Genomic DNA, 224936 nt, shown 5'->3' with positions numbered 1-224936 from the left:
GAGGAGCTTGCTCTTTTCCCAGTTGACCCGAAGCCCTAGTCGGCTGAGGTGCGAGAGCACCAGGTCCCTGTGTGCACAACACATCCTGAGAGGATTTAGCCAACCATCGGGATAGTTGAGGATGCGAATGCCCACTTCCCTTAGCGGGACAAGGGCTGCCTCTGTGACCTTCGTGAAGATGCGAGGGAACAAGGACAGAACAAAAGGGAGGACCTTGTACTGATACGCCCGACCCTCGAATGCAAACCGCAGAAAGGGTGTGTGTCGAGGTAGAATCGAGACGTGGAAGTACACGTCCTTCAGGTCAACTGCCGTGAACCAATCTTGATGCCGGATGTTCGCTAGAGTGCGTCTTTGCGTCAGCATCTAGGACAGGAGTCTGTTTAAAGCCTGGTTCAGTACTCGCAGGTCCAAGATTGGCCACAACCCACCGCCCTTTTTTCGGCACAATAAAGTAGGGGCTGTAAAACCCCTTCTTCATCTCGGCCGGAGGGACAATCTCGTCAGACGTACTGGCGGGTGGGGCCTCGTGATGGGGCGGAGGTTGAGGGGCCACACAGTGTCGTGGCCATGCTGAGTTCAGGGTCATCGAAGTACTTACCTGGTTCCTTGTGACCACCCCTGGAACAGCCTGGGACGGAGGAGGAAGAGGCCTGTCCTCGTGACCTGTGGAGACTGTCACATCGGGGGTGGATTTGTGCCACAGCTGGGCACTCAGGGGCGGGGAGACCGCCGCTGGAGCGCCAAACCTGCCAAATAGAGTGGTGGATGGTGGTCGTGATGACGGCCGTGCACACCGGATATGTGACCCAGGGAACAAGGAAACCGTGCTTGCTGAACTCTTGGGTACTGCAGCCACTTGGGCATGCAGCGCAATTAAATGCAAACGTAACAAAAGATTCTCCTCCCGGCCCTCAACCGGGGGATGGAGTGGTCTGCTTACCAGCTCCAGAGCACCGGGTTTCGTCGTCCCTGGGTCGCCCGTCTCAGGGGCGCTTTGAAGCATTTCGCGGGTTCTTGGCGGCCGCGAGACGGGTGGCTTCTGCTTCTTGCAAGGGGCTCCACGCAGGGGCCGGACCGCAGGGCCAGGCTGTGGCGGAGCCGGTGCAGTCACCGTAGGGTGACGAGCAGACGGGGTGCAGGATCTTGAGCTGCGCCGGGGCAGGATGTGCCAGATAACCCCCGTCTGCTGCTTCACCACTGAGAACTGCTGGAAAAAAGTCCTCGGTGTCGCCGGACTGGCCAACTTGGGAAATGGGGGCAGCAAGGAACCGTACCTTGTTGGCCTCTCCCATCTCGACCAGGTTGAGCCAAAGGTGGCGCTCCTGGACCACCAAGGTGGACATCGCCTGCCTGAGAGACCGCGCTGTGACCTTCGTCACCCGGAGAGTGAGGTCGGTCACCGAGCGCAGCTCCTGCATCAATCCCAGGGTGGAACTACCCTCATGAAGTTCCTTTAGTGCCTTGGCGGACTTGCAGGAGAGCACGGGGCCCACCTCATATACAAAACCGCAAGCAGCACGGGGAATTTCTCCCAATTTTGGTGAACTTGAGAGATGTGCTTCAATACACCAGTGAAATGCAATGGGTAAAAGTAAATCAGTCATTATAGGGGAAGCTGATGTCCCATTGCATGACTCCAAGCCTGGACATTGTACTTCTAGAGGGACTGTAATATTGTGACAGGTGCTCTTATTAAGCCCTCTTTTGTCCATACGCAATAGAGAGCACATGTCACAGTCAGAAATAGGGTGTGCTACCCATGGAATTCCTGCACCTACAGATGGTGGATGAGGCATACATATATCTTTCCCAGAAAACGTCATGGTTACTGGTGTAACCTCCGTTCCCTGATGGAGGGAACGAGACGTTGGTGTCGATGTAGTGACACTAGGGGTCACTCTTGGGAGCCCGAGACACCTCTGGTCTTTGATAAAAGGCCAATGAAAATTGGCGAGTGGTATTTGCATGCCACTCCCCCGAACATACGGGTATAAAAGGAGCTGGTATGCAACCACTCATTCAGGTTTTACGCTGAGGAGCCGATATAAGGTCCGGCCATTTCAGTGGGTAGTTCAGCGTTGTGGCAGGAGGGACCAACGTCTCGTTCCCTCCATCAGGGAATGGAGGTTACACCAGTAACCATGACGTTCCCTATCTGTCACTCACTCGACGTTGGTGTCGATGTAGTGACACTAGGGGTCCCTATACAAAACGCCACAAGGCTGAACTGTGTTACGTGAACTGGCGGTGTGTGGTGGGCAGACTTGCTGTGTGCCTCATAGCCAGCACACCAGGTCGACACGTAACCTCCCCCAACACAGTTATGAGTGTCGAACGGCCCTTTTTGGGGACAAGTCGACTACCCAGAGATAGAGACAGGCTTAACCCAGTCATGGCCTCTTTCCCCTTCTCTTTTTCCACTCCCTAAAAAGAAGGGGGATTATCCGACTGGGCCGCCAGGTCTAGTCGGGGGGTGTCCCTCCCAAGGGGAGGACACCGCGGAGACCACACCTCGCCCCAAGAGAGGGGGGATATTTAAGTGGAAGAATACATCACATGGTCTTTCCAACCATGTGGAGAGCCTTCAAGGTAGATCCTACCCAATGGGGGAGGAGTTACTACAACATGGAGACTGAGGGGCTCTGCCCAAGGAAGACGCAGTTTGCCAGTAGGGAAACGAACTAGCGGAAGATATAGATCGCATGGGGTTAGCCTTACAGGGAACCGCCACATGCGGAGCACCTACCCCAGAACCGGGCTCTTAGTTAGCGCGTGTACTGGGCCGGCAGCGAGTCTCTCCGAAAACTCGACTGCCACAGGGCTCGGAGGAAGTCAACCAGGGAACAACTTTTGTGAACACTACTGGGAATTAACAGCACACGTCTTCAGCTCAAAAGGAGGTGGAAGGCGCTATGTGCAAGCGATACACCCAGCCGGCTATCCCGGGCTTATCCGCTTGTGTTGCGTGCCACTACCTGGGACCAAACCGGTTCCACCCGGAGGTTGTAAACCTTGCAAAGGTGTTGGGTGTTGCCCAGCCCGCTGCTCTGCAATGTCTGTTAGAGAGGCACCTCTGGCCAGGGCCCAAGAAGCCGCTACACCACGGGTAGAATGGGCTCGTAGCCCTACCGGGGACGGCATGTTTTGGGCGAGACATGCCATAGTTATGGCGTCAATGAGCCAGTGGGCGATCCTCTGCTTGGAGACAGCGCTTCCTTTCCGCTGTGCACCAAAGCAGACAAAGAGCTGCTCAGAGATTCTAAAGCTCTGCGTGCGATCCAAATAGATGCGTAAAGCGCGCACTGGACACAGCAACGACAGGGCTAGGTCTGCCTCCTCCTGGGGCAGCGCTTGCAGGTTCACCACCTGGTCTCTAAAAGGAGTGGTGGGAACCTTGGGCACATAGCCCGGTCGGGGGTCTCAGGATCACGTGAGAATAGCCCGGACCGAACTCCAGGCACGTTTCGCTGACAGAGAACGCTTGCAGGTCACCTACCCTCTTGATGGAAGTGAGCGCAGTCAGGAGGGCAGTCTTCAAGGAGAGTGCCTTAAGCCCGGCTGACTGCAAAACTCAAAGGGGGCTCTCTGTAGACCCTGAAACCCTGGCGCCTCTTAGGAACCTGATGATCAGATCATGCTTCCCTAAGGACTTACCGTCGACTGCGTCATGGTGTGCTGCTATGGCAGCAACGTACACCTTCAAGGTGGAAGGGGACAGCCTCCCTTCCAACCTCTCTTGCAGGAAGGAAAGCACTGATCTGACTGCGCACCTCTGGGGGTCTTCCTGACGGGAAGAACACCACTTAGCGAACAGACACCACTTAAAGGCATACAGGCGCCTCGTAGAGGGAGCCCTAGCCCAAGTGAACGTGTCTACCACCGCAGGTGGGAGACAGCTTAGGTCTTCCGCGTCCCGTCCAGGGGCCAGACATGGAGATTCCAGAGGTCTGGGCGTGGGTGCCGGATGGTGCCCCTTCCCTGAGAAAGAAGGGCCTTTCTCAGGGGAATTTGCCCGGGGGGAGCTGTCACGAGGAGCGTGAGGTCCGAGCACCACGTCTGGGCGGGCCAGTGGGGTGCTTACCAGGACGACCTTCTCCTCGTCCTCCCTGACCTTGCACAGAGTCTGTGCAAGCAGGCTCACTGGGGAAAACGCATATTTGCGAATGCCAGGGGACCAGCTGTGTGCCAGCGCGTCTATGCCGAGGAAGGCCTCGGTGAGGGCGTACCAGAGCGGGCAGTGGGAGGATTCTTGGGAGGCGAACAGGTGCACCTGTGCCTGACTGAACCGACTCCAAATCAGCTGGACCACCTGAAGGTGGAGTCTCCACTCTCCCTTGAGGGTAACCTGTTGTTACGGCGCGTCCGCCGAAGTGTTGAGGTTGCCCGGGATGTGAGTGGCTTGCAGCGACTTGGTGCTGCTAACTCCGTTGGAGGAGACGGCGGGCGAGTTATGACATACAGCGGGAGCGCAGACCGCCTTGGCGGTTGACATATGCTACAGCTGCCGTGCTGTCTGTCTGAACTAGCACGTGCTTGCCCTGGATCAACGGCCGGAACCTCCGCAGGGTGAGCAGAATTGCCAGTAACTCGAGGCAGTTGATGTGCCAACGCAGCTGCGGACCCGTCTAGAGGCCGGCGGCTGCGTGCCCGTTGCCAACAGCTCCCCAGCCCATTTTGGAGGCGTCTGTCGTGACCACGACGCGCCTGGAGACCAGTTCTAGCGGAACACCTGCTCGTGGAAACGAGAGGTCGGTCCAAGGGCTGAAAAGATGGTGACAGACCGACGTAATGGCCACGCGGTGTGTCCCGTGGCGCCATGCCCGTCTCGGGACTCGAGTCTGGAGCCAGTGCTGAAGCGGCCTCATATGCATCAACCCGAGCGGGGTGGCCACCGCCGAGGACGCCATATGCCCCAGGAGCCTCTGAAAATGTTTCAGTGGAACCGCTGTTTTCTGTTTGAACGCCTTCAAACAGGCCAGCACCGACTGGGCACGCTCGTTTGTAAGGTGCGCCGTCAAGGAGACTGAGTCCAACTCCAAACCGAGAAAAGAGATGCTCTGAACCGGGAGGAGCTTGCTCTTTTCCCAGCTGACCCGAAGCCCAAGTCGGCTGAGGTGTGAGAGCACCAGGTCCCTGTGTGCGCATAACCCATCTCGAGAGTGAGCTAGGATTAGCCAGTCGTCGAGATAGTTGAGAATGCGAATGCCCACCTCCCTTAACGGGGCAAGGGCAGCCTCTGCGATCTTCGTAAAGATGCGAGGAGACAGGGACAGGCCGAAAGGGAGGACTTGTACCGATACGCCTGACCCTCGAACGCAAACCGCAGGAAGGGTCTGTGTCGAGGAAGGATCGAGACGTGAAAGTACGCATCCTTCGGGTCTACCGCCGCGAACCAATCTTGATGCCGGACGCTCGCTAGAATGCGTTTTTGAGTCAGCATCTTGAACGGGAGTCTGTGTAAGGCCCGGTTCAGTACTCGCAGGTCCAAGATTGGCCGCAACCCACCGCCTTTTTCCGGTACAATGAAGTAGGGGCTGTAAAACCCCTTCTTCATCTCAGCTGGAGAGACAGGTTCTATCGTGTCCTTCCGTAGGAGGGTAGCGATCTCCGCGCAAGGTAGCAGCGTTTCCATCTTTCACCAAGGTTAAGTGGACACCGCTGGACCTGGGCGGATGCCCAGCGAAGTGAATCGTGCGGCCGAGTCGGACGGTCCGGACCAGCCCTCGCGACGGACTGGAAAGCGCAAGCCATGCATCCGAGTTCCGCGCAAGGGGGACCAAAGGGACAACGTTATCGGATGTACCGGCGGGTGGGGCCTCGCGGCGGGGCGGAGCTTGAGGTGCCACACCACATCGTGGCCGTGCTGAGTCCGAGGACATCGAAGCACTTACCTGGCTCCTTGTTCCACCCCCGGAACAGCCTGGGACGGGGGAGGAAGAGGCCTGTCCTCATGACCCGTGGAGACTGTCACATCGGGGGCGGATTTGTGCCACAGCTGGGCGCTCAGGGCGGGAGACCGCCGCTGGAGCGCCAACCTGCCAAATGGAGTGGTGGACGGTGGTCGTGATGCCAGCCGTACACACCGAATATGTGACCCAGGGAACAAGGAAACCACTCTTGCGGAGCTCTTGAGTACTGCAGCCACTTGGGCATGCAGCGCAATTAAATGCAAAAGGTAACAAAAAGAAGATCTGCTTACCAGCTCCAGAGCAGCGGGTTTCATTGTCCCTGGGTCGCCCGTCTCAGGGGCGCTTCGAAGACCTCCGTGGGTTCTTCGGTGCCGGCTGTGAGACGGGTGGCATCGGCTTCCTGCGGTGGGCTCCACGCCGGGGCCGGAGGGGCGGGCTGCGGCGGAGCCGGTGCAGTCACCGCAGGGGGACGCCCTCGGCGATGAGATGGAGTCACTTCATCTCCATCCTCTAAAGAAACCTCAGTCATTGCAGACATCATACAAGAGGATGGGTTAGTGACTGAAGCACGTTGCAAAACAATGTTCAGGGCTGTGAGTGTAGATAACCAATTTTTGGCTTGAAGAGCCAGGTGAACTATTTGCACTGCCCTGAGTCATGGGCCCATGCCTTGAGCAACTGTGTCTAGCTTACCAGAGTAGTAGTGAACTGGACACAAAATACCACCATGATCCTGCATAAGGCATGTGGTCATGAAGCCTAAACGTTCATGTACATATAACACAAAAGGACTCTCAGGCTGTGCAATACCCAATGCTGGCGCTTGACACAAAGCTTCTTTCAAAGTGCTGAATGCCTTGAGCTGTTGCTCTTCAAGACATACATACCATCAGAATCTTTAACTGGCCCTTTCAACAAATCATAGAGTGGTTGAGCAAGTAAAGCATAATTTCCAATCCATGGCCTGCAATATCCTGCTGTACCTAAGAATGAGCGGAGTGCTTTTATGTTAGTGGGTGGAGGTACTGTTTTCACGGCAGCTGCCCTATCCAGAGTTATGGACCTAACTCCTGCCCCAGTGTTTTGCCCTAGGAAAGTAACCTGTTTTTTTAGCAATCTGTGATTTGTGTAGGCTGCCTTTGTGTCCTTTATATAGATAGTCCAATAGAACTGATACTTCGGCTTTGTGTACATATTCATCTGATGATGCAGTTAAGATATCATCAACATACTGAATGACAGTAGACTGTTTGACAGGACGCTCTGGGTCAGCTAGGTCATGCCTGACTGCCTGATGATATATAGTTGGGGAATTTTGAAATCCCTGTGGTAGCCGTGTCCACTGATATTGCACATAGTCAACTGTGAAAGCTAACCAGGGTTGACTATCCTTGTGTAGAGGTACAGAGAAAAAGCCATTGGACATATCAATTACAGAGAATACTTTGCAATCTAGAGGCAAGCCATTACAAATTGTTGAAGGATCTGTAACTAAAGGAGCAATCTTGTTAAAAAAAGGATTTATGGAATTAAAGGATTTATATTCAATAATAATGACATCATAGCATAGGATAAAATAAGAAAACATAAAAAATTGCTGTGCATGATAGAATAATGATCCATGGAGCTTGCTAATGCTAACAGAAATAATACAATTTGAGGTCAGATTCCCTTAACAAAGGAGGAAAAGAGTCATGTTTAACAGAAGACTTCTTGCCATAAGAGCAGTGATTCTAAACTCCACAGCTGGGTGTAAATCTCCATGTCAGTCCACCACAAGAACAAGGAGCCTTTTATCAATTAGAACACAGCCCTGTCACTCAGTGAGCCATATGATTGGACGAGCTGTCACAGAGACAAATGGCCAATTGGAGGAGGGGTCACTGTGGAAAATGGATGATTGTTGGAAGTTTTAATTAAGAGTTAGTGAATAGAGTTAATCTCCACAGCTGAACTGTAATTGGACAAGCTACAACCAAATCAGCTGAAAGATTAGTTAAAGAAATTAATCTCTTCCTCCAGCACATGGAAAGACAATTAGAAATCTTACTCTGAGAGACTTTGTATGTTAAAGTTTTTTTGTTTTGTTATTTTAAGTTTAAAAACAGAAGCAATACACTAAGCTGAGTCTATGGCTCATTTACCCTTTTACTGGTCCATATTTATGGTGGTCATGGCCCTAGTACTTGAGGTGGTCCTCAATTATGGTGTCATGTATTATTGTTGTTTACTTTGAGATTTGTGAATGGGAGGCATGCACTTGATCATGATGACAAACTTCAAAAACAAGCCCCCATGTGCCAGATGCAGCCTGTGACCCAACAAGCTTCAAACCTGATTCATAATTATATTAGCTCTCAGAGAAACTCAGTTTGTTGCCATGTGGTGGGGTGGAAGGCGAGTGTTGTTGCCGGGGGAATAGTTATTTTTGCCTGTGACTCGGTTTGCTCTAGAAATATGACTAATTGGATTGAGGAAGAAACAAACTTGGTCAAAGAATGGCTTAAGTGCAGAACTCACATTTGGATATTTTAAATGCATTTCGAAATTTGCAAGGACTGTGTAAGAAGAAAATCATAATGAAAGTAAAAAGTGTTACTATATGCTTAAAAATTCAATGGTTTTACAAACACTTTTTATAGCAAGGTTCAGCAAAAACCCCTCTTTCAAACCATACAGTAACCTTCATAATCTGAAGAACCACACATGTAAACAAATTTCTTGATATAAAGTTTTACTATATATATATTGGTTTGCAACCAATTCTGATTCCAGAATTTAGTAATATCACCTGACAATTATTTAGTTAATTAGGGTGACATTCCCTTATGAAAATTAACCATGGTTTTTACTAGATTGAACGTGGTTACTACAGTCATGGTTGCTAAAACATGGAGTTTTCTTAACTAATTTAGAGAGGAGCCTGTTCAATGAATCTGACAAATTACAATGCTAAAGCATATATAAACCTCTGCTTATCTCACTACTGTGACAATTCTTTCGGCATACCTCCCTCACCCCAACTCCACCTTATGTCTATTTATTACTTAACTCTATTTAGCCTATTACTAAACTCAATTTAAGTAAAGTCCAGGGGGAATTAAGAGCTTGGGTCTGTCACGGTCCGGTCACCTTGTCAGGTTTAGGTTCTACCTGATGGGACTGTGGCAGTATCGGCCTGCCTTTGTGTTTTGTGTTCCCCCTTTGTGTGAGCGCACGTGTCTGGTTGTTTGGACCACCGTGCGTGCTTCACCGCCGTGCACTCTCCGGTGATGTCATGGTTCTGTCAACCGGTCAGGTTGGGTTTTGTCTGATGAGGACCATGACATCATTGTTCCCAGTCTGTTTTGTGTTTCGTGCTTTGTGTGGGTGCACGGGTCTGGTGGTGGGTTATCGCTGTGCGTGATTTGCCCCCGTGTGCCCTCCGGTGATGTCACGGTCATGGCACCTTGCAGGTTGTATTCGCCTGTGGAGGAACATGGCATCATCGCCCCTTGTCTGTTTTGTCAAAGCGTGTTTACGTTTTGCCCTTATGTGTCTCAGGTAACACTGGCATGCTGAATCAGCATTTCCGTGGGAACCATTTCCATGGGAACCCTTAATATCATAAACGTGCGACAACTAGTCGACTAATGGCTTAAACTAATGACTACTAGTCGACTAGGAAAATCTTTGGTCAGGGGGCAGCCCTAGAACGCTGATCATTACAACCTTCAGCTTCGAGTGACACCAGCCTCGAGTTTGTTTCTCTTATTTAAACCCCCGCGTGTGTCATATCCGATGTCAGATCATTGTGACTGTTTACTGTTCTGTGACTGTTCCCCTTCTGTCACTCACTCGACGTTGTGTTGATGTAGTGACACTAGGGGTCACCCTTGGGAGCCCCAAACACCTCTAATCTTTGAGAAAAGGCCAATGAGAATTGGCGAGTGGAATTTGCAGCGAGCTGAATTCCACTGCCAGTCCATTCACCTCAGATAGAAGCGTATATATACGGCGCATTCCAGCGGCTTTCTCTCCTTCTGCACGTGGGTAGTCCTGATCCCGAAGTGATGCAGGAGCTGCGCTCGGTGACCGACCTCACCCTCCGGGCGACGAAGGTCACGGTGCGAGCACTCGGGCAGGCGATGTACACCTTGGTGGTCCAGGAGCACCTCCTGTTGCTGAATCTGGTCGAGATGAGGGACACTGACAAGGCTTGCTTTCTCAATGCACCCATCTCCCAGATCGGCCTATTCGGCGACACCGTCGAGGAATTTGCCCAGCAGTTCTCGGCAGTGAAGAAGCAGACTGAGGCAATACAGCACATCTTGCCCCGGCGCAGCTCAAGATCCCATATCCCATCTGCTCGCTGAGGGTGTCCCCCTGTGGCGAAAGCCCAGGCAGCTCCGCCACAGCCCGAGCCCAGTTCTCGGCCCCAGTGTAGAGCCCTCCACAGGAAGCCGACACCCCCTGCCTCACGATTGGGCGCAAGGACTCGGAAGGCTCCTAAGCGCCCCTGAGATGGACGGCCCAGGGAGGGAGATGTCCGCTGCTACCATGGAGCTGGTATCCAGACCAGTCCGTCCCCTGGTGGAGGGCCGGGAGGTAAATCTTGTGTTCCCTTTTGTTTTGTGTTCGCCGCACCCCTAACGGGCTGCGGTACCCACATTTTCAAAAAAAGAGCGGTTTCCTCACTCCTTGGGTCACACGGTCGGTGTTTACAACTGCCGTTATCACGGCGACCGGACACTGAGCACCTGTGACTTGGTGTTGCGAACGCGGGCCCCCCGCCTTCGCGCGCCCGACTGCACCACACTAACACCCATGGCCAGGCGGTTGTGATGAATTATGAGGATGGGCAAAAAGTCCCTCATCCCCCGTCGCCGACCCCTCCGACGCCGGGTACATGGAGCAAGGTAAGTGCTTCGAGGGCCTCCTCAGCGCAGCCACGAGATCGAGACAAAGCAAGGCTCCTCGATGTGGCATCCCCTGCTCCCCCCCGCCGCAAGGCCCCACCCACAGGTACATTAGACGCGACTGTCCCCTTAGTGCCCCTCGCCCGGAGATTGGACGCATGATTAGTGCTTTCCATCCCATCGCAGTAGCTGGCCAGGACCATCTGAATCAGCTACATGATTCAGTTCACCAGGTGCCTGCCACGGTTCAGCGGCGTCCGCTTCACCTCGGTGCAGGGCGAGAACGCCGCCACCCAGCTTGCGGAGATCGCGACTCTTCTGCGCAAGGGCGCGATAGAGCCTGTCCCTCCATCTGAGATGAGGAAAGGGTTCTACAGCCCTTACTTCATCATGCCAAAGAAAGGCGGTGGGTTGTGGCCAATCTTGGACCTGCGAGTTTTTAACCGGGTCTTACACAGACTCCCGTTCAAGATGCTGATGCAGAAGTACATTTTGGCGTGCATCCGGCATCAAGATTGGTTCACAGCGGTAGACCCGAAGGATGCGTACTTTCACATCTCGGTTTTACCTCATCAATGACCTTTCCTACGGTTTGCTTTCGATGGCTGGGTGTATCAGTACAAGGTCCTCCCCTTCGGCCTGTCCCTGTCCCCTCACGTCTTCACGAAGGTCGCAGAGGTAGCTCTTGCCCCGTTAAGGGAAGTGGGCGACTGCATACTCAACTACCTCGATGACTGGCTGATTCTACTGAGTCTCGAGAGTTGCTGTGCGTGCACAGGGATTTGGTGCTCAGGCACCTCAGCCGTCTAGGGCTTCGGGTCAACTGGGAAAAGAGAAAGCTCTTCCTGGTTCAGAGCATCTCTTTTCTCAGCATGGAGTTAGACTCGGTCTCAATGATAGTGCGCCTCACAAGCGAGTGTGCGCAGTCGGTGCTGAACTGCCTGAAGTCATTCAGGAGGAAGACAGCGATTCCACTGAAACACTTTCAGAGGCTCCTGGGGCATATGGCATCCTCGGCGGCGGTCATGTCGCTCAGGTTGATGCATATGAGACCACTTCAGCACTGGCTTCAGACTCAAGTCCTGAGATGGGCATGGCACCGTGGCACACATCGTGTGGCTATCACGCCACTCTGCTGCCACTTATTCAGCCCTTGGACAGACCTTGCATTTCTGCGGGCAGGAGTCCCCCTACAGCAAGTGTCCAGATGCGTCGTGGTCACCACAGATGCCTCTAAGTTGGGCTGGGGCACCATGTGCAATGAGCACGCAGCCGCTGGCTCCTGGACAGGACCACGGCTGTGTTGGCACATCAACTGCCTCAAGTTGCTGGCTGTACTGCTTGCCCTGTGGAGGCTATTGCCATTGATCCAGGGCAAACAAGTGTTGGTCTGGTTGGACAACACAGCAACAGTAGCATATATAAATCACCAAGGTGGCCTACGCTCTTGTGGCATGTCTCAACTTGCCCGCCATCTCTTCCTCTGGAGTCAGCAGCGGCCTCAACGCCATAGCAGACACGCTTTTGCGGCAGGCGACACTCAGTGGAGAGTGGAGACTCCACCCCCAGGTGGTCCAGCTGATTTGGAGTCGATTCGGCAAAGCACAAGTAGACCTGTTCTCTTCCTGTGAATCCTCCCACTGCCCGCTCTGGTATTCCCTGACGGGAGCCCATCTCGGGACAGATGCGCTGGCACACAGCTGGCCCCGGGGGCTGCACAAATACATGTTCCACCCAGTGAGCCTACTTGCACAGACCCTGTGCAAGGTCAGGGAGGACGAGGAACAGGTCACCCTCGTGGCATCATACTGGCCCACTCAGACTTGGTTCTTGGATCTCGTGACAGCCCCTCCCTAGCAGATTCCCCTGAGAAGGACCTCCTCTCTCAGGGACGGGGCACCATCTGGCACCCGCGCCCAGACCTCTGGAACCTCCATGTCTGGCCCTTGGATGGGACGCGGAAGACCTATGTGGCCTACCACCAGCAGTGGTAGACATGATCACTCAGGTCAGGGCTCCCTCTACGAGGCAGCTTTATGCACTGAAGTGGCGTTTGTTCGCAAGTTGGTGTTCTTCCTGAGGTGAAGACCCCCAGAGATGTGCAGTCGGCTCAGTGCTTTCCTTCCTGCGAGTGAGGCTGGAGGGGCGGCTGTCCTCCTCCTTCCTCAAGGTGTATGTGGCCGCCATAGTGGCACACCACAACGCAGTGGATGGTAAGTCCTTCGGGAAGCACGACATGATCATCAGGTTCCTGAGAGGCACCCGGAGGCTGAATCCTCCTAAGCCACACCTCTTTCCCTAATGGGATCTCTCCGTGGTCCTCCTGGGCCTTCGGAGAGCCCTGTTTGAGCCGCTAGAGTCAGTTGAGCTGAAAGCCCTCTCTTTGAAGATGTCCCTCCTGATTGCGCTCACCTCCATCAAGGGGGTTGGGGACCTGCAGGTGTTCTCTGCCAGCGATACCTGCCTGGAGTTCGGTCCGGTAGACTCTCATGTGGTCCTGAGATCCCGGCTGAACTATGTGCCCAAGGTTCCCACAACCCCCTTCAAGGATCAGGTGGTGAGCCTGCAAGCGCTGCCCCGGGAGGAGGCAGACCCAGCCCTGTCGTTGCTGTGTCTGGTGCATGCTTTGCGCATCTACTTGGATCGCACGCAGAGCTTTAGACGCTTTGAGCAGCTCTTTGTCTGCTTCAGCGGACAGTGGAAAGGGAATGATGTCTCCAAACAGAGGCTTGCCCACTGGATCGTGGATGCCATCGCTCTGGCATACCAAGCCCAGGCCGTGCCCACCCCTTTGGGAATACGAGCACACTCCACAAGGAGTCTGGCATCCTCGTGGGCACTGGCCAATGGTGCCTCTCTAGCAGACATCTGCAGAGCAGCGGGTTGAGCAACACCCAATACTTTTGCGAGATTTTACAATCTCCGGGTTGAGCCGGTTTCGTCCCATGTTTTGTCAGGTACGAACAGGTAAGTTTGGTAATACGGAACAGCTGGCTGGCTGTATCACTTGCGTATAGTGCCTTTCCCCTCTGTGAGGCGAAGATGTACGCTTCTTCTCCCATGCAAGTTCACGAACCGTGAACCCTGGATGTCCTTCCTCCCTAGCCCTGTGGCTCGCAAATTCGGCAGAGGAATTCGCAGCCGGACCCACTACGGGTACTAATATGCCCTTTACTGGGATAGGTGCTCCACAGGTGCCGGTTACTCTGGTAACCCCCTGTGATTTATTTTCCACGGTACGGTCTCCCTGTCGGCAGACCCGCGTCTCCCTCGGGCACCGGCCGCTGTGTTTGTAGAGCTCCTCCCCTTCCAAGCAGGACCTACCACCGTGCCTCTTCCATGTGTGGCTGGTGAGCCCACGTGATGTATTGCCACATGTTACCTCCCCTCTGGGCAGGATGTGGTCTCCGCTGGGTCTTTTCTCCCTGAAATAATAGGAAAGGAAAAGAACACCTTCCCCGGCATGTGTAATAGCGTTCGATGGCCCCAGCTGAATCTAATACTCTGTGGAGAGAAAACATAGAGAGAAAAGGCAGCGGCTGGTGCGGCCTGCTCCCACGCTAGTTATGTCGCTTCCTCCCCTCTGGGATGTGGGGAACTACATGACGTCTTGTGGGGCATTGGGGGAGGTTACGTTCGGACTGATGCACCTTCTATTACGCACGCAGCAGCTTGCTTGCACCTACATTGGCAGTTCACGTAACACGGTCCAGCTGTTGTGGCATTTTTCTACAGGGACCCCTAGTATCACTACATTGACACAACGTCGAGTGAGTGACAGAAGGGGAACGTCTTGGTTACTGTTGTAACCTCCGTTCCCTGATGGAGGAAAGAGACGTTGTGTCCCTCTTGCCACATCGCTGTACTGTCTGCTGAAATGGCCGGGACCTTGTCTCGGCTCCTCAGCACAAAACCTGAATGAGTGGTTGCAATCCAGCTCCTGATCTTTATTGAAAGACCACTTATATAAAATTATTTAAAATTACTGTATAGTCAAAATATTTGACTATACAGCAATTTTAAATAATTTTATAAAAGTGGTCTTTCAATAAAGAAAGACTTTATTTTCAATAAAGGTGTCTTTGACCATGTGAAGTGACTTTTTAGAAATGCAGTTTTTATTAGTTTTTAAGTTATAAGAAAGTTTGCATCACTTCCCCTAGAATACATATGTATGTGGGTCGTATATGACCAATATGTGCTTACTATGGTATTAAATATACTTAACACTGGTTTTACACTTGTTTTGCAGCATTTATTATTTTCATTTTCCATCTGTTATATAATTACAAATATGTTAAATAATGTATTCATGTTAATAGTTATGTGTAGTCTGCAAGAATATTAAAGCCTATGCTTTTATACAAAGTGCATGGCATTATACCTATTACAGGGTTAGTCCCAATGGAGCAACCTGATGGCAGATGCCTAGCTCACAGCAAGGCCACAATGGCAATAGCTTTTCTTTTTTTTCAGTACCTAACCGTTCCGAACAATAAAGCAAAATATTATAGCAATGTGGAGTAAAAAAGTTTTTATAAAAACAAAAATACAAAAAAACAACATTTGATCCAAGTCTATTAAACTTATATGTACGTGTTTGTGTGGGTACAGTTGTTGAGACATTTCGTATGTTACCATCGAACATGGAAATTGCTATTTTTCATATTTCTGTTATATAGCAAATACAGTATAATACATTTTTTTACACTATTATCTAAAATTTCTGCTCCATTTTCTGTGTGTGAAACTCTTCAGATTTGAATATAAAAATATCTCCTATTTTAAAATGTAAATTATTGATCAAATTATCATTACACTCAATTTTCCTAGAAAAAGAAGTCATTTTATAAAGAACAAGCATCTAGATTTCACCTGGGACCTTTCTATTTGCATTTTATGGGAGTGAAGTAGCATATGCATTTTCAGGTTAAAATAGTTTTACATGAAGTGCAGCATGGCACTGGAGGACACTGCTTGATGTTTCATGTCAACTACCCAAATGTAAACTGACAACAATTTAGACAGTAAAAAGTGTGAAAAAAAATACATTTTTAGACAACAAATAAAAACAACTGCAAAAAACACAGTCTAAAATCAAAAGACAGACAGGTGCATGCAAAGAAGCATCATGAAACAAAGAAGCAAATCACACAAGCAGACACAAACAGAGAGATGCTCGCAGCAGGGGAGTGGAAGACGGAGAACAGCAAACAGAGTAACAGTAAGACAGTATGTCAGAACTGAGTATCATCAATGCCTAGATCCACACAAACACACATCCACACAAATGATGCCTTATTCTTCAGTAAAATGACAGTGAATCCAACAACAACCACATAATAATTCAATTTCATTTTAAATTATTCAATTTAATACCATAATATTAATATCACAAGGCCCTCATATGATTTAATTACATGCTGTTTTGAAGTAATAAAAAGACAATGTACAAAGAATTTAATAAGCAACAAACACTCATCTGTTTACACATTACTACTACAGCACAGTAACATACAAATCCAGTTGTTCTGTTATTGTAATACATGAACAGAGGAGTTGTACAGTAGATCTATCTTGGTTAAATACTCTCATTTATCACAAAATTGAAAGCAATAACATATGAAAAAATTGGTAACATCTCTAAAGTAAAAATTTACATTCATGACAAAATACCATCTTAGAGGACATAAGAATACACTCTATATTGTTATGAAAAGTGCAAAGGCCTTTCCCCTTTGAAATGTAGATAAATAATCAAATATCATTATTACAAGGTCTACAATAGTTCAGCCTCGATATAAAAGACACAACACAACACTACATGGCTATTTCATGAGCAAAAAATAAAATGAGAGGAGGGAGAGCAGAATAACAGAGCATCAACTATGGTCAAGTTTTTTCTGGTTAAGACAGAGGATTATTAAAATGACAAAGTGCATTTCTTAAGGAGGACTGTGGTGTACTTGGGTAAGAAAAAAAGCAATTGCAAAATGCATTAAAGCATTTCTTCCCATACAGACATATCCAATCCTGTTTGAAAACATCTTATGACCCCATCTCTGATTGTATGGGTAAATACTTGTCTTTGTTGTTTCCCTCATGCTGTTTTACTGATGGGGCAACAGTAAGGTGAATCCTGTTCGGCTCTTCTTGAAGTCTGCAGTAGTCTGTCCTGGCTTGGTCTCCACAGTGATGGTCTTCTGTTTACCGCTCATGTGTAGATGGACCCCCGTGGAGCACACTTTCACTGGCAGAGGAGTATTCTTCACTCTGAAATAAACATATATGATCACGTAATTAATCTAAATTGTAGAATACATCCCAAACATAGCCTGTGACAACTCTCATGGCTCTCAGTGGCCTTTAAACATCAATCATAGCTTTGCACTCAATTCTGTTTGCTTTGATTTTATAGTAGTTCATCATGAGAGTCCAATAAAGCAAGGCCATGGGAACAGATTTTGAACAGAGGGTGCTGTGGAAGGACGGACATTTAACATTGTCGTCATTACTTTCGTTAATGAGATTAACACAGAATATGACAGTTTGACAGCACTTAACAGGGGGTGCTGCAACACCGACAGGGGTACTGCAGCACCCCCAGCACCCCTACTTCCCACGCCTATGCAATAAAGAAGCTTTATAAAGAGATTAGATACACACCTGCCCTACTACACAGCTGCACAGGGTGACTTAGCCAAGTCATGTTAACAGTAAACCCACTCATCACTCCAGCTGCTTTAATTAAATGGGTTCTGCCTAAATGGTGGTGTTTGCTAAGGCAAGCGTCACATTTACTATTGCTCAAAATTAGTGTAAATTATTAAAACGTACTGTTTTAAGCATGTCTAGAATTGTGTGATCAGCCTATTATGTAAGAAGTTCATATACTGTAAAGTGCGGTCCTAAAAGTCCCATTTGAAGCAGTCAAAAATAATGTTCTATGTAGGACAGAACAGGTGAGAAGGAACACCTACTGTATGCTGTATGATCTTGTCCCTGTTCCCTAAATGGATGATTCTCTCTTCCTCAGAGTATTCTTAGAGTATCATTAGGTCTCAGATTGAACAAGCAACTATTACACAAAAAGTCTCTCTTTCTTGTATTTTCTTTATCATACACAAAAGTATAGTACACAAATGAACACATATTTAACAGGTAAAGTTTAAAGAAGCCATATTCTACACCACACATATACCTTGAATTTCTTGCACCAAACAAATTTAGTAATGAAGTTATACATGGCTCCTCCTTTTCTTTAAAAAAGATCAAAAATGGAGGTTACAGTGTGGCACTTACAATGGAAGTGAATAGGGCACATTTTTGGAGGGTTTAAAGGCAGAAATGTGAAGTTTGTAATTTTAATATAGCATCTACATTAAAGGATTAGTTCACCCCAAATGAAAATTATCTTATCATTTACTCACCCTCATGCCATCCCAGATGTGTATGACTTTCTTTCCTCTGCAGAACTCAAATGAAGAGTTTTAGAAGCATATTTCAGCTCTGTAGGTCAGTACAATGCAAGTTAATGGGTGCCACATTTTTTAAGCTCCAAAAAGCACATAAAGACAGCATAAAAGTAATCCATACGACTCCAGTGGTTTAATTAATGTGTTCTGAAGCAATATAATAGGTGTGTTAGAAACAGACCAATATTGAAAACTTGTTTTACAAAAAAAGTATGAGGGTTGAACGTACACTGCCTCTTGAGTGACGTAAGCACGTTGGCAAGTTCAAGCGAGAACTGATGTGTGAAATACGAAAAAATAAGGAAGCGCAGTGTTGTTTACAAAAGAGGACTATAGATATTCATACAGTTGTGCTCAAAAGTTTGCATACCCTTGGAGAATTGGTTATATATGTACCATTTTTAAAGAAAACATGAGTGAGCAGGCAAAACACATTTCTTTTATTTCTTATGGGATTCATATTCAACTGTAGGTTATAACAGAATGGCACAATCATAAAACAAAACATGGAACAATGAAAAAAATGAAAAGACCCCTGTTCAAAAGTCTGCATACCCTTAGTTCTTAATACTGTGTATTGCCCCCTTTAGCATCAATGACAGCGTGCAGTCTTTTGTAATAGTTGTCTATGAGGCCCCAAATTCTTGCAGGTGGTATAGCTGCCCATTCTTCTTGGCAAAATGCCTCCAGGTCATGCAAAGTCTTTGGTCATCTTGCATGAACCGCACATTTGAGATCTCCCCAGAGTGGCTCGATGATATTAAGGTCAGGAGACTGTGATGGCCACTCCAGAACCTTCACCTTTTTCTGCTGTAACCACTGGAGGGTCATCTTGGCCTTGTGCTTAGGGTCATTGTCGTGCTGGAAAGTCCAAGAGCATCCCATGCACAGCTTTCGTGCAGAAGAATGCAAATTGTCTGCCAGTATTTTCTGATAACATGCTGCATTCATCTTGCCATCAATTTTCACAAGATTCTCCGTGCCTTTAGAGCTCACACACCCCCAAAACATCAGTGAGCCACCACCATGCTTCACATTGGGGATGGTATTCTTTTCACTACAGGCCTTGTTGACCCCTCTCCAAACATAGTGCTTATGATTGTGATCATAAAGCTCTATTTTGGTCTCGTCACTCCAAATTACAGTGGGCCAGAAGCTGTGAGGCGTGTCAAAGTGTTGTCGGGCATATTGTAAAAGGCTTTTTTTGTGGCAACTCAACCATGCAGCTCATTTTTGTTCAAGTTCCGTCATATTGTGCTCCTTGAAACAACCACACCGTCTTTTTCCAGAGCAGCCTGTATTTCTCCTGAGGTTACCTGTGGGTTTTTCTTTTCTTTGAACAATTCTTCTGGCAGTTGTGGCTGAAATCTTTCTTGGTCTACCTGACCTTGGCTTGGTATCAAGAGATCCCTGAATTTTCCACTTCTTAATAAGTGATTGAACATTACTGACTGGCATTGTCAAGGCTTTGGATATCTTTTTATATCCTTTCCCATCTTTATAAAGTTCCATTACCTTGTTACGCAGGTCTTTTGACAGTTCTTTTCTGCTCCCCATGGCTCAGTATCTAGCCTGCTCAGTGCATCCACGTGAGAGCTAACAAACTCATTGACTGTTTATACACAGACACTAATTGCAATTTAAAAAGTGACAGGTGTGGGAAATTAACTTTTAATTGCCATTTAAACCTGTGTGTGTCACCTTGTGTGTCTGTAACAAGGCCAAACATTCAAGGGTATGTAAACTTTTGATCAAGGCCATCTGGGTGATTTCTGTTATCATTATGATTTAAAAAGGAGCCAAACATCTATGTGATAATAAATGGCTTCATATGATCACTATCCTTAAATAAAAGACAATTTCACAATTTCTGCCAGGGTATGCAAACATTTGAGTATAACTGTACATAGATGCCTCATTCGGCTGATTTGGATACGTCAACTGCGGTGCCATCTTGAAACGGTGAACAAGGAGAGCTGTTTGAATACAGGAGGAGATGTCTCAGGCTGAGCTCCTTGCTCAGACTGCTGCATAAACTGCTTTTGTGTGGAAATAGTTTCACAGTCCATTGAAACAGCTGCTAATAAGGTATCTACGTATGAATATCTATGCAGAGGAGGCTTTCACGTTTGCGTCATGTGAGAGGCAGTTTGAACTCAACCCTCGTCATTGAACTAGCAAACATTTTTAGTAAAAAAAGTCTTAAACATTGATCTATTTCTAACACACCTATTATAACGCTTTATAAGATATTAATTATTCCACTGGAGTCGTATGGATTTATGGTGTGCTTTTTGGAGCTTAAAAAATTTGGCACCCATTAACTTGCATTGTACTGACCTACAGAGCTGAAATATTCTTCTAAAAATCTTAATTTGAGTTCTGCAGAGGAAAGAAAGTTATACATATTTGGGATGGCATGAGGGTGAGTAAATGATGAGAGAATTTTCATTTTTGAGTGAACAAACCATTTAATTCTTCTGTTAAAACTTTGAGCTGAAAAGTTGTTTAAATCGTTGTTTTTACGATAATTTTAAGATTTTAGGTTTCACGGTTATGTCACCATGACTTGTAAAAAGTTGTAAAAATGGATATAAAACAAAAAATGTTAGTTAGTAAGCGATTTTAATCCCAATAAAATCATGTTATCACACATTATCTGTTTTGTGACTAAATTTTTTGAAACCTCTGTGTCTCGTTTGGAAGGCTGCATGCTAGGTAGGACACGTCCTTTGAATGCTGCAGTATATCGAGCATCCTCCTTTAAACAAGTCTCGTTTAAACGAGACGGCCTTCGTAGGACAAACGGAAACAGAAGGTAACATGGTTGCTATGACAGCACTCCACTCTTTAACAAGTGCAAGCACTTTGAGTGAGAAGGGAACAAAGTCCCTCTGGAAGGGAATGTATGAGGTACATTTTAGGAGAGTTATAATGATGAAAAGAGAAAAGAAAATAGATGGTGTAGTTTTAGTCTAATACTTTATTTTAATTATATATTAATATAATTATACATATTATATACTCTGTACCCATCTACTGAGGTACTTCAACTTGGGAATAAACATTCCTTGCGTTTGAACATGATATTTACGGGCAGATTGGCGTCATTTTTTTTAGACATTTCCGTTGAAGCAAAGAATTGTGGGTTGTGAGTGCCCACGAAGGATACACCTCATGCATCCTCCGAATTCCCGTGAAAGAAGGTCACATTCGAAGGCTGCATTCGAAGTATCCTACTCGCTTTTCTGAAACGAGACGTCAATGACGTATGCGGCCGACAAATGCGACCTCCGGAGGACGCAGCCTTCCAAACGAGACACAGCCAGTGAGTATTTTAATGTTTATAGATTGGGCCCATTCACTTCCATTGAAAGTGCCTCACTGTTTTTTTTTTTTTTTTGTGTGTGTGTGTTGTTTTTTTTAAGGAAAGGAACAAGTAAAACATTTTTTTTTGTGGTAATTAACATTCTGCCTCATATGCTGCCTGTCGATTGTGCTTGTACTAAACCCGAAATATTTTTTTAACAGGCCATTTTTGCTACTGTACCTTTAAGATTTATATGTAAATGATCTTTCATGTCATTGGCTAACTTCTTCACATGTGAAATGGGTAGCAACACCCCACCAAGTTGCTGAATAGGTGTTGATTCTAAGACTGTTGATCTAACATGTTAATTTAGTGCAATAAATTCTATAAAAATAACATGTTAAGAAATTAAAATGAAGTAATCATGCTCCCTGACAGTACATAAAGTCCATAACGAATTTCCTTACTAACAGAGCAATTCAAGATTGAAGTGCCACCTTCAAGTTTTTGCGAGTCCCAGTTAGCAGTGGGCAGTAAGCACAGCTCCAGCTGTACAGACAACAAACCAATAGCGGATCAAAGTAAGGAGGTTTAACGACAGCTTGACAGATAAATAAAAGGGTCTTGAGACATGTTTTTCAAAATTTCATTGCTTTTAACTTTACACATGATCGTCTGTGAGTTTCTTACACGATTAATACTGTGAGTTTATTACACGAGATGCTGAAAACCAGTGAAACACAATGCAACCACTCTGAGATGCTCCAAATGTGTCTGTCCAACACGTGTACGTAGACAAACAGACATAGCACAGACAGTCCAAAAAAAACGTGTCCTGTGTGAACATTCCTAAAGTCTATCATGGACAGATTGATAACTTCAGTTGTAAAATGGATTGCTGTGGACAGTAAATCCTGGTTTATACTTTAGAAGAAGCCAAACTTTTCTCTCTTAGGTGAACAAAAGTACCCTTGGTGAACGAAGCTGGCGTTTATACTAAGTGCGGTGTCGTTTTAAAAGTAGTTAGTTTAGGGTGATGTCCCGGTGCTTAACATACTGTTCCAGCCACAAGTAAAGCCAATAATGCAGGTTTTTCTCTCCGTGGACTGCAGCATTTAGTGCTGTGATGCTTCTTTGCTTTATTAAACTTGTCACACCCCCTTCCACTTTTAAAAACTCAAATCTCTCTCCACTCATTTGTCGTAGCCGCACTGTCTTTGTAGAGTTTGTGTTGCAAATCATGTAAAAAAGTATACTTCCGCACAATCTCTGAGAAATGTGTTTCAAAGTTATCTGTTTTAATGACAGTAACCTAGGTAACAATTCCTTAGTGGGTACACATGATTGTAAAAACGTCACGTCCAAACCACACCCACAAATAGTTTTAACCAATCATCAATGTTCTTCGATCAGCCGAGTTCTCCTAGATCAAGAATTTCAGAGATGTGGAACAGGAGAAATATCACCAAAGGAACACATTGGCAGAACTTAAACGTCACTGCATTTTGTCATCATTTGTAGGTGAACTAAGCAAAGCCTGTTCGCCCAGTAAGTATAAATTAGCCTTAAGCCAGTAATAGGCTTATGTTCAATGATATGGAAATAAACAACAGGGCTTATATTGACTTCTAAATTTACTTTTTGTTTTGTCTAATCAATGCTTTACTCGTCTAAAAAAATAATGTAATGTCTTGGAATTATCTGAAATATATATATTAAATTTTTTGATCATAACATTAAAACATTTATTTGTCCGTATATGTCTCCATAGTACATGAAACATTTTTATTTTATTTCCAAAGGAAAATCCTGTTGATACAGTATGTCGCCTTTAAGAATGGATAAAAGTCTATGTATTTCTTACCCAGCTGTTCCACGCGGAACCAAAGCCATGGTGTGCACCCACCAACCCACTGACCTTCTGCGAGGCCTCCAAATGATTCACCAACTCACCACAAACGGGTCAGTGAAACTTGAGACTGGGGCACATTCATTTCTGAGTATCTAAGTCTCTAAAGCATCCAAGGATTCAGTGATATCATGTGCTTACTGCTATGAATGTACTTTAAGGTTTGGTTCAGGCTTAAAGTTCAGATTTGATTAATATTTATGTAAACTCAACAAGTATGTGGAGGAGTGCTTTTCGTCAAGAACTTCAGGAGGCCTACGTGTTCTCAGTTATGCAGACTTGCGGTTGTGTTGACCTGGTATTCTTGGTACATGGTGCCCCGACCAATGAGAAGATGCTGCAGTCAGGCTGCATTATTTATTGCCAAGGAAACCATACCGACAGAACTGGGACGCAACACCAACTCCTTACGGTTCCAGAGCATTCCGCCTTCCTTCTTCCAAAACTTCCTTAATTTTCTTTCATTCATCCTCTGTTTGTACTGCTGCTATATTCAAATGTGAGCATACATCTCCATTTCCATTATGGTGAATAATATGAGACCCTGTTTGGCAAAGCCTGAAAAAAAGGTTCATCACACATTGTGGTATTGTCACGTTCCTGTCACTGTCAGTCTGGGGTTTTGTTTGACAGGACCGTGGCATCATCGTCCCATGTCTTTGAGTGAGCACACGGTTTCGGTTGTATTCCCTGCCATGTGCTCTTCGGTCTGTCTTGTTTCCTGTCGGGAGCACAGTGTCTGGATTCTGACTTCCTGTCTGGTTCGGTTTTGGTCTGTGTCGGGATCCGGATACTCGTGCTTCATGTCTGTCTGTTATTGATGTGGGTGCATTGCGCTTATGTCATCTTGGCAGCATGGACTCGTGTCAATAGTTTGTCTGTCTCTCTTCATTTGCCTCACCTGTCCCCTATTAACCCATTTGATTTCTCTACCTATTTTAGCCTCCTCGTGTGTGCTGTCCAGTGCCAGTTCATCTTGTTTTCCAGTCGGTCTTGTGTGCTTATGTAATCAGTCGGTCCAGTTTGTTGTCGTGTCAGTCCTGTTTCTGATTACCCTGTTTGGTCCGGTTGGTCCTGATTCCCTGTCTGTCTGTCTGTCTGTCCCAGGCCAGCTCTGAGAAGATATTCTGCGTTGGACAGATTGTTTATGTTTGTTTTTGCCCTTTTTGTTATATTAATAAATCCTTTGTTTTTTATAACTCTGCGCTTGGGTCCTGAGCCTCATCATTCCCTCTGTATTCCTTGACAGGTGTCTTCCAGACTGTCTATGAACGCACTACCATCCCTTAGAGTAGAAACCGACCCAGGAATACATACAGAGGCATGGCAGTTTGTGTCCCTGGGACCCGGCTGCCACTGTGCATACATTCTGTTTACCATTACACCAGAGGCTTGTTTCACAAAGTTAATTGAAAAAAACTCTGAGTTTCAGAGTAAGTTTAAGGTCGACAAAACCACACAGAGCCAAACCTGTTTAAATCGGGTTCAGCGATCTCAAGACTCTAGCTGTAAACCTTCTCTATCAACTCAGAGTTCGATGGTAAGTTCATGCTTAACCTTGAAGTGTGCTTTTATTTGGAGCAAAATATACAGTGGGAGTTACTTTATTATGTCAAAAATGTTACTTCACTCACAGATGTTTGGTTCAGTATCTTTTTGCGATCTGTAACCCAGAATAAAACCTGCTCTGGAGCAGGTTAACCATGTAACGAATGCTACTATGGCAATGAATACTGGTAAAAAGTAAAAAAAAAAAAAAAAAACCCTTCTTGAGAACGAAAAACCAGAGTTTGTTCAAACTAAACTCAAAACTTACCGGAGTAGAAACTGAAACTGGCTTTGTAAGACAGAACACAGAATTTTGGGTCCCACTGGCATCTGACTGCGGGAGTTTGTTTTTGTATTCTCCTCCTAATGGCCTGTCGAGTTTATCACTAGCTAGTCAGTGTTCGGCAAGCTACTCAAAAAATGTAGCTAGCTAAGCAACCAACTACTCAACAGAAAAATGAGTTAAGCTAAGCTAAAAGCTACACAGTAGCAAGTTACACTACAAGCTACAGGCCAAAAGTAGATTGCTACATTTATGCTCCTTCATTTTTTTCCAACCAGATGCACAGAGCATACTGTCATAGACAAATCATTTAAAAAAACATATTCATATGTTTAACAAAGCCATGGTACAGAATAGCACAGTATAGTGCAATATACTGTATGTGCATGTAAAAAATTGTTTTTGTACATTTATATTCAAACATGCTACCTATACAAACCAATGTGTTTAATATGCAAAACCACTATTTATATACTTTTCATTTTTATACTACAACCTGTACAAACCCATTTTAACATAATTTCCTTTGCACATTCCTATAACAACTCTATGTGCATATGCTTGTCATCTTATGCTGTAATTCTGTGTCTAGCTGTTAAATTTCTGTATGTATTGGAAGCTTTCCTTGTGTGTGTGTGAGCACACATGGGCAATAACACTAAATATCTGATGTAATCAGATGGTAATACCATGGTACTCTGATATACAACTACCATATATATGTACCATTCTGCATTCGCATGGTTCTTCAAAGTACTTCAAAGAATACCATGTTACTACTACCATGGTAATTTGATATATGATTCACATACCATTGAATTTACATGGTGCTCCCAGGCAATGGTACATGTCCAAAAATCATGGTAATGCCATGGTACTTTTTTATATGGTTTAGTGTAGGCTAAAAAGTGTTTTGATGCTCTTTGGTTGGAAAATAACTTTACCTGCAGTGCCGCACACGTGTTGAACTTAATAAAGACCTTCTTCATCATTTGATTGGATGCATTTGCAGGTTCACATTCCATTGATTGTAGATTGTAGGGTGCAACCATTGCAGCCAGTGTTCTCTTTATTTTTCATGCTTTAAAGATTCCGTTTGCATGTTGTCAAGTGAGAGCGCGCACCAAATAATTCAGCAGAGCTTGTGAGCTTTCTGAGTCATTCAGCTTGAATCGGGAACAGATTCAGACTGCTTTGCTATTACGTGTGACCAGTTCATTGGACTGACTCAAATGAGCGATTCATATGTGAATCGGACATCTTTAGTTCTGATTTAAAACTGGAAAAAGTAAACACCGTTGTGATGAATGATGTAACGGTGTAGCTTTTGCTATTCAAAAATATAGCTTTGCTACTGAAAAGCTACTTGATTTAAAAATTAGTGAAGCTACAACCTCGCTACTCAAAAATTTAATTAAGCTAATAGCTTCTGCCCATCACTGCAGCTAGTCTATATATCATCTTTTTAAATATATCAGGTGGATGTCAAATACAGAACACTAAATGTATTCAAGGACTATAATAGGAAACTAGAATAATCCAATTAATGTGGTATGTATCACCTGGTGGCATACATAAAGCACACCATGAGAAGAGGTGAAGTGATGAGAGAGGCTGGAGTTTCCTGAGGTTAAGGTTGTGATTGCTATCCCTCATACTGTTTAGTAAAGTGATAGTTCACCCAAAAACCTCATGCCATCCCAGATGTGTATGACTTTCTTTCTTCTGAAGAACACAAATTATGATATTTAGACGAATATTTCAGCTCTGTAGGTCCATACAATGCAAGTGAATGGGTGCCAAAATGTTGACACTCCAATTAACATATAAAGGCATCATAAAAGTAATCCATACAACTCCAGTGTTTTAATCCATATCTTTTGAAGTGATATGATAGGTCTGGGTGAGAAACAGATCAATATTTAAGTCCTTTTTTGCTTTAAATTCTTCTCCCTGCCCAGCAGGGGGCGATATGCATGAAGAATGTGAATCACCAAAAACACAAGAAGAAGAATGTGAAAGTGATCTGTTTCTCACCCACACCTATCATATCGCTTCAGAAGATTAAAAATGTAACCACTGGAGTCGTTTGGATTACTTTTATGCTGCCTTATGTGATTTTTGGATCTTTCAAATTTTGGCACCCATTCACTTGCATTGTATCGACCAAAAGAGCTGAGAAATTCTTCTAAAATCTTCATTTGAGTTCAGCAGATGAAAGAAAGTCATACACATCTGGGATGGCATAAGGGTGAGTAAATGATGATAATTTTAATTTGAACTATCCCTTTAATAGATCTAAGACATCTGAGGCCACTAAACTCTCTTCCACCTTTCCCTCTGCCACATTAACTCTGTTTCATACTTAATGAAAGAGACTTCTGCATCTCTGTTGCTTCTAAAACCATTCTCACCTCAGGCTTTCAGCCATAAATCTCACACAACATCACTTCTTTCACCCCTCTCTAAAACTGTCAGCCATTTCCCCGAAGGGAAAGGCTCTCAGGGCAGGAGCTGAGAATGCACATCTGTCAACAACAAAACAAAACTGACAAACCCTCTCTGAAAGAGAGACAGAGAGAGACAAAGGTGATGCATAAATTGGAACAGACTAGGGAGAAAGTATGAGAGAGAGAAAGAATGAAAGAGAGCCAATATGACAGAGAGAGAAAATGAGAAATGAGAAGAGGGAGGACGGCACATAACAGGTGGCAGGAAGTGCAGACATTAAAATGGACCATTTCATTGATAACAGTGACATTTGGGGGGCCTGGGTAACTCAGCAAGCAAAGGCACTGACTACCACAACTGAAGTCGTAAGTTTGAATCCAGGGTGTGCTCAGTACTCCAGTCAGGCTTCCTAAGCAACCAATTGGCCCGGTTGCTAGGGTGGGTAGAGTCACGTTGGGTTAACCTCCTCGTGGTTGCTATAATGTGGTTCTCACTCTCGGTGGGGTGCGTGGTGAGTTGTGCATGGATGCCGCGGAGAATAGCGTGAATAATAGCGTGAAGCCTCCACATGTGCTAGGTCTCCGCGGTAACACGCTCAACAAGCCACATGATAAGATGTGTGGATTGACTGTCTCAGACACGGAGGCAACTGAGATTCGTCGTCCGCCACCCGGATTGAGGCGAGTCACTACGCCACCACGAGGACTTGGAGTGCATTGGGTATTGGGCTTGCCAAATTGGGGAGAAAAAAGGGGAGAAAATAATAATAAAAAAATAAATAACAGTGACATCTAAATTTAATCAAACCTCTTAGCCCTATGTATAAAATTCCTGCACTGTTTGTGCTACAGACATACTGAACTGCTCCTTTAAATAAGCCACAACCTGCAATACATACAGTGCATACTGTAGTTATGCACTTAGGTAGGGTTGCACCAGCTGTGCGTAAGGTCTCACGTAAGTTGGGACGTAAAGTTCACACTAAGGGCTTAGTAACTACTGGTTAGTTTGTAACTAAGTCAGTGCTTAATTTGGTTACACCAACTGTTCTTAAGGCAAGACTTAACTAGTAGGTCATAAGCTCTACATAAAGTAATGCATAGTCGCATAATATGACGTTTAGTTGTATTGATCCAATAAACAGCCTTCAAATTTGTACACAGAAGTGTTAAAGAGCCGTGAATTTCAGTTTGATCTTGTTACGGTTGATGTTCAAACCTTGTTTGCTCATGTTACTGTCAGCTGTAATAAATTATATCCCTATTAAAATACGATATGTAATAAAAGTAGATTTGATAAATAATACATTTTATATGTGTAAAATTATGCAAGTCATAAGGGGTGACAAATAAATACTAATACAACAGGCTGGAAAAATAGACATTTATTCATTTTAATATACTATATATATATTTTGAATGTGTTGAAACTTGACACCGGGCGACGCATCCTGAAAACTACACCGTTTGAACGGTTCCTGAAGAGCCACTTAAAAGTTTTTTTTTCTCTCTCATAAATGTTTAACGAGTGTAAATGTCAACATCATACTGTATGTCGAAAGGATTGAAGCCTGTCACGCAAAACCTGAGCTCATTGATGTCCTAAAATATCAGTCTTATTTTTTATTCCATCAGTAACTCCTAGTCGGAGGCTGCCATAAACATTTAGTTTATACGTATGGTTATGTCCTATCTAAGTTTAATGGTGCAACGCTCAAATATTTGGTAGTGCGTAAACTGTAACTTAGTGCCCATTTACGCCACAACTAGGCTAAATTTTAACTTATGTATAGCTGGTGCAACCGGCCCCTAGTGCACACAACTCTTGCACTATTTATTATGCCAAATGTAGTGTCTATAAACCTGCTCTGTAAGTATGATTATTGTAGTAAGGCTATAGACAAAAAAAGGCTTGTGTTTCTCTGTAACAGCTCTGTATGCACAAACTAAAAGCCTTCTGGGTCTTATGACAAACCACAGCAGTCATAAGATGCCAGGAGGGACCATTAAGACTACATAGATTGCAACCCATTTAAAACACACTTAACCACACGCACTCACATACACACACCATCACCTCCAATGCGGCCCATCATCTCTCCTGCAATCCTAATTAGCACTTCCTCAGCTGCTTGGCAACTATCGTCGGGGTAACAGCAGCATCTGCGACCCACAGAGGTGTGGAAGGACCTTTTTTTTGCATGTGAGTGTGTGTGTGGGGGGGGGGGTTGCTGAGTGAGTGTGAGTCAGGGGAAATTGTGGCAAAAGAGCCAGGTCAAAATGGCTGTCCAACCTCTAAAGTGATGTGACCAACGGAAACATCACTACAGCAAAAAAATGGGAAGAACAGTTCACTCTGTCATCATTTACTCACCCTCATGCTGTTTCAAACCCTTATGCCTTCCATGTACATGGAAGTATGTTAGGCAGTATGCAAAGTCTCAGTCACCATTCACTTTCATTGCATCTTTTTTCAATCCAATGATAGTAAATCATTCTGCCTAAAATCTTCTTGTTTTCCATGAGAGAAAAAAAGGGTGGGTAAGTGATGACAGAAGCTTCAATTATTTAATCAAAATGAAAATTCTGTCATCATTTACAGGTACTCACCCTCATTGCTTTGGGTGAGGAACAAACTGAAATATATGTTGCTATTCATAGAAAATCTTTTACTCTGTCTAAGCTCGCAAATCTCATTCGCACTGATGCTTATTCAATCTTATCGTTCTGAGTTTTAAGAGATGCGAGAACCAGTGCCGTTTGATCCTTCAAACATGAAGTCAAACATGGTGTCACGCATCTTGAGCTTTTGAATGCAAATAAGATTTGAGAGCTACGGCAGAGGGGGACATTTTTAGCAAATAGCGACTTAAATTACGATCTGTTTCCCAAACAAAGCTATCGTATGGCTTCAGAAGATCTGGAATATAGTGCACAAGTTGTATGGACCACTTTTATGGTACTTTAAAGGGATAGTTCACCCAAAAATGAAAATTCTCTCATCATTTACTCACCCTCATGCAATCCCAGATGTGTATGACTTTCTTTCTTTAGCAGAACACAAACAAAGATTTTTAGAAGAATATTTCTGCTCTGTAGGCCCAAACAATTCAAATGAATGGTGACCAGAAATCAGAAGGTCCAAAAATGACATAAAGGCAGCATAAAAGGATCCCATACGACTCCAGTGGTTAAATCTATGTCTTCCGAAACACTGTGATAGGTGTGGATGAGAAACAGATCAATGTTTAAGTCCATTTTACTATCAATATCCACATTTTACCACCCATAACCAGTAGGTGGCTGAATGTGAAAGTGAAAGTCACTTCAATACCAGAATGTGGAAGTGAAAGTGATTTACAGCTAAAAAAGGACTTACATTTTGATCTGTTTCTCACCCAAACCTATCATATTGCATATCTATGACCTGGTGCTGTCAACCTCTTGCATCTTGAACAATTCTTGCATCTTCAACAATTCACTTTATGTGTTCAACAGAAGCAAGAAAGTCATACCGGTTTGCAATGACATGAAGGTGACTGAATGATGAAACAACTTCTAGGTGAATTTTTGGATGAACAATCCTTTAAATCCACTCAAAGTGTTTACAAAAATGCTGCCCTTCTGACTCTTTCATCAGCATTATGACAACAAGAACAATCCTTTGTTATTATGTAGCACAATTGTAGTGCTACACTGATGGGTTTTCAAATCTATGAGCTAAACTTGAGGCTCTGGAATTATTCAATAAATTGCAATGACTGACTTAGCAAAGGTGGTAACACCCTGTGTAACAGTTATATAATCATAAAGTAATCACGTAGATTACTTCTAGCTTAGTTAAGCCTCAGTGACTCTAAACGTACATCTTGGAAAGGTAAACAGAGCTAATCTGCTCATCAACTCAGCCTGAGAAGATAGTTCCCTTATTAATACACAGAATCACACCAATGCAGGATTACGCAACAGGCTCTTCCTTCCTAAGGGAGGACAACACACATATACACACACACTAGGGGGATGATGTCACGCATGGCAACAACAGAGCTGATTATTCTGGTCATAATGTCTGCAGATGACACAAGCACAAACAAACTCGGTAAACCCCCAGAATGGCACATACATGCACAGATACACATATACAGTGATGCTTAAAGAGACAGGTCACCCAAAAATGATAATTTTCTCATCATTTACTCACCCTCATGCCATCTCAAACTCATTTAACTTTCTTTCCTCAGAACACAAGATTTTGAAGGATGATGTATTTTTGTCCATACGTCCACAAGTCAATGGGGTCCAAAACTTTCAAGCTCCAAAAAGTACATAAAGGCAGCATAAAAGTAATCCATATGACTTTAAACCATGTCTTCTGAAGTGATATGATTGCTCTGGTTGAAAAACACAATAAAATTAAAGAACTTATTCACTATAAATCTTGACATCCGGCCCGATTGGATTCAAGATGGTGATTCTTCGACACTGCATGTGGTTGCCAGGTACTCAATCCCGGTGTCATTGTACATCAACAAGACGTAACAGTACAAGATGTTTATCATCAAAGTTTTGGCACCTATGTTGTATTTTAAAAGTGTCCCAAAAACTAAACCTGTGAGTCTATGATTTGAACTCGCATCTGCATTTTCAAAATAGCCCAAATGGGGGTGAAAACCACAAACCTGGCGACACTGTGCCTGGTTGTGTACAGCGCTCTACCCATGCTTCAAGCATGCAGAATTGTGAGAACGAACTCCTCTTATGAATGCGCCAAGGAGACTGTGGATGTCAAGATTAATAGTCAATAAGACTTACATTTTGGCCTGTTTCTCACCCAAAGTGATCATATCGCTTCAAAAGACATGGATTAAACCACTTGAGTCATACAAATTACTTTTATGATGCCTTTATGTCCTTTTTGGAGCTTCAAAGTTTTGGACTCCACTGACTTACATTATATGGAAAAAACACCACACACATCCTTCAAAATATCTTCGTTTGTGTTCTGCAGAAGAAAGAACATCATATAAGTTTGAGACAGCATGAGGCTGAGTAAATGATGAGAGAATAAACATTTTGGGGTGAACTATTTCTTTAACATACTGTATGTGTTTAGAGGACAGTTCATCTAATAAACTGTAATCAACAAGCTCACATGGTGAAATATTCAGTTACACAGAAGGTGTTTAAAGGTATAGTTCACCCAAAAAATGGAAATTCTGCCATAATTTTCTCACCCGCTGTCACCAGAGGTCTCCCTCGCCCGAGTTCTGAGAGCACCATGAACTACACTTCCCAGCATGCCAACCTGGACTGATTACTCTCACACCTGTTCCCTATTTCATAGACTATTTAAGTGCTGTTCAAACAATAGTCACTGCAAAGTCTTGTTTTGCTTCTGTTAACATTTCTGAGTGTTTACCTCTGTTTATACTGCCTGCCTGTGTTTGACTTCTGCCTGTTACCCACCGTTTGATACTCTGTTGCCTGCCTTGTTTACCTATCGTTTACCTAGACTCTTACTGTGATTGTTTTCTGCCTGCCCTGACCTTTGCCTGTTTATGACTACATCTCTCGTCTGCCTATGCTGTTCCATTACTGGTGATTTATCCTGCCTGTCTGTTCATGAGTTACACGTTTACTATTAAACCGCATATGGATCTTAACCTCTGTTCTACAGAGTCTGTGTTACAGAAGACTTCACCAACTTCAGATCCAGCAGCACTCTAGCAATTGTCTACTGACGTTTTCGCTCAAGCTAACGGGTTGGCTGCCCACCAACAACAACTCACCCGGCTGACTGCTTCTACGGAGGAATTAGTAAAGATCTTGCAAAACCTCTGCATTCATGCATCGGAACAACCGCCACACGCATCTCAACCCATTCCAGTGAATAACCCTCCTTCTCTGAACACCTTCACCGCCAACCCACGTCTTGCTTTTCCGGAGAAGTTTGATGGCACATCAGCTAGGTGCAAGGGGTTTTTGATGCAGTGTTAGATGTTTGTGAAGCAGCAATTCACACTATATCCCTCTGATGACAGTCGCATCTCTTTTGTCTGCTCCCTATTAACCGGAAGGGCTCTGGACTGGGCTACCGCTATATGGTCTTGTGAGGGTTCAAGGTTCACCACCTTTGATGACTTTCTCCAGCGATTCCGAGAAGTATTCGAGCATTCCGAGGGAGGAAAGAACGCTGGTGAGCTGTTACACTCACTCCAACAGGGGAAGGACACCGCTGCCGAGTATGCGCTTACATTCCGCACTCTCGCCGCTCTGACTGTATGGGTAGAGGACACCCTCAAGTTGCTTTTCCGAAGGGGACTCAACCTGGAACTTCAATCCGTGCTGGCATGCCACGATGAAGGGAGAACCCTGGTGCCACAGGCAGTTTTATTGATGAGGGCTTAGCCAAGAGGTTCGAGATACCACTAATCCCCTGTGAATCTCCTTTGGCAGTGGCAGCATTAGATGGACACCTCCTGGGAACAGGCCATGTTCACTTCACCACTACGGACATCACCCTCCAAGTTGGCACTATTCACACTGAAAGAACATGTCTCTATATCATTAATTCTCCTCACAACCCTGTAATATTTGAATTACTGTGGCTTCAACAACACAATCCTCAGATCTTTTGGCATGAAGGACAGAATTCCCGGTGGGACTCAACTTGCTTCTCCAGCTGCCTAAAGCCCATTTCACCTGTTTCCATCGGATCCACTACTATCACGGAGGTTCCCTCTTCAGTGCTCAAACTACCCTCTGAGTATGACGACCTCGTTGAAGCCTTTAGTAAGGCCAAAGCCTCTCAACTTCCTCCTCACCGCTCCAGTGATTGTGCTATTGAACTGTTGCCCGGCACTACATTACCCCGAGGTAGGATCTTTCCTTTGTCTGAACCTGAGTCTGAGGCTATGAAAAACTACATTGAGGAAGAACTGGCAAAAGGCTTCATCTGACCATACATCTCACCCGCGGCAGCTGGGTTCTTCTTCGTGGGCAAGAAGGATGGCAGGCTCCATCCTTGCATTGATTACCGCGCTCTCAATGACATTACAGTAAAGTTCCGTTATCCTTTACCTCTAGTCCCAGCAGCACTTGAACAGTTACGCACCGCAAGATACTTCACCAAGCTCGACATACAACCTCATATGCATCTGGGAGGGGGACGAATGGAAGACAGCATTCTCCACCAGCAGTGGCCACTACGAATATCTGGTCATGCCTTTCGGATTGGCCAACAGTCCTTCGGTCTTCCAGTCATTCATTAATGAAATCTTCAGAGACATGCTTAACTGGTGGGTTACTGTCTACATTGAAGATATCCTCATTTATTCAAACTTTCTGGAAGAACACATCACCCATGTTCGAGTTTACATCCCGGGTCTGGAAGGCGTTCTTTCAACAACTCAACATCAACATTAGTCTCATTTCAGGTTACCATCCTCAATCAAATGGCCAAACCGAGCGCTTAAACCAGGAGATCATGCGCTTTCTCAGAATGTATTGTCATCAGAACCAGGCTGACTGGAGCCGTTATCTGCTTTGGGCCGAGTACGCCCAGAACTCCCTTCGGAAGCCATCCACGGGCATGACCCCCTTTCATTGTGTGCTGGGATTTCAACCCCCTCTGTTCCCCTGGTCTGGAGAACCCACAGAGCTACTGGCCATCATTGATTGGCTTCGGCAGAGCAAAGAGATGTGGGACCATGCTCATGTCTACCTCAAAAGAGCTGTTAGGTGGCAGAAGGAACAGGCAGATCGTCATCGATGCCCCAATCCTGTCTACACTCCCAGCCAATGGGTTTGGCTGTCCAAACGTGACCTTCGTCTCCGTCTGCCTTGCAAGAAACTCAGTCCCAGTTATGTGGGTCCTTTCAAAGTTCTTAGACAAATTACTCCATTGTCTTATCGCCTTCAACTGCCCTCTAACTACCGCATTTCTCCTATCTTCCATGTTTCTCTGCTTAAACCCGCTGGTGGCCCGAGAGGAGGAGGAGGAGATCGATGATCCCAACCCCCCGCCCATAATAGTGGACGGCAAGGAGGCCTATCAAGTTCGAGAGCTCCAGACATCGGTGTCACTTTCTTCAGTACTTGGTTGACTGGGAGGTGTATGGCCCAGAGGAGCGATCCTGGGTCAGAGCTGATGATATTCTTGACCCCACACTCACCACTGAATTTCACGCATCCGGAAAGACCTGCCCCTCGACCCCATGGAAGACCCCGGCGTTGAATGCCTCCCCGCGTCAGGAGCCGCTCGCAGGGGGGTGGCTCTGTCATGAACTCAAGGACTCTTCCTGCTCACCACAAGAGGTCTCCCTCACCTGAGTTCTGAGGGCACCACAAACTACACTTCCCAGCATGCCATCCTGGACTGATTACTCTCACACCTGTTCCCTATTTCATAGACTATTTAAGCGCTGTTCAAACAATAGTCATTGCGAAGTCTTATTTTGCTCCTGCTAACATTTCTGAGTGTTTACCTCTGTTTATACTGCCTGCCTGTGTTTGACTTCTGCCTGTTACCCACCGTTTGATACTCTGCTGCCTGCCTTGTTTACCTATTGTTTACCTGGACTCTTACTGTGATTGTTTGCTGCCTGCCCTGACCGTTGCCTGTTTATGACTACATCTCTTGTCTGCCTATGCTGTTCCATTACTGGTGATTTACCCTGCCTGTCTGTTCATGAGTTGCACGTTTACTATTAAACCGCATATGGATCTTAACCTCTGTTCTCCGGAGTCTGTGTTACACCCACACACGGAAAATGCGAGATATTTTAATGATTATCTTCTGATGTAATTTATTGCATACGTGTACTGTATACATTGAAAGATTTTAAAGTCACATTTACTTGTCTATCCAAAACAATTATTTGCCCCACAATTTGCACTTAGACTTAATTGATAGTAAACCTGGGATAAGCTTTTAAGCCCTTTGCAGTGCCTGCAGACAGCTCTGTGAACTGTATTGCAACTGACATAGTGCAGTATATGAAATGCAGTATACAAATTGACAAATATGTATATTGCAATTTTTAACTGCACCGTATCATGCATTAAAACATAATACAACATAACAGTGTGTTATAACTTTTCGAAGCAATTGGATTTTTGCCTGTCCAAATTGGGCAAAAAGATTGTCACATTACAGTTGATTCTCGTGTACAGTCCACAGAAAACAACATGCATGATGAGTGTCAGGACAATGGTAAAGTTTAGGCAGCTCTGACAGCTTTCTCTAAAACCTAAAATTATTCTTTTGCTGCCTTCCAAGCACTGGTTTTTCCTTCAGGAAATGCAAATCTAGTTTAGCAGCTGATATAACGGAAGGACACGAGATGAAAGAAAACAAATTCCGAACTGGTCATATTTGGACGATAGTTCGAGAACCCCCACTGTCCCTCTTGGCTCCCTAAATTTCTCAGTCTCAAAGACCACAGCTACAAAAAGCTCCTAATATCCAACCCAACACCCCCTTTGGCCATCCCATCTCCCCCAAAAAACACACTCAGCTGTCTTAGCAGATGGCCAAAGAGGGGCTTAAACTCCCCAACACACACACACACACACACACACACAGACTGGCACTGCCTTTCCACAAACAAACTCAAACGACATGGTCATTATGTCTGTCCACGTCAGGTGAGGGTGCATGACCCACAGGAAAGGTCACAGAGTTTAAAGAAAGGCCCAATAACAAAAAGGAAAGAAATTAAATTACAGGGATAGTTCACCCAAAAATGAAAGTTATCTCATTATTTACACACCCTCATGCCATCACAGATGTGTATGACTTTCTTTCTTCAGAACACAAATTAAGATTTTTAGAAGAATATCTCAGCTCTATTGGTCCTCACAATGCAAGTGAATGGTGGCCAGATCTCAGAAGGTCCAAAAAAAAAAAAAAAAAAAAACACATAAAGGCAGCATAAAAGTAATCCATACGACTCTAGTGGTTAAATCCATGTCTTCCGAAGCGATATGATAGGTGTGGGTGAGAAACAGATCAATATTTAAGTCCTTTTTAACAATAAATCTCTACCTTTGACCAGTGCCAACCAGTAGTTGGGTGAATGTGAAAGTGAAATTGTATATTTACAGTAAAATGACTCAAACATTGATATGTTTCTCACCCACACCTTTAATATAACTTCAGAAGACATCATTAAACCAATGGAGTCGAATGGAATACTTTTATGCAGTGAACTATCACTTTAAGACTCACTGTTTGCATGAAGATACGGACATCACAGATCAACAAGCACTCTTAACATGCATGCAAGGTGAAATGTAAAGTCTTTAAATATTTACAGACCATGTCCCATAACAGTGGTTTGAGCAGATAAAAAAAAAAGAGGACAGAATACTGTTATGGTAAACAAAGCTTCTTCTGGGTATATCTGGTCTGCAGAGATAATTGTCAACACACTACTTAGTCTATCTAAAAAATTGCATGTCTCATGTTTTTCATGTGGGGTTCCATTAACTCATGGAGAGGGAGATATGAGCTGTGGGTCACCCGAAGATTCAGTCGCTGTCTTTTAGTGGAGCTGCTCATAACCCATCAGTGTAAAGCTTTTGGCATGGTTAAAAATTGCTTAAAAAGCATTCAGAGCCACTGTCTGATAATTATGGTTTGATGAATGAACTCACACCTTGATTGTGATAAAACTTTCAGGTGTTATGGAGGTCGTCGTCTTTTATATGTTGCCACCATTACTATAGTTACAGAATACGGGCTTGAATTTAGTTATACTAACAGTATTCAGGCACTACTGTAAGCTGTTGTATGAACAGGGCATTTTCAGACTAACACCTGTAGGTAAACCTGTAATAAATCATTCTTACCTTTATTAAAAAGGAATAATCCAGTATATTGTTTTAAAAAAGCAATGCTGTGCTAAATGCTGTGCTCTGCTGAGGTATCTTGTTGAGTGGGAATAGAGTGAAAGCACGTGTGTGCATTGTCATCTGGTCTACCGCCCACCCCTCACACATGCTCACACACTGTTTGCCTTCCTCCACACTTTGACAGACCCCTCTGACGTCTCTTTTGATGATGTCTTAAAGGGAGCACGTCCCCAAGAGCACGACCCCAAGCATTGACTCGCAGATGGCAGCACAATGGGATCAAGGCAGACATTCAGGAGCAGTGATTACAAACACCCACTGACCTACACACACCTGCCATAAACTCACTCACTCACTCACTCACTCACTCACACAAGCAATGTATACACAACCAGACTGTTGTCTGCTCCAGGCCTTAATATTTTTTCCCCTTGGGGCAGGTTATGTGAGAGAATGCCAGGAACTTGGGAATACCATTGCATAAATGAATGTGTCTCTGGGACATATGCTTATGCATGTGCATCTGTGTGTGTGTATGTGTGTGTGTGTGTGTGTGTGTGTGTGTACTTACAGTACTTAGCTATAGGTTGGGGACACATCTGTACCCAGAAGTGAGCAAAATCTGACAAAACCTCTCTATGGGGAAATTTTGTCCTCATTTGGAAAAAAAATCCATACATTTTGTGTTTCTAATTCGTAAGTCATTTTGGATAAAAGCGTCTGCTAAATGACTAAATGTAATAGTAAATGACTTACGCAGCTTCATTCATTATAATGGGAGTGATCTACAGTCACTTTTAGAGCTCTACCTATCTAACTTACAATTAGTTAGCATAAATTTCATTCAACTACCAGAGATAAAATGTGTGCTACAGTTGTTAGTACTGCACATATCCAGCCATCTCGCTTCACTGAAGCGGTCCATGCATCCATTTGTGGTTGCTTTTTCGGAGATCTAAACACTTTAATTTCAGTTAGTTCCAGTCATCCAGAGAGCATCCAGTTACCGAACAACATGGTCCACATTTTAATAATGACATTTTATGACAATCATGTTAACGTTAGTAACCATAGTCGTGTTAAAGTCACTATGAATGAAGCACCTCCAGCTGTTGTTTTGAATGATTTTGACAACTAGTAGGAAATACTCAAGGAACAAAGACATCACTTCCTTAAACCGACGAACAGTCCTTGAAATGGTCTATAGGTAAAACATCACAATCCCTTAAGATTTCCCTTAAGTATTTATTTTTTACTTAAATACGATGTTAAAAACCATTAATTGTTGCATAAAGCCCCTTAACTGCCATTTTCCTAAGTTCTTCTTAAGGTTAGGAAAACTTCACCTTAAGCATAGGTTAAGAAGAAGAAGTTTTATTTATATAGTGCCTTTCCCAAGCTCAAGGTCACTTTATGATACATAGAACCATTTAAGTATAATACATACAGTATACATAACAAAAAAAAAAAAGAAAAAAAAGATTACATCTCAGATAGAAAATCAGATTGTAACTATATTATCAGTATGGTAGATCAAAGTGTAAAGAAAAGAGGTGTATATTTGGCTGGGATTTGAAAGTAGGTAAAGAAGAGATATTACGAAGACTAAGAGGTGAGTTCCATAGCTTAGGAGCAACAACACAGAAAGATCTACCACCCACAGTGGACAGTCGAAACCTAGGGATGGACAGTAGATCAAGTTCAGAGGATCTAAGAGTGTGGGGAGATGTGGATGGAGAAGATCAGACAGGTAAACTGGGGTGACACCGATTAAAGCCTTAAATGAGAACAGAAGTACTTTAAATTGTATTCGGGATGCAACTGGCAGCCAGTGAAGGTCATGATATGGGCAGAATGCTTTGTAAAGGTGAGAACTCTTGCTGCTGCATTTTGAACATGTTGTAATCTAGCAATGCTTTTTTTGGACAGGCTAATGAACAGAGAGTTGCAGTAATCAAGACATGAGGTGATCAGAGATTGAACCAAGGTTTTGGCATCAGCCAAAATGAGAAAAGACTGAAGGCATGCAAAGTTACGTAGATGGAAAAAAGCATTTTTAACAACAGTGGAGATATACAAATCAAAAGAAAGAGATTAGTCGAACAGTACACATATATTAAGAGTTACAAGGTTTCTAAAAATGAAGAAATGGCCAAGTTTATAGAACCAATTGAAGAGTATATTGTGTTGAGGTGAATTTGCATGCTAGGAAAAATCCTTTTAGTACATCATATCCATGAAAAACTATTGCAGGAGATTTGACTGTCAGACAATATTGGAAATCGCTAACAAGCAGGAAGGCAATATAGGTAATATCTGCTCTCTTTAGAAACTGCACTATTGGATGCATCAAAATCATATCACAAGTTCAATCTGACAGCCCTACTGACCACCACTTATATTCTTAATTTGGGATGGCAATCAGTTCTCTGCAGAGTTAAACAAACATCTTAATGTCTAGCACCTATAATCCACCTCTTACTATAAACAGTCTTTCAAATCCAAAGGTGACTTTCTCAAGAGGGAGCTTACCGGCTGTAAAATCAGAATCCTTCATTAATATGTCTGCATGCAAAAAGACGTTTTTTTTTTTGTTGTTGTTGTTGTTGTTTGTTTTTTTGTTTTTTTACTTACGCAGAAAAGATTTGCACACAAAAAAAGTTTTTGAATTCTAGGATCGTACCTCAGATACAAATGAAATCCACCCCTATATCCTCCAAAAATGAGCTTGAAAAAACATTTATGCAGTAATCACAAATGACTGTGATTGGTGCATCCTGACAAGTGGTGAGAAAAGTAACAAGTGCCATGTGACAACACTGTTAATGTGCTGCTTCAGAAGAGGTCAGACAATAATAACATTTTATTTAATAACATAATATAAAGTTTAAGAAAAATTGCCCAAATTTTTGTCAGGACATTTCCGATCTTCTGAAAGTTGAGACATGTTGTGTGTCCATGATAACAGTAGAATTTTATTACAGTAAAACGTCCTGGCTACTTGCGTAACCTCCATTCCCTGATGGAGGGAACGAGACGTTGTGTCGATGTAGTGACACTAGGGGTCACTCTTGGGAGCCTGAGACACCTCTGGTCTTTGATAAAAGGCCAATGAAAATTGGCGAGTGGTATTTGCATGCCACTCCCCCAGACATACGGGTATAAAAGGAGCTGGTATGCAACCACTCATTCAGGTTTTGTGCTGAGGAGCTGAGACAAGGTCCCGGCCATTTCAGCAGGTAGTTCAACATTGTGGCAGGAGGGACACAACGTCTCATTCCCTCCATCAGGGAACGGAGGTTACGCAAGTAATCAGGACGTTCCCTATATGTCACTCACTCGACGTTGTGTTGATGTAGTGACACTAGGGGTCCCTATACAGAACGCCGCAACTGGCTGAACTGTGTTACGTGAACTGGCGGTGTGTGACGGGCAGACCACTGTGTGCCTCGTAGCCAGCGCACCAGGCCAACATGTAACCTCCCCCAACACTGTTATGAGTGTCGAATGGCCCTTTGAGTACAAGTTGACTACCCAAAAGATAGAGACAGGCTAGCCCAGTCATGGCCTCTTATCCCCTTTTTTTCCCTCTCCCCCCAAAAAAAGGGAATTAACCAACTGGGGCCACCAAGTCTAGTCAGGGGGGTGTCCCTCCCAAGGGGAAGACACCGCAGAGACCACACACTGCCCGGGGGGGAGGTTATTTAAGTGGAAATACATCACATGGTCTTGTCGAGCTATGTCGGAAGTATGCCATGTGGGGAAGTCCCATGGTAGGTCCTAACCTATGGAGGAGGAGTTACTACAAGCATGGTGACTGGGGCAGAGGGGCCTCTGCCCAAGGAAGATGCAGTTTGCCAACAGGGAAACAAATTAGCGGAAGATATACGTCGCATGGGTTTACCTACGGGGAAACACCACATGCGTAGCACCTACCCTAGTACAGGGCTTAGTTAGCACGTGTACTGAGCCGGCAGTGAGTTTCTCCGCAAACTCATCTGCCACAGGGCTCAGAGGAAATCAACCAGGGAACACAGTTTGTGAACACTACTGAGAGTTAACGGCGCACGTCTTCAGCTCAGGGGAGGTGAAAGGCGCTATGCACAAGCGATACACCTGGCCGGCTGTCCCGGACTTACCTGCTTGTGCGTGCCACTACACGGGATGAACCCGGTTCCACCCGGAGATTGTAGAACCTTGCAAAGGTGTTGGGTGTTGCCAAGCCCACTGCTCTGCAAATGTCTGTTAGAGAGGTGCCACTGGTCAAGGCCCAGGAGGCCGCTACACCCCTAGTAGAATGGGCCCATAGCCCTACCTGGGGCGGCACGTCCTGGGCGTGATATGCCATAGTTATGGCGTCAATGAGCCAGTGGGCGATCCTCTGCTTGGAGACAGCGCTTCCTTTCCGCTGTCCACCAAAGCAGACAAAGAGCTGCTCAGAGACTCTAAAGCTCTGCGTGCGATCCAAATAGATGCGTAAAGCACGCACTGGACACAGCAACATCAGGGCTGGGTCTGCCTCCTCCTAAGGGCAGCACTTGCAGGTTCACCACCTGGTCCCTAAAAGGGGTCGTGGGAACCTTGGGCACATAGCCCGGTCGGGGTCTCAGGATCACGTGAGAGTAGCCCGGACCGAACTCCAGGCACATTTTGCTGACAGAGAACGCTTGCAGGTCTCCTACCCTCTTGATGAAAGAGAGTGCCTTAAGCTCAGCTGACTGCAAGGGCTCAAAGGGGGCTCTCTGTAGACCCTGAAGAACTACAGAGAGGTCCCATGAGGGAATGAGGCACGGTCAGAAGGGATTCAACCTGATCAGGTCATGCTTCCCTAAGGACTCACCGTCCACTGTGTCGTGGTGTGCCGCTATAGCAATTACATACACCTTCAAGGTGGAAGGGGACAGCCGCCCTTCCAACCTCTCCTGCAGGAAGGAAAGCACCGATCCGACTGCACATCTCTAGGGGCCTTCGCATTGGGAAGAACACTACTTAGGGAACAGATGCCACTTAAAGGCATACAGGCACCTCGTAAGGGGGGCCCTAGCCTGAGTGATCATGTCTACCACCGCTTAAGTCTTCCACGTCCCGTCCAGGGGCCAGACATGGAGATTCCAGAGATCTGGTTGTGGGTGCCAGATGGTGCCCTGTCCCTGAGAAAGAAGGTCCTTCTTCAGGGGAATTTGACGGTGGGGGCTGTCGCGAGGAGCCTGAGGTCCGAGAACCACATCTGGGTGGGCCAGTAGGGTGCTACCAGGACGACCTGCTCCTCATCCTCCCTGACCTTGCAGAGGGTCTGTGCAAGTAGGGTCACTGGGGGAAACGCATTTTTGCGAAGTCCAGGGGGCCAGCTGTGTGCCAGCGTGTCTATTCCGAGAGGTGCCTCGGTCAGGGCGTACCAGAGTGGGCAGTGGGAGGATTCTTGGGAGGCGAACAGGTCTACCTGTGCCTGTACAAATCGACTCCAGACCAGCTGGACCACCTGAGGGAGAAGTCTCCGCTCTCCCCTATGCGTCCTTCAGGTCTACCGCCGCGAACCAATCTTGATGCCGGACGCTCGCCAGAATGCGTTTTTGCATCAGTATCTTGAATGAGAGTCTGTTTAAAGCCCGGTTCAGTACTCGCAGGTCCAAGATTGGACGCAACCCACTGCCTTTTTTTGGTACAATGAAGAAGGGGCTGTAAAACCCCTTCTTCATCTCGGCCGGAGGGACAGGCTCTATTGCATCCTTCCGTAGGAGGGTAGCAATCTCCGCACGCAAGGTAGCAGCGTTCTCGCCCTTCACCGAGGTGAGGTGGATGCCGCTGAACCTGGGTGGACACCTGGCAAACTGAATCGCGTAGCCGATTCGGACGGTCCGGATCAGCCATCGCAATGGATTGGAAAGCGCAAGCCATGTATCCAAGCTCCGGGTGAGGGGGACCAAGGGGACAATCTCGTTGGACATACCAGCAGGTGGGGCCTCGCGACAGGGTGGAGCCGAGGTGCCACGCCATTTTGTGGCCGTGCTGATTTCAGGGACATCGAAGCACTTACCTGGCTCCTTGTGACAACCCCTGGAACAGCCTGGGATGGGGGAGGAAGAGGCCTGTCCTCGTGACCCGTGGAGACTGTCACATCGGGAGCGGATTTGTGCCACAGCTGGGCACGCAGGGGCGGGGAGACCGCCGCTGGAGTGCCAAACCTGCAAGGATGAAAAGGTGGACGGTGGTCGTGATGATGGCTGTGCACACCGGGTACGTGACCCAGGGAATGAGGAAACCGCTCTTTTGCTGAACTGTTGGTACCGCAGCCACTTGGGCATGTGGCGAAATTAAATGAAAAGGCAACAAAAGATTCTCCTCCCGGTCCTCCACTGGGGGATGGAGTGGTCTGCTTACCAGCTCCAAGGTGGGTTTCGTCATCCCTGGGTCACCCGTTTCAGGGGCGCTTCGAAGCCTTCCGTGGGTTCTTGGCAGCCGGCCGTGAGACGGGTGGCGTATGCTTCCTGCGGTGGGCTCCACGCTGGGGCTGGGCCGAAGGGGTGGACTGTGGCGGAGCCGGTGCAGTCACCGCAGGGGAACGTCCCTTGGCGATGAGCAGGCGGGGTGCGGGATCTTGAGCCGCGCCGGGGCAGGATGTGCCGGATAGCCTCTGTCTGCTGCTTCACCGTCGAGAACTGCTGGACAAAGTCCGTCGCCGAATAGGCCAACCTGAGAAATGGGGGCAGCAAGGAACAGTGCCTTGTCGGCCTCACCCATCTCGACCAGGTTGAGCCAAAGGTGGCACTCCTGGACCACTAAGGTGGACATCGCCCGCCCGAGAGACCGCACCGTGATGAAGAGCGAGGTCGGTCGCCGAGCGCAGCTCCTGCATCAAATCTGGGGCGGAACTACCCTCGTGCAGTTCCTTTAGTGCCTTGGCTTGTTGGACTTGCAGGAGAGCCATGGCGTGTAGGGTGGAGGCGGTTTGTCCAGCGGCACTGTAGGCTTTGGCCGTCAGAGACAACGTAAACCTAGATGCCTTGGACGGGAGCTTTGGGCGTCCGCCCCAGGTGGCGGTGCTCTGTGGGCATAGGTGCACCGTGAGCGCCTTATCCACTGGGGGAATCGCCGAATAGCCCCTAGCCGCCCCACCATCGAGGGTAGTGAGGGCGGGGGAGCTGAAAGATCAGGACCGGGCAGTAAAAGGTGCCTCCCACAATCTTGTCAGCTCCTCATGCACTTCCGTGAAGAAAGAGACTGGAGCGGGCATGGCTGCTTTGAGCGGCGCCGCGAGCCCAGGAACCAATCATCGAGCCATCATTCAGGGGAGAGCGGAGGGTTCCACTCTAGCCCGACGCTCGCGGCTGCCCGGGAAAGCGTGTCCATCATTTCTGCATCAGCCTGTGACTGGGCAACCGTACCCGAGGGGGGAGCCCAGCTGAGGATTCTGCATCCGACTGGACGAACCCACTCTCCAATGCTGCACTCGAGAGCTCATCAGCTTTGTGGGCTCCGAACAAGAGGTCAAACTCGCCGTGAGACGAGCCGGCGGACCCATCCGGAAGCCCGATCAGAGCAGACGAGCGTGCTGGGGAATGGGAGGTCCGTGGAGGGATACCCGGTGGAGGTGGTCCCATTAGGGTCCCCAAATCGCCCCCCAGTGCTAGCCGCGCTGGCCTCATACCCGTAGGTAGAAGGACCAAGGCGGGGAGCCACTGGGGTGGCTTGCTTTCTTATGAAAGCAAGCCGCGACCGCAACGTTGCCATGGTCATATTCTCGCAGTGAGTACATGATCCATCCACGAACGCTGTCTCCGCGTGGGTCGCGCCCAGACACGAAAGACAGCAATCGTGACCATCAGAAGTTGAGAGGTAACGACCGCAACCAGGAATAACACACAAACGGAAAGTCATCTTTAAAAAGATGCGTCTTTAAAAAGATGTTCCGTGTGTGCCGCTCTTTTAGAGAAATATACTCTTTTAGAAAAATATACTCTCTTTTTTCTGCTGAAGCGCCCAGGGGCATTCTCTGCAGTGCACCAGTGCAGAGGAGGGAGAAGCCGCTGAAATGCGCCATCAGATCCAGCAGAGGTGAATGAACAGTCAGCTCAGTAAACATCGACCGATCAGCTCCGAATAGAAAATCTGAATGAGTGGTTGCATACCAGCTCCTTTTATACCCGTATGTCAGGGGGAGTGGTATGCAAATACTAAGGGATTATATGCAACACCCATAAGTCATTACCTCAGGTAAGATTAAATCTCATTTTTAAAGGAAAAATGTAAAGTGTTTCATGCAACCGGACCCAGGTCTGGGGTGTGGGTTAGGTTTCTTGTACTTATAGTTAGCTTTATATAAAAACCATAGATCTCTATGGTATGTCCCCATTTAGATGTGTGTGTGTGTGTTTGTATGTGTTTACAACAATGCAAGCCCCTAGGATAATTTATTTTTGGATTTATGTGGATTAATAAACCACAGAAAAACAAAGCTATTTTAAAGAGGAAGCTAATTAAAGGAACAGTTCGCCCAAAAACACAAATTCTCTCGTTATTTACTAATGAAAGCATAAATTGACCACCATCGGCTATCAAGCTCCAAAAATGATAATAAAGTACCACAAATATCATAAAAGTAGTCTGTGTGACTTGTGCGGTATATTCCAAGTCTTCTTAAATTAAAACATAGGAGATTTATAGGAAAAAATGACTTAAATATTGATCTGTTTCTCACCCACTTCATCATATCACTTCTGAAGAGATGGATTAAACCACTGGAGTCCTTCGGATTACTTTTATGCTGCCTTTATGTGCTTTTTGAAGCTTAAAAGTTCTGGCCACCATTCACCTGCATTGTATGGACCTACAGAGCTGAAATATTCTTCTAAAAATCTTTTGTGTTCAGCAGAAGACAGTCATACACATCTGGGATGGCATGAGGGTGAGAAAATGATGAGAGAATTTTCATTTTCAACCTTTAAATTTGCTGACATGCAAGAACCAGTGGGGTTTGGTGTCATTAGCATAAAACCTGGCATGACACATCTTCACACGCCATATTGAAATATACATGAACTTGAATGTGATTTTCATTTAGGGGTGAACAGGTCTGAAATACTATTAATTAATTAAGGTGTGCAGTTCACCACTTACAAATTAGACATCTGAATTGAGCTGTTATTGATGTTGTTGTTGTTTTGTTTTTTTTTTGGTCAAAACTAAATTCTCAAAGGATTTTTATATCCCTCCAATTATAATTGCTAATAAGCTATATATAAATAAGTATTGTAATTGGGTAAGAATGCTCTTTATATGAAATGTAAGGGGAGGGAACATGTAACAGATCTTCCTCTATCTTACCGTGTAAAATGGTCAGTGAGGACGCCCACCAGCTCCCCAACGCGGTCTTGATTTGGGTTCAGTTGACCCCTCTGCAAGTGCACCAAAAAGTCATCCTGAGATGCAATGTGTAGCGCCACCATCTGGTCACTGCCACTTGTTACACTCAAACCAACGACCTGTGGGATTGGAGAGATTGTTAACAATAATACAAACATGTGAAAACATGTGACACGTTGCATTGCATGTGTTGTTGCACAATGAAGTCAAAGTATTTACATCTGATAGATCCATCTTTCTTGATTCCAGTACAACAATTATCCTACTACTGGCATTCAATCAGCCTGTAATGCAATCCCAGTGTGAAAAGCTCCTTCACAATGCACTCACTTCCTGTGCTTTAGCACATGATTGACTCAGTAACCTTGAGAATGAGTAATATGCTGGAGATAATCATGAATGAATGACTTGATTGTTGGAATTACTTGAAAAGTGTGACCAATCAAATTTCTGCGTCAGCAAAATGTGTGTGCTCGGCTGGTACGCATGATTCTCAGATTAGAAACAGTCCTGAGGATGCTGTTTGCATGTACGTGAGTGTGTCAATTAAAGGTGACAGAATTTACATTTTTGGTTGAACTATCCATTTAATGTGTGTATTTGTATTTGTATGCTTTCATTTGAGTATGGGGGAGTTTGCATGTGTGTGTTTGTTCATGGGATTTATTAAAGGTGTACTGTAGACTGTAGTGTGTTTCTAGGCATGCATAAATGCGAACGGTTATGAGCTGCAGTAGGTGCGTCACAGCTGTGCCGTAGAGGAAGGAGAGTGTTCAGGCACTGTTAAGCCTCTTTACTGCCTCTTGGATGGACACACACTAGCACACACAAACATATGTGCATATACACACAAACACACACACACACACACACACAGGTTAATCGCTTTGTGCCCCGTGGTACACGTGGCTGACCTTGCTGTCTGAGATTTTGAGAAGTGAGAGTGGGACAGAGAACATTGCGCTGTGTTCCGAACCAGACCTGAATGCAAGTTTGCTTAAACAATGTAAATAGCCATTTGGTTATTGGTTCACATTATGGCTTCACGGCCATAGTTATATCATTTTAAAGGGATAGTTCACCCAAAAATGAAAATTCTCTCATTATTAACTCACCATCATGCCATTCCAGATGTGTTTGACTGTCTTTCATTCACTGAACTCAAATGAAGATTTTTGGAAGAATATTTCAGCTCTGTAGATCCATACAACATGAGTGAATGGGTACCACATTTTTGAAGCTCCAAAAAGCACATATTGCCATCATAAATTAACAGATCAATTAATAACTTCTGAAGCGATATAACAGGTGTGTTGGAAATAGTCACTCGAAAGGTAGCGTGCATTCAACCCTCGCATTTTTGTTTTGTAAAAAAAAGTTTTAAATATTGATCTATTCCTTACTCCTAGCATTTCACTTCAGAAGACATTTATTTACCCACTGGAGTCATATGGATTACTTTTATGATGCCTATATGTGATTTTTGAAGTTTCAAAAATCTTCATTTGTATTCTGCAGAAGAAAGACAGTCATACACATCTGGAATGGCATGAGGGTGAGTAAATGATGAGAGAATTTTAAAGGTTGCAAAGACAAACAATGTATTCAGAAGAGCGTGCACAGATGAATAATTCACAAAAAGACCGGGAACATGCAAAATAGGGCGAATTTTGATTTCATGTTGACTTTAGTTGAGTTTTATGGGTTGAACAATGTCTGGTGGAATTCAGTCGAAAACAGCTGAACACTCAGACACATTGATAAAGGAATACCATCATATGTGTAAGGTTGCCCTGCCGGTGTCTGCTGCTCTGCAATAACAGCTGACACAATCAGCCAGTGTGTTAATCAGAGTTGTAGTGTGTCAGTCTATGGTGAAATGAGATTAAACCCACAATGTGCTGGGCTGTCACAAAAAATATTTCATCGTCTGGGACTGCCTGCATCCATCCAGTGTGTTCTGGCTTGACCTGAGATGGTTGGGAAAGTTCATATTATGCACTTGGATAGTGACCAGCTAGATGCAGGGCTGCAAGGGATGCTGGGCATATTTAATAGGGTAAATCTTACAAAAACTCAAGAGCATGTAGAAACAAGAAATTGTGCTTTGCATAAAGAAAGCCAGTTTTAGGATTATTACGATTTTTTGCATTGTAAAATTATTATTGTGATAGTTATGCACCTCGACCCCAAAATTCTCTCGACTACATGCACAAAAAAAAAAAACAAAAAAAAAAAAAAAAATATATATATATATATATATATATATATATATATATATATATATACAATAATCATTCTCATTATTGTAATTTGAAATAATAAAAATAGTAATAATAAAAATGAAAATAATCATATTATGTTAAAAATGTAATGTATTACAGTAATGAGAATCTAATAATAATCATTATTAAAAAATAATGAGAATTACAAGTTACAAATAAAACATCCAGACGATTATGGTAATATGAATCTAGGGGAAAATTTGTTGTTATGAAAATAATGTTTTATTGAAAAAAATCTTAATGATCCTTAAAATTTGCTTTTCTTTTTATATACTTTCTTTATGCAAAATATATTTTTGTATTTTGATTTTGGAGTCAAATGTAACCTTGACATTTCATGTCCTTTCCTTGAGATCCACCACTGTGATTTTGTCTCTGAATTCTTGTTTATGTGTGAGATTTTCTAGTGGCATTTCTTATTATATTACTGCATATGGTTTTCATGGCATCATCAGTTATTTAGATCTGCATTTATGTTTTCAAAATCCATGTAAACATCATAACTAAACCACTCTTATGTGGAAAGTGATGTGTTAAACAGGTCTGAATAATTGGGATGATTCGGTAACATACTGCAGTGAATGTTGCTTGTCTGCAGTTATCGCTGAAGTTCCCCATTGTTTCTCTCTCTCTCTCCCTGGGACGTCTGATCTGTTTCCGTTAGTCATGTAAATCCAAGGGCATAATTTACGTGTGGAAAGGGTGACATGTCCCACCCATTTTTTGCCTTTTGCAATTTTGTCCCCACCACTTTTTGAAAAAGCTTTCGTCATGAAAGTGTCTACTGTGGAAGAAATATCTCCAGTTCTTGAGCAGGAGTTTCCATTTTGTTTGTGTGTATTATAATGTGACAATTCAGCACTGGAGTTTGTTATAATGAGTACTAGTTGCAGATGCTATCAATGACGTTGATTGACAGCTGGCAATGTTCTCATGCACCAATTGGCACGCTCAACTACCTGCTCTGCTGTAGAGCAGTTCGCGCTCCTTTCCAGTTAAATTGCACAGCAAAATGCAAAAAGAAGTGTCCCCAACAAGGGCAGAGTGCGTGTATAATGTTCCCTGGGCATGGGAATAAGTTTGGGGCACAGGCATAGTGCTGCTAGGATCACCGTGACAACTGCCAAACAGCAGTGGTGGAGTGAAAATATAGTAGAAAATGATGTCCCGGCCTGACAATAACTTTTGGAGCCACAAAGAGATTTGTGTTAAACTTTATAAGCAATGGTTTATTTTTCAGTTATAATCATGCTTATTACAATTGCTGGTGAAAGAAGTTGAAGAGTTTAAAATGTTTGGATTTGGGTAGTTAAAAATAAAGGATTTTCTTTTTTTTTTTTTGGTTATTATGATTATATTTTCATTTTGTTTGAAGTGTAATAATAATTTAGAAATATTTTTGCTTTAAGTTTTTCATGTTTCAGTTAATTAATTTTATTTTTAAAGCAAAAACGACCAGTAGAAGAGAAATGCAAGCAAACAGCTGATGAGGGTTGGGTTTCCCGAAAACGTTGCAACTTTTTTACAGTCATCTTAACTAACGTCGGCTGGGTTTCCTGAAGTTCCAAGTAGGACGTTAGTAGCACTTAAGTAGTACTTAATCTCTAAGTTGCGTTTCCCAAAAGCATCGTTATATAAGTAGTTTGTAAAAATGTTCGTAAATTAACGAGAGCTTTGAACCTATCCTAAGTCCATTAAGTGCAACTTAAACGTATCTTTCTGGCATCTTTCACAGTTTATCAAAGACATTGGGAAATTTAATAAATTGTATTAATATATTTTGATCATTGGAAAGCCATTGTAAACTATTTCAGAGGATACTTTTTTTTTAAATCGCTATTAAATTAATAGGCAGTCTCCGCAGTCTGCGCATGACAAAAACAGATTAATTTAATACATATGCCTGAATAAATCATTAAAATATGGTTAAAAAAGGAGATTAGAGCGTGCAATGAGAGATTCCCTCTCTCTCTTCCTCCTCCTCTTCTTCCTTCCTCCAGTGGCTGGTTTAAATCGGCTCATCTATAGTCTTTTTACATGGCAGTAACAAATTGCATGTTGCATAATGGCAGTAAGCCTACAAGTACACTGTACCTTGAACTCTAACCAGACGATCCGTTAATATTTAGATAGGTCTATGAGTAGTTCAGTACTGATGCCCGCCATTTTAATCCTGTTCTGGGTGCATTTGATCAGTTTCCAGCCAAAGTAACAAAACTTTAGGTTACGTAAGAGCCCCTTATTATTCACATTGCATACATTCACGTTACGTGCATTTATTGCGACACTTTCATTAATCTCTATGATTGAGCATCAATGTCCTACATCTGAAACTACATCTTACTAAAGCCATCATTATTTCTTTTACTAAATTTTGTAATAGTTAATACATTTTGGCTCCTCCACAAGGTTACAAACAACTTCCATGAGTGTCAGTATTTCCACATTTTCATGTAGAGAAGACCAGCTCCTGGACATATTGGCCAAAGTAACCAGCATCCTTGGAACCGGACAGCTCCCAAAAAGCCTCGACGGTGTCGCCGAACAGGCCAACCTGGGAGATAGGGAGTCAAGAAAACCTTTCCTGCATCCTCACCACAAATTTCAGCATTAGAAGTTTGCAAATGAACATCTAAACAAGCCTGATGCATTTTGGAAACAAGTCCTGCAGACTGATGAAGTTAATATAACTTTTTGGCCGCAATGAGCAAAGGTTTGTTTGGAGAAAAAAGGGTGCAGAATTTCATGAAAAGAACACCTCTCCAACTGTTAAGCACAGGGGTGAATCGATCACACTTTGGGCTTGTGTTGATGCCAGTGACCCCAATCATCCTGATGAGGCGAGCAAGGGATAAAGGCGACCGGAGATGACAGTTGGAGAGAGAGAGAGAATTACAGGCAGCTGCCCTGTATGTGTTTATGTTTGTGTGTTTTTGTTTAGGTTTATTATTAAACTATTATTTATATTGTCAAGCTGGTTCTCGCCTCCTCCTTTGCCCACAACCCCTTTACATTGGTGCTGAAACCCAGGACGGAGGAGGGATGCTCGTCGTAGAGCTCGACACTGCCGTCAACCCAGGGGAGCGCCGATGCCATCCGCCGGGGGACGGAGTACCCCAACCACCCGGATGCGGGGAACGGTCGCTGTCTGCGAGGCGAGGAGGGACTGGACTCCCCGACCGCCTGGAGCAATGGAGCCCCTGCAGGGGCAGAGTGGTCCCCTCCCGGCCACCAGAAACATGGAGGGGTCGAGGGAAGACCGCCGTCTGCGAGGGGGGGAGGGAATCGACTCCCCGACTGCCTGGAGTGGTAGGGCCGCTGCCAGAGGCGGAGGAGTGTCCCAACGTGACGCCAGAAACGTGGAGGGGCGTTCTGTCCGCTGGGGGACGTAGGTTTGACTCCAGTCCACCCGGGGAGGAGCGGCTGTCATCCGCCTGAGAGGGTGGAGGAGTGATCGAGGACCACGCGATGGCGAAACAGAGAACCGGTGAGTTTCTTTTTTTCTCTTTCTCCTCTCTCGCTGTTGCTCTGTGTTGGCCTTTCCCTCGGCTGTATTTTTTGTGTTTGTTTTCCCCTTCTGTCTCCTCCCAGGTCGAAGAAGGCGGGGATGAGACAAGGCACGCCCCCTCCTGGGGGGGGGGGGGGATGTACGTCATGCCGGGGGCTCCCCGGCCTGAGGCAACGCAGGGAGGAGTGTAGCACGGAGGGCGGGGCCGGGCCGGAATGACGCACGCCTGGACCCCAATCAGCCTGATGAGGCGAGCAAAGGATAAAGACGACAGTTGGAGAGAGAGAGAGAATTACAGGCAGCTGCCCTGCATGTGTTTATGTTTGTGTGTTTTTGTTTAAGTTTATTATTAAACTATTATTTATATTGTCAAGCCGGTTCTCGCCTCCTCCTTTTGCCTCTAACCCCTTTACACTGTGATACTTGCCAGGTGGTGTTACTAAGTACTGACCATGCAGGGTGCCCAAACCTTTGCTTCGGGCCCTTTTCCTTTTTTGTTATTTTGAAACTGTAAAAGATGAATATAAAAAAGTAAAATTGCTTAAAATATTAACGAAATGTGTCATCTTTAACTTTAAGCCTTTTGGAAATCAGGCCATCTTCTGCTCGCTTAGCTATTCACAGCAACAGAAATTTTGATCAGAGGTGCCCAGACTTTTGCATGCCACTGTAACCTAATTAATATTCATGAGTTTCACCACTTCATGACATCAACCCCCCCCCCCAACACTTTTTAAAACAAAATAACGCCCATGTGTAAAACATACAGATATGGATACAATTGCGGGTTTAATGAGTGTGTGTGTTTGCGATTATGAAGGTAGGTTCATACTGCAATGTGTGACCAAATCCCCCTCTCAGTGTATCACATCAAGACCGTAGACAGAATGTAGGTCAGACACCTTACCACACCTACACACACACACTGTTCTGGTCACTGAATTTACTCAGACACGGACTGAAGTTTGTGAATGACCCTGTTAAACAATTTTATAGACTGTGTTGCTGCTGGTCATATGAAGGATTACTTTTGGATCTAACAAGAGACACCTAATCTCAAATCACTTGTTAGCTTTTGGCAAAAATCCAGAGGCTGAAGACAAGAGACATGCTGTGGATGGCGATAAGATCCTGAAGACAAGAGACATGCTGTGGATGGCGATAAGATCCAAAAGACCCCGGGAGACAGAGTGACTGCAGCAGACAGATGCATTGACCCACATTGCATGCTTGCATAAAACACAAACCCAGATACTAACAAGACACAGATTTCAGGACCTGTGTCTGCTTTCTTGTTGGGGCTGCTTTTCTGTTTATACTTAATACTTAAAGAAATAGTTGACTGTAAAATGAAAATTTTGTCATAATTTTTTAACCCTCATATCATTCCAAAGTTGAATGACTTGCTTTCTTCTGTGGAACACAAAACAAGACATTTTGAAGAATGTATTGGCCGCTCTTTTCCATGCAATTACACTGAATGGAGACTGGAAATTTCAAGCTTCAAAAGAATACAAAATCCCCATAAAAGTGGCATGTTTGACTTGTGTGCTATATTCCAAGTCTTCTGAAGCCATATGTTAGCTTTGGGTAAGAAACAGACCAAAACTGATGTTGGTACTCACAGAAAATCTGGACATATGCTCTAGCCTTCCTTATGAGAGTTAATGACAAAAGCAGCAATGTTCGAATAGGGAACAAATTGTTCTTTTTGAAGCTTGAAAGCTCCAGTTTTATTTCTACTTGTTTTTTTCCCTTTTATTCTCCACATAAAATAGAAAGTCATACTGGTTTGAAACAACACAAGAGTGAGTAATGATGGCAGAAGTTTCATTTTTGGGTGAACTGTTCCTTTAAAGTCTTTGTGTGTGCATGTGAAAGCCTGTGTCAGCATGTCATGAGCATAAAATACTTACTGAATCAAGTGATATTCGTTTCTGCACTTTAAAGTGTTTTTTGGGTTCCAGTCTGTAAATGTGTTTGTCGGTGATGAGTAGAGCTCTGTCCTTTGTATTATTGAACCAGTTGAGCTGTAGAAAAGAGAGATCAGGAGAAAGAGATAGAGAGAGGGGGGGGGGGGGGGGGGGTAGAGAGAAGGTGAAAATGCAAACATTTGTTAAACAAGGTACCTCTGACTCGTCTTTCCTATAGTAATAAGTAACAATAAAAAATAAATCAGAGTTTAAAGAAGTAGTTCAAGCAAAAATTTTAATTCTGTCATGATTTACGCACCCTCGTGTCATTTCAAACCTGCAGGACTATTTTTCTTCCAAAGAACACATAAGAAATTGTACCTGTTTTTGCATGCAGTTACAGTACAATGAACAGAGACTGAAGCTTTCAAGCTTTAGAGAGAATGCAGAAGCACCATAAAAGTATAATAAAAGTGGGCCATATGACTCTTGTACTATATATTAAGTCCTCTGGAGTCATACAATAGCTTTGTGTGAGAAACTGATTAAAATTGAAGTTGTTATTCACTAATGATCTTGCCTCCAGAGCGCTGTTACCCTGCAACCGAATCATTGAGTTGAATTTGAGAATTAGATCAGTCTGATTCGTGAAAGAATCATTCAGACTGGCTTTGTGAGCTAGATAAACAGAATGATTTCATTTACAAATCAGACATCGTCACTTCCCTCATGAACTCTCGTTAACATCCGAAGAAGAGCTAAGGTGGACATCAAGATTTTCGGTGAATAACGACTTCAATTTTGATTGGTTTCACACACAAAGCTTCAGATAACTTAGCGCACAAGTTATATGGACTACTTTTATGATACCTGTACGGTGCTTTTGCATCCTTTTTGAAGCTTGAAAGACTCCATCCCCATTCATTGCATGGAAAAGAGCGACTAACATGGACTTGAACAGAATTGAAGTTATGTTTCCCACGGAAGAAAGAAAGTCATACGGTTTGGAACAACATGAGGGTGATTAAATGACAGCATTTTAATTTCTGGTTGAACTTTCCCTTAAAAAAAATTCATGTGAAACCTTTGCATCAGCACTGTTTTGCTTTTATTTACTGCTCTACAATTGCAGCACATGTTTCTTCTTTTAGAAATAGCCTGTGGAATTGGCTTGGCCGTGTGGATGAATATCTCACAGGGAAGGGAAGATAAACTGGGCCAGCAGCAGCAGCAGCATCCATTGCTGCAGCGGTACGATAGAGTGTGTACTTAACAGTCTCTAGTCATTGCTCATGGTAGTCAAACGCTCAGCACTCTTTTATGCTTGTGATCTCCTCGCTGGCTGTGGTCACAGGAGCTCATGTGTGAGAATTTGTGTGCGAGATGATGTGAAACAGAATAAGACTTTGAGAGTTTGGCATGTGAGAGTGCAAATGTGTGTTTGAGAGAGAAATCATCTGTTTTTGTCATCTTTACTTTATGCTAGATCATTTATGTTCTTTAATGTATTTTTATAACATTGTTGATTTTTACTTTCTTTTTTATTTTTTATTTTCATATTTTAAATTTGCATTGTTGTTTTTGTTGTTAATAGTAGTTCCATTCACACTGTTTTTCCATTTCACATTTATCTGTTAATATGACTTGTTTAATCAATTTGCACTATTATTATTTTACTTCATTATTAATATTGCATTCTCATGGCATTCACACTATTGTTACTTATTTACTGTAGGTCTTTTTTACTTACTTTATTTGTTAATATTACTCTTTTACTCTGTTTGCACTATTATTTAACTTTTTTGTTAGTATTGCTTGTTTATTATTATATTATTTACTTTATTAATATTACTTTTTCTCCATTTGCATTATTATTTTACTCTAATTATCACTATAATATTCCGTTTTTTTCCATTCATATGATTATTTCACTTTATTTGATAATATTACTTGTTTACTCCATTTGCACTATTATATTACTTTATTAATATGACTTGTTTTCTCCATTAATACTATTATTTCACTTTATTTGTTTATATTAATTGTACACTCCATTAGCCCTATTATTTTACATTATTTATTAATATTACTTGTTTTCTCCATTCACGCTATTATTTTACTTTATTTGTATATATTAATTCTTTACTCCATTAGTACTATTATTTTACATTATTTATTAATATTACTTGTTTTCTCCATTCATGCTATTTTACTGTATTTTTTAATATTGCATGTTTTCTCCATTTGCACTATTATATTACTTTAATTATTAATATTGCGTTTTTTCTCCATTCGCACAATTATTTTACTTTATTTATTACTATTACTTTTTGTCTCCATTTGCAATATTATTTTACTTTATTAATATTACATGTTTTCTCCATTTGCACTATTACATTAATTATTAATATTGCTTGTTTTCTTCATTCGCACAATTATTTTACTTTATTTATTATTATTACTTGTTTTCCCCATTATATTCTCTATTATAATATTGCTTGTTTACTCAACTGGCACTATTGATATTTTATCTGTTAATCTTAATTATTTACTCCATTCACACTAGTGTTATTTTTTTGGTAATATTACTTAATTACTCAATTTGTACAATTTGTCATTTGTACTCAATTTGTAGTATTTTTTTTTCTTTATATAGTCATTTCTATTGTATTTTGTACTATTCTTACTGTACACAGCTAAGCTATGAACGCATTGGCAATACAAATGCACAGTTTTTGTCATATCAATAAAGCACATAAAAAAGAACACCGTAACCTACCATCCTGACAAAGCACGAGAAGAGGACCTGACCGTATTGGTCTTTGTTCTTCAGCTCTTTGGTGATTCGCAAAAAGCTGGAGCTTGTTAGTGGAGAGTCCTTCACCTGAAGATGAAAGACATATATGAAAAATGTGAAGCTTAGTCACAGAAACACAAACACAACATGCATGCTTATTCCTCCATCATTTCCTTGATGACAGTTCAGATCAGTCCATGACAGATTCGACAACACAGTCATCATCATCACCAGCCCACTCCACTAATGCGTCAAACAGACACAACACCTTATCTGGAACAGCAGATTCTCAATTTGGCTTCATAAATATGATTTTGAATCAATTAGATGAATGGAAAAATTCAAAGGGCTTTGAAGCTCACATGTCACAACTAATATAAACTGTGGTGACAGGACATGACATTCAACATGTGTCTTGTGGGCTTTAAAATCGTGTGTTGCTTAAGTAACAAGTTGCACACAGTCGAGGAGATATTTGTATAAAGAAAAGAATATTATTTTTAAAATACTGTATAGAGCACATGCTCAAGGACTCCTCAAAACCGTTTCACACCTCTTGAGTGCAAATTAGTTGAAGGTACAGGGTTCTGGGCTTTTATTCAAGAGATGATGCTTTTGTTTGCTTTGCTGTCCTTGAGCAAAAATAATAAGCTGGCTATATAAAAGAAAAACAGTGTTTGCCTTGCATCTGACACCAGATACTAAGGAAAGTTTAACTTTGTAAAATGTCTCTCAAATCAAGGAGACATGATTCATGTTAAATGCTGTTTTTAGTGTGCTGAACAGATGAGCAAAGCTGGTCACCAGCATATGTTGTGTTTTGGATGCTTGCGTGCTGGTGTCTAAAGATGTGCAAAACTACATATTTTCAAAATCAACTAGTCGGAGGGTTGCCTGAATGACTAACCAGTCTTAAGAAAGTCCTGTATAATTTGGCTGTTTTTGGGTTCACCTGACCTCAATCAGATCCGTTTCTTAGGGAGCGTAACTTGCAATTATTTATAGAAAAAAAATAATGCTGTAAAAAATGTTACACAATTTATTATGCCCCGGGACCATAATAAGGAATGTTCACCTTCCCCTATCTGTCACTCACTCGACGCTGTGTCGATGTTCTGCCCCTGAGCGCCCAGTTGTGGCACACAGCCGCCCCCGATGTGGCAGTCTCCACGGGTTACGAGGACAGGCCTCTTCTTCCCCATCCCAGGCTATTCTGGGGTTGGTCACAAGGAGCCAGGTAAGTGTTTCGATGTCCCTAGACTCAGCACGGCCACGATGTGGTGTGGCACCTCGAGCTCCGCCCCGCCTCAAGGCCCCACCTGCCGGTACGTCTGACAACATTGTCCCCTTGGTCCCCCTTGCATGGAACTTGGACGCGTGGCTCGCGCTTTCCAATCCATCGCGATGGCTGATCCGGACCGTCTGACTCTGCTACGCGATTCAATTCGCCAGGTGCCCGCCCAGGTTCAGCGGTATTCACTTCACCTTGGTCAAGAGCGAAAACGCTGCTACCTTGCACGCAGAGATCGCTACCCTCCTACGGAAGGGCGCGATAGAACCTGTCCCTCCAGCCGAGATGAAGAAAGGGTTTTACAGCCCCTACTTCATCGTACCGAAAAAAGGCGGTGGTTTGCAGCCAATCATGGACCTGCGAGTACTGAACCGGGCCTTACACAGACTCCCATTCAAGATGCTGACGCAAAAACGCATTCTGGCGAGCGTCTGGCATCAAGATTTGTTCACGGTGGTTGACCTGAAGGATGCGTACTTCCATGTCCAATCCTTCCTCGACACAGACCCTTCCTGCGGTTTGCATTTGAGGGTCAGGCATATCAGTACAAAGTCCTCCCTTTCGGCCTGTCCCTGTCTCCTCGCGTCTTCACGAAGGTCGCAGAGGCTGCCCTTGCCCTGTTAAGGGAGGTGGGCATTCACATTCTGTAGTTCTTCAGGGTCTACAGAGAGCCCCCTTTGAGCCTTTGCAGTCAGCCAAGCTTAAGGCACTCTCCTTGAAGACTGCCCTCCTGACTGCGCTCACTTCCATCAAGAGGGTATATGACCTGCAAGCGTTCTCTGTCAGCGAAACGTGCCTAGAGTTCGGTCCGGGTTACTCTCACGTGATCCTGAGACCCCGACCGGGCTATGTGCCCAAGGTTCCCACCACCCCTGTTAGGGACCAGGTGGTGAACCTGCAAGCGCTGCCCCAGGAGGAGGCAGACCAAGCCCTGTCGTCGCTGTGTCCGGTGTGCGCTTTACGTATCTATTTGGATCGCACGCAGAGCTTTAGAATCTCTGAGCAGCTCTTTGTCTGCTTTAGTGCACAGCGGAAAGGAAGCGCTGTCTCCAAGCAGAGGATCGCCCACTGGCTCATTGATGCCATAACTATGGCATATCTCGCCCAGGACATGCCGCCCCTGGTAGGGCTATGAGCCCATTCTACCAGGGGTGTAGCGGCTTCTTGGGCCCTGGCCAGAGGTGCCTCTCTAACAGACATTTGCAGAGCAGCAGGCTGGGCAACATCCAACACCTTTGCAAGGTTCTACAACCTCCGGGTGGAACCGGTTTCATCCCAGGTAGTGGCACGCAACACAAGCGGATAAGCCCGGGATAGCTGGCCGGGTGTATTGCTTGCACATAGCGCCTTCCACCACCTGTACTGTTCACAAGTTTGTTCCCTGGTCGACTTCCTCCGAGCCTTGTGGCAGTCAAGTTTTCGGAGAGATTCGCTGCCAGCCCAGTACACATGCTAACTAAGAGTCCTGTTCTGGTGTAGGTGCTCCGCATGTGGCTGTTCCCTGTAAGGCTAACCCCATGCGATATATATCTTCCGATAATTCGTTTCCCTACTGGCAAACTGCTTCTTCCTTGGGCAGAGCCCCTCTGCACCAGTCTCCATGTTTGTAGTAACTCCTCCCCCATTGGGCAGGATCTACCTTGAAGACTCTCCACATGGTTGGAAAGACCATGTGACGTATCCTTCCACTTAAATATCCCCCCCTCTCTTTGGGCGAGGTGTGGTCTCCGCTGTGTCTTCCCCTTGGGAGGAACACCCCCCGACTAGACCTGGCGGCACAGTCAGATAATCCCCCTTCTTTTTTAGGGAGTGGAAATAAGAGAAGGGGAAAAGAGGCCATGACTGGGTTAAGCCTGTCTCTATCTCTTGGGTAGTCGACTTGTCCCCAAAAAGGGCCATTCGACACTCATAACTATGTTGGGGGAGGTTACGTGTCGACCTGGTGTACTGGCTATGAGGCACACAGTAGTCTGCCCACCACACACCGCCAGTTCACATAACACAGTTCAGACAATTGTGGTGTTTCGTATAGGGACCCCTAGTGTCACTACATCGACACAACGTCGAGTGAGTGACAGATAGGGAACGTCATGGTTACTTGTGTAACCTCCGTTCCCTGATGGAGGGATCGAGACGTTGTGTCCCTCCTGCCACAACACTGAACTACCCGCTGAAATGGCCGGACCTTATATCGGCTCCTCTGCATAAAACCTGAATGAGTGGTTGCATACCAGCTCCTTTTATACCCGTATGTCCGGGGGAGTGGCATGCAAATACCACTCGCCAATTTTCATTGGCCTTTTATCAAAGACCAGAGGTGTCTCGGGCTCCCAAGAGTGATCCCTAGTGTCACTACATCGACACAACGTCTTGTTCCCTCCATCAGGGAACGGAGGTTACACAAGTAACCATGACGTTAGGTTTTTACAAGTCTCAGTCAGCAGGGGGCAATAAGCACAACTCCAGCTGAACAGGCAACAAACCACACTACTCCCTGGGTTCCAAATGGGATAAATCAGCCTCTGAAGGGCACTTAAAAAGGAGAACAATCATGATAGTCATGATGTAAGATTGAATCAAATAGAATTTCCAATAAAAATGACTTAAATGGTGAGTTTTGAATGAAAGCTATTTTTGAGCCCCACACCTTTCAGCACTCCAAAGCTCTCACAGTGACTGGTAAAGTCTTTGAAGGGAATAGGACATAGGGATGATCACTTCTGAATGGAACGCACTGACTGACAGTGTGATAGTAGAAAGGTGCCCCGAGTTGTTCCTGGCAGGGTACTCAGCCTTACAGGCTCTTTATGGTTAGGGTTAGGTTTTGGAGTTAGGGCCTTGTTCAAACACAGATGAATGGAGCGCAACTCTGAATGCAGGGATCTCGAGATGTGTTTTTCTAAGTTTTGAACTACATTTAACTTACAGTGCATCCTAAAAATGCTGTTTATGACACAACACAACCAAAGTGTCCATCTGTCACATGCTTTCATAGACACGTCTTTAGAAAAGCACTTATAATAAGTCTACCTCGGACAGATTAACAAATTCAAAAGCAAAATGGATTGCTGTGGACTATAGGCTAATGATAGGCTTACTGTATGTTTAATAATATGGAAATAAACAATATATTGCCTTCTAAAGCCAATTTTGGTATTATCTTTTTTATTTTATTTTCAATGCTTTTCAAGATGTTCTTTTCAATGCCTGTCTGCCACAATAATGTAATGTATTTTAATTATCTAAATTATTGTATTTATTATATATTATATTTAAAATAATTTGGGTGGTTAGCAACGTCGCCTCACAGCAAGAAGGTCCCGGGTTCGAGTCTCGGATCAACAGGGCATTTCTGTGGGAGTTTGCATCTTCTCCCCGTGTTCGTGTGGGTTTCAACCACAAGTCCAAAAACAAGCAGGTTAAGAAAATTGAGACTCTAAATTGCCCTGTAGGTGCGAGTGAGAGTCCCCCAGCCACTCGGGGTTGCGTCAGGAAGGGCATCTGGTGTAAAACCTGTCCCAAGTTAAATATGCGGATCATGGATGGTCCGCTGTGGCGACCCCTAATGGGAGAATTAATAATTATTTTATCATTATTTACTGAATTATTTTAATTTGGGGGCCTTTCACTGCAAATATTGATTACATGTGATTAATTGCAATTAATTTGATTAATTAATCAGCACATCATGTAATTCATTTGAATAAAAACTTTAATCAATTGACAGCCCTAGTTATTGGACAGCAAGTCGACCATCGTGGCTCATCCGTACTAGTGTCTCCATTAGGCTTCTTTACTAGCTTAACCAGTAAGACACCCTTGGCAAACCAGCTTCACTAGAAAGACCATGCTGGTCCACCAGCTAGACCAGTGCCAAACCAGCATAAATTAATAAATAAATACATAATAAATAAATATATAAATAAACCAGAATGGACCAGCACACTGGTCTTTTCAGCAGGGAAGCCTGGTGTTGTGGATGGTCTTGTGTATGGCAGTTCTCTTGTCTATGGCACGAGACCTCACTTCAACCCAAATAACAAGATCTAAATTAAGCAACATCAGGCCTGCCGGCCATGTGCTGCAGCCTAATAGTTTGATCTGTGTAATGGGCAGTTAATTAAAGCACAAGACTTGAGACAATCAGACAGGTGGGGTCTCTGAGGGATTAATATTGGGGTGAATTCAATCTAATATTTGATTATGCCGCAAGTGGTCGATGAGATGTGTTTACCTGCTGTTTTTGTCTTGTGCTTGGTGTCAAAAGTTCAAAAAGTCAACACTAAATAAATTTGGGTTGGACAAAATGTTGTCTGAACAGTATAGTGGGGTGTTTATTTCTGGTCACAGTGAAAAAGAGTTTTCAGAAAAGTCCCCTGCAGCTTTACTGTCAACATGTTCATGAAGGCTTCTAGTGAATTCAATGTAACTATAAAAAACAACTGTAATGAAACTATTACAAATAAGCCTAAAAATGTGTTCTTTCATTGAGTGCATCTTAAGGTAAAAAGTAGTAGTACTTCAGCAAATGTTTGCTGAGCTTTCTGAAGAACAGACAAATCTGTACATGAATTAATAAATGTTTCTTTCAGTGGGAGCAAAACAATTTTAATTACTTTTTCAAAAAGTATCTATTTATACAGAATACATTTTTGAAGATAAACATTATTGATTTCATGAAAATGAAGGCATTGCTTGATGAAAAACACTGTGGTACACTAATAAATTGTGTTCCTATCACAGTAAGGATTGCTGTATTGCAAGCCCTTTTGACATTGAATCACATGTAGGATATGAATTATAGTTCCCTATCTGTCACTCACTCGACGTTGTGTCGATGTAGTGACACTAGGGGTCACTCTTGAGAGACCGAAACACCTCTGGTCTTTGGTAAAAGGCCAATGAAAATTGGCGAGTGGTATTTGCATACCACTCCCCCGAACATAAGGGTATAAAAGGAGCTGGTATGCAACCACTCATTCAGATTTTCTCTTTGGAGCCGAACGGTCGATGCTCACTGAGCTGAATTCTCATGACTGTTTATTCACCTCTGACGGCACATTTAAAATAAAAGAGTATATTCTAAAAGAGTATATTTCTCTAAAAGAGCAGCACACATGGAACACCTTAGTAAAGATGCCCTTCCGTTTGTGTGTTATTCCTGGTTGCGGTCATTATCTCTCACCTTCTGATGGTCACGATCGCTGTCTTTCGTGTCTGGGCGCTACCCATGTGGAGACAGCATTCGTAAATGGATCATGTACTCATTGCGAGAACATGACCATGGCAACGTTGCGGTCGTGGCTTGCCTTCGTAAGAAAGCAAGCCACCCCAGCGGCTCCCCGCCTCGGTCCTTCTACCTACAGGTATCAGGCCAGCGCAGCTAGCACTGGGGGCGATTTGGGGACCCCAGTGGGACCACCTCCGCCGGGTATCCCCCCACGGACCTCCCATTCCCCAGCATGTTCATCTGCTCCGATCAGACTTCCGGATGAGTCCGCCGGCTCGTCTCACACGAGTTCAACCTCTTGTTCGGAGCCCGCGAAGGTGATGAGCTCTCGAGCACAGCATCGGAGAGCGGGCTTGTCCAGTCAGATGCGGAAGCCTCAGCTGGGCTCCCCCCTTGGGTATGGTCGCCCAGTCACAGGCTGACGCGGAGATGACGGACATGCTGCGAGCGTTGGGCTAGAGTGGAACCCTCAGCTCTCCCCTGAACCCTCGCGGCTCGATTATTGGTTCCTGGGCTTGCGGATCCACTCACAGCCACACCTCACCCCAGTTCCTTTCTTTCCGGAAGTGCATAAGGAGCTGACAAGGTCGTGCAAGGCACCTTTTACTGCCTGGTCCCGATCTTTCAGCTCCCCTGCCCTCACTACCCTCGATGGTGGGGCGGCCAAGGGCTATTCGGCGATCCCCCAGCGGATAAGGCGCTCACGGTGCACCTATACCCGCAGAGCACTGCCACCTGGTGTGGGTGCCCAAAGCTCCCGTCCAATGCCTGTAGGTTTACGTCATCCCTGACTCCGCCCTGCACGCCATGGCTCTCCTGCAAGTCCACCAAGCCAAGGCACTAAAGGAACTGTACGAGGGTAGTTCCGCCCCGGGATTGATGCAGGAGCTGCACTTGGAGACCGGCGACGAAGGTCACAGCACGGTCTCTCTGGCGCGTGATGTCCACATTGGTGGTCCAGGAGTGCCACCTTTGGCTCAACCTGGTCGAGATGGGAGAGGCCGACAAGGCATGGTTCCTTGGCGCCCCCATTTCCCAGGTTGGCCTGTTCGGTGACACTGTCGAGGACTTTGTCCAGCAGTTCTCGGTGGTGAAGCAGCAGAAGGAAGCTATCCGGCACATCCTGCCCCGGCGCGGCTCAAGATCCCACACCCTGTATACTCGTCACCAAGGGCGTCCTCCTGCGGTGACTGCACCAGCTCCACCGCAGCCCGCCCCTGTGGCCCGACCCCGGCGTGGAGCCCACCGCAGGAAGCAGACGCCACCCATCTCACGGCCGGCCGCCAAGAACCCGAGAAAGGCTTCGAAGCACCCCTGAGATGGGCGACCCAGGGACGAGGAAACCCACTGCTCTGGAGCTGGTAAGCAGACCACTCCATCCCATGGTGGAGGGCCAGGAGGAGAATCTTTTGTTACCTTTTCATTTAATTTCGCCATTTGCCCAAGTGGCTGCGGTACCCAAGAGTTCAGCAAAAGAGCAGTTTCTTTGTTCCCTGGGTCACATACCCAGCGCGCACGGCCGTCATCACGACCACCGTCCACCATTCCATTTTGGCAGGTTTGGCACTCCAGCGGCAGTCTACCCGCCCCTGCGCACCCAGCTGTGGCACAAATCCGCCCCCAATGTGATGGTCTCCATGGGTCACGAGGACAGGCCTCTTCCTCCCCCATCCGAGGCTGTTCCGGGGGTGGTCACAAGGAGCCAGGTAAGTGCTTCGATGTCCCTGAACTCAGCACGGCCACGACACGACGTGGCACCTCAGGCTCTGCCCCGCCGTGATGCCGTGATTGTCCCCCTCGCCCGGAGCTTGGACGCGTGGCTTGCGCTTTCCAACCCGTCGCGATGGATGGTACAGACCGTCCGACTCGGCTACGCGATTCAGTTCGCCAAGCGTCCGCCCAGGTTCAGCGGCATCCATTTCACCTCGGTGAAGGGTGAGAACCTACCTTGCGTGCGGAAATCGCTACCCTCCTACGGAAGGGTTTGATAGAGCCTGTCCCTCCGGCCGAGATGAAGAAGGGGTTTTACAGCCCCTACTTCATCATACCGAAAAAAGGCGGTGGGTTGCGGCCAATATTGGACCTGCGAGTACTGTACCAGGCTTTACACAGACTCCCGTTCAAGATGCTGACGCAAAAACACATTCTAGCGAGCGTCCGGCATCAAGATTGGTTCACGTCTCGATTCTACCTCGACACAGACCCTTCCTGCGGTTTGCATTCGAGGGTCGGGCGTATCAGTACAAGGTCCTCCCTTTCAGCCTGTCCTTGTCCCCTCGTATCTTCACGAAGGTCGCAGAGGCAGCCCTTGCCCCATTAAGGGAAGTGGGCATTCACATCCTCAACTATCTCGACGATTGGCTAATCCTAGCTCACTCTCAGGATGTGTTGTGTGCACACAGGGACCTGGTACTCTCGCACCTCAGCCGACTAGGGCTTCGGGTCAACTGCGGAAAGAGCAAGCTCCTCCCGGTTCAGAGCATCTCTTTTCTCGGCTTGGAGTTGGACGTCTCGATGACGGCGCGCCTCACGAACGAGTGCGCACAGTCGGTGTTGACCTGTTTGAAGGCATTCAGACAGAAGACAGTGGTTCCACTGAAACTGTTTCAGAGGCTCCTGGGGCATGTGGCATCCTCAGCGGTGGCCACTCCACTCGGGTTGATGCATATGAGACCGCTTCAGCACTGGCTCCCGAGATGGGCATGGCGCCACGGGACACATCGCGTGGCCATCACGCCGGTCTGTCACAGCCTCTTCAGCCCTTGGACCGACCTCACATTTCGACGGGCAGGCGTTCCCCTAGAGCAGGTCTCCAGGCACGTCGTGCGACAGATGCCTCCAAAATGGGCTGGGATGCTCTATGCAACGGGGACACAGCCGCCGGCTTCTGGACGGGCCCGCAGCTGCGTTGGCACATCAACTGTCTCAAGTTGTTGGCAATTCTGCTCGCCATGTGGAGGTTTTGTTGGCAATTCTGCTCGCCCTGTGGAGGTTTCGGCCGTTGATCAAGCATGTGTTAGTTCAGACAGACAACACGGCAATGGTGGTATATATCAACCATCAAGGCGGTTTACGCTCCCATCGTATGTCACAACTTGCCCGCCGTCTCCTCCTCTGGAGTCAGCAGCACCTCAAGTCGCTGCGAGCCACTCACATCCCGGGCGACCTCAACACTGCAGCAGATGCACTGTCACGACAGGTTACCCTCAGGGGAGAGTGGAGACTCCACCCTCAGGTGGTCCAGCTGATTTGGAGTCGATTCGGGCAGGCACAGGTAGACCTGTTCGCTTCCCAAGAATCCTCCCACTGCCCGCTCTGGTACGCCCTGACCGAGGCACCTCTCGGTATAGACGCGCTGGCATGCAGCAGGCCCCCTGGACTACGCAAATATGCGTTTCCCCCAGTGAGCCTACTTGCACAGACCCTGTGCAAGGTCAGGGAGGATGAGGAGCAGGTCATCCTGGTAGCACCCTGGCCCACTCAGATGTGGTTCTTGGACCTCAGGAAGGACCTTCTTTCTCAGGGGCGTGGCACCATCTGTCACCCGCGACCAGACCTCTGGAATCTCCATGTCTTGCCCCTGGACAGGACGCGGAAGACTTAAGTGGCCTACCACCCGCGGTGGTAGACAAGATCACTCAGTCTAGGGCCCCCTCTACGAGGCGCCTGTATGCCTTTAAGTGGCATCTGTTCGCTAAGTGGTGTTCTTCCCAACGCGAAGACCCCAGAGATGCGCAGTCGGATCGGTGCTTTCCTTCCTGCAGGAGAGGTTGGAAGGGTGGCTGTCCCCCTCCATCTTGAAGGTGTATGTAGCCGCTATAGCGGCACACCAAGACACAGTGGACGGTAAGTCCTTAGGGATCAGGTGGTGAACCTGCAAGTGCTGCCCCAGGGGGAGGCAGACCCAGCCCTGGCGTTGCTGTGTCCGGTGTGCGCTTTACTCATCTATTTGAATCACATGCAGAGCTTTAGAGTCTCTGAGCAGCTCTTTGTCTACTTTGGTGGACAGCGGAAAGAAAGCACTGTCTCCAAGCAGAGAATCACCCACTGGCTTATTGACGCCACAGCAATGAGATATCACGCTCAGGACGTGCCGCCACTGGCAGGGCTATGAGCCCATTCTATCAGGTGTGTGGTGGCCTCCTGGGCCCTGGCCAGGGGTGCCTCTCTAACAGACATTTGCAGAGCAGCGGGCTGGGCAACACCCAACACCTTTGCGAGGTTCTACAATCTCTGGGTGGAACCGGTTTTGTCCCGTGTAGTGGCAGGCACAAGCAGGTAAGTCCGGGACAGCTGGCTGGGTATATCGCTTGCGCATAGCACATTTCACCTCCCCTGAGCTGAAGACGTGCGCTGTTGACTCACAGTAGTGTTCACAAACTGTGTTCCCTGGATGACTTCCTCCGAGCCCTGTGGCAGACGAGTTTGCGGAGAAACTCGCTGCCAGCTCAGTACATGTGCTAACGAAACCCTGTACTGTGGTAGGTGCTCCACATGTGCTGGTTCCCATTAAGTAACCCCATGCGACGTATATCTTCCACTAATTCGTTTCCCTGTTGGTAAACTGTGTCTTCCTTGGGCAGAGGCCCCTCTGCCCCAGTCACCATGTTTGTAGAAACTCCTCCCCTGTAGGGTAGGACCTACCATGGGACTCCTCCCTCTGGGTGGGGTGTGGTCTCCGCGGTGTCTTCCCCTTGGGAGTGACACCCCCCCGACGTAGACCTGGTGGCCCCAGTTGTTTAACAAATTTCATTCTTTGTCTCAGCTCCTCAGCACAAAACCTGAATGAGTGGTTGCATACCAGCTCCTTTTATACCCGTATGTTCGGGTATAAAATTTTCATTGGCCTTTTATCAAAGACCAGAGGTGTTTTGGGCCCCCAAGAGTGACCCCTAGTGTCACTACATCGACACAACGTCTCGTTCTCTCCATCAGGGAACGGAGGTTATGCAAGTAACCAGGACGATTTCATTTTCACTAGTTACAGTAAAATGCTAATCCATGATATCAGCAATGGAATTTCTACCAATTAAAATGCTAATTCTTGATATCAGTAATTAAATCTGCACTAATAAAATGTTAATTCTTGATATAAAAAAATTCAAAACTTCTGGGTAAACTGTGGCACACTAGGGTGTTGTGGGTGGTTGCCAATGCATCACTATATGGTTCCTAAGATGTTCTGGGTGGATGCTAGGGCATTGCTAGGTGGTTATAGGATGCTCTTAGTGGTTGATAGGTGGTTGCTTACTGGCCCAAGCCAAAAAAGCCCATCCCCAAGTGCCCCCTAAATATCCTGGTCTCTAGATATGGCACAGGTCTCTCCCTTAATAAAAATCTATTGGAATTTATCATCAACCAGATGTAAAAAGTCAGATTGCTTAGAGAAATGCCAGCACACCTCTCAACATGCAGCACCATTTGACGGTTAGGGGTCTGTTCATATGAAATAATAATAGAGTAGTATCATAATGAAAGACTCACATTGGCCAGGTAGTCTCTCTCCCAGGCACGACTGTAACCCCAGTCCACTCTCTCCCCACTCAGAGCTGCCAGAGCAGCTACTTTTGCCCTCACCTCTGCCATGTCTGACGGGGGGATATTTTTAATCAGCTGCCTCGCCCACCATCTAAGAGAAAGAGTGAAAGAGTGAAAGAGTGAGAGGAAGGACAGAAGAGAAAGAACGAGAGAAAAATAGACATCCAAATATCACTAAGGTGGAAAGCATGATAACATATAGTGTTGGGCAAGATAGTATGAAACTGTAACTTGCCAAGCTATAAGCTAATCATTATTTAAAGTAGTTAAACTAGAGTTGAGCTACTCTTTTGAAAAACTAGCTACAAACTATAAACAAAAGGTAGCTAACTACACTGACACTACTTACAGGAATGTTCCAGGTTCAATACAATTTAGCATTTGTGGCATAATATTGATTACAATAAAAAATATTTTCGACTTGTCTCACATTTCTTTAAATAAATAAATGCAGTTACATTAAGGCACTTACTGTACATTGGGCCAGTTCATCAACGTTGAAATACATTGTTTCAAAAGTATAGCCACAAGATGTACACATCATACGTTAATATGATTTTAGTGAGATACAGTCACAATAACTCAACTCAAATTGTTTATAATGTACAGATTTCAGAGCACAGTAATCTACATATTAATTTGTTTAGCGTGTTACCATCTCTCTATTGTAACTTCACTGCCATAGAAACGATTATGGAAACTATTTATTATTGTAATTGTTTTATTGCACATTTCTGCATATTATTTTCATGTTTAATAAAGCACATTTCATCCCCATCATTATTGAATCCTCTTATTTTGTGTTTTTAACGTAAGAAAAACACAAACATAAGAAACAAGAGTAAATTGTGTAACATTGTTAATATGTGTAGTAAGTTAGTTGGTACTGAATTTACTAATCTGATGCAACTGTATGTGACTAGAGCAACTAGGAAGGCTCAGCTAATTCTTTCTGACCCTAGTCATCATTTGTTCACTGAGTTTTTGTTGCTTCCCTCTCGTCGGAGATACAAACTTCCTCAATGTAAGACCAACAGATACAAATACTCGTTTATTCCAGCTGTTACCACTTTTATAATAAGTTTTTTTTTTTTTTTGTAAATTGAGTTGTGTTTATGTATGTGTATGTTTGAACTGCTGAATATGAAAATAATTAAGTGTCTTCCATTGAACTCGTACCAGTCATGGCACAAGTTTCACCTCTTAAACTGATAAGTGTAGTACAATACAAACATTAATGTGTATTGTGTAGTGGATAAAACACTTGAATAATCATATTAAAATATGTAATTAGGAGTGTTACTTCCTCAAAGTGGGCAGCATGGTGGCTCAGTGGGTAGCACTGTCACCTCACAGCAAGGTTCGGGTTTAAGTCCCAGCTCAACTGGGCCTTTCTGTGTGGAGTTTGCATGTTCTTGTGTTCGCATGTTCGTTAATTGGAGACCCTAAACTGCCCATAGGTGTGAGTGAGAGTGTGAATGTGTATGTCTGTGTGTATGTTGCCTTGTGATGGACTGTCCAGGGTGTTTAAACAAATATCATAATGTAATGGGTAACCTCAAACCATGAGATTGATCTGCGCAGGCAAGCAATGCTGAAACACAACTCATGTAAAATGATCCTCAACAAGTTGCTTGCAATTTTAGGTTTCAACCACAAATGTCGACAGAGAGACCAAAGTTCCATAGTGCAGCTTTAACTGAATATTTTGGTATAAAAAAGAAAGACTAAATATGCCGTGCAGGCACTCGAATTGGCGAGTAATTTGTTTGAATTTAAACAAACAGATTCCCTAGAATGAACCATTATATATGAAAGAGAGGGAACAGTTTAGGATAGCCAGTTTGATTTTCACCTCAGCTAGGTGTGTGCCCAATACAATGTGACATTAAAAACAGCTCATTGGAAAACTAACTAACAGTGCTAAACATACCGCCGGTAGAGGTGTTTCGTGATTCTGTGGAATTGCGCCAGGGCTGCAGGTGGTGTCGGCCACTCCACGCTCTTGCCGTAGTCGGCCATGCTTCGAACATTGGTAAAGCGTCTCTCCACTTCCCAGAAGTGTGCCTTCACCTTATAGCATTTATAATATGCCATTATAGTATAGATTGCTCTGATCTTCCTACAGTACATACGAGCTAATGCACCCCTCCATACCTGCAGAGAGAAATACAAAGGGAGAGAGGGGAAAGAATGGGGGAAAGTGGAGAGCAAGGTTGAATAGGGATAAATGAGAAACTTTGATGTGGTTGGTATACAGGTGAGACAGATGACTGTTCCAAATCCTAGTGAGTTGCCCACCTTGGTAACGTTTATACGCATCATAGTCACATTTCCAACACTAACACTGTTCCAAGCAGTGGGCAGCAAAATTATGCCATCTTGTAATACACCTTGTTTTAGCCAAACTCTAATGCAGCATTGCATGTATCTTTTATGGATAAGGCTATCCCAGAATGCACTGTGATGAGCTACTGTAAGTGAATATTTTCATTGCATTCCACTCTTCCACAGGTGTTCCTGTGGAGAGCTATTTGTGTGACTGTGTAGAGTTGCTGCCTATGAATAGCATTTCAGATCAGACACTTACAAGGTTCCACTATGGTTAGGATCCAGAAGATAGGTGCCTATGTAGATAGTAGACAGTGAGGCATCTCACTAGGGTTTGGAACAGAGCTAAGTAATATGTCTGATTTACTGTTTAGCATTTTGAAAGGAGACAAAAGAAAAATGAGCAGACTGGGTGGGGGAGAGTATTTGAAAGTGATGGATATAGCAAAAAACAAAAAGTGAGTGAGTGAGTCATCGAATTAATGAGTCACTGAAAGAGTGAATGAGTGAGGGGGCCAGGTGGATCCCTCATGTGCTCTGCAGCATTGAGTTTCCCTGATGAGTTTTTAGTAAGTTATCCTGTAGTTTAAGTCTGGTGGTTAAGTAGGGCAGAAGTGAAATCAGGGCAGCACACAATTCAGATGAATAATTGAACGCAACTCAAGAATAATCCACCAATCACAGACTCATTATCACAATTACTGTTATTATCCAGCCTACACATTAGATGAATGAATGGGAAATCCTGGGAAAATGTCTATAATGTCTATATGTCTATATTTACATCTTTATATTTATATTTTATCTCCATGACTCATTCTGACCTTTCAAAGCAGATTTAGATCCCTATTCAAATATAAATCTATTTATATGTACATAAACATATAAATATAGACATAATATGCAGAAGTACATCTAAACATAGATTAACACGTGGATATACTTTATCTAAAACTATTTTAAACAACATTTTTGTAATTCTTGTATAATTATTATACAAGCTGACATTTCAAAGCAGATTTAGATCAATATTCAAATGTAAATGTATTTACATGTACCTATACATAAAATATAGTTAAAATAACAAATGCAACTTATGATCTTTTTAAATGAATTAATATATGTTGAAATTAACATTAAAGGTACACTCAGTAATTCTAATCCAATACAAATTTGTCAAATTCTGCAAATATCTCCTCACAGTCTGCTAGCTGTCTGTTCTGTGGGTGGGCTGAAAAAAAATCTAGTATTTATACACAGCCCTGGCTCTGTAAATGGGACAAAAACAAAGTGGATCGGATCGATCCACACAACACTACTCCAGCCAACAAGTAACAGGGGGTGGTTCTTGCGCGTGCACAGGATGGCGGGTGGGGGCAGAGCGAGAGGGAAATTCATCTGGTTGATGCAAACTTTCTAAACTCCAAGGAGGACAAATGGCTGAGAAACAGACCAAGAAAAAAAGGTCAGATGAATATAAACTAAAAAAGAAGGATTATGATAAGTCGAGGGCTAGGAGCCACGTCAACATCAGTGAGGCTTTTCAGCAGTGGAGAGACCTCCGAGAGGTAAAAGGCTTGAAGACGGATGCAGAAGTTGCTCTTTTTCTTCTCGATAGGTGGGTAACATAAATTTAGCTATGTTTTACAGAACCCCTATATGCTGTTGTTGTGATGTTAGATTTAGTAGCAGAAGAGTTGTGAGTGTCTGGAGCTGGTGTGCGTAAAACCGTCTCATCTTCTCTGCAAGTTATCTTAGCAGCAGCAACTTACTGAATTTGGGGGGTGGAGCTTCCAAAGGAGCACTGAAGGGAGGGGTGTGTTTGTTTTGGCAGTTGAGTTTGAATATCAACAGTGTTTCTCAGGAATCGCTGAGTGCACCTTTAACCAAGATTAATAAATGCTGTAAAAGTATTGTTCATTGTTAATTCATTTTAACTAATGTTGTTAACTAATGTTAACAAATGGAACCTTATTGTAAAGTGTTACTACTATTTTAAACATTTTATTTTTTTATTTTTGTATAATTATTACACATGCAGTTTTGACCTCATATTAAATAATTGTGAAATATGGAATATTTGTTCTTTTATAAATTTGTACAATTTTGCCAAGTCTATGTTAATTGTCATTTTCTCAAAAGCAGATATGTATTTATCAACATGATCACATGGGAAATCAACATGTTCCTTCCAAATGTTCACGGGACTGTTTTTCCATCCTACTCCTGCAAGTTTCTATCCCGCACCCGAATGCTCCTGCTGAATTTGACTCCATGTTCACCCACTCTCTGACCACAGTGATTTTCTTCCCGACCGCTCCCGTTCCCGTAACCCCGCATTTATTTTCCACATTGAGCAAAAACCAAACAAACAGACAAGAAGTGTACACCAAGAATGTTTTTATTTTTTCTGTTATTGCTATTATCAGATGACACTTGACATGATGACCAACTGACATTCCTGGGGTTAATTTCTTAAAACTAAATTCACAATTTTCTAGTCCAAGTCTGACATTTTGATGACACAGTCCCTGTGTTCCAAACGGGATAAATCAGCCTCCGAAGGGCACTTTGAAAGGAGAACAATCGTGGTAGCCATGCTGTAAGATCCCTTCAAAATGAGTTTTCAATGATAAAAAAAATACTAGTGAGTTCCGAATGAACATTATTTTTTAACCCCACACCTTTCAGCCCTCCAGAGCTCTTAGAGTGGATGGTAAAGTCTTTGAAGGGAATAGGGTATAGGGATGATCACTTCAGAATGGAACACACCAAGTAGTGTGTCCATGCCATGCTCTGCCATTCTTCTAAAGCCCTGTTGACTACCTGCATAGCCTGCCCTAAAAATTGGATAACTTGATGCTTGTGCTATGTGCACATTTTTCCGTCATGTATTCTGTTTATTGTAATCATAAATAAATGAATTTAAAATAACATAATAATTGTTGTTGTTGTTGTTTTTTTTTTTTTTTTTTTTTGCATTCATAAAGTAATACATAAAAAAAGACATCCACATCAGATTTTTCAGGCTATTCTCTGACCGCCCGCTCCAGCACACCACTCATTGCAAGTACTGTCCACTATTGCCTTCAACACGGTCATTTAATCCTGTGCCGTAAGAAATCAAATCTGCGAAAATGCAGACCTCTACTCTGAAATCAACTCCAATCAGCTGATGAGGATTTTTGTGTTTATTGTGTTTTTTTGCATTTATTCAGCATTGCTTTTCTGTGTGGATGAATCTCGTGGTTTGAGGTTACCCATTAAATTATGATATTCATTTAAACATTTATGACCGAGATATTACTTGCTTTGAGGATGATACACAACACTCTTAATTACATATTTTTATATGATTATTAAGGTGTTTTATCCACTACACTTCCAGCTTTGGCCACTGGGGGCAGTGGTTAAAATTTCGGAAAGAACATACCGATTTCAGCAACAGAGCTTTTGACCTACTGTTGCTGAATTCACAGTGTGATCATTCACATTCTGTTATTTATTTACCTCTGGTTTGAAAAATTAGAATGGTTTCCAAAAAACACAAAAATGTAGATATGGATGTAAATAGATTTAAGCTCTGCAAGATCAAAACTCAGTTTGTATGAGGTCTTAAACAGAATGAGACAGAGAAAACTGCTGTCTAGGTGTTATGAGCCCAATTCACTGTGTCATGTCACCTCTGAACGCACATTAAAAATGTGAGAAAGTCAGGAATGATTAAGTGAGACAGCTACAGAGAGCAAAAAACTATGCATATGAAAAGGGAACGGTGACAGAGATAGAGAAAGAAAGGAAATATCAGAGGCACAGTGCTTGACTCAGGGAAAACAATAAACAATGCTGATAGATAGAGACCTAAAGTGCCCCAGGAAAGTGACAGATAGACAGAGAAATAAAAGAAAGAGAGTGTCTGTCACCTTCTGTAAGAACAGCACTAAAATGGGGATGAGGGCGGCTCTCTCTTGCTCCAGCGTGAAGAGTGTGCGAGGGGTTCTCACGAAGAGTTTGGTGTGACCATACGCTACATCATCCTCAAAGCCGTGCTGGTTCACAATGGCCTCCACAGCTTCCTGGTCAGTGCTCATCAGGTGATTGGGCCACGTGTACTCGCAGGTCATCTTATACCTGAGCACAGAGAAGACAGTCATACAGAGTCTGTAGAAATATTAATGCATTCTATACTAGATTTTAATGAAGTAATCAATTGTGAAAGCCATGCTATATTGCAAATATTGTCAAAAATAAAAGCTGTTTATAATCATGATGTTTGTGGATATGTTTCTTTGGCAAATCCAATTACTAGTCAGGGTTTCTGCACAATTTTTAAAATCAAATTTATGACTTTTTAAGAATATTTTAAGACCTGCACAAATAAAATGAATAATGTATGTACATACCAGAACAAATGTATAACAAAATAAATAATGTATCACAGATTCTACTTAACAAGGCTGGGACACACATTCAGCAACAACAAGTTAAGATTCAAATTTTTCTTTTTTTTAATGCCACAAATGCTGTCGATTGAGCTTAATTTACATTGAATGCAAAATATTCTTTAACACTCCTTATCAGCAAAACAGGTTATCTGCAAGTTTAAAATACTCAAGACATATTTTCCACATACAGTTTTTCCCTAAATAAGTTTGTGGAAGAATTATATTTAATCACATTTGTATCATAGAATTTTGTATCAAATCAGATAAAAAAGTTTTTTGTAACAATATATAAATACACAAGCCTAAAATACACAGATGACTCTACTTTTTAAATGTTTGACAACATGTTCTCCAAGCTGCTGACACAAACAAATGAGGGAAACAGTAGGCACTTCTTCTACAACGTATTATAATATAAACACTATAAAATAAACTTTGTCATATAACATATATGAGCAGTAATTCCTCAAAAGTAGATCATCAGCGATTGCTTTTCATAACTGTCTGTTATAAACCGCTCTGAAACTGCTGAAAACACTGCATTATGAGCCTTCAATAATGTGTGAGAACAGGGCTGTGTCTTCACTTTGAAGCACTCAGCACATACAGACAATTTACAGTATTTTTTAATAAAATGGCAGCCTTTTGTAGTTTAATTAGGGGCAGGGTTACGATTTACGAGGACCCAAGCAACCGTCCAGCCCCCTTTCAGAGTACAACTGGGGGAAATTAAGTAAAAGTAGTTTTAAAATCATTATTTTTACAATTATTTTCTAACAGTCATTGTAGCCAAGAAAATAAATCTAGCTAAAGATAATGAATGCATGTTTTCCACAGTTTCTCCACTAAATAAACACAATAATTTGTTTTAATATATTATATAATAAATATAATTTATGCACACCAATACACTAATAAAAAAGTAATATTTACCTACATATATTTTTACAAAACATTTTTTGTAAATGAATAGTGTGTGCAAAAACTACAATTTAACTCACTTAGATTTTGGAACCCAGATGTATATTATTTATTATTCTCCAGTAAAGTTTATTATTATGATACTGAATTATTATTATTCTGAGGATTTGTTTTATACAATAGTAATATATTTATATTGTATTTACCTCACCTTCACATGGAGCTTTTATTTTGACGTAACAATGATCCTAGCAGTTTCAAATTCTATTTGACCATTTGCAATGTTCCTCATTGCAAATATGGTAAAACACTGTCACCTCCTACTTTTCAGTGATACTTTGTTGCATTTTTAGATTTGTATAGTAACTTTAAGCGCCATCAAATATTTGGATTTGTGCGAATTGGTACTCCTGCAGCACTTTGCCTGGACAATGCATGTGAAACGCTCCGAGATGGCAGAACACAGATTCCTGTTTTTCCATCCCCAAATTTAAGACCTCTTTAAATGATAATAAAGATGTTTGTTGTTTTTTTGAAAACTGAATTGAAGACATTTTAAAACTTTTTAAGGACCTGCGGGAACCTTACTAGTTCTGCCACAGAAGTGCTTATAATAGCAACCTTGTACTTTGCAAACACAATGTTTCCCAGCAAAGTGATGAAAATTGCTGCACTCTGATAAGCCACTGAGATCAGAACTGGTGAATTCAGCGAGCTCTTGCCATTTTTGCATTTTGTATATACATCAGACTATCCGTGAATGCTCAGTAGGCATACCATCAGAGGCTGAGACTACTTCAAACTACCTTAATTTAAGTGTACTGTATGGACTGTATGTGTGACCTCTGACCTCTGAAGGAAGCGTGCATAAGGCTGTCTGTAGGCGAATCCAGCTCGCCGCACACGGACGTTCTCCAGTAGGCCCAGGTAAGCCACTTGGTGCTGGCAGCGTGCGTCATCAAACAGTAAGGGGGACTTCACCTCATTTGGCTTTATGCACCGTACATAAAAGGGCTCCTGTAAGATCGATTTTATATTATATACTTAGCAGAAATTGCAAAATTAAAGCATTTACCAAGAGGCCTCAAACTGCTAAATTGCTAAATTGCAGCTGCCCTATAAGTTAGATTTGAGGCTAATAACAAGGATTTAATAAAAGTAATATACAATATAAGTAAATGGGTGAATAGTTTGAAATGGCTTGTTGTTGTACTAATACAAAAGAAAAAACGTCTCGGTTACTGTTGTAACCTCCGTTCCCTGATGGAGGGAACGAGACGTTGTGTCAATGTAGTGACACTAGGGGTCGCCCTTGGGAGCCCCAAACATCTCTAATCTTTGAGAAAAGGCCGGTGAGAATTGACGAGTGGAATTTGCATGCCACTCCCTCGGACATACGGGTGTAAAAGGAGCTGGCTCGCAACCACTCATTCAGGTTTTGTGCTGAGGAGCCGAGACAAGGTCCCGGCCATTTCAGCAGATAGTACCACGTTGTGGCAAGAGGGACACAAAGTCTCATTCCCTCCATCAGGGAACGGAGGTTACAACAGTAACCGAGACGTTCCCCTTCTGTCACTCACTCGACGTTGTGTTGATGTAGTGATACTAGGGGTCCCTATAAAAAAACAGCACAACAGCTGGACCGTGTTACGTGAACTACCGATGCAGGTGCAATCAAGCTGCTGTGTGCGTAATAGCAGGTGCATCAGTCCACACATAACCTCCCCCAAAGCCCCACAAGACATCAAGTAGTTCCCCACATTCCAGAGGGGGGGAAGCGATGTAACTAGCATGGGAGCAGGCCGCACCAGCCGCGGCCTTTTCTCACTATGTTTCTCTCCACAGAGTATTAGATTCGGCTGGGGCCATCTAACACTATTATATGCATCGGGGAAGGTGTTCTTTCCCTTTCCTATTCTTTCAGGGGCTCACCAGCCACACATAGAAGAGGCGTGGTGGTAGGTCCTGCCTTGAAGGGGAGGAGCTCTACAACACAGCGACTGGAGCAGAGAGGGCTCTATCCAAGGGAGATGCGGGTCAGCTGACAGGGAGACCGTACCGTGGAAAATACATCACAGGGGGTAACCGGAGTAACTGGCACCTGTGGAGCACCAACCTCAGTACAGGGCATATTAGCACACGTACCGGTTCCGGCTGCGAATTCCTCCACCGAATTCGCAAGCCACAGGGCTAGGGAGGAAGGACATCCAGGGTACACAGGTTCGTGAACTCGCATGGGAGAAGAAGCGAACGTCTCGCCTCACGGAGGGGAAAGGCGCTGTACGCAAGCGATACACCTGGCCAGCTGTTCCGTATTATCAAACTTACCTGTTCGTACCTGACAAAACACGGGACGAAACCGGCTCAACCTGGAGATCTCGAAAAGGTATTGGGTGTTGCCCAGCCCACTGCTCTACAGATATCTGCTAGAGAGGCACCATTGACCAGTGCCCACGAGGATGCCAGACTCCTTGTAGAGTGTGCTCGTATTACAAAAGGGGTGGGCACGGCCTGGGCTTGGTATGCCATAGCGATGGCATTCACGATCCAGTGGTTAAGCCTCTGTTTGGAGACAACGTTCCCTTTCCGCTGTCCGCCGAAGCAGACAAAGAGCTGATCAGAGCTTCTAAAGCTCTGCATGCAATCCAAGTAGATGCGCAAAGCACACACCGGACACAGCAATGACAGGGCTGGGTCTGCCTCCTCCCGGGGCAGTGCTTGCAGGCTCACCACCTGATCCCTGAAGGGGGTCATGGGAACCTTGGTCACATAGCCCGGCCAGGGTCTCAGGACCACGTGAGAGTCTACCGGACCAAACTCCAGGCAGGTATCGCTGACAGAGAACGCCTGCAGGTCCCCAATCCTCTTGATGGAGGTAAGCGCAATCAGTAGGGCCATCTTCAAAGAGAGGGCTTTCAGCTCGACTGACTCTAGCGGCTAAAACGGGGCTCTCCGAAGGCCCAGGAGGACCACAGTGAGATCCCATGAGGGAAAGAGGTGTGGCCTAGGAGGATTCAGCCTCCAGGTGCCTCTCACGAATCTGATGATCAGATCATGCTTCCCTAAGGACTTACCATCCACTGCGTCATGGTGTGCCGCTCTGGTGGCCACATACACCTTCTGGGTGGAGGGGGACAGCCACCCCTCCAGCCTCTCCTGCAGAAAGGAAAGCACTGACCTGACCGCGCTTCTCTGGGGGTCTTCACCTCGGGAAGAACACCAACTCGCGAACAAACGCCACTTCAGGGCATAAAACTCCCTCATAGAGGGAGCCCTGGCCTGAGTGATCGTGTCTACCACTGCTGGTGGTAGGCCACTTAGGTCTTCCACGTCCCATCCAAGGGCCAGACGTGGAGGTTCCAGAGGTCTGGGCGCGGGTGCCAGATGGTGCCCCATCCCTGAGAGAGGAGGTCCTTCCTCAGGGGAATCTTGCGTTTCTGCAGGCAGGAGTCCCCCTACAGCAAGTGTCCAGATGCGTCGTGGTCACCACAGAAGCCTCCAAGTTGTGAGCGTGGCTCAGACACGTGAGGCGGCACCCGTGGCCATCGGAGGTGGAGAGATAACGACCGCATCCAGGAATTACACAAAGACGGAACGGCATCTTTAAAAAGACGTGTCTTTAAAAAGACGTTCACATCAATGTGCTGCTCTAATAGAGGAAAATATACTCTTTGCAGAGATATATACTCTCTTAGTAGCGCTGTCGAAGTGCCCAGGGGCGTAGTCTGCACTAAGCGTGCAGAAGGAGAGAAAGCCGCTGGAATGCGCCGTATATCCAACAGCATACGCTTCTTTCGAGGTGAATGGACCTGCAGTGGAATTCAGCTCGCCGACACACAACCGCTCGGCTCTGAAGAAAAAATCTGAATGAGTGGTTGCGAGCCAGCTCCTTTTATACCCGCATGTCTGGGGAGTGGCATGTAAATTCCACTCGCCAATTCTCATTGGTCTTTTCTCAAAGATTAGAGGTGTTTGGGGCTCCCAAGGGCGACCCCTAGTGTCACTACATCGACGCAACGTCGAGTGAGTGACAGAAGGGGAACTCCAGTTGCAGCAATACTAGACAGTACCATGAGGTAAAAAGCAATAACATTTGCAGTATAAGGAATTAATCAAAGATATTTTTCTCCTCCTGACATTTCCTGCAAGCCTAAAGCTCACTTCATCAAGGATGCACTTTTACAGTGATTATGTAAATCCCTCTCTCTCTCTCTCTCTCTCTCTCTCTATCTTTCTACTATCAGTGGTGTAGGATTGGTTTTAACATTGGTAGGAACATTTTAAAATCATTCAAACTATACAGATCTATCTACCTCTGTATGCATGTATGTATCCATCCATCTATCTATTTATCTATCTATCTATCTGTCTATCTATCTATCTACAGTATCCATCTATCCATCCATCCATCTATCTATCCATCTATCTATCTATCTATCTATCTATCTATCTATCTTTTTCATTCTCTCCTCTCTATACTCTGTTGTTTCTGGTAACCTAAAATGTGCTTCAAATGGTAACATCTAAATTAACTGGTTTAATTCAAGGCAAAAAAGGTTATTTAATATACACCGATCAGCCACAACATTAAAACCACTTGCCTAATATTATGTAGGTCCCCCTCGTGCCGCCAAAACAGCGCCAACCCGCATCTCAGAATAGCATTCTGAGATTATATTTTTCTCACCACAATTGTACAGAGCAGACTTTGTCAGTTCGAACCAGTCTGGCCATTCTCTGTTGACCTCTCTCATCAACAAGGCATTTCCATCCACACAACTGCCGTTCTCTGGATATGTTTTGTTTTTGGCACCATTCTGAGTAAATTCTATAGACTGTTGTGTGTGAAAATCCAAGGATATCAGCACTTACAGAAATACTCAAAGCAGCTCATCTGCCACCAACAGTCATGCCACGGTCCAAATCACTCATTCTGATGGTTGATGTGAACATTAAATGAAGCTCCTGACCCGTATCTGCATGAATTTATGAACTGCACTGCTGTCACATGATTGGCTGATTAGATAATCGCATGGATGATTGTTGGTGCAAGATGGCTGGTTTGATTATTTCTGTAACTGCTGATCTTTTGGGATTTTCACGCAAAACAGTCTCAAGGATTTACTCAAAATGGTGCCAAAAACAAAAAACATCCAGTGAGCGGCAGTTCTGTGGACGGAAATGCCTTGTTGATGAGAGAGTTCAACAGAAAATGGCCAGACTGGTTCGAACTGACAAAGTCTATGGTAACTCAGATAACCGCTCTGTACAATTGTGGTGAGAAGAATTGCATCTCAGAATGGTATTCTGAGATGCAGGTTGGCGCAGTTTTGGCGGCACAAGGGGGACCTACACAATATTAGGCAGGTGGTTTTAATGTTGTGGCTGATCAGTGTATGACTGACTCAACCTCAATACACTACGTTACACCCAACAAAAACATTTAAAGGGTCAGATCAGGCAGAAATAGATCCTTAGGGTAACAACTGCACATTTTCAGTTTTTACAGTGTTAAGAGCATGTGTTGAGAGGACGTATTGGGTGAACAGACAGACGAGGTACCGGTGTCCCCACAGGACCAGAGAGAGAGCAGGCAGTCCTTTACTGTGACCTAAAAAACACAAGTTGTCCCAGATGCAGCCACATTACAATGCAAACACATGAGTACGCACTCACATGTGCAGCCTAGTAGAAACAGAAATCTTCATAGATGTAGCAGGTCACCCTAAAATCACAGCATCAATTGTCACACTTTCTCTAGTAGTAGGAGAGGGGAGAAGTTTGGAGAGGAGAAGTGAGGAGATGTGGCCCACTGGCTCTAAGCTAAAACAGGATTTAGAAGGTGTTCCTTTGCCGTTAACAGCTTTATCAAATACAGACAGTCTCCATTAGAGAGATGACATTTTTCAACATGTCTACGAAAGAGATTACCTGTGCTATTCTGAGAGACCCCTATTTCATCTTTCACAGAAAAGAGTATTACAGTTTTTCTCAATCGCTTTGGCTCATTTTTTGAAACAGTCTTATCATTCTCTAAACTGTAAGTGCAATTGTCACAACTGTATTATGGGACATCACAACTCTATTGCATGTCTGCAAAATGTAGTAACTCACCAAAAACATTTAATTCATGCTTCAAAACCTAGTTATTGTGTCAGTAAATTGGCCAATGCCACCAAAATGAAAAACATTTTTTTTGTCATCATGTGAGACATACTGGTCAAATGTTTAGATGTTTTTTCACCATGGCAGTCAACCCTGGAAATGTTTGTTATATACAAATTTCACTTTTGTTCTACTTTTTTGTTGACACTGACTGCTTACTTTACTATGCATGAATGTCAGTTTTGTCTAACTGAAGGCTATTGTGTATCACACTGAGCTTTTTAGATACCGATTTCAACAGTAGGTAAAAGTTTACTGGGAAAAGTCAATACTGTACAATACTGTAGTACATAGAAAAAGGATATGCAAATTTCTATGTATACAGTACATTTATTTTTGTAGCAATGTGTTACATGTAAACAGAAAATGCACATGTGCATGTCCATTTTTACACATTTCTTACATGTAAAGTCATATATAGTGAACAGAAAATTGCCACAAAATAAAAATCGCAGACAATTGTACTTACTCTTGCACACGAGTGCCAAAATATGTGCAATTTTCTTAAATGAATAAGAAATTCAAATCTGGTTTGAACAAGAAACTAACTGTTCAGAGATTTGAACTTATTGTTTTGAAAATAATAATAATAATAATAATAATAATAATAATAATAATTCTCATTCGAGAACTGAGCCAAAGCGATTGAGAAAAACTGTAAATGATGGTAGTGTAGAGTAAGTTTGGATTAAATGAAATTAATTATTCATTCTATAAAACATACATTTTAGATAAAGCAATGTAAAGGTTACTATATTTTATAATCTCATCAATGTATGAGATTACAAAACTACAAACACAAATTGGCTCAGCTGGCCTAAATATTTGTATAATTTTAACAGAACTGAAGTAACTCCTGATATAAGGATGCACATAAAAATGTAATGCATGAAAATAAATAAAATGTTCATGCCATAGATTAAGATTAAAACAAAAATGAATGATAATTGTAAAATGGTATCTAAATATACAAGTTAGAGATAATGTGAAGTAAGCCAGTCAGTGTTGCAAACTAAATTGCATACTAAGTGCAGGGGTTTTGAATCACCCTAAAAAAGGGTTTTCTTGCAATGATGACTGGCCGACTTTACAGTTTATATCCAAATAATTCAATAAATGAATGTTGATCAAAGTTTTTTGAGAGTTATTTTATTACATAGTCCACAAAGTGCTACGAGAGATAAGGAACTAGCACAGCTATGTAGGAAATCAATTGCCTGGGACAACAATTAATGAATAATACAGTCATTATTCAAAATTATTTAACCTTAGAATCAAGTATTCCAGAAAGCCATGTAATAATACATATAAACATAAAAATATGTTTCAAATACTTTTTAATCTAAATATGACATTTAGGCATTTCTTACCTTACAGGCCAGTTTGTCCACTAGAGCAATAATAGAGTTTTTGAAGAGTGTAGCTGCAGTAAGAGGCCGTTTGGTCACCTCTGTGATACTCATATTCCCATCAGGCCACATTTCTTTGAGGACTGGATCAGAACTGTATGACAGGTTTAGAAAAGAGAGTAATATAAACCAAGGAAAAGAAGTAAGGAAAAGAAGGGTATGTAAAAAACAAAACAAAAAAACAAGCAAAAAAACCTACTATTAATCTAAAAATGTAATCTAATTGAACTGGTTTTAATTGAGGTCAAAAATATTATTTAACATCAATGAACTAAAAACTAATGTTTAGGATTAGATCAAGCAGCAATAGCTCCTTAAGGGAACAATTGCGGGTTACCACTTTGACAGTATAGGGTACAACAGGGCTTAAGGCATTCCTTAAGGACATTTTTGGATGAGTCAATCTGAGCCCACTTTGAACATTTTTCATAACAAATCTATTCCCCCCACTTAAGAAAACCAATGTGTTTAATAGGGGCCTTTAGCCCCTGCAACAGGGGGGCATTTTACCCCAATTACTATCAATTCACTTATTGGACATTTATTGAAAAATGTTTGATTTAATGACCTTAAACAAAACTGAAAATGTTAAATAAGTATTTTGTTGCAAAAGAAATTTTAATTTCAGGGATTTTCATTAGATACATAAATTTGCAACGTTTTAAAAAAATAATAATGAAAATTCTGTCATCATTTACCTCATTTTGTTCCAAACTGTCACGTGTTGGTTATAAGATGTGCAGTTCATTGCCATTAACATCACAAGCGTGAATGAGATTTTTGAGCTAAGGCAAGGGGCAAGATTTTCAGTGAATACTGACTTTTCAGTCTGTTCTTCACACAAAGCTATCATATCATTTTAGAACACTTGGAATATTGCACACAAGTCATTTTAACTACTTTTATGGAATGTTTTATGGTGCTTTTTGTCAGTTTAGAGCTTGACACATGGATGCAAACTCATGAGGGGTGCGTCACTCGACTGACTTCAAAGTTCAATGGCAGTGTTGATGTGAGTCATGTAAAGCTCCTTATTGTATAAACATCTGTCACTTTTAAGCATTAATTATAGCTCTTATGCCCCTTTCTCTTTTTAATGAACAAGGTAGTCTCACAATGTCAAAGTGAACGAACAACATGCCCCCCTTATTCAGTTGGTCAGTATGTGTACCAAGCCATACAGTTTGTTTATGATACGAATGAGAAGTTTTACGAGTACCACTTCTTCAGAGCCACTCCATTCCTGTCAAACACAGAATCACTGGGCATGCGCTAAAAACTCTTCGGCTCAGCACAAATCACAAAACAGCGAATTTTGCTGAAAGGTGAGGAGTTTGCATCCCTGTTGACAGCCCCAGTCCTCATTTATTTTCATTGTATAGTAAAAGACCACCTCAGACATTCTGCATTAAATCTTGTATTGTGTTCCACAGAGGGAAAACAGTCATATGGTTTGGAACGGCATGAGGGTGAGTCTGCAATGACAGAATTTTGGGTGTAATACTCCTTTAATTGAAAGGAAGCTAAAAGCCTCCCATCACTACCTGTTATACATCAGTCGCTTGAAATCCTGGAACAGCGGGTCCTTGTTCTTATCAAGAAAACCCTCAACTGAGTACCTGAGAAAGGGGAAGTGCAAAGAGAGGAAAGTGAATAGAGATAAATCACTAGAGAAACCAACACAAGCTTTAAAACAAAAAGGAAAATACAATTCCAGTAACTGAGTGACTCAGTGTTTTATGAATGACTCAAAAAGGTACAAATGACTCACAAAATGCACAGGTAAACCAACAAAACACCTGGGCCATTTTATCAGTATGATGCAAAAAAAGTTCAAAAATCAGTATGATGCAGAAAGGTCATAAGAAGTTTATCAGCTACATTCTTTTTTATTAATATTTTTTGGCCTTTTGGTGAACATGATATGATGGTATTAGATGGTACTTTGATATATAAATCAAGATTTTAGGTTAAAATGTATATGAATGTATGAAGGAAAGTGTGTATTTTAGGGTTGTTATTGGTTTTCAATATTTTTAATCACCCTTTTGACTTCACTTGTTAATTTGAAACAGTCTTGCTATGTGACAGATTAGTTTTTATAGAAAATAGAATCAACATGGACATAAAACTGCATGCATAATAATTATAAAAGAAGTAACACAAGGCTGTTTAAAATAGTTTTAGACTTCAGGAGTTTAACATGCCACATCGCAAGATATGTCCACTTCTCAAAAATATTTTCATGCCAACTACCCATATACTGAATTATTACCATGATACGTGTGTTACACACTATAGTGTTGCCAGTGTCCCTTATCCTACACATTGTGTGCTACGTCTTATCGAGTGTTCGTGAAAGCGCTAATTCTAAGTGCAATTTTCATGCCAGAGCAAAGCGCTGGCGTGGTGGCAGTGTTCACGCTATCTGTGGGTGTTAATGATGTGGCGCAAAGCTCAATTTGCTATTTTCCCAAGAAATAGGTGATTGCACTAAGACATTTCGAAAGCAGGTCTCTTTTCAGCACAAAGTCCAAATTCAGTTCCTACATTTGCAGTTTGCAGATTCCATCAGCAGGTGGTAATAAAGTTCCTTTCCAAACTCTTTAACTTATGAAACCAAAATGTTTGAGACTTGTGTTAAACTATCTATCATGTTATTTATTTATTTTATTATTATTATTATTATTGTGTTTATATTTACAATTGTATTAATTATATAATTTGTATTGGTATTTTTCCACCTGTTGTCATAGAGTGATTTTTAAGTCACTGTAAAAGGTGGCGGTGAAAGTTGGAGAGGGTAAAATGTTTGGATTGGGTATGATTTTTTTGACCATTTCATTATTTTGATTATATTTTTGTTTCGTTTGATGCGTAATTTGAATTTAGAAATATTTTTGGTTTAATTTTTTCAAGTTTCAATAAATTAATTTAATTGTTCAAAATCAAAATCGACCGGTAGAAGTGAAGTGCCGATACAATCACTGTTAATGCTAGCTACAATTTGTGTGTCAGCAGATGAAAATTATTAATAATACTTACATTCCCTATAATTTAACGGAACATACTTCCAAATCCTGATGAGAATAATATTTTCTATGCATATAAAAGGAGCATGTCCATATTTCTATTATTCTAATTAATTGCATACAATCCATTTACACTACTAACTTCTTATGAATGCGCTGCCTTTGTTTATATCGTTGGTGCTTGAGGGAATGGAATATATAATAGGACGCAGATGCCGCAATTACCGGAGAAGAACCTCCGAATTAAGGCTTAGCGCATGCTTGCATAAAAATACCAAAATGTCATGGCCATGCCCACTGGCTTTGTGCTAATGATTTATGGCATAGCACTGCGCTTAGCATTAAAATAGGTCCTTATAACTAAATTTTTGCCAAAGCGTTAATAAGTTCAATTCTGTATGTATCATTTCAGTTTCCAGCTGAAATGTCCACTGAGTGGTGCCAAAAGCAAGTTTTATTTTCTCTAAAAGAGACTAGATAAAGTTAGAAAGCAGATTATGTCTGCAAATAGATAATTCTAGTGAGTTTTTAGTTTTATGCTTTACTAATCCTAACCCCACACCTAAACCTTACTCTAAACCTACCCCTTTGTGTATTTAAAAATGTAATTAAAATTCAAAATGAAACCTTAGAGGAGAGTGTGACATGTCCCTTATTTTACCACATTGAAGCTGGCATCTCTAAATACTTGGCACTTTATGGTACTATAAGGGGCAATCAAATGAGCAAAGGAACAATTCTAAACCCAAGGACATGCCCAGAAAATGGAAAAATAAAAAAACAACAAATGAATTAGCATTGTTCACTGTTATTTGTTGGTTACATAAAGTGTCAAATGCTTGAGAGAATGTGTTGCGTGTGCTGGCCAGGTACAAAATCAGAGCAGCCCAGAGTCCATTCAGCTCTGTAGACCGGATTAGCAAAGCGCAGATGTATTCCGCTAACAGTCAGACCAACACACATCGACACGTGTTCATTCAATCAAGTATAAACAATACCGCATTATACATTCAAGTGCACATTTTTTGCTTAAACAATTTCACACACACTTATTCACTCACACAGTCAAACACGTGTATGCCCACATGGCTGTGCAATAGCAATATCACTGGGGTAAAAGCAGTCCTTGGTGGACAGATGCTGCCCTGTGGCCCTTCTCTAGTAAGACAGGCAAATTCCAGAAAATGGGGTGAGAACAGGCATAAGCCCAAAGTTTCCTGAAGGAACAGTTTGTGCTTATAACATACCAACACATTCTTTGACTTGGCTATAAAAAACGTAGTCAAAGAGTGTGAATTCTAAAAGGCGCTGTGTTACAGAGAAAATTAACTTGATAGCCGTTAAAAATATATGCATAAAATACATCTGTTTCAATTCAGTGCATGCAAGATGAGGCATGATGCTTATTTTAGGGTGTGAAATGGTCATATGATGAATGTGAGATGAGTGGAACGAAAGAGAGCACAGAAAGATTAAGTGAAAAGACAGAAAGGCTGTGTTTGGAATGGAATACTAGCTTTCTACTTACTGAATACTGTGCAGTATTTGTATACTAACTAATGTTGAAAAACAGTAAGTGAAACAATATTCTTTGCAATGATAAATGTTTCAAACAGTACGCTACGTTGTTGTCAAATGACCTCCAGTAACCCACTTGGAAATAACAGTTAGTATTTGTTTTTTATTAAATTCTGCATAGAAATGTCTTAAAGGTGACGTGTAATTTCTTTTAGATTATATACTGCACATTTTGGCAAATGTGGTACCATAAACAAGCAGTATTACCTGCCAGTGTAAGCCAAGTATTGTACTTAGAAGTTAACTTAATTTAAAGTTAGTAACTGTAATCTGATTACAAAAAAATAAATTGAATGCGTTACACTACTTTCAGTACTAAAAAAGTCATTAGATTACCATTATTAATTAATTTGTAATCAGATTGCACCCAACACTGTTCACTGCATACATAAAATTTGCATACATTGCACAATACGCACATGCATAGTAAGAGTAAGCTATTCCAAACATAGCCAGAGACATGGATGACATATAGGGAAAGAACACGGAAGTGATAAAGAAAGACGAGAGAAGACAAGGAGAAGGGGAGAAGAGAGAGAAAGACAGAGAGAGACAGACGGAAATAGGTCATGGTTTGGGGGCATGCTGATATGGGGTTGGTATATTTAGTGAGACCTCCCTCCATCACTGACAAAGCAGAGCCTATGGGATCTCACAGATTTTATTTTGTGAGTGTGAGTGAGGCTTGACATCCCCGTTCTGACAGTCTATATTCCTGAGGGGACTTCCTGTGGTGTGTGAGTGTGTGTGTGTTTGAGAGAGAGAGAGAGAAGGACATGCATCAATCTAGGAGATTTGTGTTGCAAACGCGTTCTCAGACAGATCCGAAGTGATCGTCACAGAATGTGTGTGTGCATGTTTTGTGGTTTTACTGCAGGGTTGTCATAATAGTGCCATTCAGTGTTAAGGACTGAGTCCTCTGTAATCTTGACCAAATTATCAAGCATGTGGCTTGTGGCTCCCGACACTGTTCATCTCGTTTCTCAGACCCGCCGCCAATGGGTCGCTGAATATACAAATCACCCTTGGATTCTTCCACTGACATTCACGGTTCACTCACTCAGATTCACAAGAAACAGATCTAAGATTAGAAGATTGCAGCACTATGAAATTTTAGTTCAAGACAATTTAGCTTTAATCAGTTACTTCCACAGTTACACTTTAACACATTAAAGAGTGAAAAGGAAGTGAAAATGTGTCATCTATTTTCAGAGCTGAGCCCTCCAGTTGCTTCTCTCTGCTCCTCTTTCCTCAATGAGAAAAGGTCTTGCTAATTCCTAAACCAGGACACAGCTCTCGCTGAGTTTCAGCACTCTGCAGACTTCTGCAGCAGCTGCACTTTAATATATTTATAAAGTTGCATCATCAAACCTTTAAAGAAACTTCCCCTTAAAACAGTTATTAAAGGTAACATGAAATAAAAACTAACCCTGTTCACTTTTTAAACACATGTCCCATGCAAATGCCCCCATGTCTCATGCGTCATTCACATCTTTTTTAAATGAACATAATTATAAGCTGACAACTCTACTGATTCTACTCAGAGCTGTTCACATTCTCGGTCTCAATGCCAAAACGCATCCTTGTACTACTTCGCTGTAAATGTGTATTTTATGTCTTTGGTTTGCTTTTAGATATTTCTAAACTTACATATATTAAAAATCAACAGAGGCGTCATGCACCATTTTTTTTTTTTTTTTTTTTTTAAAGGGCACCAAGGATTCACACTGAAATAAGATAATAAGCTGCTGCTTTCTTTAAACATGAAGAAAAGAGAGTGCAAAGATGCCACAAAAACTGTCAAGCACATTTCAGCACCAAAGGAAATGAACAGTGACTGATCAAACAAAAACTTAGACATAATCTATATTAGACTTTGAAAAAAACTGCTTCACAGAGATCAGACATATTTGGCAAATGTTAACTTAACTGAAGTTGATGCAATTGATTTGTATTTATTACCATAACACTGCACATTCCCTTGGTGCTCTGCTTGACCTACCCCATGAGCAAGATCTCTGAAGCAGCCACTGAATGCCACATATAATGGAAAATATGTGACTCAATTGGACTAACAAAATTTAGACATGTGAATAAAGATTTCTGCCACAGACATTCTTTTTTTTTTTTTTTTTTTTTTTTTTTAACATGCAGTGCAATAGTCATTTAATTTATTTATTGAAGGAACAAATACATTTTTTTGATTTATTATTATTTATTTTTTTTAAATCCTCTTGGCTCAAAAATCTGACTGAATGGGCATGACACCTCTGTCAATCAATTGCAAAATGATAGAAAATATCAAACAGAAATATGTTTAGGAAACTAACTAACTGCCAAAGCTGCTGTCATTTTATATTACTAAAGCCAAGTAAGAGAAGCTTTAATAAAGTCAGAGTTTCCAACTTGTATTGAGTTCAATAAAATTACAAAATGGAAACGTCTATAATTGTGCATGATTTATTAGTGCCTGTTAATCTAAAGAAAACAAATATGTTTGTTTTCATAATCTTTCATAAAATGTAAAAATGTACTGTCATTGACGGAACACTGAAACAACTTTATTTTTTTATTATTTTTTTTTTTATTATTCAAGGCCCGATGGGAGAGGAAACTAACACTAAACAATACAATTTTATCCCACTTTTCACAATTAAATCTAATCCAGGTAAAATCAAGTCCCGCCCCACATTATTTACAGCTGAATAGTCTGTTTTACCTCAAAATACATAACACTATGGTAGTTAAATACATTTTGAATTCCCTTTCATGTCAAAGATCACGGTAATATGGTGGATCAACTGTTTAAGTGGCAACTTATGCAGCTTTCTGTTGTCCTATACACAGACATACGGAAGCGTTTTTTCGTTCAACATGATTTATTTCAGAAATAATGATAAATGCTGTTTTGTCTAGCTGTACATTGCTGTACCGACCCATTTTTTTTATTACAATACAAAAAGTTTCCAAAGCTGTTGTCACAGCTGCTGAAATGAAAAAAACTGGTGTTCCAAGCATTTGCAATCAGTCTGTTCACATCACCTGCATCTGAATCACATAATGGACAGTCTGTTGCACAGGATAATGTCACATAAAGGGTCACATTAAAAATCTCTTTCAAACACTCACGTAACATCTCCCGCGTAGTGTCGAATACGGAAGTCTCGGTTAAACTCCATGGTCTTGTCAGTAGGGAAAAGCTAAGAAAAAAGATAGTTCCAGTGGTCATGCCATCAACAGGTGTAATACAGTCCTTGTGTTTTTGTGTCTATGCACAGAGCTGTACACAAGTGCTTTAAAGTCAACATGAACTTCTGACTATACTGTACATTCCAGATCTTATTGTGAACGATTTATAAGAGGACATTATTCCAAATAAATTACGAATTAGACAAATGTTTGTCTTCGTAAACTTTCATCAAAATGTAATAACTTGCTCCACATCTAAAACAACTTTCATTATTGGTTAAAGTCACCAGCTCAAAGGGATAGTTTGCCCAAAAATGAAAATTCTCTCATCATTTACTCACCCTCATGCCATCCCAGATGTGTATGACTTTCTTTCTTTGGCAGAACACAAATTAAGATTTTTAGAAGAATATTTCAGCTCTGTAGGTCCATTCAATGCAAGTGAATGGTGACCAGAACTCAGAAAGTCCAAAAAGCACATAAAGGCAGCATAAAAGTAATCCATAAGACTCCAGTAGTTTAATCCATGTCTTCAGATGTGATATGATGAGGGTGAGAAACAGATCAATATTTAAGTCTATATTTAATTGAACGTGAAAGTGAAAGTCACTTCCACACCAGAATGTGAGTGAAAGTGTAGATTTACAGTAAAAATAAATATTAAATATTGATCTGTTTCTCACCCACACCTATTATATAGCTTCTGAAGATATAGATTTAACCACTGGAGTCTTATGGATTACTTTTATGCTGCCTTTATGTGCTATTTGGAGCTTCAAAGTTCTGGCCACCATTCACTTGCATTGTATGGACCTACAGAGCTGAAATATTCTACTAAAAACATTGGTTTGTGTTCAGCAGAAGGAAAAAAGTCACACATCTGGGATGGCATGAGGATGAGTAAATGATGAGAGAATTTACATTTTTGGTTTACTATCCCTTTAAGGTAAAAAAAAAAAAAAAAACACAAAAAAAAAAAACAATTACTGATCGAGTACATCCTACATTTTTTCTTACTGAATGTTTCACTCAGAAATACTCACATTACAGAAGTAAACAGGGCAAATCTTGTTTCATGTTGACTTTAAGAGATGGTACACCCAACGATAAAAATACTCACCCTCATGCTGTTATGAACCCAAATGACTTTATTTCTACTTGATCTTTCTAAAGACCACAAGAGGAGATGAATGTTAGTCCCAGTACCATTCACTTTCATTGCACATTTCTTTCCATACAACAGAAGTGAATAGTGACTGAGACTGTCATTTCCTAACATTATGCCAAACATCCTTTTGTTTTTGTGTCCCACAGAAAAACATAAAGTCACAAAACATCCCTTTAACTGTAAAATGTGTAAGAGTACTGCCCCCTTCTGACACTGCTGTCAAACTGCAGCAGTGCAGTACATGTTAAGCAACTACAAATCTAGATAGACGGAGGTGCAGTTTTGTCCCACAATTTATGAAAAGCCTAAAAAATGTACGCTTATGTGTTCTGATCAGAGAAATGCTGAGGCAGGAAAGAACGGATGATGGTTCGCATGAAGTGTGCATGCTTACCTTCCGGGAAGTGTAGTGAGGGTGCTGGCCTAGCTTTTTGTTCATGCTGTCCAGGCAGACTGTATCTGTGACTTTGCCCGCAGTGAGACAGGCCTCATCTAGAATGGAGATGATCCCCTTATGAGGCTGCTCCACCAAGTCCACTATGATCTGATTGTTAAAGTATTCAATCTGAAAGAAAGAATAGCACATCTTAAAGAAAGCACATTTGGATTCAGAAAGATCAATGTGCTTATACTATAACACAGGGAGTTCTTTTATAAAAGATAAAAAGGCACTCAATGCTGTGCTATATTGTGAATCCTTGTTGTGCATTATGCTTCACAACCCTTTTGACTGAGGCTAACATTCTGTCTAACATTTCCTTTTGTGTTCCATGAGGGTAAATATATGATGGCAGAATTTAGATTTTTGGGTGAACTATATTTTTAATTTTAGGTGTGTTTAATATATGTGTGAGTTCTGCTTACGTGTTGCCATGTGATTCCCTCTCTTTGGTACTCGTCCTGCTCCTGTCGTAGAATGAGCTCAATAAAGAGCTGTTGCAGCTTCTCATTGCAGTAGTTAATGCAGAACTGCTCAAAACTGCGGCCAAGAAATGGTGAAGACAAACATTATTTTGTGGAAATTTTTTTTGGAGTTGTGAAGTCAGACACAAAACCCAGAGACCTGCATAATTTCATAATAAAAACAATATTAATAAATACAGTTTGACAATACATAAATTAGTTACCTGTTATTGTCAAAGATCTCAAAGCCATAGATGTCCAGCACACCTATAACAGTGTTTTTGCCATGCAGGGCAGGGTTGTAGTCCTTCACTTCAATCACAGCATTGATACGACCCACTATCCAACCAAATAATCTCTCATACAATGCCTAACATAAAGATATAACTGAACATATAATACAAACATATAATAAAACATTTTTAATAAATAACAAAAATAGCAAAGGGCATAATACCTTGGCAAAAGCATCTTTTCCATAATTAGCTTCCTGCTCACTGTGTTCCTTTTCGATGACCTCACCACCCCCTGTAGCCACTGTGCGGTAAAGTAGTGCTTTTGTGGTATTCTCAGGCTCCGTGGAGGTCAGCTCAGACATGTGCTTCACTGTGTCCTCTCCAACCAGCACGACATGTTCACCATCACTAGTAAACTGAAGGCTACCCTAAACAGAATGTTTAACAGTGACAAATAACACTGTAAAACTTTTAATTACTGCTGCATCTAATTAGAAACTACAAACAGATAGAAAGGCGATAGAAAGACTGACCAAGTGCAAGATGGTACCAAGGATCTTGTAGATGGAGCTGATCTCTTCTGTAGTGAATCCAATCACTTTCAGTGCTGCCATCACGGCTTTGTGACATAAGGAGTCATTATTGGAGGCCTTTAATGACAATGGGGAATGATGGCGGGAGACAGAAAAGAGAAAGGAAATAAGGTGCGTTGTGGGGATATGTTGTATGGTGCATTTTGCTATCCAAGTCATGGGTATAGGGAGAATCTACATGGGTGAATCTCACAAAGAACATGTACGGGTCATATTTCAACTCAAAATAAAAATTTTATTATATTTTGCATAAAGACTGTTTTTAAGATGCTGTACCAAACTCATTAGATTTGGACATACGAGTGTGACAGAGGCTCCTTGACTGGTGTAAGTATATTTTGCCGGATCTCTCTGCAGACACAAGGACTTCAGCAAATCTTCAGACCCTCCCCGTAGTAACTGCATCAACACAACACATAATAAGCTTATCTATGTGTGTGTTAAACATTTAAAGGAATAATTCACCCAATAATGCAAATTCTCTCATCATTTACTCACCCTCATGCCATCCCAGATGTGTATGACTTTCTTCTGCTGAACACAGATGAAGATTTTAGAAGAATATTTAAGCTCTGTTGGTCCAAAAAAAAAAAAAAAAAAAAAAAAATCATATTGCTTCTGAGTGTCTTCAAAAGCAATATGATAGGTTTGGGTAGGGAAACAGATTAATATTTAAGTCCTTTTTTGCTATAAATTCTCCTCCCTGACCAGTAGGTGGCGATATGCAAAAATAATGTGAATCACAAAAAAACAAAAGAAGAAGAACTCTTAGTAAAGTGCACTTATGAGGGCTGTTTAAAAGTGGAAATTTATATTAAACTAGGATTTTTAAAATAGGATCAATTTCACACTCACACCTATCATATCACTTCTAAAGATATGGATTTAACCACTGGAGTTTTATGGATTACATTTATGTTGCCTTTATGTGCTTCAAAGATCTGGTCCCCATTCACTTGCATTGTGTATGGACCAACAGAGCTGAAATATTATTCTAATATTCTTCATTTGTGTTCTGCAGATGAAAGAAAGTCATACAAATCTGGGATGGCATGAGGGTGAGTAAATAATGAGAGAATTTTCATTTTTGAGTAAACTATCCCTTTAACAGCACTTTTTGTGGCATTTTAGGACTCCAAGAGTAATATGATAAATCCATAGGAATACCAATTCCTGACAGATGATCTCACCTGATAAAATGAGTGAAAATTCCTCTCTCCCTCCTGCTGTTGGACAACTCTTGACTGAGAAAGAGAAGGTATTACAGGTCACAAGCATTCTACTGTACCTGATAATGTGCTAAACTGAAATATAAAATGTAATGCAATGTAGTTATGAGTCCTTAAAAATGGTTTAAAGTGGTCTCTCAGCTTTTTTTAACCAGGAACAAATATGCCAATACTGTTTTTGTTGGGGTTTTTTTTACAAGAGTGCCGCGGATTCCCCAAACAACCAGACGCTCGCGAGTCGAGAGCAGCAGTCTCATTGGTCTGAGGAGGTAACCATGGCAACAGCAATCGGCCGCTCGCGTGCTTTCCGTTTGGTTCAGTACCGGACGGTGCGTTGCCAAAACACAGCGAATGACTAGCTTTATTTATCACTTTATTGTTGATTTAATTATTACAAGTACATCACAAAACTTTAGGCCTAGTATTTAGTTTAAAAGGCTTTTAAAATTTTGACAAAACTGCGAGGAGTGCCAACAGGGGCATAGATTACGGGGGGGGGGGGGTAATCACCCCTCAGTGTTCAAGTCAAATCTATGCCCTTGGGTGCCAAAAGATTAGGGTTGCGCGAGACGAAAATCCCGATGTCAGGTTCATTATTTATATTCATTCATTATACCCTTTTGTAAAACCGATTTCTCACTTTTTCCAGCAGGTAGTTGTTGATGTGTCCTCCAGTGGGGTCTCCGTTAAAGTTGAAGTTGATGTCCATGTATTTCCCGAAACGGCTGGAGTTATCATTGCGGTTAGTCTTTGCATTTCCAAAGGCCTCTAACACACAGTTGGACTTCAGAAGCACGTTCTTCACACTGTGGTAGGATACAAACAATGCAAAAAACAAAATGTTATTTATTTAGTAGTTTATTTAACAGGGACAATGGACAGTCGATGACTGGCCCAGAATTAGCTACAGAGCTAAATTTCATCTGTAGTCCCTGGGTAGAAAAAATTAATTACAAAAGCATCATTAAAACATTAGTCAATAGACAACAGACAAAAACATAACACCCAAAGTAAAAATACATTACTAATAACAATAATAAATAACATTAAGCTACTAAATTAAAAACTGCTCAAAGTTATGATTACAAATTACCAGATTACAAATTATTCAATGTTCGCAAATTTGGCTTGTCTTTAACCATATTTTCAGATGTAACTTAAATTGTGCAAGAGTAGGACATTGTCTTATGTTAGATGGTAACGTATTCCAAATATTGACAGTTCTTATAGAGAAAGCTGAACGACCAAAGTCTGAGGCTCTGTATTGCACTCACAATCTCCTCTTAAAGAGGCTCCAGTTTGTCTTGTGTTTTCCAAGTGCAAAGACACAAATTCTTTCAAAGGTGGTGGAGCAAGGTTGTTAATAATTGTATACATTAGGCAACAAATATTAAAATTAACAAATGTATCAAAATTTTGGCATGTACATAAATCACAGTATCGTCTGCATACATTTGAGTATGTACATCCGGACAGGCATGTGGAAGATTGTTCAAGTACAAACTGAAGAGTAGGGGCCCAATGAAAAGGGGTGTAGACCCCTGAATGAAACGAAATCATGCAATAAAAAACACCTGTGTACTTGTGAGTGAACATGTACTTTCAGATCTCAGTAATCAAGTAAGCTGCACATATTTCGCAAGACACTCAATTACAGTACTGTAGAAACTGGCATTATACCGCCTTCTAGCGGCAGTTAGAAGACTTTCAGCATTTTCACAAGTTTTCCTTTTGCTTCCCTGGAAAGTTTTACTTCCTCTTGGACGAGGTAACATGACGTGTATCCCTATCAGTGTTGCTATTAAATAACCTTTACAAAATAATCTGTTAATTGATAACTGTCAGAAGGAAACACTCATTCCGTGGGGCCTAAAAATGAAAATCGAACTGCTCTCTCCAAATATTAAATCGAACTGCTCTCTCCAAATATTGTCATGTAAATCAAGATAAGTGTCCATCCATAATATAGGATATTAAAAGCAATAATATGTATTTATATGCAATTAAATGCAAAAAAAAAATTTAAATAAAAATAAGTCCAGGAAACTGACCTCTCGACCTCTGCCCTCTGGTTGGGATTGGTGATAGCTGCAATGTACTGCATTATGTACTTGCTCGCCTCAGTCTTGCCTGCTCCACTCTCACCTGAAACACACAGAGATTTGTGTTAAACAGTCTCTAATCCACATGCTAAAGATTCTCAAAGATGTGCGTGATAACCAGAAATCATAATTTAAATATTAGATATTTTGGTGACACTTTTCAGTAAGGTTTTGTATGTTAATATCAGTTAACACAATAGTTTACATGAAGTAACAAAGAACAATAATATTTTAATAAATGAAAATTAAACAAGTTTTTTTTTTTTTTTTTTGTCATTAAAAATTTTTATTGATTCCACACTCAAATCAACACAAACAGCACATGAAAACACAGAATCAGCTTTCAACAAGATATACCCCACTCCCTCCCCTCCCTCCCCCCAACCCAACACACATCCCAGTGGTCAGACATGAATAATAACAGACACACATACAAGCAAACAGTCCAAAGAAAATACTCAGACATAAAAAAATAAATAAATAAAAAACACAAAAAAATGTCCAAAAAAAAGAAAAAGTGTTCCACACATCAATTAATTACATACACACCATTTAAACTGTCCCCTCCACTGTTCCTCCCTGGCAACCCTCCAAGAAGGCCAAATAAGTGCCCCACTTCTTCTCAAAGGCACCCAAGCTGCCCAGCCATCTATGCGACATCTTTTCAAAGGCCACCACTGTGCCCAATTCAGTGCACCACTCATGAAATGAGGGTGCACCAGCCGACTTCCATCCCCCAAGGATCACTTTTCTGCTGATCATCACACTGGTAAGGACCCAGTTTTTAATATGTTAACCCTCGCCCCATCACCCAAAATGCAAAGTCTGGGGCAAAATCTGAGTGCCCAGGATCTCACAGACATAACTCTGAACCCTCGACCAAAACTCTTGAATCTTGAATCTCAAAAATCTCAAAAAACGTGGGCTATGTCCCCATCCTCTGATTGGCATCGCCAACAGGTGGGTGTATCTTTAAGACCAAGCCTATGCAATCTAGAGGGAGTCCAATAAAAACGATGCAGAATCTTAAATTGAATGAGGCACATCCTAGCATCCCTAGACATAGACTTGACATTTTTTTAAAATCCTACCCCATTCTTCATCCTCCAGTACTAAATTCAAGTCTTTCTCCCATAACTTCTTGAGAGATGTCAAAACCCCATCCCCTAGTCTCTGAATTAGCCAGGAATAGTATGCTGAAGCTTCATAACCTTTTCTAAAAGCAGCAAGCACCATCTCAAGAGTGTCTGCAGCTTTAGGGGGCTGCGTACTACACCCAAAGATGGTACAAAGTAGATGGCGCAGCTGTAAGTACCTGAAGAATTGAGATCTGGGAATCCAAAACCGCTTTGTAATATTTTCAAAGGATCTCAATGCTCCATTTTCATACAGGTTACACAGCGTAGCAACTCCCTTCTCAACCCATTCTGTCCAGCAAAAAGGGGACTTGTTAATACACAATTTAGGGTTTAACCAAATACTTGCGGCAACGTTCAGGTAAATGTCCGAATTGAGCATGCGGGAAAACTTTGTCCACACTAACTGCATGTGTGAGATAATGGGATGTGTCTTTACTTCTCCGGGCAGCTTGGTAGAAAGACATTGCATTGGCAAGATAGGGGCAAGGACCTCCTGTTCAATAAAGAGCCAGGGAGGAGCTCTTTCAGGTGGAATGGACCAATGCGCCAAATGTCTGAGACCAACAGCATAATAGTAAAACAATATTTTGGGGAAACCTAACCCACCTTTGTCAATTGGCCTGTGTAACATTGCATTCGAGGGCGCTTACCATTCCAGATAAAATATTTAGCAATACTATCAAATTGTTTAAAATAAAAGAGGGAACTTCAATGGGAAGAGACTGTAATAGGTAGTTAAATTTTGGAATACAATTCATTTTTATAACATTAACCTTCCCAATCATAGATAAATGTAATGAAGCCCACCTTTCCACATCACTTGAAAACTTTTTTATTAAAGGGTCAAAATTAACTCTGACTAAATCACATAAATTTGCTGGGAATAAAATACCCAAATACTTAATGCCCTGTTTGGGCCACTGAAAGGCACCCGGCTGAAAAGCCGTTACCGGGCAGAACGCTGTCAGAGCCAGAGCTTTGGATTTAGACCAATTAACTCTGTATCCCGAAAATTTAGAGAAGGAATTGATCATTCTGTGGAGGCAAGGCATAGATCTAGTGGGGTCGGAGACGAATAATAAAATATTATCTGCGTAAAGCAAAAGCTTATGCGCCACACCTCCCGCCATCACCCCTGGAAAATCATCCTCCTTTCTTATCGCGGCTGCTAATGGTTCCAGGGCAAGACAGAACAATAATGGGGAAAAAGGGCAACACTGCCGGATGCCCCTATTCAGAGTAAAATAATCTGAAATTAATCCATTCGTATGTACCGCCGCTACAGGGTGTCTATAAAGTAACTTAATCCAACCAATAAATGTACTCCCGAACCCATACATTTCCAAAATCTTAAAAAGATAATCCCATTCTACCATATCAAATGCCTTTTCGCCGTCAAGTGATATGGCAGCGACCGGAGTCTGATCATTCGCTACTGACCACATGATATTGCTGAAACGCCTAATGTTGTCAGAAGAGCTACGGCCCCGAATAAACCCCACTTGATCTATATGTATAAGAGATGTCATAACTTTACTTAATCGGTTAGCCACAATTTTCGACAATATTTTTACGTCTAGCTGCATCAGGGAAATTGGACGGTAACTTTTACACTCACTTGGATCTTTGTCCTTTTTAAGAATCAGAATTATCCGGGCTTGTGTCATGGTTGGCGGGAGCTTTCCATTCTTAAATGATTCCGTATAAACTTCTAGTAAAAGTGGAGCCAATTCTGTAGCATAAGATCTAAAAAATTAAACGGCAAAACCATCCGGCCCCGGAGCCTTGCCTGTAGTAAAGCCTTGATTACCTCGCCAAGCTCCTCTAAGGTTATCTCAGAATCAAGAGAATTGTTTTGCTCAGTCGGCAATTTCATGAGTTGTAATGGTTCCACAAAATGTCTAATATCTTCATAAGTAGACGAAGACGTGGTACTATAGAGATCAAGATAGAACTCTTTAAAAGCATTATTAATATCAATGGCCGAGGTAAAAATTTCACCACCAGCAGATTTCACTGAGGGAATGGTAGAAAAAGACTCTCTCTGCTTTATATATCTAGCCAAAAAGCTTCCCTGCTTTGTCACCCGACTCAAAGTATGACTGTATTGCCCTGAATAACCAAAACTATACCTTCCGCGATAAAATAGTATTATATCTGTATTTCAAACGAGTCAATTCTCTGAGGCCATCAGACAACATTCGGCGCTTCAGCTCTGCCTCAGCACTTTTAATATTCCCTTCCAACTCCATGAGTTGACGTGCTTTGGATTTTTTGGTGAATGAGGCATACTGTATGATCCGACCCCTAATAACCACCTTAAGTGCCTCCCAAGCCACGCCCACAGAGGATACTGAGGACCAGTTGGTCTCCATATAAACATTGATTTCAGTCTTTAACATTTGTTGGAAATCAGGGATATTTTTGTTGCAAAAGGGATACATTAAAACACCAACTATATGATCTCTTTTTATCCGTATATGGCAACACCTCTAAACTCACCAGGGTGTGATCTGAGACTAAGATATTCCAATTGAGCAATCAACAACAGATGAAATGAGGGACTTAGATATATAAAAAAAATCTATTCTAGAATATATCTTATGGACTGATGAAAAAATGTATAGTCCCTACCAGATGGGTTCAAAAGTCACCAAATATCTGCAAGACCAAGATTTTTACACATCCTGTGAAGCGTCAGTGTTGCTCTAGGGGGCTTGCACACTTTTGCTTCACAATGATCAAGGACTGAGTCCATCAAAAGATTAAAGTCTCCTCCCAATATCATATCATGAGGGGTGCCAGCAGCTTGTAACATCCCTTCAAGATCTATAAAAAAGCCCTGATCATCAGCGTTAGGTGCATAAATATTATCCAAAATAAGACTTTTCCCCTGAATTTCTGCTAAAACAACAGTGACTCTTCCTAATTTATCTTTACTCTGATTGAGACATTTGAATTGTAGATGCTTACTTATCAATGTAATGACTCCCCTGCTCTTACTTGAGCCAGCGCTAAAGAAAATATGTCCACCCCATATCTTCCCAAATTTTTCAGCTTCCTGCTGGGAAAGTTGCATTTCTTGAAGAAACACTATATCATATTTCTTATGCTTAAGAAAAGAAATAACTTTCCTTCTTTTTATGGGGTGCCCCAACCCATTCACATTCCATGTGGAGAGAGACAATCCACTCATATTAACATTTGACATATTGGTATATAAAAAATAAATCGTGTCAAAAACAAGATTATACAGACCACATTCCCCATTAATGCAACAATCAAACCCCGAACTTCCCCCCGAACCAAACAAACAGAGAAAAGAAAAGCGTACGCATTAACCCCCGTGTACAACAGCGCCAACCGGCGTCCATCCCTCTAAACTCAAAAAGTCCATGTACACATACGAGAGCCCCCTTTGCTGTCGGATTATTCAAGTCCGGTGCCTCTGCACAAATTTTGTAAGACAAAATTAAATAACAGAAAATACTTTGTAAAACAGACCTCAGCCAATAGGCAGAATAAACACAAAGAACATGCAGATTCATTCACAGAACTGTCTCGAAGGTGTGTTCCTCTACAAAACAAATTCCAGCTGATATAAAGACATTCAGTTTGCTCAGACACACAAACAAGTGTTACAAATGTTCAGTGAGCCAGCTGTTATTAGTTCAGCAGATGACGTAATCATTCTAATGTCCCTTAAAAATATTCCACAAAAACAAACTCCAGCCAACAGGAGGCATAAGCACAAAGAATGAACAAATTCATCCACAACTGTCCCAAAGCAGTGTTATTCCACAAAACAAGCTACAGCCACTAGGCGGAACCAACACAGAAAGAAACAAAACAGGCATCCCGGGTTTCTCGAATGGTCAAGTGTGTATTGAGCGAGTAAAATTCACTCGGAGGCTGCATTAAAAAAAATACACCATGACTTACTCAGTCTGTCAACATTATAAAAGACATCCTTTGTGTAGGCATGAAGTTATTTTGCAGTCATTCTTTTTTTTTATTTTTTTATTTCAATTTGGAATGCCCAATTCCCAATGTGCTTTTTAATACATCGTGGTCATGTAGTGACTTGCCTCAGTCTGGGTGGCAGAGGACGAATCCCAGTTGCCTCTGCGTCTGAGACCGTCAACCCGCGCATCTTATCGCATGGCTTATTGAGCGCGTTGCCACGGAGACATAGCGTGTGTGGAGGCTTCACGCCATCCACCGCGGCAACCAAGCTCAACTCACCATGCGCCCCACTGAGAACGAACCACATTATAGCGACCATGAGGAGGTTACCCCATGTGACTCTACCCTTCCTAGCAACCGGGTCAATTTGGTTGCTTAGGAGACCTGGATGGAGTCACTCAGCACGACCTGGGATTCGAACTAGCGAACTCCAGAGGTGGTAGCCAGCGTATTTTACCACTGAGCTACCCAGGACCCCTGCAGTCATTCTTAGTATCCATTCTCAATCTGGCTGGGAACTTCAGTGTAAAAGCTATCATCCGTCCATGCTAAAGTTTCTTGAAGGAGTCATTCCACAAAACAAACTCCAGCCGCTAGGCTGAGCCAATGCAAAAAGAAACAAAAATGGCGCCCAGCTTCCTCAGACAGCCAGAGTAAGTACAGCGAGTTAATCCACTCTGGAGCTACATGAAAACCCCCAAATGGCTTACTCACCCATTGTTTTTATAAAAGACAGTGCTTGCTTGGGACACGTAAATGCCCTTCGACCATCCTTCATTTCTATTCTCAGTCTGGCCGGAAACATCAGTGCAAAAGCGATCTTCCATTGATGTAAGAGTTTCTTACGTTCCTTGAACCGATCGCATTTCTCTCTTGTCGAATTTGCAAAATCTGGGAACAAGAAAATATTGTGATTCTTCCAAGGAAGCCTTCCTTTGCTCCTCGCCTGGCGCAACACAAGATCTTTATCGGATGATCTCAGAAATTTGGCCAGAATTGATCGGGGCCTGCCTCCCTCAGCAGATCCACGAGCCGGGACTCTGTGAGCTCGCTCGATTTCCAGTTTATGGCCTATTATGTCGAGCAGACTCGGGAAGAGCTCATCCAGGAATTTCACCATATCTCTGCCCTCTTCATGCTCAGGAATTCCAAAAATCCGTATGTTATTCCTTTGGCTCATATTTTTGAGATATTCCAGTTTTCCCAAAATATATTCCAAGTCTGTTTTGGACACGGGCGAATTAGCGGATAATTCCCTTTCCGATGACTGCAAATAATTGATCCGTCTCTCAACTTCTGCCACTCTTGTGACCAGCCGTAATCAATCGACGTATTACAGCGAGATCCTCCAAGTCAGCAACAACCTTCGTCAGCATCACCGAGATGTTGGACAGTTGACGCTGAATTTCTTCTCCCAACGTGCCTTCCAAATCGAGTCCCCAGCTCGCAGTCCCATCAGAGGCCTCAGCTTGAGCACGTAAGTGTCTTTTAATGTCTCCAGAGTCTGAGGATTTTGACTTCTTTGCCATGTTTACCTCAAAGAGCAAATATGTAACTGGGTGTATCGAATCTCACCAGATTAAACATGAAAATAATTAAAAACTAGCAAGTGTGCAGATCCAGTCACTCACACATCTGCTTCTCGCATGGCGTCACGTGACCCTCGAAAATTAACCAAGGTAAAAAAAAAAATGACTGTGTCTAATGAAGTGAGTGGGGATGTTGTAGCTGCCATACCTGAAATGACAATGCATGTGTCTTTGGCTCGTCTCTTCATGGCTTTGTAAGCCGCATCTGCGACAGCATACAGGTGAGGAGGATTCTCGTACAGTTCTCTGCCCCTGTAGTCCTCAATGACCTCCTTCCCGTAGATATCCAACTGTCTGTACGGATTGACTGAGACCACCACTTCTCCAATAAATGTGTAGATACGACCCTTCTCAAACCTGAAAAAAACAAACAAGAAACTTATCGTGAACAAAATGCTTGACCAGGATGTACAGGCAGAAATGACAAGATTTATTGTTTTCATATGTCCTGTTTTGGTTAAATAGAAAATCATGCACTGTCAGATCAAAAGTTTAAGAAGTTACAGAGAGGAATATAACCTCTGAATGCACTGAATGCAAAAAAAAAAAAAAAAAAAAAAGACTAAAACCTGGACCACCACAGTGGCATTATGGCTGTTAATAGCATGTATACTTTCAATATTCAACAGCTCTGACATTCTTTAGTCTTTGAATATTTTGTTAAAATATAGCCATTCTCAAAGTCAGTACCATTATTTTTAAAGTACATTTTTTCGATATTCTTTGCAAATATTTACTGTAAAACCAGTCACTTAAAGGGTTAGTTCATCCAAAAATGAAAATCCCCTTATGATTTACATAACTTTAAGCCATCCCAGATGTGTATGCCTTTCCTTCTTCAGCAGAACCGAAATGAAGTTTTTTATAAGCAGATTTCAGCTCAGTTTGTCCATACAGTGCAAGTAAACGGGTGCCATCAGGCTGCTGGCTGTTTGATGGTCCAAAAGTCACATTTAGGCAGCATAAAAGTAATCCACATGACTCCAGTCGATCAATTAATGTCTTCTGAAGCAAACCGGTAGGTTGGTGTAAGAAACAAATGGATAACTAAAACTTTATTAACTTTAAAAAATCGCTTCCTGCCAGCAGGCGACGCATCAGTGACGTAAGCGCTATGGCACGTTCACACAAGAAGTCAGAAGCGCAAGCTTTGTATCCACCTTTTTCCTGACTTCTCCATGTGCGGCGCCACTGCGGCGAGAGACTTCCTCTCGGATGCTCCACACTTCCACTTAGTTGTTGTTATCAGCTAGACTAACGTTACTGGTGATGGCGAGCAGCTAAGGGTCTGGATAATTATGCACTGCTGTAAGGTGTTATAACAACTACAGGTGGCTTAAAAACTACTGTAAAATGAATGTCACAACAATAAGCCCCCCAAAAGCTGCCAATGCTGAAACATTCCAAGTCGAACCAGAGGTAATAATCAGAGGTTGCATTAAACTAATTCTCCATCACTTGCCTTTTTTTTAAAAAACATTGACAGATAATTCCAAATACTGTCCATCATTTTGGAAGATAACAAAGATGAAAAACATTTAAACCAAGGCTTTGTTTTATTAATCATCTTTACAAGGTTCGTATCTCATGTCGTGCTATGTGTATCTGAATGAGGGGGAGACCAAGTTGTTCTCAGCAGAGTGTGTGAGAAGGCGGCACTTGTTAATGCAAAAATAATGCAAAGGTACGTGCCTCAAATCTGAAGATTTTTAAATGGAACATTTTATGACCATACGTCCTCTTTTCACAGATGTTTCCTCTTTTTTTGAACCTTAAAAAGCGACCAGTCGGGATTTCTAGATTCCCTAAATGACAGCGATTTGGCTGTTTTCATATTGAACTGCTCAACAAAAAACGTAATTAAATCTAGCGCATCATATACAGTGCATCCGGAAAGTATTCACAGCGCTTCACTTTTTCCACATTTTGTTATGTTACAGCCTTATTCCAAAATTTATTAAATTCATTATTTTCTTCAAAATTCAACAAACAATACCCCATAATGACAACGTGAAAGAAGTTTGTTTGAAATCTTTGCAAATTTATTAAAAATCAAAAATGAAACAAATCATATGTACATAAGTATTCATAGCCTTTGCCATGACACTCAAAATTGAGCTCAGGTGCATCCTGTTTCCACTGATCATTCTTGAGATATTTCTACAACTTGATTGGAGTCCACCTGTGGTAAATTCAGTTGATTGGACATGATTTGGAAAGGCACACACCTGTCTATATAAGGTCCCACAGTTAACAGTGCATGTCAGAGCACAAACCAAGCCATGAAGTCCAAGGAATTGTCTGTAGACCTCCAAGACAGGATTGTATCGAGGTACAGATCTGGGGAAGGGTACAGAAAAATTTCTGCAGCATTGAAGGTCCCAATGAGCACAGTGGCCTCCATCATCCGTAAATGGAAGAAGTTTGGAACCACCAGGACTCTTCCTAGAGCTGGTCGCCCAGCCAAACTAAGCGATCGGCGGAGAAGGGCCTTAGTCAGGGAGGTGACCAAGAACCCGATGGTCAATCTGACAGAGCTCCAGCGTTTCTCTGTGGAGACAGGAGAAACTTCCAGAAGAACAACCATCTCTGCAGCACTCCACCAATCAGGCCCGTATGGTAGAGTGGCCAGACGGAAGCCACTCCTCTGTAAAAGGCACATGACAGCCCACCTGGAGTTTTCCAAAAGGCACCTGAAGGACTCTCAGACCATGAGAAACAAAGATTGAACTCTTTGGCCTGAATGGCAAGCATCATGTCTGGAGGAAACCAGGCACCGCTCATCACCTGGCCAATACCATCCCTACAGTGAAGCATGGTGGTGGCAGCATCATGCTGTGGGGATGTTTTTCAGAGGCAGGAACTGGGAGACTAGTCAGGATCAAGGGAAAGATGAATGCAGCAATGTACAGAGACATCCTTGATGAAAACCTGCTCCAAAGCGCTCTGGACCTCAGACTGGGGCGAAGGTTCATCTTCCAACAGGACAATGACCCTAAGCACACAGCCAAGAAAACAAGAGTGGCTACGGAACAACTCTGTGAATGTCCCTGAGTGGCCCATCCAGAGCCCAGACTTGAACCCGATTGAACATCTCTGGAGAGATCTGAAAATGGCTGTGCACTGACGCTCCCCATCCAACCTGATGGAGCTTGAGAGGTCCTGCAAAGAAGAATGGGAGAAACTGCCCAAAAATAGGTGTGCCAAGCTTGTAGCATCATACTCAAATAGACTTGAGGCTGTAATTTGTGCCAAAGGTGCTTCAACAAAGTATTGAGTAAAGGCTGTGAATACTTATGTACATGTGATTTTTTTTTTTTTTTTCGGTTTTTATTTTTAATAAATTTGCAAAGATTTCAAACAAACTTCTTTCACGTTGTCATTATGGGGTATTGTTTGTAGAATTTTGAGGAAAATAATTAATTTAATCCATTTTGGAATAAAGCTGTAACATAACAAAATGTGGAAAAAGTGAAGCGCTGTGAATACTTTCCGGATGCACTGTACGTAAATTCTCTCTCTCTGCGTGCTGTATGTCTGTCTCTCTCTCTCTCTCTCTCTCTCTTTCACACACACACATACAGGGCACATGCAGAGAGTGCTAGAGCCCAGTAACTTTACCATGTAAATGTGTGTGATTGTGTACTTATCTATTCAGGGATTGCTGTTGAAACCGAATGTCCACACACGGCCTTTAGTGAGAAAGGGATTTACGTTAAGTAAATACAGACTGTTCGCTCGTTTTTGACTGTTGTTAGTGATATTTCAGTGCTTGGTAATGGGAATAAGCTGCGAAGCGGAAGTCTGTAGCATCCGCATTGGAAGAACACACTAAGCATAATGGGTAATTTCGCTGCCTGTGAAAAAGGTGGATACAACAGAAGAATGAACGTCACGTGAGAGTTAGTTAATTTCTAACAGAAATACAGCGCTGGGCGGAAGCAACGATTAAAAGTTAAAACTTTGTAATTATTGATTTGTTTCTTACACCAACCTATCAATTTGCTCCAGAAGACATTAATTGATCGACTGGAGTCATGTGGATTACTTTTATGCTGCCTAAATATGACTTTTGGACCATCCATTAACAAATCAGTTTGTTAATGGACAAACTGACCTTAAATCTGCTTATAAAAATCTACATTTCGGAAGAAAGTCATACACATCTGGGATGGCTCAAAGGTAAGTAAATCATGAGAGAATTTTCATTTTTGAGTGAACTAACCCTTTAATGCAACATTTTTACATTTTTGTATTTATGAATTACAGTAGTTAAATAATTTTGCTGTAAATTTACAGATAGGTGTTACTGTGTGAACTCAGAGTTTCTATTAATAACCAAAGAAGATGCCTATATTCAGCAGGAAGTGATATGAGGCTGGGAAGTGAGAACAGGAAGTGCAGTGGGGCTCAAGTTGACTCACTTTCTGAATTTCTGACAACAAAAAATATAGCGTAATTGTAGTAAACGAAACGCTATCTCTTCCTGGCATACAGCGGAAAAACATGGACATCTTTCCATAGTTAAAAAGTTTTAGTCATTTTGGCCCTAATTCTAAACAAGCACATTATCATTAGAGTTTATACATAATCTTAATCTATAAGGCACACTAGATCTTATTTCTGAGGATTCAAATAAAACAGCAACATGCTCTTTAGCCAATAAGTAATAAGCATTAACTCAGTAGTATTTCAATAAATTCTAAAGAATTTACATTGATTCGCTGTGTAATTGTGCAGTGCAATCACTTGAGACCTTGTCACACCTCAGCTGATAAAAAGCATGATATTATTACAGGGAATTGTCAGAAATGTATGTTCTTTCTCTAAATGTTTCAGAGGTGTAACATGACCAACAACATAGGATGCAATGAAACTTTCAGTATTACAAACAGTTTCCTGCAAACACACTTTTAACGCCACATTAAAAAACAGACATGCAAAGGTCATCTGATTCCACTCAGTTTAAACATGAGGGTGAATTTGGAAGTAAATGCTGAAAGTAGAAGGAAAGGAGAACTAGAAACTTTTGATTTCATCATCAGCGCCACTAAGATTCTAATGGCTGGCCTTGATCAGCTGTTATAAGACATAAAAAGATGAATTTTGTCGTTTAAGTTGTCGCGAACAGCCACTAAATGTAATATCACAGCCATGAGCGGGAAAGTTCAATGTGATGTGACTCATTCTTCCCCCTCCACTTCTTTTTCTTCATCTGTCATTTTCTCATCATTCTTTCTGTTCTAGCAAGGAGGGAGTGGCAAAGTCAAAAAGTACTAAAACCACAAAATTAGGCTTTTAATATTCAGAATTTACAGTGAAACTTATATAACAGGCAAGTTCTGCAGACAAAAAAGGACTTTTCTACAGCCACAAAGCTCCCAAAATTAGTCTAAGCTAACACTTAACATAAGTATAACATGTTTTTTTAAGTAATTGAAAGCCATTATGTTTAAAGCTGTTAGCTTCTGAGTAATATATAATGCCTACTGAGTCTCTTTGCACACCCTGACTTAGTGTATGCTGTTCACTCTTACCTCAACTTCAAATTCTCCATAAACTGCTCCATAGTCACCTCATCTAGAAGAACAAAGTCAGACTTTCCGAACTCCAAGCCCTCCAGTTCCGCCATCCCTGTAGGTGTCTATCTGAAGGACAAACGGATGGAGAGAATAGTGGAGGGTGACGAGTAAGGCAGAGAAGCAGAGCAGTGGCTATCGTCTTCTCAAAGCCGGTAGAGGAGACAAGTTTGGAGTGGGTGTGGCCTGTGTCTTGATCTTTGGCTGATTTGAGGCTGTGCTAAATGAAGTCAGTGAAGACTGCGGTCTGCATTTCATCCTGTTTAGCACGTCAGCATTTGTGTGTGTTACTGTGCACATGTGGGTGTATATAGTGGGGAAGGAACTATCTTTAAACTCATGACATTGTAACATCTTCATGAGTTACCACAGGCCCTGGAAGCAGCCACAGCTAAACCTCAACCCCTGTCCTGATGAAATTTTGCTCTTTTGTTATTTATTTATTTATTTATTTATTTTTTGACCGATCCTTTCTTCTACACTGTTTTAGTGATCCTGTGGATCAGGTCCTGCAGGATGGAAATAAAATATAATCCCAAATAACAATGTGTCATGTTCTTACAACATAAATAGTGTATTAACATAAATAGTGTCGCTTTGGATAAAAGCGTCTGCCAAATGAATAAATGTAAATGTAAATGTAAATATTAAAGAAGCTTAAAAGAAATAGTTTACACACACACACACAAAAAAAGAAAATTCTTTCATAATTTACTCACTTGAATTTCCGTCTTCTGTGCACAAAAAAGGTGAGTTTTTGAAGAATATCCTGGCCTCTCTTTTCCATAAAAGAGTGAAAGTGATTGAGGACTGGGGTTGTCAATCTCCAGAGATGCAAAAAAGCACCTTAAAATGATTATAAAAGTGGTCAATATGACTTGTGAACTATATTTCAAGTCTTCTGGAATTATACAACACCTTTGTGTGAGGAATAGACTGACATTTGATTTATTATTCACTGATAATCCACCAGTGAGCTGTTAGCTGCTGCCACCGGATCACTGAGTCATTGAACTTGTGGACAAGTGCAGTCCGACTCATGAAGGAATCATTCAGACCAGATCAAAAATTCACCTTTTGTGTTCCCTGGAAGAAAGAGAGTCATATGTACAGTACATTTTGGAATTACATGAGGGTAAGTAAATAATGAGAGAATTTTTAATTTGGGGTAACTTCAAGGAATCATATACTAGACAAAAATATTTTCAGTATATAGCCAGACTGCTTTGTTTACTTCTACTTGTGGTTTTTGGATTCAGTGTAGACTTTCTACATTGAATAAATTATGTTTTTGTGCACCAAATGTTGAGGACTGTCATGCACAGCTCTGTGTCTTGCTTTTAACGGAAGAAATGAAATGTACTGTTGTCTAAGACTACATAGTATGTATAAAGCTTCTATGTGGAATGCTTCTGTATATCATGTGATACATGATTAAATGCATTTATAAAGAAAGTTCAAAATATGAAAGTTGTAAACAAAATTCATTTTAATAAGTTTAAGTACAGATTTGTAAGTAAAAGTTATTGAATTAATTTAAATGTTTAAGTTAAATTTAATCGCACACTTAAATCAATATTATGTCATGAAGTTAAGTAGATTTAATTTAATAACATTAAAATGTACTTCTATAACTGTGTGCAAAAACTTGCTAAATTAAAATTAAGCACATCTTAGACTACTAGTCTTTTTTTTTTTTTTTTTTTTTCAGTGTAGATAGTTATCTTATATGAGGATGAATGGCGTTTCCGTAAACCCACCCCCATCATCTAGTCCTTCAGTCATGGGGGAGTATGTGTCATAGGCATAGCTACTGTCAAAAGCTAGAACTTTCACATGGTCTGACATTGTGCTGCCCACACACACTAATCTGGGATCTCATTCTTGAAAAACCTACTCAAAACCATAAACAACAGGACCAAACAAGATACAATAAAGAATTTACATCATGACATTTATGGAGAAATAAGGGGGTAATAGGAGCAGTTTGTGATACAAATCAGCAATTGTGATACTATCAGTAGTATGAAATGATCCAAATAAACATGCTGTTCCTGCTTAATTACAGTATTACAAATTGCATGTTAATAAGACTATAAATTGGGTTTATTATACAGTATATTTTATTGGTCTACATTTGGCAACCATAGCTCCAACAGATGAATTTAAAGTATAAAAGTGTAAAAGTATAAAAAACAAGTAGGACATTTTTTTTAAGGGTAAAAAAGCAGGACATTCAAGAGCTGAATGTATGACTAACCAAACCAAGACAAAAAAACAAATATTTATTGCTCTAAAGTCAAAATATTATATTGTATGGCTGTGTGTGGCAAAAGGTCTGTTCAAAACTGCAGCTTGTTGTGGCCAAGAATAGCCCACTTAACCAGGATAAGCTGTCTAACTGAAATATAGTGATCAATTTCAGTTTGTTCCTATGTGCCATTTAGGGTTGGGTTTATTTGAGATAGATTATACCAATAACAGAGTGGTGTTTGGAAAAAATATTGAAATAATTTTACTGCAGTACTCTGCAAGCGATTGTACAGAAAACACTCAGAGACAACTCTAAGTACAGTAGTAATTTAGAAAATAAGTGCAAACTATTTCACAGACAATATTAAGAAGAATATACAGTTCTGCTCATGAATGTGTAGTTTAGGGAGAGTTCACCCAAAAAGTATAATTCTCTCATCATTTACTTAACCTCATGCTGTCTCAAACTCTAATGACTTTCTTTCTCCTGCAGAGCACAAACAAAGATATTTTGAAGAATGTATGATGTGTTTTTGTCCAATGTAAGACAATGGGGTCAAAAACTTGGACATAAAGGCAACATAAAAGTAATAAATACACAACTAGAGTGGTTCAGTCCATATCTTCTGAAGCAATATGATTGCTTTGGGTGGGAAACAGACCAAAATGTAAGTCCATATCCACTATTGAAGTATTTATCCCTTTTGATAGCCTCAAATAAAACTCATCTAATTGTAAGTGTAAGGACTGTGGGTGGTACGGGGGTGTGCCGTCTGGGTTTAAGACTATACGTCTGTTAACTCAGGAGTATCCCATTTTTACACAATCAAAAAATTACAGGTGATAAAAGGAAAAATACTTAAGATGATGCTAAGTAAAACCTTGGATTAGATCATGTTTATGCAATTAAAACAGTGTGGTAATCCAAGAATGAGTTGAGATGAGTCCAGTACAGACTTTTTACTCTCCCGCCATAATGTGACATGAGCTTTTATCAGAAAACACATTAAATAGAGATATGGTGGTGGAGACTTCAGCTGTGAGGTGTTTACTAGCTTGTACTTTTTTGGGTATTTTCAGTGCTTTGTATTGCAACACATAATGCAGTTGTGTTTTTATGATCTCTTGGATCGTAGTATTTCTCACTTTTAAGTTACTTTGAATAAAACTGTCATTCTGGCTTTACTGTGCCTCCCCTGACTATCTGTTTGTCTTGTCTGAGTGTTTTTTCCTGCGTTGCCTTGTATCTCACGCCCTCTTGTGTCTTGCAGGTGCAACGTGGAGAATGACAGATCGTTACCCGGCAACTTAACATCATCAGTGGCACCTGCTCACTATTTACCGTATTCCTACTGAAGTCCCGCTTGTGTTCTGTTCTATGCTAGTTTGTTTTGTTGAGTCTTGTGTGAGTCGTGTGATCTCCAGTTGATGTATTCCAGTCTGGTTTTGGTTGGTTTTTGAAGTTGATTATTCTGTTTTCTATTTTTCCCCCCGTGGGAGTTTTTGGTTTGTATTTTTTTATTTATTTTGTAATAAAGCCCTTTACTTGCCTTCCTGCATTTGGGTCCTATCCTTCAATCCGTGACATAACAAACTGACCCACATTGACCAAGCAGAGGCAAGGGGCATTTTTTTTATCCAGCTCCAGCCCGAAAGGAACAGATCTCTCAACATAGGCAATTCTACCACACCATGGCCAGCTTCCTGAATTGTTGTGGTTTTGGTGTCTACAATATGGAGCTGGTCAGTGAGCCTCATAGGTGGTGCTTTGATGAGACTTGGTTGAAACAGCTCTTCCTTTCGGGCTTGGACAATCCGCTTAGCACCAGATTTTTGTTTTACCCTTTTGGGATCTGGTGGAAGTTTAAGACTTGCTGCGGAGGTGGAATGCCAGATCTCAGAACCCCTCTCAGCCCATGCCCTATTCCCCCCGGGCACTTCTCGGGCTTCTCATCACCATAGGAGGAGGAAGTTCACAAGCCTATTCTGTCCTCTGTGGCTGTCGACTTGCCTGTTCTGATCCCTGTGGCCGTCGACGAGCCTGTCCCGTTCCCTGTGGTCATCGGGTCTGTCCTGTTCCCTGAGGTTGTCGATTATCCTGTCCAGTCCCTTGTGGCCACCGACCAGCCTTTGCTCAGTCCAGTTACCAGCACCCAACCAACATCAGCGGCCAGTCAGACCCCTATTCAGCGGCTGCCCATGTCCAGTCTGATCCTTGTCCAGCAGCCATCCATGTCCAGTCTTTACACTGCCCAGCGGTCGCTCACGTCCAGTCAGACCCCTGTCCAACAGCCGCCACTGAGCCTGACCCCTATCCAGCGCCCACCACTGCATCTGATTTTGTCCAGCAGCCATCACTGACCTCACCCACTACCCTTATGTCTAGGTCATTGTGGTCACTCTCATGTTGGTCCGGTTCCTTGCAGCCGCTCCCCAGTCTGCCCAGCCCTCAGCAGCCGTTCCCCAGTCTGCCCAGCCCTGGGGACTGGGTAAGACTGAGCAGCAGCTCCCCAGTCTGTCCAGCCCCCAGTGTTCGGCGCTCAGCCTTACCCAGTCCCCAGCATCCATGGGCACTCAGTCTGCCCATGCCCTTCCTGCCCTTGCCACCATCCTCTCCACCCTTGTTCCCTTCCTCAGGCCTTCTCCCCAGCCGCCGGACCAAGCCTCCTACCAGAACCCTCCTCATAGGCCTCTGGACCCCGCCCCTACCTGGATCCACATCCCTGGCCGCCAGACCATGTCCCTTTCCTGAATCCTCTTCCAAGGCCACCGGACCCAGTCCCCTCCCTGAAGCCTCCTCCCAGGCCGCTGGACCTCGCTCCCTACCTTAAACCTCCTCCCTGGTCCCTCCCACCAATTCTACCTTGGACTGCCCTGCCGGTTCCACCCTGGTTTCCCTCCCTTCCCTCCCTTTCTTTTGTTCTTTCTGTTCTACGTTAGTACCTGTTCTGTTTGTCCTGTCTGTTGTTTGATGTTCCCATTCTGGGACACCAGGAGGCATCCCTTTGAGAGGGGGTAGTGTCAGGATCCTGTCACTTTGACAGTCTGGTTTTTTGTGGTGACAGAATGCTGACACTCTTTTTCTGTGTCTGTGTTGAGCGCATGGCTCAGGGGTACTCTCCTGACCATGCGCTCTACCCGTCCTTGTTTTTTGTCTCTGTGTGAGCGCACGGCTTCAGGTTGTGGTTTCCCTGCTGTGCGCTCTTCGGTCAGTTATTGTGTTTCATGTTCGGAGCATGGTGTCTGGATCCTGACTCTCCTGTCTGGTTCGATTTTGGGTGTCGGGGTCTGGACACTCATGCTCCATGTCTTGTCTTCTTTCTTTCCCTCCCTCCCTCCCTGGTCAGTTCCCTTTGTGTTGGTATGTCTGCTGTAGGAATGTAACAGTTCAAATTTCTCACGGTTCGGTTTGTATCACGGTTTTAGGGTCACGGTTTCGGTATGGTTAGGTATTTGTTATGTTCAGGGAAAAAAATATTACTGCCAAATCCAAAGTAAAAATATTCTATTTAGTAACAGACACTTCAAGAGATTTGCCCTCACTACAATCACCATAGTTTTACTACAGTAACCATAGTTTAAACATTGTATTTGTAGTAAAATCATAGTAACCATGAAATTAACATTGTTAGATTCATGCCTACAATATTATAGTAAAATCAAGGTTACTAAATGGAAACTACAATATTACTGTTGTAAAACAATGGTTAATTGTATCAAAACTATTATTTCTGCCAAGAAAACAATGGTGACAGCAGTCATTGTTACTTCAGTCATGGCTACTACAATATTACTATAGTAAAACCATGGTTACTGTATGGCTACTACAGTATTACTACATAAAACCATGGTTAATTCTATCAAAACCATGATTTCTGATAAGAAAACCATGGTGACAACAGTCCTTGTTATTACAGTCATGGTTACTACAATATTACTATAGTAAACCATGGTTAATTTTTGTTAGGGTCCTTAAAGAAAATAAACTCACTAACTCAACATTTTAACTTAATACTTGCATTATTACGCTGCATGCATCAACATGTAAAGTGCATTTCAAACTTAACTCAATGTATATTCAACGTTCAGAATCTGTACATCACTATAGAATAAATTTCCTATTAAAATTAATACGAGAATGGATGTCATAACGTGACTCAATTATTTTAATCATACCTGGAAATCCCACATCTTCATCAGCGGAATAAGGGCAACATAACTTAGTTTGGCTATGAACACCCGGAGCGCTTTAGTTCTTGTTATTTGAAAAGTTAACATATAATCCAAAACCACTTTTAGACCCCTGAAACGGACTAAGAGTGAAAACACCCTCATCCTCAGTTTCGGGCTCACCTGCGGCTCTGTACGCACCATGCACTATATATCCTCAGGTGATGTCGGCGTAAATAGCTAATCAAATATTGATGTATTACCAGTATACGGCACTCACGTCGAGCAATGTTTGCAAACAGTGCCGGTTTTGTACAAGTTTTTTCACTATCTCTTTGTAATTGACTGCATAAAGAGAAAGTTCCCAGACAGGAGACTTAAATGACACAGGGGCTTCTCTCTTGTGGCTTGTTTTCTCTGCTTGCCAGTTTGCCAACTAATGCGTGCAACTCTGATGTCATCAACTGATTTAACATACTAACAGTTAATAGGACAGCTACCCTCTCTGAGAAAGTTGACCCACATGAAACACAGACAGAGTGTGTCCATCTACAGAGCGATACAGGTGCATTAGTGGAGGTTACATCTGTGTATGTCTATTTAGCGCATTATTAAACTAGAGATGAACCATGGAGCAAATGCTTACAGAACCTTGGTTGGCGAACCGTTCGGTTTGTTTTTTTATGGAGAACCATTACACCCCTAGTCTGTTGTGGACGCCAGTAGGTGTCCGTCAGGGGAGGGGTATTGTCACAGTCTGCCCTGACTGTGCCTCCCCTGATACTTGTTTGTCTAGTCTTGAGTGTTTTTTTCCTGTGTTGCCTTGTCTCTCATGCCCTCTTGTGTCTTGCAGGTGTCGGATAAGGCGGATCCGTTACCGGGCAGCAACTGTTCTCCAATTAACATCATTGGCGGCACCTGCTCCCTATCTACCTTTTTCCTACTGAAGTCCCACTTGTGTTCTGTTCTGTGCTAGTTTGTTTTGTTGAGTCTTGTGATCTCCAGTCAGTGCATTCCTGGGATTTCCTGAAGACTTCAGTCGGGTTTTGGGTTGTTTAGTTCATGTTTACAGTGTTTCTAATGTTATTGTAGTGTCACCCTTCTGTGTTTTGCATTGTTGTTGTACTCTGTTTTCCATTCTGAGCAATGAAATGCAATTCATAGTTGCCCTAGTTGTCCACATTAGAGTAAGGCCTAAAAATATCCCTTCAAAATGGCTAAAAATAATGTTTTGTCAAGACAACAGACCACAGGTAAAATAAAACCTTTTAATGGGATTCCAATCGATTCAAAATGCTGTATCTTACAGAAATACTACATGTAGTCTCAATTAATACAAATAAGTCAGTTAAGTATTTGTCAGATCAAAAAGAAAAAACAGTAGCACTCTCCACATCAATGTATTTCTCTCACGCTAACGTTTTAACATGACCCTAAGTCAACCACAGGACCAGCCTCACTTCCTGTAAATTGCAGAAAAAGTCACTTCCTCATTCAGTGGAGTCCTGTCTCCAGCATACACTGTAAACACTAAAGTAATATTTGCGAATAATAAACAGAAATTTGGATAATGGAAGTTATATGGATTTCCTTTTTTTTTTTTTTTTTTTCTCATATGTGATACAGTAATTACAAAAATAATCACAGTCATTGTTGCAAATTGCTCAGGAGAGTGTAGAGTTTAAATAGATGTGAATAAGCAAATAAAATTGTCAGTAGTAAAACAGTCTCGTACTTCTCTTAAATTTGAGTCAAGCGCAAGGATTATAATGTGTCAGACCAATTTAAGCTTTTCTAAAAAAAAAAAAAGCTCCAAGACAAAATTATAAGTGCGTTTAACAATAAAGGAGGCATTTACAGTATGGTGATGTGTAAACTGATTTGCTAGATTCAGTCATTTCATACTTTGAAAATCTGTGACCTTTGATTTTTGTGAAATTTTGATTTTATATCATCAAAATTGATCTGAAAAGAAGGAACAATTTTAGGTGCTGGCCTTTGTTTAGATGTCTTGACTCCACTAGGAGGTGTCAAATCCTGCTGATCATCGGTTGGCAGAGGTCTGTCTACTCTGTTTTGATTTTTATTTCGGAATTCAGAGGTGCTACGTGGCCTGCTGTGTTGAGCAGTGGGTTTAGACAGCTGACGACCTCTATCTTGTTGTAAGTCTCGCCCAGACTGAGACTGAGAGGCGGAGGAGCTACTAGTAGCATCCTGAAGCACAGTGTCAGGACTTCGTCTTGAGCTTACATTCTCAGTTTTAGTCCTTGTTTTCTGCCTTGGTAAAGAGTTGCTGCGTCGCAATTGTGAGTTCCTCGCCAACTGGCTTGGCACAGGAATGTCAACCTCATGTCCAAGAAGCCTTTGCTTCACTTCATAGCTGTCTTTTGATGATCCCACCACTTTAATAACATCCCTTTCCTGCCAAATCAAAACTTTGTAGATGTCTTTGAGCCTGTAAATGTCATGAGCAATTAGTCTCTGCTGACTAATATCAAATTTATTCAGCTCTATTTCTTGTGTTCGTAGAGATGAGGCGATGTCCTGCATGAAGTAAGACAGTTTTTTACCTGCTTCCTTACAGGCCCCTCCCAAGAGTCTGACAGTAAAAAACTCTGAATTATCATCATGCTTAATATGAGTGCTGTGATCCGATTCAATTTTTTTAATAAATTCTTTTTCAAAGCACACTGTGTATCTGAATACATCTGGTTCCACAGAGAAACAAAACTCAGTTTGCCTGGGAGAAGGGCTCTTCCAGCTTGCATTGGAATATTCACTGAACCTGGAGGGACTGCAAAAGGAGCCTCCTGAGCTTGAGCTTCCAGCCAGTGGAGAGGCAGGCTGGAATAGTGGCAGACTGTTTGGAGACTCTGGGGATCTTGAAGTTCTTGCTGTAGATGGGCTACTGGCCCCAGCATACATTGAGTTGCCATTGGCATGATTGTGTCTCGATGTGGATTTAGGTATGGATTCATAGTCATTGGGGCGATATTTGGAGACAGAGCCATTGGAGTAGCTATTAGTGTAAGGCGAGGGTGTTCTTCTCTGAACACGGGTTTCTTGAGCCTGAAGCTGCATGAGTTTGGGACGGATGAGTTTTAGTCTAAAAAATGAGCCCTCCAAATGCAGCTCACCTGATCTGGGCTCTGACACCTTAAAGCCATAGCTTTCAAGAAGATTTTGGATCGCTCTCTGACTGGAGAACATATTCACATTGAGGGATGCTTCGACTGGCATGTCCAGCTAAGAAAGTGGAAACATTAACATATGCACAAACATGTTAAGGAAATATCTTTGTCATGCTTCTAATTTGGACATTTATCATTTAGAACAAAATATTCAAATGCAAAAATTAAAATGTCAAAACACTGGTAATTGTATTTAATTTGCAGAAAATTGATTATGTGTAAGGATCACCCATAAACAGCATTACCTGAGGCCGATGTACACTTTTAACATCCAGTGGGTAAAACTGACCTTCCACTTCCAAAAGATGATTGTGTTCCAAAACTCCAGGTACTAAAATATTGAAAGAAAACAAGGGGTTTTACTCATGGATTCAGAGATTCCTCGAACAGTTGGAAAAACACTTGAGGAAACTAGAGGAAAAATATATTGAATATATTAAGCCAAATTTTCATACCTTCTGCTGATTCAAAGACTACATATGCCTGGTATTTGGTAGAGGTTGGATAAATCACTGTTAAAACATCTCCACCCTTGTTACTGCGCCTCAGAAAGTGCACGGTTAATCTGTCAATCATGCTATTTGGGTCGATGTCTGGAAGCCCAATAACTTCGATAACCATTCCATCTGTGTCCATGATTAGACTAAAACAGTAAAGAGTAGGGGGTGTCACAAAATATCAGTTAATGTCTGCAACATTATCCTTTCCAGTAAAAACATTATTTAAAAAACTATCATTGTTAATGGCTGAATTACACCTGTCTACAGGTCCAAATCTGTTAAAACAAAAAAATAACTGCATAATTGTTAAATAAATACATAAATGTTAAATATGGATTCAAAAGCTATGCCACAATGTGAAAGCCATGCCTCCTCATAATGAAAAAGGATGAAGAAATAAACAGAAATAAATAATTGAAGACATAAAATATCCAGAAAAAAACTTGGAAATAAAAATATGGAAATAAAAAAATAAAGAAATAAAGTAATGAAAGAGAATTCATAAATACTGAAAGTAGGGATGCTACGATTGATCGGCCACCGATCGGTATCGGCCTATATTCACTTCCTATGACTCGATCGTTGGTCTCATAATTTGGCTGATCACATCAACCAATTGCCCATGTCGCAAAAGATGTATGGCTTCTTTAAGACTTCAGCATCACTGTCATGTCATCAAAGGTTGGTGGGGAAACACAAGACGAATGTTGTAACACAATAAACTTGATTCTGCAGTTAGGGACGATGCAGTGTGAGAGGTATGACATATGAACAACTTGTGTAAAATATATGATGTTTCACACACAACACAGCAAATTGACAGATACGGTTATTTATTCATTGTCACTATTTCATTTAACTATTTGTGGCAGCGGGGGCGTGGTCAAGCATCTCTCCGGAGAGAGAAAGCGGTAAGGGTGCTTACACCTGAGCTAAATTATGTCTAACACCTGTCTCTTAATTTCAGTGAGCACGGGGAGAGCGGATAAATAGAGCGACACAACACTCAGTCGAGAGAGAGACTGGATATGACAGAGCCGAGCCAGAGCAAGGATTTCCTAATAGTGAGAGTTTATTTGTGGAAGCAGTGTGTGTTAGCGTTTAGACAGTGTATAAAGGTAAACTGTAAAGTGGTGTCGAGGAAGAGGGGAAATAAAGCCTCACCTGAAGAAGGAAAACTGCTTCTCGCATCATCTTTTACACTATTATTCTTAATTATTGTATTATTTATACTGTACATATTTCAGCATCATATTTATTGCATCTTATTGTAGTATCTCTTGTAGAAGAGTAGTGGGGAGAGCTCACATCCCTGGGGGGCACCTGTGCTGATTGTACATGTGCTGGAAGTGAATATCCCCTGTTTCACAAGCTGCTGCCTGTCTGTCAGAAAGCTGGTGATCCACTGACAGATAGATGTGGGAACAGAGAGTTGGTGTAATTTAGTCTGGAGAATAGCTGGGATGATGGTGTTAAAAGCCGGACTGAAGTCCACAAAAAGGATCCTTGCATATGTCCCTGGTCTGTCCAGATGTTGCAGGATATGATGCAATCCCAAGCTGACTGTATCATCCACAGACCTGTTTGATTGATAAGCAAATTGAAGGGGATCTAGAAAGGGTCCGGTAATGTCCTTCAGGTGGGCCAACACCAGTCTCTCAAATGATTTCATGACCACAGACGTCAGAGCGACAGGTCTGTTGTCTTTAAGTCCTGTGATTTTGGGTTTCTTTGGGACAGGAATGATGATTGTGCATTTGAAGCAGCATATGCCAGATAAGGGTTTTCTGGTGGTCTGTTTTTTAATTCATTACAGTGACTATGTTAAATAAAAACATTTATCACAAATCAAAGAATTAGGGGATGATTCGCTAAGAATAAATTGCTCCCAGTAAAAGTCCCGGTTATTTGCATGAATTGTCTACGCTGGTTTAGCGCCCAAATCACTAAAGGATTTAATGACATTAATTAAACGTTGTTAATGTTAGTTAATAAATACAATTGTTCTTTGTTGTTCATCTTAGTTCACAGTGCATTAACTAATGTTAACAAATACATATTTTGATTTTAAATTGTATTAGTAGGCAATATATTTAAATTAACATTAACTCTGATTAACAAATGCTTAAAACGTATTGTTCATTGTTAAGGTCATGTTAATAATGTTGTTAATTATTTGTGATGAGGAGGAGGGTGGGCTAATCAGCTGAGGAGAGGGATAAAGGCAGCCGGATGCGGCAGTTCGAGAGAGAGAGAGCCACACGCAGCTGCCGTGTGTGTTTTTATGTTTGTGTCTTTTTGTTTACGTTTTTATTCAATATTACTTTGACTGTTCAGCCAGTTCCCACCTCCTCCTTTCCCATTTTAATCCCGTTACATTGGTGCTGAAACCCGGGAAGGAGGAGGGATGCACTGTCGTGGAGTCCTCGCTACTGCCGTCCGCCTAAAGGAGCAGCCGGGGGACGGTGGAGCTGCTGCTGGCCGCCTGGACGCGGAGGAACGGCCGCCATCTGCGAGGGGAGGAGGGGCTTGCTGCCGGCCACCTGGAGCAGTGGAGCCGCTGCCAGGGACGGAGGGGCTCACTACCGGCCACCAGAATGTGGAGGGGCGTTCCATCCGCCAAGGGTCGGAGGGCTCACTGCTGACCACCCGGGGAGGAGTGGCTGTCGTCCGCCAGAGGGTGGAGGAGTTGTCGAGGACCAGGCGACGGCATGTCTGGGAAATGGTGAGCAATTTTTTTTTGTCTCTCTCCACTCTCTCTCTTGCTCTGCCTCATTCTCTCCTTTTTCCCTCCCCTTGTCTCCCTCCCAGGGCTCGAGGAAGGCAGGGAAAGCCTGCTGGCAGGCACGGCCAGAAAGGGAGAGGGATGTACGTCATGCCAGGAGTTCCCCGGCCTGAGACAAAGGAGGGAGGAGTGTGACGAGGAGGAGGGCCGGGCCGTGACTATGCACGCCCGGCCCCCAGTCGGGCTAATCAGCTGAGGAGAGGGATAAAGGCAGCCAGATAGGACAGTTAGAGAGAGAGAGAGCCACACGTAGCCGCCATGTGTGTGTTTATGTTTGTGTTTTTTTGTTTACGTTTTTATTAAATATTTCTTTGACTGTTCAGCCGGTACCCACCTCCTCCTTTCCCATTTTAACCCTGTTACACTATTGTTAACAAATTTATCCTTATTTTAAAGTGTTACCCCTATTTTATATAGAAAGGAGGTGTGTTTCGGGGAAAGGAATCACAATGACTTTGTATAAACACTCAGTATGCAGCACAAATTCTGAGCTGATTGCATCTGCTTAAACTAGCAGGTGGTTCGTTTATACGATGCAGGACTTTGTGCTGAAATAAAACACGCTAAAGTGGCGCAACTGTTTAGTGAATTAACCCCTTCATGTTTTGCAGTTACAAAGAAGGAAATAAGAAATTAGGCCTAAATATTGTGCATTGTAGGAATATGCAATATTTCATTACTATTAATTTCAGATAATTATATAAACATGTGTTATGGATAATGAAAAGGTGATTATTTTTTTCTCACGTTTGTTTTAGTTGATAATATTCTTGTAAAACACAAAAAATTAGGCAACAACTAAGAGAAAGAAGTTTCAAGGAAATTTAAGTTTTGTTAAGAATTTACCAGGCTGCTACAATGAGCACCTCTGAGGAAGAACTAGTCTAACACTTTGATTAGATTTGCCAAATCTGCCAAAGTTAATGGCACTGAATCTTTGAAATAAATTAAAGAGTTTGAAGCAGATTATTTGATTAATTGATTATTTGAATGAGCTACTACTATAGGGGGGAATTAACTAAGAATGAATTGTGACCGGTAAATGCGCTATTTACGTATAGCTTGCGCTGTCTGCGCTGGTTTAGTGGCCCATTCACTAAAGGAATTATGCAGATCAGCCTACAGCTCAAACGCCCACAAAATGTATGCAGAACTGCAATCTGCATGTGAAATTGCCTTGTTGCGGGACGATTCTGAGCGATACACCGGAGGACGCTGCAGATCAAAATGATATGACACACTCTGATGGGACTGTACAGAATCACTCGCACTGCTGTGATCCAGACACCTGAATCATCTCTTTAACATACCGAAAGGGCGCTTGACTGCTTGGCATGCTGATATATGCCAGGTTATAACGCTTTTCTCCATCATTTAATCATTTTTTGACAAATTACCGCATGTATGATCGAAAGAAAATGTACATGTGTGCCGGGCAATTTTTGTGAATGAAGCGCAACTTACAATGAGCCTAATTTAAATAGAAAGGAAGCGTGTTTGCACATAAAGGAATAACAAAGACTTTAAATGCTCAAGACACATGGCAATTTCAGCACTTGCACCTGCTAAAATAGATTGTTGGTGGTTAGTGAATAAGACGCAGGTATATGCGCTGAAATACCACGCACAAAAATGGCGCAACTGTTTAGTGAATTCCTCTAATGCTACCATACTCCCCCCCAACGTTTCCCACCCTAAAGACCAAAATGACCACCCAAACATCGCATCCTGGTAACGCCACTGCTACAAACTAGAAAGCTCCACATTCAACTAAACTACGCTATTGTGGACAGCTCTCGCTTGCAATTGTAGAAGGTGTGGTAGATTGTAAATAAGCTACTGACTATACTGAATCGCCAAGCGCTGGTTGATGCAAAAACGTACACGTCGCAAAATGACTGGGAACTCTGCAGCCTTCTAAGTGTAGCACGAAACGTGGAAAACCTGTTTTTCAACAAGCGTTCCATCATCAAGTATTGAATGACAGCCACTAGCTTTGTTTAAATGCAAGGCAATGTAATTTAACGATAAATGCACACCTATTGTTGACGTAGGCCTATCTGAACACTTAGAAATTCAAAAACCGTACCTTTCGCTGATATAAATGTAGAAATGTTTTGTTCGCCGGAGTGAGGTACATAAGTAAGACTCTCTCAACTGTCCTGTTGAAAAGTGAAAGTGAAAGTCTCCACAGAAACAAGGGGCGCGCTACAGCCAATCAGCTTCCTTGAGTGATCTTCCTCTTAGGTCTTACTTATCCACCTTTTCCCCGAAAAGCCAGTAGTGATGTTATGATGTCATCAGCTGCTAGAGTAACAGCTCTCTGCTCCCACTGTTCATTTGCAGCTCTTCCCTCTGGATTGACCCTTGACTGATCAACATTCCAGGAACACTGCTATAACTCACAGTCACTCAAATCTTGACATCTTTTACTTCAGGGTCAGGTGATTTTGCCATTAATTACCTTTTTTGTTTGAATTGCCCAGGTGGAACATTAGGAATCACGATGACAATGTGTTTGGGAGCCAAATATTGAGGAAGAGATAACAGTGATTTATTGACAATGTTGACCTTTTAGATCAGTACAGTGTAACATACAGGTATTTCTCCATGTCTTTACCACTGATTTTGCTTGATTAAATACCTGCAACCATAATATTTTCATCAACTATCAAATAAAAAGGACACATTGTGTTTGTGCACATAACCAGTGTACTTTTGTGTTTGTGTTAATAGTAATTTCTTTGAATGCTTTACAGCCATAAAATACTTGAGCAGTTGCGCTGAAGAATCAAGTAACACTGTGCTAAATGTACACACCACACACATTATCGCAGCACTTCTGTGCAATTTCAGCACAGTAAATGCCTACTATGCCTTTAATGCACTTTTGGACTTATCAGACTCCTTTTCAGGTGAAAGTCCAAATAAATAAGTATCCATGTTAGTGATAAGACAGAGACATCATTTGAGGAGACAAAAATACAGTATCACAATTGTGATCCACTGAATCTTAAAAAAAGTTAAAGTAATGTGTTGTTGTTTAAAGGAATATTCCGGGTTAAATACAAGTTAAGCTCAATTGACAGCATTTGTGAAATAATATTGATTACCACAAATTAATTTTGACTCTTTCCTCCTTTAAAAACAAAAAACAAATCTGGGTTACAGTGAGGCACTCACAATGGAAGCGAATGGGGGCCAATTTCTTAACGTTAAAATAATCACGGTTTCAAAAGTGGTACGTCCAGTTCCCCTTTTGTCTAGGGTTTGAGGAATAGGGTAACAAGAGAACACGAAACACAATCAGAAGGCTTTGTTTCCTGTCCCAGAACTATTGCACAGACTTCCAGTTCTCAAAACAAAGATATTGATTTAATGGTTTAAAATAGAATCTAAAATGGCTTCAGGAGGGAACCAGGCCAAAATAACAAGATGGTATACTAATTAATTAGGAGTAGAACTATCTAATCTTTAATCAAATAAAATACAAACAATAATATACCCTTACTCCCTAACTAGCCAAAAACAGGAGAAAAGGGTGGTCAATAAACACAAAATGGCGTCCTCCTCCCTACAATTTTTTATATAAACAACGTGTTCAAAAAATATAAATAAAGTCGAGCAATTTCGTACTTTCTTCAGTCTTAACACACAACACAAGATGGTAGAAAAACACACAAAAACACTCTGCTCACAAAGAAGTTCAAACACGACAGTTTCTGGGGAAGGAGAATCAAAGCTCCCTGACAACACACGAATGGAGCGCAAACAAGTTTCTGAAAGTCTCTCTCTCTTCCACAAAAGGAACTCTGCCTTATATAGCTCAGATCTAGGCTGCATCTCCAGTCAGGGTGTGATTGCTTGCAGCTGCTGCTTCAGCTCCTTCATCAAAGAGAGAAATAAGAAACACAGAGAACACCCGCCCCCAGCAGGCATATAACAGCATTACAACAACAATAACACATGTCAACCCACATAACATAACAATAAAATACGTCTCAAGGACTCAACAAAAGTATAGCCACAAGACATAAACAATGTGTGTGTAAACATGATTTTAGTATGATAAAATCACTTACTAACCTTTTCTGTGTAAAGTTATGGCCAATTTTACAACTTCGTTGCCATGACGATGTAATGTCAACAAACCCGAAAATGACTATAAAAATTACAATTTAAACAACTTTACAGCTCAAATAATACACAAGATGTAACAGAATAATTAATGCAAGTGTTTTTATAAAATTATAAGCTTCACATTTCTTCCTTTAAACCCTCCAAAAATTGGCCCCATTCTCTTCCATTGTGAGTGCCTCACTGTAACCTATTTGTGCTTTTTTAAAAGGGGGAACGAGTCGAAATGAATTTTAGTGGTAATCAACATTATGCCAGAAATGCTGTCGATTGAGCTCAACTTGTATTAAACCTGGAATATGCCTTTACATTTTTAAGTATCATTGTAAGGCATTTTATAATGTTCCATTTTGTAATAAGGCAGTTGTAAAGCACAACACAAATTTCAAATGTAACATGACAATGTACGATCAGAACTATCTGCTGCAGCGAGGCAATACTTCCATGTTACCATTAACAATAATAGTAATTCATTTTAGTGATCAATTAAGAGGTAATTTTAGTAATTGACCAGTTAGTAATTAAACAGCTGCATTTGAAACACTGTGTGTGAAACGTTAAAACCACAGCAGAATAAACATAAGCCTAATTTGTCTGAACAGTCTCTGTGTACGGTTACTTTACAGGTATAAAATCAACTTTTTAAACTGTGCCATGGTCTTCAGAAAGAGTCTCTCTGTAGAAAGTGACAATGTAAATGTGAGAGAACTGTAAGATTTAATTTTTTTCCCCCATTTGAACTGTGTTTCTCTTTCATTTTCAAAATGGATGATACAAACTTTATTTATACTTATGTATAATTACAAACAAATATATTTAAAACAGGCTGACATTTAAATCTTTCATTGCTAGTTGTCAACCATACTGTAAAGTTTTGTAGTTGTCCCATTAATATAAAACTGCAAATCATTTGTTAATAAGGTACAGTGCAATTTAATTTTACCCTCTTTGCGACTCTCACATAACAAATACACACTCAGGCATCATCACTGGCATGATGCTCTTCATTATTTCAAGATGAATACGAGGATCCACAACAATGATTTCTCTTTCTCCTGTCTTTATTCAGTTGAACATTAACATCCAAACAGATTGGATTCACCTTATAACAAAAACGTTCGAACCAACAGCATAAAAAAAATAAACTCAACAAAAAAAGAAACGTCCTCTCACTTTCAACTGCTTTTATTTTCAGCAAATTTAACGTGTAAATATCTGTATGAACATAAAGATTCAACAACTAAGACATAAACTGAACAAGTTTCACAGACATGTGACTAACAGAAATGGAATAATGTGTCCCTGAACAAAGGGGGGGTCAAAATCAAAAGTAACAGTATCTGGTATGGCCACCAGCTGCATTAAGTACTGCAGTGCATCTCCTCTTCATGGACTGCACCAGATTTGCCAGTTCTTGCTGTGAGATGTTACCCCACTCTTCCACCAAGGCACTTGCAAGTTCCCGGACATTTCTGGGGGGAACGGCCCTAGCCCTCACCCTCCGATCCAACAGGTCCCAGACGTGCTCAATGGGATTGAGATCCGGGCTCTTCGCTGGCCATGGCAGAACACTGACATTCCTGTCTTGCAGGAAATCACACACAGAACTAGCAGTATGGCTGGTGGCATCGTCATGCTGGAGGGTCATGTCAGGATGAGCCTTCAGGAAGGGTACCACATGAGGGAGTAGGATATCTTCCCTGTAACGCTCAACATTGAGATTGCCTGCAATGACAACAAGCTCAGTCCGATGATGCTGTGATACACCGCCCCAGACCTTGACGGACCCTTCACCTCCAAATCGATCCCGCTCCAGAGTACAGGCCTCGGTGTCACGCTCATTCCTTCGACGATAAACGCGGGTCTGACCATCACCCCTGGTGAGACAAAACCGTGACTCGTCAGTGAAGAGCACTTTTTGCCAGTCCTGTCTGGTCCAGCGAAGGTGGGTTTGTGCCCATAGGTGACGTTGCTGCCGGTGATGTCTGCTAAGGACCTGCCTTCCAACAGGCCTACAAGCCCTCAATCCAGCCTCTCTCAGTCTATTGCGGACAGTCTGAGCACTGATGGAGGTATTGCGCTTTCCTGGTGTAACTCGGGCAGTTGTTGTTGCCATTTTGTACCTGTCCCGCAGGTGTGATTTTCGGATGTACCGATCCTGTGCAGGTGTTGTTACACGTGGTCTGCCACTGCGAGGACGATCAGCTGTCTTTCCTGTCTCCCTGTAGCGCTGTCTTAGTCGTCTCACAGTACGGACAGTGCAATTTATTGCCCTGGCCACATCTGCAGTCCTCATGCCTCCATGCAGCATGCCTAAGGCATGTTCACGCAGATGAGCAGAGACCCTGGGCATATTTCTTTTGGTGTTTTTCCAGAGTCAGTAGAAAGGTCTCTTTAGTGTCCTAAGTTTTTATAACTGTGACCTTAATTGCCTACCATCTGTGAGCTGTTAGTGTCTTAACGACCGTTCCACAGGTGCATGTTCATTAATTGTTTATGGTTCACTGAACAACCATGGAAAACATTGTTTAAACCCTTTACAATATAGATCTGTAAAGTTATTAGGATTTTTACAAAATTATCTTTAAAATACAGTGTCCTGAAAAAAGGACGTTTTTTTTTTTTTGCTGAGTTTGGTTAAAAATGTACATCTCCATCTCCCAAAAAATAATGTTTGCTTGTCATTAGGTCCTTCCTTTCTCAACAATCCAGGACCAAAGCAAAGAATGAGTTTCTCCCTGTAAAAGAAGAAAATAAGATTAAATACGTAATGTAAGTAATATTATTTCTCCCCACAATAACGTAGACACTCTTCCAGTTCACATGTTTGAAGATTATATAACCATGCTAGGAAGGGTACCACAGCAGGCCTCAAACCACCTCAAATCTCTCTAGCAGACATCACAGGAAAGGCAAGAGTCACAATGACTCAACCTCGCTGAACAGCCTGCAACAATGGCTATTCCATTACACAGAGATAGTAAGCACAGGAGTTTACCTGTAACTTCAATACACTGTGGCTTTGCAATCTTGTCTGAACCTTAAATTGCTGAGCAGACGTCCTTTTTGCAGCTGCTTTGAGAAATTCATCTCTTAGATGGCATCAAACACTTTAAGGTGGTCAGATGAACGTCCTATGAGTGCTCCAGGGGAATTCCATTATGCTACCAGAAAAAGATAATTTCAGTTCATTTCACAAAGTGGCAGTACAGGTTTTCAAAGACAAGGCCCTCAAGTACATAGTTGTGTAGCACTGCTTGTCTGGGGTTTCTATAACCGTGCAGTAGGGAGTATAAAGCATGGCCTCAAACTACCCCAGCTTCATCTAGCAGACACTACAGGAAAGAACAGAGTCACTTCTGACTCAATCTCGCTGATCAGCCTGCATAAACATGCACCACATTACCATTTTAATGTTATATGTCATGTCTGTTAATACATAAATCTGCCACTTACAAGCTACAAAGTTAATCTGTTACTCAGGTTATGAGCTTTTATTGCTATGCAAATCAGAATTGACTTTATTGCCAAGTAAGTTTTCAAATACAAGGATTTGCTTTGGTGTTTGATGCATACAATAACAATTCAAAACACTGCATTTACAAACAAAACAAGACAAAAAGAGCAGCAATAAACCGCGGCGGCCATCCGCGGCGCCATCTTAGAAGATAGATCAAATGATAGTCTTGTGCATTCTTCGAATCTAAATATAAAGTATTACTTCTAATGTAAATAATTCTAAAATGTAGACTTACTTTACGTTAAATGCATTCTAAGCTAACAATGCACGTGGACCCTTGTGACTGCGTGCTTAAACTGAGACACCTTTTGTACACCTACGAAGTTGGGACTAAATTAAAACGGGTATTTAACACAAAACCTTACCTGTGATTCAATACTTCACATTGCAATAATAAGCAGACAAGGACAATTAACTTACTACCAATTTAAGACAGACCCTTTCAAACTGAATATTTTTAATTATACATTTCATTTGATAGCAGTGTTATAGGAGATATACCACCATATAAATCTCACCTTATGAAATAAACGAGTATTCCAACAAGAACAACAAGGAATAGTATCTATCGACCAGTACAAACTATTCCCAACTTTGTCGCCAAGCGAAGCAAAGGAAATACTCGGAAATTACTTCAGTTCAATATTAACTTGCGTCTTCATCTTCTTCTTCTGGGTTTAATGTCCGCTCGCTAGAAACATTACCGCCACCTACAGTACATTAAATATCCTGCATTGGTGAGGCATTTTTTTAATTGATTGTTGTACAGTATACTAGATGCATACAAACTCACAACAAATGTGAAGAAATTATATATATATATATATATATATATATATACACACACTGGCGGCCAAAAGTTTGGAATAATGTACAGATTTTGCTGTTTCAGAAGGAAATTGGTACTTTAATTCACCAAAGTGGCATTCAATTTATGCCGGGGTAAAATTAAGCAATATAAAACACCAGTCCAAGCTTTAAAAAAAAATATATCCCGAATGTCCAGGTTGAGAGACTCAAAAATTGAATAATCCAAAGGTTAAAAAAATGAGTTCACACTCAAAAATAGGAAAAATCTCACATGTAATTTTTCATACAAAGGCCCTGTTGGGTTTTACCTTAGGGGTTAAAAAAATAAATAAAAAATAATAATAAAAAAAAAATAAATAAAAATAAACAAAATTATATATATATATATATATATATATATATATATATATATATATATATATATATATATATATATATATATATATATATATATAAAGCTACAATAAATTTAAAAAAGAAGTGCCTCATGAGTTTTGATTTCTAATACCGTCCAAAGAAGTGCCATATTGCTTAACCTCATTAAAAAAAATGGCTTCGCTTTAATGTTATGTGATATTTTCCAAGTAAGATAAAAAGTTGTATAAGAAAGAAAATAATACTTTTACAATCAATCATATCTTGTACAAAAAATTATATGACATCATACAATTAAATTTGTATCAAAGTCCCAAAGGTCCTAGAGAGAAAGTTAGAGACATCTGTCCAAAATATTCTTGAGTATACACACTGAAAGAAAATATATTTATAGATTATTTAGTAACTCCACAAAATTTACACAAATGTTTCAATATCCAAATAAAATCGTTCAAATAACTGCTTAACAGGATAAATTATTTGCAGTATTTTAACTTCTCTAACTTCTGTTATTGTCCAGACTAATTTCCAGTTAAGACTTTCAAATATATAGGGATGAATCTGAAATGAAACATTTAGAATCTAAATCCATATCTTCAGAAGTGATATAATAGGTGTGGGTGAGAAACAGATCATTATTTAAGTCATCTTTTACTATAAATCTCCACTTTTACTTCCACATTCTTCCGCATGGCACGAGGGTGAGTAAATTAATTTTCATTTTTGGGTGAACAGTCCCATTACAATATATTTGTTTGTGTTCCACAGAAGAAGAAAACAATTAAGATAAAATGCACAATCGAATGCTTAAATGAGCATTAAAATTTTGAATGTGTGCCTGAGCTGTTGCCAACTACTTTCAATGGAAAGTAGCAAAAGCCTGCTTGAAAAGTCGCTAAATGTAGCTATAAATGACGTCATGTGCTAATTAGCATATCCATGACGTCATCTCGTTGTGTTGCATTCTGCCTTGTGTCAGCCCTTTACATCTGTTTGCTTCTCTCCTACTCTTTGTGCTAAAATACTTTATTTTAATACAGCCGAATTCCCAATAAAGCTGTTCTCATTTAGCCTACATATTGTTCTGTTTCTGTTGTCAGACAATGGAACAAGTATGAAATAATGACTAAACCACAGCCCATAAAGAATACATGTTAACCAGTCATTTTCAAGCAGAGTATGTGAGTGGAATGGAGCGGCAACAATTTCCACTCCGCGCTCAAAGCAATCTTTAATCACTCCTCCCTCTCTCCGCGCTCCTGGATTAGAGACACCCGCTCTGTGTTCGCTCCATGGCAAAATTAGCGCCTAACTAGCTCTTCACTGTAAAGTTATTTCAGTATGCTTTTGAACATCAAACCCTCCATGCAGAAGATGTATTAAATGAAAATAAATACACAGTACTAGGAGAAAAGCTACAATGTGCTTTATTGGAACACTAACATTAAATAATTTTTATAGTTTACTTTCGAAACATGCCTGCAACATTCTCTGGATTTAATAAATTAAATAAATTACTAGATGAAAAAAAAAAAACAGTAAATTAAAAATATAAATTACCAAATGAAAAATAAATAAATAAATAAAAATGGTCAGAACGAAAACGAAACAATAAAAAAAAAGAAAAAAAAACATTATTAGGCCTATGTATTATTGCCTAATTATTGCCTATTAGTTTTTATTATTGCACTTCTTTTAATTAGCCTTGCCCTATAATTCTGTGAACGAAAAAATTACATTCTCAGAATGTTCTACACTTTTTTTTTATCAAAACTAGTAAGACTATCAAAACTATATATCTATTGCAGTTACTGACCCCACTTTTAGAAATACCAGCTTTTTAATTAATTAAAGATTTTAAATCTACCTCTCTCTGTTCGTGCTCTAAACTTCTTCATCTGCAAATATATAATGCATAAATTAGATTACGGCACTAAAATAAATTTAAATGGCAATTGATCAAAGTCAAACTACGCAATATTAACATATTGATTAGTTCAGTTGGTGTTTTAGGTCGTTAAAAGTTCAATTCTATTTAATGCGGGACATAGTAGTTTATAGTTAAGATTGCGTTGCATTAGATTAGAATGATTATATGAGTATTCAAAATATTTAATAGGGGAGAGAGAGATATAGGCCTATATATGTATTACTGATCTTTAGATTTTCTCTCCACATGTGAACGGATTATCATCATGTTTTCGGGACACGTCTTTTAGGATTTCACAACAATCCTTTGATCGTGGTAATCAATATATGCCAGTTGATGGTGGAATAAAGAGACGAGACATGAGCATGTAGTTAACTCAAGCTTTACCGCAAGCTTACCTCAATAATAGTGAGCGTGAACAGAATATAGATAATTGTGAATTGTGAAAGAGAATATATCCTTTGCGCAGGAGGTCGAATAATACCACATTTTTTTTATCACATTCGTCTCCAGGAACACACTGAATAAGGAAATCAGAGTGGTTAAAAGAAGCTATTCTGATAAGCTGAAAAACAAGTTTGCAGTTAACGACCCTGCATCAGTGTGGAGTGGCCTGAAACAATTTGAAACTCTGACCTTTATTTCACACAAACATCAACACCTCCTGCAACCCTCTACACTTCAGTAACTGTCTGGTTTGGTGCAGCTACGAAATCGGATATAAGAAGACTACAAAGGACAGTTTGGACTACTGAGAGGATTATTGGTTGCCCCCCCCCAAGAACTATACACTTCCAGAGTGAGGAAAAAGGCTGGAAAAATCACTCTGGACACCACTCACCCAGCCCACTACCTTTTTGAACTGTTGCCTTCTGGACGGTGCTACAGAGCTCTGAGCACCAGAACCATCAAGCACAGGAACAGTTTTTTCCCTCAGGCTATCCATCTCATGAACAGTTAAAACTGCCCCACTGAGCAATAATTATGTGCAATACACTGCTTAATCTATTTATATTTATCCAACATACTATACCTCTTCTGCCATTACATCCCCTTGCTTCTGTATATAACAGATTTGTATTTGTATATTGTGTACACACACACATTGTCCTATTGTGTATTTCTATATATACTTCATTTTTATTCTATTTTTATCATTATCTCTGTCTTGTTGTTGTATTGTTTGTGCACTGGAAGCTTCTGTCACCAAGATAAATTCCTTGTATTTGTAAGCATACTTAGCAATAAAGCTCATTCTGATTATAGTTATATCAGATATTCCATCATTCCTTCATGCCAATAGTGTTTAACACTGCTTAACATGTGGTGAATTATTGCATTAAGGGCCGTTAACAGGTGTTGTGCTCGTGATGGGGCATTAGTAGAGCGCTCTTGAAGCGAGAGAAAACAATGACGCTCCGATTTTTTTTAAACTCGCTTCTCGCTCCAGGCAAAATCATGACGCTCCACTCACATGCTCTGCTTCCGAGCCATTTCCAAGCTGCTGCTCTGCACTGCTAAAATCCTGATTTTATAACAGCGACTTGTCTGACAAAATCACCATACACATAAGTTAAAGACAATGGCTGTGATGTGATTTCGGCTATATTTACATGTAAAATGATCACTCACAGAGAAAGTTATAAGCGTCTTTCGCTGTATCTCGTTTCGAAGGCTGCGTGCTAGTTAGGACGCGTCCTTTGAAGGCTGCAGTATACTGAGCATCCTCCTTTAAACAAGCCTCATTTAAACGAGACGGTCTTCGTAGGACAAACGGAAACGGAAGGTAACATGGTTGCTATGACAGCACGTCACTCTTTAACAAGTGCGAGCGCTTTGAGTGAGACGGTAACTAGTCCCTTTAGATGGGAATGTATGAGGTCATTTTAGGAGAGTTGTAATGATGTAAAGAGAAAAGAAAATAGATTTTACAGGTGTACTTTTAGTCTATAATACTTTATTTTAATTAGATATTAATATAATTATACATATTATATACTCTGCACTAGGGGTGTAATGGTACACAGAAGTCACGGTTCGGTATGTATCTCGGTTTTGGGGTCACGGTTCGATACGAGTTCAGTACAACAGGAAAAAGCAACAAATCCCAAATGCTAGGATTCTTTTCATTTATTTTGAACAGACAGTTGTGCAAATTACAGTTTGTTCCACCTAGCGGCATTTAGTCCCTCCTTTAGTGTATTAAGCACTAAGCAGTCAGAATGCACTCTTGCATAGGCCATATTTTTTTGTAGGGTTGATAAAAAACAAAAGGTATTTGGTCACAATCAGCTACAAAACTGAAAAGCATCTCTTGTGTTAAAAAAGTACAAAATAAATCGAATAATGAAAAATAAAACTTGTGCATTAGGAGAAGCCATTCTTATTTTGAGCTGGTGCATAGATGGTCTCTTCTTCTTCTGCTCTTTTTCCTGTTGTGGCAGTTAGCAAACAGTGTTGCATTACCGCGCGCACCCCCTTCTGGATTGGAGTGTGGCTCGCCTGTGGCTGACTCAGATGTATTCTTCAACTGACTGCATGCACCGAACCGTGATGTCAGTACCGTGACAGTTCGGGACGAATACATGTACCATTACACCCCTACTCTGCACCCATCTACTGAGGTACTTAAACTTGGGAATTAACATTACTTGCGTTTGAACATCATATTTACAGGCAAATTGGCGTAATTTATTTTTAGACATTTCCGTTGAAGCAAAGAATTGTGGGTTCGAAGTGTCCTACTCGCTTTTCTGAAACGAGACAGCCTCAATAACGTATGCGGCCGACAAATGCGACCTCTGGAGGACGCATCCTTCCAAACGAGACAGCCTTTCTTATTTTTCTCTCTCACACAGTGCACAACCTCCATCTGGGTAACAAACCACAAGAAGTGTGTTCCGTTTTCAGTCATGGATGATTAGGCCTAATCTGCCCCCTAATGGATGAACCTTTTAATCCTCCAGATACAATTCTTTTTTTTTTTAAAGATTTAAAATTGCGCAATCAATATTTGAACAACGACGTTGACATCGCAACCATTGGTGAATGCGCTGCATTCAGTGTTGCCAGCTTAGCGACTTTTCAGACCCCTTTAGCGACTTTTTTTCTAAAAAGCACCTAGCGACAAATCTAGCAACTTTTTGGACAAACCTTAGCTACTTTCCGTAGAAGAGTTGCCAGTACTGTCCCATGAGTGTGAGGTCTTGCTTTCCCACTGCAGGCACACCTCTCTCTGAGTCTACTCTGTTCAGTGAGTGGCAGAGAGGAGCAGCACATTCAGCTGACTGCACGGCAGCTGACACAGATGTGAATGAGCTCCGCATGTGCAAACAGAGTTGCCAAGGACCAATCACTAATCTGTATGTTTGCTCCTCCTTTGTTTTAATTTAAACAATTTAATTTGACCATTGTTTTTCTTGCTTATCACTAGTAATACTTATCACTCACTGTTACCCAGACGGAGGCTGTACGCTGTGTGAGAGAAAAAAATAAGACATTCTGTCACTTCTAACCTTCTCTCTGTGATCATTTTACATGTAAATATAGCCAAAATCACAGCACAGCCGTTGTCTTTAACTTATGTTATTAAATCAGGATTTAAACAGTGCAGAGCAGCAGCTTGGAAATTGCTTGGAAGTGACTACTGGTTAACATGTAGTCTTAATGGGTGGCATTTCAGTCACTATTTCATACTCGTTCCATTGTCTGACACCAGAAACAGAACAAATATGTACATGAGAACAGAATTATTGGGAATTCGCTGTATTCAAATACAGTATGTGAGCACAGAGAGTAAGAGAGAAGCAAACAGATGTAAATGGCTGACACAAGGCAGAGTGCAAATACCACATGATGACGTCATGATTATGCTAATTAACGCATGACGTCATCTAGCGACATTTAGTGACTTTTTGAGCAGCCTTTATCCACTTTCCATTGAAAGTAGTTGGCAACACTGGTTGCATTGGTGAAAAGCAAGTGTATTGGTGGCTTAACAGGCAACTAATATTATGTATACAGGCCAGGTGGTGTGCTGCCACTCTAACTATGTGCATATTTAAAAAAAAAAAAAAAGAAAAAAAGGTGCATATTTTCAAAAGAACAACAGTATGTGCATATTGATTAAAGGATTGAAATTGTCACACAATGGAGTTAAACTACATGAAAATATTATAATATAATAATATGATAATTTAACAGAATGGAGTTAATTAACTATACATTGATATGAGATAATTTTGCAGACACGAGTGTCACCAATATGTACATAGCAAATTAAAAAGATACAAAAAGATGGACAGTAAGCCCTTGTGTCATTGCCCACAAAGGGCTTCAGCCACCCCTTGTATTCAGGGATTAACTCCCATTCTTTTCTATACTTTTGGGAGTATATTTTAGAGTGTGACATTCAATGTCCAAGGCTGTGTGTATTTGTATTTATATTTGTATTATGTGTATATAAATTTAATAAAGTTTAAAGTTTATTATTATGTGTTTGAATAAAGTTCAATGTCTAGAACAGACTTGTCTAAATAAATGATCTGAATTCAGAGAGTTCGGAAACGGGAATGAACTAAACTCCTGTGATAGTGAGAGATAAGACAGTGATAAGCGCATGAGAAGAATAAAAATCAAAGTAAATTGTTTAAATTAAAACAGAGGAGCAAACAATACAGATTAGTGATTGTCCTTGGCAACACTGTTTGCACATGCGCAGCTCATTCAAGTCTATGTCAGCTGCCATGCATTCAACTGAATGTGCTGCTCCTCTCCAAGTATAGGTCAATGCAGAACAGTAATGGGTGTTTTCAAATCTGTGGGCATTTCCAAACCAGGATGGGCGTTTCTAAACTATCCAATGAAAGTAGGGAATATCAGTGTAGTAATCAGTGGGCGTTTCCAAACCAGGATGGGCATTTCTAAACTATCCAATGAAAGTACACTGCAAAAAATGATTTTCAAGACAAGACTTTAGACTTAAAACAAGAATAAATAAATAAATAAATAAATAAAATCTGCCAATGGGGTAAGCAAAATAAACTTAATTCAAAGGGAAAACAAGTTTATTTTGCTTACCCCATTGGCAGATTTTTTTTCTTCTTGTTTTAAGTCTAAAGTTCACAAATTTTGTCAGATTTATCTTAAAACAAGACTTAATATCTTATCCCATTTTGCTTGACAAGTAAATAAATCATGTTTTAAGAATGTTTAGATAATTCTACAGGAAAACAAGACAAAAATATTTGTCCTGAAAATCATTTTTTGCAGTGTATGGAATCTCAGTTGTTTGAAAATGCCCACTGATTGGGAAAAGCCCATTTTTGTTCTGCAGAGATATGAGTTTTCTCCTATCTGCCACTCACTGAACTGAGTAGATGCAGAGAGAGGTGTGCCTGCAGCGGGAAAGCAAGACCTCATACTCGCGGGACAGTATTGGCAACTCTCTTCTATGGAAAGTAGCTAAGGTTTGTCCAGAAAGTCGCTAAATTTGTCACTAGATGCTTTTTTTAAAAAATAAAAAAAGTCCCTAAAGGGGTCTGAAAAGTCGCTAAATCTAGCGACAAAGTCACTAAGTTGGCAACACTGTGCTGAGTGGTTCATTATAATGATGTGTTGCACTCTCTTTGTGTGCACTAGTGACAGCACTAGTGAGTAATAAAAATTATGAAACCAAAAGTTTTTGGTCAGGTATTCATGCTGGTCAACACCAGTATTGTCATTACTAGAATAGATGGCCAGGAGATATCTGTGCCTTTTGTATGTGCACACACACACTAGCTGAGTTACTGTAACTTGCAGACGTAGAGCCACATGGTTCAGTGTTTCTGAATCAGACATACGAGGAAGAGTTTTAGGTTGACACATGGGGCTTTAATCAGTCAACACAGAAAGCCACACAGTAATTTGAGCGCACAGAGCACTGTACCAACACGGCTAAAACGTAGTGAGCCAAGAAACAGACATCAGTGTTTTGTCACCAAATGAGGCTGTTGTGCAGATGGACAAACTAATGTGCTTATACACACTGTACTTACAGAGTTTTACTTTTTTCAGTCTGCTTGCCATAATTTAGTATAATCAATGTGAAATCTCATTCTAAACTAATGTGGTGTGCTAATTTGGTCTGTGCCACTACATTTTGGTTGAAAGTTGTTGTGATTAGCCATGATTCTTTAAGTCTGATCTATGTCCTCTTCTATGAATTCCTGTAACACAGTGATTCTCAGCAGGTTTTGCTTCAGGACCCAAACTACATTCATTTACATCAAGTGGTGACCCAAAACAGTACCAAAATTATCACAGAAAAGTAAGCAAAAAAGTCCTTATTAAACATTTACATGTATTAATATTACCTTGAACTGCACAGCTCCAACAATAAGCAAAATAAGAAGCATGAATAGGAAAATTGATAATTTTGTAAATGCTTAAACAACAACAACAACAACAACAACAGAAGTGCGATCACTGGCCTGTTATGTCATATTTTCTTTTGCATATTCCTGTAGGTGGTTTTCAACAGGGTGTCAAGGTTTTGCTAGCTTTGGTAGATAGCCCCTGCTGGTAGGATGCTAATGGATAACTTCTCCAGGTATATTAGACCTCCTCTTTTTTTTAAGGATGAGGGCGTGTCGAATAACCTGTCAAACATAAATGAATGATATACGTCAAAGCATTAACTTTGGCAGCCCTAAAATATTCAAACTAAAACTAAAACAAAACACTAAACATGCTATACTGAAATACTAAAACTAAACTTAAACTAACAGTCATGGATAGAAAAGTATACTCCGTTAAAAGGAGAAAATAAAAGTAAAATAGAAATAAAACAGCCTGATCTCATGAAGATTATGTGACTGTGGCAGTGAAGTGTCCAGCGGGGCGCCTAAAGTGAGTGAAATAGTGTCGCAATAACCTAACACTAACCTAATCAAAGTTTTTAAGGTGAATATTAGATGGTAGTTTTAATGAGTAAAATGTACCTACCTAACCTAAAACTTTAGCCTAAACCTAACCAGTAGTGTCCAAAAACAAAATGAGAAATGAAAGCACATTTTATGAAGCAACTACATCATCTTGTGTCACTTCTATGACACTCTATTCTCATTGTCTACTGGCATGCTTGACTGGTCTTGAACCGTGATCTTCCAAATCCAAAGTCTAACACTCTATCAGATGAGCTACTATGCAAGCATTAAAATATATAGCTTTTCAAATGGTATCATAACATAGCAGTGTGTGAGTAATAGTGCGAAAAATAAATGTTTATAAATTCATAATCAGCTGTTGTAGTCATGATTTGTGTGAAAGCTAAAAGGATAGTTCACCCAAAAATGACAATTCTCTCATCATTTACTCACCCTCATGCCATCCCAGATATGTATGACTTTCTTTCTTCAGTAGAACAAAAATGAAGATTTTTAGAAAAATAATGACCAGAACTCAGAAAGTCCAAAAAGCACATAAAGGCAGTATAAAAGTAATCCATAAGACTCCAGTGGTTAAATCCATGTCTTCTGAAGCGATATGATAAGTGTGGGTGAGAAACAGATCAATATTTAAGTCCTTTTTCACTGTAAATCTACACTTTCACTTTCATATTCAGCCACCTGCTGGTTGGGGCAGGTCAAAGGTGGAGATTTATAGTAAGAAAGGACATAAACATTGATCTGTTTCTCACCCACACCTATCATATTGCTTCTGAAAATTTGGATTTAACCACTGGAGTCATATGTATTACTTTTATGCTGCCTTTATGTGCTTTTTGTATGTTCTGATACCTGGTCACCCTTCAATTGTATTGTAAGGACCAACAGAGCTGAGAAGACTCTAAAAATCATTGTTTGTGTTCAGCATAAGAAAGAAAGTTATACACATCTTGGAAGCCACAAGGGTGAGCAAATGATGAGTGAATTTTAATTTTTGGGTGAACTATCCCTTAAATAAAATTCACAGTTGTTGTAGCACCTCTAGAGTTATTATAACTACAAAACTGTAGTTGTAGTAACGTTCATTCTATAAGACTAGGTTGAAATAAAAACAAAATGAAAAATTCTAAACTATATTATCCCAGGCCTGTGACCTTATCAGAAGAGACCTGCAACCCAATTTTGAGTCAAGACCCACTATTTGAGAACTACTGTTCTAACAGGCCTCTGCAAATTTTGCCAAGTTAAGAACTCAAATAGTTCTTGGTTAAGAGCTGTCTGGCCAAATGACAGCTGTTTCTCAGTGCCAGCCATTAGAACAGTAATCTATCCAAAGGAGTTCAGGGTAAAGTGCACTGAGTTTAACAATGCTGTAATGTATCCTTGCAACACAGTGACGCACATAACCAACAGTACGGCTTACGATGCTAAGAGCAGAACTGACCTTCAGGTCAGGCGTCACTTTCCAAGAGACACATGGATGCTGGTTTAATTCTGCAGGTTATATGATGCACTACTGGTACCCTGATTCCAAATGAGATCTTGTGTACACTGGAGATTCATAACCACAGAGACTGTTGTGTTTTGCATTGAGAATATACTGTATGCAGCTACTTAATCATGGAATTACATAAGCAACACTGGTCAGGGCAATGAATGATGCCTTTGTGTGAGTGTAGCATACTCTCATCAGCTGAGGATGGGGGAGGAACACTGTGTTGGGCAGCATGAAGGGCAAGAGGGCACATACACACAGATTTAGGAGAAGGTTAAGACTTTCAGTGACTCAGGCAAGCATCACGTTAACTATTGCCCATACTTAGGGTAAGAGATTTGAAGAAACCCTGAACCATTAGTATTAAACTTCAGTAATTAACACATGGTGATCTTGTGTACTGAACCATATCTAGAAATTAGAATTTCATAGAAACTTGGAGGTTGGATCTTTTGACTTTGGCCAGTAAACAACCATATAGCAACCAATCAGAACACCCTAGCAACAGCATAGCAAGGTTTCTAAAACACTCAGATAACCTTAAAAATGTGTCACAGTAGCCTATTCCAGTTAACACGATTTTGGTCAAGGGTGTCACACTTACAAACTGTTTTACTGAGGTCTCGCTTTCTTCAGTCTGAGGTATGACACTCTTGCCGATTCAGAATGGTGGAGGAGTGACAAACGTACCGACCACTGCAGGAACTTTTTATAGATCCTGGAATGATTTCAGTTTCTCAATGTTTTTCCATGACATGAACCAGTTCCACATGGAATTAAAACCTGAACCTGAACCAAATCAGGAACCTTCTTAGTACCTGCTCCTGAGGTGGTACTTTCCTTGCAAAGTGCAACAATTTGGGTGGAGTCAGAACAGCAAACGTTTCTAGTTGATAAAATAAAATGCGCCATCAGCCATCCAATACCGGTCATTTTTAAAAGTCCGGTTAGTAACCTTCATTGTTTTACTATTGTGTTGCTATTGTAGGCTTTTCAAATAGAATGGATTGATGGACAGTTGTTGCTGTGCAGGATCTGCTGAGGATTTATGGAGAAGAAAAAATGCAGCTTGAGTTTAAAATGTCAACCAGAAATGAGATGTACATATAATCTGATTACCTCGTGAAGTTATAGGCTTTGACAATGATAGGCTGACCATCTGGAGCACCGGGACTTTTCATTTTCACTCATCTCTCTCTCTCTCTCTCTCTCCTCCGGCAGTCTAGACTCCCTTTTTATCCCTCCCCAGCTCTCACTGTAACACAGAACTGCTGTTATTTTCCACAGGTGTCAATCCTTACTGTTCTTCCTCTCCCGGCCTCGCTCTCCACAGACGTTGCTCAGCCTGTGACTTACCCCCCCCCCCCAATTTCTAGAGAGGAAATCCGGCACAGCCATCTGTGCCCCCGGGCTGTGGACCACCTCGAACTTAAAAGGCTGGAGAGCTAGATACCAATGGGTGATCTGCGCGTTGGTATCCTTCATGCGATGGAGCCACTTGGGCCTTGTCCAAACAGAGGGTGAAAGCACACCCCAACAGATTGTACCACCCACTTGATGGCCAAACAATCCTTCTCTAACGTGCTGTACTTAGTCTCCCTAAGTAAGAGTTTGCGAACAATGTACAGCACGGGCGCTCCTCACCCTCCAACATCTGGGACAGTACCGCTCCCCCCCCCTCCCCCCCGTCTGATGCATCCATCTGCAAGACAATGGGGAGAGTGAAGTCAGGAGAGTGCAATAACGGCCCACCGCAAAGTGCAGCTTTCACCTGCTTGAACACTTGCTGACACGGCTCTGTTTACTGGACCGGATCTGAACTTTTTAGTAAGATCAGTCAGCGGGCTGGTGACGGTGGAATAATTAGGCACAAACCTGCGATAATAGCCAGCCAGCCTGTCTCAGCTCCTTTTTGGTCTCGCACCTGCCCATGACCCAAGTGGAAGCCCAGACACCGTATTTCCACCCACCCAATTGCACACTTCTTTGGGTTTGCCCATCTCAATGATTTCAGTACAGCCCTCAGATGCTGCAGGTGCCGCTGCCAATCATTACTGAAAATAATGATGTCATTCATATAGGCAGCAGCATAAGCAGTGTGCAGTCTGAGGATTCTGTCCACGAGCCACTGAAACGTTGCCAGGGCCTCAAATAAACCGAATGGAAGCATCACAAATTGGTGTATTCCGAACGGTGTGGAAAATGCCATCTTTTCTTGGGACATGGGAGTTAAGGGGATCTGCCAATATCCCTTCATCAAATCCAGTGTCGAATAAAAGCGAGCCGCACCTAACCGATCGAGCAGCTCATTAATCCCAGGCATCGAGTACACATCAAATTTAGACACCACACTGAATTTTTGATAATCCACACAGAACCGGACCACGCCATCGCTCTTGGGAACCAAAACCACCAGGATGGCCCAGTCACTGTGGGATTCTTCGATTATCCTCATATCCAGCATAGCCTTTAATTCTTCCCGAACCACTTTTTTTGTGCTCGGGTAATCGGTAGGGACGACTACGTATCACTACCCCTGGGGTCGTCTCGATATGGTGCTCTATGAAATTTGTACAACAGGGAAGAGGCAAAAACACGTTGGAGAATTCTCCTTGCAACCTGGCAACCTCTGTGATCTTGGATGGTGAGAGGTGGTCTCCACAAGTGACTGGGGTGACTCGATCGGTGACTTTTACATTCACCTCTGGTCCAAGCTCCTCTCTCTCCAGAACCACCATCACCAAAGTCACAGGGTCCACTTCTCTCCACAGTTTTAGGAGGTCTGACCTGCTCCGCTTCCATCCGTTCATTTTACCTCATAATCAATTTCCCCAACTCGCCATGTAACCTCAGAGGGTCCTTGCCACTTGGCTAGTAATTTAAAGCTCGATGTGAGGAGCAATACAAGGCCTTTATCTCCCGGTGTAAATTCCCATAGTAGAGTACCCCATTATACAGCCGGTTTTGACATTCTTGAGCCTGGAGCAAATTCTCCTGTGTTGATTGCCCCAGTGTTTGGAGTTTTGCTCTCAGGTCAAGAACGTATTGAATTTCATTTTTGCTGTTTGAAGATCCCTCCTCTCAATTTTCCCGTAGGACGTCAAGCACGCTGCACGGTCAATGCCCGTACAATAATTTGAATGGGGAGAACTCTGTGGAGGCTTGCGGGACCTTTCATACTGCAAATAACAGGGGCTTGAGCCACTTGTCCAAATTTCGAGTGTCTTCGTGTAAGAACTTACAAATCATATTCTTTAGGGTCTGAATAACTCGTACAGTTCGCGTAGTGTATGTGACATAAACATAGTGCCCTGATCAGTGAGGATTTCTTTCGGAATCCCCACTCGGGAGATTATTCTGAAGAGTGCCTCTGCAACACTTTTTACTGAAATGTTGGCACTGCTTCCGGATATCACGTTGCATAGTCCACAAGAACCAACACAAAGCGATGCCCATGTGCCGTCCGTTCTTATGGCCCGATGAGGTCCATACCAATTCTTTCGAAGGGGACCTCAATCATCGGAAGTGGGTACAATGGCGCTCCTGGGGTGGCCGGCGGATTCACCAGCTGACATTCACGGCATGCCGCACACCACCTGCGAACATCCCCGCGAATGCCTGGCCAATAGAAATGGGCCATTAGACGGTTCAGTGTCTTTTCCTGCCCTAAGTGACCCGCCATCAGATTATAATGAGCTGTCTGGAATAACATTTCCTGACAGCTCTGCGGTATTAACAATTGGGTTGTATCCTCCTTTGTCTGAGAGTCCTGCATCACTCGATACAACCGATTCTTGATAACTGAGAAATACGGATATGTCAGTGCAATGTCTGGCTGGAGGCGTTGACCATCAATCACTTTCACTTGATCAAAGGTGTGCTGAAGGGTCTTGTCTCATGTCTGCTCCAGAGGGAAATCCCCTGCAGGGAATACTCTAAGGGTTGGGGTGCTGAGACTTCCCCCTCCTTTACATCCTCCTGATGTGGAGCTGATGTTGATGGCCCTGACACCGCCTCCTCAGCCAGCGAATCACACACCACACACCGATACACTTTGTTCCAGAACCCATCCACACTTATCCCCCTCAATAAAATTGTGAATTTTATTTAATTCGTACCCAAAATTAGTGGATGGGGGAGGCGAGGACTAACCGCAGCCTCAACACCATGCTTTTGTCCCCAAAATTGAATAATGACCTACAGGGTAATTTTCAATATCCCTGTGCACACACCTTACCTTCACATGCCAGCTCATATCCAAAGCCTCGGATCGAACCAAGCTTTGGTGAACGGAGGTTTGATAACAACCTGAATCCACCAAGGCTTGGTATGTACCCCCCTCAATACTCACAGGTATCCAATATGCTCCTGCTTGATCGGGGGTGGCCAGTGGCACATCAGGGATCCGGACCAATGTCTCCACCTCCATCGTGGGGCATCAGTCCTGGACATGCCCAGGTTCCCCACAGCTCCAGCAGACCGGCCCAGACTTCATGCCCACACCCGCGGCAGCGGATTCACCAGCATGTGGGGGAGAGCGGAGAGGGTTAGGGAAAACCAGTGGGTTGAATGACCCATGGGACTTGGGAACCGGTTTTGGGGTCGGTATTCCCCGTTTCCAGAGAATAGGAACAGGACAAGGGAAAGGAGAGGGGGAGAGAGAGAGGGAGAGAGAGAGAGAGAGAGAGAGAGAGATGAGGGCTCACCGGCCCCCCTACATGCCGCCACATGGTCCAGTGATGCTGGGCGGTGGCACTGGACCCATTCCGCCATCCTTTTCGGTAGTCGGTTGATCAACTGCTCCAGAACCACCAGGTCGACTACAGCCACGGCATCGTGTTTGGTTGCCAGCAGCCACCACCGGCAGGAGACACGGAGCTGTTGGGCAAAGGCAAACAGGCAGCCAAACTCGCCAAGCGTCAGCTAGCGGATACGCAGACGGTTCTGCTCTGCGCTGCGGCCGACCCATTGCAAGATGGCTAGCTTCAAGTCCTGATATCCCAGGAGGTTGGCAAAGGGTAGTTGTTGGGCTTCCAGTTGCACTTCTCCCGACAGTAGCGGCAGCATGCGGACCACTCACTGGGACTCTGGCCATCCCGCTGCTTCCGCCACACACTCAAACAGCTCCACGAATGCCTCCGGGTCGCCCTCTGGTCCCAACCTGGTGAGTGTGAAGTGGGTCATGGCAGGGGCAGCAGCTGAGGTCACGCCGGTGTATCAAGCTTCATAGCACCTGCTGGTCCTCTGCTTGAGCTTGAAGGATGACGTGGAATCGCTGCTTCTGTCCTGGTGCAGCTCAAGCAGAGCCTGATGTAGCGTTTGGTGGATGCTGGTGTATCTTCCTCCAAATTCCCGGGTTTCGGGACCACTGTGAGAAGTTTTTTAACTCTCTTCTTGAAGGAGGAAGCAGGAGCCAGGTAAACAGTCTTTAATTTTCAGTCTTTAATTTTACACACACAAAGTTCATATTTATTGCATGATGGCGCCGGTGTCTGTGGCATGCCGTCTGTGGTCCTCCTTGATTTTGCCTCTGGCTTTTGCTATGCTTCTATTTATGTCTTTTCTAACCTCCAACTGCAACTCTACATTGGTTTATGACCGTCTAACACTACTTAATATTCGTAGTGTGGTTGCTGCCCTGCCTAAGCTTGATGTCTGCAGATTGCATCTCTCCCTCCCACCATTGTCCTCTCATCCCCCCGCATACCTGTGTTGGCTTCCTGTGGAACTGCCTCGATGGAGACATCAGAGGAGGCGTGGAAAGTGTGGGGGTGTCACAGTGTGTCTCAGATTGGCTTTGTCGCGGGACTATGGCATGCAACCCTCTTCTTTCCTGAGTGGATCTCAGCTCGCCCATCGATGCAGTGCTGGTCAGCATTCTCAGGATGGCTTGTATCGATGCCCTATTGTACCTGGATTCTTTTCAGCACCCCCTCACTGGATGTTTCCTCACTGTCGCCATGGAGGAGCAAATCTTCAAAACCTTCGTCCACTGTGCCGTGAAACACAGTCTGAGATAGTTTCATCACAGCTGAAGATGGCTCTTATTAATGCCCGGTCTCTGGTAAACAAAGCTTTTATTCTAAACTACTTTTTTACTTCACATGCACTGGATTTTGTATGTGTTACGGAGACTTGGATTAAGCCAGGCGAATTATATCCATTTTTGGAACTGGTGCCTCATGGCTGTAACTTTTTAAATTCCCCGCGTTTGTCTGGTCATGGAGGGGGTCTTGTGACTGTTTTTAAAGACACTTTTCATTACAGATCTTTACCCATTGGCTTATATCATTGTTTTGTGGTGTAACTTTTACAATTAGTCTTAGCAAATCCTATTGTTATTGCTCTAATATATCGTCCACCTCAGCAAAATAAGGACTTTCTAAGTGAACTTGCTGTATTACTAGGTGACCTATTTACCAGGCATGAAAAAATGCTGCTGATGGGCGATTTTAATATTCACATATGCTGTGCTTCTAAACCATACTCTACTGAATTTTTAAACTTAATTGAGTCATTTGACTTTGTTCAATGGGCATCTGGTCCCACGCACTCTCATGGTCACACACTGGACTTGATTTTAAAATCATGGATTTTCAATTTCTGATATTGAAATCAGTACTGAAACTTTCTCTGACCATAGGCCTGTACTTATCTCAGTCCCTCTAACTGGCAGAGTGCTCAAAAATCTACCTCTGGCACTCTTATCACGTACACTTAATCAACGATCCAGTGAGGAGTTCTCTGCATCATATCAGGAAATATGTTACTCTCTGGAAATGGACTCTACTCTGCATAACATGAATGCTGATGATCATCTTAATCTTTTTAATTCTACATGTGCAGATATCATGAACTCCATTGCGCCTCTAAGGTACAAAAACCAAAAGCCTTTGCCAGTGCCCTGGCATACTGATACTACATGCTCCCTTAGACAGGCATGCAGATGTGCCAAACATAAATGGAAAAAAGGACAGACTACAGGTTTCTTATGAAATTTTGAGAAACTCATACAATTTGTTTCAGAAAGCAGCAAAGGCCGCAAAATGTCAATACTTCTCTGAACTCATCATAAAAAATTGTCATAGACCTCAGGTTCTCTTTTCCACCATTAATCATGTTTTAAATCCTCCTGTGCATCTGTTTTCAAATCCTTCAGTTTCTCTATGTGAAAATTTTGGGAAATTCTTTGTAGACAAAATTACAACTTTAAGATCACAGATGTCTCATTCAGTATATGCTCTGCATGATGCTCCATTAAGCTCTTCAATCTGGTCTGAGTTTGAAACCACTGATCTGGTCCAGCTCAGAGAAGTTGTTGGTCACCTAAAGCCAAGCACATGTTCCCTGGATATCATTACTCCAAATTTCCTTAGACAAATCATTGACACGGTTGGTACCGGTCTGTTATTGGTTGTCAACAAATGTTTATCTACAGGTTCTGTCCCAAACTGCCTTAAACATACTGTGGTGTCACCATATCTAAAAAATCCATTCTCTCTGTCCAATTTTCGTCTTATTTCCAATCTAACTTTTATTTCCAAAATCACTGAGAAAGTTGTATTGATTCAGTTACAATCATATCTGGCTGTGAATTCTATCCATGAAATGTTTCAATCAGGTTTTAAAGCTTTACACAGTACTGAATCTGCTCTTTTAAGAGTCTCAAGTGATATTTTTACTGAGACTGATTCTGGGAAATCCATGGCTTTAGTTCTTTTAGATTTGAGTGCTGCGTTTGATCTGGTAGACCACGAGGTCCTGCTGACACGTTTGGAGATATCAGTGGGCCTTCGAGGCACAGTATTACAGTGGTTCCACTCTTATTTGTCTAATAGGTGGTTCACTGTTCACACTGGCTATCACTCTTCCTCTAGTATACCTTTCAATTGCGGAGTTCCGTAGGGATCAATACTTGGCCCAGTGTTGTTTACTCTATATATGCTCCCTTTGGCTTCAATTTTCAATAAGTATGGAGTGTCTTTTCACCTATACGCTGATGACACTCAATTATATCTTCCTATAAAACATAATGATAAACACCCCTTACAACCTCTGATGGCTTGTTTAAATGAATGAAACTTATGGCTTGAAAGTAACTTTCTTAACCTAAATGAAAATAAAACTGAAATTATTCTATTTGGGCCCAAGGAAAATTGTGCTGTAGACCTGGATGTAGGCTCTCTGGCTTCATATAAAACTGACTGTGCCAAAAACCTAGATGTTCAGTTCAATAACAATCAAAATTTTGATAAAAAGATTAGTACAGTCGTAAAGTCATGCATTTTCCACATTCGGCTACTCACTAAGGTCAAACCCTTTTTTATCTAAGAGCAATTTTCAAACTGTGACTCACGCTGTGATCAAACTGTGACTTTCATTACTTCTCATCTAGATTACTGCAACTCGCTTTATTATGGTGTCTCTCAATTGTCCCTTTCCCGATTATAGCTGGTGCAAAACGCTGTTTCCAGACTTATCACGGGGACTCGCAAGTATGAGTCAGTCACACCTATTTTAATTGCATTGCACTGGCTTCCGGTTAAGTATAGAATTGATTTTAAAATGTTATTGTATGTCTATAAAGCCCTTAATAATTTGGCCACCAAGTATCTGATTGATTTGCTCCATCCATATACTCCATCGAGAAATCTGAGATCTTGTGATCTTGGCCTACTTTCTGTGACTTAAAAAAAGAGGTGATCGTACATTTAGGGTCGCCGGTCCGAAACTATGGAATAGTCTACCTCTCCACATCAGGCTAGCTCCTTCAATCTCAGCATTCAAATTTGTCCTAAAGACTAACCTGTTTTCTCTGGCTATTAATATTCCATAATCATTGTGAATTGCCAATTTTAATATTTTATGTGTTTTTACCTTGTTTCCAGTTACAGTATATCTGCTATAGCAATTTTTTTCTTCTTTTTATACTGTACAGCACTTTGGTCAACCTTGGTTGTTTTTAAATGTGCTTTATAAATAAATATTGATTGATTGATTGATTGATTGATCTGCTTTTCAGCATAACATTGCACACACATGCAGTCTCTCTCTCTCCTCCAGCAGTCTGGACTCTCTTTTTATCCCTCTCCAGCTCTCACTGAAACACAGAACTGCTGTTAGAGATAATTTCCCACAGGTGTCAATCCTTACCATTCTTTCTCTCCCAGCCTCGCTCTCCACAGACGTCACTCGGCCATGCCCACATCACCACAACCACGCAGCGTGAGAGACAAGCGGGACCGGCCCTCCCATGCAACACATCCCCTGGCCGCAGAGCGAGAGCCAAACTGGACCAGCCCTCCCACACAGCGCATCCACTGCCCGCAGTGCGAGAGCTGAACCAGACCAGCAGGCCCTTTTTTCCATTCGTCATGTGTACATACTGTAATACTATCCTACAAATCACACCATTCATTGAATTGCTAGTTGAAATCAGTGTTAGTAAACTCCATACACAATAGTTTCAAATGGCATTGTTTATTGGAAGCACACATATGATCAAACAAATGTATGAAAAAGCAACAAACAAAATGCAGTTGACTACAGATGGCGTCTCTTCTCTGCCCTTGCTCTCCTGTTGTTTTCCATCTCTTACAAATCCGAGTGCATCTTGTCCACGTGAAGTTTTCCACAGCAAAACAGGGCCTCGTTTTCCAATAACGATTGATCTTAGCTGTTAAGAGTGTTTTCCAGGAGCAATTTTACAAATGTTCGTTATTTGTCATTTATTTATCTATTCATCCATATTAACTATCAGTTTTATGCCTTTATGCTGGTTTAAATAAAAATAAATAAAATGTATGTATCCTGATATTAAAGTCTCAGCATAAAGTGTAGCTACAGTATAGGTATTTAATTGTATTAGGTGTAATTTTGCGATTGTCCTGCAGGTGTCAGCATAAATCTGTATGTCGTTACGATGCTCTTAGATTAATCCAGATTACTCGTAAATTTACAAGCATTTTCAAGAACTTTTTCAAATACAATGTCTTTGGGAAACAAGATGCAAAACTAAGATTCTATGATCTACTTAGGCCTATGATGCTTTTGGGAAACGAGGCCCAGGATGAAAAAATCAACCAAAATCTCTCTCTGAGTCATCCAGTGTTTATGTTTTGAGGTAAATCTGCTTGGCTGTTGTCGCATCAAGTTCAGGCGTCGCTGGCTCAACAGTGTCACGTGCTTATGTCAAAGCTTATTTCAATAAAGTTCCTACTTTCGTGTCCCTGGGGGAAAAATTATGCTTGGAATTTAATTGGAACTGATATATTGTAGTTCCACAAGGAACTGATTTTATTTCAGGTGCTAGTTCCAAAATTGTGTGGATAAATGCCTAGACACTTATCACCCTTTCACGTGGAGATCACAGAAATTATAACAGGAGTACCACGTGAACATAAACAATTGTAATGGAGTGATTTAGGTTGTGATTCATTGAGTAACTTTACCCTGTGAATGTATGTGATTGTGCATTTATCCCCTTGGGGCTTACCGTAGAATGCGCTTATGCATATGCATCTTTCAGTAAGTAAATGATTTATGTTCAATAAAAATAGACTGTTCTGCCTTCACTTTCTGATTTTATTAGTCATTTTAGCGTAGGAGAACCCCAGAAAAACGATTGGTGACAGAATCACTATGGCTTACAATCTGTGTTTGTGATGATATGCGGCTGAGTGCAATCACTGATGAAAACGTTCAGATCAGTATGACATCTTGTCGGTTTTTCAGTAAAAGGAACTCATTGGTCATTTGACAAGACCACAAGTGTCCGCCCCAGCAACTGAACAATTTTTTCTATCATGTTTGACGTGCTTTCCATTTGCTGGATCCATCAACTAAGCAGGGAGTCCAGTCGGTCAAGGAATTACCCACCTTCCACTGGCAGAAACTAATGTGAGCTCTAACTCCTAACAACTGGCAGGCAAATATGTAAATGAAGCTTATGACTGAAAATCATTTGAAAAATTGGCTAGTGTTTATGCCAGCTTTAGCAACCGCATTGCAACACTCTGGTCCATTTAGTAAGTTTTTCATGGGCAGGCACTCACATGATAATTCCTTCCAATGAATGCATAATAATGTCTCTTTAGACAGATAGTGCTATCAAACAACACAGTATAAGACAGAACGCACAATGCAAAAGCATTAAATACACAGTCATTAATCTACAGTATGTTGGTACAGCATCTGTGGCCCACATCTAAGGGCAAGAAGCTATTCTAGCACAACAAACAGTTTGAAAAGCTCTCTATCTACTGCCTTCAACCAGTTCACAAATTTGTTTGAATAAGTTGGTGCAATGTTTAGTTATAGCACCTGGGAAACATTGACCTCAATGTAAATTTTCCACTGAATTCCCAGAGAGGCCAAATACCCAGAGAGGCCATAGACTCCAGCACAAACCCAGGGAGGGATGATCAAGTGATAGTGGTGTACACAGCTGCCTGTGTAACAAGAGAACATTGGGAAGGTTTTGGGAGAAAAAGACCCCAGCAATCTTCTCTAGAGTTCAGAAGACAGCTCAAAAATGGCTCAAACTCTGCTCAGATTTGCCAAGATACCAAAGCCTGAAATCAAAAGTAAGATTTTAAAATCAACTCGAACATTCACATCAAATTCTTTCAAGATCAGTTATCTAAGCTGTACAGATACATTTTTATAGCTCTACATTTACTGTATATCAACAATTGTATGATTTGTAGTTTTATTTATCCTAAGCTATATTAGTAGTCCAAGCAGAGTAAACACAGATGTCATTTTTTACATGAATTATTGCCATGTGTATACCAGAAAGTATCTGAATGCCTTTTGTCTTCATTTTTGACAAAATATCTATTGTTTTATAATTTATAACCTGATATTTTGTTTCCTAATGCTGTGAATTTAATATTTGTAAGTGTGGTTTATGTGTCCAAATACTCTTTGGGGCAACTGTACTTAAAATTAACATAACTAATAACTCCAATATGTCTATAGAGCAATGAAAAAGCAAAAACTGAGCAATAAATGTTCCTCTGGACTGTGCTTTACTGTACTGTGCAATTAATGTATGAACAATTTTTGCTTCTCCTGTGTTAACATTATATACCAAAGGTGATCACTGGACAGAATAAATAGCATCATGGAGGGGGTTGTATTTGGTTGTATTATCTCACTGGCCAGTTAGTCACGCAATAATGCCTCAACTCCACTCCTCCTGCAAGTGGCCTGATGACTCAGGTCTTATGTACTGCCACCGGCTACTGGATGTTCTACTGAAGTGCGACAGTGTGACTGCACTAATCCTTCCTTCCTTCAGTCTTTTTCCACCTGGCATATTTCCACTCTCACGCAGCTCCATTGCTCCATTCATCCATCCATATCTTTCTCAGGCTGATTGTCTTCTCTCCAGCCTCCTCCCCTCCCTGTCGGCCAGCTGACTGGATAAATACAGGTTATTTGTGGAGATCCAATCCCTGTATAATGTAATAATCACATGACACACTGCACTGTGACACAGCATGTGTGTTTCCTGTCTGTCCAGGTGAACTGACCATTCAGGGTGGGTGAGACTTGACATGGAGGTTAAGTGCACAGTGATTGGTTATTCATATATATTATAGGACAAATATTAGCTTTCATAAGGGTCATTTTTATCAAGGATGTTTTGCAATTTAAAATAATTTTAAAGCTGAAGTGTGTAATTTCCACATCACTAGTGGCACCACATGGAATTGCAAAAATAATTTAGACACTAATGTTCTCATTGTTAAGGGATTTTAAAGGGGATTTTTGTGTCTCACCATAATAGCCTATTTTTGCCAAATTGTGAAATAAATAATGAATTAGTTTGTTGTTATTGTTGTGAGTAATATAAATATGCATAAGTTTATTAAAGCTGCACTACATAAGATTTGTTTGGTTGCAATGAATAAAAATTCATTATTGAGTGAGTACATAAAAAAATCCATGTTCAAAACCCTGTCCTTGTCTTACCCCTATTCACTATGGTAAGCCTACAATAATGATTTTTATTTAAAGCTGTCGGGTCAGATTTGGTATGAAATTGCAGGCATACGTCATTGCGTGTTTATGTCTTGTCCGTAAGATCAGAAAAAAGATCTGGCTGTGGTGCGTGAGTGTCGGAGAAGTGGAAAGGGACTGTCACAGCAACACTGAGTTGCTGAAGCTTATATTGGTTGTCATGCTTTAATGAATCAAACATTACTCACGTGTACCGATCGCAGTGTGGTTATAAGTTTGATTTTTTTCTGGTGAATTTGTTGTAACATGTTTACCAATATTCATGACTTCTGAGTATTTAATAACATTGCATTTAATAAAACTTGAATAATCATATTAAAATATAATTAAGGGTGTTGTTTATCTTCCTCAAAGCAAGTAATATCTCCGTTATAAATGTTTAAATGAATAAATTGATATCAACATGAAAACAGCACGTCATGACTCCGGCTCTGCTGGTGAAAATCTTTGGGTCATCACTGAGAAAGCAGGTAACCCCAAACCTTGAGTTTCATCCGCCAGAAGAACAGTGCCAACTCGTGTAAAATGCTTGCAATTTGAGTTTCTTTTTATTTTTTTATTTTTTTACCACACAGTTTTTTTTATCTCACTAGAGAGCCCAAAGTCCCATAGTGCAGCTTCTGTAATTAAGCATTTATAACATGTAAGTTAAAATGCTTACTATTTTGTATGTAATGGATGAAACTTACCCTTTGCCTTGCCTTATGCATGTTGCTATAATATTTTCTATAATGCATTTGTTAAATGACTTATTAGTCATTAATGAACCCCTTTATAAACCCTTTACAAAGGGAACATTAATGTAAAGAGTTACCCTGTTTTTCTTACAGGTTTTTCTTGCTTGCTCTCTCAAGCAACTTTACTGTGCTGTACCATGGCTTTGATAAACATTATGTGAATAAGTCTGTAAAAATAATAATAAAGTAGCTTAAATGTAGCAAGCTACTTTGGGTGTGTAACTTGTAATGTAACTAGCTATTTTCTCTAAAGTGTAGCTTTCAACTTAGTTTAACTAATTTTTTTTTGTCAAGTAGTTGGTGGCTTTTTTGAGTAGCTTGTCCAACACTGTCTACCAGCAGAGGCTAACTGCCAAAGCTAACCAGCCAAACCTTGATCCCTTGGCTCAACCAGAGATGTTGAAAGCACCACAGAACCAGTGTTCACACTTTTCAGTAAAATCAACCTATGAATGGCTTATTTAGAATTTTTTCTGCAAATCAAGCAGGAATAGGACAAAGTATTTTAAAAGCATGAAAATTACACACATCACTTTTAAAGAACATACTCATTTAAGGTGGTTTAACCTGCACCGTTCAACTGCACATGCCTTTTGAGGGTGAGATAGTTGCCATTTACCCAATACAGGTGTGTCATCATGGAAGGGTTTCTTCAGTCTAAATGAAGGATCAGAATGTTCTGTCTGTTGGTGCTTCAAAGATGGAGATTGTTGCAATCCACAACGATTGCAGAACATACTGGCATTGCGATACAGTTTGTCTTCTTAGGACAGAATGTTTTTGTGAGAGTTAATGAAGTATGACTACTTTTGCTGTCAGCATGTTATCAGTGATTAACATGAGCTCAGAAGAGGCATCCTCTGTTGTGCTGTGATAAGAGAATATGACTTCCTTTGGCAGTTTTAATTACTCCTCCTCATATTCCTCAGGCTCTTTGTGATTGATTGTACAATCCAAAATCTCTTTGAAGATGAACATGGTAAGAAGTTGTGTTATGTTTATTTGATGTGATTGCTAGTTTGCATATTGGACAGAAAACAGGACTACTTTCACTTTTGCATATAAATAAGATGTGTTCCCTATCTGTCAATCACTCGACGTTGTGTCGATGTAGTGACACTAGGGGTCACTCTTGGGAGTGAATTACTTATACCCGTATGTCCGGGGGAGTGGCATGTAAATTCCACTCGCCAATTCCCATTGGCCTTTTTTCAAAAAGCAGAGGTGTTTAGGGCTCCCATGAGTGACCCCCAGTGTCACTACATCGACACAACATCTCGTTCCCTCCATCAGGGAACGGAGGTTACAAAAGTAACCAGGACGTTGTGGGTTATCTCAGGTAAATTACTTCAAAATAATGTCATTTGCAAACAGGGCAACCGCTGGCCAAATTGATGCCCTACTTAGATCCCCAGGATCGTCGGACGGGGGGGTGGGGGGTGGGGGTTATGAGTTGCGAGGCGAGGCGCGGTGCAAGCGCAAGGCGATAGTGCGAGCTTGAGGCGATAGTCTATGCACCACAATAGACTATCTACGCTACGGGTCCATGAATAACGTATAACATGCGAGTAAGTGCAGCCGGTGGAGTTTCTGTTGCCCCCCTAGAGTAAGATGGTGCCCCCCTAGGGAGTTGGTGCCCTACACAGACTGCGTAATATACAAAATAATGGCAATTGTTTTTTTTATGATTGGCTGCTACAATGACTTGCTGTGCCCAAATGGTTGTTTACTGGCCCAAATCAAAATAGACCACCCCCAAGTCTCTGTGATATTCTGGCTCTTATATATGTTTGGAGCTCCTTTTCAAAATAAGCTATGGGATTTTTTTGCCTGTAAGGCGGATCACCTTGAAAATCAAGTAGTACATCTCTCCTCAGCATACTGTACAATTTGAGGTATCACTCATGTCTGTAGCACAAACGATGCGGGACAAGTTACGTGCCAAAGTGTAATATATAAGCCCAAAGTATACTTTGGTCAGACGTGAATGCTAGGCATCTGCATACAGGACGTTTTACGCAAATTTCATCACCAGCAGGGTTCTCTAGCCCTGAACGCATGCGGCCTGATATTTCTAACAGCATGTACTGTGAACATGCAGAATGCGCATACGGCTGGAATTATGTGTAATAATTAGTGGGTCCACAAGGTGGCAACACTCACAATTGAACCTTTCCTGTCAGGAAGACACAAAGCTATAAACAACAACAGAAGGGCTGTTAGATTGCAGAAATTTGGGAATGGACTCTGATTCCAATTCCTGGTTTTGGAATCGATGGACTTTCGATTCCCCAAAAAACAGGAGGTAAAGTTAAATCTCATTATAAACAGTGCAATATAAAGCGTTCTTTGCCCAATTAATGATAGCATGAATGACAAAAGATCTTGACATTTTGTTTTAATAGGTCTGTTTTAAAAATAAATATGTGCATGCACATCCCAATAAATGATGCTTTGATCCCATATGATGAATTTAAGGGAAGGTTGCACCTGTATTTCGAAGAACTACTGCAAATAATGTTAAAAGCACCATTCCGCCTACAGTGAAATTGCTTGTTATCACTCATCAGTTGTTCTTAGTAAGAAGTATATATTAGTATGTAATTTCACTACATTTTGCACACTAAAATGTCCAAATAATAGCTACACTTAGTTGGATGATTTTAGCTATTTAAAAATCCAGGTTCTTGTACAGCTCATACACATACATTGTTTACTTCATACAATGTAATCATATTTTTGTAACTTGTATTTTAATGTTATTTGATTGCATAGAATAATTAAAATGTAAAATGTAGGCTAATAAAAAAAAGACTGAAAGGTTTTAAAACGGAGCCTACTGTAAAAATGTCAAGTACTAGATAGAAGCTGTAGAATCTTGCTTTATTGGTGTAGTGGTCCATTTATTATTTAAACTTTAACCTCCCGATTTACCAATTGATGTGAACTGGGAACTAACTCTCTGTAGTTGATCCTCCTCTGCCAGCTCCTGGTTGCGGACATATGTTATAACATTGCGGAAGTTTTTATTGTATGCCAATTTTCTCTTAAAAATTTGGAATTTTACTTGATTACTTGTTTAATCCAAATAAAATACAGACAGACTATATCGGTCTGGAAAGCAGCTGTCTGATGTGTTAAAGTGCTTGTGCAATTGCTTCATACAGATGAGTGGATTTACTGATGGCTGATGGACTACAAAAGAGTCAGGTTGATCAGTCGAGAAATTATGATTGTTTTGCTGCAGTGATTTTATAATCAGTCATTTGAACGAGTGCTGTTAAGGCTTCTGTAATGTGTAGTAGTTTAGAGGTTCAGTGAATAAGCACAGTCCAAACATATCACACCCTGCGGTGCCGATTTCCCCAAGCGGAGTCGACTCCAATCTCTGGACTCGATTCCAAGCTTTGGAGTCGTTTCTTGATTTCCAATGCCTTGGAATTGAAGAATCGATTCTTTTTGGAATCGATTCCCAGCCCCTTAACAACAGTGGATGTGCACGTCAAGAGCTCATGTGAAAGGAGGTGAGGAGATACCTCTATTTGTAACTCGAGTTTGAAGGAATATAAAAACATCTTTATGGGTCTAAACTCCTTAAGAGAAATAGTCCAGTATCTCTTAGCAGTCGTAACACGCATGTGCTTACCGCCTGTGTATGCGCACACAGTCAAATGAAGAATACTTTGAAAGACGAGCGTTCGACTGTACACATACGCTAAGGTTTCGCATCAAAACTGAAGTGTACTTTGGGCTTTAGGGTATGGGATTTATTCAAATAATAATAGTCTAGTGATGCATGCCTTACCAAACACCACTAATATTAAATAGTTTTTTATATATGAAAAATGTATTTTAACTGTTTACCATTCTAACACAGAGAAATTATAACTGGCTTATATTTTAGACATGGCTTAATGAAAATGAGAACACACTTTGTGCAAATGCCATGCTATGAATCAGAAAACAAGCGACAGTCATTTTGGCTGGTGTTAAACATTATACACTAATGCTATAAAATATATCTTCATCTGGCCGGCTCTTTGATGTGAGGCTACAGGTCGAGCCAGCTTGTTCAATAACATGGTGCCTGGAACAGAGTAAGACTTGATGGGAACAGTGATGACCCCATGCCTGACTCACAGTTACAGCAAGCTGACCTGATGCAATCCTGGCTTTTGTCTGTGCACAGGCTGTCTGATGGAAAGCCATTCATTGTTTCTTCAACTGTGGACACTTTAACTGTATGTCCCAGGGGCGAGTTTTTATTAAAACTTCTCGATATTAACTTTTTCTTTTTGCTATGTGAAGGTCACGTTAAAACTGTCTTGGAAACTTTTTATCATGTCCCAAACCAAGAAATTCCATTTTAAAATATGAAACTCTTAAAAATGATAAAAATATTAATACAAAAATAAAATATGAATTATTACATTTGAAAAACTATGGTGATCTGAACAAAGAGTGAAATATATATATATATATATAGTATTTATGGTGTGAAATTATATAAATAATTTTGGTAACACATTACAATAATGTTCCATTCACTAACATTAGTTAATGCATTAGGTATCATGAACAAACAATGAAAAATATATTTTTTACTGCAATTATTAATCTTAGTTAATTTTAGTTAATAAAAACACAATTGTCCAATGTTCATATTAGTTCATAGTGCATTAACTAATGTTAACAAGTACAACTTTTGATTACATTTATTTTTATGTTTTAATTAACAGTAACTAAGATTAATAAATGCTTAATGAGTATTTTTCATTGTTAGTTCTTGGTAACTGATGTTGTTAACTGATGTTAACAAATGGAACCTTATTGCAAAGTGTTATCATAATTTGTTTTTACTCAAATTACAATTATCTCTCAGTTGTGGTGTTGTTTCCATCACAACAAACAATTTTGCCACTAATAAAGTTTTCTTGAAAGGTAATGTTTGTTACTAAGGATACAAAAGTGTCAGTGAAGAGAAAGCTTGAGAGGGAAGAATACAAAGATATCATATTATTTGTGAGCAGAATGTTTTTATTGGGCATCATTTCCATTCAAATTAAGCAAAACGTGAAAATATTATTGCATTTTATATATTTAGGATATGTAAAATACTAGCTGTATAAGACAATAAATAAAAGGAATATGGTCAATTATTACCCCCCCACAAAAAAAAAAAAAAAAAAGCTTAATACAATTTCCATCACTTTCCTATCTCCTACAGAATGTTATAAAATAACACATAATTTGAGATGTGTTGAAAATGACACTGTGGTGTGGCACTTACGTTTCAGAAGAAACACAAAAACGTAATTATTCTCCCATGATGCATGTATTTACACTGTTAGACATGAATAGTTGACAAATTAAATAAGCTGGAGAAGTTGTAAAAAGTGTGTTTTAAGAGAATTTATTCTCTAAGTCAAAGTTCAAAGGGCAAAAAGTTCCCATAGTTGAAGAAACACTCAAATGTAGCAAGTGCTTTAACTGCAATGCTAAATTATAGCTGCATCTGATGTGCACTAGTTGTGATGCAGATGTGAGGAGACAGACTGGCAGGGGACACCACAGAGACCTGATATAGGTTGTACTGAACAGATACAGCCAGACAGCCACAGAGGAGAAGTCTGGATACTTACGGTATAGCATGCCCGTTAGACTGGAAATAAAAGCTGCATGAAACTCATGGCTGAACACAGGACTTTGAATAGACAGAGAAACATTGAAATAGAATAGACTCTGCGGACAGTCAGAAACAAACTAAATTAGCATACTATATGCTTTCTGCCCTCTAAAAGTTATAGTTATAAAAGTTGGTCTATTCTGTGCCATTATAGTGGCACTAAATGAAATTGCAAAAATAACTAGAAAATGTGTGGTGCTTACTCATGCAAAAGTCCCCACCACAATACACAGTACCTCCTTTAATGTTTGTCTGTAGGATATCAGGCCGTTTTCATAATCACAATAATAGCAAACCTCTCCTTAACAAGCTACAAGATTTGAGGTTTCATTCTTGGCCATAAAATAAATGGTGGGATGAGTTACAGAACATGCAATGTATTGTTTATTGTATATGCCGGCATTGTGTAAATAGCAATTATCATACACTGAGAGGAAAAGAGCCTTTTTGCATCTTTGCATCTATTTTTTTTTTTTAAAGAAACTAGAGATCACAGTACAAGCAAAGTATTGAAATCATTCCATTTCTGCTGACTCAATCCTTTCCAGCTCTTTAGCTTTATATTGCATAATAGTCACAGCTCATTAGCCCCTTCCAAATGCTTTGGTATTATTTTAATCAATTATCCCCTTAAGATGATTTGCATTGAAAAAGACTCTGTTGTTCGGAAGCACCACTTTTAACTCTGATGTGCAGGTTGTGAATGATTCAGTTAGGATTCAAATGAGTGCATGATCCAGAGACACACTTGACTCTTGAGTCTTTGGTCTGCGCAAGAGCACAGAGATTCAGGTTAAGTGGGGATCGAGCCATAGCTGTTAAATCCATTTGCTGGAACCATCCACATCGGACAGCAGGTGAGCCAGCATAAGCATTGTAACTAGTCTGGGGGACTTTCCATTTGCTTGTGAGCCAGCGCTCTTCATATGCACACACCATTATGGCAAGTTCATTAAGGACCATTGTCTGGACCGGATGGATTATGATTATTAACCAACCTGCAGTACAATGGAAACATTTTTGAACAATACAAAGCTTGTTAATAGGGAGGAAAGACATTCAGGCCAAGCATAAAATCCCAAAAAGGGTAAAGCTTGAAAAAGTGCAGTATGATAAACTTGTCTGGACAGAAATCATGGTAGCACTTTATTTTACAGTAATCTTTTACATTTACCTACTAAATAATTACAACAACTAAAGTAACTACTTGGTACTAACCCAAACCTTAACCCATATTAAGTACATGTAGTTACCCAATATTGCTCAGTACTTTCTTGTGTAAGTACACTGTATGTATACTGAAAGTACACATTCTGTAAAATAAAGTGCAACCAAAATGATTCCTCTCAAACCATCCACAATTAGTTAAAGAGGTCATATTCTACACTTTTGTAGTACTTTTTTCCCCTCACTTTTAATATTAGTCAAGATTTCTTGCACCAAACAGTCACAACTTAATTTAAGATAACAATTTTCCACCCACTTTCTGACTTTTAGTATTAAACACTGTGTTTTGCTAATTAAGCAATACAATAAGGTTGTATTCATTAACATTAGTTATTAAACGGGTCTCTGGAATACTCGATTCTGATTTGTCAATGGCGCCATCTAGTGGTCTGATATTGCTCATTAACGACCGCACATCCATGTATCAGACTGCTCATCTGGGTATTTCGAGCCATCTTTCCTACTTCTCGGATCACTGTGCAATCTATACAAGTAAGCTAATAAAATAATTACAACTCAAATTAATGTTTCATGTCCATTTATTTGTTTATTTGGTACGTAGTCTTGTAATAGGCTGGATAATGGGCAGTCAGACGGTAATTTTCACAAAGTAAACAACAGCAGAACTCAGGATTTCAGCTGTTCAGTGATTTTTTTTTCTTGTCACATAAATACATAATTTCAAAGCAAAGCAGTATTTTATTTCCATGTATTTATGTAATTGGTTGGTAGCCATGTAATAAGCAGAATAATGTACAGTCAGCTGGTTGTTATCGCAAAATAAACCCCTTCAAGGTGATACAAAATTCTTTGTGAGATCAGTCTGCACACCTCACTTGCTACCTCTATCTGCCTCCACCAATTTGAAGGATCTGTTGCTGGCATTTAGGGGCACCTGAATGTGTTTTTTCTTATTTGAGAGTCACTTTGGAGAAAAATGTCTGCTAAATGAATAAATATAAAAGTAAATACCTAATGAGATTTATAATCTTAAGTTTACATGTGATTACTCATTGAGACAGAGATTCTAGAGCACTGTGAAACTATTAAAACTTTGTCTCCATCCCAGATCATTGCTCCATTCCTCATATTAGCACTGATTTCAGGACTGAACCAGGACTCATCAATGGTCTTGAACCACCAGGGGAAAAAACTGAACTGTTGTGTCAAGAATGAAATTTGGAAACAACATATGCCATTGAAAACAAGCAGTGAGGAGCATTCACAACACCAGCTGTCTAAATACCCCTCCACAGGTGATGAAGCTATTATTAGTATTGAGTTTGGAGAAGAAAACTCATCAACAGGCCTGTTCTCATAATGCACGTCCGCAAAAGGGTTCCCCAATGAGATATCTATTTTTGCAGAGTATACACAATCATTGAGTGTCATATTAGCAAAATTTGTGTTATTTCTTAGGTAATTGATGTGTACACGAATCGTAATTAATTAATTAATTAATTATAGCTACTTTTGCTTTATTTTTTCATGATTAACTTTTTTTATTATTAATTTTTTTAGTCAATTGATATAATTATACATTTTTCTCACAATCTTTAAACATCTTTAAAAAAAATATGCAAGACTGATTTATTTTTCAATAACAGAATCTTATGTTTAAAAGGTATGTTCCCCAATTGCGAAAAAGTTGGGACAGTTTGAAAAATGCTAATAAAATCACCCTGTGCTATATTGAAAGAACTACAACAACACATTATTTAAAGTTTCACCTTGTTTTTATTTTTCTTCATATATACACATTTCAAATCAGATGATTGCGACATGCTCTGGAACAGTCGAGTGTTTACCATTGTGTAACATCACCATTCCTTTTAATAACTCTTACAGTATTAAGTGTTTGGGCACTGAAGACACAAGTGTAAGTTTAGCGAGCAGAATTTCCCCCATTCATCATTATGCAGGTCTTCAGCCGCAAAATTGTACAGGGCCTTCGTCGCCGTATTGTGTACTTCACAATGTACCACATATTTTCAATTGCAGACAGCTCAGGACTACAGGCAGGTCAATCTAGCACTCTCTGTTTACGCAGCCATGCACTTGTAATCCGGACAGTATGTGGTTTGACATTTACCTGATGGAAAATGCAGGGATGTCCCTGGAAAAGATGCATGTCTGGATACAAAATGTGTACATATCTTTCTGTATTATGGTGCCCAAATCATAGACGTAGATTTAAGTAGGGATGGTAGGGACATGTCCCAACCAACTTTCAGAAAATCGGAAATGTCCTGACCAACATTTGGGCAATTTTAACACATAGAAAATAGTTTAACTTTATACTATGTTTTAATTTTCATTTTAACGACATCATTAGTGTCATTGTTCATGTGTAAATTGTTGTCCTACCTGCAGCGCATAAATGGTGTTTTCCCATGGCACCTGTTACTTTCGTCATTGCTTTTCAGAATGCACCGATCACCAGTTTTTTATTTAATATGGCTAATATTTTTATTGAAACTTAATAAGGCTATATATTTAATATTGTGGGGCAGAAAAATAATAAAATGAGACTTGCTATATGAGGAAATAATGTTATTTTGCCTATATAACAGACTAACTTTCTCGCATTTTCTTAATACCAACATTTTGAATATTATCCTCCTTGCAATGTCCCTACCAACTTTCAAACCAAACCTACTGCCTTGGCCCTCACAGATGTGTAAGTTACTCATGCCATGGGCACTGACACACTCCCATACCATGACAGACACTGGCTTTTGGACCTGACGCTGATAAGAGTTGGATAGTTCTTTTCCTGCTTTTTCCAAAAACTATTTGAAATGTGGACTCGTCGGACCACAAAACACGATTCCACTAGTCTACTTTACATATCAAATGAGATCGAGCCCAGAGAAGTCGGTGGCACTTCTGGACAGTGTTGATGTATTGCTTCTCCTTTGCATAGTATAGCCTTAACTTGCATATGTGGATGCAGCTGTGACTGCCATTGACTGACTAACGGCCTGACAAAGCACTAGATTTTTTGCTGACGCATTATTTAGCAAATTGGCAAGCCTGGACCCATCCTTGCTTTTGAAGGACCAGGCTTTTTTTAGGCTTCTTATATATCCCATGATTGCTTCACCTGTTTAACATCTCCTGTTTCACATCACTTGGTTATTTCAACTCGCCAGATTGTTATTAGTCCTAAATTGCCCCAGTCTCAACTTCTTTGGAGCGTGTTGCAATCTACTGATTTGAAATGAGCATCTATTTAAAAAACAAAACAAAAAACAATTCAATTCACCGGGTAAAACATCGTAGTGCTTTGTCGTAGTGCTTTCAATAAAGCACGGGGTGAATCAAAATGACAAATTACTCCTCTTCTCTTATTATTTTCTATACTGTCCCAACTTTTTCATAATTGGGGTTGTATAATAGACTGGATGATTTTAGCTTTCTAGAATTTATCTAGTTTTAATCTTCTTTCTGTGTTGTCATGTGATGTCCAGATGTTGGTTGTGTGTATGGGGACGAGCTGTGTTCTGGGACATGATATTCCCGACCATATCCCCTTGAGCCCCTCACCTGAAGCAGTCTGTCAGTCTCTCATTCAGTAACAGGATGCACCAGGTGATTTCCTTCCTGCCATTCATTCATACCCTTCTGTCATGCCATTCATCCATTCAAAGGTGCTTAAAGAAGTGTGAAAGTGTTTTCACACTGTATAAATTCCAACCTTAACCCTGAAAGTATTGTCGATCTTATCTATATGTTTGTAGGCATGTTAATGTTTGGAGTTTTTAGATTGCAGTTTCTGTTTTTCTGAATGAAGGTTTTGTGTTAAGATTTATCTGATGCGACCTGAATAGAGAGGTATAAACTGGTGTAATCCCATTTACTGAGAATTTGTAATTCCGCGGCCACTTCGCCTATCTGTTTGACCGTCCAGATGGAGGTCTAATAGGATATAGAACTGAACATTACACTGGGATACAGAGTGTATGTGTATCTGTGTATGAGTGTGAATGTGTGTGGCCCACTTAAGACACACTTAAAAATGTATGAATTTCATGCATTAGATAACAGTGATGCAAACAAATGATGCTACACCTTTTCTCAGAACTAAATTTTTCTTTGCAATTGTTTTTAACCAACTGGTCCCAATGTGAATTTTAGTGGATATATGAAGTCAGTTCCCCTCAAGTTCACACAGGTGTCCAAGAAGAGTAACCCCCAGTGTTGGGTAAGTTACGCAAAAGTAATCCACTATGAATTACTTATTACTTTTTTAAAATTGTAATCAGATTGCTTACTGATTACCTAATAAGTAAAGTATCATTACTTATTACTTTTCTTTTAAGTTACTTTGTGCAACACTTTCACATAAATAAATTTGTTTTTCAAATCAATAAATTCAAATAATGTCTACACTTCGTCTTACTTCATAATCGCATGCAAGTCATACACTCAGCTTCGATCCTCCACCTGGTCAACTAATGGTTAGACATAGACCTGGATAGGCCTTCAAGCCACAACGTCTCGCACCCACAGTGAAATTTGGTGGAGGATCGGTGATCATATGGGGGTGCTTCAGCAAGACTGGAATCAGGCAGATTCGACAAACATCTGGAATGTGATCAAGAGGAAGATGGATGGCCACAAGCCATCAAACAAAGCTGAACTGCTTTAATTTTTGCTCCAGGAGTGGCATAAAGTCACCCAACAGCAATGTGAAAGACTGGTAAAGAGCATGCCAAGACACATGAAAGCTAGGATTGAAAATCAGGGTTATTCCACCAAATATTGATTTCTGAACTCTTCCTAAGTTAAAACATTAGTATTGTGTTGTTTAAAAATTAATATGAACTTGTTTTCTTTGCATTGTTAGAGGTCTGAAAACATTGCATCTTTTTTGTTATTTTGACCAGTTGTCATTTTCTGCAAATAAATGCTCTAAATGACAATATTTGTATTTGGAGTTTGTGAGAAATGTTGTCAGTACTTTATAGAATAAAACTAAAATTTTCATTTTACTCAAACACATACCTATAAATAGTATATCCAGAGAAACTGATAATTTTGCAGTGGTCTCTTAATTTTTTTAACTGATCACAAAGTATAGTCAGAACATTACTGATGTGAAAAACAGCACCATCAATATTTGAAAAATGTCATTTTTGATCAAATCTAGACAGGCCCCATTTCCAGCAGTCATCACTCCAACACCTTATTCTTGAGTAATCATGCTAAATTGCTAATTTGGTTAGAAAATCACTTGACATTATATCAAACACAGTTTAAAGCTATTTGGTTTGTTAAATGAAGCTTAACATTTGTCTTTGTGTTTGTGTTTGTTTTTGAGTTGCCACAGTATGCAGTAGACTGACATGTCTTAAGGTCAATATTAGGTCAAAAATGGCAAAAAAGAAACAGATTTCTCTAGAAACTCATCAGTCAATCATTGTTTTGAAGAATGAAGGCTATACAATGCTTGAAATTGCCAAAAAACCGAAGATTTCATTCAAAGGTGTACACTACAGTCTTCAAAGACAAAGGACAGCTGGCTCTAACAAGGACAGAAAGAGATGTGGAAGGCCCAGATGTACAACTAAACAAGAGGATAAGTACATCAGAGTCTCTAGTTTGAGAAATAGACACCTCACATTTGAATTCTACCCACTCAACACCAGTTTCATGTACAACAGTAAAGAGAAGACTCAGGGGTGCAGGCCTTATGGGAAGAATTGCAAAGAAACACCAAAAGAAAAGGTTAGAGTGGGCAAAGAAACAGACATTGGACAACAGATAACTTGAAAAGAGTGTTATGGATCTTAACCCCATTTGAGCTTTTGTGGGATCAGCTAGACTGTAAGGTGCGTGAGAAGTGCCCGACAAGACACACATCTATGGCAAGTGCTACAGGAAGCGTGGGGTGAAATGTTCCATAAGAGCAAAATCTGTACATTATTCCAAATTTTTGGCTGCCAGTGTGTATATATATATATATATATATATATATATATATATATATATATATATATATATATATATATATATTATTATCTCATGCATTGACAGTCATACATTTAAAAGTGAGACTTAAGAGTCTAAAAAAATTTTTTTGAGGCCAATGTATGTGTTAACCATCCTTGAAGCTATAATGTATTTCTATACCAGCGAGTGTGTGTGTGTGTGTGTTCGGAAGCATGTGACCAGTGGAAAATCTCCCGCTGCAGTGGAGGAATGCAGTCACTGCCTGCGGTCAACACTCAGTCTCACAAACACACTTACTGTATCCTGGTTTCAATATCACATGCACACACACACCTCTGACTGACACAGCAGATGCCAAAACATACCCCTGTAATATAAAGATGTACACTACATGTTGTTGAATGCTATTAGGTTATTAAAGGTTCAAATCACAATCCCAAAATGGGCACAAAAAACTAAATCTTTTTTTGCAGTATTCTGCACATTATGATGGACCACACATTCTCAATTGGAGATAGGTCGGGACTGCAGGCAGGCCATTCCAGTGCCCGCACTCTCTGCTTAGAGACAGCCATGTTGCAGTAATCTGATTTGAAAAAGCTAACCATCCATCTCATCTACAAAAGCTTTGTTTGCTTTTTTAATGTTGAAAAATATTAAAGAATAAATATGCAATAATTGTAACATCTGAACAGGCTCCCATCCACCAGAGGGAGCCCTCACCTGAATACTGAACTCTTGTCACTTCCTGTTCCTGCCGCATCAGTTCCTGTTTGGACATTCTCCATGTATATAAGCCATATGCCCACAGTATCACCTTGCAAAGTATTGCCAGTTATCTGCCTTACCAAGCATTGTTTCTCTGCCATTGTTTTGTCTATTGATATGACCATTGCTTACGTTTGCTGGATTTAAGTCTCTGGATTACTGTTTTTGGATTTGTTGCCTGAGGACCGATTTATCTGTGTTTTGACCCAGGCCTGTGACCTGACTACGTTTAAAGAATGCTGTTTGAATTGTTTGAGCAACCCCTCTAATAAATATGGATCCCACTCAGCCTACCTCATCCTTACAGAATACTTCGCCCGGCTCGGATCCAGCGGATGTCTCTCAACTCCTTTCAACCATCGGGTATCAGAATGTGGTACTCAAGGGTTTTCAACACCAACTGCTAACGCTTCAAACCGCCAGTGACCAGCTAACACAATATATTCGGTCTCTTCCTACACCACGCCATGATCCGGTAAGATTTGCTCTTCCTGATAAGTTCGACGGCTCTCCTGATAACTGTACTGGTTTTCTACAACAATGCTTGATTTACTTCTCAAACCAACCTGATGTATTTAACCAGGATAAGTTGAAATGCTCGTTTATCATGACTTTACTAACCGGGAAGGCATTAGAGTGGGCTACGGCTGTTTGGAATCATGATACACTTATTCAACAATCTTACAGTTATTTTTCTACGTTGATTCGTGATGTTTTTTAATACCCTGCAGGGGGCATGGATGCAGCAACTCAGCTCACTCAGTTATGCCAAGGCAATAAATCTGCTTCCAACCATGTCATACAGTTTCGCACTCTTGCAGCACAGAGCGGATTTAATGACATTGCATTGAAACACATCTTTCGTTCTAGTCTGTCAGCCAAACTTCAGGCAGAATTGGTGTGCAGAGATAACTCCCTCGACTTCTCTCAATACATTTTCCTCGCTATCAGACTAGACAATCTCTTACGGTCACAACCATGTTTCAATACCTCCTTGCCATGTCATGTACCTACAACCTCAGTTCAGGTACCTAGTCAGCAACAACCTATGGAGTCTATGCAAATAGGACAAATTCGTGTGTCTCAAGATGAACATAGAAGACAATTCCTTCATAACCTCTGTTTCTACTGTGGTGAACCAGGACATTGCTGTTCCAACTGCCCCATCAAACCTACTACCACCTCTACACAACATTATCGAGTGAGTCACATCTTTAATCCTCTAACAATCAGTCAAAGCTTGTCACTACACATAATTTTGTCCATAGCTAACCAAGAATATAATTTTTCAGCGTTAATAGACTCTGGAGCTGCTGCCAATGTTATACATCAGGACTTAGTGAAGCAATTGAACATCCCCACGACCAAGTGTGAACCACCTATTATAGTAACTGCTGTCGATGATGGTCCCATCTGTAAAGGTCATATCACTCATCAAACTCTTCCTATAAAACTCCAAGTCGGTCTGCTTCACATTGAACAAATCACTCTGTACGTCATTTCTTCACCACGAAACCCAGTGTTTCTCGGATATCCCTGGTTATCTGCTCACAAACCCCAGTTTTCATGGAAGAACAATGATTTAATCCGTTGGTCTCCTCACTGTCATCTCTACTGTCTGGATCTGCCACCCAAGTTTACAGTCTGCACAACTCATCTCACTGAGAACCTCCCTTCATTGCCGAACAATGTCCCCAATGAGTATGCTGACTTGGCCGAGGTTTTTAGTAAGGAGAGGGCCACCCAGTTACCTCCTCATCGATCCTGTGACTGTGCTATAGACCTTCTTCCTAACACTTCTCCACCCAAAAGCCATGTTTTCCCATTGTCCATCCCAGAAACCAAGGCCATGGAGGAGTACATTGATGCCCTATCTTATAGATTTATTAGACCCTCTACTTCTCCAGCTGCTTCTGGATTCTTCTTTGTTGGCAAGAAAGATGGCGGCTTAAGACCTTGTATTGACTATCGTGCACTCAACGCAATTACTGTCAAGAACCGCCATTCACTCCCACTTATTCCTTCTTCCCTAGAACAATTACGAGAGGCCAGGTACTTCACTAAATTGGAACTCAGATCTGCTTACAACCTCATCAGAATACGAGAGGGTGATGAATGGAAGACCACCTTTCTCACCACCAGGGGGCACTACGAATACTTGGTAATGCTGTACGGACTATCCAACTCACCTTCCGTCTTCCAATCTTTCGTCAATGAGGTCTTCAAAGACCTCCTGAATCAATATGTGATAGTCTACATAGACAACATTCTGATCTATTTCCGGTCTATGGAGGAGCCTATTGACCAAGTAAGGAATGTCCTGTTATGTCTTCTCCTGAACAATCTTTTCATCAAAGCCGAGAAGTGTGAATTTCATGTCCTTTCCACCACATTTTTGGGGTATAATATTAGCCACTCTGGAGTGGAGATGGCTCTCACCAAGGTAAAAGCTGTCATTGACTGGCCCACACCCACCACGGTAAAGGAATTACAACGATTTCTAGGCTTCGCTAATTTCTACCGCAGATTCATCCATAACTACAGTACCATTGCTGCACCCATCACCTCTCTTCTTAAAGGTAAACCCAAGAAGTTGGCATGGACAGAGGCAGCATCAACCACCCTCAATAGACTTAAGTCCAGTTTTACCTCTGCCCCCATTCTCAAGCGTCCTGACCCTCAAATTCCCTTCATTGTAGAAGTTGACACCTCTGATACTGGAATTGGTGCTGTCCTTTCCTAACGTCATGGAAACCCAGGCAAACTACAATCCTGTGCATTCTTCTCCTGGAAATAAACATCAGCAGAGCGCAATTACGACATCGGTAACAAAGAGTTACTATCTATCAAGGCCGCTCTAGAGAAGTGGAGACACTGGATAGAAGGCGCACTTCATCCATTTCAAGTCATCACCGATCACAAAAATCTGGAATACATCAAGGAAGCCAAGAGATTAAATCCTCGCCAGGCCAGATGGGCACTCTTCTTCACTCAGTTCGATTTCACAGTCACATATCATCCAGGAAGTAAGAATAGTAAAGCTGATGCTCTGTCATGTATCTATGAATCTGTTGAGACACATATTAGTCCGGAGAGGATTCAACCTTCCTCCATCATCATTGCACCCATCCGGTGGGATATCATGGAGGAGTTTCAACACGTTCAACAATAATTGTCCCAATTCTTATTGAATGTCCCACTGGCAAAGTGTACGTTCCTTCCAGACTACGCAACAGAATTATTCAATGGGTCCACGCATCACTCTCCTCTGGACATCCTGGAATTAACCGTACTATTACTTTAGTCAGGAATTCTTTCTGGTGGCCAACACTATCCACTGACATAAAGAACTATGTAAGTGCCTGTCAGACCTGTGCACAATCCCGCACACCTCGTCAACAACCTGCAGGACTACTAAAACCACTACCCATTCCACAATGACCCTGGTCTCACTTGTCCATTGATTTTGTCACTGATCTGCCTAACCCTCAAGGATCCACCACCATCATGGTCACCATTGATCGCTTCTCAAAATCATACCATCTTATACCTTTGAAGGGACTACCCACTGCCATGGAAACTACTCAAGTACTGTTCAATCAAGTGTTTCAAATTTATGGATTACCTGATGACATAGTCACTGATCGAGGACCACAGTTCACTTCAAGAATATGGAGAGCCTTCTGCCAACTACTCAACATCAACATCAGTCTCACCTCTGGATACCATCCACAGGCTAATGAACAAGTGGAGCATCTCAATCAGGAAATTGGTAGATATATAAGGTCATACTGTAGTAAGGAACAGGAGGAGTGGAGCATCTTCCTTCCATGGGCAGAGTATGCCCAAATCTCCCTCACACACTCTTCTATGGGTTTGACCCCCTTCCAATGTGTCCTGGAATATAATCCTCCCCTAGTCCCTTGGTCTGGGGAGCCTTCTGAAGTGCCTGCCATGGATGATTGGATTAGGAAAAGTGAGCTAGTCTGGAACAGTGCTTATGTCCGTCTTCAACGAGCCATTCGGTCTCAAAAGATCCAAGCTGACCGACACCGATGCCCTCATCCTGAGTATCAACCAGGTCAAATGGTGTGGCTTTCTACTCGGGACCTATGCCTGAAATTCCCCTGCAAAAAGCTAAGTCCCAGGTATGTAGGTCCCTTCAAGATCTTACATCAAGTTAATCCTGTCACATATCGTTTAGAATTGCCTGCCACTTACCGCATCTCTCCTTTCCATGTGTCCCTCCTGAAACCGGTCCATGAATCACCGAGTCCTGAGGCTACTGACGAGGGACCTCCTCCACCGCTTGAAATCGATGGAGCTCCTGTGTACCTCGTTCAGGAGATTCTTGATTCTCGCAGGAGGGGTGGTCAACTTCAATACCTCGTGGACTGGGAGGGATACGGCCCAGAGAAGAGATCATGGATACCAGCCAAAGACATCTTGGACCCATCACTCATCAGAGACTTTCATCAAGCCCATCCGGATCACCCGGCCCCCAGATCAAGAGGTCGCCCCAGGAGAGGAACACCTAGAGGTGTTTTTAAAGGGGGGGAATCTGTAACGTCTGAACAGGCTCCCACCCACCAGAGGGAGCCCTCACCTGAATATTGAACTCTTGTCACTTCCTGTTCCTGCCACATCAGTTCTTGTTTGGACATTCTCCATGTATATAAGCCATATGCCCACAGTATCACTTTGCGAAGTATTGCCAGTTATCTGCCTTACCAAGCGTTGTTTCTCTGCCATTGTTTTGTCTATTGTTATGACCATTGCTTACGTTTGCTGGATTTATGTCTCTGGATTACTGTTTTTGGATTTGTTGCCTGAGGACTGATTTATCTGTGTTTTGACCCAAGCCTGTGACCTGACTATGTTTAAAGAATACTGTTTGAATTGTTTGAGCAACTCCTTTAATAAATATCCGCAAATGGATCCCACTCAGCCTACCTCATCCTTACAATAATATTGGGTTGATAACATCTACCTGTCTTCAACAAACTTTAAATTCATCCATTTAAGGATAAATGTGCACAAATGACTAACAGTATTATTAATCAGAAATGTTTATATGAACAGAAGACTATAAATATAAACATATCGTAATACTTGCAGTTTCCACTTTTATTTTTACAATAAAATTAAGCAGTAAGGTAAAATAGGCTGCATGTTGTGCCAAACAACAATCTTTAGTTGTGATTATATTCACAATTTAGAACTGCCTTGAGCACCTTATTGTTTTTATAAAATGTGTAATACATATAAAATATTAATATTTTAATAAGGACATTTATTAAGTGCCATTCCTCTGCTGGAATATATAGTCACTGGCATGTAAACTATGGTTCATAGTAGACCTCTATGGGCATTTAACATTGTAGCTGTTATCATATTGTATTTCTGTTTTGACCAGTCAGCATCCAGGACCAGAATTATCCTTTTATAATCAACCATATAATGTGCAAACTGTTCACACACACATGAAAGAGCTATATGAGCACTTATGTCCTTGTTTATGACTTAATCCAGAACATTGGGCTATACCATGTGCAATGTGGAACAGCATATGGGACACTCATTACAACTGAATGGGTTTAAAATTATTACTGCTATAGTGAATATCAATGCAAGGGCTTCCCACAAGAATGTCAAATAGTAAATATGCATCAACTTACGGAGCTATAATACCAATTACCATATAACTCGTGAGCTTTGTTCACTTCTTATAGGAGGTACAATCATGGGTTTTGTAGAATTCAGAGTGATTATGTAAGGCCTCTTGTGAGCATGAGCCTAAGAGAACTCATGTGACTCTACAGTCAGTACAGTTAATAACGCGAAGAATCTCACATGGCCACGAGGGCAGGAAAGGTGATGCTTGTAAAATGTGGGTAGCAGGAGATTCTCATGTATGTGTGCATGAAATGAGGTTATTGGTGTTTGTGTATGTCCTTATAATGTGTTATGTAAAATATGAATCATATGATAAGTGCGCACTGGACACCTGAACACTCATTAAACTGGACATATTCGCTACAGATACAGAATCTAAATTCAGCTTGCACATTACTTTAAAGACATGGGTTATTTAGATATCCCTTAACAAAAAGATAAAAATAATAATAATAATAACCTTGCTTCATGTACAGTGAGATGAATGTGATTCACACAGTCACTCAGAAATCAGGAACAAGTTACATAAACTCATTTATTACAGTATTATGCAAACTGAGAGATAATACACATGCACTAGTATCACAGAAGGTATAAGAATGCATTAAACTAAACATGCAAATATGTTTTTTTTTTTAATAAAATGCATATAAAAACAAATACATTTCATAACAATTTTATATAAATAAATGTATGTAATATCTAAAAACAAAATCTAAAATGTTTAATCTATTAAATATAAAATCCTCAGATTCATGCAATTTCAGATGACAGTTTAAATTAATGTTTCCTTTGTTAAGCATTTATAAAGGGGTTCATTAATGACTAATAAATAATTTACTAATGCATTATAAATAATGTATATGCAGTTATAACAACATGCATAAAATGGGCAACTTTCATCCAATACTTGCTAAATACTGAGCATTTTAACTTACATTCAACGATAGTAACCTACAAATATGTTCCTTAATGTAAAGTGGACACTAAGCATTAATTAAGAAGTTGCCAACATTCGAAACCTGTGCCTAAGAGTTCAGTATGGTTTATAAATGCTTAATAAATACACTTATTCATACTTATATTAATCAAAAGCATAAAATGCCCAAATTCATGATTTATTTCACAATGCAGAAAAAATAGGCCATAACAGTGAAATTAAAATGAAGGGATTGTCATTTCTGCTACAGTCCACTTTGTGTTTATATTCATTACTGTAATGTGTTGACTCACTTGTGTTGTCTCTTTCCTTGTCACATTGATGTCAAAAGAATAGATTTACCCAGACGTTGTCCTCTACACTTGGTCTTCATGCTCATTCAAAGCACATACTGTCATATAATAAAGCCTATTGACCACTCAGCCATAGCCTTCTGAACTTTTATATACAAGTTTCTAATGTTGGCTACTTCTTAATAAATGCTTCATATGTGTCCAATTTATATTAAGGTACATTTTCATAGGTTACTGATGATGAATATGTGTTATTAAGCATTTATAATATGTGAGGTAAAATGGCTCACTATTTGGCACATCTCACTATTTCGTATTGTATGAAAGTCACCCTTTTTATGCATGTCGTTGTAATAGCATATAAATTATTTATAATCCAGTTGTAAATAAATTATTAGTCATTAGTCACAAAGGAAACAATGTTAAGTGATACCCAATTTCAAAATGAAGCAGTTTCTAACAGTGGTCTTAAGAATCATAACATGAATTGTTTCAGTGCAGATTCTAAAATGGTTCACGTGAAAGTGATAGCTCTTGCAAGAAGGGGAATCCATAGATATTGGGCAGGATTTTAACCATCCGTCAGCTTGACACCTTTCTGGTCGCTTTTACCGAGGTGTTACTGAACTAAATTTAGGAGTAGGATTGTACATATACTGTCTCTCCTTTCCAAAGACTATTGGGGAATTAGAGAGATGCCATCATTTGTGTGACAAGCTTAACATTGCATGTGTGGTATTCAATGGACAAAATTGGCTATAATTATATTAAAGTCAACATAAAATCTAACATTGTCCAAAAATGTACTTGTTTCATTATTTAACACATTTCAGATCTTATAGTGTATGATTCATCGGTACAGGTTATTACAAAATATTTATAATTTTCTTTTATCAAAATGTAATAACTTTGATGTGCCTTCTTGGTTGACATCACCAAGGCTGCTAAAGTTTCAACTATCAGGTGCCAGAAGTGTTTCACATTCAGGTCTGGCACTATTTTGGTATGCAATGCCCACATTTCACTATCCAATCAAGTCCTAGTGGATATCATGAAGCCATGTGTTTTGTTGTTGTTGTTGTTGTTGTTGTTGTTGTTGTTGTTGTTGTTGTTGTTTTTTTTACTCATTGGATATGCTTATTCACTCAGAAATATGTCACACATGTTACATGAAGTTTCACGTTCACTTTAAAAATAAAGGTAACACTTTGCATGTACATTAATGTTCCTATTCTTAAGGGTTCTTAAAGGGGTTCATTAATGAATACTAAGATATTTATAAATGCATTATAAATCACTGATATGCTGTTATAACAACATAAAAAGGGCAACTTTTATGCAATACTTCCCAAATGGTGAGTATTTTAACTTCCATGATACAAATGCCTAATACACTTATATTATTTAAAAACATAAAATACCCTAATTCATGATTTATGTCACAATGCTGCAAAAACAGATTATTATAGTGAGATTAAAAGGGATTATGTCATTTTGCTACAGTCCACTTTGTGTTTATATAATTACTGTAATGTCTTGACTCACTTGTGTTGTCACTTTTCTTGACATGTTGATGTCAAAAGAATGGTTTTGCCTAGTCCTAGTTGCCTAACGTCCTCTGCAAAAACACTTTTCAGGTCTTGATGCTCATTCACAGCATATACCATATAATAAAGCCTGATGACCATTAAACCTATTGAACTTTATGTACATAGGTTTCTAATGTTGGTAACTCCTTAATAAATTCTTCATATGTGGACATTTTGCATTAACGTACATTTTCACAGGTTACTAAGTGTTATTAAGCATTCATAACTGTGAGGTAAAATGTCAAACTATTTGTCAGGTATTGCATAAAATTCACCCATTTTATGCATGTTGCTATAACCTCATTTCAATGATTAATAATGTATTTGTAAATTAATTATTAGTTGTTAATAAACCCATTTAAACACCCTTAACAAAGGGAAAAGTGTAAAGTGAAACCAAATTAAATCCAGCAGCGGTGCATTTGTGTATCATGAATGTGTTCACTGAGGTTTAACAATAATTTCTTTGATGCAGTTGAGTGAATTTTTCTGTAACCTCCAAGCTTTTATTTTGACGCCACTTGAAAACATGTATGCTGCAAGTACTTGCAAGGATTTAGAACTTTATAATAACAAAACACTGAACAAGAACACCAAGTTTGGCCTTGCAGAATCACTCCAAATAAAATGACAGTCCTTCAATGTCCAATATCAGTTGAGCAAGACTTACTGCCTAAATGTAAAGAAGCCTGAAAGCTGAGTTATCTATTCATTTCTAAATGTATCTCAGAACATCAAAGCAAGAAAGAGTGAAAGAGACTCTTGCTGACTGTGACACATCATAAAAGACAGGCACGCACCCTTCAAGGGTCTAAGATTTTCCGACAGAGGCCAGGCTAGTCAGATCAGCTGTGTCTTATCAGAGCAGCGTGTTGCTACACAATACTTGTGAACATGACCAAACCTCTTTTCCCTCTGTAATGTGAGACTGCTGGAAACAGGGGGCCGTCGCTTTGTGGTTGCAATGACTGAGCTTGTTTCTCATGCGGCTCAGCGTGCTGAACAGATTAGGTTTCAACAACACTGATGAAGGTTTTATTGTGCTTTGCAGTGCAGGAGTCCACTTATTGTTGCCAGCCTGGGAAAAAATTTGAAATCACATACAACAAGACTTTTCAAGTAGCTAGGCACTTGAGAGAGTGTATCTTTAAACTGTTAAAGAGATAGAGTTCCCATACAAAGTCTGGGAACCATTTTTAAACTATTTGGATCCTGGTATCTCAGCTAATATGTTGTACAGATATTCAATGGGACTGTAACCACCCCCACCTACACTGGAGTCAAGTTTCTGTATTTTGAAATTGCATTATGTGTTTTGAAATATGAGCTGCCTTTTTTCTTTGTCTTGCCTTTAATATTGTTATTTCAAAGACAAAAAAATTTCAATAACAATGTAGTCTTTATGTAACGCAGAGCTTGCAAGATGAGCTCTCATTCTGTCAAATGTAGCCTTAGGCATCAAAACAAACACTCCCTTTACACATTTCGTCTTTTATCGTGTGAAGCCCTGGCATTAACAGCAGCTTGAAAGAGAGAGTGAAAGTTGCCTGTTACGTCAGTCCAACGTCAATGTGCTATTTTTAAAGAGGGTTTGAATGATCATCATGGTAATTTGCTGAGTGGAATATGTGCAGTAAAAATAAGTGGTATTATAAACATCCTTCCAGTGTTTTATGTAAACACAGGATGTGAAAATGTTATTGTGAGTGAAACCAATTTAACCTGACTTTTAAAGCATTAAGGCAACATTACCTGTGCCCTTTTTACATACAGACACACACAATACCTACAAGGATAAAACAGTGATGCATCAACAGCACGGTGGCCCCAAAAGTATTTGGACACTTAAGCCACACTTAATATAATTTAATACCATTGCATTATTTCAAACCAAATGGCATTTGTTCTAAACTCAACATGAAACAGCATTCACAATTTTATGATATGTGATGTATTTTTGAGAGAAACAGACTATTAAATGAGACAAAAGAGTCACCAAATACAATTCCAAACATTCCAAACAGAACATTCCAAACAGAAACCCAAACAGATAGTCCTGCCCCAAACTCACGCCACTGATTGAGACAATGTCGCTATGTCAGACTGTTCAGAATGCGCAATCGAAAAGTGTCAACCTAAAAAGGGAATCATCCTATGGATGGCTTGTTTAACATCAATACATTAAACACATCACCTAATATGAAATGTAATCACTTATTTATGAAAGTAAATAAGGTCTAATTCCATGGTGACTTTCAGTGATCTTCTGTACATTTCTGTCAATGTTTATGTTGAGAAATTACAGTTTGTCTGTAATGAGCATTGACTAATTCAGCAGGTTCCAATCAATAAAAACAGATAAGAGTTTCCCTGAGTCCTGCCCTCACATGAGCAGCCAGGGTCAGGACATGTTGGACAAACTCTGTATTGTTCCTTTATCTGAGGAATCCTTATGCAATGGCAAAAGTGTAGGAATCCAAACAAAAAGGATTCAGCTCTGCAAAATAACACGGACATTCCAGAATGAGGGGGCAGGAACATAACGTTATTGGGGTTAGATGGTAAACACACCGAAAGAGAACAGCGATGATGGTGCAAGAAATCACAGAACAAATACAAGAAGAAAAAAAAAGGTGATAACTTGTTTGAACGACAAATCTGAATGATAATCATTAACTTTATTTAACCAACTGCACCCACTTCAACCCACTTTTAAAAACTTTGTTTTAAAAGTTTTAAAAGGTCTTTTCAAAGAAAGAACAATAACATCTAATTTGTCATTGACACTTTGAAGTGGTTTAAAAATTTCTAAAAAAAAAATCAAATTGTAATAGTAATTTTTCATGTTATTAATGTCCTGACTATACATTGTGATCAGTTGATTGCCACTTTGGTGAATACAAGTACCAATTTATTTCCATAAGGGCAAAATCTGTACATTATTCCAAACTTTTGGCCACCAGTGTATATATAAACAGTATATATATATATATATATATATATATATATATATATATATATAATTTTTTTCAGTGCAGTGTCAGTGCTGTGGTAGCAGCGCAGTCATGATAATGTATTTATGTTTACCCAATGGGAAGCTGTGGGACAAGTAAACAGAAAGATGCATCTGTTATGGGTCTTCACAGAATAATTTGATACTGACATGGACCTCCAGTGTTATATAACACAAACCACAGGATATACTGGCAGGCTGTAGAGTGTCCTCATCTTTCTGCTGTTATTAGAAGTGCTAGGCAGAGTGAAATGTATGCAGATGAGACAGGAGACTGCTGTCTCATCTTTTTTTTTTTTTTCCTGGGTAGTAAATGTTATTTCCTAATTGTTTATGTCTCAAAAGTATAGAAAATGGCTATTATTCCCCACAAACTTTGCTTTTGTGACCAGGACAGTGATATTTTGAAATGTACCTATTTCCAATGAGAAAACGGGCGAATTTGTGTCTTTTCGTTCACATAAAGTCAGAAAAAAACAACATATGAATCCAAATTAACATGTATTTATCCTAAAGAAATATTCTAAGCTGTGCTGGTCCATAATGGTAACAAGTACCCGTCTCTTCCCCTGGCTCACTCGGTGCACCTCAAAGAGGATTACAACAGCATCAAGACCTTGCTGGACGCCTTGAAGTATGATGAGTATGGCTGGGAGGTCATAGGAGACTTCAAAATGGTGGCATTCCTGATGGGTCTCCAAGGTGGTTTTACCAAGTTTCCCTGCTATCTTTGCCTTTGGGACAGCAGGGACACCAAGGTGCACTGCCACAGGCGGGACTGGCCACAGCGGACCGAGTTCTCTGTGGGGAGGAACAACGTCAAGTGGGAGCCACTGGTGGACCCTCGGAAGGTGCTGATGCCACCACTGCACATCAAATTGGGCCTTATGAAACAATTTGTCAGAGCTCTAGATAAGGAGTCGGTAGCCTTCAAGTACCTTCAAGACTTCTTCCCTAAGCTGTCTGAGGCAAAGGTCAAAGTCGGTGTCTTTGTCGGAACACAGATAGAGAAGGATTTTGGATTCATATGTTGCTGTTTTTTCTGATTTTATGTGAACGAAAAGACACAAATTTGTCCGTTTTCTCATTGGAAATAGGTACATTTCAAAATATCACTGTCCTGGTCACAAAAGCAGAGTTTGTGGGGAATAATAGCCATTTTCTATACTTTTAAGGCATAAGCAATTAGGAAATAACACTTACTACCCAGGAACAAAAATTGTGTTACATAGTGTTATAAACTGTGACTCTGGCACCAATCGAATGCCCTATGCAAAAGAAAATGTCAACTCCTACTGGAACACATTTTAAAGGCTATTCAAGCAATTTTTTAACCAGACACTATACTCAGTCTCATTAAAATCTATGTGAAAATGGACTCTATTTACTTTATTAATTCATGTACCTGGTTCTATTGTGAATGATTCATAAGTGCTCGTTATTCCAGAGAAAAAATGCTTTTATCAAAAGGTTAAAGAGGATAATCAGGCTAATGTTTTCAGTTTGATTCGGTCTCATTCAATAATATTTTTGATTTGAATAAAGCCAGTTAATTTTGATGCTACTACATGAAGCACATTTATAGGTTATCAGCCAACACATTTTTACAGAGTAGATCAAAGTTAAAGAGATTGTCATTCACACACCAGTGAACTCTTTTAGCAGCTCAGAGACAGAGAGATCTGAGGCCGTAGGGTGTGGAGGAGTGATGCGACAGATGATTCAATGAGAGGTGCAATGAACAGATGAGAGGTAGATGAGTGGAGGGACATATAGACAGGAGGCCAGGGTCTGTGTTGTGGAGTTGGAACAGTTGTGTTCAGTGTCAGCTTCTTTCTGAACATCACCAATAACCTACTCAATATCTGGGCCATGCCATTCCAACCGCCTCCTTTCTATAGTCCTCTCTCTGTATCTCAAAAAACCTTACATTCATTTTATTATGTTGGCTTGACAAAGCCGACATACTGTTATTCTACAAACTTTGTCTAGGGTTTTTTTCAAAATCCCTAAACCGAAACCAAAATTCCCTATCTGTCACTCACTCAACATTGTGTCGATGTAGTGACACTACAGGTCACTCTTGGGAGCCCCAAACACCTCTGATTTTGAAAAAAGGCCAATGGGATTTGGCGAGTGGAATTTGCATGCCACTCCCCCGGACATACGGGTATAAAAGGAGCTGGCTCGCAACCACTCATTCAGATTTCCTCTTCGGAGCAGAGCGGTTGTGTTCAGCAAGCTGAATTACTCTGCCGATCCATTCACCTCGAAAAGCTGTTGGATTTAAGGCGCATTACAGCGGCTTCTCCCCCTCTTGCACTGGTGAAGTGCAGAGAACGCCCCTGGGCGCTTCAGCAGCTAAAAGATTATATTCTTCCTACTAAAAGAGTATATTTTCCCTTCTAAAAGAGTGGCATTAATGGAGAGCGTCTTTTTAAAGATGCCTCTCCATTTGTGTGTATTTCCTGGTTGTGGCCGTTACCGCTCCGCATCCAATGGCCACGATCGTGGTCTTACGTGCTTGGGCGCTGCCCATGCGGAGACAGCATTCGTGGATGGGTCATGTTCAAGCATGACCATGGTTTCCTTTGTTAGAGAGAAAGACCACCCCAGTGACTCCCCGCCTCGGTCCTTCTACCTACGGGTTAGAGGCCGCATCGGTTAGCACTGGGGGCAATTTGGGGACCCCAATGGGAGCCACTCCACCGGGTAACTCCCCACGGACTTCCCATTCCCCAGTATGCTCATTTGCCCCGCTGGGATGAGACCGCCGGTTCGTCTCAGGGTGAGTTCACGATCTCGTTTCGGCACATGCGAAGTGGATGAGCTCTCGATTGCAGCATCGGAGAGCGGGCTGTCCAGTCTGAGGCTGAGGACTCTACTGGGCTCCCACTTTCAGGTGTGGTCACCCAGTCGCAGCCTGACGTACAGCTGGCAGCCATGCTTGCCAGGGTGGCTGCGTGTGTCAGGCTGGAGTGGAACCCTCCACCCCCCTGAACCCTCACAGCCTGACGATTGGTTCCTGGGCCCGGAGAGCCACTCACGGCCACGCCCTGCCCCAGTCCCTTTCTTCCCGGAGGTGTATGAGGAGCCCACGAAGTCGCGGTGGGCACCTTTCACTGCCCGGACCCAGTCTCTGAGCTCCTCCACTCTCACTACCCTTGATGGTGGTGCTGCCAGGGGGTACTCAGCGATTCCCCAGATGGATAAGGTGGTTGCAGTGCACCTGTGTTTGCAAAACGCCGCCACCTGTCCAGCGCCTGTAGGGTTACATTGTCTCTGGCGACTAAGGCCTGCAGTGCCGCTGGACAGGCCGCCTCCGCCCTGCACGCCATGGCTCTCCCTGCAAGTGCACCAAGCCAAGGCACTAAGAGAACTGCACGAGGGTAGTTCTGACCTGGGATTGATGCAGGAGCTGCGCTCGGCGGCCGACTGCACTCTCCGGGCGACGAAGGTCACAGCGCGTACTCTCGGGCAGGTGATGTCCACCCTGGTGGTCCAGGAGTACCACCTATGGCTCAACTTGGTCAAGATGTGGGAAGCTGACGTGGTGTGGTTCCTTGATGTCCCCATCTCTCAGGTCAGCCTGTTCGGTGACACCGTCAAGGACTTCACCCAGCAGTTCTCGGTGGTGAAACAGCAGATGGAGGCTATTCAGCACATCCTGCATCAGCGTGGTTCAAGACCTCGCACCTCGCCTTCTCATCACCAAGGGCGTCCTCTTGCCACAACAACACCAGCTCCGCCACAGCCCACCCCCGCATGGAGCCACCCGCAGGAAGCAGATGCCACCCGTCTCACAGCCAGCCGCCAAGAACCCAAGGAAGGCTTCAAAGCACCCCTGAGACAGGTGACCCAGCCACGTGGAGACCTGCTGCAGGCCTAGAGATGGTAAGCAGACCACTCCATCCCCCGGTGGAGGGCTGGGAGGAGAATCCTTTGCCTTTTCGTTGATTTGGAAAAGGAGCGGTTTCCTCATTCCCTGGGTTACATATCCGGTGCTCACGGCCATCGTTATCATGACCACTGTCCACCGTTCCTTTATGGCAGGTATGGCACTCCGGGGCGGCCCCCTGCGTGCCCAGCTGTGGCACAAACACGCCCACACCAGGTTGGTTCCGACGGACTAAGGAAACGATATCCCCCCCCCCCCCCCCCCCGGCCAAATCTATGGTGGGTATCAGGAGCCAGGTAAGTGCTTCAATGTCCCTGGACTCAGCATGGCCACGGGGCTCGAGCCCTCTCGACGTGGCGCCTCCCCGTGGGGCTATGAACCCACTCTACTAGGAGTGTGGCAGCCTCCTGGGCCCTGACCAATGGCGCCTCTTTGGCAGACATCTGCAGAGCAGCGGGCTGGGCAACACCCAACACCTTTGTGAGGTTCTACAATCTCCTGGTTGAGCCAGTCTCATCCCGTATATTGTCAGGTACAAGCAGGTGAGTTCTGGGACAGCTGGCCGGGTGTACCACTTGCGCATAGCGCCTTTCCCCTCCCCTGAGGTGAAGACGTGCGCTTTTGACTCCCAGTCATGTTCACAAGATTTGATCCCTGGATGACGTTCCTCCTAAGCCCTGTGGCAGGCGAGTTTGCGGAGAAACTCGCTGCCGGCCCATTACATGTGCTAACTAAGCCCTGTAAGGGGGCAGGTACTCCACATGCACTGATTCCCCATAGGTGACCCCATGTGATATATCTGCCGCTAAATCGTATCCCTATCGGTAAACTGCGTCTTCCTTGGGCAGAGGGTCCTCTGCCTCCGGTCACTGTGTTTGTAGAGTTCCTCCCCTCTTGGTTAGGACCTACCATGGGACTTCTCCACATGACATACTTCCAACAAGACACGGTAAGACCATGTGATGTATTTCCACTCGAAATGTATTTATTTCTGGTAATCACGTTGAAGAGATTAAATTCTTTATCATCCACTCACCCACAGCTCCTGTGGTTTTAGGACACCCTTGGCTGATTAAACATAATCCACATTTAGGTTAAAGAGTTCTGTATTGTCTTGGAGTCGTTTCTGTTTGTTTTAGTGTCTTGGTTCCGCCCACTCCCCTGTTTTGTCGTGTTCTGTGTTGCAGGAGGAACCAGTGGATCTTTCCTGTGTTCCCGAAATGTACCATGACCTGAGGGTGGTTTTCAGCAAGTCCCGGGCTGCATCTCTGCCTCCTCACTACCCGTAAGATTGTGCGATTGATCCTCTTCCTGGCATTCTCCGCCTCGGGGTCATCTGTATTCGCTCTCTTCCCCTGAGAGGGAGGCCATGGATAAGTATATCAATGATTCTCTTGCAGTTGGTATCATCCATTCCTCTTCCTTTCTGGCCGGGGTTCTTTTTCGTGGAGAAAAAGGATGGTTCTCTGCATCCCTGCATTGATTATCGGGGGCTGAATGACATATCGGCAAAGAATAGTTATCCTCTGCTGTTGATATCCTCAGCCTTTGAACTCTTGCAGGGGGTATCCGTCTTTACGAAGTTGGACCTCCGCAATGCTTACCACCTAGTCCGGATTAGGGAGGGGGATGAATGGAAGACAGCCTTTAACACCACTACTGGGCACTTTGAGTACTTGGTCATGCCTTCCAGCCTTTCTAATGCACCGGCTGTCTTCCAGGCACTCGTTAATGATGTGCTTAGAGACATGGTCAATCAGTTTGTTTTTGTTTATCTTGACAACATTCTAATTTTCTCCCAGAATTGTCATGACCATGTTAAGCACGTCAGGAGAGTGTTTCAGTGACTGCTTGAGAATCGTTTATTTGTCAAGGTGGAGAAGTGTGAGTTTCACGCACAATCGGTTCCATCCTGGTACGTCCTCTCAGGCGACGGTATCCGGATGGACCCCAGCAGGGTAAAAGTGGCTGCAGACTGGCCAATCCCAGATTCCCATAAAGTGGTCCAGCATTCCTGGGATTTGCCAATTCATCCAGAACTTTAGTCAGATTGCTTCTCCTCTGACAAGTTTAACCTCCACTAAGACACGGTTCAGTTGGTCCATGCAGGCTCAATCTGCATTCGAAAAACTCAAAAGCCTCTTTGTTTCAGCTCCCATTCTCATAAATCCTGACTCATCTCGTCAGTTTGTGGTGTAGGTTGACACGTCAGAGGTAGGGGTAGGGGCCGTTTTGTCCCAGAGATCTCCGTCAGATGAGAGGATGCATCCCTGAGCATTTTTTCTCACATTTGATATCATTATTTACAGTAATGGTTGGCAGCAGCATATGCAGCATCTGGTGGCGGTTCTGAGGTTGCTGCGACGAGCGGGGCTCACAGCAAACCCGAAGAAGTGCGCAATTGGATGGGTGGAGGTACGGTATCTGGGGTTCCTTTTGGGTCACAGGCAGGTGCGACTTCAAATTGATAAAACAGCAGCGATCGCGACCAGCCTGAGACCCAAGACCAAAAAGGAGGTGAGACAGTTTCTGGGGCTGGCCGGCTACTATTGAAGGTTTGTGCCTAATTTTTCCGATGTCACCAGCCTGCTGACTGATCTCACTAAAAAGGGAGTCCCAGACCCGGTCCAGTGGACGGAGTTGTGCCAACAAGCTTTCACCCAGTTCACAGAGAGAGGAGAGAGACAGGCAGACCAGAGTCTTCATGTCTGTTCCCTGAGGGAGAGTCTTGTCTTGTGATGGGTGAAGCTGAAAAGTGGACTGTTTATTTGAGTGATGCTGAAAAGCCGTCTTATGTTTTGAGTGAAGCTGTACAGTGATTGCTGGTTATTTGTGAATAAAACGGACTCACGTGAACTGTGGAAACAGGTTCCCGCTTCCTCCTTTATCTGCCCAACCTGAACCTTTGTTACAGATATGTTCCAAGATTCCAGCAACAAGTCTATCCACACTGAATGCGCTAATTGTAACGCAGCACAACCACAGCCAATCAAAACATATTTTATGTTTAATGTGTAATAATGAGGAGCAGGATTTTGGACCAATGACATTTCACAGTGAGCGAGGCTGTTCTGAGTTACCCCGCTGAAACAAAAAAACCAAGCAATTGACAAAATGTCCTTTTGTTCATCGCTTGACGTGATCGTGGCTGGTTAGGACAAAAATGCTGATTAACATGCCAGAGACACCTGGGAAGACAGGCCGCCAGTGACGCCGCCGCCCCACGCACCGTGGACTTTGGAAGAGAGTGTGAGTGGCCGGCTGACCCAGCCCGTGCCTAGGCTTTCCTATGAACACTACCCCGCCCCTTTCACTGAGCCCCTTTCACCGCAAGGATGCCAGATTCCCCTTTTATTATGAACACTATTCCCCCTTGGACACTTTATTACCCCTTTTGGACATTTTTACGTTTATTATTGTTTCCAATATATGCCTCTCCGAGGCTTGACGCCACACCCACTGTGTCTGTCACTTGCTCACCCTGCCACACTGTCCAGTATTAGCCTTATTTTGGCAGAAATGAAGACAACCTGTTCAGGATGCTTATTGTCCAGTATTTAAGCATTCAAATGCTTGAGGGGGAACCCCCCAATCAGGTGACAAAACATCCCATATTGAAGACATCGTGTCCCGTACTGAAGCATCTAAATGCTCAATGCAGTCCATTCAGAGTGCCCATTTTAACCAATGCATAACATACATAAAACATATTCATGGACTGTTTTTTTTTTTTTTTTTTTTAATGAACAACAAGATTTGGGGTAAAATGTATATGAATATGAAATGGAAAGTGTATATTTTTAAGTTTTTCACCATTTTAATAAACTTTTCTCCTTCACTAGGTCATTTTAGTTAAGTTTAGTAAATGGACCTTCATTGTTATTATAATAATTAACATGCAAATTATTATGAGATCAAAAATTCTGCATGCATAATAAAATAATTAGCAGAATACTGTTTAAAACCGTTTTTGATAGAGGATAGCATGTCACATGGCACATCAACTTTCTGCAAGTATTTCATATCAACTAGCCACATGCATGTTATTGACCAAATCCATCACATTTTATCCCAACTCTGCAAGTCTTTTGATCCTGTAACCATGCAGAACAGGCTTTCAACAGATACCCATGCATCTAAGGGTGATGTAATGTTTTGAAATCATACTGCGTTTAGAACAGCAATGGCACACTGGCATAACACATTAATCTCACAGTCTCAAGGGGAGCTCAAACACATCTGTAGAAACCAGCTATGAGCAAAGGAGTCTGCAAATCCAGCCCACCAGACATTTCACACATGCTTGTTATGTTCTCTCACGCTGGAGGCAGAGTTCCTGATCATCTGAAACCTTGTTTGTGCTTCTAAAAACAGGGGTGTCTATGGAAGAGGGGGGTTACACATACAGTTGGATAGTTGAAAGAAGGGGTCACCCAGGAAATGTGGAGTTTCTCTTATCACAGTTCTTTTCTCCATTCAGCAATGCATTTAAAAAAAGTTCACCCAAAAATTAATGTTCTTTCATCATTTTCTCTCCCTAATGTCATTCCAAACATGTAGGGCTTTCTTTCCTCTGGAGAACACAAATAAAGATGTTTTGATGAATGTTAATGCTGCTCTTTTCCATACAATGAAACCATGTACTGTAGTGACCAAGGGCTCACAAGCTCCAAAAATGACAAAATAGCACAATAAAAGCAGTCCCTATGACTTATGTGTTATATTATATTGTTATATTGCAAGTGTGAAGTCATATTATAGCTTTGTATGAGGTTTAGACTGAAATTTAAGTCATTATTTGCTGAAAATCTTCCCCTCCATTGTAGCTTTGAAATCACATTTACATTTGCATATTCAAACTTAGTGTGCCACGTTCAGGTACGTGGCATATGACAACCAATTGTGTTTTACATGACTGACATCAAATCCAGTGCAACGCATTTTAATGCTGCAAATTTAAAAAGTTTTGAAAATTACTACAAGATTTTCAGTGAATATTTACTTAAATTGCAGTCGGTTTCTCACACAAAGACTTGAAATATGAATTGGAAGTTGTATGGACTACATGTATTGTGCTTTCTTGTTCTTTTGGGATTCTGACAGCCCCTGGTGAATATATATTTTTGCTGTATGGAAAAGAACCACTTGAATATTCTTCAGAAAATCCCCTTACTGAAGGAAGCAAGTCACTGTAAAAATGGTAACCTGCAATTGTTACCTTAAAGAGCTATTTTCTAGATGATCTTACACTTCAAATTTGCTTTTTTGGTGTAAAATAATGTACCTAGGTTGATTCAGTAATTTTAAACTTTTTTTTTATTTTTATTTTTTTGTCTTGAATAAAAGAAGTTAATTGAGATGTTACCACATGCAGCACACAGGTTAAGGATTTTAGTGTTGTCAGCGGGGATAAAATGCGTGTGCACTCACTCAATAACTTATTGCATGAGCCAGGATATTTTACAGCATGTCCTGTAATTCTGTCTATCACTGTAATGTGAACCTGTAATGCAATTGTGCTTTGTAGTGTGAGGGAATAGCCTGGCATGGACACTACAAACGGACTGAGCAGAGTTAGGACAAACTATTCCAGGTGTGCTGTCTGCTTCTACGTGCACAGCTAAGCTCTAATGAAGCACTTATGAGCAATTACAGACAGACTGTTTCATATAAACATAAAAAAAAAAAAAAAAAAAAATAAAAAAAACACGAGTACACACATATACGCACAAGTTAGTACGCTGATATCACTTCCATAAAAGAATATTTTTTCAAGTCATGGAAAGTACAAGTAAGCAAAATAATAATAATAATAATAATAATAATAATAATAATAATAATAAATGTACTTATGCTTCAATGAAAATAGTTTTTTTCTATTGTCTGAAGGAAATGTGGATGATGCTTATACGTACAATGTTAGGGTTTTATGGGTGGTTGACATGGAAATGCTATGTGGTTGTTCTGATTGACTTATGGCATGCTGCTATAGGGTTGCTAGGGTGTTCTGGTTGGTTGCTAGGGCATCGCTTAGTGGTAAGTAGGGGACATATTAGGTGTCCCCAGAATGTGTCTGTCAAGTTTCAGCTCAAAATATCTCACAGATCATTTATTCTACCATGCCTTTATACAAGTGTTTTGTAGCCCTGTTCTAAACAGGCTGTTTTAGTGTCTGTAGCTTTAAATGCAAAGGAGCTGCTGCTCCCCACACCCCTTTCTGGAAGTGGGCTGTGCCTTTCCTGCTGGTGCCATGGATACCCCTGCGACAATAATGCAGGAGAACTTAAACAGTTAAAAAATATAAATAACATGGAGAACACACTCATCAATCATCTTACTGTATTGTGCATAACAAAGGTCGAGTTATGAAATATGAAAAAACAGCTATAGTTGTCATAAATACCACTATTGTTTCATAATCGTTTTTGAAATAATGACCAGTTTTATTACATGGAAAATCTTCACTGCACGACCACTCAAGAGGGATTGTGGAGGACGCCAGTCAGTAACGAAACAGAGCTACAGCTTCATTGTTATGGAATAAGGTAGTTAGGGACTAGTTGCTACGTTACACAAAGCACAGTATTTTCATGCAAACAAGCAAATTCAGAAAGCCAAATTGCAAACATTAAAAAAAGTATAAAGTGCAAAACTTACAACTTGCAAATCTGAAGTGGGGTCATGGAGAGTTGGTATCGATCCATCCTTGATCCTTAGCTTTGAAGCAAATCTAGCCTTGTGTTGACCATCGTTGATGAAGCAGTCCGAGTTAGCACATGCAGCTCTAGCGAGGAAATAAATATGGCGGACCTTGTGCTGCTCGCTCAGGTTTAATGAGCATGGATCTAAGCTACTCAGGCAGATCTCTTTGCCAGCCTTACCTACCTTTCCACCTTTCCTACCTTACGGTACCTTTCCACTTTTGATGTCATAAGGGGCTGCAAACCTGAACGGCTCATTAGGAGGCACTGTTTTTTATTGATGGGGAAAGGAAAGGAACGAGGGGATGGTCTTTTACCATATTTTGTGGTTGTCTACACACACTGGGACACATAATTATGTTCAAAAAAATGTAAAAGTGGATTTTGCATAATATGTTCCCTTTAATGCTCCAAGTCAAATGAGGCAACCCTGAAACGACATTCTAGTCTCAGGATATGGCTCAGGTCCATACTTCAGTGTAAGTCTATGGGACTCCTTTGTCTCTTTGAAAACTAAACAAGCAGAACAATTTGAGGGATTATTCATGTCTGTAGCGAACAAATTACATATAACCCTATAACTCATAATAAGCAATAGTAAAAGTGATGCTTGCCTTGGGAAGCACCACTAATAATAAAGTTCTAACATCGCTGGCAAAGATATCACAAACTTTTCTTTCACTCATCGCTTGTTTAATAATCTGATGTGATGATGAATAAAGGTGATGTCATTATGTCATCACAAACACATTGTTCACAACATTAATCCAAATTAACATTAATCCAAACGATGACATCATCTTTGTTTATGAGGCAACATTAATCCAAACAAATTCTCTTGTGAGAAAGAGAACATGAAATAGATGGGAAAAAATGTATTACACTAATCTGGCTCTTCCATTTAAACTGAAACATTTCCAGGATAAATGGCACAGAAAAATAAAACCTATAGTTTGCTGAATAAAAGGCTTTGGTGATATAACATATGTAATCTCAGAGACTGAACCCAGAACAAGATTAGGAGAAATCATTAATTTAAGATCATGATTGAAACGGCTTTATCACGGCCTCTCTTTGGGGCTGATGGCCACATGTGGAATAAGTGTGAAAACTCTAACAGCAATATTATTTTTTTATAAAAGCACACCTTATGTCATTAGCGGTGCTTTCCAAGACAAGCATCACTACTATTGCTCATAGATGAGGGATTTGAAAACATATCTAATTAAAAGTATTAAACAGTAATGCTTTACATTAAGGTTTCCCTTGTTAAGGGATTATAAAGAGATTCATTAAAGACTAATAATTAATTAACAAATACATTATAAATCATTGGTATGCGGTTATTACAAGCTGCATAAAAAGCCATTTCAGCCATTTAATTTCACGTTATAAATGCTTAATAACACTTAACATAAGTAACATGATAATGTACCTTAATGTAAAGTAAAAACCTGTGAAGCATTTATGAAGGAGTTGCCAACATTAGATGCATAAATGTTCAGTAGGTTTAATGGTCATCAGGCTTTATTATGTGATATATGCTGTGAATGAGCATGAAGACCTAAAGAGTGTTTTTGCAGAGGACTTTAGGTAACAAGGACTAGGTAAGTTGGGACAGCACCATTCCTTTGGCATCAAGATGTCAAAGAAAGCCACACACAAATCAAGTCAAGACATGACAGTAATGAATATAAACACAAAAATGACTGCAGCAAAATGATATAATCCCTCCTTTTAACCACAATAGTCTATTTAGTCTATCAGGGGAGGATGACGATATGCTGTCCACAGCAGGTTGGCTTCAGATTACAGCTGCCAGTGGTTTAGATGTACCTTACCTAGGTTATCTTGAGTTGGAGGTTGAAACCATGGGTACACAAAAAGTGTGTCAGAAGTGTGTCACTCATGTGTGTCAGAAAGAACAAGTTTTTGGTATTTTGCAGTGTTTTTCTGGGACACAATGCTGTACACAGTATGTGCACATGCTGTAGGAAACTACAGGAAAACACATATCTAGCTAATGCTGTTATTGCTGAATCATCACTTTTCACTGAAAACAGTGTACTGGTACAGTGTGTGCAGCATGGCATCTATTATATAACTCAGCTCCAGCTGGTCAACCTCATATGCCCAGCTGTGCCTTTTAAACGTATGTGTTGTCCATTTTTTTTCACTCCAGAGGAAATCTGTATTGCTCAGAAGTTGCTCTTTCATAGCTCTGGAGACTTTCTCAGATATATTTCAGTTACTGTATATCAACTTTGTCTCAGATTGGAGAAATATAAATAGAAACAAAATATAGCTTCCAGCATCAAATATATCTTGGTGACATATTTGAAAACTGTGTTGAGTTGGTCCATCTAGATGCAGTAAGTATCAAATATTAACATGTATAAACCTCAAAACAAAGAGTAATATATACAGATATGCTAGATACATTTGCAAACATTAAGTCAAGAGCCAGGACATTTGCAAAAACTCTTTTTTAATAAAAAATGCCATGAACCTCGCAAACTTTGGCAAATCTAGCAACTTTTTCACAATCATCCCTTTTCGCCTGTTTACAGCCTCCTATCTTCTAAACTAACTTAAAACAAACTATGGAAAGCAGCAACGGACAAAAATAGTGTTTATATATATATATATATATATATACCACATTGCACATGCAACAACAACAAAAACAATAATAATAATTAAATTAAATATATCACAAACAGTAACACAAATAAAATACAGCAAGACAAGATAAAAACAAAATACACACACATAGATTAAATAATGTATATAATTCTTTGACCACTATTCATATAACTTTTCTTTCTTCCAGAATAAAAATAAATAAGTAAATAAAATAAATAAATAAAAAATACACTTTAAGACACAACAGTTACATATATAATATGCACTTAGGCCTACTGAGGCTTACATCTGTAATTCTATATATAAAATGAATGTTTTTTTTTTTTCCAGTAATATTCAAAGATTTACTATATACTGTAAATGACACCCCACAGACACAACATTTGTACTTTTATTATAAAGTGTATTATATTCTTATACTTCAACAAAGGATGGCCCAATACGTATCCAAAGAGGTCTGGGCATAGCCCCGAATATCCACTGACCCTAGAACCGCCCCTAGTAAATGATGACAGGATTTTGATTTTGGGGTGAACTATTCCTGACAGCAAAAGTTTCCATTTGCCCTCCATTTAATGTCATTGCTGTCTAGGAGAAACAACTAAGTTATTTAAAGGATCTCTTGTGATTTTTCTTCTATGGGACTACATATGTTCAGACCCTATCTCTCCATCAGTCTTAGTTCCTCTCTCTCTCTCTCTCTCTCTCTCTCTCTCTCTCTCTCTCTCTCTCTCTCTCTCTCTCTCTCTGTGGGATTCTGGGCAATTCTTGGTGATTTTCCATGATCCGTAGTCATGTGGTTTGTTTCTGTGACAATGAGATCAGATGGTTCATAGCCCCAACACCCACATGAGAATAGTCCCGTGTGTCAGTGCTGCTGGAGCGCTGTGATGCCATCTCCGTCGCCACGGCATCACCCCAATTTGAGGAACTATAAATAAAAGCTCTATTCAGGGTGAATGGGATTGTGTGTGGCTAGGCAAGCGCACTGGCACACTGTTCCCCATTGATTGCCACTGCAAACGAACAACATATCAAGTCAGAAGTGCATCGGAGTGACAAACAAAGATCAATACACATTTGCTATGACGAAAATCACTGAAGTTCCACGTCAGTGACTTTCAGTCACTGTACCATTCACAGGCAAAAGTCACCCTTTGGTTGAAGAGGTATTTATAGCCTATGCTGGACTCAAGTCATTCATGGGTTACTGATGTAACTAATAAGGTGTTACTGTAGCTCAATTGGCAGAAAATGGCACTAGCAACACCAAGGTTGTGGGTTTGATTCACAATAAGCACATACTTAAGAAATGTTTACCCTGAATGTACTTTGTCACTTTGGATAAAAGCGTTGGTCACATTGCATCAATTTAATCAATCAGAAATCTTCCATTCCCAAAAATCAGTTGTCCAATGGACAATCCCATTAGTCAGTCTCTCTTCTCTCTCTTTGATCGTAAAGGCATTTCATGTTCTTTCACAGTCAAGCAGAAAATTGTGATGTTAGGATGCAGTCATTAGATAACATCCACCAAACAATGGAATGACCTAATGAGTTCTTACATGAGAACTTGGTGTGTTACACAAAGAGTTTTCTTACATCATGAGCTATTTCATCCCACTTGAATAATCTTAAAGGCATAGTTCATCCAAAAATAAAAATGATTTACTCACCCTCATGTCGTTTCATGTCGATTCAAGTCAGTCTTGAATGGAAAATGGATTTGACCTGCAAAAGCAAGTTTCTGCATAGTTACAAAACAAATAGACATTAATAAACCACCATTACTGTGCCCCAGTTAGTGAGAATTTTTTTGTGAAAAATGTGTGTGTGGGAAATTCCACACACCTTTCCACATAATCTAATCTGTAATCTAATAATAATCAATCAAATGGTTATGACAGATAATATTACGCACAAAATCCTCTGATTTGGATGAGAGGTATTTTATATTTGATTAACATACTGGATAAGCGTATTTGGTCAAGAGTTCAAAATAAAAAACTAAATTAATAATAATACTATTTTTGTATCTTATGAAGAAAACGTGAGTGGTGCCTCACTCAAGTGGTGCCGCCACAGTGCTAGGGTGTTGTGGGAGTTTGGCAGGGCATTGCTACAAGGATGGCTAAGGTGTTCTGAGTGTTTGCTAGGTGGTTACTAAAGGGGTTCTTGAGTGATCTTTAGATCATTAGAAAAGTATTAACACACCTCTCCTTAAAAAGTTGCACGATTTGAGGTATCATTCATGCCTTCAGTACAAGTGATGCAGGATTAGTTACATGCAAATTGAGTACTTAGGGTTAGGTTTATTCAAATGCCAAATTATTCAAATTGTTCAAAATGTTCAAATGATTGTTCAAAAGTATGACAAATAATAATAGTGACTTGCTTAGCAACTACCCCTAATTAATCTTACAGTATATATAGTAGTCACAATTGCACAATTACCTATATCTAAAAATAATTTATTGATTTTTCACAAATAATGTGCAATGTTTGCAGTAAATATACTATACTAAAGTTGGTAAAGAAGATTAAAATAAATTCAGCATGAGCTGTTTTGAAGCAATTGAAAAAGATAAAGGCATACCACACATTCTATATTAAAGGAGTGTTCACTCTAAAATGATAATTTTCTCATCATTTACTCACCCATATGCCATCTCAGACTCATATGACTTTCTTCTGTAAAACTGAAACAAAGAGTTTTTAAAAGATATACTCATGCTCTGTGCATGTCCACGTGCTAGGAAATGTAACCAAACTTCAACCATGATAGTGCCAAGGAGAATGCATGTCAAGATGCCTGATCTCATTAACATTACGCACTCATGGCAGCATTTTTTCAAAACAAAATTAAGTGCCTTATTACACGTTTGGCTGCAGTTTCCTAATGAAATATCCAGCTGGGGGGTGCCAAAAGCGAGTGAAATGGTGTCATGATCAGACAAGGTTTTTAAGGTGAATATTAGATGGGGGGTTTAATGATTAAAACATACTTCCCTAACCTTAAATTTGATCCTAAACCTAACCAATAGTGATCTAAAATCAAATGAGAAGAAGACACAAAACAGACATCATTCCCTTAACCAATGCCTAAACCTAACCAATAGTATCCAAAAACAAAATGAGAAATGAAAAGGACATTTTCTGAAGCAGCTATGTCATTTTGTGTCACTTCTATGGCACTTTGGTCTCATATATTAGCTTGCATGTTTGGCTGGTCTCAAACTGTCATCTCCGAGTCCAAACAGTCCAGTGCTCAATCAGGCTAATCACATTGGAATAAGGGTGTAAATGTAGGTGGATCTTTAATACAAGCGTTAAATGTATATTTTTTCAAATAATGTGTTTTGATGTCATAACATAGCAGAGTATAAGTAATTTTGTGAAAAATACGTGTTTATAAAGTCATTGTGAGCTGTTGTAGTCATGATTTGTGTGAAAATGAAAAAAAAAAAAACAGTTGTTATTGCGCCTCTAATGTTTCTTTTTTGTTTGTTTTTCTCCCCTTTTCTCCCCAGTTTGGAATGCCCAATTGCCAATGTACTCTAAGTCCTCGTGGTAGCGTAGTGACTCGCCTCAATCCGGGTGGCGGAGGACGTATCTCAGTTGCCTCCGCATCTGAGACCGTCAATCCGTGCATCTTATCACGTGGCTTGTTGAGCGCGTTACCGCAGAGATGTAGCTCGTGTGGAGGCCCACGCTATTCTCCATGGCATCCATGCACAACTCACCACGCACCCCACCGAGAGCGAGAACCATATTATAGCGACCACGAGGAGGTTACCCCATGTGACTCTATCCTCCCTAGCAACCGTGCCAATTTGGTTGCTTAGGAGACCTGGCTGAAGTCACTCAGCATGCCCTGGATTCAAACTCGCGACTCCAAAGGTGGGCGCCTCTAATGTTAATTTCACCAGGAAACTGTGGCAAAATGTAGTAAGAGGCACCCAAAAGTCAGTTTGCAAAAATGTAGTTAAAGTAACATTCATTCTATGAGACTAGTAGCAAGATTTATAGTGAAAAAGAAGTCACATTTTGGTCTGTTTCTCACCCAAAATCAGTCGCATTGCTTCAGAAGACGTCATATGGATTACTTTTATGCTGCCTTAATATCCTTTATGGAGCTTGAAGTTTTGGATCCCATTGACTTGCACTGTATGGATAAAAACTTAATATATCCTTGAAAAAATCTTTGTGTTCCACAGAAGAAAGAAAGTCATACAAGTTTGAGATGACATAAGGGTGAGTAAATGATACGAGCATTTCTAATTAACCATAAACAGCCTACAATTAGGCAAATGAACAATATGTCTTGGTGTAAAAATAGTTTATTTTGATTATTAATATTAATAAATATAACTTTCTATTGAACATTTGTGTCTTGTATCATATTGCTGTTGCAGTTGCTTCACAAAAGCAGTTAGCATGAGAGATTGTGTATTATAGTGACTTTACCATAGAAAAGAGGGTTTTAGGCACAACGAACACTCTTTACCGATGATATAATAACTGTAATGCACAGCCTCTCATAGCTGATTGCTTCATGATAGTTGTTCAGATAGAATTTACAATGGTCCAGCTGGACCTAATGTTCTTATGTCCACCAGTAAAAAAAAGCCAAGAGCAAACTGACAGAAATCCCATGCACATCCTGCTTACGCAACCACTGAATTTAACAGAGCTCAACCTGAGGCCCCCAGAGTGAGATTGGATAGCCACAGACAGAAGAACAGAAAGAGAAGAAAAGTGAATGTAGAAAGAAAACATCATAGGGCTGTGCAGGTCAGACCCCAAGCAACTGAGCTTAGCTGAGAGCATTTTGAGGCAAATACACCAAAATAACAGCAGCAAAAATGTTTCATGGTCCCGGGCATGTTTAAGTAAGAGCAAAAATTGACGTCAGTGTTATTAGGAGATGAGACGTTTTTACAGAAATCTACAAAGTAACCATGGCTTTAACCAGGGTTGAAAATTAGTGAGGTCCAGGGTGGGGAACCAAGAATTGTACCAAAATTACAATTATTAACAATTATTTCCAATGATTTTCTGAAACATCAGCTACTAAAATGAATGAAATAGCATAGCCTTTATCATTGTCAGTGTTTTCATATTTGACATATTTCATAGAATATATGAGGGGAGTTTTCTTTAGTGACTCAAGTGCTATTTTCCATGTTTTCTAAAGTCATACAATTGCTGGAACGAACCGAAATTTCGAAACTGTTACCTTTGAGACACAAAACTTTCTTCCTCCAGGAGGCGCTTGACGGCTCAGAAAACCACTGATCCGCATTCAAATCTCAGGATGCGTTATAATTTAAGATATTTTCACACTAGATAGTAATTTTGAATAAAATAAAGAAATCTGACAATTGCAATTATTCGGACCTGTGGATGGAACTTCAGAGAGACCCAGTTTCTATAACACCAATGCTCAATATAACATTGCCTTGACTAGGTCACCCAAAGATATCCCATTCAAATTTAATAGCCAGCCAACATAATCAGGGCACACAAACCAAATGAATTACAGTAAAAGTGTGATTTCAGTCCATTGCATGAATGAAATGCATTGACATATTTTTAATGATCAATGAATGACATTTCACATTCATATTTAAGACTGCATGTCAATAATTCCTCACATATAAGATGACATCATTCTATAACGTAATGAAATACAGTTAGGAACATATGGTTTTCTCCTGGGCAACAGCAGCAGGATGGACAATCTGTTCAAATTAAATCTCACTCAGTTCACTGAAAGGGATTATCAGGCCTAAGAATTTAAATAAGTTTTCAAAGTACTCTTACTGTTACAGCTGGACAGATGCAGGGGTGTAAAGTAACGAATTACATATACTCACGTTACTGTAATTAAGCAGTTTTTCACAGTGAAAAAGGCCAATTGCTTGACTGTGTCATGTGAGTTTAACTTGCTCAAGCCAGATATTAGCATTAATCCTGCCTCTAATTTTAAGAAACATATCGAGGTAAATTTCATATTTCTGCTTACTAGATTCTATGTCTATAACGTAGCCTGTAATTTAGCAATCTATCACTGAGATTATTGGGTTAATGTGAGAGATTAAGGCAATGTTATCAATAGGGCTGGGCGATAAAACAATTCCTTGCATTGTTTTGAACATGTTTTATGCGCAAAAATAAGTCTCTCATTCGGCATTAAGGGAAATTTAGACCCTATACATAAACTGATTTTAATGTAATTGTTTCATACATTATGATATTGAAAATAACTTTTTCATTGTTTTATTTCTGTAATCATGTCCCCTTTTTTTTTCTTTTTTTTTAAAATCAGATTCATGTAGTGTTTACAGTATTATAGATAAGTGATGATTTTAAAAGTTGTCAATCACAAACAGCCATAAAATACTTATATTTGTTATTCTTTCTGGCAAACAGTCATAAAAGGGAATGTAAATTACGGTATATGTGCCTCATTTTTAAATTGCAGCATAGAGTTTTTATTATAAAGGGGCACAGCTTTCGCAACTCAGTACTCAATACCCACTACACATGAGTACTTTTAAATGAGCTACTTTTTTACTCTTACTTTTTTAGGACAGGTACTTTTATTCTATTCAAACTAGATTTTTTAAGAAGTAACAGTACTTTTACTTGAGTATTATTTTTCAGTACACTTTCCACCCCTGGACAGATGTGGGAAAGATATGGTGAGCTATGAAGGTTGCCAGGTGAAGAGATGAAGTAAAAATATAATGGAAAATCTGAATGACACTGTCATCACACCTGTTCTGAAGGACAAAATGGATTGCAGTGGGGAAGCAACCCCTTACACTGTAAAAAATAAATAAAAAATCAGGTAACCTAAAAAATGTGCTTCATGTGGCAACATCTACATTAACTGGTTTTATTTACAGTAAGCCAAAAATGTTATTACATCTAACTAAATCAACCTGATAAATTAGGTTACATCAACAAAAATAATTTTAATGGGTCAGATCAAGTAGAAACAGATCCTTGAGGTAACAGTTGCAGACTTTTTCAATGTACACTAAAACATGTAACCTACAAAATGTGCCTCATGTGGTAATATCTAAATTAATTAGTTTGATTCAAGATAAAAATATGAAAATATGAATACATATGGACAAACTGGTTAATCCGAAAGTCTGCTAGCTGCCTTGAGACGTCACACAGGTCACATAAACTACAACACATAGAGACTGTATCACCTAGATATCATGTAGTGTGTCTGTTCCCCGAACTACCAAACACAAATTGAAGAGAAACATATAAAGGTAGGGCTACTAAACATTAGATCTCTTTCAACCAAAGCATTAACTGTAAATTAAATTATTACAGATCATAGTTTGGATACACTCTGCATTGACTGAAACCTGGTTTACACCGGATTAATTTCTTAGTTTAAATGAATCTACTCCCCCAGGTTATTGTTATAAATATAAGCCTCATATGAAGGGTCGAGGTGGAGGTGTTGCTACAATTTACAGTGAAGTTTTTGGTGTTACTCAGAGGACAGGATATAAGTTTAAGTCTTTTGAACTAATAATGCTTAATGTGACAAAGTCAGATATAAATAAAAAAAATTGCTGTCGTCTTTTGCTCTTGCTACAATATATAGATCACCTGGGCTGTACTCAGATTTCCTTGGTGAATTTGCACATTTTCTATCAGATCTTGTAGTTACTGTAGATAGAGCTTTAATTATTGGTGACTTAACATTCACATAGATAACAAAAATGACACACTGGGATTAGCATTTATTGATATTCTCAACTCTCTTGGAGTCAGACAAAATGTGACTGGATCAACTCATCGCCATAATCATATGCTAGATTTAATTCTGCCATATGGTGTTGATTTTGATACTATAGAAACTCTACCGCAGAGCGATGACATCTCAGATCATTACCTTGTCTATTGTTTGCTGCGATCATCTAATGTCACTCAATCTACACCACACTATCGTTGAGGTAGAACTATTTGTGGCAGCGGGGGCGTGGTCAAGCATCTCTCCGGAGAGAGAGAAAGCGGTAAGGGCGCTTACACCTGAGCTAAATTATGTCTAACACCTGTCTCTAATTTCAGTGAGCACGGGGAGAGCGGCATAAAAGAGCCACACCGCCAGTACACGAGAGAGAGAGAGATTGGCACAAGGAAGGCCATGGCGTCATATGTTGTTATGTAGATGAAGTGGGACTATCTAAATAACAATTTGTTTGTGAAACTGTGTGGAACTGTAGACGACAGAGTGCTCAATTAAACGCCTACCTGAACCAGAAAACCTTGCTTCTTGCCTCCTCCTTCCACTGAGAAGTGTGACACTATTCTTTCGACCACTAAAGATAGCTTCACTAATAATCTTCCAGAATTGTCTCACATACTCAGTAAGCCAAAAAGTCTAGAAGAACTTGATGTAATAACAGAAAATATAAATACAGTCTTCTCTAGTACTCTTGATAGTGTCACCCCCCTTCGATTAAAGAAAATAAAAGAAAAAAAGCCCAGTACCACCCCCTGGAGTTCGCTAGTTCGTTAGCTGAGTGACTCCAGCCAGGTCTCCTAAGTAATCAAATTGGCCCGGTTGCTAGGGAGGGTAGAGTCACATGGGGTAACCTCCTCATGGTCACTATAATGTGGTTCGTTCTCGGTGGGGCACGTGGTGAGTTGGGCGCGGATGCCGCGATGGATGGCATGAAGCCTCCTCACGCGCTATGTCTCCGTGGCAACGCGCTCAACAAGCCAAGTGATAAGATGCGTGGGTTGATGGTCTCAGATGCGGAGGCAACTGGGATTCATCCTCCGCCACCCGAATTGAGGCGAATCACTACGTGACCACGAGGACTTAAAAAAGCACACTGGGAATTGGGCATTCCAAATTAGGTAAAAAAAATTTTTTAAAAGCCCAGCACCATGGTACAATGATCACACTCATACTCTTAAGAGAGCAGTTTGTATTTTTTATTTGTATAGTGCTTTTCACAACACACATTGTTTCAAAGCAGCTTTACAGAAAATCGTCCATTAAAAAAAAATGTAACTGTACTATCTATAAAGTCTTTGTGATCATTATGTAGTTTGATTAAATATGATTGTAATTTGTGTATACAAATTTAATAATTAAAAAATCATTGGGTGGCTGTGACTCAGGTGGTAGAGCAGGTTGTCCACTAATTGCAGGTTTAGTGGTTCAATTCCCGGCCCACATGACTCCACATGCTGAAGTGTCCTTGGGAAAGACACTGAACCCCAAGTTGCTCACAATGGCAGGCTAGTGTCTTGCATGGCAGCTCTGCTGTCATTGGTGTGTGAGTGTGTGTGTGTGTGTGTGAAAGGGTGAATGAGATAGTGTAATGTGCTTTGTAGAACCACTAAGGTTAAAAAAGGTGCTATATAAGTGCAGACCATTTACCAATAATTGTATTCAGAACCCCTGTGAGCAAGCTGAAGGCAACTGTGGCAAGGAGCAAAAAAAACTCCATAAGATGTTGGTTAATGGAGGAAAAATAACCTTGGGAGAAACCAGGCTCACTGTGGGGGCCAGTTCCCCTCTGGCTAAACAGCATGAATATAATGCCAATATTAGTTATTTATGTGCAGTGCAGGTCATGGTTTAAGATTAGTAAACTAAGTGTTAAGGTCCAGTGTTTAAAAAAAGATATTTTTTTATGAACTGTAAGATTAATGACTAATGTCTTTGAAGTCAATCCTGGATTAACTGCAGGAGTTCACATAGATGCATTGTCCTTTGTTAGTTGGCTGATGAAGGCTTTTGTTGGCAATTAAATGATAGTCTATGTATTCCATTTCAAGAGTATAGTCCATCAATAGACAAAGGTGATGCAGGCAGAGATCAATGAGGTGCATCGCAGTTCAACCGGCAGGTCATTTCGGTGAGGTTCTGTGGGGTCCATCCGAAATCCAAGGTTCAGGCAGTGGCATATGAAGTATCTGATGTCTTACAGTTGGAGTTGGCATCAGTTCATCCTCTGAAGTCCATTGTAAAAGACTAAAGTGATGTCTGGCTAGCACCAGTTGCATTTAGTTGTCATCACTCAGAGACACATAGCAGTGGAGTCCGACACCAAGCATGAATGGAGCTGGATCTGGCCGGGCTTGTTAATAGTTTCTAGAATATCAAAATAAACAAAAGGAGGTAGATCCTTTTCCTGTTTGGCTCCTAAACTACTCTCTGCAGCTGCATTTTGAACCAATTGAAGTTTATTTATTGAACTTGCTGGGCATCCTCCCAGTAATGTATTACAATAATCTAGTCTTGAGGTCATGAACACATGAATTCGTTTTTCGGCATTAGCAACAGAGAGCATGTGTTGTAACTTAGCAATATTTCTGAGGTGGAAGAATGCTGTTCTACAAACATTGGAAATTTGATTTTCAAAGGACAGATTAGTATCAAATATGACACCCAAGTTCTTCGCTGTAGAAGACAACGTAACAGTACATCCATCGAGAGTCAAATTATATTTTAGCGGCTTATTTTTAGAGGTTTTTGGTCCAATAATTAATACCTCTGTTTTGTCGGAATTGAGTAGAAGGACAATTCTGGCCAACCAATCTTTGATTGATACACTCTGCTAATTTGGAGAATTGTGAATTTTCGTTGGGTTTAGAAGAAATATAAAGTTGGGTATTGTCAGCATAACAGTGGAAACTTATTCAATGATTCCTGCATGTAAAAGGACAAAAGCAGAGGCCCTAAAACTGATCCCTGTGGCACTCCATACTTAACTTTTGTTTGATTTGACAATTCCTCATTCACACATACATAGTGGTAGCAGTCTGATAAATATGACCTAAACCATGCTATTGCAAGTCCACTAATGCCAACATATTTCTCCAGCCTATTCAAGAGAATGCCCCACACCATGGTACAAGAGAGACTGCACTTATCAGAGTTACAAATGACTTGCTCTTATCATCTGATCACAGCTGCATTTCTCTTCTAGTGCTTTTAGATATTAGTGCTGCCTTCGACATGATAGATCACAACATTCTCTTGAATAGGCTTGAGAATTATGTTGGCATTTGTGGAAAGGCATTAGCTTGGTTTAGGTCCTATTTCTCTGACTGCTACCACTTTGTCTGTGTAAATGAGGAATCAAATTAAAGTATGGAGTGCCATAGGGATCAGTTTTAGGGCCTCTACTTTTCTCCCTATATATGCTCCCCCTGGGAGACATTATCAGGAACCATGGAATTAGTTTTCACTGTGGGGCTTTACTGGTTATTTAGATCAGTGTTACTATCAGAAATAATTAATAATTATTTCTGTAGTTATTAATTAATATTTGAATTAATCAATTGAATCTAACTCATTAAAACCTCATATGGGGCTCCAGTAAATGTAGTGTGCTACATTTAGGAGCAAGTTTGGTTATTAGCAATAATTAATAATTATCAAAGATAATTATTAATTATTAAAATCAATAGAACATTGATGAGAATCAATGTTAGTTTTTTTAAATCCTTTAAATCAACAATTATCAAAGATAATCGTTAATTGTTAACATCGATGAAACATTAATTAAAATTAACACTAGCTTATTGATCATTCAAATTCAACAATCATCAAAGATAATTATCAATTATCAAAAATCAATAGAATATTAATAAGGATTAACATTGACGGGGCACCACCCTGAAATCAGGGACTAATAACCAAATAGTAAAACAGTCTCAATATTAGATTGTTTTCTTAGGAAAATCGACATCTGAAGAATATCGATTTTCTGGAAAAAAAAAACAATGAATGAAGGTTTGAATCCGAGCACTGACATCCCGTCAGCATGACACAGGCGTATGCAAAACAAACCAAAACACTTCTCTTTGTAATATAAACAAAGTTTATTTATGCAGTAATATCAATTAATAATTAATACAATGCAGTCAATAAACTTCCGACTTACAACTACAAACTAAACAGTGATATGATTAGATATGGAAATAAAATAATCCTATAACACATAAGGTGTGTGTGTGTCAGTGTGTGTGTGTGTGTGTGTAAGGAGGGACGCGCACAAAATGGCGGACGTGACTCTCGTGGAGATTATGTCACGCGAGACTTCCGGCCAGGGAATATGACAGCGAATGGGGGCGGAGATGGCATCTACCAGTTACCGCGTGTATCCGCTTGTACGATAGCTTAGGGACAAAGCTGGGCTTTAGCATTTAAGCTATCTACGAGCCAAAAATGTGTGCCAGAATGTTTGTGAGGGGTCACGTGCGTGTATGTGTGCGTGTGTGGTTAGTACGAGAGAGAGAAGTGACGGCCCTAAAGCCGATTTTGCCATCGTGGGAGAGAAAGCAGCCGTTAGTTCATCGCTCAGAGACGCGGTGGACGGCTCGTAAATAGTCCCGTGTTATTTGACTCTTTAATGGATGAACTCAGTTGCTGTCTCACCCGCGATGGCGAAATTGCACAACAATCCAATTTGGTTGGACCACAATACAGCAAAACAAATTTGTGATAATTAATACCCTGAGTATTAATAATGAGCGGACATGGCGGTCCGTAAACTGTACAAGTAAAAACCTTGAAACACAAGAATAACACACTATAATATTCTATCTCTGCCCAGACGTAAACCTCTTACTTGAATCGCATGAGGACACAGGTAGAATGTGTTTTCCTCCGTCCTTTAACTCTGACCTGGTTCCTTGAGGCTCGGGTGATGACGGGAGGCCGTTTCCTCGCTCTGTCGGCGGGCGGTATGGCTGTTGATTCTCGGCGGGCTGGCGGAGAACTCAGAAATGTCGACTTGATTGAAGATGGAAGAGAAATCTTTAATCTCTTCACTTCTGCAGGCAAACGGATGAAGATGCGAATTGATCGGCGGTCTCCTTCGGATCCGTTAGAGTGTTCGGTTGAACACAGAGTAATCTCAACTTGTCCAGCGAGATGGAGATTTTATGGCTACAGTTTCAAGTCGGACGTTACTTCCTTGTGCCACAAGGTTGCACATGAGAGCAGCGTTGAACTGCGTCCACACACTGCAAGCAAAGTTGCTGGAAGCCAATCCCGAAAGCATTTCAGAGGTATTTCAACTCCTGATGATGTCAAGTTTGAGGGACGTTCTGTTGTGTGCCTCATCCAATAGGAGTTGAGAGTTTGATCCTTTAGTGAGCAAGGCTTCATGGGATTTGTAGTCTTTTTTGGACTCCCTTTGTTTGATTTTGGCGCGATTTTTATCAGTATAATTTACGACTTGGAATGTGGGGGCTTGAGTTAGGTTTTTACGACTGTGTTAGGCCTGCCTTTGTCTTCTATCTGAATACATGAGGCCCAACACACTGTTATGCCGACAATAGCCAACTTTATATTTCTTCAAAACCCGACGAATCACAATTTTACAAATAACAGTGTGTATAAATTATATCAACGAGCGGATGGCTAGAAATGTTCTTCTACTCAGTTCCGATAAAACAGAGGTATTAATTATTGGAACAAAACCTAAAAATATAAGACACTAAAATATAATCTGACTCTTGATAGATGTACTGTAACGTCAACTTCTACAGCAAAAAATTTAGGTGTTATATTTGATAGCAATCTAACCTTTGAAAAACAAATTTCCAATATTCATAGAACTGCATATTTCCACCTCAGAAATATTGCTAAGTTACGACACATGCTATCTGTTTCTGATGCTAAAAAACGAATTCATGCGTTCATGACCTCAAGACTAGATTATTGTAATTCATTACTAGGTGGATGTCCTGCAGGTTTAATAAATCAAATTCAGTTGGTTCAAAATGCTAAAACCAAGAAATATGATCACATTAGCCCCATTTTAGCGTTACATTGGCTACCTGTTAAATTTTGTATTAATTTAAAAATTCTGTTAATTACTTACAAAGATTTGAATGGTCTAGCTCCAAAGTACTTAAGTGACCTTCTATTATGCTATAATTCATCACGCTCACTACGATCGCAAAACTCTGGCCTGTTAACAATACTGAGAATGTCAAAATCCACAAAAGGAAAGAGATCATTTTCATATTTGGCTCCTAAACTATGGAATAGTCTTCCTAGCAGTGTTCAGAACTCAGACACACTCTCTCAGTTTAAATCTAGACTAAAGACTTATCTATTCAGCAAGGCATACACCTAATTTATCCCTCATTTCATAGTTATGCTGCTTTAGTTAGATCTGCCGGAACAGGAAACACTTCTCTTATTCTTTAACCCTGCTTTAAAGTGAATGGCATCACACTAATTTTATTCTGTTTGTTTCCCTGTCTAAACCTCAGGATCCCAAGGTTACCAGAGCCTGCCAGATTAATCTCCGGTCCTGCCTGATGTCCGACTCCCACTGTGTCGCTGAGTGATGATGACCAACTGCAGCATGTGCCAGCCAGACTTCATTTCAGTCTACTAAGACTTCACAGAGGATGAACTGATGCAAACTCAATTTTAACCATTAATAGTTCTAAACATAAATAACTGTTATAGCTTAATTTCATGTACAGCTGCTTTGAAACAATGCCTGTTATGAAAAGCGCTATACAAATAAATTTGACTTGACTTGAGATCTGAACGCAGGTCTCCCACTTTGCTGATGCAACACACTTACGGTCGAACCACAGATGAAGGTAAATATGCATGGAGTCAATGCAAAAATGTCTGATTGGAGATGGTGCTTGTCAGTGAGTTGGCATAATGTGGCGGAAACAACCCGTGTGATCATGTTAGCTTTGGACTCTACTTCTATTTACATAGTGTTGAAAACAAATAAGGCTATCAAAGAATGTTCTTCTAAGTGTCTTTTTTTAAAGTCTCCATTTGGTGCAAATTCAGTGTTCAGTGAAAGTAAGAGATTTTGAGTACTTGAGTGCAGCCAACCGCTGTGTAACAAAGTGGATCCACACACTCTGCTCTGTTTAATCATTCACAGCACTTCAGGCACTGTGACATCAAATTCAGGGGGTTAAATGCAAGAAGTCTTCATAAAGGCCCATTTCAGGTGGTGTGCATGTGATTATCCATCTAAATATGTGTGCTTACCCTTAACCCCCCCGGGGCAATAGTTACATGATGTTTATACTTATGTGTGAATGTCTGTGATGTCAGTATGTGACCCTAACATTCTTTCTTCTCTGGGACAGAACAACTGCACATTTCACAAGAACTGAGAAAACAGTGGCCGCACAATGGCAGCAATTATTTGTGAGACAGAGTTGAGATAAGAGAAGCCAGAGGGACAGGCAAAAATAGTGATAGTAGTGATACACTATCTCCACACCAGCTCAGGTATCGGAACGCAGTGTTCCCTTCATGAATAATACAGAGGTGCTCTCTATTTTACTCTGTCTGAAAGTTCCAGAAAACCCCCTCTCTTTGACCCCGTTTACACCTGGTATTAAGATGATCTTGGGTGATACAATCACATGTCATCAGACAAGACACACTCTTTACACCTGGTTGGTTAAATGCGTCTCCCATGACCACTTGTGTTTGGATTTCGAGGGGAGGGTCTCTGATTTCATGACAACATACATCAATCACTATGGCAGTGTGTTACTGCATGAAAATAAACCCCCCCAAAAAATTCATAAAAGACAAAGAAAGTGCAAATAAACCGGCACGCTGTTTCTCCCATATGCATCAAATTTTTATCTATGTGCAAATGCAACATTTCAAGCAGAAGTTGTATTAGTGAAGTACTTATTTTAAAGGAGCTTCAGATGTTCGTGCTTCTCATAAGTGTCCCTGCATGTTGATATCAGACACATTAAAGTAGATATGTGAAGTTCTCAGGCTTGTGTTTGAATTCGCTTTTACAAATTTTCCGATCAGACATTTTATTTTTATTTTCCTTTTAAAGCCGCTCGTTACCGGCAAAGTTTAAACTGTTTTAGCACAGTGGTTATGTCACGTTTAAATGTGTTTTTGTTTATGTTTTTATTTCATGTCATATATTAATAGTTTAGTTTCTGTTTTATAGTCATGTGTTCATGTCATATGATTTCATGTTCCCTCATGTGATCTTGTCATGTGATCCTGTCATGTGTTTCCCCTGTTCATGTGTCTTGTTTTCATTGGTTCATTGTTTAAGTATCTTGTTAGCAGTCTTGTCTTTTCATTGGTTAAAGTTAATCAGTCTTGTTATCTTGTTTATAGTTTAGTCTTGTTATTGGTTGTCATTGTCATGTGTTTGCTCATGTCCATGTATTTAAGGCCTCATGTTTGCCATTGTCTTTTGTCAAGTACTGTTTTGTTTAATGTAGTCAAGTCAAGTCATTTATGTTTGTTTTGTTTTGTACTCACGTTTGGATAAACAGCACTTTGTAAATAAACTGCACTTGGGTTCTTCCCACTACATCGTCTTCATCTGCCTGTCATTGCAAGCAACATTACAGAATACCTGACCTGTTAAAATGAACCCAGCAGTTCAGCTATTGCACTTACATCAAGGGAGTCATTCCATTGAAGAATTCATTGTGGAGTTTTGTGGACTCTGTGACCGGATGAACTTCAATGAAGTCGCTCTTAAGGACATCTTCCGGGTGGGCTTAAATGAGCCAGTCTGCTCCATGATGGCTGGAGGCAAGATTCAATGGACTCTGACTCAGTTCATGGACTATGCTGTTGGGCCTCATGTGTTCAGATAGAAGACAAAGGCAGGCCTAACAGTCAAAAAAACATAACTCAAGCCCCCACCTTCTAAGTCGTAAATTTTACTGATAAAAATCACGCCAAAATCAAACAAAGGGAGTCCAAAACAGACTACAGATCCATGAAGCCTTGCCCTCTAAAGGATCGAGCTCTCAACTCCTATTGGATGAGGCACACAACAGAACGTCCCTCAAACATGACATCATCAGGACTTCAAATAATTCTGAAATGCTTAAAGATTTCACTTCCAGCGACTTCGTTCACCGAATACGGACGTAGCTTTTGCTGCTCTCCGGTGTAACCTCGTGGCACAAGGGAGTAATGTCTGACTTGAAACTGTAGCCATACAATCTCCATCTCGCTGGACGAGTTGAGATTACTCTGTGTTCAACCGAACACTCTAACAGATCCGAAGGAGACCGCTGAGCAATCCGCATCTTCATCCGTTTGCCTGCAGAAGTGAAGAGATTAAAGATTTCTCTTCCATCTTCAATCAAGTCGACATTTCTGAGTTCTCCACCAGCCCGCTGAGAATCAACAGCCGTACCGCCCGCCGACAGCGCGAGGAAACGGCCTCCCGTCATCACCCGAGCCTCAAGGAACCGGGTCAAAGTTAAAGGATGGAGGAAAACACACTCTACCTGTGTCCTCATGCGATTCAAGTAAGAGGTTACATCTGGGCAGAGATAGAATATTATAGCGTGTTATTCTTGTGTTTCAAGGTTTTTGCTTGTACAGTTTACGGACCGCCATGTCCGCTCATTATTAATACTCAGGGTATTAATTATCACGAATTTGTTTTGCTGTATTGTGGTCCAACCAAATTGGATTGTTGTGCATTTTCACCATCGCGGCTGAGACAGCAACTGAGTTCATCCATTAGAGTCAAATAACGCAGGACTTTTATGAGCCCCGCTCGTAAAACCGCGTCTCTGAGTGATGAACACAGCTGTTTTCTCTCCAGCTATCGCAAAATCAGCTTTCGGGCTGTCACTTGATAATCTCTCTCTCTCTCTCTCTCTCTCTCTCTCTCTCTCTCTCTCTCTCTCACTAACCACACTGACACACACACACACACACACACACAGTCACACACACACCTTATGTGTTATAGGATTATTTTTATTTCCATATCTAATCATACCACTGTTTAGTTTGTAATTGTAAGTCGGAAGTTTATTGACTGCATTGTATTAATTATTAATTGATATTACTGCATAAATAAACTTTTGTTTATATTACAAAGAGAAGTGTTTTGGTTTGTTTTGCATATGCCTGTGTCATGCTGACGGGATGTCAGTGCTCGGATTCAAACCTTCATTCATTGTTTTTTACCCGAAAATCGATATTCTTCGGATGCCGATTTTCCTAAAAAAACAATCTAATATTGAGACTGTTTTACTATTCGGTTATTAGTCCCTGATTTCAGGGTGGTGCCCCGTCAATGTTAATCCTTATTAATATTCTATTGATTTTTGATAATTGATAATGATCTTTGATTGAATTTGAATGATCAACAAGCTAGTGTTAATTTTAATTAATGTTTCATCGACGTTAACAATTAACGATTATCTTTGATAACTGTTGATTTAAAGGATTAAAAAAAAGCTAACATTGATTCTCATCAATGTTCTATTGATTTTAATAATTAATAATTATCTTTGATAATTATTCATTATTGCTAATAACCAAATTTGCTCCTAAACGTAGCACACTACATTTACTGGAGTCCCATATGAGGTTTTAATGAATTAGATCCAATTAATTAATTTAAATATTGATTAATAACTACAGAAATAATTATTAATTATTTCTGATAGTAACACTGATCTAAACAACCAGTAAAGCCCTAAAATGCCTTGGTACTGACTGGTTCGTCATTCACTGTGGAAGTGGTGGATGAGAAACTCAGCAATTCCACAGCACCCGCCATGCCAGAACCCACTGTCATGATCAACACACCACAGCCCAAAGTCATGGCCGCCACATCAGAGCTCACCGTCATGACCACCACGTCAGAGTCCATCATCAAGGTTGCCACGCCACAATTCTCCGTCAAGGCTGCCGAGCCAGGGTCCCATGTCATGGTCACCGAGCCAGGGTCCCACGTCATGGTCGCCGAGCCAGGGTCCCATGTCATGGTCGCTGAGCCAGGGTCCCATGTCATGGTCCCCGAGCCAGGGTCCCACGTCATGTTCGCCGAGTCAGAGTGCCACGTCATGGTCGCAGAGCTTGCGCCACCTTCTGCCTCAGATCCTGAGTCTGCTACATGCTATGTCACAGCCACACCTCTGTCTGCCCAATGCCATGTCACAGCCATGCCTGTGTCTGCTCCATGCCATGTCACAGCCATGCCTGAGTCTGCTGCATGCCATGTCACAGCCAAGCTTTAGTCTGCTCCATGCCATGTCACAGCCAAGCTTTAGTCTGCTCCATGCCATGTCTCAGGCTCGCCTCTGCTCCATGGTCAAGGCACACCTGCCACGGCCAACAAGAGCTTGCACCACCTTCTCCCCGGATCCTGAGTCTGCTCCATGCTATGTCACAGCCATGCCTGAGTCTGCTCCATGCCATGTCACAGCCACACCTCTGTGTGCCCCATGCCATGTCACAGCCATTCCTGTGTCTGCTCCATGCCATGTCACAGCCATGCCTGAGTCTGCTGCATGCCATGTCACAGCCAAGCTTTAGTCTGCTCCATGCCATGTCACAGCCAAGCTTTAGTCTGCTCCATGTCATGTCTCAGGCCCACCTCTGCTCCACAGTCAAGGCACGCCTGCCACGGCCAACGAGAGCTTGCGCCACCTTCTGCCCCGGATCCTGAGTCTGCTCCATGCTATGTCACAGCCACGCCTGAGTCTGCTCCATGCCATGTCACAGCCACACCTGGGTCTGCTCCATGTCACAGCCACACCTCCGTCTGCCCCATGCCATGTCACAGCCATGCCTGAGTCTGCTCCATGCCATGTCACAGCCACGCCTAAGTCTGCTCCATGCCATGTCACAGCCAAGCTTTAGTCTGCTCCATGCCATGTTTCAGGCCTGCCTCTGCTCCATGGTCCAGGTACGCCTGCCACGGCCAATGAGCCAGCACCCACACCTGCCACGGCCAACGAGCCAGCACCCATGCCTGCCACGGCCAACAAGCCAGCACCCATGCCTGCCATGGCCAACGAGCCAATGCCCATGCCTGCCACAGCCAATGAGCCAATGCCCATGCCTGCCACGGCCAATGAGTTAATGCCCACGCCTGCCACGGCCAACGAGCCAACGTCCATGCCTGCCACGGTCAACAAACCAGCGTTGCAAGCCTCATCCGTCCCAGAGCCAGCGTTGCAAGCCTCGTCCATCCCAGAGCCAGTGTTGCAAGCCTCGTCCATCCCAGAGCCAGCGTTGCAAGCCTCGTCCGTCCCAGAGCCAGCTCTCACTGAGCTAGTAGACCTGGAGTTGGTTCCCTCCCTTGTGCCCACCCTGAGTACTCTTCCTCTTCCTCCTCCTGATCAGCCGGTTCCCCCCAATCACCGGCTCGATCATCGCCCCCTGTGACATCTCAGACAAGGGGAACTTCCGACCCTTTGACTCCGCCTAGGTCCTCCGAGCCCTGGACTCAACCTTGGCCCTCCAATCCCTCAACCTCACCTCGGCTCTACATTCCCTCGGCTCCACCCTGGTCCTCCAGCCTATCGGCTTCACCGGGGTTCCTCGTCCCTCCAGCTCCTCCTTGTTCTGTCGGTCACCTGGCTCCACCTTGGCTCTCTGAACCTCTAGCTACGCCTTGGCTCTCCGATCCTTCGACTCCACCGGGAACCTCCATCACTACGGCTCCGCCTTGGTCCTCAGCCCCACCGGCTCTGCCTCTGTCTTCTTATCCCCCAGCTCCGCCTTGGTCCTTCGAGCCTCCAGTGCGGCCTTGGTCCTCTGTGCCTCTGTCTCCACCCTGGCCCTTCGAGCCTTCGGCTACTCTCCGGGCTTCTCCAGTTTCACCCCTCGAGCCTCTCATGGCTCCACCTTCCATGGCTCCGCCCCTCGAGTCTCTCACGGGAGAATAGTCTTTGTCATGTGTTTGCCCATGTCCATGTATTTAAGCCCTCATGTTTGCCATTGTCTTTTGTCAAGTATTGCATTGTGTAACGTAGTCAAGTCAAGTCAAGTTGTTTATGTTTGTTTTGTACTCATGTTTGGATAAACTGCACTTGGGTTCTTCACTTCTACATCATCTTCATCTGCCTGTAATTGCAAGCAACATTACAGGTTGATTGACAGGTGAGGGGTGGCGCTGCAGCTGTCCACAGTAGTTAAAGACACCTTATATAAAGTGGGACCCTCACATTTTCTGCAGGATGCAAAAATCTTGTTTATTATTTATTTGGCTGTCATGTTTCTCAAAGGCTTCATTCTCTTGAGTAATAAAAAATGTATTTCTGTAAACAGTTGCTCGTCTACAACTAAGAGTCAGACTATGCAATGAGAGTTAAGTTAACTCATTTTTTAACCTCATTTCATAGTCTTACCAACAAAATCATCATAGTCTTTTTACAGTCTTGGGACTGTGCTAACAGCATGCTCTGTTTGCTCACATGGCACACATGACTAGCTTCAGTGGGTTTGAACCAGAATAAGAAAGGCCCCAGCCTGTCAAAACCAGATTCCCTCAACTATCCAAGTGAGCATACTGGATTATGTTGGTTCACGCTAGCTCTCTCTGTCAGATTCCACATGTTCATTATTGTTTTGAGGGGTGCGGTGGATAAAGGGTCAGCATAGGCTTTCCAAAATAGAGCCCACACTGTTGACACAGCACCTGTGTGAGTCACAAACTTTTTCTTAATTTAGACCAAATTTTATGGGAACTTATGTAAGACCGGAGTGAAAAAAGTCAAAACAGGCTGGGGATATGTGGATGTTCTTTCGACATAATTCACCGTCCTGCTGCTCGCCAAGGAACAGCAATTACTCATTTGCCCAGAGTGCATTGAGGCAGACTGTAGAGCCACTGGTTGTAATTGGAATCATTAAATGTCATCCACCTCACTGATATGCTTGATTTAGTAAGTCCTGCTCTTTGCTCAATGGAGCATTTATGTCATTGCCAAAGAAAGCAAGCTGGTGAAGGTGACACCCAAGTGAAATAAAGGTTATCTGAGACAGATTTAATCAAGATATGCCACAACATATCACTTAAAAATATTATAAGTGGATCTCTATTACAGAATCTGATTTTGAAAAACAAATCTTATCAATTGTTATATTTTGGCCCTGTGAATTTTAAACTTCTTTAAAAGATGACACTTTTCAAAATCACTAGTTTGTTTAGTTTGTCTACTAAAAATGTTACAACAGTGGACATACAGTACATGCATCACAAGAGAATTCTATCATTTTTGTTGTTTTTTCTCCTTAAAGGAATATTCTGGGTTCAATACTCAGCTTAATCGACAGCATTTGTTGCATAATGTTGATTATTACAAAAATTCATTTCAATTCATCCCTGTTTTAAAAAAAAAAAATCACAAATCTGTCTTAAACTGAGGCACTCATAATGGAAGTGAATGGGGCCAATCCGTAAAAGTTAAAATACTCACTTTTTTAAACCAGGAAGTAAACCAGTTTGAAGAAACTGTGACAAGTGTGATTCGGAGGTTGCATTTCCCCCACTAACGTTACATTTTTACTCCACTGATGGTTAGGTTCAGGTTTGGTGTTTGGGTTGGGTGGCACATTTGATAAAATATAGCATTCCTCTTCATTGAATTACTGTCTGTACTGCTGAAAACAACTCGCTTCACAACTCACTGGAAGTAGTGTTTCAAATTTCAGAAAGCACAGATTTAGCTAAAGAGATAACCTACTGTTTCCAGTTTCACTGTGAGATCAATCTAAAGTTACAGTATATCCAATTTTACAAGCATTTTCCTAAAGCTGTTTCCCAAAGTGTATTTTTACTATACAATATGCACTCGGCCATTTGGTGAATTAATTTTCAAAGTGTAGTATCCTCCCAAAAGGAACAGTAACTATTTTTTTACTATATGGAAACATTCACCGTGTAAAAGCTGATGGAAGTGACGTTTCAACTGCTTGTACTTGCACTACAAAATGGCATAGAACAATGCAGATGTGTGCAACTTGGGACGCACCGTATCACTGCTGTCTCCTTGTAACCAAGTAGGCTAATTTTTGATTCAACTTTATTTGTGGCAAAATTGTTGGTTGTGGTTGAAATTACAATGACAATATTCAGAAAAATTTAAATAAATAATTTTTACACAATAATTATTCAAATTACAGTATTCATGTTTATTATACTCTTTTAAAAACAACATTTTACAAAAGGATCTGACAATTACCAACCACAATTTTTGATCACACACACACACATACACACACACACACACACACATGTTGGTGTGGCTATCCTTATGAGGACTCTCCATAGACATAATGATTTTTATACTGTATGAACTATAGATTATATAACCCTAACCCTACCCCTAAACATAACCCTCACAAAAAACTTTCAGCATTTTTACATTTTCAAAAAAAACATTGTTTAGTATGTTTTTTAAGTGATTTGAATTATGGGGACACTATAAATGTCCTCATAAACCACATTTATAACATAATGCCCTTGTAATTACCAATTTGTAACTAAAAAAAAATTTCCTCATAAAGTTTATGTTGTATATTTTTCTAAAATTATGACCAATGCCCAACCTAATAGTGTGCCTATGCAATCAATTCAATTCTCTGCGACAGAAATGTAAACTGCACTGGGTAGGGGAGGAGACTATTGTCATATGGTAATATTTTATGTTACGTATGGTAGTCAAATAAAGAAAAGCCTCCAGCACCATCATATACAGCAGGGGTGCTCACACATCTATGGAATGAGATCTACTTTTTCACCATGTTGTTGCAGCAAGATCTGCCACAATAAAAGCTATACATTATCACAATACCAAAATTTCAGTAGTCTGTATTGAAATTTGACGATTCTTAATACCAGCTTCAAAATCACAACAAATAATACCACCAACTAATATGTTAATTATGGAAGAATGGTTTCAAGTTCTTAAGTAATTATTCAAGACTAGTAAACAGTCAGTAATAAAATAACAATAAAAAACAACAATGAATAGAAATAGATTAAAAATAATAGAAAATGTATTAAGCTTTTTTAACAGCTTTAAATGCTTTTAACAGCAGTATAAAGTTTTCAAGGAAACATTCAGAATGAAATGCAACAAAACTACTACTGGTCTTCACTGTATGATTATAATACATTAATATTTTTTAAAGCTACTAAAGTTTCTCAGTCAAGAGCAGTGAGTTTTTTCTCGTTTTCTTGTTATGGTTGTTTGATTATTATAATGACACACTAGACAGCAGCAGGTCTATTAGCTTACATTTATACTTACAAGTCCGACATTTTAATACAAATCCACTTTTTTCTCCGCTGTTTATGTTCACTTCAGACATCACTCTCTGTGTTTACATGAATACCTCACCAAGATGGGCATTTTGGCGGAATGTATTTGACCGTTCAGGTGCATTTTTGGAACACACTCGCATGTTCAGCACACACATACGCCACCTGTCAATCAAACAGGGTGCAGCTGTTACTAGATCGCTAGCAAATAAAAAAATTACATGCTCTTGATTACTTTCAACAGCAGAATAAAAATATGAACTTTCTAATAAGTGACACAGGCCTTGACGTTTTAATCAGTCTGCTTGTCCGGTAGGACAAGGATTGTTCTCTTTCACTTGTCCCTTCAAAAATCCACTTGTCCTGGACAAGTGTTAATGTCGAGTCCTGTGAGCCATCAAAGAAATGAAGCAAAAGTGGTTACATGTGTTGAACTCCTCAGATGCTGAAAATAGTTACGTTGTCAGAGCAGCCGGCAATAACATTAACGTTAGATAATAGACCTTTCTCGCACACTGTGATGATGCGTTTCTGCCTTATTTAGCAGTGTAAATCTTGCAAACAGTAAATTTGGCATCTTCTCCCATCTGACTGTCTTAATCCACCGCTCTCTATTTTTTTTTTCCTCTTCTGGAAAGTAATTCAAATGTAATAGTGGACTTTTTGTTTTGCTTTTGGAGCAAGTAGGTAAGTGAAAATAATATTTGCTGTGGTCTCCCATTCAGTCCCATTCACCGCTGTCAAAGTTTACCCTGCAAACGTTTACTTCTGCGTTCCAAAACGTGTGAAAAAGGTCTATTGGTTCCAGTGCGTGTGTGTGTGAGTGCATGCGCGAGTGACTGATTGGGAGTGAGAGATGCTTTGCCGAAGCAACAGTGCAAAACACAATGTTAGAGATCTTTTATGTTATTATGAGAAGTTAAAAAATATTTTTGGTTCATTATAAAACTGTGGCGGGATGCCACAGTCTAGGTAATTAATGGGAAACACTGCACACACACACACACACACACACACACACACACACACACCTTACATGCTACCACTGCAAAATAACAAGATAAACCAATACACTGGTTAAAGTAAATCAGTTAAGAACATTAAACAATATCTATAATATCCTACATTTATTTCAATTTCGGTTGAAAAGCGCCATCGCACTCCTCGTTTCACATGCACTTACACACGCTCACATACATACATATGTGCGTGCACACGCACGCACACACACACACACACACACAACCTTGTTACTCCAATGCCAAAAAGCAGCGCATCCTCCGTTGCTAGTTCTGAAGTGACATTTTCGAACTAGCAACGAAGGCTTGAGCTGTATCAAAGCTAGATACACATGATAAATACAACATTTTCTATATTATCTGAAATATCTGTGGGAAACACCCTCGCCCTCCCCCTCCCTTCTCTTAAGCTCTCTCACACACACATGGACATATTATATGCATTACGCACACACTTACTCGTGAGCAGTCTTGTCAGCGCACATCTGCATCTCAGTGGGGTTGAAAACAGTTGTTAAGGTTTACATCGGAGAAGCTATACAAAAATGGTGACACTCGCTGCTGCTGAGAAGTGCATAAATGCACATCTTGCCGATTTTGAAGTGATGTTACTTCTGACGAGAGCTGCAACAATAAAGGTAATCCCTGAAGCTAGCTCTCTCAGTTTCTGAGTTTCTCTCTTTTGATTACTCAAAAACAAACTCACACACACACACACACACTACCTTATTACTCCAGTAAGTGCTCCAGTAAAGCAGCGCAAGCATCGCAATCCTCCGTTGCTAGTTCTAAAGGGACGTTTTTGAACTAGCAACGAAGGCTTCAGCTGTATCAAAGTAAGATGCTGAATCCGTGGCGGAAGAAAATAGTTCCACTCACAAGAGTGTTTTAGGGACGAAAACCAGAAAATGTCTTGAGATAACACCCTGAACAATGCCTTAAGGTGTGGTAACTGTGGTATAAGTGGAATTATTGACTTCGGCCCATTAAATTATTGAAAAATACTCCGCTGCGCATCGTGAACGCATTACCACCTCGGGTGTGCATTATTTTTCAATAATTCAATGGTCCGTCGTCAATTATTCCTTACATAATGGCAAAATTTCTGTTTTTATAAACATGAATTAAACATTAAAACAGTTGTGTATGATTTAGTTCTTCAATTACTGAAGATAAAGATATAAACAGGGTACCTTTTCTTAGAAGACAACCACTGAATCCAATAGGGGTCATTTCGACCCCATTTATTCATTTGTGCAGGTTTTTTGGGTAATGTATTCTAGAGTTAAACTTACACAGAGACATTTGACCACACTCTTGTGATCCATATGAAACCAGTAGGTTGGTTACATATGTGTTTCTATAACCACATCACAGGTATCACATACATTGTAGTGTATACTCTGAGGTCTTTAAAAGGATCCAAAAAGAATGCAGGAGTTATGTGTTAGGTTAACTGATATAAATACTCTAAACGCTATGCTTTGTGGCCAAAATATTGCAGTGTATATGGAAAAACAAACCATAGAACACTTTGTTTTCAACATACCATCATATATAGTGGCTACCCATAGCTGGGAAGGATATGTAGCACATAAAGTTGTCATAATGGATGACCTTACGCTTTCATTATGTGAAAGGAATAATGACTAAAATGTCTATCCACATGCCCTCTAGTCAGGAACTAAGTAGTTCTTACCACGCAACTGACTAATCTTCCCTGATTGGCTGGAGGGCACAGGGATTCACATCCTTATTGGTTTAAGCCAGTGTTCACATGGGTGGCCATGCACTCTATACTCGTATGTTTAGTTTCAGTCCACGGCAAGAACTAGCTGTTAATGAAATTTTAACAGTGATTGCATTTAGTCAAAATTTGTCTGAGATGATGCCCTCTCAGGTGCGATGTTACAATGACACACCTGTAAAAGTTATACTACACGGGCTACAGGTACCAGGTAGAGAGATACTGTAGTGTTTCAAATGTAACTTATTGATTGGAAATGGAGATTTTTTTAAGCATTTGGCATTTAATTAATAATCTGTAATTAATAATTAATTAATAGACAGATTGCTTTCTTCACTGTCTGGTTTAACAAGATTAGTACAAACCTAAATACATCTGTTGCATTGTGTCTCTGTAGTGCTATTTCATTTCAATGCAAGAAACTTTCCTAAACAGAAAGATATGAACTTCCAGTAACAGTTCACCCAAATATGAGAATTCTGTCATCATTTACACACGCTGGTGCCATTCTATCGCTTATGTCTCAGTCTACCGTCACAGTCTCTTTTTAACTCCAACCAAAATTTAATGAGGTGCTGCTAAGATAAAAAAAAGAGAAAACTCTCTTGAAAACCTGAGCTCCTGAAATAATAGCATATTGTAATGATGAGTCAACAGATTTGAGATTCAAGTTCAGCTATTAATAACAATAAACGTAGTAATTCAGACAGGCAGGGGTAAATCACCAGCAGCAGTAATATCAAAGGTAGTCCAGAGGGGTATTCAATAAACAGGCAAGAGATCGGGGCGGCAGACAATCACAGGTTATATCCAGGTAAACAAGGCAGTAACAGTAGCCAGGCAGCAACAGATCAAAAACAGGGTAAACAGTCCAGGATAATGCACAGTCAAGGTAGTAACACAGGTAACACTCAGAAATGTCAGCCAGGGCAAAACAAGACTTTGCCATGACAGCGAGTGAGAGTGAGACTTAAATAGCTGAGTGAATTGGAAACAGGTGAAGAGGTAATCATTGAGAGGTACGGGGATTATGGGAAATGGAGTCCAGTGAGTTAAAGTCAAACCCCAGGTGATGGAGCCCTCTGGTGGTGAGCGGGAGGAACAACAAAGGCAGGATTCATGACAGAGCTCGAGGGGCAAAGTAGTAGAAGGTGGAGCCATGGCAGGCTCGGAGGGTGAAGCTGTGGAAGGCAGAGCCGTGGAAGGCTTGAGGAGCGGAGCCGTGGAAGGCAGAGCCATGGGAGGTTTGAGGGGTGAAGCCGTGGAAGGCGAAGCCGAGGTAGGCTCGAGGCTAAGAGTCCAGGATGACTGGGAAATTACCTCAGTGGTCATGAACATGAACAGAGTTTCGGGAGCAACCTCTGTGGTCGTGGGCATGGACAGAGTCTCGGGAATGACCTCTGTGGTCGTGGGCATGGACTGAGACCCGGGTACGACCTCTGTGGTCGTGGCCGTAGACAGAGACTCGGGAACGACTCCTGTGGTCGTGGACATGAGCAGAGACTCGGAGACGACCTCTGTGGTCGTGAACATGGGCAGAGACTTGGAAATGACCTCTGTGATCATGAACATAGGCTGAGACTCCGAGACGACCTCTGTGGTCGCGAACATGGGCAGAGACTTGGAAATGACCTATGTGGTCGTGAACATGGGCAAGGAATTGGAAATTAAAGCCTTTCTCCTCCTCCTCCGG

The 224936-nt window shown here is 41.3% G+C and overlaps 2 protein-coding genes and 2 non-coding genes across 10 annotated transcripts; all 4 read right to left on the bottom strand.

The window, feature by feature from the left end:
* Positions 1–15849: 15849 nt before the first annotated feature.
* On the bottom strand, positions 15850–112387 carry LOC127421200 (unconventional myosin-Id-like). Of its 7 annotated transcripts, none has more exons than XM_051664045.1 (22): positions 112135–112369; positions 106708–106916; positions 99815–99908; positions 98404–98569; positions 97725–97778; positions 96811–96933; positions 96475–96591; positions 96163–96369; positions 95930–96075; positions 95667–95781; positions 95197–95367; positions 93575–93645; positions 87380–87454; positions 85797–85929; positions 79112–79278; positions 76819–77026; positions 72498–72721; positions 70511–70655; positions 58488–58592; positions 55712–55825; positions 47964–48121; positions 15850–17083 (listed from the first exon to the last, which is right to left on the bottom strand). In XM_051664045.1, the coding sequence occupies exons 1-22, from the start codon at positions 112137–112139 to the stop codon at positions 16921–16923; spliced, it is 2970 nt and encodes a 989-aa protein (XP_051520005.1). In that variant the 5' UTR covers positions 112140–112369; the 3' UTR covers positions 15850–16920. The 7 variants fall into 7 exon arrangements, 5 of the variants coding, with proteins under 5 accessions (XP_051520005.1, XP_051520003.1, XP_051520004.1 ...); XM_051664043.1 differs by having other exon boundaries at positions 112097–112368; XM_051664044.1 differs by having other exon boundaries at positions 96835–96933; positions 112097–112367.
* A 7428-nt stretch (positions 112388–119815) lies between these two features.
* On the bottom strand, positions 119816–127288 carry LOC127421561 (uncharacterized). The gene is made up of 4 exons (XM_051664688.1): positions 127127–127288; positions 122208–122395; positions 121998–122083; positions 119816–121807 (listed from the first exon to the last, which is right to left on the bottom strand). Exons 2-4 carry the CDS (start codon positions 122386–122388, stop codon positions 120461–120463), a joined length of 1614 nt encoding a protein of 537 aa, XP_051520648.1. The 5' UTR covers positions 122389–122395; positions 127127–127288; the 3' UTR covers positions 119816–120460.
* Positions 127289–131995: 4707 nt separating this feature from the next.
* Positions 131996–132127, bottom strand: LOC127421689 (small nucleolar RNA SNORA9). Its single transcript, XR_007894054.1, has one exon. It is a non-coding gene; the product is annotated as a small nucleolar RNA SNORA9 (small nucleolar RNA).
* Positions 132128–132429: 302 nt separating this feature from the next.
* Positions 132430–132562, bottom strand: LOC127421688 (small nucleolar RNA SNORA9). The gene has a single exon (XR_007894053.1). It is a non-coding gene; the product is annotated as a small nucleolar RNA SNORA9 (small nucleolar RNA).
* Between the last annotated feature and the right edge of the window lie 92374 nt (positions 132563–224936).

The sequence above is a fragment of the Myxocyprinus asiaticus genome, chromosome 30 (assembly GCF_019703515.2).
Source record: "Myxocyprinus asiaticus isolate MX2 ecotype Aquarium Trade chromosome 30, UBuf_Myxa_2, whole genome shotgun sequence".
In the NCBI taxonomy this organism is placed as follows: Eukaryota; Metazoa; Chordata; class Actinopteri; order Cypriniformes; family Catostomidae; genus Myxocyprinus; species Myxocyprinus asiaticus.
This window is presented reverse-complemented; position numbering and strand designations above follow the sequence as displayed.

Bases quoted from the DNA above. Each gene is read 5' to 3' on its own strand.
- LOC127421200 (XM_051664043.1), bottom strand. From the start codon at position 112,191: ATGGCGGAACTGGAGGGCTTGGAGTTCGGAAAGTCTGACTTTGTTCTT. The intron at 93,646-95,196 runs GTAAGCATGCAC...CTTTTTTCTTAG, and splicing joins CTCACTACACTTCCCGGAAG to CTTTTCCCTACTGACAAGAC. The intron at 17,084-47,963 runs GTAAGATAGAGG...TGTTTATTTCAG, and splicing joins CTCACTGACCATTTTACACG to AGTGAAGAATACTCCTCTGC.
- LOC127421561 (XM_051664688.1), bottom strand. From the start codon at position 122,388: ATGGACACAGATGGAATGGTTATCGAAGTTATTGGGCTTCCAGACATC. The intron at 122,084-122,207 runs GTATGAAAATTT...TCAATATTTTAG, and splicing joins AGTCTTTGAATCAGCAGAAG to TACCTGGAGTTTTGGAACAC. The intron at 121,808-121,997 runs GTAATGCTGTTT...CCACTTTCTTAG, and splicing joins AAAGTGTACATCGGCCTCAG to CTGGACATGCCAGTCGAAGC.